General features: G+C 48.1%; 7 protein-coding genes and 1 long non-coding RNA gene across 29 annotated transcripts; 3 read left to right on the top strand and 5 right to left on the bottom strand.

Moving 5' to 3' along the window:
• Positions 1–2385: 2385 nt before the first annotated feature.
• Klhl42 (kelch like family member 42) lies at positions 2386–19713 on the bottom strand. The gene is made up of 3 exons (XM_040743652.1): positions 18568–19713; positions 10280–10473; positions 2386–4393 (listed from the first exon to the last, which is right to left on the bottom strand). Exons 1-3 carry the CDS (start codon positions 19530–19532, stop codon positions 3942–3944), a joined length of 1611 nt encoding a protein of 536 aa, XP_040599586.1. The 5' UTR covers positions 19533–19713; the 3' UTR covers positions 2386–3941.
• LOC121139706 lies at positions 12101–16742 on the top strand. Its single transcript, XR_005876623.1, has 3 exons — positions 12101–12536; positions 12680–12819; positions 16391–16742. It is a non-coding gene; the product is annotated as an uncharacterized LOC121139706 (long non-coding RNA).
• Positions 19714–23196: 3483 nt separating the features above from the next.
• On the top strand, positions 23197–32563 carry Mansc4 (MANSC domain containing 4). The gene is made up of 3 exons (XM_040743651.1): positions 23197–23896; positions 29055–29189; positions 31743–32563. The coding sequence occupies exons 1-3, from the start codon at positions 23683–23685 to the stop codon at positions 32492–32494; spliced, it is 1101 nt and encodes a 366-aa protein (XP_040599585.1). The 5' UTR covers positions 23197–23682; the 3' UTR covers positions 32495–32563.
• A 3431-nt stretch (positions 32564–35994) lies between these two features.
• Mrps35 (mitochondrial ribosomal protein S35) lies at positions 35995–68668 on the bottom strand. Of its 3 annotated transcripts, none has more exons than XM_040743648.1 (8): positions 68528–68668; positions 64315–64352; positions 62244–62411; positions 60562–60622; positions 54843–54982; positions 50130–50239; positions 48706–48775; positions 35995–36338 (listed from the first exon to the last, which is right to left on the bottom strand). In XM_040743648.1, exons 1-8 carry the CDS (start codon positions 68631–68633, stop codon positions 36057–36059), a joined length of 975 nt encoding a protein of 324 aa, XP_040599582.1. In that variant the 5' UTR covers positions 68634–68668; the 3' UTR covers positions 35995–36056. The 3 variants fall into 3 exon arrangements, with proteins under 3 accessions (XP_040599582.1, XP_040599584.1, XP_040599583.1); XM_040743650.1 differs by lacking the exon at positions 68528–68668 and adding an exon at positions 65635–65681; XM_040743649.1 differs by lacking the exon at positions 68528–68668 and adding an exon at positions 64906–64954.
• A 6549-nt stretch (positions 68669–75217) lies between these two features.
• Positions 75218–76748, bottom strand: Rep15 (RAB15 effector protein). The gene has a single exon (XM_040743647.1). It carries the CDS (start codon positions 76177–76179, stop codon positions 75484–75486), a length of 696 nt encoding a protein of 231 aa, XP_040599581.1. The 5' UTR covers positions 76180–76748; the 3' UTR covers positions 75218–75483.
• Positions 76749–76843: 95 nt separating this feature from the next.
• On the bottom strand, positions 76844–222870 carry Ppfibp1 (PPFIA binding protein 1). Of its 16 annotated transcripts, none has more exons than XM_040743627.1 (31): positions 222712–222870; positions 134930–135029; positions 132543–132748; positions 121660–121746; positions 119929–120042; positions 118987–119118; positions 113267–113359; positions 112849–112941; positions 111455–111569; positions 110172–110204; positions 108858–108919; positions 107088–107163; positions 103320–103474; positions 100836–100865; positions 99034–99149; positions 98385–98441; positions 96544–96607; positions 96121–96150; positions 90931–91102; positions 90436–90468; positions 88241–88388; positions 87861–87989; positions 86112–86262; positions 85350–85461; positions 85175–85263; positions 82220–82342; positions 81638–81763; positions 80449–80637; positions 78876–79055; positions 78699–78764; positions 76844–78572 (listed from the first exon to the last, which is right to left on the bottom strand). In XM_040743627.1, the coding sequence occupies exons 2-31, from the start codon at positions 134991–134993 to the stop codon at positions 78486–78488; spliced, it is 3132 nt and encodes a 1043-aa protein (XP_040599561.1). In that variant the 5' UTR covers positions 134994–135029; positions 222712–222870; the 3' UTR covers positions 76844–78485. The 16 variants fall into 16 exon arrangements, with proteins under 16 accessions (XP_040599561.1, XP_040599560.1, XP_040599563.1 ...); XM_040743626.1 differs by lacking the exon at positions 222712–222870 and adding an exon at positions 176306–176481; XM_040743629.1 differs by lacking the exons at positions 96121–96150; positions 222712–222870 and adding an exon at positions 176306–176480.
• CUNH12orf71 (chromosome unknown C12orf71 homolog) lies at positions 160738–164150 on the top strand. Of its 4 annotated transcripts, none has more exons than XM_040743645.1 (3): positions 160738–160838; positions 161583–162278; positions 162674–164150. In XM_040743645.1, the coding sequence occupies exons 2-3, from the start codon at positions 161625–161627 to the stop codon at positions 162908–162910; spliced, it is 891 nt and encodes a 296-aa protein (XP_040599579.1). In that variant the 5' UTR covers positions 160738–160838; positions 161583–161624; the 3' UTR covers positions 162911–164150. The 4 variants fall into 4 exon arrangements, with proteins under 4 accessions (XP_040599579.1, XP_040599578.1, XP_040599577.1 ...); XM_040743644.1 differs by having other exon boundaries at positions 160738–160886; XM_040743643.1 differs by having other exon boundaries at positions 160738–160892.
• Positions 222871–239599: 16729 nt separating the features above from the next.
• Smco2 (single-pass membrane protein with coiled-coil domains 2) lies at positions 239600–273364 on the bottom strand. 2 transcript variants are annotated; one of them, XM_040743625.1, is made up of 9 exons: positions 273214–273364; positions 259193–259299; positions 256331–256461; positions 254999–255148; positions 253068–253143; positions 250618–250674; positions 246344–246400; positions 244944–245119; positions 239600–240331 (listed from the first exon to the last, which is right to left on the bottom strand). In XM_040743625.1, exons 2-9 carry the CDS (start codon positions 259283–259285, stop codon positions 240133–240135), a joined length of 939 nt encoding a protein of 312 aa, XP_040599559.1. In that variant the 5' UTR covers positions 259286–259299; positions 273214–273364; the 3' UTR covers positions 239600–240132. The 2 variants fall into 2 exon arrangements, with proteins under 2 accessions (XP_040599559.1, XP_040599558.1); XM_040743624.1 differs by lacking the exon at positions 273214–273364 and adding an exon at positions 273064–273205.
• Between the last annotated feature and the right edge of the window lie 277 nt (positions 273365–273641).

The following is a 273641-nucleotide window of genomic DNA, read 5'->3' as shown; positions in this document are numbered from 1 at the left end:
CATTCCAGTGTTTCTGGTCACCAGGAAATAGCGCTGACACAGCTCACTGCTTCCAGAGATCATGGCTCCCTCATGCCCACAAGGGTCGTCAGACTCTGGTAGGCCGGCAGGGATGACCGAGTAGCACTGACTGACGGGTCTTCTGAGAGGAAACCGTGGCAGAGAGGGAAGGGCACACGCCTCACATTCCCCACCGCTGGTCAAAGAACAAGCGACAGCCTTCAGGAGACCCTTGTGTCAGCAGTGCTAAACCACGCTCACTAAACACCATTTGACGAGGACGTCAGAGCCCCTCCCATTTACCTCTGTCCAAACGGGCTCGAATTTTACCTGGAAATCTGAAGACCATACCCCTAATGCTCTATAAACAACATTAGTACAAGGACACGTGTACCTCTATATCGAGGTACGGTACCCTCTCCCTCGTACTCCGGTAACAGAACTGCGGTACCCCCGCCCTCCCCAGCTTGAATGAAAACCTAAGGCATTTGGAACTGCTCGGGTTCTTGGCTTTCAGAAACGAAACAAAATAGAAAGCAGCAAGGTCAAAGTCTCTTTGGTTTCGTGCTTAATCGTAAGTCTTTTGTTTCTTGCGGGCTCCTCCAGCCTTCTGTGATGATTCTTTTGGAGTTACAATTTAGCATAGACTGCAGGAGTTAGGATTCCCACACAGTCATCTCAGAACCTTTCCAGGGTGCCGAAGTGAGAAACCTCTTGAAGTAGGAGCGCTGAGGCCAGGGAAGAAGGCTCCTTCCCGCCAGGCCACGCTTACATCGACATCAGCCTGTAATACACATTGTGCGTCCTTCCAGACACTTCCCACCACACAGAGGGGATCAGAACCCCTCAGAAGCATCTGGGGGTGGGTAAGGCCATAGAATGGGAAGAAAATAAAAAAGACAGTACCACACCAGGAGCTGCCTGAAGCGGGGAGGGGTTTCAGAGACACTGTCATCCTGCCTGAAGTCTCCAACTGGTACCAGCAGAAGGAAACGCTAAACTAGAAGTGCTGTCAAAATGCCCACACAGGTGAGGGGCACAGACAGACACACGCCGCAGAGCCATCCACACAGGTAAGGGACTCGGCAGACAGACGTCACAGAGCCATCCATCCAGTCCTGCGACATGCCTCCTTCCCCAAGCACAGCTGGCCGCAAGAATAACAAAGTTCTGTTGGGAGTCCATGCATCTAAACCCTCATTCATACCCACAGACTGTACGAGGGCAGCATGTCAAGCCCTGTTGCTAAGAGCCTTGTGGATGGCGGTGGGACAACTCCATTGGTCCAAGAATGTAGCTGCTGGCACTGGGAAATACATCCGAGGATGGCCCTCGGGAAGAGGGCTGGCGGACACAGTGATGCACTTTCAATCTCCCCCATCTTTGTCCAACGCTAATTCCACACCCGTCTCCTCCGAACATGGGGGTTAGGCCATATAAAGTGATAAAGTGTAGGGCCACCTCGGCAAACACAAATTAGGTTTTTAAAGTGCAATAATGAAATCATAGACTCCCCAAATTTCAATTCTACGGTGAAATATAAATTAAATCTATTAGAGAAGTACCATTTTTTTGGTGAAGATTTCAGTTCAGGTTTTTTGGGTTGTTTTTTTAGAGAACCCAGCAATAAAAAAAGTTTTAAAAAATAATAAAGAAAGGGAGGAATGCATGCTTGCAAGAGGCCTACAATCCCAGCACTGAGGGTTGCGAGTTTGGGGCTATCCTGGGCTGTAAGGCAATGACCTGAAAGCTTCCAACAGCATTATAAGCAGGTTACTGATTGGACAGCTACTGGTAGCTTTGGTGACAAGACACTGAGATCTGTCACTACGGCACAAAAAAACACTAACAGATTGTGTTTTTGAGACAGGGTTTCTTTACGTAGTCTTAGCTGTCCTGGCACTCCCTCTGTAGAGCAGGCTGACCTTGAACACAGAACTTTTAAATAGTTGTGCAAGTAAGATTCTATAACTAGGCTCTCTGGATATATTAGAGGCATGGCTTAAAGAAACCCTGATGTGACAGCCGGGCGTTGGTGGCGCACGCCTTTAATCCCAGCACTCGGGAGGCAGAGGCAGGAGGATCTCTGTGAGTTCGAGGCCAGCCTGGTCTACAGAGCAAGTTCCAGGACAGCCTCCAAAGCCACAGAGAAACCCTGTCTCGAAAAACCAAAAAAAAAAAAGAAACAAGAAACCCTGATGTGACTCCTTCACGACACTGAAGACCTACGGGGGTCAACTCCCCCCCACCCCCATCCCCCACTCCATCCCCGCCCACGACCAGCCCCTGGGAGAGCAGCTGTTCCAGAAATGACTCTACCTGAAGATTTTGCTTTTCTATGGAGCTTTCTTAACTGTCACTGAAAGGGCACTGCCCCCTGCCCACTGCTGGGACAGAGATGGAGTCTGGCTCAGTTAGCCAACTCCACTACAAGACAGCAGCTGGCTATAGCAAATGCTCTTCAATCAAATTTCCTGTAAGTGAGGGCCTTGTTGCTGTTGCTGTAAGTGCTGGAGATTAAACCCGGGGGAGCCTCTCGTGCATGCTAAGTGGACCCTTGAGGTTTTTAAGAAACACGGACCCATGATTGGCAGGTTCCTTTGTTCCCTGTGAACTGACTTGGTGAAGTCTCTAGAGCTGTTCCCTGCCGTCGGCATGAGAGCCCAGAGGCCAGCACCTCGCCTCGGTTCAGACACGCCAGCAGAGGTCACTCCACGTCTGTCAAGCCCCTGCTTCCCAGCATAAATGAGTGACAGCCACCCTTGCCTTTAAAAGGCGGAACCAAAGCAGGACTGCATATCTGAGACTAAGTTAGGAGGAACCCTCATCTAAATGTGCAAAAGTTGTCTTGTTTTGAATTTTAAATCTTGAAACAAGATCTAAGTCATACATTCAACAAAAACGACTCATAAAGGCATGTTTTCCTTATGCGGTACTCCCTCATTTTTAACACTCAACTTATAAAACGTTAATAGCAATGTTCTAAAAACAAGGACCTCACAAGGCAGGGTCTGTGACCTGGGTAGCCGCGCATTTGCCGCACACAACGCCACAGGCTGACAGGTCTACTCACACAGCCTCTTCAGCTACAGAAAGACTGGAGACTCCCTGAGACTGCGCCTACCCAAGTTTTTGGATAGACCTGCTGCTTGTGTGAATTCTCTGTCTGGTTCTACCTTAGCAAGAACGGCGGCCGAAGCTCGTGGCCCTGAGGACAACTACGACGGTAGCCAACACAACATCAGGACCTTACTTAAAACATGACGAGTTTTTTTTCCCCTAAGGTAACTCAATTGTGCACAAGCTTTATAAATGGCAACGTGATTTCTAAATGTCAAAAAGGTTGGAAACACCTGCCAGGGTCCCTGAAAACAAGTATACAATAAAACGCCTAGCCAAAAAAACCAGGTGATATAAGAGGCCGGAGGGGTGAGGAGGTAGTTCCTAATTCTTGTCCAAAAAACTAAAAGAAAAAGGGAAATCTACTACTAATGACATCTCGGGGGACCTAAAGAAATAGAATTTTAAAGTCATCTTTACGGGACTAGCGTGAGGCCCTAGATTCCACCCTCAGTGGGGAAAACACAGAACAAAGCTATTACTACTATTGTGTCAGCTGAGCTTGGCCCTTACGGAGCAGACCCCAAAAGTCTACTTTTTAATGCTGCGTTTTAGTTGTCAGCCCAAGACTGTTAGCTTTGGATGAATTATTTACGACATTTGCTCCCATAACGTAAAAAACAACCGAAGGAATAATGGTCTCTTTCCCCCAGGTTTTCAAGTAGTTAGTTCAAGAAAGCTTACTTACAGCCGAGCCTCCTACAATACGTGACCTACTTTTAGGTTACTCTGTCCCTTCAGGATTCAGAATTTCAAAGGGTTGCCTTTTTCTCCCCACCCCCCCTTGAAACAGATCCGTCTTTCAAATCCCATCGAATCACTCAGGTCTCTGCTTTGTTGGGTAGGTAGAGAGAGGAAATCAGTAAGTTATGTCCGAAGGCCGGGAACCGCCGGAAGGCTTCCCAGCTGTCGGCAAAGATGTTGTACTTGAGGAACACCCGGTGCTCCAAGCTGGTGGACAGAGTGACGTCCCTGCTCATGATGTAGATGCCATCGTTGTGAAGTGCACAGGTCAAGTTCAGGCCCGACTTGGACGTGTTCTCCTTCAGGTAGAGCCACTGCCGGGTGACGGTGTTGTAGGACTGCACGGTGAGCATGTCTTCACTCTGGCTGCTCCTGCGGTTGGGTCCCAGCTCGTGGAGACACCCACCCACGATGTAGATGGTCTCCTCCACCGACACCATCTGCTGCTTGCGGATGTGGACATCGCAGGTCTCGAACAGCGTCCACAGGTCAGAAGAGGGGCAGTACTGCAGGATGTGCATGTTGCGATCTGAAACACAGACAGAGGCGGGTGACAGGCGGCGGGGACGTGCAACGCCCAGGCGGCGGCGGGGCGGCGTCTTCCTCCACATACGCCACGTGGTGGCCACGGGCAGCTGAAGCTCCGTCAGGAGGGCAGGGGATAGAGCAACGGTTTTCTAAAAGGACTGGGGAGAGGTCGCCCGGGCTCCCCTCTTAGGAGGCCCTGGGAACCGCAGAGCCAGGTGGCTCACGCCTATAATCCCAGCACTAGGAAAACCTACACAGGCGAACCATGAGTCCGAGGGGCAGCCTGGAAAGGGCAGCTGTGACTCAGAGACAACTTGTGGGTGATGTTTTAGGTGGATGGCTACAGGAAGATGCCGGAGGCCTCAGAGCTAGGCCACAGCTCCTCTGCGGGAAGCGGTAACCTCAGCAAGTCCTGGCTGAAGTCTGCTCAGGGAGCACTGGCTCACAGCACTGTAGTGAAGTCTGTGCTTTTTTTTTTTTTTTTTTTTTGGTTTTGAGACAGGGTTTCTTTGTGTAGCTTTGGAGGTTGTCCTGGAACTCGCCCCGTAGACCAGGCTGGCCTCGAACTCACAGAGATCCGCCTGCTTCTGCCTCCGAGCGCTGGGATTAAGGGCGTGCGCTACCAACCCGCCCGGCTCAAGTCTATGCTTTTATGGGTAGCTCAGGCCATCAGAAGAACTCCAGCGACCTAATGTTAAAAACAACTGAAGGAATAATGTTGGTTTCTTTCCCCCAAGTTTTCAAGTAATTAGTTCAAGAAAGCTTACTCCCAGCCAAGCCTTACACGAAATAGAAAACCTGCATTGTAAAACTCACTCCTTGGCAGAGTGACGGTATGCTCACCTGGACATGCAGATGAGCCCCACACACACACAGGTGTGCCGCCTGGCCAGGCCTGAACACACAGGATCCACAGCACCAAGACAGTGCTGCCTACCTGTGGAGAAAGGGCTGTACATCCCTTAGAATGCCTCCTAGGGCCCTGCTCTCCGCCGCCTGGCCTGCACAGCCTGCCCTGTGCACCCTGACCCTGACCCTGACCCTGCAGCTGAGTCACAAGATCAGCACACAGTCCGACAGCCTCAGACCCTCACGGACAGCTACCTGGCAGGCCCAGCGGGGTCTGTCCTTGACAAACCCTAAAAGCCACGCCAAAACCCCAAAGCCAGCAAAGCAGGTCTCCCTGTCGGGAGACACAGAAGCCTCAGCCCCTGTTGGCCGCAGAGGCGGACTCACAGATCTGTAGCACAGGAGACACCCATGTCAAAGGCCCCACCTCCTGCCAACTCGTCAGGGCAAAAAGCCTTCTTTGTCTTTGTTTTTCCCTAACAGCCAATTTCTTTGAGGAGAAGTAGTATCTCTCTCTCTCTCTCTCTCTCTCTCTCTCTCTCTCTCTCTCTCTCTCTCTCTCTCTCTCTCTCTCTCTCTTCTCTCTCTCTCTGAAAACAAAACTGCCTAACATACCAGCTACTCTGGAGGCTAAGGCAGGAGGCTTTCAAGTCCAGGACTAGCCTGTGCTACAGAGTGAGTTTGAGGCTAGCCTTGGCAACTTAGTGTGATTCCACCTCGAAAGTCAGTGCGAAACGAAGGCTAAGAACCAAGAGTGCTTGCTAGTGTGCGTGAGGCTCCCGACACTGCAAAATAAGAAAAACAGGGCCTCACTTTCCTCTTTTTAAACTGATTTTTAATGTATTTTCTTCTCCAGGAAAGCACGAATGGTCTTAGCTGCAGCAAGAAAAGGAAATTACTAGCAATCGGAAATATGAAGTTCACGTTTGTTATTGTTAAACAACAAAACATATCAGTGGAGAAAGACAGCTCAGTTGGGAGCCAGCCCATCACAAGCATGCAGCCATGGACCCGCCCACAGTAACAGACCCTCCCATAGCAACAGGCCCTCCCATAGCAACAGACCCACCCATAGCAACAGATCCTTCCATAGCAACAGACCCTCCCATAGCAACAGACCCATCCATAGCAATGGACTCTCCCATAGCAACTGACCTGCCTAAAGCAACGGTGTCCACCCCTTCCCCCCCACACACACGCACACATGCACGCACCTCACCTGCAGCTACGTGTAAGGAGCTCCACAGTCATGCCTGGCATGATGGAGTTTATTTGCAATCATAGCACTCAGAGGCTGAGGCAGGAGGATTGCAGATTTGAGGCCAGCCTTGGCTACATAGAAAGACATTGTCTCAGAAAGGGAGAGTGGGTGGGTACAGACAGATGGACAAACTCCAGAGCCAAGTCCAGTTCCAAGCCAGCTGGGCCTTAGTGTATGCTGTCCCCGTGCCCATTAGCAAACCGCCTGGCTAGTCCTCACACAGGTCTGCATGTATCTACTTACAGACTAGGTGACAGGGGAAGTCCTTCTGTGTACATGTTTGCCTTATTGGCTGACAAATGAAGCACTGTTGACCAATAGGGAAGCAAGACAGGTGGGACTAGGAGTTGAGGAGGATTGTGGGAAATGCAGTCAAGAGTGGAGAGTTGCCATGGGATCCCGGGAAGAGAGGACCCATGAGGCTGAGTCCTCAGTAAGATAAGACCTTATAAAAATACGTATTAGTAATTACGTTACTAATGATTAAGTCAGGGCTGGCCATTAAGAAACCATAGCAAATGGCCAACAGCTTCACAATTATTATAGTGTCTCACATGTTATCTGGGGACAGAGAAAGCAGTGGGACCCAGGCAGCTGGCGGGAGACAGTATACAGTTACAACTCCATAATAAAGGTCACGCCAGGAGACAGACAAGGAGGTTTGATTAATCTACCAGGGACACCTGGAAGTTTCTCCTCGTCCCGATAGCCTGCAGGTCTTCCTGGGTCTTCTGCAAGCTCCACTCGGGCCACTGCCAAGCGGTCTGCTTGGTGGGATAACCCTCTGGGCTTTACACCTAAAATGGAGTCCTCTGCCCTTTAGGGTTGCTAGGATTTCCTACCGAATTTCTGTCGTTTTTTTGTTTGTTTTTTTTGAGAAGACGTCTCATTCTCTAGCCTGTATTCAGCTGACCTGGAACTCACTGTGTAGCCCAAGGATGGCTCAAAGGTTGCAGCAATCCTCCTGCCTCAGGCTCCCAGGTGATAAGACGACAGGGACGGGGCTCCACACCTGACACGTCCATTTCTCTACTGGCAAGAACCGAGATAACCAAAATCTACTATAAAAGTCATGAACCAGGGGGCTGGAGGGATGGCTCAGAGGTTAAGAGCACCAACTGCTCTTCTAGAGGTCCTGAGTTCAATTCCCAGCAACCACATGGTGGCTCACAACCATCTGTAATGAGATCTGGGGCCCTCTTCTGGCGTGCAGACATACATGGAGGCAGGGTGTTGCATTCATAATAAATAAATAAATCTTAAAAAAAAAAGTCATGAACCAGCCAGGCATGGTGGTGCACACCTTTAGTCCCAGCAGAGGCAGGTGGGTCTTCACGAGTTCATGGCCAGCCTGGGCTGTATATCCAGTCCAAGGGGAGCCAGGGCCACACAGTAGGGAGGCCCTGCCTCAGACAAACAAGCAAACAGTCATGAAACACTATTCAGTGAATTTCAAGTCTCTCTTAAGAAGTCAACGGGATGAGAGTCCAACTCCAGTCCTAGTTTCTATTTCTTCTTGGTTGTTTTGTTTTTTTGTCTTTTTCATAACAATTAGGAAGACCTGTTTGAAACAGGAACGATCAGGAAGTGCTGGAAAAGCCAGACAGAGAAGGACTAGAGAGGACAGCAGTGCCCAACCCTCTCAGCTCAGAACACAAACACCCACCCAGCCCCACCACCTGACCGCCCATCATGGTCTCTGGCACAGGGAACTCAGGACAGGCACCATCCTGGGTGGCCCAAGGGAGGAAGGCACACTAGTGGTGGCTTAAGAAGCTCAAAGCACACAAGAAGGGTTTTCCAGGTCAAATCTACAGCCTGCTTGCTCAGCCAAGGTCACGGAAAAGCCAGGAAATCTACCAGAAGAACAGGACCACCGGTAGCATCTGGTAGTCCTGCGGGGAGGAGAAGCTGAGGCACACGCGTGTCCTGTCAGCCGCGACCCATTCTGTCTCAGTCCGTCTGGGGGAGTTAGAGGCTCAGACATGGAACACAACACCCAAGGCTCAGGCAGGAGGACTGAGCTACAGAGACCTCACACCACCGGGGAGCTCCAGGGTAAGACCTTGCCTCAAGGCACAAACCACGCAGTCTCAAAGAAAGGAGAAACGTCTGTAGGTAAACAACCTAGTCAGTTTCTTCACCGGAAAAACAGAGGCAGAGATGTAGCATTTAGGCACGGCGGAGGACAGGGCTGTCTAAAGATGTGAAATCAGTTGATGGCTGTAGCCTAAGCCCTAGTGTGGAGAGAGAGAGCGAAAGACTACTAGCCAAGGCAAATATTCTTCTTGATTCTCCACAAAGAAAACGCCGACAAACCTCTTGTCTTCATGTCGGTCACTGGGAAGTGACAGATGCACAGATGCACAAATACACAGGCCACCTGCAGGGGACAGAGGGAGACACACACACACACACACACACACACACACACACACACAGATCCACCTCCTCAACCTCAGCACCAGCCAGCGAGACCTCATTTGAAAACAGATCTGCAGCCACATAAGTGAACATACTAGACAGGGATGGTGCTGGACCACAAACCCAACTGCTAGCATCCTGATTAGAGGCAGAGACACCCAGAGGAGAAGTTACATGAAGACAGGCAGGGATGCAAGGCAGAGCCACCGGACAGGGCGCTGAAGAGGTGAGGGAGACTACAGCCTTTGGAGAGCCCGGCTGAGAGCTTTCTCTCTTTCTCCCCCTAGAGACAGGGCGTACTAGCTCCCACGCTCACCTTCAAGTCTCGATCCCCCTGCCTCCACCTCCCCAGTGTTAGGATTACAGGGGTGCACCATCACACCCAGCCCTGGGCCACCCATCTGAACACTGTACTGGGGTGTCTGTCTGTCATTTACAAAGTCCCACGTGGTCACTTGCAGCCCCAGGGTGGCCTTCAAGCTGTGACCAGCCAGGGCTAGGAAGCCGTCTGCCCCATCCTACCACGAAGGACTGTGCCCCGCATACTAAACACACCAGCAAATCCGTGACCGGACCGTGACACCAGCAACTCCACGAGTCCGGGGACTCCTCTCCTTCGGCTGTGGGCTCTGCGGGTCAGATGCACCCAACCCAGTAGTAAATCCCTTTGGCCGAGAGACCACTTGGTGGCAGCCGCCTCGAGGGAGGCAAAGAGGAGGAAGAGGGGTGCAGCTTCTTCCCTGAATGTACCATCGTCCCTCTCACAGCCCTGATCCTGGCCGTGTGATCTCCCGACAATACGCAGTAGAGCCAAACCTGTGGATGGCCGCACCGCCCCCACAACACTCCTATAAAACACCAACGCAGACGGGGAAGCACACAAGGACGCTACCATCTGCTCTAGAAAGTTCTCTTGTGTTCACGTCCTTCCACACCCTCCCCCATGGGACACAGGAACAGGGTCCCAGGGCTTCAAGGCCTCTATCTGGTAAAGCAAAGGCAAAGATTTGACTCAGCCCGTATAGCACTGGTGGGTTGGCCCAACTCGGCAGGGAGTGGAGGGGAGGGGATACTTAGTTTACGCTTCTCTCCCAAGCAAAGCTGTGACCCTCTAGCATGGCCATGTTCCAGGTGCTGACCACAAGGCTGGGTTTCTAGAAGCACAAAGAACGTTCATAATTCCCCTCTTTCCGTGTGAGGGATGCTCACACGAGATCGTCAAAGGTCCTTGCCCTCATCAGGAACCGCTTCCTCAAGAATGGTGAGCACACAGCACTTGGTGCATGAAACCACACTCTTGCCCGTCCCAGGCCGTTGCGGCTTATGCGGCCAAAGCAGCTTACCCTCACTCACCTCGGGTGGTATAGCCGCCAATGACGTAGATCTTCCCCTTGCACTCGCAGGCAGAGAACTCAGCCAAAGGATTTGGCAGGGGGGCCACAAAATTCCACGCATCCTGCTCGGGGTTGTAGCACTCCACGTTAGACACAGCCTGCCCGCCGATGGCGTAGAGCTTCGAGCTGACTGCCACAAGCTTGAAGTTAGAGCTGAAAGAAAGACGCAATCCCGCAAGGTCAGTTCCGGTAGAGATGTAGGGAGAGGAAGAAACTGCAAGGGAGCAGCTACTGGTGACAAGGACCATTCTTGCTAGTGGTTCTGCTTCCAGGAACCGGACACCTGCGCCATGAACCAGGGCACCTGCCGCACACTACATTCAGTTCTCCTCACGTGAAGGCGCCACGCCTGGGATCCAGCCAGCAGCCAGACCCAAATGTGTGAGTTACACATTGCATCCGCACTGGACACGCACAGACATCTCCCCTAAGATTACCCAGCGGAGCAGCTACCCCCAAGGGCACACATCCACCGACTGGACGTTGCATGAAGCCCAGAGACAAGTTCAAGGACAGGAGGATGTCTGAGCGCTGTGAAGTCCGCGCCATTTTACGGATGAACCTAGACCCAGTCCCTGGCCATGTTCACTGCCTCGAGTCACTGTGATCCCCGTATCCTGCAGACAAACTCACAGAAGAATTTTTTGGCTCGCCGTTTCAGAGGATCTCAGCCTATCAAGGCAGGGACAGCGTGGAGCGGAGTTCATGGCAGCAAGGGCGTGGGACTGTCCCCACGGTGGAGGGGGAGGCAGAGAGAGGAAAGGAGCCAGGCAGCTGCTAGGTGTGGCCTTCAAACACCACCCTTTGAGACTACACTGCAAACCTCCTCGAGAGACCCAGATTCTAAACATTCCACAACCTCACCAAACGGCCATCACCAGCTGGGGAAAAACTATCCAAGAGCCAGGTGGTGGTGGCACACACCTTTAATCCCAGCACTCGGGAGGCAGAGGCAGGCAGGTCTCTGTGAGTTCGAGGCCAGCCTGGTCTGCAGCTCCAGGACAGCCAGGACTGTTACACAGAGAAAATCTGTCTCAAAAAAAAATATGAGAGAGAGAGAGAGAGAGAGAGAGAGAGAGAGAGAGAGAGAGAGAGAGAGAGAGAGAGAGAGAGAGAGAGAAGAGAAGACTCACCCCTAGGCACTCTCCTCACAGAATGGCTAGTTCATTTCTCCTCAGAGAGGAGGTTCCATCCAGGTACAACACAGGCATTAACGGGTGGTCACCAGCAGCGACACACCCACTCACCAGAAGGCAGTTCATATACTCAGTTGCTATATATAAACGGGGAGGGCTGGGCTGAATTTAGTTAAAATCCTCTAGTCCCGTATTCTAGAGTATTTATAGATGTTAACAAACACGTTATCTCAACAAATGTGCTGTCGTCAGCTTCAAATACTAGGTGAGACAAAAATCAGTTTGTTCTGAGGGCGTCCCCACCTCTCTGCAGGGACACACAACAGCCACGTCCACAAGCCAGCGCTGAGCTACAGCGAAAAAGGCTGGGCAGCCCGTTTACTTCAGGTGGGCATCTCTAACGTGGTGGGGGGGGGGTCTCACCCCAGCAGCTAAACACACAAGCCAGAGATGCTCTCGGCACAACCTCGAGGCTTTCTGCCGCGTGAAACGAGGGTGCTGGACACAGCCCTCGTGTCTAACTCCAACAAAGGAAGGACTGCTCCAGAAGGAACTACGTCCCTGGAAAGACGGGGCAGAAGCTCCAACGGCAAAGCAACAGCAGAGGCCGTGTGTGCGGCAAGGGGGAGGCCAGGACACGGCAAGGTGGGTCGCGCACACCAGCAAGCGTAGGAAGAAAGCACGGTGCTTTCTCTACAGGTGCCTGGGTGCGCAGGAACTGTCCTCAGTCTGCCTTCCAAACAAGAAGGTGAACCCAGGATTCTGCACCCAGAGAGCCTCAGAGCCATTAAAACTCAGCCAGCCGTGCAAGTTGACTTCGCCCTGGTGGCAGCAACTAGGGGGGGTCTCCCGTTCACGCTGGTTGCTTTCCCCGCTGCCAATGGCCCTTAACGTCCAACCGTGGTGCCCGCTCTGGGTGCAGATCTGGTGAGCCAGAGGAAATAACGCTTGTAAACAAGCACTAAATCCTGACCGGCTCAGGCTGGTTTCACTTCCCGCAGATACACAGATAGTAAATTCTGCAATATCAAAGCAGTGCGTGTGATCCACCCAGCACACTCATCTGTCTTCAGCAAACAGGTAAGAGGCTTTTTTCTTTTTCTTTTTCTTTTTTCCTGAGACCAATCGGACAGGCAGCTAAGTAAACAGCTCCATCCCCCCAAACCCCATGCGCGCAAGCTCTCCTCAAGAGAAACGTTTATTAATGTTGGGTTTGCTTGCAGATGGGCTGGCCACCTAAAAACAAGCCGATGGCTAAATTTAGAGGCACATCACTGCGGGCTCCAACTCCAGCCTTGTATGGGGATCTAAGCCCCACTGCTGAACAGCTGTGAAGCCTGGGACACTGACTGAAGCTCAGCAGGTCTGTGCCTCAGTCTCCCCTTCTGCTCTGTGGGGGGGCAGGGAGGGTGATTTTCCTCATTTCCTCCTTTCTTAAGCCTTGGGTTTTTTTTTTTTTAAAGATTTTCTTACTTATGAGTGCAGATGAATGCAGGTGTCCACAGTGGCTGTGAGCCACCCCAAGTGGGCACTGGGAACCAAGCTCAAGTCCTCTGGGACCGCAGTTTGTGTCCTTAACCACGGAACCATCTCTCCAGCTTTTAAACTTTATTACATTTCTTTATTGTGTCTTTCTCTCTGTGTGTATGTATGTGTGTGTGTGTGTGTGTGCGTATGCATGTTCATGCATGTGTTGGTGTGCATGCTACAGTGAACATAAGGAGGTCAGAGGGAAACTTGCAGGAGTGGGTTCTCTCCCTCAGCCGCAGGTAACCCAGGGATGGACTCAGGTGTCAGGTTCAGCAGCAGCCTCTGTACCCACTGAGCCCTCTCTCCAGCCCTGAGCCCCAGTCTCTTAGCTCCAGGAGGGCTGGTTTCCTACCGCACAGACGCCCTCCAGAACCCTGCAGCTTGCCTTCCCCTCTACAAACCCGCGACATCTCATGTCTAGCTCCCGACTCGTCACCTCAGGAGCGTGACTGTGCATCTGAGCCACCCATTACTTCACAGTTATCTCTTCTTCCTTCGCACTGATCCCTGACACACTCTGATCGGGAAGAGAGATATCTGCCAACGCCAAATAAGCCTCCATTTTGTAGCTGTGTGTGATTCATCACTTGCAAGTGAGGAAAACTTAAGGCTTGGCTACAATTTAATTCCCATTTCACTGAGAGGAAACAAAAAGCCCTGTAGGGCTGAAGAGCCACAGTCTGATGATGATAGAACATGGCTTAGCATACGTGTAAGACCCTGGGTCCCACTCCCAAAGCAGAGGTGGTGGTGCAGAGGGGGAGGTCAGTGATTGCCCAGCGGCTGACACAGGATATCTTACAAGTTCAAAGCCAGCCTGGGCTACTCAGTGAAAGGCTAAGCTGAGCTATACAGCAAGACCCAAACTCAAGCATACACTTAAACCTGAGCGATGAGAGCCTTGCTAAACGCCCAGCCACCGGCTAACAGCCACAGAAACCACAATGAGGACGGTGATAACCCAGATGGAGTCCAGCCCCGTGATTGTGTGAAAACGAACTGCACTCACTGGGGAATCGGGGTCAGTAATAAAGCCAGCCTCACGGAGCTGCCGTGGCGGATGACAAAGTGAGCACAACGCTTGACCCAGAAAGAGGGTTCCAGAAACAAAAACGCCACCGTGGCTCGCTACAGACAGTCCTACTACTGTGGCTGCATTCCTCCCCGGCCTGGGCGGTGTGCAGGGCCCATCCAATCCCTCTGTCGCTCCTTCCCTCCCTCCATAGTGACCTCTGCTGGGAACCAAGGATGGAGATGAAGTTGGAAAACAGAAGTGCTCATTGTGGCCTCAACAACCTGTGGGAAACTCAGAACGCAAAAGTCAAAAAGCAGTTTCAACCGTTGGCCAGAACTCGCCTGGGGAGGTTAACAGGCCATTTTCCCTCCTTCCCTGGTCAGGCCCAGCTGTGTGGGCTTCACAGTCAAGCACAAAAGCATCTCAAGGGTCCCCAGTCCGGCTGCTTTGCCAGAAGATACCTGTTGGTAAAGCATCTCTGGCCTTGCTGCCTTCACACACACAGCAAACCCAGATGAAAGGACAAAACCGCTTCTTACAAGGAGCCACTCAGACCCGGAGTCTGTGTGTGAGTCAGGGCTTGCCCGGCCAGCCCTGCGATGCATTCTCTTTGCCATGCCAGGTTTCCATTATTGGTGAATTGCTCGTTTTCAAGACAGAATAAATTGCCGACATTAAAAAAAAATGGGGTTGGCCTGGCATTGGTGGCGCATGCCTTTAATCCCAGCACTCGGGAGGCAGAGGCAGGCGGATCTCTGTGAGTTCGAGACCAGCCTGAACTACCAAGCGAGCTCCAGGACAGCCTCCAAAGCCACAGAGAAACCCTGTCTCGAAAAACCAAAAAAAACAAAAACAAAAAAAAACGGGGTTACCTCATGTCTGGCCAGCCTGACCCCTCACTTTCACTAGGGAATAGCCAGTGTGGTCCTGGGTGAGTGGCCACGGGGTGACACATTGACACCTGGTCCCCCAGAACTCCTACTCACTCTTCTAACCCCTGACATCACTCGCCCTGCCTCTTTAGGACTCCAGTTTTGAATCATACGGAAACAACCTCTAATCCCAGCACCCGTGAGGTTAAGAAACGCAAGGCTCTCCTCAGACACAGAGAGTTCAATGCCGGCTTGGCTATGTGAGACCTTCTCTCAAAAAAAAATGAAGTGGTGGCACACACCTTTGATCCCAGCACTCAGGAGGCAGAGGCAGGCACATGTCTGTGAGCTTGAGACCAGCCTGGTCTACAAAGCTACACAGAGAAACTCAGTCTCAAAAATTCCAAAATAATAATAATAATAATAATAAACAAAATAACAAAGAAAACCAGACCAAATATTATATCAATAGATAGACGTCTGTGAACACAAAAGTTTGCTGTGGGATCACTTTATTGCACTCTGACACTCCTGAGACTGACGATAAAGTTTACCTTGAGTCAGAGGGCACAGCTGGCTACTAGCTGACCGGAATCAGCCATAGAGGTTTTGGAGGACCCGGACACATGGAGAGACACAGGAAGTAGTAGGGAGGGGTTAGAAACACTGTCAGTCAGTTGGGATCAAGGAAGAAGAGAGAAAAGGATCACTTCTCTGGTAAACCAGGTTTTAACCCCATATCTGACTCCTGAGTTTTTATTAATAATAGAATAATTTAGATTAACTGTTATAAAAGCTCACACACAGTAACATCTAGAAGAAACATTAAGCATCCTAATTTAGAGTAAAAATATACAGACACGCATCCCACTCGGGAACACACACACGGCTCCTGAATGGATAACGGCTGGCCTATATACATAAGCATAAGCATCCATGCGATTATAATACCCAACTATGACACCCATGTATAGATGCTGTTGTGGTTGGGTACCTAGTGCCCCTGAAGGCTCACGCGTTGATGGGCTGGTCCCCCTGCATTGCTCACAGACAGATTTAGGGAGGGCTGAGTGAGGGGAGGGGTCTGACCTCATCAGTGCATTGGCCCGTGGATGGAATCACGTGACACTGTGACTCCTTGGAAGAAGGGGGTCCCTCGGTTGGGGGGAGTAGGAGGGGGTTTGTCTCTGAGGGGTATTTTTCTTCTCAGCAGTGAGCTGAGCCCCTCTGTTCCGCTATGTGTTCTTGGCCCGGCCCTCATTCTTGCTTGGTCCTAAATAATGCCCCTCGCAGTCTCAGCCAGACACCACCACAATGAAAAACAGTCAAGGGGCGCGTGGCGGTGGTCAATGTCGTCAGCTTGACAGGACCCAGAACGACAGACCAAGGTCTGGGTGGCGTGTGAAGAATGTTCTAGAGAAGGGAAGACTCTTCCACCATCTGGGATCCAGACCATGGAAAGGAGAAAGCAAGCTAACATTGGCATCCACCCCACCCCTGTCCTCCTGCTTCCTCAGGCTCTTGTCACCAAGCCTTCTCCACCCTCCAATTAGTCAGCCAAAAGGAACCCTCCCGTGATGGAGCTGCTTCAGGTGCCAGCAACAGCATGGAAGGCAAGACGCACTCCCCCTACAGTCTCCCTGTGAGGCAGAAGCCCGAACACAACTTGACCGTGGTTAAAGAACACAGAAAGAACATGCTGTGGCAAGCGGACCGAGGCTATCAGGCTAGACCGGTGAGGTGTCAGGCCTGTAGAGCTAAGGCCACCATACAGTGTCCAGGTGGATGGAGCTGGAGACACATGGGGGGTGGGGGTGAGAGAACCTAGAACCTTCCGCCTCTCTCAGGGCGCCACCTTTGCTGATTCCATTAAAGCTCTTAAAAATTATTTTTAAATTAACACTTTTGATCCTAAGCTTTATGATTTCGTTTCTGTTTTCAGAAAGGGTCTCTGTAGCTCGGGCTAGATCTTCCTGCCTCAGCCCCCTAAGTCCTACGATTACAGGCAGGTGCCTGTAATGATGATGCAAATATCATATTACAGGAGGTTTGACGGAAGCCCACCAACCCCCAGCAGTACCTCTGCTTCTTATACTTCAGCTTTGCCAGGATTTTCTCAGGATTCGCTTTTTATTTTTATTTGGTGCCTGCATGTGTACGTACATGTGCGCATGGGTGCCCCGTTAGCTGCAGATGCCCTGGAGATGCAGCCAACAGGTTACAGCACCCAGGGTGGGAGCTGGGAACCCAACACCAGTCTTACGAAAGAGCACCAAGTGCTCTCCACCTCTGAGCCACCGGGACAAGCTATGTTCCTGCAAATAACCCCTGACCTAAGGGTCCCTTGTCCTGCGATGGGCCAGGCGGATCCAGTCCAGATTTCTTCCTTCTACCTTCCAGGCAGAGACCACAGTGGGACTCAGGTGGCAGCAGGTGGCCTGGTAGAGAGGGCCTGTCCTGTCCTGGCTACTCTTCTCACCATGTCTGGGGCACTGGTGATTGGATGGAGGCCTCAGGAGTGCTAGCAAGGGCTCTCACACCGAGATACCGTCTCCCCACTCTCCTTGGTTTCGCTCCGCTATCCAGGCTGGCCTGGAGTTCACCTGCAACCTAGAAAGGCCTTTACCTTGGAACCTGCCCGCTTCGGCCATCTTAGCAGCTGGGCAGCAGGCCTGCAACAAGAGACACAACTTCTGAGGCCACCTGGGACTACTGTCTGGACTCCCGTTCTCTTCCCGTGTCTGCTTTTTTTTTTTTTTTTTTAATCTTGCTTTCATTTTCCTCTCCAGGCTCCTTTCCTTCCGTCTCCTCCTGGTACCCTGACCCCGAGCTCCGCCTCTTCTTCTCTGAACCACCCATGGTCAGGGTAAGAGGGCTCCACAGGCAGGGAATGAGTCGGGGTGGGGGGGAGGAATACATCAGGCCCTTTGAGTCCACAGGTTCACAGATTCAACCAGTAAGAGGGGAAAGTGTGTATGCTGCACACATGCAGGCTGGTTTCTGCCATTCCCTAAATGATAGTCTGGCAACACGGACACGGTAGACACATTTCAGTTGACGTTATAAGGATCACAGAGATTATTTATTGTAGGAAGACGGGTGCGCTAGTGCACACCTTCAATCCCAGCACTCTGAAGGCTAGAAGGCGGGAGTTCAAGACCAGCCTGAGGAACAGCGCACCAAGATAAAGGAAAACCACTGAGCCTAAGTGGGGAGGGGGTGGTATATGTAGGCTTCGTGCTAACGGCACAGCCACAGGATTCTCGGGCAGACAACAGACTCAAGGGACAATGGCATGCCCGTTCTGTAGGTGACCGCTCTGGGCTCAAGTTTTGAGGCAAAGACGATTGCTGTCTAGGGAGGAAATAAACAAAAGAAGGGAGAACGAAGGGGTAAAAGAAGTGAATCCCTGTATGGCACACATTAATATCGCCCTAGGGATGGCGGACTCCTACAGAAGGGTGCAAGGTCACTGACAGCAACAACGAAAGTTCCTGGAGCCCAAGACGCATGATAACTCGGATCAGACCAGGGAAGAAAAGAGAAGGAAAAAAAAAAAAAACCCAAACCAGCAGTTACCTTTCGTAACATCCTCTGCGAGTACACCAAGACACAGACACCTAAGGCCCGCACCTGGAAGGAGGTCACTGGGCTAGCCCACTTCCTCCTGGCAGGCCCCCGCGGACACACTTACCGTTTCTGGTTCATGGAGGCCACCTGCAGCCACTCGTTGGTGGTGGGGTTGTAGGAGTGTGCGGCGGAGATCTCCTGGCTGGTGATCCGGTACCCGCCCACGATGAAGAGGTAGTTGTCCAAGATGGCTGAGCCGTAGCCCCTGACGTTCACCAGGTCCGGGGGCAGGTTGTTGGCCAGCGGGAACCAGCGTTCCGTGGTCTCCTCGTACCTAAGCATGGACGGGGGTTCCCCCTGATACGGGTGCGGGGCCAGGGGTCCCCCGAGGAAGTCCCCCAGGGCCACTAGTACCGGGGTCCCGCGCATGCGGGCCTCCCTCAGCCTCTGCTTCAGGCTGCCGTCCCCCGGGGCCTGCGGCGGCGACAGCAGCAGCGGGAACTGCGGCTGGCACAGCACCTGGTGGAAGTGCAGCGCCATGAAGCGCAGGCAGGCGCCCTGCAGGTCGGGCAGCCCGTACACCTGAGCCAGGCGGTACAGCTCCAAGCAGTTGCCCAGGCGCACATGCGACAGCAGCAGGCGCAGCAGCGCCGTGACCTGCAGGAAGGACGCGGCCTCCACCAGCTCGGCCAGCACCTCGTCCTCGCCCGGGCCCCAGCCCTCGCGCGCGCCGCCCGCGTTGATGAAGTCCAGCACCAGCCGCAGGCCCGGCGCGCTCAGGCCGCGCAGCTGCTGCACCTCGGGGCCGGCCTCGGGCCGCACGGCCTCGCGCATGCCGGAGCGGTAGAGCGCGCGGAAGTAGTCGCTCTGTTCGATCAGCTTGCTCTTGCTCACCGGGTAGCAGCGGCCTTCCAGGCGGATCTGCACCATCTCCTCGGCGGACATGGCTGGGCCGCTGCGCCCGCCGCCCCGCCGCGCAGGCTCCTCCCTCCCGGGCTCGCACCCCTCCGCCGAGCCAGGCCTGCGCCCGCGCTTCCTTCCGCCGCCGCCGCCGCGGGCCCTCGGGGCTCGGCCCCGCCGGCGCGTCATGCGCCTTCCGAGTAAATGGCCTCTCTGTGTCTTTTCACCGACGAGTCCGTGTGGGTGCGTTGCGCGTGAGCGCGGGTGTCGGGAGGCCAGAGGCGGCGCATGATCCTGCAGCCCCAGGGACTGGCGGTTGTGAGCCGCCCTACGCGGGAACCGAACTCCGGACCTCCGCAGCCGCGTGCACGCTTAACCAGTGTGTGCGTTCATCCAGCCAGCGCCGGTCTTTAAACTTTTTGTGATTGATTGGGAAACAAACCAACCAACCAACGCACAAGTCATTGTACACGTTTCTTACCGCAGGTTCAGCAGTCCCCGCGTGGGTTTTCTGGGACCAGTCAGCACTGCTAGGTTTGGATTGTGACCGGCCTGGTGGTTCAAGAATACACTGAAGGGTGACTGGAGCTAAGTAGAGTCTTGTTAACTCCATGGGCAAGACAGACAGATACAGACAGACGGGCAATGGCATAGTTGGGGCTCCAAGGAAGAGTTCAGACCACAGCAGCGGAGGAGACAGCAAGCAGGGTCTCTGGGGAGAGCCAGAGGCCGAGTTAGCACCCGAAAGGGGCAGGGGCGGGTGGAGGGAGAGGACACTGAGGTGCCTTAGGCCTGTCGCCTTAGGTAGAAGTCTGAGGCAGGCAGCCTTTGTTCGCTCTTACACCACCCCCCCATGACCCTGTCCAGAGCTTTCCCACCTTCCCTGGAGGCACACTCGGTTAGAAGGCCGGCTGCTAAGGGCTGGCTGTGGTAGTGCTCCCAGGCAAGGTGCCCTGCTTTCCATTCCCCTGCATAACTGTGTCAGCTGGCCGCTCTGCAGGGGGGAGGGGGTATTCAGCCATTGTATTCTGCAGAAAACAAGCAAGGATAAGGAGCTAGAAAGTCCAGAAAACATTCTGGCCAAGTCCAGCCTTGCTAGGGCAAAGGGGACACACACACACACATACACACACACACACACACACACACACACACACACACACACACACACACGAACCTGGGACTTGCTACATGCACTTTGTTACTTTCTTGGATTCTCTGAGAAACTTGGGACACTGCCTTATGTGACGGACAGGCCTTGAATCACTCCTGGATGGCTTCCACAACGTATCTGTCGCTCTCCAGTGTCTGGGGGGTGCGTGTGTGAGGAGGGTGCAGATGAGGGCCAAGGATTTAGCCGTCTCTATGGCAAGGCAGAGTGCCACATCTACCATTAGAGGTTAGGCTGGGGGCTGCTGGGAGGCATGACTTCAAAGAGGCTGGACCTGATCTGTCTGTGCCTCCTTTAGTAACTAGGCAGGAATCAGCGGGTCACCAGAAGGACAGGTTCTTAGTCTCTGGCTCTTTAGATCCTTTACCAATGGGAGCTTTTGTTTCCAGATCACAGATACGCCTTCACCTGGTATTCTCTTGCCTTTTAGAGACAAACCAAAAAGCCAACCTTAGAGGCTGATTCTCATTAGAAAGGCAATTTAACCACGGTCACTTTACCACGGCAAGGTCAGCTGGGACTGGAATTCGGAGTGTTCCCTGACAACACCGGGCACCCATCCCACAAGGTTTTTGACCCTGGACAACACAATGACATTGTTAGAAACTGGGGGTGTCTTTTTTTTTTAATCCAGTAATTTTAGTAAACCACACAGTGAGTGTTCTAGAAAGCTAGGCATAAAGACAAAACACATACAAGCTCCTTCGTTACAAAGTAGCTACACTACGATTTCACTTGAATGTATCGCTTAGTATTATCATTCCTTTGTTACAAAGTCGCTACACTAGATTTCAAGGCTTCCTGAATGTATAGCTTAGTGTAATTCCTTGTTACAAAGTCGCTACACTATATTTCAAGGCTTCGTGAATGTATGGCTTAGTGTTATCATAGTAACCAGAAGGAGCTGCCATTGATCAGTAGGTGACAGTGACAGCTTCTGCTCAAAGACCTACAGCTCGCCAGGTCACAGGGGAGCCCACTACCGCTGCTCTGCTAAATGAGTATGTTGTCCAATTACCTTCTACATACTGTGGTGGTGTCCACAGATCAGTGCTGCTCCTGCTTGGCATTGGCCAAACAAGTCTCTTTCAGCAGAGGGCAGCAGGGCGGAGACTGACAGTCAAAGTGCTTAGGAGAAGTGCCTGGAAGGTTCAGCCTTCTTAAACTGGACATCTATACCAACCCCCAATGCTCGGGGAACAACATGGAACCCGGCTGAAAGAATGTAAGAACGGGAGGGTGGGGAGGGGCATATGGAACGCTGGCTTCTGAGTGGGGCGTGGCTCCTGCCCTCAGGAGCTCACAGAAGCTATGCTCACCTGCACAAAACCAAGCCTACAAGAGCAGTCGGCATTCCAGCAGGCAGCACTTAGTGGGCTACCAAAAAAAAGGTGGTGGTGGTGGGGGTACGGGGACCTGAAGGTGGGAGGGGGAAGCATATTAGGAGGTATTTGGGGGAGGAATTAATTGGGGGGAGAGTATGCTGAAGATACATTACATACATGTCTGAAATGGTCAAAGAGTAAATAAATTCTAAAAATATTTTGTGCCAAATCCATATCATTAGCATACAATTTTACTTTTGATAAATGGTAAAAACTATATGCATATCAAAGAATTAAGATAAAATTCTTTATGATCTACTCTCAGTAAGGTTTGGTTTGTGTGTCTATTTTATACACTATATACCTGGAGCTAAGAAAAACATTTCTGCCAGGCACCTTTGGTCCCAGCGCTCCGGAGGCAGAGACAGGTGGATCCCTGTGAGTTCGAGGCCTGCCTGGTCTACAGAGCAAGTTCCAGGTTAGCCAGGTTTGCACAATGGGATCCTGTCTCAAAAGCTTCGGAGTTGGAAGTGGAAAAGTTCAAGAAGCCCCCTCAAGACCAGTGTCCCCAAAAGTCTTAGGATGCCACCTGGGACATTTGTAAAACTAAGAATTCTTATCCCCACAGCAGATCTACTGGGTTAGGCTGTTGGGGGCAGGGAAAGGGTGTAAGGCTTTTGTCTTAGATCCACACCTTACTTCTGAGCTCTCTCAAGAACATCCTGGGGCCGACAAACAGCTCAGGGATTGACTATTACCCAGCACACACACAAGGCCCTGGGCTGCACACCAGCAAGGATAAAGGAGAGCATCCTATAACAAACAACTATAAGGTCTGGCTGGTGAGGTGGTTCCACGGGTCAAAGCGCTTGCTGAGGAAGCCTGATGGCCTGAGTTTGCTCACCAGGAGAGCTCTGGAAAGTTGTCTCTGACATGGGCGGGCACCATGGTGTGTGCGAATGTGCCTGTATGTGCATGCCTGTGTGTGCACGTGTGGGGGTGGGGTGTATATGTGAGCATGAATGCACTTGTGTGATGTGCAGTGGGGAGGCGGGTTCATGTGTGATCACGTTAGAGATCGACTCGGTGGAGTCTACTCTAGTCTGCTTTCACTGGGAGACAGAGCTCGGGTCGCCACATAAGCCCTTTAATGGCTGTTGTATTTCACCTACATCATGAGCACTTGGAGGGGGGGTCGAATCCTTAGGAAGAAAGCTCATGACTGGCTTACATGAAAACTACCAGCCCTAAGAAGTAACCAGAGTAAGTATACAATCGGTGTGCAGCTATCGAAAAATTAAACATTTCAAATAGAATTTTCCGGTTTTTTCTTTCTTTCTTTCTTTTAAGCCTTTAAACGTCAAATAAGTACATGCACTGGTTTTCTCCGGAGCCCGAACAACGGAACTTTAAAAAAATGAAGTCACCAGCTCTTCACCCTATACGGACCACCTCACAAAACAAGGTGTTGTTTCTGGAAACAGAGCATCCCTTAATCTGATGTCAAGAGACTAGGCAATTGTTTTCCTCAGCAGGACTCTGGGCTAGGGTTTCTCCTGGCCTTCATATCTGCGTAGAAAAAGGTGTTGGTGACTCTTCACTCCCAGAGAAAGAAGAAAAGCCAAGGGGAGCATCCCATCTTCAGGAGAGGAAGGGTGGAAAGGGTCAGAACACTGAAACCTGCTGGAGAGGGTTCAGAGACAGGGCCAGTGCTCTCCCGGGGCCAGTGCTCTCTAGGGGCCCAGCTGCGGAGACAAAGAAGGTGCCCAGCCGCCTCTGTAGGACGCCCCCCGGACGCAACCCATGGTCAGCTCCAGCTGCTGCCTCCCTTCAGGACCCAGAGATGCAGGCGGCGGGGCTGCTGTTGCTGGGGCTGGCTTGCACCGTGCACGGGCTCTGCTCGCCCTCCGTGTTCTACAGAGACTGCTGGGTCCGCCGCTTCCCAGGGCTGTCCCTGAACCTAGAGGAGTCTCAGAAGCTGGGGGCCCAGTTCCTCAAGTACTACTCGGAGAACACTGGCCAGAAGTGCAGCCGGAGCTGCTGCCTCAGGAAGGACGGTGAGTGGCGAGCACAGACAGGGCTGGGTGGTGTCAGAGCAGCGGGGCAGGAAGAGAAAGGACCAGCGAGGGCCCCGGGGTCAGAGCACAAGGCTCAGGCAGAGCAGGAGGACCAGCGAGGGACCGGGAGGGCCAGAAGGACCCCAGGAAGGGGGAAGCATCAGAGCAGGTGGTTTTGAACCAGGTCTTCCTGACTCTGGAGAATCCAGGGCATCCTGTTGTAGTTGACAAAGTGCTAAATGGGTATAGATTTCTTACGGGGTAACGAACTTGATTTTAATCATAGCCCAGTGTTTCCAATAAGCTGGGCGTTGTTGCCCAAATCCGTAATCCTGAAGGGAAGCAGCAGCTGGAAGGGAGACCAAGGCTAGCCTCAGCTACATTGTGAGCTGAGCCCAGCCTGGGCAGTCTCAGACTGTGTCTCAAAAACAAAACAAAACAAACAAAAAAGATTTACAACAATTTACTTTTTTTCTTTTTTTTTTTTTGGTTTTACGAGACAGGGTTTCTCTGTATTGTTTTGGATGCTGTCGGTCCAGCCTGGCCTCGAACTCACAGAAATCCGCCTGCCTCTGCCTCCTGTGTGCTGGGATTAAAGGCGTGCACCACTGCCCGGCTGCAACAATTTACTTTTGTTGTTTTGATCCTATCCCACACCTCTCTCTAACTTTCCCAGATTCCCACAGGACTCAACTTCAAATTCTCTTTTAAAAAAATAATCCACTGAGTTCAGTTTATGCATGACAGACCCTCCCTCCCACGAGGCCATCAGCTGCCAACAGCGCCTCAGTTAGGGGTGAGGGCTCATGGGTTCCAGCCCCAGGCTGGAATGCTGACTGGTTTGATCTTGTATAGGTCTTGTGTAGCAGTGAATTCACGGCCCCCTCCATCTCCGAAAACCAAGTGCCGGAACTACAGGCGCACACCACCGCACCTACTTTAATAATTTCTTATGATAACTGGAGGTTCTTTATAACATGTGTCTCTTGGATCCATACGAAACACGGAGAGATGGACAGGAAGCTAGAGTGTGGATCATGCTATCTTTAATTTCCCCAATAGATTTCTTCTCTTCATAATAAATGGGATTCAGATGTAACTATCACCCATACACCCACATCACAACCTTCAAGGCCACAATCACCTAAAGACACTTTCTTTCTCCCCACCCCACCCCCACCCGGAGTTTTCCCTAATTTTTTTTAAAGATTTATTTATTTATTACATATACACTGTTCTGTCAGAAGAGGGCACCAGATGACTTGTAGATGGTTGTGAGCCACCATGTGGTTGCTGGGAATTGAACTCAGGACCTCTGGAAGAGCAGTCAGTGCTCTTAACCTCTGAGCCACCTCTCCAGACCCCAGTTTTCCCTAATTTTAAAGCTATCTGGAAAGAAGTGAGAGTGAAATAGTGTATTGTTGGAGCAATCCCTATGGTGACTCCGCCGTAGAGTGTTCCGGAGACAGCAGCCAGGTTTTCAGTGATCAATTTGAGAGACCTGTTACAGGCCACGGCCTTCAACGCTAATGAGGTATGAAGAACGGCCAATCTTATAAAGAGGAAACTTTCCAAAGCAGGGTCAAGGCTGGTGAAGACGGAGGTTTCTGTCCCACCTGGTCCCGAAGCCGTTTAGCTCCAAATAAACATATGGATGCTATATTAATATTTAGAGTGTTTGGCCGCCGATGGTTTAGGCTTCTTACTGGCTGGCTCTGTCTCCGTTATTAACCCACTTCTATTAATCTATGTACTGTCACGAGGCTGTGGCTTACCTATAATATGGCGTGTCACCCTTCGGCAGCATGGTGTCTCTTCCCTGCCCTCTCTCCACACCCCCCATTCTTCTAGTCTGGTAGCCCCGCCTGGCTACTGGCCCATCGGTGTTTTAGTCATCAACCAATAAGAGAAACACGCATACAGAAGACATCCCCATCAGGCTGGGGTGGAGACTCAGTTTGCAGGGTACCTGCCTAGCATGCTGGAGGCCTTGGGTTCCCTCTCTGGCGCATAAACCCCAGCCTGGGATGCTTGAGATCTGGCTGAAATAAAAACAAAACAGGGGTTGGGGAGTTGGCCTCATGGTTAATGTGCTTGCCAGACAAGTGTGAGGTCACAAGTTTGAATCCCCAGAACCCACTTAGAGAAGGGCACAGGGGCGTGGCATCTATAATCCTCAGTGATCCCAAAGGGAGCTGGGAGGCAGAGGCTGAGGGTCTTTGATAGCGCACAGAACAGCTAGCCTGATGCCCAAGGTTGTCCTCACACACATGCACACTCACACACATGTCACACTCACACACACTCATACACATGCACACCCCACGCACACTCATGTGTGCACACTCACACATGCATACTCACACACACACACATACATCACACTCACACACACATCACACACACAAGATTACAGAGAGAAAACCAGTCCAGGGCTGTCATGAAGACATACCTCAGCAGACTGTGAGTCAGGGCAGGAAGGCGGGGCCCAGGCTTGCCGCCTTCCTATCCCTAGTCAATGTCTTCTTCCTGTTCTCCCTCTCTCCCTCCCTTCCTCTCCCTTTCCTGAAGTAGCCCATGCCAGAGTCCTGATCCTTCCACCTCAGCCTCTGGAAAGCTGAGATTGTAGGTGGGCACCACATTCCTGGGCCCATAGAAATCATTGTGAATGGCTGGAGAGAGGTCTCGGTGGTTAGGAGTGTAACATACATGCTCCCCACCAGCCTGGTCCCTGAGCCATGACAGTCCCAAATGAACACGCAGGATGTTATCTATAATAATTATGAAGCTGTTGGCCATTTGCTATGGTTTCTTAATGGCTGCTCTGAATTAATTATTAACCCATAATTACTAATATATATTTTTATAAGGTCTTATCTTACGGAGGACAGTCTCATGTGTCCTCTCTTCCCGGGATCACATGGTGACTCTCTGCTCTTGACTATGTTTCCCAGAATCCTCCTCAACTCCTAGTCCCACCTATCTTGTTTCCCTATTGGTCAACAGTGCTTTATTTATCAACCAATAAGACAACATATACACAGAAGGACTTCCCCCATCGTAAGAGCATCTATTACTCTTGTCGAGGACGTGAGCTCAGTTCCCAGCACTCACACTAGGTGGCTCAAGACCATCTGTAACTCTGTCTCCAGGGATCCGATGTCTCTGTTCTCCACGGTACTTACACGATGTCACTTACCACCCCTCTCAACAGACACACAAATACCTGTAATTAAAAACAGTCAAAACTAATCTTTCATGAAAATAAATATCTCTAATAAAAATCACTCTCCATAAAGCCAGATGTGGTGGCCAATGCCTGTAATCCCAGCACTTGGGAGGTTGAGGCAGAGAGGCTGCCTGAAATTGTGGTCTCATTGGGATACACAGTAAGTCTGAGTTCAAGACCAGCTTAGGCTATACAGTGAGATCTTACCTCAAACAAAACAATATTGTTCTCTACCACATCAATGACTTCATCACAATCTGAATATTACATAAGAACTTTTTAAGTTCCTTTCTCTTGTAACTTCCCAGAACCATCCTGGGGGACTGTTTTTGCAAACTGATACATTAGCAAAGCATTGGTAATTAATTTTGTCCTGTTATTTCTCCTCTGGAAAAGATAAGGAATGCAGAGACCCAAGGATGTCCCAGAAGTAAGAGCAGAGCTGTGGGTCCCCGTGGCCAACTGTCCTGAGAAGCAGCTCCCCATATGTCAGGAGGATGCACTCACCGCATGTCACATGTCAGGAGGATGCACTCACCCCATGTCACATGTCAGGAGGGTGCACTCACCCCATGTCACATGTCAGAGAGGATGCATTAACCACATGTCACATGTCAGGGAGGAGTAACTGACTCTAGGTTTCCAGAAGCAACACAGCATGTTTTAAGGAGCAGATTTAGAAAAGGGAGGTCAACATGAACATGTGATATGCAGACATGTCCTGCCAATAGTCCCAGACACCAGCATCCTTCTCTTTAAGACCCATTAGGCTCCTGGGGCAAGGTCAATATCCATGTCCACCCACACCCTCTGTGTCACGTGATTGTCTGTCTCTCTAATGAGCCAGCTTCTCCACCATTGTCACTGGTGACTTCTCTCCTTTTATGTTCTTCCTCCTTCTCAGGACCCCAGAACCTTAGCATTCAGAGAGCACATTGTCCCTGGAATCCAGACAGGTACTTTCCAAAGCTTTGTGTAGACAACGGATGTTTTACATGTGCAAAAAATACTGAGACTAAAATATGACGATTCTGTGGGGTGTGTGGAGTGCGTCTTTAATCCTGAAAGGTAGAGGCAGGCAGATCTCTGAGTTCCAGGTCAGCCTGGTCTACACAGTGAGTCCAGGTCTATAAATACATAAAGAATCAGTCAGTCAATCTAAGGCTGGTTATGCTGGCTCCCATTTACAGTCTCAGCACTCTTCAGACTGGTCAACATAACAAGTTCCAAGCCAGCTGGAGCTACCAATTGAGATCCTGTCTCAAAAACAAAACAAAAACAAAAACAAAGCTGGGTGGTGGTGGCGGCGCACGCCTTTAATCCCAGCACTCAGGAGGCAGAGGCAGGTGGATCTCTGAGTTTGAGGCCAGCCTGGTCTACAGAGTGAGTTCCAGGACAGTCAGAGCTACACAGAGAAACCCTGTCTGGGAAAACCAAACAAACAAATAAGGAAAACTCCAGGTATCCTCTGTGGAAAGGAGTGTATCAGAGAGTGCTTTAAAGTAGTAGTTTCTTTCAAATAGTTCCAATTTTGTCTGTTTTTCAAGATAGGGTTTCTCTGTATAACAGCCCTGACAGTCCTGGGACTCTCTTTGTAGACCAGACTGGCCTCAAACTCACAGAGATCCACCTGCCTCTGCCTCTGCCTCCCGAGCGCTGGGATTAAAGGTGTGCACCACCACCACCTGTCCCATTTCCAATAGTTTTTGAGCACGGCACAAGATTGGGTTCCTGAAAGAAACAGAAGTTACTCAGAGCCCATCTGACTGGCAGCAAAGCCAGGCATGGCCCTGGGATCCCAGCACGGGAAGGCTAAGGCAGGCGGATGACAGGTTGGAGGCCCCCTGGACTATACAGCAAGACTGGCTCTCTCCCATACACACGACCGACGGAGCCAGGGTCCTATGCAGATGCCCTTGGCCTTTTCAGTGTCCTGTAACGTGGCTGTCTTCTTCCATGATCCCATCCATGACAATGTCAACTGCCTCCATGTCCACTGCCCAACCCTGGAGAGCTGCATCCTGGAGCCGGGGACCAGCGCCATTCTGTACAACATAACAGCAGGTAAGGAAGCCGCCTCGAGAGCCTTTGCAGAAAGTGCTTTGCAACACCAGGCTTTGGTGCTCCCTGTCTGGAGATGCTTTGACCATCCAGAACAGAGTGAGAGACTTCCTTCCTTGTTTGGTACATCTGGCAGAGTCCCTCCCAGATGGCAGACCATGCACAAGTTCTACAGGTGAACTGGGAACTCAGCAAGAGCTAAGGCGGGCACCTCTGCTCAAATGGCCGGGAGTGCTGCTCAGACGCTAAGAAGGAGCTCACAGGCTGCCCGAGGCTGTGGACACTGAAATAGGGCCCTGCAGTGAGGAAGTCAAGGTCCCTACCCTAGGTGGTCACCGACTTGAGAGAGACCCTGTTTCATACAAGAGGTAGACGGCTCTGCGGAACAACGCGTGAGGCCGCCCTCTCGTCTCCACGTGTGCTCCTCCCCACGTCAGCGTGCTCGCACGCACCCACACAGAGACACACGCGCACGCATGCCCACACGCACACGGTACTACTCCAGCACAAAGCCCGTAAGGGGAGGCTGCAGCGAGTGAGAGACCAGGCAGAGGCAGGCAAGGAGCTCCGAGCCGTCAACAGGGCAGTGGGAAACCTGACCTGGCCACGGAGATTCCCAGGAGCACCACCCACTGGGGACTCAGACACCCACACCTCTGCAGGACACTTATCATTCATACACTACACCGTCCTTAGTCTGGGGTCACGCCTGCCCTTCACCGCCCCTCCTGCGCACGCGCGCAGGAGTCCCCACCGTGCTGATGGCACCGAATCCGTGTTTCCACGCCTTTTCCACTCACTCAGCTTGCTTCTCTAGTGTTCCATCGGACAAACCCTGGCTGACCTCTGCTCCTAGCCTTCCCCCACCCCCACCACTTGCCCTGTGGCTAAGCGGGGACCCCGGGTCCCGTGCCCAGCACCACACACACTCCCAACACAGACAGCCTTGCCAGAGGAAGCATATTACCGGGTGCAGAGATCAGACAGCCATGCCTTGCCTCCAGTTTGCTCTCTCTGCTTCATGCTTGCATTTGAAAGATGTGAGCTCTAGATTTCCTGCTCTGGTCGCCATGCATGCTGGGCATGGTCAAAATAAACTCCTGGAAGTCGCTTCTGGCCGTGGCGTTTTCATACAGCACCAGGAAAGCAACTAATGGGTGTAATGGGTGTGTGTGTGTGGGGTCGTCTTTCTTTCTTCTTTTTCTTTCTTTTTTTGGTTATTTGGGGTTTTGTTTGTTTGTTTGTTTTGTATTTTCAATACAGGGTTTCTCTGTGTAGCCCTGGCTGTCCTGGCACTCACTTTGTAGACCAGGCTGTCCTCGAACTCACAGAGGTCCCCCTGCCTCTGCCTCCTGAGTGGCAGAGGGACATGGCCAAAAGCGACTTCCGGAAAGAGTCTATTTTAGCTTGTGTTTCCAGAAGTAAAGAGTGCGTCATGGCTGGCGTGGCCTCCTGAGTGCTGGGATTAAAGGTGGGAGCCACCACCACCATCTTACAATTTTATGACTCCCAGCTCACAACCCACCACCGCCAGGGGAGGTCAGGGCAGAACCTGAGACAGGAACACGCACCAGACTCTTCTGCTTGTCCCGCAGGCTGGAGCTCAGCTAGTGTTTTATACAGCCTGGGCCAGCAGTGGCTGAGCCCTCCTACATCAACCGCCAATCAAACAGCACCCACAGATATGCCCACGCGCCAACTGGATGGAGGCTAATTCCACTGAGGAATTAGCCACCCCGAGAAGTTCCCTCTTCCCAGGAGGCTCTAGTGGACAGCAGCAACTAGCCAAGAAGATGGAGACACAAATCAAAGTCTACAGGGAGGCAGGCAGTCTGGGTAGACTGGCAGGAAGTCTCAAGACGAGGGAGGGGCCCACAGGGCTAAGGGCAACTGACAGGACACAAATGGCCAGGAAGTCAGAAGTAGTCACTATCGCCGAAGCTCACTTTTACAGAACGATGAGGGATGAAACATCACAGAGGCCAAAGTTGGCGGGGAGGAGGCTCAGATAGATAGGGCTCCCTGGCAGAGGAAATGGAAAGCTATACAGACTGCTTTTCCTTCCCCCTGAAGACAAGTGTTGGGGCATTCCTAACAGAGAAGGAGCGAGAAGAGACAAGACCCAAACAGGGAAGGTGTGGCTGCTGGCTTTGTTCCCGATTTCAAAGGGCCCCCTTCCCTGGCTGTTTTGCCAGCTTATTTTAAAGTGGCGTATGGTATTCCCCACGGCTGCTGGCAGAGCGAGAACCCTGGCACCAAGCCTTCTCAGTACGCAAAGCCTTCTCCTCGGTACAGCCATATTTGTCCATAGCAGAGAGTGTCCCAGGACGGTGGGTAAACTTGGCCTGCTCTGAACCTCAGGAGTCTGTGGGGCTGGAACTGGAATTTGGCTCAGCTCAGGGGCCCAGTAAGGTAAAGCCTCCCAGCTTCCAGGCTGTGCCTAAGGTTGTCTCACCGAAACCACACCTAATACACTGTATACACATCTGTGAAATTTTCAAATAAATAAAAATTTTCCTTTTTTTTGAAAATGAGACGATCTCATTTATCTTTCAGGCATAGACCCAGATTTGCTGGTTTTCGAGCATTTATCCCCCGCATACCTAAACACCCGCTCCTCATCTGAATGGTGGGACAGATTCCGGATTCTGAAAGCTCTGAACCTAGGCGACGGAGGGTTACACACAGACATGATAGAGCACACGCTGCCGTCCCCAGAGGCTGCTGTGTCAACCATACATCAAGATCTGGGTGCAAACCTGGGTATCAGTCACCCCGGGGAGCCAACCTCGGATCCGGGTGCAAACGCTGGTATCAGTAATTCCATGCAGTCAAACACGGATCCGGGTGCAAACGCTGGTATCAGTAATTCCATGCAGTCAAACACGGATCTGGAGATGAGATTTATTTCTGTGAATGTGCCCACGGCTGCCACAGTCAACACGGTGTCACCACGCACAGACTTCACCCGTGGTCCAGATAACACGACTATTTCTCCTTTCTTTGGACCCACAGACACAGAAGTTTCTCGGGTGCCCAGCCAGTCCCGACTCAACATTAGCAAACCACTACTGAACAAAACCAAGGGGTCCCACGGCGGCAATCACACGTCTGAGAATGACGCACCTCAGGATGGAGTTCGGGTGACTGCGGGGGCCTGGCTGGCTTCTGTGACCCTGGGTGCTGCCATCGTCTGCCTCTGCTGCTGTGTGGTCATCACCAGGGCATCCAGATACTGCCGAGAGCAGCAGGGCTGGTATGGCCTGGGACAGCGGGGTCAGGGTAACTCTCCGAAAGGGAGTTCCTAAAGGCCTGCCGGAGCCAGGTTACAGGCTGTGGGCGTGTCATCAGCTTTCTGCAAGAAAAAAGCGTTTTCACTAAAAACAAAACAAAATAAAGTTATCTCAGAAAACCGAGTCCTAGCAAACGGTGATTTCCATTTCCTGTACTGAGAGAGCGGGGAGGCGAAGGGAGGGAGGGGAGGAGAGGGATGTGATCCCAGCCCTCTGAAGATGGAGGCAGGATCAGGAGTGAGTTTAAGGCCAGCCTGGCCTATGTGAGACCCTGTCTTTTAAAAATGGGATGGGGGAGGGGAAGGGGAAAGGGGGCGAGAGAAAAGAGAGCACACAGGTTGTCTGACTCCAAAGCTAGTGCTCAGTGGCTGTAACATGATGCTATAACTGGTTGGTTCCAGGTTTGGGAAAAAGAACTCATGCATGGACTTAGCTGTAAACAAGTACTTCCTGCTTCCCAGGGCCAACTGATTAATGCTCCGGTCCCTGGGACCACAGGGCAGAAGGAGAACAAACTCCACACAAGAGTACCGTGGCACATGTGCATGCATGTATGTGCGCGCGTGCACACACACACAATAATAATAAATGCAGAATATCCACCATGATTAAAAATGAAACTTAAAAAATGAGAGAAAAAGGCCGGGCGGTGGTGGCGCACGCCTTTAATCCCAGCACTTGGGAGGCAGAGGCAGGTGGATCTCTGTGAGTTCGAGACCCCAAGTCTGGTCTACCAAGCGAGTTCCAGGACAGGCTCCAAAGCTACAGAGAAACCCTGTGACTAAAAGAACAGTTACGGGGCTGGGGAGATGGCTCAGAGGTTAAGAACACTGACTGCTTTTCCAAAGGTCCCGAGTTCAATTCCCAGCAACCACATGGTGGCTCATAATCATCTATAATGAGACCTGGTGCCCTATTTGGGCCTGCAGGCAGAATATGTCAAATAAATAAATAAATCTTAAAAAAAAAAAAGAACAGTTACTTCAGATGTTAAACAGTTCAGTGGCTTAAAAGATGTTTCTCTTTCCCCAGTGTTGGACACTGGGTGGAAAGTAGCAATGTACGTACGTACGTATGCACATATGTACGTATGTATGTACGTATGTATGTATGTGGGACTGAGAGATGGCACAGCGGGTCAAAGTGTCTGCCTGATCACCAACTCCCAACCTGAGACCCATGGTAGAAGACCCACCTCCTAAAAAGCTGTTGTCTGACTGCCACCCAGCCACTATCAAGCTCCCCTAAACATGTGTACATATGTGTACACTCACATATAATTTACATGTACACATGTATGCACATTCACACACACATTCACAAATAAAAAAAAAAAAACAACTCACCGGGCATAGGAGGTTTATTGGGAGAGGACAGAGAAGGGGCAGAGAGGGGTATGGGGGGAGCAAAGACAGGTCCATGGGGGCAAGAGTGGCAGAAGAGAGAGAGGGGGGGGGGCAAGAGAGAGAAAGAGACGGGAGATGGGTAAGGCCCACCTTTTAAAAGGGAATGCAGTGCGTGTGCAGCCGAGGACGAATCCTGTCAGGACCCAAAGGGCAGGCCAGTACAGATGCCTGAATACTAACAGTAAGAACAGTCAGAGTTAAATTATCATAATCTTTATTCAACCACGCATGAGGTAGCTGGGATTCTTATCCCCAAAAATTGTATTTAAAGAAGTAACTCAAGAAACTCTACAAGATTATTTGAAAAGTCTTTTATTGTATTGTATTGAGACAGGGTTTCTCTGTGTAGCCCTGGCTGTCCTGGAACTCGCTCTGTAGGCGAGGCTGGCCTCGAACTCAGAGATCCTCCTTCGTGCTGGCATTAAAGGCGTGTACCACCTCTGCCCTGCCCCCATTCTTGATGTTTTGAGAGTCTTGATATGACAGAGTATGACCTTGGCCAATCTACCAAGTGCTGAGACTAAGACATGTGTGAGCATGCCCAGTTCCAAATTTACTTTTGCTTCACATGAATTGCTTAGGGATTTTCCAATACAGGAGAGGTACAGAGAGATGTTCCTCCTGGGGTTTCCTACATGGCACTGCTTGAAGAATCTCACAGAAATGACTGTATTTACCTTTGTAAGGAAACAAATACACCCAACTCTCCTTCAGATGGCTTGAGAGGCGATGAAGACCAGACAGGCAAGGGGCAAACACGTGGGCTAAAAATACAGCCCTGACATCCACAGTGACGAGCCTGAACCCTCAGGTCAAACTGACCTGGTCAAACAGTTAAGACGAGTGCCTCCAAGGCTGTCCTCACTTCTGACCCAAACGCAGGTTTTGGTGTTTACAAAACCACCCCTAGGCTGGGAACTTTAGAACTCGGCGCTCAGCCAGTTATCCTTCGGGTTAAGGACACAGGTTAACACAGTCCGGAAGAGGAAGGGCTGAGTCCAGGAAGCTCTGTGCTGAGGCTCAAAGGGTCCCTATTTGCAGTCAGGCCACACCTCTCTCCTGGGGTGATACTGTTTATGATCTAACAAATAAAGCTTGTCTGATATTTGTCTGAAGATCAGAGTTCTAAGCCAGCCACACTAGTTAGCCATAGAGGCCAGGCAGTGGTGGCCACACCTTTAATCCCAGCACTTGGGAGACAGAGGCAGATGGATCTCTGTGAGTTCAAGGCCACCCTGGGCTACATGAGATTGAATCACTCTAGAAGAGAAACAGAGCTCACACAAAGGTGATCCCAGCACTTGGAATCATATACCTTTAATCCCAGCACTAAGGAGGTGGAGACAGGAAGTGATATGGCTGGTTGGAGAGGAGGCAGCAGCTCAAGCCAGTCAGTCTGAGGATTTGCAGAGAGGGATGCAGTCTGAGGACAGGACCGTCCCTTTGGTCTGAGCGTTGGTAGGGGTGAGAACTCCCTAGTGGTGGCTGCTTTGCTTCTCTGATCTTCAGCTCCGACATCTGACTCTGAGTTTTACTATTAAGAACAATTAGAATTTGTGCTCTCTCTCCTAATGTCACTGTGTGACAGCTGCACAGAGAGCCCAATCAATGTCCAAAGAGTTGTTGTTGCTGTTTTCTATCGTCCCCTCCCCCCTCGAGACAGGATCTCCTGTAGCCCATGCTGGCCTTGGCTTTGCACACGCCAGGATTATAGCTGCAGTCTACCATACCTGTCTATCCAAAGACTTTGCTTCTGCCGCTAAGTGACATTTACAAGGTTGGAGCAGGTGAGCAGCAAGTCTGCCGAGCTGCTGTCCACAGCCGAGTGCAGCCCTCCGTGAGGCTGGCCACTGAGGGCTTGCTCAGGTGCTGGGCCGGGCTTCCTCAGTAACCAAAATCACTGATCGAAAGCAAACACCCAAAGTGGAGACATGGCAGCTAACAACTCTGTTCACATAAGTAGAGGACTAGAGGTGTTGTGTGAAGACACCTGAGAACCAGGGAAACCACCACAGCCGGCCAGGAGGTGCCACCGCCCCTGGGGTAAACCAGAAAGCCCCAAAAGCACACTTCGGTGCACAGGAGTCTGGTAAGTGACATAAGACAATATTCTTAAATATTTTCCATTTATATAAAATCAGTGACCAAGTACACGATAAACCTGATACAGCCTAGTTTAGACTGCACTCCAGATTTAACAGTCTCTTCACGGATTCTTTGTACTGAGCAAGGCTCTCCTCGTTCTCGCCCTCATTCTTGAGTCGAACAACACACTTCTGGTAGTCTTCAACCTCCTTAGTCCCCAGCAGCTCCTCCCTGCTCGGTGCTCCACTGCTGTCGGCCGCTCTTATCTGCAGCAGGGTCTGGAGAACGTTCTTCTCCGAGGAGCTATTTTCCCACACATACTCTTCCATGTCTGCCTCAGTCTTATTTTTTTCCCATTCTTCAGTTTTCTGAAAGAAAAGGAAAAGTTCAGCGTGGGATAAGTAAGTCCCGATGGGCCTGGCAGCTGGCCCAGAGCAGACGCAATGGGTTCTCCTGACAGCCTGGGTCTGCCAGAGGCCTTGACAACAGCAGAGCAGAGATGATGAGGACCTGAGGACAGTGATGACATCACCTCAGCAGGTGCCAGCTCAGCGGCTCTCCTCCCCTGGGGCAGGGCTGAGGGGCACATAAGGCTCACCCCGTCCTGGAATAAACTGAGTTTGTCGTTTCAGCCTGTTCCCGGTGCCTGTGTCGTTGGTGTCCTGCCTACTTTCCCCCACCCCCAAGGGACGCCCGTGGGATCCTGCAACAGTTCAGAACTCAGGGAGACGTTATCAAAAGACAAAGTTCCTTTGCTAGCTGTTTTCTGGGGGAAGAGAAGGCAATAGTTCAAGGTCCCCGCCTACACTACACACTGACAGCCCTGCGTGGCGCTGTCGCCCATGGCCAGCCTCAGGAAGGGCTGCAGTCTTCCATGGACAGTGCCGCACAAACCTCACTTATCAGAAAGCTCTCTCGCAGGCGGCTATTCTAGGTTACCAGAGGTGTCCCTTAGGTAAGCCTCTGCTCTCGTGCTGCCCTGGAACACAGAGGGTGGGGAAGGTCTGCTGGACCTAAACCACATCAACATTTAAACTGGGCACGATGTGCTGCCGAGTCTGGCCTCAAACTCCCCGTGAAGCTGCGACGGCCTTGATCTTCTGATCTTGCTTCTGCCTCCCACGTGTTTGAAGCCACACCCACTGACCTCACACTTCTAAAGTTTAAAATAATGAATTGATACAGGTATTAACTTTCTAAAAGCACCATGACAGTTAAACAGGGAAGTGGGAACACATCAGGACACAGAGTTTTCATTTTGATTGCTAGAGGGGATCAGAAGTGGGGGACACAGATGGATACACAGTTTTTGCTTTGTTGTCATGACAGCTTCATAGCCTCCAAAACTGTTCTGCTGTTATTTTTATTTTCTGTTCTTGTGTTATTAGTACCGGTTATTCTGTTGCCATGTCACCTCAGGCATACTGCAGTGCACGTGGAAAGGCTGCTTATAAACAGCAAGAAGTCACAGTAGGCCAGGTATGGTTGTGCACACAGTAGGCCAGGTGTGATTGTACACAGAGTAGGCCAGGTGTGGTTGTACACAGAATAGGCCAGGTGTGGTTGTACACAGAGTAGGCCAGGTGTGGTTGTGCACACCTTTAAGCCCCATGCTCAGGAGGTAAGTGAGCTAGGCCAGCCAAGGCTACGTAGTTTGACCACATCTAAAAATAACAACGGAAGCTACTCCACCACCCTCCAGACTTTGTCAAAGATACAGAGGCAGGAATATTTTTCACGAAGCACATCACTGGAATATTCACAAATACAAAATCTTACAAAAGATTTTTATTTATTTATTTTTAAAGCAAATTTCACTGTCTCTTCCTTCCTTGGCCTTTTTCTCTGGCCTTGAACTTGCAACCTTCTATCAGGTACCCCAGTGCTGTGATGTGAGTGTGTGACGGCCCACTAGCTACAAGCTCTACTGTAAAACAAGACACAGCAGGTCACAGCACATGGAACAGAAGAAAACCAGGTGCACAGTCCCAGCCCAGCAGCTACCCTGCAGATTACAGACTCCACAAGGACTACATGAATGTGAACTCCTGGCTGCAAGAGTGTGGGGGGGGTCTGTCTGAAAAGTCATGGCCACTTTCTTCCTTGGAACATTTTCTGATTCTGCATATTAAGAATGGAGTCCGCTTTATTGAACGGGACTGACGCTGAGGTACGAGCCAGGGCTTGCAAGCCAGACCAGAAACTGGGAAGCTACATAAAGAATTGGCTTTAGTTCTTGGATGCTTACAGGAAGCTGCAAGCCAGACTAGGCTTGTAACAAGCACAGTGAAATCTATAATTTATAGTGCTGAGGAGACCACCCTTTCCTGGCCTGCTGGGTCAGGAAGCAGTAAGGAAGGGGTTGGCCTTCACCAACCCCTACCTCAGACTTCTGAGGAACAAACAGCCACCCTCCCCACATGAGAAGTCACTCACCCCAGCCTGGAATGCTATGATGAGGACAAGGGACAGACACCTGCAGCCCAGCCGAGACCACCTCCATCAGGGTGAGTATGACACGCCTGAGATGCTGCCTGCTCAGGGAGACAAGGGAATCCCTGATGGACGCCGTCACTGTCGCTACGGGCTGATGGGAAACATCCTCACCTGCTCAGAAACCCATGGATTGTGAGGAGAAGGCCAAGGCCAGCCTGGGCTCACAGACAGATCTTAACACAAAACAATGAAAGGTTGGTAAAGTGATGGGGAAGTCCTGTGTATATGTCAATAAAGCAGTGATGGCCAATAGGGAAGCAAGATAGGTGGGACTAGGAGTCCAGGAGGACTCTGGGAAAGAGAAACACTGGGAGTCACGATGTAGCTGCCATAGGGGTAAGAAGTTTGGAACTTTTCTCCGCTAAGAGAAATACTTAGAATAACAATTATGGGGTAAATACTTAAGTCAGAGATAGCCATTAAGAAACAAGCAAGGCCAACAGCTTCATAATTAATATAGCATCTTGTGTGTTATTTGGGGACTACAATGCGGCAGAGCCCAGGCGACTGGTGGGGAAAAAACAAAGCGGCTGGCAAGGAAAAGGCTTCTCTCTATAGTAAAGGACACACACAGCTCTTCTAGAGGACCTCAAGTTTGGTTCTCAGCACCCACACGAAGGAGCTCACAAGTACCTGAAACTCAGCTCTAGGAACACAACACCTTCCTCTGAAGACTCTGCATTTATGTGTACACACCCATACACTCAGACACACCCATACAAAAGAAAGATAAACCTTTAAAAAATTTAAGATGACAGTATTTAGTATACAATAAACAAAGATACAAATAGAAGGAAAATGAAGTTAACCATAGGACAAGCACAGGATGACCTCAAATTCATGGCAATCCACTGGCTAAGTCTCCCAAGTGCAGCATTACAGACTCGGCTGGGACACTCAACTCACACTCATTCTGAAGGAAATTCCAGGTATTACTTCACTGGCAGTAGGCTCAGTATTTTTCTTAAAACAACATCGATGCACCATCAGGCAATGTGTTGTGTGCAGATCCTGGCTCACAGCCGGGACCCTCCTGCCTGTGTGGCCACAGTGGTAGAAGTCAGGCTGAAGCAGCACACAGACTCTGGAGCGTACGCTAGCAGATGGGGCTTCACAATTTTATTTCCCCTCTTTCCTGCTGCTACGCAGCCCCTGGCTGGCTAGTCCTGTCAACTCTACAACAGTCAAGGCCACGCTGTCCACCTGGTAAGCTGAGAGGAAGTCAGTCCAGAAAGACGCTGAGCACAGCTGCCCCCAGGAGCACTGCTGCAGGCTCTGCTCTGTCCACTCTAATGTCCTGGGCATCCTCATCTCTGTCTTGCCTGCTTGCTGCTGCCATGACTCTCAACAACCTTTAACACCTTGAAGGACAGGAAGAAGGAAGAAAAGGAAGAAAGGACAGAACCTGAGCAACAACCCACCTGATCCACGCAGCCTGAGATGGGAGCAGACACGTACAACAAGCTCCGCCCTACACATTGCCAGCACCTTCCCAAAATAACAATCCTGAAGCAATGACCTGTGGATCATAAATGATCACTGTCCCACCCACCAATGCCTTTAGAAAAAGGAGCTAAGGCCAGGGGCTGGGGAGACAGTTCAGTGGCTAAGAGTGTTTGCAAGCAAAAGAGCTCGAGTTCAAATTCCCAGCACCATGTAAAAGCATGGCTCCTCAAGCTTTACCCCAAGTATTTGGGGACAGAGACAGGAGGATCCAAGAGCTCACCAGACAGTCAGCCTGTCTAAATAGCAAGCTTTCTGTTCAGTGAGAATCCAAGTTTCATGGAAGCAAGGTGGAGAATAATGGACCAGACCACCAATGTCTTCCTCTGGCTCTGTGAATGGATGGGTGTGTATGCCTGTAGGCACACATATGTATACGCAGGGCTCAAAGGACAGCAATCCAGAGGTGACCTCTGACATAGCATCAGTGGTTGTAACTCATGCACATTCTCACAGACCAGACGGGAAGAAGCTACCAAAAAGGAAACAGGAGAGAATCAGCTGTTAACTCCACTGGAGAGATGGCACAGGGTTATGAGCTTGCTGAGTTCAACCGCCAGCCTCCATCAGCTAACTGCAAGCCACCGTAACCCAGGGGATGCAATTCCTCCTCCTGGTCTGTGTGGACACCGGCACTCATGCATGCACATGCCCCTCAAAGCAAGCAAACAAAACACAACACCATGAAGCTAGGTGTGACGCCAAAGGTCTACAATCCAGCAACGCAGAGGTTTGTGTTCAAGTCTAGACTGGCCACTGAAACAATCCACCAAGACTGCTACAGCCCCGCGCCTGCACTGCAGTCGTCAGCTGATTTCAAGTACAGGTAGCACATTCATGTGAATCCCACACTACATCTTATCAACCATATCACAAAATCCCACACCACACCACACCGTACCACCCATATAACTCTCACGGTACACCATATCATATTAAATCCCACACCACCTGAGTTTGGTTCCCAGGATGCACATGGCAGTTTATAATGCTCTGTAATTCCTGTTCTAGGGGATCTGATGCCCTCTTCTGACTTCCATTGACAACACCACGCATGCTTGCGGGGCACATACACACATGCAGGCAGAACACTCATGCACATAAAATTTTTAAAAAATGACCATTTAGGCAGAGTTGGGGTACTTTATAGACACTTATTTTAATACCTCAACATCTGCAATGTAACACACACACACACACACACACACACACACACACACACCCTCTCCTTCTCTCCTTGCCCAACTACAACCTCGGAAGCAGCAACTTTCCACTCCATGTGACCCTGTTCCCCTTCCCAGTCAGCTCCATCATCCATTTATTCATCCAGTCAATGAATTTTATGAACCAACAAACTGCTGCACTAGACACTGTGCTCTCTGGAGCCTCAGCCCAATGGGGCCTTGATCCTGAGCCACGCCAGCTGCGGGAGAGCAGAAGCCCAGCGGGGAGATGGACTCAACACGAGCTCAGCAGTCGAGCGAGTGACGGCAGGGGCACCGCCAGAGGCTGCTAGGACGGTCACCCCATACCCTCACTACTTCAGGTTCTGACACTACTCACCCACTGACCTCTCACATAGCCCCGGGAGTTACAATACTATCATCTGTTTTACAGACCAGGAAACTCAAGCCTAGAGCAATTAAATCATTTGCCCCAAACCACAACAGGCCCTGTGGTAGAACAGCATGTTTGTTCTAAGGACACCAACCTGGCGAGAAGAATCTCAGAGCAAAAGGATAACTTGACTGTGTGAACATAACGTCGTCCTCCTCCTGTGCAAGCACAGACTAATACAGGGAACACACTATCTAGTCAGTACAATGGTCAGCACTGCAGGGACAGAGCTAACTGCTCCCTACACACAGATCTGCCACTGCCTGCCACTGCCCTTACAACTCTCTGACCAGGACATGAATCACAGTAATATTCCACGATTATGATTACAAGGACGCTGTTGTCCTACACGAGAGAAAACAACCATTAAAAAAACAAAAAACAAAACAAAACAAAAACGAGGCTGGCAAGAAGGCTCAGTAGGTGAAGGTGCTCGCTGCCAAGTCCAGCCTGACGACCTGAGTTCAATCCCTGGGACCCACGTGGAAGGAAGAACTGACTCACACAGGTTGTCCTTTGACTTCCACGGGGCACTATGACAGCGTGCCCCTCCTCCCAAACATACATAAAATAAACAGTGTAAGTTATATAGCTATAAAACAGGAAATCAGAAGAAAATCTTAATAGAAAAGAAAAAAGTCCTGTCAATTATCACAGAGGCCAAAGCTAAATTTTAACTGCATATATCAAGGAGTTCATGTCAATTTGGACTAGTTTTAAAAGCAATCCCTGAGCACTGTGTGCCATCCAGTACTGCACTAAATGCTGGGGAAAGAGAGGAGTGAAATACTGTCCTTGCCCACTGCAGTTGGACCTTTGTCAGTTCTGCCAGTTCCCTAGTAACGATAGAGACTTATTAATTATAAGAGCTTGGCCATGGCTTAGGCTTGTTACTAATTAGTTCTTACAACTTAAATTAAAATATATTTTAAAAATATATGTAGGTCTGGGGGAAAAAAGGATAGAGAAAGTCCTTAAAATAGAATAGCTGGGTGTGGTGGCACATGCCTTTAATCCCAGCACTCTGGAGGCGGGAGCAGAGGCAGGCGGATGTCTGTGATTTCAAGGCAGCCTGGTCTACAGAATGAGCCTCAAGACAATAAAGATACAGAGAAACCCTGCTTCAAAAAACAAAACAAAAAAGTGAAATAAATAGATTAATAAAGTCACACAAAGATGGAAAATGCACAAGAGTCTGGATGTCGTATGCTGTTGTGTTGTCTTTGAATTGTTTGTCTGCTGAGGAAGGAGCAGCAACTGCTAACAGACATTTGATTATAAATGCTGCTGGATTATTCCAATCTATATATTTAAAATATGCCTTGACTTCAAAATTTAAGTCTAAGGACATGTTGCTTTGGAAAAGACGTTCTGCTTTTTTTCCACAGACTAATATGGTTTGATCAAACAAGGCCCCTGAAGCAGTGTCCCAGGTGATCCGACATCCAAGACAGCTGAGACGATGCAGCCTCAGACCACTACAGCCAGGGTTTGGCCAGGGTTCTGGGTTTCTCAGGATCCCCTTGGGACTGACAGTGCCCCCAAACAGCAGGAAGCAGTTTGGAGAGAATTACGCCCACATTCCCAAATATTGTTTATAAATGCTTGTGTTCATTTAAACGGGGTTGGTTTTAAATGGTAAATGGTCACACTCAATCTCTTAAAAAGGGGGGTGGGGTAGATACAATATAAGAATGAATACTTTGTACTGGTGTGGGTTTTGGTTTATTGATATAAATTTCAGGTCAATTTTGTTATATATATATTTATACTCTTATTTAGGTACTGTGTTTATACAGTTCTTTAAAAATGCAATGTATAATTAAATACAGATTATAGTCACCTATAATAGTTAAAACTTTGCCATGTTAGCTATGTTTTCTAGATATACAGAGATATGTTTCAAATGGGTAGGTAGTCTTCAAAGCCTTTCAAAGACCTACAGAATACGGCATTTAAAATGGGTTATTAGTGTTTTTCATGACAGTGAGACACATCTCCTGGCAGCACCACTTATGTCAGAGAGGAAAATGGCCACTGAAGAAACTCATTATGGAGTTTGCCTTCAACATGGCAGGGATAGCCATTCAGAAAAGAAACTGCTCTTGCCCAGACTGCTTGACAACATACTGTCCAAACTGAATAAACAGGTTACAAAGAAAAATGACTACTTAATTTGCCAAGAGACAGGATGACCCTGCTTCATCAAAAACTCTGTCAGACATCCTGGGCCTATGGGCTGAAGATAGATGCCCCAACACTACAGAGGAACTTTGGGTGATTGTCCAGGCAGCGAGATGTCTGTCAATTCCAGAGTTTATATATTATCCTTCTGAGGTCTTTGATGGAGTTGAAGACAGAGAGTTACGTTATGGTTCTCCTTAGTTATGATAAAAGATAAATTACATATAAACTTTAGACTCACAAAGATAGGATAGATGATAGAATATTTTCTTTAAATTTTGCCAAGTGTTAGTGGACTAAATATTGTTAACTATAGGTCTTGCATAATAACTATTTTGTTATTATATACATAATTATATTATATAAATATATAATAATTATATATATAGTTATATATATAATTTTACCACGTTAAAGTTAAAACCTTCCTTTTAATTCAGACAGAAGAGATGGGGGAGGTCCTTCTGTATGCTGTAAATATACATTTCTCTTACTGGTTGATGGATAAAGCTGTTTCAGCCAGGGGACAGGCAGGATTTAGCCAGGTGGGAAACCCAAACATGGATAGAGAAAGGTAGGAGGAGGATTTGCCGTTTAGTTACTGGGAAGTAGGATCCCTGGGCGTTCTCTGGTAAGAGAAGGCCATGTGGAGACACACAGATTAATAGTTAGGGGTTAGCAGTTAAGAGAGAGCTAGCCACTAAGAAGCCTGAGCAACAGGACAAACAACTACAATTAATATAAGACCCTGTGCTTATTTGGGAACAGGCGGGAGAGAAACTTCCGAGTACACTGCGCAATTATCTGACCTCCAGCATGTCTTGCTCCCTCCACCCGTCCTGGCAACCCTACTTTTCTTCTTCCCAGCGTCTTCTGTGTCTGGCTGTCACTCCTATACCTCCCGCCCAGCTAATGGCCATTTAGCTTTGTATTACACCAGTCCCAGTGACGTATCTTCACCCAGTGCGAAGGACTATTCCACAGCAGCCCACAGCGAGGCGGATGTGTGCACAGGCGCTTATCACCCCGAGTGTCCACTGAGGGAGGCATCGGGGGTGGCGCCAACAGGGGACACGTGCAGTCATGACCATGGGCACTGCAGTGGCTTCATGCCCTGGATACCTCGGGCACACAGCCGACATCCCCAAGGGGCCAGTAACCGAGAGGCACACCGCCGCGAACGAAGTGTGGGAAACCCAGGGTATTTTTAAGGAGCAGGAGAAAATGACAGAATGGGAAGCAGGATGGACCAATCGGGGGATGCCACCGTGATTCAGATGAAGGACCAGGAGGTCTTTACTGGGGCAGCACAGATCATATTTCAATCAGAACAGGAAAGATCTGGCAATGTATTGGACCAAGGAAGAAAAGACTGGAATACTCTCATATTGTCAGCCCTGGGAGGGAGGAGAAGCAGGGCTTAGCTTAGCGAGCAGTGCAGGAAAGGGCTTGCCTTAGGCAACTCTGCTGCTCCCACCTGATGTCCAAATTCCACGTGACAAACCTCTTGCCACACTTGTGACTACACTCTTAGCCCTGACGCTAGTCAGGCACACACACTGTCTCAGAGAGGATAACTTTTTTTTTTTTTTTTTCCGAGACAGGGTTTCTCTGTATTGTTTTGGAGCCTGTCCTGAACTCTCTCTGTAGACCAGGCGGCCTCGAACTCACAGAGATCCGCCTGCCTCTGCCTCCCGAGTGCTGGGATTAAAGGCGTGCACCACCAACGCCCGGCAAGAGGATAACTTCTAATCTGTCTCCTTACTAGCAATTAGCGGTAATTAACAGGCAGGAATCCTCATCAGAAGTGCTGCGGAGCCTCTGAGTCCACACCACGACAGACTCAGAAGCTGCAGGGCTCCACAGGGGAGGCTGACACCACCTCACTGGCTAGCAGCGGATTACACAGGCAACTCCGCAAAGACAGGTGAACAGCAGCACAAGTCACGTCTTATTTCAGCTGATTCCTGAATGTTCTGGAAGTCAGAGCTGAACAAAACTAAAGAATACACCGCTGTGACAGAGCAAACTCAGCTGCAATTCAGGGCTGTGTGTTCCGCTGCTAATAATCCCAGTGACCTAGGCACCTCTGCACAAAAAACAGAGGCTGTAATAAAACAGCCTTGCATCCCTGATTTTCAGGGTTAAAACCATGTAAAAGGGTGGCCCACAGTAAATGCTCTGTGCTAAAACAGGACAAAAAAGTTGCTTTGAAACACTTTCAACACAAGGAACTGCTCCTCTGCCACTCCCTGGCTGACTTTTCTTTGTTAGCCCAAGGGGCTCACTGGAAACTGGGGGTTGGTGGAGGGAGGGGCAGAGGATGGGGGAGAGAGGGCTTGGGTAGTAAACATTCCCTTTCTTTCCCAAGCAACAGTGGAACTGACTGGGAAGAAGTTGACGGTGCCCAACACCTAGGAGAGGAACTCACAGCTGAGCACCAGGGCCAAACAGGCCTTTAACCAGAAGCACAGCATGGAAGCACCACAGCCAGCCAGTGCCTGTGTCACAGGGTCAACTACTGACTGATTATTCCCACTCCAAGCCAAGGGCTGTGCTGAGGCTGGACTGACCAACAGGTCTGCAGGGAGAGCCAGCCCTGACCCTGAGACACATGACACAAGCAACAGCCCGGTCAGCAGACTCCTTTGTTTGCCTCCATCCCAACACAGGCTCTTCGCTATTATTGGAAGGGTTTCCGGTACGGTCCCCTTTACAGTGGCCTCTCTCGGTGAGTAGAAAATGATCTAACTTGGGGCTGAGGTTGTAGTTCAGCGAGCAGAAGAGTCTGGCTTGCTCCCAACACCTCACACAAGCACCAACTTAGAGACATCAGAATTTTTATAGTCTGGAGGTGTTTTTGGCAAGAAGACCCAAAGCTGTGACAGCTAAGGAAAGAGTCAGTCAGGGAAAGAAAGAGGCAGCCATCGAGCACTCACTTGCCTACCTTCCAGGAAGCCCCACGCTCAATGCCCAGTATTAAAACACAAAGCTGTACTAAGGTGAAATCCAAACAAGACCCACATGCAATCTGTTAAAAAGGAGTCTTGGCAGCAGTTCATGTCAGCACCCAAGGGCCTCTGGGGCCGGCTCCCAGCCTCCAAGTCTCCCCCTGACCCTGCGCTGGCACTCAGCCTGCCGCTGTGCAAGTCCTTCAGTCTTCCTTCCCCCGTGGAGAGCTCACAAAGATCACATTGCACGGGGGAACAGCAGGTTCTGCGGCCAGTAAGACTGAGAAGACCTAGGTCGCACACTCTAGCCTGACTTCAGAACTCAGTCAGGTTACATGTAGGCTGTTCACAGGGATTCACAACAAACGTACTTGAAATCCTAAAAAGAATTTTCACTTAGCATTTTTAACTAATTACTGCAGTTACTGAGTCATAATTATAAAACATTCCCTCTGTTCAGAAGGCAACTTAGTGTCAGGGCCGAGATGGCTCACACACAGCCTTCGATGCTAAGAACGATGACCCATGCAGGAAGTCACAAGACCAAGGCTGGAACCCAAGCCTGCCCGGCTCCACACGCTGAAGGCTGACTCAGCACATCAGACTGAAACACTAACACAAGTTTAGCACGTCTGAGGACGCCGATCTAGCAAACATTCATCACTCATTACTGCCATGCTTTGTGACGTCTACACCCACTGAAGATGACTGACACTGCTATAGCTAACTTGTTTTGGTGGTATACAGCAAACATTCTTACACTAAGGTCCAGATGAACACTCTTCCAGAAGTAGCCTCCACTGAAACTCTAAAAAGCCAAGGGACATTCATATCTGCACACTAAGTGTTCAGAGGCCAGCCTATTGAGAACAAGCAGTGGATCCAAACACCCATGGGGTGGCAACGTAAGTTTCGAGGATGAATTCCAAGCTGGCTAGAGCCCCGCAAAGCTCCAAGCTCACTGGTACCTCACAGGGTCTTCACTGACACTGCCTGTTCAGGAAGGATCGAGTGCCAACTTTAATATGGGAATTCTTTAATTACAGCAATAATTGGTATGAAAGATGAAAGGCTTCTTGCATGAATACAGAATACAGTCCTGCTGGATTCTAAGTCACAGAGTCACAGGAAGAATCCCGTCGGTCAGCTTTCACTGAATTTATTGGTGCCTGTCATTCCCTCTGGGCAAGTTCACTTTACAGGCAGCTGGCAAATAAGATACTCTCAACTGGCTGGCTTTTAGTGTTCGTTATTAACTCTTTCGACAGCAGCTATGGACCTGCAGCTAATTCAAACATGTTCTTGGTTCAAAGGAAACTTAATTATCCCAAGCCAAAGGCAGTTCTCAATCAACTGACAGGAAAGACATTAACTGCTGCCACAGCGACATTCCCAAAGCCAGGGTATAAAACGCAGGTGAATCATGGCGGAGAACCCAGAAGACAGGAGCCCGAGGCTGCGTCTTGTTACTAATCTTGAAATAAAGCTCGCTGTCCTTGCACTTGCCACTCATGCTGAGCTCATCATTGCCAGTGACCCTGAAATGCAATGAGCAGAATGGACAGCGCCTCGGGTACTCAACCATCACTGCAGGCTGCCACCAGCACACAGGGAGATGCTTCTGTCCTGGGTCCCCACTCAGGGTCAAGGCATGGAACCACGCCCCATTGAGAAGCCACCACATCTCTGAATGAATGTATTAGAAAGCTCTCATTCAGTTCCGACCTCTGGTATCTCTAGGAGCAGGGCATAGCAGTACAGGCCTGTAAGGCCAACACTAAGGAGCCTGAGGCAGGAACAGCCCTGAGACTGGCCAAGTGAGCCACCTTAAAATCTTTACACACATTTAATACACACCTGCAGTGTATCACACACGTCCTTGCCACACACAGCGCTCTGAAAAGTCAGCCTTGTCCCGTCTCCTCTCCCCCGCCCACACATGCCCACACACCTGCACACACGCCCCCCCCACACACACACTTACCCAAGACTCGTGGTACAGTACTGTGAGGAGATACAGCGCATAGTCATAGTTCTGCCTCTTCAGAGGGCATCTTTAAAGAGAAAAGAACAGTCCAAGTTTCAGCATACAGGTAATTTGTAAGACGTTCTAAAGACAACAGGCAGCGGTCTTTGAATTTTATCTGCCTTAGGAAAATTCTGTGCTGAGAATTTTCAGGATAGCTGAACTTGGAGGCACACATTTGAGGCGCATCTCTGAGTTTGAGGCCATCCTGGTCTACATAGTGAGTTCTAAGCTAGTCAAAACGACATAGTTGGGGGAGAGAGAGACAGAGAGAGAGAGAGAGAGACAGACAGACAGACAGACAGAGACAGAGCAGAGACAGAGACAGAGACAGACAGAGATAGGGAGGGAGAGGAGGGAGAGAGGAAGGGAGAGGGAAGAGAGAGAGAGAGAGAGAGAGAGAGAGAGAGAGAGAGAGACAGAGAGATAGAGACAGAGACAGACAGAGATAGGGAGGGAGAGAGAGGGAGGGAGGGGGGAAGAGAGAGAGAGAGAGAGAGAGAGAGAGAGAGAGAGAGAGAGAGAGAGAGAGAGAGAGAGAGAGAGAGAGAGAGAGAGAGAGAGAGAGAGCGCACATCATAGTTTCGAGCTACTTTAAACGTGACATGCCCAAGCCAAGTTCTCTTCACTGTCTCAGTGCTCAGAGCCAGGCAGACAGCACAAGTTTATCTAAGGAGTCCACTGAAAATGCAGGACAGACAGACCAGGCTGCAGAGACAGCTCAGATAGTAAGAGCACTGGCTGCTCATGCAGAGGTCCCGGAGTTAAGGTCCCAGCACTCACAAGGCAGTTCACAAAGCCATCTGTCATTTTAGTTCCAGATGACCCCTTCTGGCCTCCATGGACACTGCATGTATATGGTACACACAAACACATGCAGGCAAAACATTTATATACATAAAATAGAAATAAATCTTTTTTTAAGCAATTGCTGATCCTTTCGAACATGACGTGTACTGTATGTCTGTCGCTGCTATTTTAAAACTGAACTAACACACCAGTATTAAGTGCAACTTACCATGAGAACACTTTCAGGGCAACAAGATAAAAAAAGTAACAACTGCCTCCAATCTCATTAAAACATAAAATAGAAGCATGATGTGGCTCATTAAGTCTCTTAACTCTACATAGTTGTAGCATAAAACATATAACTAGATAAATGACAGATACAATCATCAACAAAGAAACAGCATTATCAGATGATGCACACACACATACACACAGAAGTACAGAGACACAGAGGTACAGACACACGCAGAAGCACATACACACACACACACACACACACACACACACGCACGCACGCACATACACAGAGGTACAGACACACAGAGACACAGACACTCGCACTCTAGAACACTAGTCCACAAGGCCCCACTCACCTGTCTGTGGTGATAGAGAGCACATCAGTGGTCTTGCAGTACCGCTCTCCTACAAGTTTAATAAGTTTCTTCTTTGCATGGTTGTCTAAATTCAAACTTGAAAGTTTAACCTTAAGAATACAAGAAGAAATATGCAAAAAATCATGTAATTGCTTAATCAAGAAGAGCAGCACTGCTATTCAAATCGACACTGGACCCACAAAAACAGAACTCCCCCAACTTCTCTGCATAAGGTCAGCAGTCAGCAAAGTGCACAGCTGACCTCACTCTTGGAAGCGGTGGCACTTGCACTGTCCCCACAGGATGGACACAAGCTTACGAGAAACATTCTCGGAATAAACCCAATCACTGTCAGTAACTGTCGGGACACCAGAAGTCTGCTCAACAGTACAGACCCAAGCACCGGCCACTCCACCTTGAGCCCAGGTTACTATTGCACCACTGCAACTGGCTGAAACCGGGACCCTAGGGCTGGAGAGGTGGCTCAGGGATTAAGAGCACTGCCTGTTCTTCCAGAGGTCCTGAGTTCAATTCCCAGCAACCACATGGTGGCTCACAACCACCTTAATGAAGTCTGTGCCCTCTCCTGGCCTGCAGGGATACATGCAGGCTGAACATTGTATACATAATAAATAAATCTTTAAAAAAAAAAAAAAAAAAAAAAAAAAAGAAAGAAAACGGCACCTTAACCTGTAAAAGCTCCTGGAGGCTGAAACATCACACCAGGGATGAACCAACAGACTGTTAGGAACTTGTCTTGCAGGCTGGCAAAGTGCTAAGTAGCATAAAACCCTGACCACCAAGCCTGGAGACCTGGGCTGGATCAGCAGACCCCACACAGTAGAAAGAGAGAACAGATTCCCACAAGTTGTCCTCTGACCACCACACCAGGGCATGCACGTGCGCGCGCGTGCACACACACACACACACACACACGAATACAATTTTTAGAAAGGATGTGGGGCCTCCTAGAAAAAAGTCCTCTTCCTCATCCCATCACCCCCTTTCACCGGAACTCGGCCACTTAGATATATATGTTCCCAGCTCAGCACTTGCTCCGCTCTTTAGATGGTGATTCTGTACCTCAATGGTGGAGTGTCTGTCTAGCACATGCACAAGATCCTGGGTAGAATCCCCAGCAATGCAAACAGACAAATGCTATTTCTATTTCTACTGGATATACTTAGGATACATTGAGTTTAATCCAGTTCTTTCTGTTTGCTGAGATAGAACCTAGGTAAATGCTGCTCATTATGTAACCCAGGGTGGCCTCAGACTTGAGACTCTCACGCATAGCCTCTTCAATGCTAGGATCACAGACAGGCCTGTGCCAGCAAGCCCATCTCTACATTGGATTTTTACAGTGTACTTCTTAGGGCATTTTGGAATTTCGATGCAGTGGTGGTATATGAATAATTCTACAGTGTACTTCGTCTTCAGTTCTATTTTCCATGGAATTAGTCTTCCTGGACACTACACTGGGAAACACTGGGCTGAATAAGAACTCTAGTTCCCAGAGAGCTGTGTCAAGGTATAACTGGAGATAGGTAAGTCTGACATAGAATATACTTCAATAAAACACTATTACCCTATTGTTTATAATAAAGTACCTAACATTGAGTATCTTTATAAAGAAACGAGGGTGCAAGGACACACCACTGGCCTGTAGGAAGGACCGAGAGCAGCTCAGGCTTAGCTCCCTGAAGAACTCATCCAGGTCTCACAAGAACTACCTTAGACTTCCCAAGAGGTACTCCATGAGTAAGAACTCCCACAGGCCCCATTCATCACTGTCCCACAGAGCACCAAGCTCCCAAAACATGTCTCCAGGGACAGGCGGGAACCATAACCACGTCACAGCAAGCATGGTTCTTTCTCTGGGAGGCATCAGGAGTAAGAAGGAACTGAAACCCACGAGGAAGAAAAAGGGATTCTAAGATTCTTCATCTCTTACTTTAATAACCCTGCACCTCTCTTAGGACATCACACACAGCAGCGTGTTCACCCTCCCATTTCTCCACCAATTACAAACCTATGAGGGCAAGAACAATGTCCATTCTGTTCTCAGCAATAGTGCAGGGAAGCATTTGGTAAATTAATAAAGTTAAAATAGAAAGGAACTGAGTAATGGTATATGCCCACCACCCCAGCAGTTAGAGAACCCCAAACTCAAGACAGCTGGGTTGCACAGTGAGACCCTGTCTCAGAAAACAGCTCACTATGAACGTCCCTCTGCAGGCAATGAGAACCAGCACTGACTTCTGGAAAAAGTACGCATTGATAAGCAGGCTATTAGCTTGATAAATAAGCAATTCATTATGTGATCACTACCTGACAACAACATGGAGAAATGTTTACATGAACACACAGCAAGCTGCACTCCTTTATAACAATGCAAATGTATGTACATATATCTATGCACAGTGACAAAATACAGTAAAACAAGGGTCCTTTACATTAGTGTCTATGACGATCTACCCTAACAGGGTATATTAGGTATACCCTAATGAGGACATAATTTTTCTTTTTAAACATCTTTTTAAATGGGAACATTAAACAACAACATTTTAAATTCCAATTTTTATGCCAATGTTAAAAAAGTGGCAGCGATGTTGATTATTACTGCATTCACTGTCTTAAAAGTCATATTCACATTAATAGTTTATATAAGAAGATTTTAGCCAGACACTGAAGCTCCTCAGAAGTGGCCGTGGCACACTCACGCCACCTGCCAGCCCGTGAGGGTACTGCAGACTCCTCATCTCACAGCCTCTCTTCCCAAACACACTTTACAAGCTGCCGTTTCCAGTCTTGTGCTACCAACACAATCCCCAGCGATGCTGCACTTCAAACACAGGAGGCTGCAGAGGGACGAGGTGGCCTCAACGTCCACATACTAACACAAGGACCGCACCACACTGAGGGATGTCCAAGTACATAAGACGCCTCCCACGTAGACCAAACACCTGTGACAGAACTGTGACACCACACATTAAGAACTGAGTTAGGCTTCTAGGTCTGCCATGTGCTCTGTAAGTTCAAGTTACTTTATCTTCCAGAGAGACTGTTTTCTCACAACAACTTAATTCACAGGATTTTTGCAGAAATGTATAAGATTAACAGATTATTTATATATTTATTATGAATACAACATCCTGCCTCCATGTATGTCTGCATGCCAGGAGAGGGCACCAGATCTCATTACAGATGGTTGTGAGCCACCATGTGGTTGCTGGAAATTGAACTCAGGACCCCTGGAAGAGCAGTCAGTGCTCTTAACCTCTGAGCCATCTCTCCAGCCCCAACAGAGAGCACTTTTAAAAGTAAAGTCTTTACAAAGAGTCTCTAATTCTAAACAACTTCTTGACAATTAAGCAGAACACAATACCTATTTCATTCTGTAGATTTGTAACATGGAGGCCGAAGGAGTGGCTGTGCAAGTGTAAAGTCTTACGTTCCGATCCCCAGAGCCACCGGTGTTCAGCGGACTGCCTGTAACTCCAGGGGAGCCCCAGTGACCATCAATGTTCAGTGGACTGCCTGTAACTCCAGGGGAACCCCGAGCAGGCTGGCTAGCTAGACTAGCTAAATTGACAAGCTCTGGGTTCAAATGAGAGGTCCTACCTTAATTAATAAGGTGGAGATTAATCCAAGATAATTCCTAACTCGAGCATAGAATTCCCACACATACTTACACAGGCATGCACTCAGCACTCACACATACACACGAGCCCTCAAACACACGAGCAAGCATACACACATGCATACCTACCACACACACATACATAGAAACAAGCATGCTTGCACACACACACACACACACACACACACACACTGCTGTGGTTTGAGTGAAATGTCCTATGGACACACACACACACACGCACACACACACACACTGCTGTGGTTTGAATGAAATGTCCTATGGACACACACACACACACACTGCTGTGGTTTGAGTGAAATGCCCTATGGACACACACACACACACACACACACGCACACACACACACTGCTGTGGTTTGAGTGAAATGCCCTATGGACACACACACACACACACACACACACACACACTGCTGTGGTTTGAATGAAATGTCCTATGGACTCATGTGTTTGAATGCTCTGCCCCCAGGTGGCCATGCTGTACTGACATCTTGGAACCTTTGGGAAACAGGGTCTGGCTGGAGGAATCAGGGAGCTGGGAGGATTCATGCTATGGCCTGGCTCCACTTCCAGGCCAAGCTCTCTGCCTGCAGATCCAGAGATATTCGCCAGCCGCCCCTACGCTCCTGCCATCTTGGACAGGGGCTTTCCTGTTGCCAAGCTTTCCCCACAAGTAACAGCTAGCAAGATAAATCTGCCCTAAACTGCTTCTGTCAGGGACTTTGTCTCACAATAAGAAAGTCACGAATGCAACTATATTACAGAATTTGTTTTCCTTCACCTTCACCATACTGCTTTAGTTTAATCCCCAGACTTCACGTAAAGGTGGAAGGAGAGAACCAACCCCACAGAGCAAAACTAATGATTGTTTAATAATTGTCAGCCATGTTTATGCCTATGAAAGACAATGATCAGATTACAAAGCACACACGATACCGTCCCATTGAACACACTAGGTTGCATGAGCAGTATAGCACGCATTTGTTTAGTAATTACATACAAAATGCATTTACAGTACATCTAGGGACAGTCGCGGTGTTTAGATGTTCTTACCCTTAATGTTACCACTCGTGCTTTGGGGTTGCGAACAGACGGTCCTGATGACACATAATCTGCTGTATCAATCTCAATTGGAAAATGCTTCTCACATTTCTCATCACTGTCTAGTGCAGCCGGCCACTCAGTGCAGAAATCTGAGAAGATAAAAAGTCACCTCATTTATAGCTTGCTAAGGGAGCCCCACTGTAACACGGGTTAGCAAGCAGGAGAGTCACTGCATCCTCTGGGTTCACACCCGTGCAAGCACAGGCTCTCCTGTGCATGGGACGTGCAAGCTGCCATCCCTCACCCCTTCCTCTGTGGTCCCTCCTAGCCCAGTCCCCAGCACTGAAAGTGAGGACCCTGTCTTGATATGTGCCAGACTCTCCTGGCTGCCACTGTTTGACTCCTCTCTCCCAATAAGAGGCAGACGGCTCAGTGCCCAGAGTCTATCTACTGCTTGTGAACAGCAAGAAGCAATGTTAACTCATTCCCAAATCAACATCACCAAAAAGATCAACTAAAAGGAGCTGAAATCCCTGAAGGAGCTAAGTCCTGTCAACATTGTTCCAGAAACTGACTTACGCCATCACAAGAGGGTCCTAACATTAACTCCTGCTTTTCCATGTGACCCAATGAGCCAGCAGGTAAAATGGAAAACACTAACAGCTTGTCCTCATCTCCAGGCAAGACCCCCCTAGACAGAAGGTAGGTCTGGGCCTGAGACCTAGACCACAGTAGTTTTCCAAGCCCTTGTGGACAGGGCTCTCATTCCCTGAGCAGAGGTATAAACACAGTTCCCAGTTTGTTCACAGGGAGTAGCTGACAGCTTCCCACAGCTATTAGTATCAGATTCCACATTGCCCTGCTCCTGTCAAGTCTGTCTGGAGACGGCTTTTAGCTGAGGATGAAGATTTCTCACACTGGGGGCTCTTCTCAGTCTGTGAACTGAAAGTAATCGGCTCCTTGGGTTATAAACAATAGACCTCAGAGACCCAGGCTTCCTCCTGTAACGTGCACTGTGAGAGAAGTTGGTCATCACTGCGGACAGATAACCTGGGGGACATTGAGGCCCTTCTCCTGCAACATTTCCCCAAGCTAACACTTTCCCAACTGTAGCACTGTATCCTCCTTTACATTTGGGGGGCAGCATCAGTAAAATGTCAGTCTGAGTTACAAAGATTCTCTCACATAGGTGGCTTGTGCTGAGGTCATGAATTCAAGGCTACCCTGGGCTACACAGGGAGTGCCTGCCAGACTGAGCTAACCTGAGAGACCCTATCTCAAACAAAACCCTCACGAGACAACAACAAATGCCTGAAGCCTGTATCTGAGGGAAGGCAGGCTTCACTGCAGTGGAGACTGTCCTGATGTGAAGAAAGAAAAGACAGCAGGGCAAGGCTGAACACCACACCCAGCGGGGACGCACACCGCATCCTGCACCACGCCGCAGGCCACCAACCACTCCTAAGAGACTAGTCTGCACAGCCATGGACTTTTGGTTTTACACAGAGTGTTTTTTCTTTTAAACTGCAAATAAGTCATTTCAATCACCAGATGGCAATTATAGTTTTTACACTAAATTACCTAAGATATGTGTCCAAAAAACGCAACCAAGTGGAAAGCACATAATAGACCCATTAGCGTCTCATCTGATAGGTGCTGCAGTGGGCCGACTTTGAAAAGCCTTGGCTTTTATTTAACTTCTCCACTGATTATTCAAACCTTGGTAAATTACTGACTTTCCTGTATTTCACATTTTCCACTTGGAAGTTAGATATAGAATCTGAAGTGACCTACTTTGAAAGGAAACTGAGAAGCAATGTTGAAAACCTTGAGTCTTTTGGAAGATGCAATCTCAAGCCAGAGATGGCAGAAGTGTAATTAAGGAAATATGAAAATGCTCATTACGCTCTGTAGGAAACAGTGCTGCCATCCTGGATTAGCTGTACAGAAGCCTTCATTTCAATTTAGGACTCAGAGAGCAGTTGCTAGAATACAAGCACATTTAAACAATGCTTAGAAAAAAAAACGGGGTCAGCAAGACAGCCCAGTAAGTAAGAAGCTCGCTCCCACGACTGACTACTTGAGCTTGATCCCAGGGACCACAAGGTGGAGGGAGAAAACTGATTCCCAAGCGCTGTCCCTGACCTCCACATGCACACCATGGGCAAGCACACACCCTAACACATGCATACATGCACACACAGAATTTTTAAAGAATGCAATTTTAAAGCTACTTTTTTTTAAATTAAAAAGGTGAAAATATAATTTTTCATGGCATGTAGGAATGCATTTGTTAACTAGCTTTTACAAGATAAAAAAAAACAGAATTCAATCTGTGTCAAGTGGGACATCAATTTGGAACCGTTGTCATTTTTAGAAACGTTGTAGGTTTTGTTCTTTTCCTAAAAGTCAGAACAAGTACTCTCACTCCAGAGCGCTTCTGATAGGATAATCAGGGAACACTAGGATGCCATCCAAAGGAACTAACTCTTCAACTACAGAATACCCAACAGCTTCGGACCAGGAAAGAACTCAAAGGTGCTTATCCCATATGTAAGCACAGGTGTGTGCACACACTCGTAAACACACACTCACACACCCACGCACACACTCAGAAGCACGCGCACGCACACAGGACTACATGAAAACGCTTGCCTTCATGTCACTGCTGCTGTTGGGAGTGGCATTCCTCTGCAGGCTCACTGTGGGTTGGTGGCACTGCTTTGGGAGTCTGTTGAACCTCTAGGAGGTAGGGCCAAGCTGGAGGAAACTGTTGTGGGGTTATCGCTCTATGTCCTGATCTGCCAAGACAGTAAGTCACTTTACACTCCAGCTGTGTCAGCCAGGAGCCCATAGCCACGCCTTCCCCATCACCATCATGACAGATTAGAACTCCCCAAACTGTGAACCCAAACAAATCCTCCTGTAAGCTGATTCAGTCGGGCACTCTGTCACAGTGACAAGAAAAGTACAGTGATCTGTGTGGGAAGGAGGCCCCAATGGAGGTGGAGGACATATACGCTATGTCTATGCCCAGGGAGCAACAAGGCAGCTCCAAGTCAGCAGATCTGGAACTAGAGTGGGGCTGTGTTCCTGCAGCTGCTTCTGTTACTTACTCATGCGCATGCGTACAAAGCACACTGCAAGGCAAACAGACTCTGTCCTCTGGGAGCAGTTACACGAACCAAGTCATGACTAGAAGATGTTTCTAGGATGAGAGGCAGGGATGAAACAGCAAGAGGCTCCTACTATTTGATTAAACACATACATGCATCACTTTGAAGTTGTTAATGTTTTTAAACATTCAACCAGGTCAAATCTGTAATGGTAGCACTCTGGAGGCAGAGGCAGGAAGATCACTGCAAGGTAGAGGCCAGTTTGTTCTACAGACCAAGTTTCGGATTCACATGGGCTACACAGCAAGACCCTGACTCAAACAAGCAAACTCTGCTGTGTGATGTCCCAAGGCTGTTCAGATACTCAGCATCATCCTGCACCGAGTCTGAGTCTTGCTCATTTGAACCCATTGCTAGAGCTGCAGTGCTCTCTCCAGTCTACACAGTTTCTTTCTACAACTCAGCGGCAAGGGCTGAACCCACCTACAAGCGAGAATCACGGCAGGCGAGTGCCTGCTCAGAGCTGTCGCCAGGGTGGCCTGGAGACCTCCAGAGCAGTACAAACAACTGCCACTGCCTGTTGCTATGCAGCAGAACTTGACAGTGAGACCCTACTGCCGAAGACAATGTGGTCACAGGACACGACGAAATCAGGCTGGCGCTGACCAGGAGGCTTCCTCCCCACTGGCTACTTGATCAAATCCCCAGGCTGCTACGCCGGGGGCAAAAGAATCATCATCAGTCTCACACAGCTAGGAACCACAAGCTACAATAACACATGATGTGGCGAGAGAGGCCCATGTGTGCAAGTGGCACAGGTATTATGCAGGTAGCCAAGCGCTTTTTGATCGAATCTAAGCCCTCTCCACAGGAGGAAACACACGCCCAGTACTGTGAACCTGGTCAAGAACCCACAAGTAGGGAGCATAAGGGCCCCGGGGGTGGCCATACAGTTATTTGGCTAACTGACACAGTATGAAAGTACTCTCTAAACACACCTCTAAGCCCACAGATTAGGGCAGCTCTAGGACCACATCACAGCAGGGGACAGTGGTTAACTCAACAACAACCAGGACACCTATATCACCCACCTCAAGGCTGGGAACCATCACAGAGAGGATGGAAAAACCGGAAGCTGTGCTCATGAACTCTCAGTAGCCATGGCTGCCCATGACTGCAGTCACAGAGTAGGAGGGGCTCACGAGTCCCCATCTTAGATGAGGAGCTACTGATGGCTGGTGTCCTTACTCCTAGCAGCTCAACACATGCCACAGTGGATGGTCCCACACCTATGAGTATATATACGGGCAGAACAAAATGGACTTAGTGGGTTATTAAAAAAAAAAAAGGTCAAAAACTTAGGAGTGGGAGGTGTATTTGGGTGGGATTAAGGTGACCATGATAAAAATACATTGTTTGCATGTACAAAAATTTCAAAAACAATGTGTTTTTTAAGTTATATACTTTCACATTTGAACTCATTTTATAGAATGAGTATGTAGGATGACCAAGAATGTGACAAATGCGTCAATTCTGTTTTTGGATAAATGTGCTGACCTGAGGGATAGTATTTTAGAAGAGGTTCACAGTGCTTCTTACAATCATTTGGCAACTTCTACAAACATATTAGTCCACTCCGGTGGCAAAGGCAGTACACCATATAAACACCAGCACCATCGAAGACAAGCAACTCTGAGCCTCACATCCTTACGACACTGGCCATCTGCTGCTGTGGCATTTGTACACGGTGTGAAGGTGCATTGCTGGGAATGGAGCAATAAGAAGCTGAGTGTCCGATAGGTAGGCAGAGGAGATAGGGAGGACTTCTGGGCAGAGACTGCTGGGAGGAAGAAAGGCAGAGCTGCCAGCCAGGCGTGGAGGAAGCCGGACGGACGGACAGTAGAGTAAAGGCAACCGAGCCACACAGAAGAATAAAGACAGGGGTTAAGCTGTAAGAGCTAGTTAGCAACAAGCTTAACCTAGGGCCGTGTTTCATAATTAGCAAGTCTCCTTGTCATTACTTGTGAGCTGTGGCCCAAAGGAAAATACACCTACAATCTGCTTCTGCGTATCTATTAAATATTCACAATGGTGTTTACCTTTAGATGTAGCCCAGTCCACCATCTGGTAATTTAAGAACAAATTATGGTTTCACTTTGTTTTTTGTTTCTTTTTGTCTTGTTTGTTAGTTTGGGTTTTTTGGATACTATTAAACCATCCAGGCCAGCTTCAAACTGACCATCCTCTTGGCCGGGTCTACTGAACTACAGTGTGCATAATCATACCTTGGTTTCAACCTCTATTTTCGACGAGGTTATAATACGCAGCAAAAATTACTTATTAAAGCTTATACACAACATCTTACAACTACTTATGAGTATTTGTTTAATGCAAGAGGCAGGAGGGCGGTGCCTTCCTGGAGCACTACCCCATAACAGGCTTTGGTAGGAAAACTATAAATTTCAGGCTAGCTTGGGATACAGAGCAATATCTGGCTACCTAGTAAAGAACAAGACGCTCTCAACCAAACAAAAAGGAAACACGAGGCTGTATCTCCACAGACGTAAGAGCCTTTGCTGTAAGTCGGTCTTCAGTTCTCAGAGAAAACCTACCTTTTAGAGCTTCACAGTGCCTTTTAATCGCCACAGGAGTCAAATGCAGGAAATTCGGGATCTAAAACAGAGACATTTTGAAAGGATAAATTACAGACAAATCTTCTCCATCCACCCCCGTTTTTGTGCGCTGGAGTCTCAATATATTTCCCAGATATTTTCAAACTGCTTCAGCCTCATTAGGAACGGGGACTACAGCTATGCATCACCATGCTAGCTATGTCATAAACGCATGAAAAGGGCCATCTTCTTATAAACCAAACCACAGGCCCAATACATGACCTAAGTAAAACCCGACAGCTCTTCTGCAGCATCAGCTCCAAGCAATCAGTCAGGAAGCAGGTTCTGTCTGGTTCAGCTCTGATCCTCCAGAATAAGGTGGCACACATTCTGACAGCAGTCGTGTTAAAAATAAACACCATTCTCACAGCATTCTTTTTTTTTTTATTTTTACGAGACAGGGTTTCTCTGTATTGTTTTGGAGGCTGTCGGTCCAGCCCAGCCTCGAACTCACAGAGATCCGTCTGCCTCTGCCTCCCGAGTGCTGGGATTAAAGGAGTGCACCACCACCGCCCGGCTCACAGCCTTCTTTATGCCATGTATCTACAGTATTCGTGTGCCATTCCATTATAAAACTGAAGGCATGCAGGGTGTGTTAGCTCACACTTGTAATCCCAGCACTCATAGACACTGGGGCAGGAAGACTGTGAAGTCAAGGTCATCCTTGGCTACATAACAAGACAGTCTCAAAAGTAAAAACAACAGTAATAATAATTGTGAAAGCATGTGTAAGGATACCAATCTGTCAATCTCCAAGAAACCTGGTACATTACTTCTGCTTTGCACACAATAAGCACTTTAAAAACTGAATGAACAAAGCCAGCAAATCTCGACTACACGGTCGACTGCATTTATTTATTAATTTTTTTCAGAAAGCCTCCTGTATCCCAGGCTCACCTGGAACTTGCTATGGACTCCTGACCCTCCTGCCCCACCACACTCAGCTGACCAGTTTAATGACGTCAGGGATACACGCATTCATGTCAACACAGGGAGGCACAAAGCCAAAATTAGGAAAGGTGAAAGAGTCGATTCCTTTCACACAAGTAACTTTTTAAAGTGAATCTAAGTGTTATTTTTTTAAGTCTTATTTATTTCTTTTTTATGTATGAGTGTTTTGCCTGCAAGTATACATGCGCTCTGTGCATGCCTGCCTCCAGCTGGAGAATTGAGGTATTGAACCCTTGGGACTGGAGTTACAGATGGCTGTGAGAGGCCATGTCCTCTGGAAGAGCAGAGCAGCCAATGCTTCTCAGTGCTGAGTCAGCTCTCCAGTCGTCCCCCCCCCGTGACTTCTGTAATGATGCCAAGCATGTAAAAGGCCTCTATCTATCTTAAAGAAACTCATTTGGAAAGAAAAATTAGAATTCAGAAAGTTGCTCTAAAAACTATGCCAAGAATCTTGAATGTTGATCAGGAAAAAGGGACCCCACGTGGTAGCAGGCAGATAAGAAATATGGGTTAATGAAGTGAAAGAGCCAGCTAGTAATGAGCCTAAGCTATCGGCTGAGCATTTGTGATTAACAATGAGTCTCTGTGGGGTTACTGGGGTGAGCTGGCAGGACAGAAATGTCGCCTACACCCCCAGGAGCTGTCCGAGCCCCGGTCCAGCACGTACTTACCTTTAAGAGCTCTAGGTTCCCCTCCTTTGCCATGGGCACGCCCTTCTTTACTGGATACCCCATTCGAACAGGCAGAGGGACAGCAGAGGGTTTAAATGGCGCCGCAACAGGGTAGACACTGGGCCAGTCCTGGTCAACGTCCATCTTCTCCGTCCTAGGAGGCAGTGCCTAAGAAACATGAAATACTTTAATCTTCAAATACAGACACAGTCTTTAATTTTAAGACAAAAGCTATAACTGAGATACACAAAGCTGATCTATCCTACACAAAATCTGATTTCCAGGGCTGTGAGGAACCGAGAAAGGGGCTTCCTGTGCACACCTGGCAACCTGAACCTGCCCGAGAATCCACAGGGCGAGAACTGAGTCCGCAGAGCTGTCCTCTGGCCGCTGCACTCCATCCGTGGCACATTCGCCGCACTACACACACGGTGACCAGTAAGAGACTGATTTCCAACAAATTTGTTGCTTAAGTAAAAAACACTACCTCAGCATGAATATCTCTGTCCGGTTGCTTCAAACTACGACAAGCTCTCCTTTAATGTCGCATCTCCTTCACAAGCACTAACGATTTGTTTATGAGGTTCATGAAATGTTTATGAAGTTTATAAAAACCTCAATGATGCAAGTTCACACTTAAAATGTTGAGACCTGGAGACAGGCCTGGGGACGTGGCTCAGTTGGTAGAACGGTGCTTAGCTTGCACAAAGCCCTGGACTGGACCCCAGCGAGGTCCCATGGTGGTACAGACGCGTGACACCAGCACCTGGGAAGTGCTAGCCCAGGGGCTGGAGAGACGGTTCAGCAGATAAGAGCCCTCGATGAGTTTGCAGAAGACCCAGGTTCAGATCCCAGCACCCACAAGGTGGGCTCATAACTGTGTGTAACTCCAGCTCCAGACAATCTGACAGCCTCTTATGGCCTCCTTGGACACCAGGCACACACATGTAAACACACACACACACAGGCTAAACATTCACATACACAAAATAAAAATACTTAAACTTTTTCTAAAAGTTCTAGATCATACTTCTTTAAGGTCATCCTGGACTAAAGGAAGAGGAAACAGTGGGGGTGGGGTGGGAGCAGTAGGGAGGAGCCTGAGTATAGGGGAGACAAGAGGATATCAATATTGAGGGGCCAGTGAGAGGGCTCAGTGGGCAAAGGTGCTTGCCACAACGCCTGACAACCTGAGTTCAATCCCCAGGACCCACATGGTAGAGAACTGACTCTTGAAAGCTGTCCTCTGGTCTTCATACACATACACGTGTCACAACACTTATATAGATTAATCAAGGTTAAACAGATTTAAAAGTACATAATGTCTCCAAGCCCGAGATAAATGACTGAAGAGCTTAGTCAATCACATGAACACACCTGTATTTGAAAGTGTTACATACCAGGGCATGGCCTCCACACAAAGAGCAGGGTTTGGAGTTAGAGGCATGGCTCACGGGTTGAGAGACAGCATTTACTGTCTGTGCAAAGGACTCAAGTTCTGTCCCAGCACCCACATCAGGTGGCTCACAACCACCTGGAATTCCAGTCCCAGGGAGTAGATAGCCTCTTCTGGCTACACACGCACCAGACACACACGTGGTGCACATAAACTCACACACAAACACACGTGCCATAAATAAAAATAAGTATCTTTCTAAAGTGGAGGTTTAGGCTGGCAAAATTTAGACATCAGCATCAGGGTGGTACACACCCCAGAGGGAGCAATGTTTCCCTGAGAGTTACTGCTCTAGATGATGGACGGATGCTTGGGCCTCTGACTCTATGTTCATCACCCGACCCAAACTCCTAAAGATGCCCAGAGGAGAACATGGGGTGACATAAATGCTACTTCTGAAGGCCTCGTCAGACAGCCTGCATGCTAGCTTCGTACCCTTCTTCTGGGCGTGCTGAGTGAGCCTACCTCCTAAAGCTGACACACTCTTAGACTAACTACTAACAGGACTGTGGTAGCTGCCCGGAGACCCCTCGAAGCCTCCTCTGGCCGTATCCTCAGCCTTCCTTTGGGACTTCAGAAATCATTAAGAGACAAGTAAATACATTACATACGTACCTTTCTCCTTATTGGCCTTTCACTTCTGGATGCCAGGCCTAAAAGACAAAAGTTCATTCATTCATTATTTATTTATGTTTGTGTCAAGGAAGACCAAAATTTCTAACGTAGCATTTTTCAGTCCCTGGCCTGCAGCACTAACACAGCCTAAGGCATTCAGTAACATGAAAATGGAACATAACCTGTTTTCTTCAAGCTTAAAACAGAGTGGGAACAAAGAACTCCAAGGGCAATTATGATATAGAGAACTCATCGTTAAAGAAATACCGCCTCCCTTTTATACGAGAGGGTCTTACACTGCAGCCCATGCTGGTCCTTAACGTGGTGCGATCCTTCTGCCTCAGTCTCCCAAGAGCTGAGATTATAGGTGTGCAAAATCCACACTCAGCTAACAAAATACTTCCACTAATTTTAAGGTTTGTAGTGTAGTAGGTTCATGGTCTCAAATTAAAATACCTAGCTAGAGTTAAGTATTTTGAATCTTTAAAGATAACTGATTTGAAATGTCCAATGACAAAAATTGCCAATAACAAACTCATGAACACAACATTAAATCACAGGACTGTAGGAGTAGATGGACTCCTCACTTACCAAAAGTACTTTTAACATAGCTTATTTGACACATGCTTCAACGAATGCCTGCTGTGCTGTAAAGCACTACACTAAGTACTAAGTACTTTCACATGCACAGTCTATGCTAAGACTACTCACTACCACGTCATTTAGCCTTTCTTACTATGACAAATGCAAGTATTATTACTGTCCTGTGTACAGGCCACTTATACTCAAAGGACCGAGGTCACTGAAGCACAGCGTACGGTTTTCTCGTGTTCTGGCCGGCTGTCTCCAGCCTTACCTAGAAGAGCTCCACAGCTGCAATGTGCTCCCCAGACCTTTTAGCCGTTCTCTCAACTCCCTTCTCGGCTTGGCCACGCCTCCCTCATCTCTTCATCTGACGTATTTCTATCCATCCCACAGCACTCGCTCTTTCAACAATTATGTTCTACTACTTATCACAAACTAGGAGCACGGTGGTGAATACGGTACAGCTTCTGCTCTTATTGTTGTTGCTGGCCTGCAGAGTCTGGGTCCCCAGTGCTGACACCTGTGTTGCTGGCCTGCAGATGGTCTGGGCCCTACTGTGTGACACCTGTGTTGTTACCCTGGAAATGGTCGTCATGGACGGTCTCCACCTCTGTTACCGTGAGAGCTAAGTCTCCCAGGGAACCCCTTTTCAGTGTATACGCTTATCCTAACTAGGGTTTCTACTGCTGCATCAGGACCAAGAAGCAACATATGGAGGAAGCTTATTTGGCTTACACTGCCACATCGTGGTCCATCACTGAAAGAAGTCAGGACAGGAACTCAAACAGGGCAGGGACCTGGAGGCAGGAGCTGATGCAGAGGCCATGGACAGATGTAGTTTGCTCAGTCTGCTTTCTTACAGAACCCAGGACCATCAGTCTAGGGATGGCGGCTGGGTCCTCCCCATCAATCACTAAAGAAAATGCCTTACAGCTGGATCTTATGGCGGCATTTTCACAAACTGAGACTCTCCCCTTTCAGGTGACTCTAGTTTGTGACAAGCTGATATAAAACTGCCCAGGACAATGCAGTTCTGGACACACAAACACATCACTGTTAAGCCACAACCTTTCCTTCCTAGTTCATCCCCAAGATCACACACTAACCTCATAAGCCCCAAAACATAAAACATAAAACATAAAACATAAGCCCCAAAGTCTTTACAAATTTAAACACTTTAAAATTCAGTCCTGTTGAAAAGTCGAGTTTCTTTTAAAACCTAAAATCTCTTAAAAGTCAGTCTCTCAGCTGTGGACTCCTGTAAAATCAAAAGCAAGTACTTTCCTACTTCAAAACAGAAGAACCAGGGCACAGTCACAACCCAAACTAAGCAAAACTAAATTCCAAAAGCACAAACAATTGTGTGGGATTCACTCATGATCTTCTGGGCTCCTCCAAAGGGCCTAGGTCACTTCTCTGGCTCTGCCCCTATAGCTCACAGGCTCCACTCCAGACCTGCCGCTGCTCTTGCTGGCTACTCCACGGCACCAGCATCTCCAAACCGTTAGGGTCTTCTGCTGCAAGCAGGCCGTACTCCCACCCACAGCCTCTTCTGGGCTCTCTTCATGGTGCAAAGCCTCAACCTCTCTCCACGACCCCTTCAACCCTGGGGCTTCCACGGCTTCTCCAGCTGCACCTTCATGGGCCTCTCCTGGCCTCACAGTGCCAAGCCTCGGCTGCTTTCCCTGGCCCCTACATGCCTTCAAAACCAGTACCACCTGTGCCACCTGGGGCAGCGTACATGGCCAAGGTGGGCTGCCAGAGGGAGGTACAACCTTGGCCACCTCTGGGACACAGCTTTTGTTGGGTTGACTCTGGGGAGACACTCCCCAGAAGATTTTTGCCTCAGTATCGCCAGTCTCTTCTTAATTACCGCTAATTCCTCAGCTCCAGCTGATCAGCATCAATTGTTTCAGTAAAACAAAGGTCTTAGGGGCTGGAGAGATGGCTCAGAGGTCAAGAGCACTGGCTGCTCTTCCAGAGGCCCTGAGTTCAATTCCCAGCAACCACATGGTGGTTCACAACCATCTGCAGTGAGATCTGGTGACCTCTTCTGGCCTGCAGGCATATGTGCAGAGAGAACACTGTAATAAATAAATAATTAAAAACAAAACAAAGGTTTAACTCCAGTTGTTCTGGTCTCTTGGTTGTTGTTGTTGGTGGTGGTGGTGGTGTGTATGTGTCTTTTTGAGACAGGGTTTCTCTGTGTAACAGTCCTGGCTGTCCTTGCATCCCCTCTGTAGACCAGGCTGGCCTCAAACTCACGGAGATCTGCCTGCCTCTGCCTCCCAAGTGCTGGGATTAAAGGCGTGCGCCACCAACACCCTTTCTGGTCAGCTCTGACGCCACAGATTCTTGACACAAATGGCCCAGGAGTCTTTGCTTCCCGCTGAAACTTCACAAGCCAGGGGGCTCCATCTTCTGCACGGCTCTCATCATCATCTTCAAAGCTCTGACAGAACAGCCCACAGAACTCCTGACGCTCCGCGGCTCTTTAGACCAAAGGGCCAAAGTCCTCCCACAATCCTCCCTAAAACACGGTCAAGTCTGTCACAGCAACACCCCACACCCGTCCACCCACTCCACAGGTCCCTCCTCTCTGGGGAACACTGGGTAATATGGTGGGCAGTACCACAGAGGACGCAACCTTCAAGCTAAGGCTCACGGGCCAGTGGGAGGTGAGGAAATGCCCGAATGTTTCCGTGGCCCTCACAGCAAAACTGGATCCATGCACAGAGTAGGAGTCCACATTTTTACAACGTCGTAGCATTTCATTCTTTGGGTTCTAGAACAGTAAACTTCTAAGTCGGTACGCGCCTCTCCACCAGACTATGTGACATCGGTTATACATTCTGCTCTCCTTGCTGAGAACGTGTGGCTTTGTTGCACGTTTTTGTTTTTGCTTTTTCCTGTGCAGAAAAACTCCAAAGTCAGGTCAAGGGAGGAATCATTCCCACACTGCCAGCGGGCGATGGGAGGATATGCCAGGAACTCCGGATACTTGGTCCCTGAGCTCTGAGTGGTGTGCACAGCCCACGGTCCCCGCAGTGGACTGCGTGTGGGCGCTCGGGAGTGCGCCTGCTTGAACTCACAGAGGAGTTCGTTTTCAGTGACGGGGCTACGGGGACTCCAAGATATTCCGAAGAGGACACCCCTTGGTCAGACGATAAAGAGCATCTAAGACAGCGGGAACTTTGTAGCCGTCACCCCTGGCCCCTGCTCTGACGGAAGTGGGGGAGCTCCATGCCCCTTTTCTGGCGCTATTCCTACTTGGACGGAATCCACAGCGGCACAGATGAGGCGTGCACGCGGAGGGAGCCCGGGAAGGGACCCGGGTGGCTGCAGGCGTCCGCCCCGGAGGAGCCCCCCCGAGTTGCCCACGCGTGCGCGCGAAGGTCCTGCCGCTGACTTCACTCCGGCCTCCCCCGCCGCAGCGCTGCCCCCCCCACCCCCGCTCCCGCCAGCACGCGGCTCGCACCGGGCCCCGGCGCCTGCCCGCAGCACGAGGCTCACCCGGCCCGGGACCCAGGCCGGCCGCGGCGGACGCTCGCCCGCGGTGACCCAGGGACTGCGGGGCGCCCTCTCCCCGCTCCCACACACACACCCGCCGCGGCGCACCCACACTCACGCGGGCCGCCCCTCGAGGCCGCGGGCCTGACGGCCGAGGCGAAGCCGCGCAGGCCGCGCGACCCCGCGCACAGGATCCGCCCCAGCTGCAGCGCCGCGACCGCCATGGCAGCAGGAAGGCCAGCCCGGAGCGGAAGCGCGCCCGCCGGGAGGGGGCGGGGCCGGAAGGGCGCGAGCGTGGGAACGGAGGTGCGCCGGCCGAAGGAGGGCGGGGCTACGGCTCGCACCGGGGCTGGTTGCGGGGTTGATGGGGGAGGATCTCCGACCCCGGGGTCTCGCAGTCTCCGCCCGCTGCTCGAATTTTGTCTTGTTTTAAAGACAGTGGCTGCTCCAAGACATTTTCCTCCTTTCCTTTTATTTATGTGTTTGATGCATCTTGGCGTGGGTCTGCGTAGCTCAGCGCCGTGGGCCTGTATTGCCCTCAGCGGCCAGCAGGGGGGGCATGGAATCGGGGCGGGTGTGAGCTTTTATTGTGGGTGCTGGAAACTGAACCCGGTCCCCGGAAGAGCAGCCTCTGCTTAACGGATGGGACGGCTATCCAGCCCCGTTTTTTCTTTCTTCCCCTTCCTTCCTTCCTCCTTTCAATCATGCTGCCCCTGTATTCCCAAGTGCTGGGATTATTGGTATGGGGCATAACACCTAGCTTTACACCTTTACACTTTATATTTTTAAATGACATTGTTAACAGTGTCTATGTGTCTGTGTGTGCATGTGTGTGTGCGTGTGTGTGTGTGCATGCGTGTGTGTGTGTGTGTGTGTGTGTGTGTGTGTGTGTAGACCCACACTAGTAAGAGAGCAGTTTAGGGGAGTTGGTGCTTTGGTTTTCTCTGCCCATCACCTGGGTTCTGGGGATTCCACTCCAGCAGTAAGGCTCACACCTTCACTTGCCTTACTGTCTCACCAGCCCTTCACTTCCGCAATGACAGCAAGTTTTCAAGCATAGTGAGTAACATGCACCTGGCCACCAGCAGGGGCGGGGCAAGGCTGCATCCCCCAGCAGTTTAAAGAAATGGCCTTCTGAACTGGATTGTTTGCATTTAAATTTTGACCCGTCTTTTCATGTGCTATTCCTGCGGAGTAGGATACCCAGCACCTATGCAGAAAGACTCACAGCCTCAAGTAACTCCAGTTTCAGGGGTCTTGCAGTGGAGTGCACACACACACACATACTCTCACAACATACACACTCACACATACACACACACTACTCACAACATACACACTCACACATATACACACACACATACTCACAACATACACACTCACACATACACACACAACATACACTCACACACATACACACTCACACATATACACACACACATACTCTCACAACATACACACTCACACATACACATTCACACACACACATATACTCTCACAACATACACTCACACACATACACACTCTCACAACAGACACACACACATGCGCGCATGCACCACAATTAAAAATAATCTTTACAAGAAGTGGCCCCTTTATAACATTGTCAGGAGGCAAAAATGTTTTACAGTGTAAAGCATGTATGAGTTTGCCATCTACAGTTTCTAAACTCTGTGAAATCTTTTTTTTACTTGGAAAGGGTTTTGGAGGTACAATCACTCATCCATAATTAAAATATTTTTTTCAGCCTTTTAAAGGAAATGTTACAAAGGCCAGGGAAAGGCCTCTGGGGCACATGATTTGCATTTAGAAGGGTCCCGTGCTTAGTTTCATGAACCCTCTCCTGCCAAGTTAAAGTTCTCATCAAATTCTAGAAGGGAGCTCCATATTTTCAGTCCGCATTGATCCCTACAGGATATATAGGTAATTCTGGGTAGAGTAATTTTAAATGCTGAGCCTTCTTCTTATGGTCTTTTACTACATTTAAAGCCTAGGTTAATATGGGAGATAACTTTTACTTAAAGTAAGTTCTGTATGAGAAGTGTGTGAACGGCTTTCTAGTACGGTGCAAGTATCCGTCCAGGCAGGAGCAGACGCGCAGCCTGTCCAGCCACCAAAACAGCACTGCTTACGCCACGAGATAGAGGAGAAAACATGGATGGTGGAGGGACTGGAGAGGTGGCCCAGCAGTTAAGAGCACTGACTGCTCTTCCAGAGGACCCAGGTTCAATTCCCAGCACCCACATGGTGGCTCACAGCCGTCTGTAATTCCAGTTACAGCACCCCTTCTGGTTTCCACAGGCACCAGCCATGCATGGGATGCATAGATGTACATGCAGGGAAATCACCCATGCGCTCAGAGGGTCTGGAGAGATGGCTCAGAGGTTAAGAGCACTGGCTGCTCCTCCAGAGGTTCTGAGTTCAATTCCCAGCAACCACATGGTGGCTCACAACCATCTATAATGAGATCTGATGCCCTCTTCTGGCCTGCAGACAGACATGCAGAGAGAATACTGTATACCTAATAAATAAATCTTTAAAAGAAAATGGGTGTATAAAACAAATGAGCAAACAAATAACCTTCAACCTTTAAAAAATGGGTTTTCACTGGGCATGTTGGCACACACTGTCAATCCCAGCACTCAGCAGAGGCAGATGGATTATCTATGTTGGAGGCTAGCCTGGTCTACATAGTGATTTCCAAGTAGCCAGTGACACAAAGTGAGTCTCAAAAGGTGTCGCACCTGGTGAGCAGCCTGTATCTGAGAATGTGGTGAGGATTGATGACACAGGGACCGGTCCATTACGTTAAGAAAACTTTATGCTCCCCAAGTTGGCTTAGGAGAACTCCCCAAGAAAAAACGCTTCCCTTCAGAAAAACTTCTGCCATCCATACACGCACAATTCTCCAACCGAGCTCTCACACACCTCTCACAGCTCTCACAGACTTCTCACCCTCCTGGCTGGTGGTTAAATCTCCAGGCACCAGAATCGGGGAGAAACAGCAGGGAGCAGGAAGAAGCAGCTAGCCATCAGGGGATCAAAGTCATGGTGTTTCAGTGAGCGAGCCCTTATCGGAGCCCTATCAGGAGCTTAAGGCACTGAATTGTTTTCAGTAAACATTGTCTTGCAGCTGCCTGCTCCCAGGCTGATGGAGGGGTGGGTTTCTGGCCAGGGTCTGTGATCCCCTCAAAAAGGAAAACAAAACACATGGGTCTCAATCTTGGTTTAAAATTACCTCAAAAGATTTTAAAAGTATATCTCGGCGTCCTCAGTCTGGGGTGGTTAATTAATCTAGGTGTCTTTTGAGCATTGTTTTTTGCTGTATCTGTATTTAATTCGTTTATATTTTTCTTTTTCTTTCTTTCTTTCTTTTTTTTTTTTTTTTTTTTTGGTTTTTTGAGACAGGATTTCTCTGTAGCTTTGGAGGCTGTCCTGGAACTCACTTTGTAGACTAGGCTGGCCTCGAACTCACAGAGATCTGCCTGCCTCTGCCTCCCGAGTGCTGGGATTAAAGGTGTGCACCACCAACGCCCAGCCTCGTTTATATTTCTAATTTAAAAAGTTTGCATGTGTGCACACATCATTCATGGGGTCAGAATTCTTTCTTTGCACCTTTTGAGTCCCAGGTATCGAACTCGAGCTGTCAGGCTCAGAAGCAAGGGCCTTTACCAGTGATCTGACTTGCCAACCCAATTTCTGTTGTTGTTGTTTTTTGGGGGGGGCACCCAGAATTTCAGAGGCAGGATGATTGCAAGTTCAAGGCCTGACTATGCTACACATTATGCACTTAGGTCATACCTCAAAAAAAGAATCCAGTACCAATTGAGTCAATCCAGTGGCCTTCATGCCTTTCCTTAACAGAATCCTCAGTAGTAGCTAAAGGCGCACTGGAAAATGCATGCATAGATTTACTGTGCCACCCGCCAGACGATAGAAAACCCCCAAGAATGGAGACTTCATTCTTCACAGGGCATAAAACAAGCCTTTGGCCAATACACAGTAAGCCATAATAAACCTACCCATTTATACTAATCCCCACCTTTTTTTTTTTTAAGGAACATTCTCACTGGGTACAAGGCAAAAGCAGCTGTCTATTCTACACTATTGGGTACTGTGTTAGCTTCTCCATGCTGTGACAAGATGCTTGAATGAAGCAACTTAAGGAAGAAGGGCTATCTCTTCAGTCTGGGGTGGGGGGGGGCACGGTGCGTCACCATAGCAACAGGATCTTGAGGCTGGCCATGAGCAGCCTCCACAGTCAGAAAGCAAGAGTCCTGGACGCTGACGCCCCAGCCCTTTCCCCTCTGTACTCAGTCCAAGGCCCCCAGCCCATGGGATGGGGCTGCTCACACTACCAGGGGTCTTCCAAACTCCCAGTCACACCCAGAGGTGCGTTTCCCTTGGCAATTCTAAACCCAGCTAAGTCAATGACTCGTGATTAACCACCATCAGAATGCCATGCCGCCAGGGAAAGGAGATGGAGGTCTCCGCCAGCAGTCTGCCTTCCTTCATGTGGAGGCGGTTCGTTCGTTCGTGTCTTCAGTGCTCGGGGACGGAGGCCTTTCGCACACAGGCAAGCGCTCCTCCACCGAGCTTTATTCTCAGCCACATCTCACGCTGTCTAATGTTAAACTGGTAAGTAACCACCTGTACTGCTACATTAAACACTGGATCTCATGCCAATTCCCAGAATGGGGCTGGCTTCTGGCTCTTCCTCACTCTAACTTCCTTGAGGAGAGGGCTTAGGCTTGAATGCATTTCAAGAATGGAAAAGAAAGGCCAAAGAGGCCGTATACTCATCTCTTTCCTGAAGTTAAGAGATGCCACAGGGATCACAAAAAAAATCCTTCCCTTGCTTCCCCCAGGACTTGTCTGAGTGACCGTGCTCCTAACAGGAAGGGGTTGGGGGCCGCCGTTTCTTAAACTTGCAAGGTGCATCCACATTTGAACTCGAGGCTCAGTGAACAGGAAACAACAGCAGGCCCTTCAGGCTTTGCCCACACCGAGATAACATTGTCTACGTTCTCTGAACATCCTATGTGCTGGGCAGGAGAGGGACTCAGCGGGCTTGGACTGGTGCTAAACACCGAAGGCTCTGGATTTCAGATAAGGAACAGCAGCAATGCAAAACGGGTGCTTCCATCTTTGTTTTTGAGAGTGTACGCGGGCTGGATATTAATTTGTGGGGGTTCTCCTGCCTTGGCCTCCAGGGTGTAGGTATGGGTCACACCCTTCCCACTCCCTTCATCCTTAACCTTTGAATGGAGAAGAGCAGGAGGCATTAGGATTGTAGAACTCAAATGGCGCGCGCGCGCGCGCGTGCACACACACACACACACACACTCAGCGAGCTGGGGGCAGGTGTGGGACAAAGCAGAGGGGATCACCAAAGCGCCCTGGAAGTGACAACAGCCTGTTGAGAAGGAGAGAGTCACAATTACACAGGCACTGCTGGAAACCCACTGCATATTTATAGCTGGATGCCTGAGTCCCAGAACAGGGTGGGGAAAAGGCTAGACTCAATGTGCAACCCAAGAAAAACCAGCTCGGGGATTGATGAAGTAGAAATGGGTGAGCACAGGTTTCAGGTTTGACCTCGACCCTCCCTCAACAACTGCGACCAGTGAGTGGTCCTGGCGCAGACTCCATGGCCTTCGACAAGCCGTCCTAAATGAGGAGACAAGCTGCAGTGGCACAGATCATCACATCAAAGGCCAACATTAGATGGCCTCCTGCTCCACCTTGCTCATGGTGATGTCGTCCAGCCTCGCAGGAGCCCCAGATTTCCAAACACAGTCAAGCCCAAGGCCATGGGAAGCCCTGCCAGAATGAAAGAGTGTTCTTGGAGGGTGGCTGCGGAGAGATTTGGTCCATGCTGTTTGGGCACGGGTTTCGCTCGCTGCACAGCCCCTGCTGACCTGGAACTCACTGTGTAACCCAGGTTGGACCTCACCCTCAGAGCCATCCTACCTCAGCCTCCCCAGTGCTGGGTGGGGGATACCGTCGGTACCACCACACCATTTAAGACCATGCTTCCCCACACTAGGGCCCAGGCTGAGAAGGGCAGCCGCAGAGTATGAGCGGGAGTGAGGAAGGACAGACAACCACCAGCTTCCCTGCAGGGGGACACCTTTGTGATCACAGCGCTTGTGGCTGCCCAAGAGTCGATTTTACTTTATGTATTGCTGGAAGAGTTGGAGCCTGAAGCGGAGACTGACTTTTTGTTAACAGCTCATGACTTGGGAACCACACACGCCCTTGATTTGACAAATAGAAACAAACACCTACTTATTATTATTAGAGCCCTATGTGCAAGTTATGATAATACACTCAAATCACTGAGCCCAACACGAGTTCAATAAATAACGGCCGTCACTCTTCGCATTGTTAAGCCCAGGAAGACTTTTAAGCAGAAATGATTACTCTGACTTAGTAAATCAGGGGTAAAGTTAACACTCAGTTAGATCCTAAGTTAAATCCTTTGAATGGGCGGGGGGGTGGCTCCAAGTTTGAGAGCACTGGCTGCTCTTTCCAGAGGTCCTGAGTTCAATTCCCAGGAACCACATGATGAGATCTAGTGTCCAAGTACACACGCAGACAGAACATTGAACACATAATAAACACATATTTTTAAAAATCCTTTGAAAGTCCCTCATGTGCAGACTTTCCAGGAGCATGAGTGGAGATGAGGCTCAGAGGACCCTCCGTGGGGAGACTGGCATCCCAAATGCCTTTACACCTGCTGCTCCCTCAACAACAGCAGTAAGGTCGTGTGCTTGTGACCATGAGACCAGTCAAAGACAGCTTTTGTTTTGCAAATCAAAATTTTATGCACACCTTTATCATTTCCTTCCCCAGTTTCTATTCTTAAGTAAACAAAGACAAATTAAGTTTGCCCAACACACAGACACAGCTAGAGGTTAAGTTCTATTTTGCCCCCCCTCCATAATTGCCACACTAGCAAGTTTTTATCCAGGCAATCACTTTTCAGTGGATGCTGGGGATTATCCCCTCTGCTGATTTCTTTTTTTCTATTGGATCTCACAGACCAGCCACAGCAACGCACCCCGTTTAGAGAATGCTAATATAAACCTTGCTCATGTCACTCAGTCCGTCTCTTTTACTCAGACAGTTTCCCAGCAGCTCCTTGATGGAGACACAGCCTTCCGTCTGCAGCAAAAACTGCTCCACAGCCTTGTGTCCCCGCAGACGGCTCTCCGCCATCCCACTCCTGAGGCTCTCCAGGACAACTCCTCTGATGGCTTTCGGCTTTCCAGGCACGCTGAAGACGATAAAAAGGCCCAAACAGTCCTCTCCCACCAAGCTACAGAACTCTTCCAGCTTATCAAACCTGCCTTTTGGGCAAGACTCCTCTGCCCTTGACTCACAGGGCTTTGGGTCCCTCACGGGAAGAGGAGAAGCCATCCTCAGGGTCTGCACGGCCACCTGAAGCCGTATTTGCTTATCGGGTCCCCAGAAGGTCCAAATCCAGTCTGCTCCAAACAGCAAGGCCTGGTGCTTGGTCATCTTGGTGGTGGTGAGCCACTCATCTGCCCCCCTTTCCTGGCAGAAAGTGATGAAGTGGACGAGAAAGACCTCGCTCAGCGTGCCGGGCGCCAGGCAGAGTCTGCTCAGCGGGTACTCAAACCCCAGGTACTCCTTTAGCTTCTGCGCCGCGTGGGCGACGGCTGCGCTGACCACCTCACACATGGCGAGGACCTCCTGGCTGTCCTTGGGAGCCACCTGCTGGGAGGCCTTTTGCCCCATTTCCCGGCTGCCCCCGAGTCGAGGCTCCTCTTAGCTATCCGACACGCGAATGCCACCGGAATGGCTTCTCTTTCAGAGAGGACTTCCTTCATCGAAGCCAAGTCTGTTAAGACTGCCACCAGCTTCCTAACGCGGCAGCTTCTTTGATGTGGCTAGCCATATAGACCTGAGGCTGGGCAAACATGCGAGGGAGGGCTTCCTGTTTGCCGACTGGGTGTGTTGTGCTCACACAGGTAACTGCTGCCTGCCAAGTGACAGGTGACAATTTCACACAAAACACCTGTTCCCTAGGGCATGTACAGGTGACTTCTGATTTTTGGGAAACTCTGCCTAGATGTGGTTCCTTTTCAAAACAAACAAACCAAAAACTAAAACAACAACAAACCTGACAATTGAAAACCAGTATGTGAGCATACAGGTTAGAGTCATATATACCCTTTTCTCCATCTCTAAGTTTGCAAGTCACGTCTGTCTTGACCCTTGGTTCCCCAAGTATTTCTTTTTATATACTTCTTAGAGATCTCAATTTGTCTGTGATTCATGCTGTGAACCCAACTCACACAAACACACGCAAGTTTACAAAGAAGCCTGTTCTTCTGCCAGAAACCAAGACGTTGTTACTCTGAACAAAGGAACATTAAGTAATGACAGTTAAAAACACAAGGCAGTTTATCAATTGACTTTATTTTCTTTCATACGGTAATGCCAACAGTGCATACATAATAGTTTTGTAAATAAAATATATAATCAAAAGCTTTTTTAACTTTATCACATATCATCAGTTGTTACATTGTCCTTAATAAAGAATATTTGGCATCGGTAACAGTCAGCTGGTATTTTCAACTGGGCTCAACTAACAAACTGAGCTTTTCAAATGGTGATATTTACTCACCGTTTAAACTAAAACCCCCATAGAGGAAGAAGCCAATATAGACGTCAAATCATGAACAGGAACATCCAAAGGATATCGCGTGAGCATCAGATAATTGTAGTTAGACATAAAGAGTAGTGTTACAAGTGTCACAATGAGCAGCTCCATAACCTGCTGGGCTTACAACAGGAATACTGCTGACATCTAGAAACGGTTATCACCAAATCTATTACCATACACTGGGCTGCCCACCTGCACCCCAGGGTGTGAGTTCCTGTCTATACACAGTTGGCCTCGTTATGTGTAACCTCTAATGAAAACCAGATTGTCTCCAACACCGCTAAAACACACACACAGACACATGCCACAGGAACAGCTGCGCTGGGCTTTCTATCCCCTTTCCTACGAGCTTGTGGGCCTTGTGTTACAGAAAACACGAGCAATGTTATTGGACAGGAAAAACCATTAAAGTACAGCCTGCAGCGTCCGAGTGTTTGGATCCTGACTGAAACAACACGAAGCCCCCTCAGTTGCCAAAGTGTGAGGGACATGGCGAGGTGGACTCCTTAGTCCTGTGTAACGGCGCATATAGCAAAGAAGAAAATGGGAAACTTAACATGTAAAAAGGTCCTGTTTTGGTTTGGTTTTTTCCAAAGTCATCCTAATAAAACCTTTTCTGAGGGGACTGAGTGCATCCAAAGCTGGAGGCCAGGGTAAAACCGGAGCCTCTAAACACCGCTCCGGGATCTTCTGGGAGTCAAAGAAATGCACATCATGTAGAATTTAACCTGGATGATTAATACTGTTAAAATTCATCAGTGGAGGAAGAGAGGGGGCTCTGATCTCCTCAGGGATCAGCTGCTATATAAAAACTCAGAACACTGGGGCTTCTTTGTCTTTAATACGATCTTCTGACCCTTGTGTCACAAAATAAAAGTTCTGTTTTCTATATACTGCATATATACACATACTTAGAAAAATATATAAAAATAAGACAGTCAGAGAGGCAAGTGGAGGTGCGGCTGGCATTCTGCGGCACCGGATGCGGTGAGCCCTGGGGTCTGAAGAGCAGCACGTTCTGCTTAGACGCTGCAGTGAGCACGGAGAGGGTCAGACCCTCCTCCACGCTGGGGGTGTGGATGAAGAAGCACTCCGGTGAACACCCAGCCCGAAACGCAGCACTTTAAATAGAGTACGTCACAGACTTGACATCACACAGAGGCAGGGTGGGCACACTTCCGTTCGCCAGTGTCTTGTTTCTCTCAGCATCTCCAGAACGGGCACCGCTCCCCTGCATTGCGCACAGCTCCGCTTCCCAGGGAGCAGAAGTCGGAACCATAAGCAATGCACTACCCGTCACCTGTCGCATGTGCTACTCGAAAACCAAAGTTGGAAAACGACATCGGTGCTCCTGGTACTTGCCCAGGTGCTCTGGTCAAACGTTGGAGTCTTCATCTGTGATGCTGGCACTGGGGGAGCGGGCAGCAAAATCTTTGAACATGTCGTCTTCCTTTAACATGTGCTGGAAGACAAGGGGGCAGCAAGTTACGCACTGAGTCCTGAGCGCGGCACCACACACCTGCCAGCATGCAAGTGGGAGTTTGTGGCTTTGCACACGTTTAGAATAACATTTCCAAAGCACACTTACTGTGAGATTGTTGATGCCTTCGGAAAATGCACCTATCTGTCTCACGGTCCCTTCTGAATCTTCCATCTGCCAAGAACAGGCCACAATGTGACAAACTCATTTGCGCAATTTCAGGCACGCAAAGACAGTGTGCGTGGCTTCCATGGAGTGCCTGTGAGCACACGGCACAGGGCTTACCTGCTCTAGCCGATCCAAGTCATCCTCTTCATACAGACGCATGTCCAAGCCAGGTCTGAACCCCTTCTGGGAGCTGCTCCCTGACACCTGCCCCAGTTCCATTGGACAGACATATTCCTCTCCGTCCTCATGCTTCTTCCTCCTCAGGTTCCCAAAGTTGCTAAAGGTCAGTTTCTTTGGCTTTAAAAGAAAACAAAAAGACACCCAGAAATTTGCTAAAACTCCTATGACAAAGGACTAACAACATGTCACTTCATCACACAAAGGAAGCAGCTTGGATGAGCAACTTCCACAAGAAAACCAGAAGTACCCTGGACGCATTCAAAAATGGCCTTGGTGTAACTCTCACTGTTATGCCACAGGCTGGACATGTCAAAATCTTTTGTTTGCATCAGGCAGGACTTAACACAATAGATCACCTCTCCGGGATGACTCAAGTTTTGCAAGGCTATTCGATCTAAGCTCAGTAAAAGAGAGCCCTAACTGGTCTAGTGGCACAGGCCTGCTGGCGGCAGCAGCTACTTGGAAGCGGAGGCAGGAGAATCACAGGCTTAAGGCTGACTCAAAACAAAACCAAATTTAAAGGAGGTAGGGTGGCCTGGGGTGTGTAGGCCAATGGTAGAGCACTTGCTAATATGATGAAGACCCTAGGTTCAATCCCAGATTGGATGGAGAAGGGGGGGGGGAGGGACAGCAGACAGCAAAGCTGTGATGACTCTGCCTACTCTGCTTTGTAATGAGACTGGCGTGTGGGAAAAGGATTCACCCTCTTGGAGAGAAACTTCATCTTGGTCCCTACACAGTCCTCAGGGAGAAAGGAATTCAAAGGCAGACAGGGTAAAACCAAGAGAGCTTGCCATATGTTTCTGGGAGAACTCTTAAGTTGTTCTCACATGAAGGATCTGGAAGCCACACATACAGACCAATTAACGTAGGGATAACTCAAAAGAAAGAGTGATCTCTTACAGCCCTCAAGCCCTGGTAAATAAAAACCACCCCTAGGGTCTTTACGTGTAGCTCAGATCGACCCTGAATTCTAAATCCTCCTGCCTCGACCTCTTGCATGCTGGGATTACAGGCAGGTATAACAACCCCGGCTCCGCCTCTCTCCTTAAGGAGAGCTTTCTGACTTATAGACAAGGCAAGCTGAAGATGTGCAAGAGAAAACCTCCCTGTTGGCTCATGCACTCATCTGCAGCACTGGAGATCAATCAAGCTCAGGCCTCCGGCCCGCCAGGCATATATGCTCACCATTCGGTTAGCCCACCCCAAGTCCTTCTCTTATGCCTCTTTCCCAACAGGAAAGCAAAACCACTGCCATGGCAAAACAGGCCCAGGCCACAGTCTGCAGGGTTGACAAGACACTGACAACAGAAGCTAGCATCAGCTGTAACTCTGATAATAAGAATGATGTCAGCAGAGACTTTCAAACTTTTGGTCCCTTAACTGCTCTTGAAATTTGTAAACACACGTGCGTACGGGTTTCTTAGCTCATTAACAGAATCGAGCAAAATCTCGGAAAACGGGACGATGGGGCTTTGGCAAACACCGCGCAATGATAAGCGGAACCAACCTTCACTTTGGCAGTAGCTGTCAGCAGTACATAATCTGGTAACTCCATGGCATCTCGCTTCTGGTGCTGTGCCTCAGCACCGATCAGCAGGTTGAAATGGGTGGCCAAATGTCTGCGCAGCAAGGTCTTGTTTGGTGGAATGTTCAGCAACTGAGCCATAGTCTCCACGTTAAAGCGAGGCTCAAGAACCTGTAAGAAAAACGGGGATTGGTAAATGGTGCCATAGGTCACACTCAGTTGCAGCGGAAGTACTTAACAGTCTACAAAAATCTTTCATTTGGGTAATGCCCAGCAGCCCTATGGACAGCTGAGGGCGTGGACTTTGATTTTTTTTTTTAGATTTATGTATTTTCTTAATGCGCAAAAGCATTCCCTACATATATGAATGTATACCACATGTGTACGGTGCCCACAGAGGCCAGATCCTCTGAAACAGGGGTTACATGGTCATTGGCCATCATGTGGGTGCTGGGAACTGAACCCAGGTCCTCTGCAACAGCAGCCAGTGCTCTGAGCTGCCTCCCCAGTCTGGACTCATTATCGTGCCTGAGTTAGGGGATTAGCTGTCTGTTTAACCCAGGCTTCAGGGGAAGCAGCAGCCGTAGGTCTTCCTGTCTGGAATGCCGCTGGCTCTGAAAGCAACCTCTCATGGGACACTGATACGCAGAAATACAGCCTGTATCTGTATAGGCATTTAAAACCGTGAACAATATCAATGAGAGATGGATGCTGGGTGATAGTCCATACTGCAGGGCGATGAAAAGAAATGGGCTTAGACCTAATTTAGAGAAAGACACTAAAGATGCCCTGCAAGAGAAATCTAGTGTGGGATCAAGTTAGGATTACTGGGGAAAAACAAAACTGAGGCAGGATGAGTGTCCCGTCCTACAACGCTTTGAACCAGGGTTTAGATTCTGGAGTATCAGCATGAAGTGGTGAATTCTCTGCGGGCAGGACCAAGCTGCAACACAGATTCACTTCTGCTTCCCGCGTACCCGGCTTCGCGGTACCTTCATGCAATCCTTCCAGCACACAAGAGCTATTCCCGCCACGGAGAACTTTCCACTTGTGATGCGGAAACACAGGTCACGGGTTTTAAAGCAACGTGGGCTTCGAGATCAAGGACTGCTCGCCCTTGGGGCCAGAGGGAACCGAGCAAGCAGTCAATTTCAAACCGAGAGAGCTTTACCATGAGCCCCCCATGGACACCGCTGCCTCGGAGATTGGGGGCGTATTCCGCCAAGTCCACAGAGCGCAGCCACTCCATCACTCGGTGGTTGGTCCACTGCTGGACCTCGCATGGGGTGATGCCGCTCTGTGGAAACAGACATGTATTATACTTCAGATGCTGGCGGCAGGACCACAGGTCTGGCCTAGAAAGCATTCTGTCTGGCATCCCATGAACTATTCAAAGAAAAGGCAAAACAAGTGTTTGCTAATTTGACTGCTCTTTGAAAGAACCAGCATCACAGACTCAAGCTTTTTTATGCAGTAGGAAATATTTACAGTGACATTTTACTCTGCAGATTGAGCTGGCAGTAGAAGGTATGGCCCACGCACAGGGGGAAGCAGAGAGACACAGTGGGAATCTATGGGAATAAAAGGGAGGGACACGGGAAAGCAAAGCCCGAGAAGTCAAGTGAGTCGGGATCAGAGGCTCTAAGGGAGCCAGCTCTCTCTGCAGGTTCCGGGAGAAAAAGGCTCTGAGTTTTCACACACTTCACCTGACCGTCAAGTTCACACGTGCGAACCTCTTGTCTGAAAAAGCTACCTCATCAGACGGCCGCCTCCGCAGGCAGTTGGGCTCGAAGTTGTTGATCCTCAGGACTTGGATGGCCCTTTTGATGCTGAGGTGGTGCAGCACACTCACGACCTTCAGGGACAGTAGGTCGTCCTGCAGAGGAGGAAGAGGGACTCACTGTGCTGGCCAGCAATGGGGAGGGGGTGAAAGGGGGGCTCCCTGGGGGAATCGCACAGCTCTGCTTGTGATTTCAAGGCTCATTTAGTAACAGAGCCCTTTCCTGTTCTCAACAAATCCTCTCTAGAACCTCAAATTCATATTGCTCCCCCAAGTCTGCTACCTCTTCCTCGCTCTTACAGATTGATAGGATGGAGTCACACCAGGGCTCTGAAAAGCACCCACTGGTCACTACAGAGGATAATCTTAGGGGGCAGGGAGAGACAGTCTCTTTGCAGCCAGGCTAGCCTCAACACGAGATCCTCCTGCCTCTGCCTCAAGAGCTGCTGAGAAGGAGTGCTGTGGCATTGGGCCTTGAGGAGTTCCTGTCTCCTCCTTAGGCCCCAGAACTGGATCTGCAAACGCCTGCAGGTCAGCAGCCACACTGCCCTCCCTTTCAGCAGAGTTGACTCGGAACGCTCACAGGGGATCAAGCTTCCCGGTCCCACTAAGTGCCCCCAGTCTTGACTGTTTGCTTCACCTAACAGCATGGTGGGAAAACTATGTCCCTCGGTGCAAGGGTTTGAGTAACAGTAAAGGAGAAAAGAAATGAAGACTTTTAAGTGTCAGCACATCACCAATCAACTTTTTCAAGGAAACTTCTTGGGCCATGAGAGCAATTTCAAACATTCCTAACACACCTCAACAAATGATTTCAGCAGTAGGTGATTTCAGGGCAGTGCCGAGATAAATCTAAACACACCCAGAGAACAAGCAGATGGCTGTCTGTGTAGGCACTCAGCACACCTGACTGATAACACATTTCTTGTGAAAAAAAAAAACTCCAAGAAATTAGGAGTAAAAATAAAAAGTTAGTAGTTTATCCTTGAGGCTACTGGGCAAAAATTATTTCTTAACTTTTTATATGGTTAACTTAGTAAAATCTGTGTCTTAGGATAAATTAGAAAATGTATTTAACATATTTTAATCCAAAGCTGAGATACTCATTCCACACATTTCAGTGTAGGCTACTTTCATTTAATTAAAGTCTATCAGATTAAGAAACATCTAAACATATTATGTTTCCAACATAGATAAAATGCTAATTACTCCTGAAAATATATTTGAAGAAGTTTTATGAGAATTGCTTTCATTTAAACCCTTTTAAGTCTGGGGCCCGTTTAATCCCAGCATTCAGAAGGCAGAGGCAGGTGGATCTCTGTGAGTTTGAGGCCGGGCTGGACCGATAGCCTCCAAAACAATACAGAGAAACCCTGTCTCGTAAAACCAAAAAAAAAAAAAAAAAAAAAAGACACCAACACAGATACCAAATGCAGGTTTTGTTCAGCTTTTGATGATTCTCGGGCTTATTTATTATTATCACTAGTGCATGTGTGTGGCACATGTGGAGGACTCGAGCACACGTGTGTGGCACGTGTGGAGGACTCGAGCACACGTGTGTGTGGCACGTGTGGAGGACTCGAGCACACATGTGGAGGTGAGGAGATAACTGTAGAGTTAGTCCTTGCCTTCCACCTTTACACGGGTCACAGGAATAGGACTCGGGTGGTCGGGCTGGAACGAACAGCGAGCCCTTTTACCTGCTCAGCCATCGCATCGGCTCCCAAATTGGCTTTTTGCTCCCTGTTTTTTGCCCATTTCCCACTCAGGTCCTTTTTCTGTTCCCGGAGCCAATCCAGGGAACCACATTCCAACAGGGACTTTAGGCTCGGGACTCACAGGTCACACCTTCCTGGTCACTCAGTGTCGCTCTGGCAGGAAGATCTTGCATGTGCTTCCTGTGATTTTTCAAGTGTGAGGCTGTTCAAATTCTCATGGGACATCTGACCCATCACATCCCATGGGCATGGACAGAGGCAGGTCAAATGTCACTAAATGTGTCCCAGGTGGAATAGTAAGCAATTAAGAGAAGGTCCTGGAACCAGCCTAGCTTCAAATTATCTATGACACCGCACCACTCAGTAACCACAGAAACCTGGGTCCATTACCCAACCTCTCAACTCCTTGTTTCCTCATCGTAAGAATGGAGACGACAATGATGCGGACCTAAAGGATTACTGAGAATCGAGCATCCAGGAATGCGTGCTTAGAAAACGGCAGTGACTATAAAACAAGCCAAACTCACTAGGGTTCTTCATGCAAGGCCACATGGTGGTGCGGTCCCCCCTCCAAGCTTTTAAGGACTTTGGCTCAATGATAAAAGAATAAGAACCCTAGGAATGGAGCTCCAAATTCCTTTCACAGTGAGAGATTTTTAGGGAGTCAGCAGGTTAATTTCCACTTATTTAACCAAAGGTAACACCTATGGGTCTGCCTAGTTTACCAAGCACTCTTTAAATGACAGTCTCTCACGTGGAACATTAATTGTAGTATGGAATATAGAACAAGGCTCTGGAGTCCACCTCCCCGCTGCTGTATGTAGGGAATGGTCTTTCTGTTCTCTGACGGGAAGACAAACTATCCAATAGACAAGGAAGCAGTGCGGGTCTAGCCTACCCTCCCCTCCTTCACCCCTGTCACGCCTGCCCTCGTGGGACTGATCTGAAGTGTGAAGCATTTCCAGGGAACAATTCTGAGAAGGAAGGCGAGGGAGGAGGCCAGTCCTTGCTTGTGGGTGCCAGAGCAAAGGGTAATGCAGAAATGACCAGGGCTTCAGTCCTCTCTGTGACATAAAATTCACATACCACAAAATACAAACATTCACAATGTACACTTCAGAATTTACCTTAGTGACTACATCAATCCTGCAGATAGCTTAGGCTACGACATCAACTTCTCAGGAAACACCCAGAACAGAGAGCCACTTACCACAGTCATGTAATGCAGCATTCGGCCGTCCACCCGGCCTTCATCAAACTGGGTCTTGTACTGCGGGAGGCCAATATCATCCAGCCACCCTAAAGGAGAGAAGCCAGGGTCATCACCACGCAACAAAGTGAAAAGGTGACAACACCGATTCTTTTCACCCATAAGAGACGCTTACTGGTGACCCAGTTGAAGTCCAGCTTCCCATAGTTGGTTTCCTCCTCAGATCCCAGGGCCTGCAGGGCCAACTGCAGCTTCTTGCGATGCAGTGACTGCTTGATGCCGAGCTCCTGAAACAGTAGACGGAACCTCAGAGCTCTACCCACCGGCAAACGGTGCAGGATCCTCCACAATGAAGCTGCTCCTCAGGACCAGCTCTGTCCTAAGTTAAAAATGCTACCTCAGGCTAATAAGCCCATTCGACATTACGTTACAGTATGAGCCTCAGGCCATACAACATTGCTGGAGAAAAGGCCCAGGTCTACCTCGGTGGGCTGAGTAGAACGTTAGACGTTGCCTAGGGATCTGATGTATTTGTAAAAAGGAGACATTGAATGTATAGTGTGGATTTTACTCCTATTTTATGCAAAAGCATTCAATCATTACAAAATAAAATATAGAATATTATTTTGTGAAATAAGATTGGATTGTCTATATCACACTGAAAAGTAAGCCAAAGTAAGTTTACAAAAATGCCTGAGATATATGGGCTCTATTCATTATGTAAGAGCTACAATCACGTATCTTTTCAAGAGTAGCAACACAGGTCCCATTCACTCTGCTTTGTTTTAGAATAATTCAGGCTTCATGCTCTGGCGGGGGACTGAAGCTTGGGCGTCACTCATACCAGACAAGCACTGTACCCTTGAGTTTACATCCCCAGCTATACACACACATTCCCTTCTTCTTGGTATGCACAAACAAAAAAGGAAGCAGCTACCTTCTCTAGGTCTTGTTGAGAAGCCTGCAAAAGTGTCTGGCCAGAAATAATCCAGTGCTTTCCAGAGCTCAGGTAGGACCCCAAGCCTTGCTCCGCTAGCCAACTGCACACTTGCTCCTTGGTCCACTTGGCAAATGGCATATCCAGGTCACTGTGGGAAAATAAGCAACAACCGTAAGCCAGCCCTATGTGTAACAGGATTGTGCATGCAACAGATATGGAAACTCCCTGGTGGCACACAATTAACCAAGTAAACCTCATTCTCAGGACAAGATCGGTAAGTTGCCTTCTTCTAAAAGTCCCTGTTTTCAATTCAAAAGAAACTGCAGAAGGATCAGTGAGAGCTACAAGAACTCACTCTGCAGAGAAGCCACGAAGATGAGCGTGTAAGTTGGAGTCAAACAATGCTACCCAAAGCACACTCCCAAACGAGAACACTCAACTTGGCTGAAAGAAATTCAAGTCTAATATGCATTCACTTTTGCAGAATTACGGTTTCTCTTCGGCAAAGATCGCCGAGAAGATAGCATGCTCCTGCTAGGTTACTGGAAGGAACTCTCCAAACAAAATTTGCATTTTCTTTTACTTACACAGTTCTGTAGCTTGACAGAAAAAGTATGAAGGTTATATAGCTAAACTGAAAAAAATTATTTATGGTGTGTGTACACACATGACAAATTTCTGTTTTAGCACAAGGGAGTTCTTTATTGTGCTTGAGGAGGACATATGGCAAGTGAGAACATCTGTTATCTGAAGGCCAAAGGAAACCTTGAAGAAAGCTGTATCCAGGGCTCCGCCTGTGTGTGTCTGTTTCCAGCTGATTACTCTTTTAAAGGCTCAGCACCAACACCTCAGTGTTCGCCAACCCCACCCTTTTATGCTCAGGCCGGTGTAGTTGGCTCCAAACTGGTTCCGGGCTTGAACAGAGCGCAGGGAGAGCTCTTGGAACCCTAATGAGCGAAACATTATGTAGCGTTTCCCAGCTAGCACAATGAGGCATTTATTCATTTCGTGAACAACGCAAGGTCTGGATAAGCCCAGCAATCCCAACAGAATGTGTCTTTAAGTACTTTCAAAGACTGATCAACGGCTAATGTCCACTGATCAGTTGTTATCTGACAGATACTTGACCCATATCAACTCAATCCTCACCTCTTGGGGTAGGTGCTAAGTCTTACTATGAAGCAGAGCGTGGAAGCCACAGCTCGGGGTCCCCTGGCTGGTGGCCAATGAGGCCAGAGAGCAAGTTCCAGGGGTTGGACTCTAGACATAATTTCTCTTTTTGTTTTTTTGGTTTTTTTTTGAGACAGGGTTTCTCTGTATTGTTTTGGAGGCTCTCTGTAGACCAGGTTTGGTCTGGAACTCACAGAGATCCAGCTGCCTCTGCCTCCCGAGTACTGGGATTAAAGGCGTGCGCCACCACCACCCGGCTCTAGACATAATTTTTACCTCCTCCACTTCCACCTCTCAGTTCAGGAGCTGGAACCCAGAACCCCTTGTATGCTGACAAGGTCTCTGCCACAAGTCCAGTCCTTAGACCCATCTCCTAACCAAGACTGTACTTCCAGAGATTCCCCACACTAAAAACTAAGCCCAGGGACCACTGCAGCACACACATTCCTGGCACTTCATGTATTCACACAGCCCTCACCAGCACAGCAGCCAGCAAACACTGGCAAACAGTACCACCCCTCCAGACACAGCCTTGAGCCAGGACTTGGACGGTGGCGACGCCACAGCTGTTCTCACCTGTTGGACTGCCCCAAGTCTCGGGACCAGCCGAGCCTGGGGCCTGCAGTTGCCCTTGTCCCTCCTCTTTTGAATTCAGGCTCGGACATGTCATCCGGGTTGAAGGTGGTTGACTGGCTTCTCCTGAGCCTGAGACACAGCACAGATGGTTAGACCCGAGAAGGCTCTGCTTTGACCATCAACCACAGCGGGTTTCGTATATCATTAGCCCGGGCATTTGCATTTACCCAAGGCCCAACGAGTCAATGAATGCCAAATCGGTCTTCTTCCCAAGAAGCCTTGGGATTTGGTGCCCACTGCCAGCCAATCTTCCCATCATCCCCTGCACTCAGCCACACGGGAGTCAGGCGCCCCACCTGGCTTGGCTCCCTTCCACTTACTTCCCAAAGAGTCTCATGATGCCTCTGGACTTCTTTCTGGAGTCTGGAGATGGTGGAGACATCTGGAAAGGCCCGGTCCCCTGTGAACCTTTTGGCCGAGATGTACCGGCCAAATCTAGGTGCTCAGCTGTCTCCTTCTCTGTCTCAGCTGTCCCAAGGATAGAATAAAGACCGTGTGAACACAACTAAGTATTAACCTTCTTGGTTTTAGTCCCTAGAGAGGTCTTCTCCGGGTCTATAAAGCGGTGACTGACAAGAGAGTGCTCTTACGTATGGAAAATGCATGTAAGTGTATGCTCTCTACAGCTTACTCTCCTGCATAAAGTTAACGAGCTTAAAAATCACCCCTTTGAGGTTAAAAGTGCGGGGCAGAGCTGGGTGTGGGGGTGCACACATGTAAATCCATCACCCTGGAGGCTGACATAGGGGGACTGATTGTGAGACAAACTTGGGCTACAACGTGCGACTCTCTCCTTAACATAAACAGTGCCTCAGAGTGGTTCCATTTCTGAGTGCTGTGACTCATGATGAGATTGTGCCTAATCTAGCGCTTGGCACAGCGAGCCTCCTGCAGCCTCTAACATCACCACCCCCTCTCTGGCTTTATTTTCACAGGAGGACGGCACCAAAACCTCTGAGTCTAACCTCAGAGTACCAGGTTAATGTGCCTCGGGCACATAGGGCTTATCAGACCCATCAGTTTCCCTGAAAGCCTTCTCTCAAATTGTATTTGACACCGAATTCCAATTCTATGTCATTTTCTCCTTAACACCCTTTCTCCTCTGCCATTGCCATTTAGAGCTCATCAGCCACAGAGGACTTGCAATTCTTTCTCAAGAAATGGATCACCAGTACGGAGGTGCATTCCCATTAAATCCTAGCACTCGGGAGACCAGGCAAGAAAATCTCAAGCTGAAGGTCAGACCAGGCTGTAGTTGAGACCCTGTCTCAAGAGGGGGGAGGAAAAAATCCTAGCCTATTGTATATTGAATATGAGCAAGCAATGACTAGATAGGTATGTGTGGGCTTTTCTTTAGATATAAAATCAGTCTTTCGTAGTTTGGCCTGAAAGAATAACACCCACACTTGCCTCTGCAGACCTCCACACATGCATGACGTATATCCCTTCTACTGTCCATTCCCGGAAGAACAGCCACAAGCAGTGACGCGGCTGTTGGTTTCCAAAGTGTGAAACTTTACATTTTATAAAGGAAAATAACACTTGTTCAAAAAAAAAATCAGCGAAAGGGTCTCAGGAGTCGCAGAAGTTGCAGAAGTTGAGTTTTCTATGAAGCAGAGCTGTGACTACAGGTTACTGTAAGCGGCACTGGACTACAAGCATCGACTACTGCCCTAAAGGACACAGGAGTAGCTGGGAGTAGTTGTCCAACTAGAAGAGTTTATTCTGTGCAGCCAGCGCTCACTGTAAACACTTCAGGCTCCAAAGATGTCCCTTTGCTAGGACGTGTGCATCCACAATCGGTATCTGTACAAGGTGACAGCCTCAGGGAAGCCCAGAGGGAATCTACGCACTCTCTCACCACAGTCATGGAGTACGGGTACCCTGAAAATGTTCCTAGCCCAATTCATTTAGAAAGCATCATAGTCTTTATCTTATTTTTTTGAGGGTTTTCTTCAGAGTATTCCCCACAGGGAGAAGAATGAACTTCTCTTAAAAGCACCCTGACGGATACTCCCCCAGACACCTCGTGAAGTCACCTCTGTCATCACTAAGTATCCCTAACGCCCCAAGTAATACGATGTCCAGAACGTCCCTCCAAGAGCAGTAAGTCAGCTCTTGCCTGGCAACAGACATTCCGAGGGGAGGGGCGGAGGCTGGGAAAATGAACACACGGAGGAGGAATGCGGGGTCGGTGGGCGATGGCTCAGCCATGGGTCAGGGGAGCTGGACGTTTGACGCCAGCTCCTTCTAGCCCTGCACCCTGCAGGCTGCTGGGCAATAGTAGGGCCTCTCCGAGCTGCTTACAACGTGTCGATAGCACTGGCTACAAGAGCGTGTAGACTCAGAAGCAAAGTGAGGTCTGTTTCCGCCAAAGACGGAGGGACACTTTGGAACAGACTGCATTTTCTGGTTGCGGCCAGCTTGCTTGGTAGAGATCACAGAGGCCAAGAGTGGGGATTGGATGGTTCAGAGTGCAGCGCTGGCGCAGGCTGGCATGCAGGGGTAACGATACCTAAGGTGGGTGCACTGGCACTTCGTTTACGGTCTTCAGGGATCCCAACAACGCACACAACACATGCAGCCCAATGGAGAGAGCACAGGGACGACAAAATGAAGACAGATCAGACTCCTCCCTCCAAGGCGGGATGCCCGTAGGAGGAATGCACGCATGCACTGAGACTGTACACACTGCACAGGGTCGTCCGCGGGAACTCGTGCATCCCACCACCACAGAGGGAGACGGTCTAAACAAAGTCGCAGACCACCACAGGGGCCAGGACGATTTCACTTTGCTGTTTAAGTGGGGGTAAGAACGGACTCATCTTCACACTTGCAAATTAAATCACTGAAGCATTTCTGCCAACACCATCTCCCCCTTCCCGAAGGCATTCGCCTCCATGTCTGAGAAAGACACATGTATCCACAGATGAACAGAACATGGGTGGAACCAAGCCTTTCCCTCCCTCCGCCTGGAAGGTCAGGACCTAGGTACCCTTGCCACACATACCAAGGTTTGGTGCACTCGCTGTCCTCTTGTTACTTTTGATTTTAAAAAAGCCTCGGCCAAAGGAGGACCTGGCTTTTCGCGTGCCAAACGGGTTGTCATCCATGGAGGCGTCGTGTCCTGGAACCTTGGGAGGCAGGGTCTCAAATGTGTGGCTGTCGGTTGGAACTTTATCCTGAGGGGTGATGAGGAGGTAATGGCGTGTTAGGGTGTGTTATCCTTAGGACAGAAGGTGGGTCTCAAACCAACAACTGGACAGACCACTGAAGTAACACACTGAGCCCAACGCCAAGCGACAAATTAAAGAAGCCTAGGCAATAGACAGCAACACGATGAACACCTCTAACTCGCTCTACAATCAATACATTTGCTACTTTAAATATTTAAGACACCTCTAAAAACAATTAAGTTCTATCTGCCTCATTCCTTCAAGACAAGGAGCGAAGACACTCCGTACCCAGGACAGTAGAATTCTTATTTTTCTAGCAATTTATGGTGCAGAGCTATAAATGAGCTTGCATCCTTAAATCAGTCACCACAACAGCAACAGAAGCCTGAGGCGAGCCTACGAAGCAGGCAGTGCACAAGCTTTAACACACGAGGAGAGCCTCCTCAGTCATCTTACACTCTTCTCAAAGGAGAGGAGGAAGGCACATTCGGCAACTGTTTGTCTTGAGCTTTCCGAGTCAGCCGTCAAGCTCACAAAGGGTGTCGCCCTGCTCTAGTATCACCGAGAGACACTTCCGGTTGCCTTTCCTTTCTAACCCTCCTGCTCTCTGCTTTCCTTTGCAGAGCTGGAGAGAGGGCCGCAGAGATGACTGACTGCATCAACCCCAAGTCTATGTGCACAGCAGAGCCGTTCTCTACGTTATCACTGACAAGTCCTTTGATCATTTATCGAACAAAGAGTTGAAAAGGACCTGAGTGACAGCTGTCTCCACTGACTGCCGGTTCCGGATCTAAGGACTCGGGCACTCAGAGCTGACAGTCAGGACTGGAACGGGCCTTGCACCCCACAGCAGCCCTTAATAAGGTTCATGATGGGAACCCAGTGGGAAGACCTGGGACCCATGCTGGCCACCTGTTTAGAACGCCATGCTTGCTCCTATGGACAAGGGCTGTAGGAGACAAACAGCTGGTAGTCTAAGGGCTTTCTGCAGGGCCTGGGGAAGGCGGCTGCTCACACAGATGATCAAAGCACACGGCTAGCATCCACGGGTTGCTTTTCTAATAACAGACAGAGGTGAACTGTGGGAAAACTAAGCCCCAGTGGGCCTGACAGCTGGCCCAGAGCAGGCGCAGTTGGTATCTCCTGACCCCAGCCTGGGTCTGCCAGAGGCCTTGACAACAGTAGAGCAGAGATGATGAGGACCTGAGGAGACCGATGACATCGCCTCCGCAGGTGCCAGCTCAGTGGCTCTCCTCCCCTGGGGCAGGGCTGAGGGGTATATAAACTGAGTTTGTCGTTTCAGCCTGTTCCCCGATGCCTGTGTCGCTCCTACTCTCCCCAACCCCCAAGGGACACCCTCTGGATACTGCAACAGTGAACCATAAAAAAATATTTATTTACTTATGTGTATGTGTGCCTATATACAAGCATGGGAGTGCATGTGCCACACAACACGTGTGTGTAGAGGTCACTCACAACTTGTGGGAACTGCTCTTGCCTTCTAGCATGAGTGCCCCGAGGATTTAACCTAGGCCGCAGGGCTTGATGGCAAACGCCTTCACCCCTGGAGCCATATCAACTGCCCACATCAACTTTTCCTTTTTTTACCGAAACGTTCATTTTTTTTTTTTTTGGTGTTTACGAGACAGGGTTTCTCTTTATTGTTTTGGAGGCTGTTGGTCCAGCCTGGCCTCGAACTCACAGAGATCCGCCTGCCTCTGCCTCCCGAGTGCTGGGATTAAAGGCGTGCGCCACCACCGCCCGGCCCGAAACGTTCATTTTATGTCTACCCAATACTTACTCCCTGGTCAGGGGCTGCCTGGGGACGAATCTGAGACCACATGTCTGCACTTGTGCTATACATGAGCTTTGTGTGTCCTATGTAAAGAATAATGCTTGTATGTCAGGTACTCGAATTCATGTGTGTATATGGAGGCTCAAGGTTGGGTGTCTTCCATTTCTCTCCACTGTATTGTTTTAAGGCCAAGTCTCACTGCTCCTGGAGCTCACTGACTGACTAGACCAGGGGGCAAGTCCCAGGGATCCCCTGTGCCCAGGATCTTCCTGGGATGACAGGCATGTGTTTCCACGCCCAGTTTTTATGGAGTTGCTGGGGATCTAAACTCAGGTCCTCATGCCTGCAGAGTGCACACTCCACCACCAAGCCATCCCTCCAGCCCCTAAGAATAATTTAAGTTTTACGTATCACTCAAAGCGCCTTCGTTATCCCATTTCCAAGCAATGCTCCTACCCCTATTTCTTAGAAGTTCTGTAGAAGTTTATGCTTTTTGTTTTTTGGGTTTTTTTGGGGGGGAGGTTGTTTTGTTTTTCAGGACAGGGTTTGGAGGCTGTCCTGGAACTCACTCAGTAGACCAGGCTGGCTTTGAACTCACAGAGATCCGCCTGCCTGTGCCTCCCGAGTGCTGGGATTAAAGGTGTGCATCACCCATGCCCGGCTGAAGTTTGTGGTTTTTATTCCTCCTTTCTTTACAGTTTTACCACCTACAGATGCCACTAAACGACACATTTATGCTTTGATAGGTGTTGGTATTTCATGGACACATTTCTGTCCTCTGAATTGTCTCTGAAATCCATCTAGGAAATGCAGATGTATTTCTTCTCATAGATGCATACCTTTAAGTCAGAGAGCAGCAAGGGGGACTATTTCTGACTTGTGAATCATGCAGTCTCTATCACAGTTACTCAACACTGACATTCTTGCGTGAAAATCGCTTTAGGCAGTATGTATAAATGAATGGGCATAACACATTGCAATGTAAGTTTGGGTAAATGTGCAGCTGGTCTTGAGACAATGGTCTGCCAGCTCCTGAGCTCCGAGTGCCATGAGGAATCAATCCTTTGGAGTAATAATCCATATTATATCCACTTCTCTGCTTACTTCAGCAATTACATATAAGCATACAAATGAAAAATATTTTAAAAAGGAAACCAGCCAGGAGCTAACTAATCTTTATGTAGTTCAGTTGTTTATGGATCTGAATTTTTGATGTTACAACTTGGTCAGCACTGGGTGAGACAAACTAACCACAGTGCTGAGACTAGTCTATAGTTTCAAGCGGAGTCCCCAGCTGAGGCCTCGGATGGTCCTTCCCATAGCTTTCAGCTTCCACAAAGGTCCTCACAGGCCTCTGTGGGGCTGTGGAATGTTACTCTAACTGGGCAAAGATGCATTACATTTGTTTACGCTGCATTTGATTAGTTGTGGAAAGACATGTTGCATCTGTTTCACCTGATTGGCCTAACAAAAAGCTGAACGGCCAATAACTAGGCACGAGAAAGTATAGGCAGGGCTGGCTGGCAGAGAGAATAAATAGGAGGAGAAATCTAGGCTCAGAAGAAAAAAGAGAGAGAATGAGAGGAGGAGGAGGGGGAAGAGGAAGAGGAAGAGGAAGAGGAGGATAGAACTAGGGAGACGCCCAAGACAGAGGCCAGGCAGACCCAGAGAAGCAGTGGACATAAGGTAACCAGAAGTAAGAAAGGTGAAAAGCCCCGAGGTAAGAGGTGGGTAAAGAGAAACAGGTCAATTTAAGTTAAAAGAGCCGGACAGAAAAGATCTGAGCTAAGGCTGAGCATTCAAAGCTAACAACAGTAAGTCTGGGTATTGTGATTTGGGCTCGTTGGTGTCTCCAAAGAGAAAGTCTGGTACGCTCTGCTCTGCTGTCCTGGTGTGTCTGGGCTCTGAGCAGAGGGTATGAAGTGACCAGCAGAGCTCTCTAGCAGGCCGCTAAAACTCTGCTAAATGGAATGGATCCTTCTGGAAAAGTTTTCTGTATTTTTACATGATTGTTCCACCCTTCTAATGCCAGAAGTGGACTCTTTCAACCACCAAGTTGGAAGCCCATTGGTGTGGAGCTCTGGCTTGAGATGAAAATCAAGAGGAGAAAGTGGGCAGGGGATCACATGAAGTACCACAGGGAGGAGAGGAGACCAGTGTGTGCTGCGGAGTACGGTCATGGGCTTGCTTGACTTTCTGTGGGATGTGTGTGCATGTGTAGATCAGAAAAAGGTGCTGGGTCCCTTAGAGTTTGTGAGCTGGGTGCTGGGTTCAGAACTCAAAATTAACTTATTTTCAGACAGGGTCTTACTCTGTGGACCAGTCTTGCCTCAAACTCACAGAGATCCACCTGCTTCTGCCTCCCAGGTATTTGAATTGTAAGTGTGTGCCACCATGCTTAAAAAAATTAACTTAAAAATACTTATGTAGCTGGGCATTGGTGGCGTACGCCTTTAATCCCAGCACTCGGGAGGCAGAGGCAGGAGGATCTCTTGTGAGTTCAAGACCAGCCTGGTCTACCGAGCGAGTTCCAGGACAGGCTCCAAAGCTACACAGAGAAACTCTGTCTTGAAAAACCAAAAAACAACAAACAAACAATACTTATGTATGTATGTATTTTAGTACACGGGTGTTTATCTGCATGGACACCTGCACGCCTGAAGAGAGCACTGAATCCCATGGGACTACAGTTACAGATAGTTGTGAGCTCCATGTGGTTGCTGGGGATTGAACTCAGGTCCTCTGGAAGAGCAGCCATGCTCCTAACCCCCGAGCCATCTCTCCACTGACTTTTTTGTGGCTGTTTTGGAGACATGGTTTCTCTGTGTAGCTGGAGCTAGCTCTGTAGACCAGGCTGGCCTCAAACTCCTGAGTGCTGGGATTAAAGGCATACACTAGCACACCTGGCTAAAATTAACTTTTTAAAGTAAACAACTCAGTGACATTTAGCCCTTCTCTGAGTCACAGCCACCCCATCTCGCCCCAGAACACTGCCACCATCCTATAGCCGAGGCCCCCAGCTTCTCCTTTTCCTACCCTTTCCTCCCCACTATGGCCACCACTCTGCAGCCTTCTCTGAGGACGCAGTCATGATGCACACTTCTCTGAAGAACAGGCGCGTGCACCTGACCTTCCAAGCACACGCTTTGGACACTCTGACAGCCTTGGTCTCCTGGGCCTAATTTACACTTAAAAGATTTTTATACTTCAACTCAGATATAGAAATTACCTCTGAAGGCTTCTGGATAGACTCCTTTTCCTGTTCAAAAACAATGACATGTAAGGAAGGCTACTGTAAAATCTTGTAGACATTCAGTTGTCAGATACACTTCTATAAATAGGAAGCCATTTACATCACTTTTAAACCACAAAAATCTTAGCTGTATTTATTTCCTACAATGTTTTATGTTTGTCTCAACCTTTTATTTATGTACTTTTAGTCTTTAATACTCATTCTTAATATCTATCATTAACTGTGCCACGGCAGCAACTTCCCATCAGAGAAACCACAAGTTCTTCCTAAAATGAAGTTTTCCCGTGTGTAAGTAAAGATTCTTCCCTCAGTATTTTCTTCTTAGGGTAACAACAGAAAAGGAAAAAGGGGAAAACAAAGCAAAACAAAACACAACACAACCACCCCCGGAGAACTCACTAAGCCATCTGATGTCTCTCTCTTCAGGTTGCCCAGGCTGCTGGATTTCTGCAGATTTGAAGTTCTAACAACAGAAACAATGATAATTAGAATTAACAGTAAGTTGACTCTGGTGCCTGTGTCTACACAGATCGTCTTAGAAGGAAACTAAAAACTGTCTGGGAGTTGAATCTTGGTAATAAAAGAAAACCTGGGCCCAAGCAAGCACTTATGTGCTTAAGTAAATTGCAGCATTTAGTTCTTTTAAAAGCAGGGTGGTTAACTGTCCTGCCAGTAACACAAACTGTCCCACACATGTCACAGTAGCTGGAAAAACACTTAAGACTGCCCTGGCAATATCAGTGTTTTCCATGGACTAGTGGCACTTACACATTTACACCAGGAATTTCTTAGAAGCTTGTGCACTGTTAGATCTAATCCTTCTGCTTGCAGAATGAAAAGTCTGCTTTTCTTTCAAAGAGGAATAACTTTTTCTGAGTCTGGCAAAGCATAATAAGCCAGATTTTGTGGGGGCACGCCTGTAATTCCAGTACTCAAGAGGCTAGGGCAGAAGGACTGCTGAATGTCTAAGAACAGCCTGGGCTATCAAGACAACGCCTGTCTCCAAACATGAGCGAGAAAGAAGGGCAAAATTAAAGCGGGGAGGGGGAGATGCATATGCACTAGAGCGGCGGTTCTCAACCTTCCTGACGCTGCAACCCTTTAATACAGTTCCTCATGTTGTGATGACCCCCACAACCATGAAGTTATTTTCATTGCTACTTTGTATCTGTCATTTTGCTACTGTTACGAATCGTAACTTGTAAATATCAGTGTCTTCCAACCACCTTATGTGACTCTTGTGAAAGGGTCGTTCCACACATCCCCAAAGGGGTCTCAACCCAAAGGCTGAGAACCGCAGCAGTGGAGGAACCCTTGTCATTGCCCACAGTAATTCATTTGCTAGCCTAGGAAGGCAGAAGGAGTCTGCAAGTCACAGAGACTTTTTCTTTTACATAATTAGCGTTCAGTCATACACAGCTGGAGACCATATTACTCAAAAACAAAATGCACAAATATGGAGCCAGTTTCAGAGAGAGAGAGAGAGACAGAGAGAGAGAGAGAGAGAGAGAGAGAGAGAGAGAGAGAGAGAGAGAGAGAGAGAGAGAGAGAGAGAGAGACTGGGAGTGTAGTGCCAGAGTGCGCTTGGCATGTGAGAGGCCCAAGGCTCGATCCCAAGCAACACAAGATAAAAAGGAAGGCAAGGCAGGGAAGAGACTAAAGAAGGCATGTGTTTACTCCAAAAAACTAGAACAACTATGCAATCTAACTTTTAAAAGGCATTTCTGCTTTTATGTAAGTTGTCAATAGTGCTGACTGCCCAAAAAAAGTAAAAGATAACAGAGAAACAGAAACATTTCATCCAAGTTCTGCTCTGAAAATAGGCTCTCCAGGTTGTCCGGGGCTTTCCTAATCTGATCCAGACGTTAGTTGGGTAAACGCCCATATCGGGCCAGTTTATTGAACTGTAAGAGAGCAGCTCTGCCAGCTGTCACATTCCGTGAGAGCCTTTTCTCTTGGAGTAAATAAAAAAACACGAATCAGCACAAAAGTGAATCAAAAGTTCTGAACTTCAAATGAACACTGGAGAGGGGGACTAAGGATCTGCAAACACCAGGCATGAGATGCGGGGGAAGGGGTGCTTCTCTGTGCTCATCGGCCCTCCAGCCCACCCTGTCATGACACGCGCAGTCTTGCGCTCACGAGGGGCAGGGCCTCAGCTGAGCACTGTTAGTAATGGTTCCCCGAGCATAACAGATTCCCACTCTCTCAAGCCTTGGTCATGCTCCCCACACACTTACGAAAGGCCATCGCACAGCGGGGCTTCAGCGGCAGCACCCAGGATTGCTTTTCCATCACTACAATATATTTTTTAAAAAGGAGTCTGTTAATGTCATGAACCAGAAGCCACACAGGCGTTCCTAGGCTTACGATGGTGAAGTCCCAAAGAGGCCACCAAGAGGCTCAAATCACTGGGGCCTGTCTATACATATTCTAAGCAAACAAATATTTAAAAAAATAATGCAAAGAAAGCTACTTCTAATTTTTTTAAACGTTTTCTTAGGCCTAATTCAAATTTAGGCAATTAGTCTGAGAATTTTCTGGCCAAGTATCTATTTGCCTCTTGAGACAGAACTGTGTCCCTGATGTGTCGACTTCATAGTGACCCTTCAAACAGCCTCACAGCACCGAGTGCAGCTACTCTGCCCTCACTTTCTGACAGTCACCAATGACCTAGAAAGTTAAACCCAAGTCCTTAAAGGCCCCTCTAACTCCACTCCCTCATTTCTCCAGGCTCCTCCCCAGCCACTTCCCGATCCGTGTGTTTTTATTTCGACATTACAAAACCGACGATGGTGAAAACAGCGTCTGTAAATCAGTGTGATGCGCTCCTATTTTTGGTTACTCTATTTCTCTGAACACTGATATGCTAGTCCATAAATAACATACTTCTCTTCCAAGGAAGCCTCAGGCTTAGTAGGCAACTTGGACTTTTCGGAGGTTTCCACGCCCATCGATGGCGGCAACGGTGAAGGGGCTGAAGCTTGCAGGATGCTGGTGTGAAACTGTGGGAGATTGTAAGTAAAAAGAAAATCAACCACATGAGCAGAACGCGAGCACAGAGTAACAAAACATAACGGGCCATCTACCTAAATCTTAGCACACCCGGGCTTAGAGCCTTGTATTTATAAAGCCATCTCAGAAGACAAGCATCTATGTAAATGAGGTGTTAATGAGAGGGAACACTGTGGAGGAAAGGGGTTTAAGTCGGCTCTGAGACAGGGAGTATCCTGAATAAGAAAGTACCTCGCACCACAAAAAGCGCCGAGTTCTGATCACATTAAAAAGACCTGGGAATGCCAGCACCAAGACACTGACTCTTCTCTTCAGCATAAACGCACGATAAACTGAGTGCTAATCTCATTTTTATTTCTACTAGCAGTCTAACACATAGCATGCGTCATGTGGGTTCATATTCTTTTATGTGTGAACAAGGTGTCTAAAGCTCAACTGTCATAACTGAGGGGGAAAAAACGCATTAAAATCAGCTAGAATATGCTCTGTGGTTACCAGTTAAAACACTATGGAAACAATAAAAGGTGGACCCCATTTTCTCAATCACCTCTGGGTCCTAGGGCTGGAGTCTTCTGAAATGTATGAGAACTGGAGACCAGCGTGTGACTGGCATCAAGAGCTCACAAAGGAAACACTTAAAAATTATTCAGTGAACTCCAGGTCAGCCAATCAGTGGTCTTCTCATTTAACTATTTGCTGCCTGGTACACACCCAGTGTTTCAACACCGAGCCATATTCCCAACGCTTCTTTCTTCCTTCTCCAATTTTTATTAATAATTTTTAAAATAAAAAATTTAATCACAATATTCCCCTTCCCTTTGCTACCAGCCCCATGGACCTCTCTCTCTCTCTCTGTCTCTGTCTCTCTCTCATCCATTCCCTCTTTTTCTAACTCTCTTTTTGGACACACATCAACTCCAACTGCTCGTCTTAACCACACACTCTACCAACAGGCAGCTATCCCTGCCTCTGAGCTCCCAGAATCCACAACCCCCGGGGGTAGGATGGACTTGGGTGAGCTCAGCCAGCAAAGCTCAGCTTCAGGAAGAAGCAATGAACGGATGTGTCAGCTTTGCCTGTTACTGAGTGATGGCACCACGGCAGCTCATAAAACACCCTATTACTGTAAAATAGAATCCTGCTCTGTTTTTTATTGTGTTTTGTTTTCCTGGTTTGGTTTTGGTTTGAGTCTTTACAATCAACGCTGTGTAATCTCTTTAGCATTCACCCATGTTTGCTGAAGTTCGACGATTTCCCTGGACTCCTAATTATGGAAAAAATACACTAACACACTGGCCCGTTTCCTTGATTTCCTTTTCAGGCTTTAAGGTTTCAGTTCCAACTTTAACTTTCCCTCCTGGCTTTTCTTTAAAAATAAGGTTGAACTCTGATCAATTCTCATCACATCATTTTTGATCAGCTTTGAGCAATCGTTTATGACAAACTAAACATCATTAAACTGGAATTCATGAGGGCTGGAGAGACGGCTCAACAGTTACTGGATGCTCTTCCAGGGAACCTGGGTTCAATTCCCAGCATGGTGGGTCACAATGTCTGTAAACTCCAGTTCCAAGGAATCTGGTGCCCTCTTCTGACCACTTTGGAAACTGCATGCATGCATTGTGCATTCATATTCAAACACAACACTCATGCACATAAAATACAAAGAAACAAACCTTTAAGCTGAGACTCATGTAGCAAACACTCTGTAGAATAAAACGGTAATAACACTTACTGAATATCCAAGTTCTCCCTACCCCCCCCCCAAGACTGAGGCAGGAAGATCACTAGTTCTATGCTGTCCTGGCCAATACACTGAGCCTCTGTCTCAAAATAAAACAAAGAGTTTTTTTTCCCCCTCTCAATATAAACACATTTAAAAAGCATAGAACTTCTTCTGGCATCTTAGTTTATGACTAAATCTTGATTAATGAACTGTTCCAGTACTCTCTAATGTTAACCAATGTTAGTGGTTTTCTCTTTGAATTATTTTTCACTCAGTTCAGTTTTTACTTTCTCAGAACTAGCAGGGTAGCTCAATGCAGAGAGGAAAAGGCTAGAAAAAGAGATTCATCACTAAATGTTATTTTTCTTTATGGGATTATCAACAGACATGAGAGAAGGGAAGCAAGAGAGGAGAGAGGGTGAAGGGAGGAGCTGTGGGACACAGCAGACTGTGAGTTCAGAGAGATGTTCCCAGTTCCCAGTCCGCCCAGGCAGCAATTACACTGAAATTAAGGTGTGGTGAGACCTCGGGGCAAAGGTCACCCTGCACTTGAGGAATCCTGGGATAGGCACTACCTGCTACCAGATTCTACCCAGCGGCCCTGCAGGGAGCCTGGGCCCTGAGAGGCAGTAAGGAATTGTGGTGATACATTGCTTATGATTTATTAAAACCACCGGAGATGAAAACAGCAAAGCAGCCACACTAGTTGGCCATAAAAGTCAGGCACTGGTGGCCACACACCTTTAACCCCAGGACTCAGGAGACAGAGGCAGATGGATCTCTCTGAGTCCAAGGCCACCCAGGCTACAAGAGATTGAATCAGTCTAAAGGAGAAACAGAGCTCACACCTTCAATCCCAGGACTCATGAGAAGTGTTTAAGATAGGAACGGGGGTCTCAGAGCTGGCATTCATTCTCCAGCCACACTGAGGAGAGGCAGCTGTCTGAGCCCTGGCGGAGAGCTCATGGAGACAGGATCACCCTTTCAGCCTGAGGCAGAGGTGAGAGCTAGTGGCCGGCTGCCTTGCTTCTCTGACCTCCAGCCTGAAGACTGAACCCCAGTATCTGTCTCTGGGTCTCCTCTTTGCTGTGCTACAAGGAATGCTCACACAAGCTCTCCTGAGGCTCCGATTGTGACGTCACGCACCCAATCAGCTCAAGTGGGGCAAGCACAGCAGGGAAGGAGAGGCGGCTGTGGACCTCGCGGCCCTTTACAAAGCGGAGACCACACTCATCTGAAAACACTGGGAGGGGAAAGAAAGCGGATTTGGACAGAGGAGTGATGAGCTCCGAAGCTGGACACAGATTACCTACCCAGCTGGGTTTGGAACTGTCGTGGACCAGGGACAGGGATGTGCCTTCGCCTTCCCCTCCTTTTAAGCCGTGTCTGCAGTCGCTACCTACTCCTGACTCACCACGCGTGCCGGGTGTGTGGTGACGGACGTCTAGTTTCGTTACACCCCAGCACGGTTGAGTTGTTCAGAGGGATACTCTAGGACCTCCCTGAGGGGCCTCCCTACACATCAACTTGAACGGATGGATGGCAACTCCTGGGAAGGACATTCGGAGACCTTTGCAGAAGGGAAGGCCTCCTTTTATATGTGAGAAGGTGTAAACTGGGTTACCCAGGGGATGAAACGGTGATTGCGTTCCAAAATCGTTACACCACCTCACTCCATGTGCTCTCACTCTGCGGTGTCACATGGGCCTTAGGAGGCGGAGCGTATGCTCGCTGTGAATCTGGCTGCAGCAGAAATGACTTCTGAGTTAAGGTGATGCAAATCCCCCCATCTCCTCAGGATGCTCTCACCACAGGACTGTGAGGCGGCCAAGCAGTCTTAGGGAGTTCTAACAGACTGCTTCCAATAACAAGACATTACAGTAAGACGCCTTCCTGCTACTCCTGGGCTGAGCAGACAGACATGAGGCGTTCCTGCTACCCTCTGCCCACTCTGCAGACTCCTCAGGAAGAGAACAATCCAGCCGCAGTTTGGTGCTGGTGTGTAGCAGACAATGAATAGATGTTCCCAGCGTCATTATATACCCTCACTCGCCCTCACCTGACTTATGTGGTGTTTAGTCTATTTTAGGCTATCTATCTCAAAGGTGCTCATAATTTTGGTTTTGAGGTTAGGGTCCTTCCAGGCTGCTCTCAAATTTCCATCTGCCTCAGCCTCTTACACAGATAAATCTGCAGGCACATGCCAGGGCACTTACTTTTATTGAGTTTTACAAGAAATAGTGACGTTGCCCAAAGCATCCAGTAAGAAGAGGGGCAGCACACATTTAAGGAGGAAAAGACAAGGTCAGTACACAAGGACTGACAGACTAGACCAGTGGGTAAAAGAACCCACGTCACACAGCACCGGCAACGAACACAACAGTAAAGTCACAGCCCCTTCAGCCCAAACAAAGTATCAGAGTCCTGAAGGTACCTCTTCTGGAGAGCTCACGTTGAGCAGGTCTCTGCTGGGAGACCCCATTCCTGGCGTAGAAGAAGTACTTCTCTCCAGGTCACTAAAGCCCTGAGTGTCCAACAGAGTGGAGATGGAGCTGGCGTGGAACAGGCCCTCACACTCGCCGTCCTGGCCTGCAAAAGACGAAGCAGACGACCCTGCAGTTCACTTTCGGAAGAAGAACCAGTAATTACAACACATGTAACACGGAAAATAAAAGGCCCAGAGACAGATACTGGGGCTCAAGCTTCAAGCTGAAGATCAGAGAAGCAAAGCAGCCAAGCCAGTAGACCTTACCTCTACCCAGCTGAAATGGCAATCCTGTCTCCACAAATCCTCAGAGGCAAAAGGCTCTGAACTCCTGCCTCCTCCTCCTTACATTCCTTTCTCCGCCCAGCCACATCACTCCTGTCTCCTAGTGCTGGGATTAAAGGTTTGTGATCCCAAATGCTGAGATCACCTTTGTGTGAGCTGTGTTTCTTTTGGGACTGGATCAATTTCGTACAGTCAGTGTGGCCTCGAACTAAAGAGATCCTTCTAACTCTCAGTCCTGAGTCCTAGGATTAAAGGTATGCGCCACCACAGCCTGATCTCTGTTAACTTGAGGCTGACTTTGCTTCCTGAATCCTCAGGCAAGCTTCAATGAATCACAAATAATACATCACCACAGAGACTCATGATTATGCGTCTTCTTTTTCTTAAACATGCACTGTACTGTTGAGCCAGTCCAAAACATCAACAGAGCCACTCTTTCCTGGCTTCATATGAAAATCAGCAACACAGAACCTAGGATACAGCATCTTAAACCATAAGCAACCAAGGCCTGGCACCCAGGCCACACTAAGTACCCACCAGAGGTAGTGACAGAAGGAGTCAGGCTTGATACAGCCTTGACACAAAAGATGTTTCAAAAAAGAAAAAACCCAAATTTATTTGAAAAGCCCACTGCAATTTTGTTTTAAAAACGCCCAGGCTTTATCAATATGAGTTTAGCCTGGTTTGGTGGCTAGTACCATTAATCCTGGCACTCAGGATGTGGGAGCTGAGGAATCAGAGATTCAAGATCATCCTTGGCTACTTAACAAGTCCAAGGCCAGCCTGGGCTACATGAGACCCTATCTCAAAAGAGTTAGATCGATCTATCTATCATCTATCGTCTACCGACCTACCTATCTATTCACCTACCCACTTATCTACCTACATTCCTATCTATTCCATGCATAACTACACCATAATTTTATTAAGATTAATTTTATTTTTATTTATGACTGTGTGTATGTATGCCATGTGGGTGCATGTATCCACAGAGGCCAGAAGAGGGTGCTGGATGTCTTGGTCCTGGGGCTACAGGTGGCTATGGGTGCCTGAGAGCCAAACTCCAGGTCATCTGCAAGAGCAGCAAATGCTCTTAACCACTGAGCCGTCTCTCCAGACCAACCATAGCTTCTAAATTGAGATTTTACTATAACCTTATCCTAACTTGACTAGATTTTAGATATGATTAAGACTTTTGTGAAGAGTAACTAAATAAATACATCTTAGGGAGTAATTGCTTTTCATAACAACTCTCCACCATAGCAGGGCATGATTTTCGTGACTTTTGTGACTGCTATATCTGATCTCAAACTTCTACACGAGGCTGGAAAGGTTCAGCTCGTTAAGTGCCTGCCCGTATAAGCATGAGGACCTAAGTTTAGATCTCCAGCGTCAACATAAAAGGTGGGCATGGTCTGGAGAGGTGGCCCAGAGGTCAAGAGCACATACTGGATTGGGTTTCCAGTCCCTAAACTAGGCAGTTTACAACTTCCTGTAACTACAGTTGCAGGGATCTGAAGCTTTCTTCTGGTCTCCTCAGGCACTGGCACACATCTGACATACATACAGCCTCCCCACCACACACATAAATAAATAAAAATAAATCTTAAAAGCCAGATGTGGTGGCCTATAGCCTTAGAGACAAATGTGGTATACATACACCCCCCACACACACGATGGGGGAAGTCCTTCTGTGTATATGTTGTCTGATTGGTTGATAAGTAAAGCATTGTTGGCCAATAAGGAAGCAAGATAGGTGGGACTAGGAGTCAAGGAGGATTCTGGGAAATGTAGTCAAGAGTGGAGCGTCGACATGTGATCCCAGGAGGAGAGGACACGTCAGGGTGGTGTCCTCGTGAAGATAAGCCCTTATAAAAATGCATATTAGTAATTACGGGTTAATAATTAGATCGGAGCTAGCCATTAAGAAACGACAGGAAGCCAGGCAGAGGTGGCACATACCTTTAATCCCAGCACTCGGGAGGCAGAGGCAGGTGGATCTCGAGACCAGCCTGGTTTACAAAGTGAGTTCCAGGACAGCCTCCAAAGGTACAGTGAAACCCTGTCTAGAAAAACTCAAAAAAGAAGATGAAGACGAAGGAGGAGGAGGAGGAGGAGGAGGAGGAGGAGGAGGAGGAGGAGGAGGAGGAGGAGGAGAAGAAGAAGAAGAAGAAGAAGAAGAAGAAGAAGAAGAAGAAGAAGAAGAAGAAGAAGAAGAAGAAGAAGAAGAAGCCATAGCAAACGACCAACAGCTTCATAATTAACATAGTGTCTTGTATGATTTGGGGACAGAGACAGCCGGCAGGAAAGAATACACGATACACACACACACATAAATGAAACTGAAATAAACCTTTAATAGCCGGATGTGCTGATCTACACACTCAGGTAGGCAGCTAAAGGCTCACTGACCAGTCAGTCTGGCCAGTTGTGAACTCCAGTGTCAGTGAGAAACTCTATCTTGTGAAGGGGCCACTGATACGATTCAGTGGGAAATGGGACTTGCTGCTAAGCAGGATGACCTGAGTTCCGGGCCTAGAATCCACATGGCAGGAGAAGACCTGCTCTCACAAGTTATCTTTGATGTACCTCATGGAAAGTGGGCAGCTTTATTAGTCCTCGTGAATAAAAAGGAGATGATAACCCATTTCTATTTACTTGTCTGTTTCGAAGCTCCTGGTCCAAAGCAGACTTTTTTGTTGTTTTTGTTTTTTGTTTCTTTTCATTCATGAATTCATCAGAGTTAACATTCACAGGCGCCCAGCCACTGTGAGTGATACCACCACTGGCCTGGTGGTCCTGAGGGGACATAAATAAATAAACAGGCTAAGCAAGCATGGGGAGCAAGCCAGTAAGCAGCACCCTCCACGGCTCTGCTTCAGCTCCTGCCTCCTGGCTCCTGCCCTGTTTGAGTCCCTGTGAACTTCTCTCAGTGATAGACGTGGATGTGGACGTGGACGTGTAAGCTGAACATTTGCCTAGCACGTGCAAGGGCCTAGGTTCAAGCTCTCAGACCAACGAAACAAAACCTCACTGGATTCTTTGCACTTGCTTAAGAGCAGATGTCCAACCCAGCTCTACTGTGATTCCTCTCCTGACATCATGCCACACCCTCCTCACAACTCAGAACTTTCCAGGTGTGCTGGTCTTTCTTCTAAAACACCTGAGGCTCTTGGCACATACTGCAGTTCTTGCTCTAGAATTCTCTGATGGAGATACTCTCACTGACACACGAATCTACACCATGCACATAAGCCTGAGTGTTTCTCACAAGCACAGCTACCTACCACTATGTCAACACATAGATGAGCCACCCAATCTGGGACAATGCATAGGAACTACGAAAGAAACTGAATCCAAACATGTAAGTTCATGGCTGGTTAAGTTTAAGTGGGGTAGGAAGGTTTCCAGAAACGTATTCCACTTTATTACCTTGGGCCAGAATTGCTGGGTCCTGCATTTTCTTGTACCTGCTCAGGCACTGCCGGAGATCTTCTATCTTCCGATCCTGTGAATAATATGGACCATCACCACTAACACAGTTCTCGAGCAGTAAAGGCAAGTGCTGTGAGCTGTTTACATAATTTGAAAATATTTCCAAACTTTAGTAAGAAGTAGCAATATCTGTACTTTTCCTGTGTGTATTGCTGACATAAGAACAGCATCTCTGGTCTTACAAATTCTTTGACTGCCATCTTTAAAAGTAAAACAGACACGACAGCACTTAACAGCGACAAAATCAAGGGCCAGTGAGACAGCTCAGTGGTGGAGAGACCCAACACTGAGTCTCATGACTTGTGTTTGATCCCAGTGGATGAAACTCCAGAGTTCAGATCCCCAGCAAACACATGAAAGCCAGGCATGGCGATGGTAACCTCAGCACTTTGGGGAGTGGGTTAGAAAGATAGAGCTGGAATCCCAGAGCCTGCTGAGGAACCAGTCTAGCTCAATCAGCAGGCTCCGGGTCACTGACCGTCTCAAAAATAAGATGGGGAGAGAATAAGAAGACATTGAAAGTGAACCTGACCTTAACTTTCAGCTTTCATATGCTTTGACACGCGTGCATGTGCGTGGATACACACATATACACACATGCGCACGCACACATACACGCACACACACACACACTCGCACACACATACATGCACACACACACATGCACACACACACACACACACGCAGGCACAGTGAAGGTAAGAGGGACCAGTGAAGGCGTGAAGAAGAGTAGCAAGCGTTGGGGGACGTCATGAGAAAGAGGAGCCATCTCTTGGGCTCCTTGGACTGAATCTTTTCTGGGAAACGTCCCGTTGTCCCGTTGTCCCATTCACTAAGGGACACTAGAGAGAGTGGTCCTGGAGGTGTAAGCTGAACCCAGTGGTTGTTAGGCAACCGGGATCTGCCAGCTCAGGTCTGTGTTGAGGAAGATACTGAAAGCCAGGCATGGGTGAGAGAAACAGACCACAGCAAGGAGAGCCCGAGGGACAAAAGCAGGGTCTAGGAGTGGCCCGTGGGGTCGGCCTGCGTCTATTCTGTTATTTCACCTCAGAAAAGCCGAGGCAATCCCAGGTATGAAAGAGGTCAGGGATGCAGTGAAAGTAACTCCAGTTTCACGGCAGTGCTAGTATCTTCTCTCTCTGTGGCTGTGTGCGCCTCGGCAAAGTTGGAGCCCCCACCTTTCAGAGGTCATGTTAGTCTGGGATTTCCAGAACACACTGCGGAATGTACATTGTCCTATCATCTGAATATAAAGAACTCTGATGGTCTCAGTATTTTCTAAATCCAAATGGGGAAGGAGGGCTTTAGGATATCCTTGGAATCCAGGCTGGTGGCCTCTCTCTATTCTGTACGTACACACACAGGCGCGTGCACACACACACATACACACACACACACACGCACGCGAGCACACACACGCACACGCACGCATGCACACAAGCATACACATGCATGTGCACACACATGCATACACATGTGCGCACACATGCACATAAACATACACATGCACACACGCACACATGCATACACTCAGTCACAAGTGACATCACTGAAGCAGTGCACACTCGGGCAGGGAGAGACAAGGAAAGCTACTGAACGTCAGTGGACCCTTAAGCGCGTCCTGTCCAGATGAAGTAGCTCAAGGAGCTGAATGCAGCAGTCATGATGCTACAGAGCACAAACAGAACACTGAAGCCCCACCGTTACCTTTTCTTCGTTTGCTGCCATCAGGGACTCCACAGCCTTTTTCATTTTTTGTACTTCAATGTCTGAAAAAACGAAGCCACACTGTCAGGGGGCACTTCAGCTAACCTGTGAGAGAAGCCACGCTCTTCTGTCTGAAAACTCTCAAGGTAAACATGGCCGTGATTCTCTCCTAGGGACAGTAAGGGGTGAGCACGCTCTCCCTCAGCCACACAGCTGTCACTCCAGAAAGATAGCAATGTGGGTAGGGGGGAGCGGGATACCCTTTCTTAGAGAAAGAACAAAACCTCTAAACACTGACGATGAAATATGGGTGCAGCAGCAATGACAGTACCGAGTTTTCAAAAAAGGAAGTCACGGGCAGTGAGTGACAGCAACGGATGGTGTTCAGAGACCAAGGCAGAGGGACGGTGCTCAGTTATAACCAAGCTGGAGATGCCATGGTGAGAGCCTGAGCATGTGTTCATGTAAGCAGCCATGCTGAGAAGCCAGCTGTCGTTCCACAGAAGGGAGAGTAGCCTGCTTCATCTCCAAGCCTCATTTCTAGCACTGTTCTAAAACAGAAGCCGAAACACCACAGCCACAGTGTGCAGGGTGCGACTCTCCTTAAAGTTTGATGGCCAAGTACAAGTGCTACTTGAAGCATGAAAACCTAACGTATTTTTTAATAAAAGTGAACATTCAACCCCAAAGGGAACCGACAATTAAAATGTAGAAAAAGGAGGATATTTAGATAAAGTCACCAACTTAAGGGGGAGTCAGGATTCTAGTAATCTTAAAAACCGGTACTGATGCATTTTCAACTAGGAATGGCTGAGGTCTGCTTGTTGTTTGTTTTAAAGCAAGTTCCCTTAACCTATGTTTATGGGGCATTAAATAGCCCCGGGCTCTGTAAAGCCTCAGAGTAGACCACCCCCCTCACATAATAATGAGCTCCGAAGCAGCCGGAGCAAAGCTCAGCACACGCTCTGGCCATGGTGACAGAGTCGCGTCTCCGCAGATGTGCACGCTGTCTTGTCCCCTGCACCTGAGTCACCCACACCACAGAGAGCATGCTCTCTGAGCTCACTTCTCTGTGCGCCCTGCTGCACTCTGGGAAGTGAACGGGCTGCAGGAAAGAAAAACCCGCAACATGATCTTTCCCTGCGCGTTTTACAGCCTGTGTGTCTAGCCTCTGCTTTGCACACCGTGAAGAAATGGGGGCTTACTGATGAAGCAGCTGCACGTGTTTACTGACAGAAATGTTTTAAACATGCAGAGAATGCAGTGGCACTGCTGGCAAACGAGAGGCTGACGGGAAGACACCAAAAACCTTACTTTTCTCTTTCAGCTTCTTTTTAACATTTTCATCTGCACAGGAAAACCCATCGGATTGGAAGTTAGCATACATTACAACAAAAACTCTATCTTAGAAGTCCTAGCACCGGGTTTCCCTGTACCTAAGCGCTGGACTCTCAAAACAGCCCAGATAGGAAGGACCATGCATGCGTGTGGGCCTGGCAGTGCAGTCAGCGCAGCCTCGGGAGGAACTCCCATGCAGACAGTTGAGTTGCTCGCTCTGAGCTTCAGCTTTCTGAACCTCGCTGTTTCCATGTGAAAGTTAGGCCCACGGGCCCAACCAACCAGGATGCGGACCGGCCAGCGTCGCTCCGGTAGGTTTTTCCAAATGTCAGTTTGACACCTGGTCCTCCTGACTCTGTGCCACATCCAACACTCAAGTCCAACATCACTGCAATGGTCTGTCCCCTGCTCCAGGAGACAAAGTCCACTGATGACACAGTCAGGAACAGGGTTAGACTGCCAGGAGGTTTCTAAACCCCTGTGTTCAGACCCTGAGCTTAGCTGGTCCTGTGGTTCAGACTGGTTCCAATCCCCGATTCGGAGTGGGCAGCACTCCCTAAACACACCTCCAGCCTACACGCACTCACTCAGGGTCCACTCTAGTCTGAAACTCTAAAAGTGGGACCACCATTGTGGTTCAGGGGTACAGCATGTGATTAGCAGATTCAATCCTAAAACGGTGATCTGTTTCTGAATGTCCTATAACATTGTTTTACTTACGTCAAAACTCAGGAAGGAAAGCCCGCCTCTCTAAAGCTGAACACACTGAGTTTCTAGTGGGTATAAAATGCTACTTGATTCCATACAAAACCCAGCGCGACAAAGCTCCGCCAACTGGAATCTGGCTGTCCAAATGAGCCAGAAACTGCTCTGGTGTCCAGCGTCATGGTTGTCACTGGACATATTTATGGATGCACGCACGCACACACGCATGCATGCATACATACATTCATACATACATCACAAAGGAAGGCCAAGTCTGACCTAGTATCCCAGATATTATACATATTATATTGCAAGATTTAACAACAAATGAATCAGGGTCTCCCTGTGTCGTCCAGGCTGGTGTCCAACCTATGATCCTTCCGCTTCAGTATCCAGGAACTGGGACGGCAACTGTGTGCCACTCCACCAGACCGAAATGTAAGTTTTTTTTAATGTCACTGGGGTTGTTTTTCCATTGCCCAACTTCAGCTCCTCTCCAATGCTTCACGGGATTGTGACAGAGCAAGGTATCCAATGACAGACGACGGTCTTACCTCGATCAAGGCTCTCCACCCCGTCTCCTCTCGCCTTGCAAAGCACTCTCTCCTGCAGCCTCTGCACTTCACGGTCCTTCTCTTCCAGTTGCTCTTTTAGAGATGTCAATTCATCCTACAAAAATCACAAGTTCACTTTACAACAGTAGACTATGGCAGAGGAGGGATATTTATAGAGCATATTAGCCCTGAAGTCAAAACTCAGGCTACGTGAATGAGACAAAAATTTGCAAAAACTTACACACAAACACAAATTAGACAGAGGCGATGGTGAGCACTACTAATATGAGTAATTTGTAATAATTACGGTGTGGGTGTAAAACTCAAGTTCGTGAGTAAATGTAAGAAGAAACAGAATAACCAGGACATGGTATTCCCTAAAGCTCCGCCTACATTAAATCAAAAAGTCTCACCAAGTTAATCAGAGAAGATGGCCAAAATTAGATACTTGTCATAGAAGCAAAATCAAATACTTCCTCAGCATTTCAAGGTGACTCTCACGATTCTGGGATAACCACTGGGCTTCAGCAGCCATGGGGAGGCAATTGGGGGGTGACTATGAAATGGGGGACTAGATAATCCACCCTCACCACTGAACAAGACAGACTCCTGCAGCAATGGGAAAGGGGGAACCTAGAAAAAGAGGACTTAAGTCTTCCTGTTGTCGGTGTACCTGCAGAAGCTTCTGAGGCCACTGACGGATTTGTAAACGTTTTAAACTTCAGTTTTGCTTTCCAAAGTACTGGCTGCAGCAAACTTATATATTGCAGGCTGCATCTGATGCAGAAACTAGGTTGTGCAACAACAGCACGTCTGCCTTTTACTCAGTGTGGCATTTACTCACAGAATCTTCATTCAGCCCTCTGCAGGGCTGTGAAAATGCACGCAGGAGGCCCAGCTGGCCTTGTACTGCTGTCTTATGGTGAGGGTGGAGTAAGTTCGGAAGACTTCAGAGCCCTGCCAGCTGGGCCGCTGGGCTCTTGGGCAGTGGCTTCCCTTCCCTGCCACAATGACGAGCTCAGCATACACACTGACCTTCCAGAGAGCCCTAACAGAGGAGAGCAGGCTCCAGCTACTCAGGTGGAATTCCTCCACAGTCGAACTTTTTAACAATGACTTTTAATATGCTTAGGGGTCAGGTAGTCTAAGGATTAAGCTTATAAGCTAATACTTTTATATTTCACCCACTCGTTATTTGCATTAAGATCTCATTGTCCTTTTAATCAGGGTGGGTGTATTCTTAATAAACAGGTGGCACATGCACGCGCGCACGCACACACACACACACACACACGCACACACACACAATAAATGCGCATGCTACTAAAAAAACACCATCACAGCAAAACGACACAAGCCAGAAGGCAATAGCCGTGGGGCTCCAACAAAGTCACCTTCAGTGCGTCCCATTTTTGTTCCATCCGCTGCTTTTCATACTGCATCTGACCCACCTTGATTTTCATGCTAGAAAGTTTGGCCATTAAAGACTGGTAGAGAGACAGAGGGAGTGAGAGAAAACAAGGCAGAAAAAGACAGGCAAAGTAACCAAGAGAAAACAGTATCAGTTCTCGAAGAAGGTTAGCTAATTCAGAAACGGCAGGCGGTGTCCTGCCAAAGTGACTAAGCCATTGGGTCCTACTGAGGACGCTAGCACGCAAGCTCATTGTCTCCAGCCTCAGGGAAACACCGTTTACTCGTAAGGCATGTACGTCATCGTGTACGAGCTGGGAAACACTTTTACGTGAGAGCGATCACAGAACGGTAGGCCACGTTTAAAAAAAAATTACTTTTTTTTTCCAGAGAGAAACTTACTTTAGTTGACTTAAGTTTTTTCTCATACTGAAGTCTTTCACTGTCCATTTCACTGACTTTTAACCTCAAATCATTGATCTCTTGTATTAGCCCCTGTCCAAAAAAAAAAAAAAAAAAACAAACCATTAGAAAAGGGTATAGCACAGTTCCCAAAAGAGTAGCCAGGAAGCCATGAGCCAGGAACAGCTCCTCGAATATGAGCTATGAGAACCAGGGAGATCCAGTGAAGTTTACCTCTGACAGCCAAAGCATACTTGCACTAACACAGTAACTTAAGTTCCCAGGACCTCTGCCCGCAAGTGCTGGGTTTATGGAAACTAACAGGGCTGTGATTCTGACTAGGAAAATGCTGTTGTTGGAATGTTGTGGATAATCCTCCTGTACACTGTAGATATGTATCGCTCTCATTGGTCAATAAAGACCTGACTGGCCCGTCAGGAAGTATGGACGGGACAGCCAAACTAAGGATGCTGGGAAGAAGGAGGGCAGAGTCTAGGGAGACACCGGCCAGCGGGCTGAGGAAGCAGGACGTGCAGAAAAAAAAAAAAGGTACCAAGCCACATGGCAGAGAACAGATAAGAAATATGGGTTTATTTAAATTTAAGAGTTAGCTAGTAACGAGACTGAGCTATTGGCTGAGCATTTGTAATTAATACAAGCCTCAATGTGTTTATTTTGGGAGCTGCTGGCAGGACAAAAACTCCTGCCTACAGCTGGAATCCTTGGAGCAAGTGCCCGGCATGGTACCATAAGGTTGAGGAACCTGTAAGGGGTCAGGCCTATAGGGCGATCCTTTGACCATCAGGGGCATGCCCCTGAAGGGGACTGGGGAAACCACAGTGCCTTCCCCCTCTTTTCTGCTTCCTGGTCATGAGGTGAGCAGTTTTCTGTGCCACACACTCAGGGTAATGTGCTGCTTCATCACTGGTTCACAAGGAATGGGGCCCACTGACCCTGGACTGAAATCTCCACCACTGTGGGCTACAATAAGCCGCCTCTTCATAAGCCGTCTGGGGTATCCGTCATAGTGGTGCGCCCTGCTTTCCCTCCTGCTGCTGTGATTAAACACTCCGACCAAAAGCAGCTGAGGGGAAGAAACGGTTTTCGCCGGGTTTACACTTCCAAGTCACAGTCCGTCCCGGGGGAAGTCGGTCGGGGTGGGAAGCCAAGTCAGGGGCCTGGAGGCAGGAACCAGACGAGTACTGCTCACTGGCTCCTTCACAGGCTCACTCACTGGCTCATGCTCGGGCTCACTCACTGGCTCCTTCACGGGCTCACTCACTCACTGGCTCATGCTCGGGCTCACTCACTGGCTCATGCTCGGGCTCACTCACTCACTCACTCATGCTCGGGCTCACTCACTCACTCACTCACTCACTCACTCACTCACTCACTCATGCTCGGGCTCACTCACTCACTCACTCATGCTCGGGCTCACTCACTCACTCACTCATGCTCGGGCTCACTCACTCACTCACTCACTCACTCACTCATGCTCGGGCTCACTCACTCACTCACTCACTCATGCTCGGGCTCACTCACTCACTCACTCATGCTCGGGCTCACTCACTCACTCACTGGCTCATGCTCGGGCTCACTCACTCACTCACTCATGCTCGGGCTCACTCACTCACTCACTCATGCTTGGGCTCACTCACTCACTCACTCATGCTCAGGCTCACTCACTCACTCACTCACTCACTCATGCTCGGGCTCACTCACTCACTCACTCACTCACTCACTCACTCACTCACTCACTCACTCACCTGGCTCATGCTCGGGCTCACTCACTCACTGGCTCATGCTCACTTAGCTTTCTTAGGCAGCCCAGGAGACGGAGGTCCCCACAGTGGGCTGAGCCTGCTGCATCAGTTAAGACGAGCAAGACAATTCCTCACACATGTCCACAGACTAACCCGACACAGACAAATGACGCCCTGGGACTGTGTCAAGTTGACAGTCAGTGCTTACCGGGACATGACAGAAATGGGACTAGCTCTCAGAGGCAGTTTAACACCGGGCTCAAAGCCACTTAGCAACCAGTCCTACATTCAAACTATCTACGAACTCCATCACATAAACTAGAGATTTTCTCTGGCATAACCATTTACTTAATATCCTTTTCTGTGACATATTAGTAGTTATTTGAAGATTTCTGTAATTGTTTGCCTAGTCTACAAAAATGCAGACCTAAATTTCTTTAAACCAAGAACCTCAAACTGAAGACAGAGATGAAGGTGTTTTATGTGTGTGTGTTCATATATCTAATACAATACAGTGGTGTAATTTTATATGTGCAAAATTGTAAAATATCCAAATGACAGAATATAATTTAACACCATTTCTGCTATCATTTTCAAATTGTGCTTTTAAAATTTGCCCAAATACCCTGAATTCAGTTTAAAAAGAGTCAGTTCCCCCATATGCTCATCTTCCCTGCATAGAAGCCAAGAGTGGCCTTCCTTCCCCGGCCTTTTAGACTTTGTTATAGTTAGCGGGCAGCTTTGAACTCCCAGCACGTGCTGTTGCAAACGCCAACACTTCCTTTAGTGGTGATTGCAAAGACAAAGAAACAACTACAGAAAACTGAACTGTATGTATATTGAGGACATTTTCGTGTTTTTGTTTTTGTTTTTTTAAGAAAAACGGTCCAAGCCAGGCAGTGGTGGCATACGCCTTTACTTCCAGAACTTGGGAGGCAGAGGCCCCACAGATCTCTGTGAGTTTGAGGCCTGGTCTACACAGAGAGTTCCAGGACAGCCAGAGAAACACTGTCTCAAACAAGCCCCGCGCCCCCAAAAGAAGGCAAAAACCAAAGCTCAACTATCCAAATGTTTTTGGTGGAAATGCATTTTAAATATGAATTAAAGGTCCAACATGGGAGAAGTCTGATATGCCCATGACAAGTCTGGCTGGAAAATATGGCACTGTATCCTTAAGGCTATGTATGTATATATGTATATACATATGCACATATATATGTATATATCTTTACATATACTAATTTGGTTAGTTAATCAGTTCAGCCTCCTTTCAGAGCTGAATTTTTTGGCCATCTGTGTTCATACCAGAAGGGGGCGCTGTTGGATGAGCCAAGCACCTCCCAGTAACAAGTTCCAGGACATGCCAAGTTCTAAGTCTTCAAGGTTTAGAGATTTTAATGCGCTATTTTTGGAAATGCCTATAAGTGTTCCTCACTTCAACATTTTCGTGGAAACTAATAGCCAAACACTCTAAAATTCTCAAATAGTGTTGAGATTTGAGATTGCAGAAATAACTAGGCAAATGTTTTATTTTGAAGGAAACATCAAGCCAGAACATGTGTACATATCCCATTCTGTTTCAACGTTTGAAGACTATCTTTGATAATTTTTATATAAAATCACAACATCAAATATTCTGTCGTCTGCCCTGTGAAGATTTATACACTGTATCTGCAGTGTGGATTGGTTCAGAGAAAATGACCAGGGCTTGTTTCCTAGCAGTGCGTTCATGGCGTCACTGGGCATTTGCATGAGAACACGTGAGAAGAATGGAAAGTGGGAAGCCTGAGGCTGACAGGATGAGGAAAGGGAAAACACCTTAGCAGATTCTTGTAGAAAGCCATTAAAGTAGGGCCAGGCGGCGGTGACGCACGCCTTTAATCCCAGCACTCGGGGAGCAGAGGCAGGAGGATCTCTGAATTCAAGGCCACCCTGGGCTACAGAGCGAGTTCCAAGACAGCCAGGGCCACACAGAGAAACCTAGTCTTGAAAAAGAAAACAAAAGAAGAACAACAAAAAAGCACTAAAATAAGACTTTTAGAGAGGCTGGGTCACGCTCCTGCTTTAAGAGGCTCAGTCCTGATTACGGTGGAGTGTGCTCTTAAGCGGGACTGACAAGGGGTTCCAAGGTCAGAACTTGGACTAAGATGGTTATTTCTTTTTTGCCACGAAGGAAGTAGACAACCAAGGCTTTCCGCAGTAACTGGATCTTGGATGGGAAACTTTCCTTTGGGAAATCACCATGGAGTAAGTTAATAATCATCTCAAGCGTGACATCACATGGCATGGATAACACAGTCTGTGATATGCAAATACTTGACATGAAGGGAAGAGAAAAGGAAACAACCCTCCTCCCTCCCCTTCCTGGTACTCGGGACACTGACCCAGGATGCTGCCCAGCACCCCGAACCAGGAGACAAAACAGGAAATACAGAGGAGTGGTGACCCCAAGAAGGAATTTCTGCAGCTCCTTCCCACTTTTCATTTCACTTCGGTTCATTTGTGGCATCAGGGGACTGAGCATGGCGGTGAGCACGTGCTGGAAAAGGATCCCGCCCCTTGGCTGCATCCTCAGCCCTGGGTTTCATCCTAAATGGAGACCTGAAGTAGACAGATACGCTCCGCCTCTCCCCCACCAAACACCAGACTAGAATTCTAGAATTCCCAGATCAGCAATAAGATGAGAGAAGAAGTTTCTCCTGCCACAAATGCTTTAAAGATTCAGAGAGAGAGAGAGAGAGAGAGAGAGAGAGAGAGAGAGAGAGAGAGAGAGAGAGAGAGAGAGAGAGAGAGAGAGAGAGAGAGAGAGAGAGAAGTGATTTTTTTAAAAACTGGCTTGCTCAGGCTGCTTTCTTTTCTTTCTTCTTTTTTTTTAAGATTTATTTATTTATTATGCATACAACATTCTGCCTGCATGTATATTCACATGCCAGAAGGGGGCACCAGATCTCACTACAGATGGTTGTGAGCCACCATGTGGTTGCTGGGAATTGAACTCAGGACCTCTGGAAGAGCAGCCAGTGCTCGTAACCTCTGAGCCATCTCTCCAGCCCCGAGAAGTGATTTTTTTGAGCCACCCATTTTAAGTGCTGGGAACCAAGCTCCGGCCCTCTGCAAGAGCAACAAGTGCTCTTAATTGCTGAGCTATTGTGCCCCTCCCCCACAGGCACTTTCCATTGTAGAATTCACACTAAATTTCATAGAAGTATAGAGAATTTTAGCTAATTACAATGACTTATATGTGGAACATACCAAAAGTTAAGAGTCAAATAAAAGGGTCTCCACATGCTAGACTTCTGTGAATGTGTAACCTGAGGTTTCTACACATTAACAAATCCCCTTAAGACACAGTAAATGACTAGGGGGCCTAAATAAGGACAACTGGTAAAACCATGTACTCAATTACACTATTTCAAATTAAGAAAACCAGCATGGTTTTGTCAGGCAGGTGCCACGAATATCCTGTAGTCAAAACTAGTTCTTATTTCAAAGAAACAAACTCTAAGCCCAAAAAACTGGAGTTAGCATTTAGTGAAGAAATTACAATGTGGTTAAGGTTTATCCTGAGATCTTTTTTATTTACTGTTTTCTTTTTTTTTTTTTTTTTAGACAAGGGTTTCTTGGTGTCCAGTCTACTCTCAAACTCCCTGCGTAATGGAGGCTGGCTCTGAACCCCTGATCCTCTGTGCTGGGATTACAGGCACCTTGTGCCGCCATGCGCATGGCTTACTGTCTTTGGAGTGGTGCTAAGGGTAAAAGTCCTGATCATGAGACCTATTACTGAGCTACACTCCAAAACCTAAAATTTCTTAAAAGGAAGCAGGATGAGAGGACATTGTAACCAGTCACCTTCCCTTCATAGCTCCAGGGATTTTTGGCTTTGTCCTGGGTATGTGTGTATGTGGGCTGGGGGGGGGGGGGGATAAGAGGGAGGAGGGAAGCAGGCACACTTCTCACCTCTGTGTCTCTGAACCTGTCTTCATAGTCCAGCCTGTCCTTCTCGACAGCCGTCAGTTTCAACTTCAGGTTAGAGACCTCAGCCATGAGCTCCAGCTTCTGTGTTTCTAAGGAGGTCCTACTCAGAAGCTCCTGTTAGGGTTTCAGATTAATATCCACAAGCCGTTTTAGCATAAGTTCTGTCGTGACCCCAAAGCAGCAAAGGTTAAATTGAGCACGGTCTGTGGGCTAAGAGTGGCGGCCACGCGCCACGCTGCTGAGGACCACGTTACTCTGGCGACCACTTCTGGACAGAACTAAACACACCCCCAGGTTGTCGGGAAGAGGCATCTTTTCCCTACACTCTGAAGCCTAACGACAGCATTGCTGTACTCAGAGCTTGCTACGTGCCAGGGACTGGGAGACATTCTCATATGTGGTTCCATCTCTGCAGCAATCTTAGGAGGTCCAAAAGCTTATCAGCCTCATTGATCAGGGTTCCTAGGGACCTGGAAACTGAGGGACAGAGAGGTCACGAGCCTGTCGGGGCATGCAGGCAGGCAGCGTGGCAGACAGACAATCAACAGAGGCAGTTCTGTTTCCGTGCGCCCCGTGTGTACTCTGCCCACGGCATCACAAGGCTTCGCACCTACAAGCCCTGTGTGCACACACGATGTGTGTGTCGGGGCTCACTCTTTGTTGTGTTTTGTTTTGCTAAAAACAAGTTGCACATGGTGTTGATCATCTCATGGTTGAGAGCTGGAAATAGTATGAATGCAAGAGACCAACTTACAACTCCTGTGACACTGTACACTGTTCTGACTGAATGACTCTGCACGTCTCTGTGTTTCTAGACTCCTCTACTCAAGGCTTTAAGTGCACCGGTCCTACGGGATTCTGGGATTCACTGCCACAGACACTAGACAGGAATGTGACCCCTCCCCCACAGGCTTCGGCCCATACCTGCTGCAGCATCTCCTCCGTGGCATTCAGCTTCTCTCTGTGCTCCTCAAGACAAAACTCCAAATCTCGAATCTTCTCTCCCTGAGCCTCTACTTGGTCTGTCAACACGCTCACCTGTTAATTTAAAGCAAAAGACAGCAATGGGTTCGAGAGACTCTGGGTCCCAGAGCATGCTTCATTCTCTAACTGTAACAGTGAGACCCATCACTCCTGGTGGCTTAAGACATCCCCGGCTTGACAAGGTGACAGTGGTCCTTCCCTTTGCTACTTACATTCTGTTCCGTGTGGGTCAAACCGAGGGCCTTGTGCGAGCTAGGCAGGCACTGTGCTGCTCAGTGGTGTCTGCGGCCCTTTGCTGCCCTATAACTTAAGGAATCCTACTCAACTTAGGAGAGACTGGGCGCTGATCAGAGAGATGCAATACTTTACATATTAAAATCACTTCTGTTACAAGGGTATATAAAAATTTTGATTTCTAAGGTGAAGAACCAGGATTAGAGGGCAACAGAGAAAATGAGGTCCATATTTGAAACAGACATTTAGGACCCACCGCACAGATCTCATTCTCCAATTAAAAAAAAAAAGGAGCAAAAATAAATAAAGAACTCAAATTCTGCAAGCTCTTTCAGGGTCAACACAATCCTAAATTTGTTCAGAGCCAGGGTGTGACGAAGAGTGGTATACTGTTTTCAACACGTGCAAGACCCTTCAGTTCCCAGAATCACAAGGAAAAAAGAAACAGCCAGAGTATACCACAGCACACTCAAATGCCCCAAGAAACAGCGGGGTTCATCTCTCGTCCTCAGGGTCCCATGCGGATCTACAGGTCTCTCCTCGGGGATCACCAGCTGAGTAAATATACTTTGATGTGGTTTGTTCCAAACATAAAAGCATTTTCTCTGAACTTAGAAACTCCACGAAGAAGCAAACAAACATCCCACTGCAGTTTCCAACAGCAGGCTCCACTCAGGCTGCTCTGCTTGGTTCGTGTATCATTTTCAAAGCTTGGAGGTTAATATGTATATTCAGGCTGAGATATTTACACTACAGGTACTCGCAGATCTGATTTTCTACTTCAAACATCTGTAAAAATCAGACCTAATGGTAGGTAACACAGGAAGTCATCTCAAGTGGCACTGAGTCTGACTGGAGGGCCCAGTCAAGGACCTGTTCCTGTGGACTGGGTGACATACTCTTGGCCCCCGACAGCCAGCCCACCACACTCCCTGTATGGCTGGCTGGCCTAGCACACTACTCCTTTTGTGAGGTAGGCTCTTACACTATAGTCCAAGTTGGCCTCAAACTCACAGCAATCCCTCCTAAGCGCTGGGATTACAGACACTGACACCACAGCTTCTTTCTACCCACTGTATTATTTCTGTCAGTAGCTGGTCGGGTTACTGTACACATTTGAACTGAACTTTTCATTTTCTATAGTCCCTTGGAATCTGTGTGGGGCTGGCTCAAGAATCCCTGCAGATACCAAAGTCTGCATGCTCAAGCCCCTTCGTAGAACACCAGGGCACTCACATGGAACCCAAATACCTTCCTTATGCTCCCAGACACCATGAGGTCCCTCAGTACAACATAACACATGTGAACACTGTTACGTTGCCATTCAACCACAGGTATTCACGTATCTGACGGCCCTTTTACTACAGGTGTAATGAGTTCCCCATTTACCAGATCCAAAGTTGCAAGGACACTCTGTGTCCTGAGAAAGGAACTTGCCTGAAGAACAAGGGATTCCTTGTCGTTTTCTAGACGCGCTAGCCTTTCTTGATATACGTCTCCATTCCCAGGTAGGTGTCCGTTTGTCTGAACAAGAAAATAACACAGGTCAACTCTCCTTTAGGATTGACATGTTATGAATCAGTAAAATTGACATTTAAAAAAAATCCAAATGGCAACATATTAAATCCATCATATCTGTCACTGCCATGAATGGAAAATAGAATTAATTGACTTCAAAGTAGGTATGGCAGGCACAGCGGGCACCTGCATACAATTGAGCACCTAGACACAACTGACTGACCCACACCATTTCTGAGCAAACAGAAGACAAGTGCCCTGTCTTAGTTCTCAATGTACTGCTACGATAAGACACGGACCTAAAAACCACCTGGGAAAGAAAGGATTTGTTATAGTCCACCATAATGAAAGTCAGGGCAAGAAAGGAAGCAGAGGTCTTAGAGGAACCTTGCTCACTATCCTGCTCCTCATGGCCTGCTCAGCCTGCTTTCTTATACAACCCAAGACCACCTGCCCTGGAATGCCCTCACCCCAGTGGGCTGAGCCTTCCACATCAATCATTAGTTAGGACTATGCCCTCTGGGCCCGTCTATGAGCTGATTTGATAATGGGGACCTTTCCTTGGTTGAGCTGTGTCAAGCTCACAAAAAAACGCTAACAGCACAACTTTCCTCGGTTGAGGCTGTGTCAAGCTCACAAAAAACGCTAACCAGCACAGTCTCCACAAAGCAGTGGCTGCTGGGATCCCCCAGTGGCCGCAGGCACAGACAGACAGCCCCGGGGCACACAGAGTTCTGAGTAGTTTGTAGAAGACAATACCCCACTTGTCCCTGAAGGGCTGCTGTCACTAACCTTGGGTGTGTACAACAGTGAGTATGACCTGTGATGTCCTCCCATACCAGCTACACAGGACTGTCAATGCCTGCCGAGGGAGCAAACCTCGGGGGCAGTGTCTGCCGGGGCTCCTCCTGCTCGCTTGGCCCTCCAGTCCCAAGATGAGGGCTCCTGCCCAGAAGCCTTCAGAAACACTCAGTCCAAAGTGATTTCCCCCGACGGCAGTGCCTGGCTAAGCTACCAGCTTTGCAATCATTTTCCACCTTGGCTAAACGAAGGTCTTAAGTGTTCACACAAAGCTATGGCCAGCCACTAGGCAAAGCCTGAGCATCAGTTGTGCCTTCCTGGCATCTGGCTCCGTGTTTCTCCATGCTCACTTTCTTACTGTCCTTCCAGCCTGCTATTTTTTTTTCCCTAACCCCATTTGGTATATTATGCACAGTACAACTTTCCAAGGAAGCACAGACATTTTTTTCTACAGATTTTATTTTTATTTATTTATTTTTGAGACACAGTCTTCCTGGGCAGCCCTGGCTGTCCTGGAACTCACTATGTGCACCAGGCTGGCCTCGAACTAATGGAGAGTCACCTGCCTCTGCCTCCTGCATGCTTGGATTAAAGGTGTGAGCCACTGCACCTGACTTTTCCTTCCTTTTTCTTTATATCCAAGTCACGAAAAAGCAAGAGACATACAATTGTCACTCTGAAACAGTAGCGGCATGGCAACTTGAATGCAATTGGCCCCCATAAGCTCACCGGGAGTGAAACCATTAGGAGATGTGGACTTGTCAGATGAAGTGTGTCACTGTGGGGTTGGGCTCTGAGGTCTCACATATGCTCAAGCCACACCCAGTACCTCCCACCATTTCCTGATACCTTTGGGATCAAGGTATGGCTCGTTCTCCCTCACCGTGTCTGATGGGGGATGTTCTTTTGTGTGCTGTGAGTTCTCTTACTGGTTGATGAATAAATGCTGACTGGCCAATAGCCAGGCAGGAAGACGGTGCTACCAGACTAGGGGAAGGCTGGGAAGAGGAACAAAGAGGGAGGCCTGAGAGAGGCCACGTAGCTGCCGAGAAAGCAAGAGGCTCTGGCATCACCGGTAAGTCAAGACCAAGCGGAAATACATAGATTAATAGAAATGGGTTCATCATTAAGAGAGAGTGCTAGCCAATAAGAAGCCTGAGCCATGGTCCAAACAGCTTATATTAATATAAGCCTCTGTTTATTTATTTGGGACTGAACAGCTAGCTGCAGGACCTGGTGGGACAGAAACTTCAATCTGCCATATCTTCCCTGCATAACATCATGTCCCGCCTTGATGATAACGGGCTGAACCTCTGAAACTGTAAGTCCCCCCAATTCCATGTTTTCTTTATAAGAGGTGCCATGGTCATGGTGTCTCTCCACAGCAACAGAACCCAAGACAGAGTACATGAGACACCCCCCTTTACTGTCCCTCCTTCTTCCACTACCCTCTCCTTCTCCAGGAGGTCACTCTGGAGTCCAGAAATGTCTTCCTGCTTTAGCCTCCTGGCACAAACATAAGCCACTGCGCCCAGCTTGTGATATGTTTCTTGTGATTTCATTTAAATAGTTTATAGACACATTATGTATTTTAAATAGTTTATAGACATTATATATTTTAACTCGAGAGGCTTCTCTGGATATCCCTCTAAATACAACAGAGATAAAAGCCAAAAGGAATCCAAAAGAGAAAGGTGAGGCATCCAGAATTCAGCTGAAAAGCCAAGCCCTTCAGAGTTACAATCAGAAGAAACTCAGACTGTGCGCTCGTCCCTGGGTACACTTGATGTGACATCTATTCCTTCTCCAGAAATAGCCTGTGTCTATTCTACCTCTCCAGTTTCCTGTTTCAGGTTTTGGGAGTGATGTGTGTCATGTGTTGAGAGCAAAACAAAGTGAGAGAAGGGAGAGGAAAGGGAGGAAGGGGGTGAGGAAGGGAGGAAAAAGGCGAGAGAAGAAAGAAAATTTAGATTGGAGGCATTCCTTCTGAAGATGTCGACACCTGGGATGATGTTGCCCAAGAGACCACAAGAAACACAAAAGCTAATTTAGCCTAGTGTGCACTGCATGTTTAGAGTGGGCGTAATGTCAACATCAGCTGTCCAACCACATGCCTGCACCATTACCAATGCAAACTCTGCTCACACTGTTAACTCAAGTGCCCAGAATTAACTTACGAGCGTCTGATGGAGTTGTCAGAGTGATTTAACAGCCCCTGGGGGCCACGAAGATGAGATGTTCCTAAATGCTTGAGGAGAGCCTTCTGGAAAACAGCCAGAATGCATGACATATGTCCTCAGTCTGTGAAAATGCAGGGACAGACCCTGGACAGCTAACACATGACGTATGTATGTCCTGAATCTGTGAAAATGCAGGGGTAGACCATGGATGGCTTTCAATCCCTTGCTTTGACTATGCACAGTACGAGACATCTGTTTTTAAAATCCTTTTCGTGTCATGTTTTATAAACACATTTCATTAAGTTAGAAAATGCTCTGTGTTCAGAGGTAGAACTTTTTCTTTTGTCTCTCTTTAAGAGACAGGGTGGGGCTCCCTGCATTGACCAGGCAAACAGCAAACATGTGGGCTCAGGCAAATCTCCTGCCTCAGCATCCCGAGTAGCTCTGACAGCAGTCATGCGCCACGGAGTCCAAACAAAACGTATCCATTCCGTTTTCCTCCTGTGGTTCTGGTCATGGACGTTCACCACACAGAAGCGCTCACAGGCCCCACTGTCGAGCTCCACCCTGTCCCTTCATTCTGAGTGCAAGAAACCCTAGCCAGAGTGGCAGCTTTCTCTTTTGGGTCAAATACTAATATAGAAAACGAGGTGTTTCAGAACCAGTTCTCCAAGGTGAAAGGCTGAGAACTGACTCAAAGCGAGTCAATGAGTCAGAAGTGCCCTGACATTTGTAAATGCTTGTAATACTCAAAATCAGCTGTATTCCGCAGCATTAACAGTCTCCACAGGGACCCGAAGCAAAGAGTCTTAGGGATCGCTACACAGGGTGGTAATGTGTTTAAGGAGATAAAGTTACTCTGCCCGCAAGTCCTCTTTCTTCCTGTCACTTCTGCTTAAGAATACCGGAGCTAAGCCTAGGAGGCACCTGTCACCTCTGTCCCTCCCTCATGCTCCGCCTCCCAGGTGGCTCAAGCCCTTCCTCCAAGCAGCATGTTCTCTGTGCTCACACAAGCACTGAATCCCTTTTACCTGGATGTCCCTCTTTTCTTTTTTATTCTTTTCTTAAGCCTTCCCTATGTCCTACACACACACACACACACACACGCACACGCACACGCACACACATTGCTAACTATCTAGAGCAGACATTCCTGCATCCCTCCCCTCTCCGTGAGAGGATGCTGACAGGCCCAATCTTGTGCAGGTAACCATGGCTGCTGAGTTCAAGGGGGCAGCAGCCAAGCTGGCCCTGAAGACCTGTCCCCCGGCACTCCACCCTTCTCCAGTTCTTACTTTTTCTTCCGCCCCTCTCCCAAGATGTCCCCCGAGCCTTGCAGGGGTATTTGGGCTTTTGAGTTTTCAGGCAGGATGATTCATCTTTCAGTGGTGGTGAGGCTAAAATGACAGAGCAATTAGAGATGCTTTGCCTCTGAAAACAGACGGTGCCTATGTGTGAGACTTGACATTTGTTCTAGGAGTGTCTCCCTCAGAGACTCAAAGGTCCCCAGGTTTGCTGGGGGAAGGAGAGGGAGATTGTGGGTATCTCAGGTCTCTGAGATTCACTGTTCCCTGAAACATTTCTCAGCCTGTTCCTACTTCCTGTGTCTTTACTCTGCATTCAGCACACACTGAGAAAGGAATTTATTACTGGCAAAAGGGTTTCCTCCTCACACGCAAATCCAAAGGCCACCAGCGGGCAGCCGTGGCTCAAGAGGACCTGTAGATAATTGACTTGCGCCCGGAACACTTTCCTTAACGTGTGCTTAATCTGGTCTATTAAAGTGTTTCTGAAGAATGAGGGTGTAGCTCAGTGATAGAGAGCTTGCCCAGTGTGCATGGCTCTGGAGTCCATCCCTAGAAATACAAACAAAACTGCTGGTGACTAGGGAGACGGCTCAGCAGATACGGTTCGTGTCACATAAGCATAAGGTTGGCAATGGGATCCCTGGCATCCACATCACAGCTGAGTGTAATTCCAAGAAGGTGGGCTCTGAGATAGAGAATCCCCCAGAGCAAGCTGGCTGGCAAGACTAGCTGAATCGGTAAGCTTTGGGTTCAACTGTGAGACCCTGACTCAATGTATCAGACAGATAGTGATCAAGGCCGAAACTGAATTATCAGACTCAGGCCTTCATACGTATACACATGCGACCATCGCACGCCCATACTCGGGTTCCTACACACACATCAACATGTATGTGTGCACACACGGAATACTTCCAGCACAATGATAAATGTAAAATAGCGATTGTGGAGATGCCTAAGTTTAGGTTGTAAGTCAGAACACGGCCTCTTTCAGAAACTGCCAGTGGTGGAGTCGCTGACCACCATGGCCGCTGGTTAGGTGTGCACTGGACGCTCACACCTTCTGGAAAGCTCTCCCTCTGGCCACCATCTATCTCAGTCCCTTCACGTCCTGGTGCTTATCCAGAAGCTGTGTTCTGAGAGACGCTTCTGCCACCTCATCTGAAGTTACACAGATTTGTTCTTTCTCCCTGCCGGGTTTTTTTCCCTCAACACTCACCACGCTCTTATTTACTGTACATTTACCACGCTTGTATCATTCGTTCCCAGTCTTCCAACACGACGCCAGCATCATGAACCAGAGAAATCTGTTTCAAACAACAAAGCAACCCACGCATTCCCCCATGTCAAGTGCTGCCGGCACTCCGTAACAGCCGTAAGAGCTGCTCCACGGACGACAGACAAAGGGTTATGTGCATTTATAAGCTCAGAGAGCTCTGCTGGGTGGATGACTGCTTGTTGGGTTTTATTTTAGGCTATAGTCTGTCTTCATGTTTGACATTTTTAAGCTGAGGAAGCCAGAAAAATGACAAATACTTTTCAGAACCAACCACGATTCCATTACGACAATAACATTCCAACAGTCACAAAACACAGTACCCGTGGGTCTAGAGAGGTGAGAGCTTTCCTTTTCAACTTATGCAGGCCTAACTCACCCTGCCTACTCTTCCTCCCCATCCCAAACCTCCCAAACCAAGGTCAATGTTTTCTCTCAGGCACACAGAGAAGGAAAGAAGAAGGGGGAGAAGCAGGAAGAGGGCTTAAAGACGGCAAAGGACAAGGACAAGGCGTGAAGAGGAGAGCAGAGGTGGGGGGGCAGAGTCGGGCGTATGCAGGAGCCACGCCCACCTGTCACAGTGCACCTGGGCCAGCACTGAGAATCCAACAGGAAGAGGGTCTGGCGCTGATCATGCCATGACTTCTCCACTGAGTATTTCAGAAGTCGGGTGTATGTCAGTGTGTTAAAATGGGGGCGTGCACACACACAGTGTTTAGCTGGGACTCATTCTTCCCTTCCCACTCTTTATTATTAGGGTGTCTGGAACTGTTAGACTCATAGGCGCAGGAAGACAACGGAGTGCCGAAAGCAGGGATGGCATACCACAGCACAGACTTGGGGTTTTCAGGGTGGAAAGGCATGTTCGTTCGGGTAGAGGATGGTGCCATCGGCACCCGTGTGGGTATGCTTAGCACTTCTTGGTGGTATGCTAAAAACAGTGATAGTGGTGACTCTGTAACTACAAATAAAAAACCCCTGAGATAGAGTTGATGCCATCAGAGTTTAGAGGACCCAATGCTACAGTGTCAGGTTACAGTATCCCCTCCTGCAAGCTCAGGGGTTCAAACACTTGGTTCCCTGCTGGCTGGGGGTGCTATTCATGAGGCTGTGGAAAGTTTTAGGCAGGGAACCTCACAGGAAGAAGTGGGACACTGGGGGGTGGGCGCCTTAAGTTTTGTAGCCCAGCCCCACTTCCTGCCAGCCCTCTGCTTCCTGAGGGTGTGACCAGCTGCCTCACACCCCTATCTCCACGTGTTTCACACCACCATCATCACCACGGTGCACTGGAGTCCTTCCTGAATCCTGAGCCAAAATAAACCCTCCATCTTTAAGCTGCCGTTGTGAGGTGCTTTATCACAGCAAGAGAAGTGACCGAGACACACAGGATCCTGGCAAATTCCCCAACTGCCAATGAGAAGAGGTCCCAGGAACGAGCAGAGGAAGTTGGAAACTGCGGGAGGAAGGCAGTGAAGGGCTTGACTCACAGATGGCTCTCCTCAGCTCTGTCTCCACATCCTCAGTAGTAAAGGGGACTGTGAGCTAACACGTGCTGGGCAACTTCTCCCGAGCCCAGCAGACAGCAGCAGACCTTACAGATCGGGAGCCTAGTAGGACACCCTCCCACAGAGGGAAAGGCCCCACCCTGAGGGAGCCTTACAGATCACACGGCAGTTCACTTCTGGTGGACAGCAGATGCTTCTGAGACTGCAAAGTGCCCCATGGTGCTTTATAATCACTTGTTAATAAAGAGGCAATTAAAGTCTTCATTCACGCTTTCCGACGGTGGTCAGCTTGAGAGTCCGCGTCCTCTAAGAGATGCCAACCTTCTCATCAGTGCGGTGGGCATTTGCACTTAGAATCACCACTCCTGCCAGGTCTGGAGCGTCCCCGCTCCCCCCAGAGGATGCGGCTTACAGCTTTACTTATTGCTGAAACCTCCTTAATTATTTCATGTGATTGGCAAATGGAATGCCAGTTCTCAGGAGGTGGAATGAGAACTTGAGGCCTGCCTAGGACACCCAGTCTCACACACACACAACAATGGTAGCTGGATAAAAGAAAGCGTGCCCTAATAACTTATCGAAATGAAGGGGCACGGCGTGTAAGCATGAATCTGTCTTAACAGTGTTTCTATAACTCTATGCTCCTGGATACATTTGTGATTCTGCAGTCTCCTGTGGCTGGAAAAAAAAAAACCTATCCAACAGGAAACTTGCTCAGTTACTGAGACAGAACAGAATTCCATTATCACGTGAAACATTACAGTGTGTTAACAGGTATTACTAATGGAGGATTGTGCGTCTACCAAGCTCTACGTTTTTTGTCTTCAAGACAGTGGTATGTATTCTGTGTAGACCAGGCTGGCCTCAAACTTGGAGATCCACCTGCCTCTGCCTCCCGAGTACTGGGATTAAAGGTGTGCACCAGCACTACCCAGACAAACCCTAGATTTAAGGCAGCAAATGGAAGGCTACATCTGAGCCAAACACATAGTTCCTGTCTATCTTAGGTCTAACTTGCCCTGGAATATTCTTATGAAAGACCCCGGCCCAGCGCAAGCAGCTGAGGCTTATGGAAAACTCCTTTCCCCCCACAGCTCAGCCATTTTTTATCAGGAGGGAGCTCAGCTCAAGGTCTTCGCAGCTGAATAGTCACTACTATCTCTGTCCAGATAGGGGCACAGGTATCTATGGTCTGCATAGCCAGCCCAGAAAGATTGGGCAGGCACAGAAACCCTTTGTTCTTCAGATAGGGCCAAGGCCGAGAATTGAGTTCTGAGAGAAACCTTAATTGCCTCTCTGTCCAGATGGGAGAAACCTTACTTGCCCTCGTTCTGAGCCCCAGCCTCATTTAAATTACCCAATCAGGGTCCCGTAACTAGGCTTCTCGCTTCTGTACTGCGCTTTTTGCTATAAAAGAACCCCTGAGTCCCCAGCTCGGGGCTCTCAGTTCCCGAGACTGAGATGCCCCGGGTACCCGTGTATTATCAATAAAGCCTCTTGCTGTTGCATCCAAGCTCGTGGCCTCGGTGTTCCTTGGGTTCGGGTCTCCCTCCCGTGAAAGTCCCCCGCCTGGGGTCTTTCACTTACAATGCCCTTTCAATCCAAGGATCTGGATCTAGAGCTGCGACAGCCAGACTGAGGGGTAGAATGGCAGGAGAGTCCCATGGTTTTGCCGTTTTGGTTATGAGGCAGACTCACAGTCACTGCAAGTTACGAAAATTCCATTTTCAGTGAAATGCTAATTTAATGTCTGCAAATCAAGGATTCTAACCTGTGAGGCAGAGCATAGAAACAAGGCATGTCTGGCCTGTTAAATAATCGTAGTACAGGCCTATCTTACTTCTATATTTCAAAAAATGAAAATATTTCAATCCCAAGTCACATTTTTTTAAAGGGTAAAAATGCAGATGCGTATGATTTGGAGTTCAGCTGTGAGATGTGCTCTCTCTGGGCCGCTGGCTAGCCTTGCTGCCTGGTCTTGAGTGGCAGACTTGCTGCTGCTCACTGAGTGCCTTCCCTCTGCCCCTCCCCCCACCGCGGTGCTGGTCTGCAGCTCTCTGCAAAGTCCCTCCTCTCATGTGGGCCTTGGGATGTTTTCTCAGGACTTGGCAAACAAGGTTCATCTGAAACCTGTGTCCTCTGAGTGACCTTCACCACCTGTGTCACACAGCAGCACACTGAGACACCCTAGCTGACATGAAAGCAACCGTCCTGGGGCTCCTGGGAAGCCCCCTTGAGCGGTGTCCACAATCACATGAGCCACATCAGGTCAGCAGAGTTCACGCAGGGGGGCAGTGCAGGTGGAAGGTGAGAGGGGGCCCCCTTCACTGTGGAGCGTTAGCGCAGGTGTCAACAACATCACTGAGGACACCCTCTCCTGCCTCAGCCCTCAGACGCTCCACAAACCACCAGGCACACGTTACTGGAAGTGCTTTGGGCACAAGCAACTATCTGCAGGGCCTCTTGAGCCACTGCTGCTGCCGTTGACAGCCTCCGGGTGTGAGTGGGGAGGAAACCCTCTTGCCAGCAATAAATTCCTTTCTCACTGAGTGCTGAATTTAAAGTCGAGGGAAGCAGAAACAGGCTGAGCCAGGTGCCCGGGATCAGAGTGCTCCAGGGCTACTTCCAAAGAAACCAGCAAATCCAGGAGGTCTCTCTGGGGGCAAGTGTCAAGTCTCAGGCAGGCACCACCTGTCACTCACAGTGAAAAGTCTTTAACTCCTCTAATCCTGAGAGATGGTCTGAACTGGCACCAGCTGGGTGGAACCAAGAACACCAGGCTCAGGTCTGGACTGTGTGAAATGTTTCGGCATTAGGCGCAGTCAGGCTCCCAGAGCAGGCAGCCCTCACTCCTCCAGTCGGCCAAACAGACCTCAGTCCCTTCAGGCAGTCTCCACTAGTTCTCATATAAACACAACCGAGTCATACGCATAAGCAAGCCCCTTAGCCACTATGTCTCCCCCGAGGTGTTTATCGCTGTGTCCACATCAGCGGTGTAGGGAAGGGTGTCTAGAGCTAGCAGAAGCGGGAGTGGCATGATCGTCACAAGCCACCAGATGGCACTTTCCTCAAACACAGCCACACACCTTCACTGCTCTCTGAAGAGCTCGTGCGCTCACTGCACCTCCTGTGAGGAACAGCTACTAGGTTCTTCATAGGAGGCCCCACCCTACTGTTACTGAGATAGCACCTGCTTCACACAAGGTTCTTTTCCCTCACAGGAACATTTGCTTTAAGACACACCGGGTCACTGCCGTGACCTAAAAGCCAGTCCATTTCCAGAGGCAACTGGGCAACTCGTTGGCACCCACACAATACAGTGTCTTCTCAGAAATCATCCTTAGAGACTGGAGAGATGGGGGTTAAGAGGTACACTACCTGTCCTTTCGGAGGATGGTTCAATTCTCAGTGCCCACCTATCCATTGTAAGACACACACACACACACACACACACACACACACACACACCCTATCTGACACCTTCTTCTGGGTTTACAGGCAACTGCATGCACTTGGCACACAGACACATATGCAGACAAAATATTCATGCCCATAAAATGAAACAGGGAAAATTTTTAAGCTGTCTTTAGAGATGAAAGGAACTTGGGTCTTACGTTCTGCCTTGCAAGCTTTCCTCTTTTTAATCTTGTTTGATCTGCTAGTCTGTGCTCTCAGCCCGGGAATAAACAAGAGAAGACGGACAGCGCAGAGAAGGAACACGCGGTAAGCTTACCATCTGACTTTGCAGCCACTCGATAAGCGTTTCCGCTGTCGAGTCTGGGATCTGGCACCTCAGCCCTTCCTTCTCGTCCGTCTCCATCATCTCCAGCAATCCACGCAGGTCTTCCACAAGGTGCAAAGCTCGCAAGCTCCCCATGAACGGAGAGGTGGGAGACTGGCAATCAAAAATCCCATTAGAATACTCCAAGGCTTTAGAACCTAGTTTCAAAAAGATAAAAATAAAAATCAGAGAGCAATGGGATTACGTTAGGTACAATACGACACCCGGGAAAAGACAGACCAGTCTAGTCACCAGCAATGATCACAAAGAACAGGGAAAGGACAATAAACAAACAAACAAGTAAATAGCTCAGTCACATAAATCTCTCCAAATATTACATAGTTGAAAACAAAAAGCAATGTCTTTGACGGTAAGTATGAACGGCGCAATGCCAAACGAGAAGGCCAGCTGCGGGGGGGACAGAAGGAAAAGGAGCATGGTAGGCTCAGGAAGAGATCAGAAGAAGGTGGACGACAGTGGTCCAGGTGGAGCCGTGCCTCCCATGAGGTCTTTGAATTCCCTGAAAAATGAGCCGTGTACTTCAGTGGTAATGTTCAGGGAGTTGCGTGTGTACGATGCACATGTGAGCACATGTGTATAAGAATTCCCTCTGCCATTCTGCTTATAGCCTTAGCACTGAATTTCTAGTTAACATTAGTTTTAAAAAACTGGTGTTCTAAGCCAAATGCGGTGGTGCGTACACCTTTAATGCCAGCACTTGGGAGGCAAGAGGCAGACAGAGCTCTGTGAGTTTGAGGCCACCCTGGTCAACACAGCAAGCTCCAGGTCAGCCAAACTACATAGCAAGACCCTGTCTCAGAAAAAAAAATCATAGTGGCCTGTGATTCCAGTATCTGGGAGGCAGGGACAAGATTACTGGGATAAGCAAGAGTGGCCAGAAATGATGAGCTCTGAGTTCAGCAAGAGTCTTTACCTCAAAGAATCAGGGAAAAGTCGGGGAAGACACCCCTCATCGACTTCAGTCCTACACACACACACACACACACACACACACACACACACACACACACACACCTACCTCAAGACATGCAAACATGAATATCACACAAACACACACACACCTACCTCAAGACATGCAAACATGAATATCACACAAACACACACATAGTCCTGATTGCAGGGTTCTGCTCCAGCACTTACAAGCACTAAGATCACCTGCTATTATGCCCATGATAACCTTCTACCCTAATATATCTTGTTACAGAACAAAGTGAGAATACACACATACACACACACAGAGTTAAAAAAAAAACCCTAAGCATTTATACTCATTTCTCCTCCTCTCCCTCCTATTTCGGTTGGGGAATCATAACTGTTAGCTGGAATAAACCCAGGTCCTACCTATCTATAAAACATCTGACTTAGTTTGGTATGGGTCCTGCATAATCTCTCTTTTTCTGTCTTTTCATTATTTTCCACAGACATCTTAGAGACATTTATGTGTGCGTGCATGTGATCACACATGTTCCCATGTGAATTTATGAGTACCATGTGCATACAGGGGGCTGTAGAGGCTACAGGAGGCCATCTGATCCCTCTAGAACTAGAATTACAGGATTTTGTAGTTTGACTGATGTGGGAGCTGGGAATGAAACCCAGATCCTGCACAAAAGCAGTGAGCGCCTTTACTACTGATCCATCTCTCCAGCCCTTAACTTTTTCCACGTTTTAATTAATTATTATCATATTTGTGTGCTGTTTTCCCATGCGTGTGCACACACGTCACCGAGTACGTACATGTGTCATCGTGCATGTATGGGGTCGGAGGACAAACTGAAATGCTGGTTCTCTCCTCCCACCATGTGTGTCCCTGGGGCTGAACTCAGATCATCAGGCTTGGTGGCAGGAACCCTTACCTACTGAGCCATCTTGCTGGCCCTTTTTTCTTAGCGACTCTAACACTGGTCCTGAAGTCTTACAGGGGTTAAGAAGCTAACACCTAATCCAGGAGAGTGTATAACGATTGCAGCCTCCAAAGGCTGCTCCAGGCGCACCGCCCCTCCAGTATTTATGAGTTATGAGGTGAGCGCCTGGGAAGAGCCTAGCGGTGCTTTCTGAAATCCTAACAGGATGAGCCCGCCCTCTTCTGGAGATGCCAAGCTGTTTGAAAGCACATATCACCCCAAAACAAGAGAACACTCTTCTATATTAAAAGTCTACCGGCATTTTTGTTAGGTTTGGTTATGGAACACTCCACTGTCAAGTCCATCCCTCCACAGAGGTCCTAAGAGCATTGGAGAGGGAGCCACTAAATTAAAACAAGAGCAGAGAGGGAACAGGAGACGGTGAGGGAGGGCGGGCCACGTGCTGCGGGTTACCTGCTATGATCCCGTCCATCTGCTCCAGCGCCGCCGCCAACATGTCACTAGCATCACTCATCATCTTCCTGTATTGTCAGGGGCAAATTCCAGCGTTAATCTGGGAAGGAACAGAAGACCACGGTGTTATCACTGCATGACGCACGCTGGCCCATGGGCTCACTAATTCTACTTCAGATTACGACTCCACTTAGCAATCGGAGAACGTCAGAAGCAGTGTGGGGCTGAACTGACTGGGTCCCTTAATCACCTGCTGTGGGGTAACAAGCACACCAGCACCCGTGTCGCTCCACCAGTTAATAAGAGAAAATTTAGATCTTGTTCAAAGTCCAGCAAACAGGTGGGGTCAAAGCCTGGTGACAAAGTATTTGCCTAATGTGCAAGGCTTTGGGTTCAGTCCCCCAAACTGCAAAACATAAAGTCTGGTAGGATGGTATCCACGCCACTCTTCATAGCTCTAGGTCCCTGTGAAGGACACAGGGGTACTACGGAAGCCTGCTGAGGACCAGGAGGGTGCAGACAGACTGACGGACACAGGGGTATCATGGAAGCCTGCTGAGGGCCAGGAGGGTGCAGATGAACGTTTTTATTCTGTATCTCATCTAATCACTGTTCTCTTCATTTTCCCTTTGTTCAGTTCATCCATCAGTTTACCATAAGGTTTATAGAAGGAAAGGGCTCACTAACAAACAGACGATCGTCTCCTGCTATCCACAGTATTTGCACAAAGCACTTTGAAGTATCGCAAGATTACTTAACAGTATTTAACCCAATAAAAGTGCCTTGTAACTAGATGAAACACTGTATTCTTTGAGGGACAAATAATAAGAAAACTGGTCTGCACATAATCAGTAGGAATGTGTCTTCCAAATACTTCTGACCTGCAATCAGTTGAATGTAACTGTAAAACACACACACACACACACACACACACACACACACACACACACACTTTATAATATGCCAACAGGTACCATGTACTGAGTGTCCTGAGTGGTTGCAGCAGCCCCCAACTGTGTATATAAATCATCCCTAAGCCTCTGATTTTCTGTTTCACGGATTTAGGGCTCAAACCCAGGGCTGTGTGTGCCAGGCAAACATTCTTCGATTGAGCTGCAGCTCCATTAACCATGACTTTTAATCATGACAACCACTCAGTAAAACGAGTGAGCCTCTCCATCTTATACATGAGGACTTACAGTGCTTTGATATTTTCCTGGAAAACACAATAGCAGTTTTTAACAAATACGGCGGCTCTTAGCAGAGGTCTGTGTGGCATCTATTGCAGGCTGTGTTTCTGTTGATCCCACCTCAACAGGAGACTTACTCTGAAGTGGCACCACCACCTACCATGGACTTACTGGTTGGTTTCCTTACGGAGTCAGGGTCTTGTGACATAGCCTTGCCTGGCCTCGAACTGGCTCTGCAGACGAGCCTGGCCTCTAACTCACAGTCATCCTCCTGCCTCTGCCTCCTGGGTGCTGGGATTGAAGCAGCACAGGGTCTTACTGGCTGCACTTGTCAAAGCACTGGTCGGCAACAGATAGTCAATGCATTTTCCTTTTTTACATTCTTTAGCACATTTTTGGTGCCAGTGCCCACATACATTCTCCCGGCAGGCCTAGACAAAGCTGACGTCATGCTGCAGATGCCATAGTAAGTAGACCGTTGAGAAGCAAAGGATGTGCCGCTCAGGAGAAACCTTTGCCCTCTGTTTCCAAGCACCCAGACCTCGTGCTCCACTCTGTTTTCATAAATGCATTTAGAGGTCTGCTGTCAGCTTCAGGAACCAGCTCTGTGCGATCCATTTCTTCTAACAAAATTCCATACCATCCTGAAATACTGCTTTTCCTTTTGTGTTACTACTAAGTTACTGTAAGAGCAAATACTTATTATTTGGTAGGCAAACTGCTTCAAAATTCTGATGTTACCATGTTCAGATATATAATTTTATCTAAGAACTCTAGAATTTTACTCACCAGAAGGTATAAAACTTCACTATCAATTTATGTGAAAATAATTAGCACAATAATACTCAAGACCAGGCATACAGCCAAATAGAAACCAAGGCATAAATAAGCCAGATTACAAACCAGGGGGCTTAAAGAACTTATTCATATGGTCAGGTGTGGTGAGACATATCTTTAATCCCAGCACTCCAGAGGCAGAGAGGCAGGAAGTCTCTGAGATCAAGGCTACCTGGAAACCCTGCCTCAAAATAAATAAATATTTGTTCATGGCCTTGGGCGGGCACAGTCCATAGAGGTTGGAATACAAGCTTAACAACAACGCAGGCTAGAAAACTCAAAACATTAAAACTAAAAGCAAAAGGATTAAGGAGAAGGGTGTGTGCAAGCCCTGAGTTTCATAACTAAATGGGCGGCATTCCTTTTCATTTTAAAAACAGAAGCAGACACACACACACACATACAACTGGCCGTCTTTTACATTGAAAGCCCCACCGAGCTCTGAAACCCTTTATCCTACTCCATCTACACACACACACACACACACACTCTCTCTCTCTCTCTCTGTCTCTCTCTAATAAATGTGCACATACAATACAGAAACACACATAAGGTTCAGCTATAAATGTAGGAATATCAGTACAACAAAATAAATCCCACACCAGAAAAACATGCTCACCAAAATCAACCAAAATATAAAGAAAAGAAAAAGAAAAATATGCTCACTGAATCAGAAAAACAAGACATTCATCTTTGAGAGCACTGTATTTGTGTAGACAGACATTCATCTTTGAGAACATGTGTAGAACGTAACTGCTTTTTGAACTGGGGAGTGCAGCTCAGTGGTAGAGCTCTGTCTAACAGCGTGAGGCCCCGAGTTTGACTGGCAGCTTCACAGAACAAAGCTAAGGACAGCAACAACCCGGCACTCCCCAAGTGAGGTGGGCAAGCGTATCCAGCCAGCATCCCGGTGGGGAGCCTGCCCGAGTGCTGTGACGTGGAGGACTGAGACCACCTGGACCACAGTTGTCAAGATGGTGAAAAGTCCGCTTGAAAAGTTTCTAACTCACTAAACCAATCCCCCAAATTTATCCATGCTCACGCTCAGCCTGTATCACATGGCACCTCCGCCTAAGTGGGGCCACAGTAACAAATATGTCTGCAGCATGGTGAGGAAGGTGGGTACTGAGTCGGAGAAGGTGGACCGGGTGACGGGGCACAGAGTTTGCAGGGGAGAGGGCGCAGTGACAGACACAAAGCCACTAATGAACTAGAAGTGGTCTAGAGCTCAGAGGATGCTTCCCAAGCACAAAATTCCTACAAGCCCATGAAAAAAACAGAAGGGGTGAGGGCAGGAGTAGACTCTTGGAAGAAATTTTTTTAAGCGTAATAGAACTATGAAGAGGTGTTTAATGTCACTAAGAACAAAGGACTTTAAAGCAGCGTGATAAAATTTTACACCCATTTAACTAGCAAACAACTGTTTTAAGACCACAAAGCGCTATGGACTCACAGGCTCTGTTGCAGAATGGTGTTGGGGCTTTACGTGGATTTCCCCCGCTCTGAGAAATAGTTTGCCACTGTCACTTTAAATGCTTACATTCGTCTTCAATGCAGTGGTTATTTCCTTCAAAACGTGTAACCAAGAGCAATGCACATATGTTCACAGAGGGAAGTCCTTACAGGAAGAAAGGCATGGAAACAGCCAGCATGCCTCCATCGAGGACGGGTAAACTGTGACATGTGCACAGGATGGTGTGAGGTGTGGTTGTGAGACAGTCTCGCAGCAGTGTGGTCTGTACAGTAGACCAGTAAATACAAAGGCTCCCCCAAATTTCAGCAAAACAGCTTACAAAGCTTAAGGCAATTAAACAGATCTACCTAATTGTGTGTGTGTGTGTGTGTGTGTGTGTGTTGACTAATATGTATCATATATATTAGAAATGAATACAGTCAATTTAACTATGCAAAGGGGGGGTAAGGTTACTGGGAACCTTTCAAGTTAAGTGCTGAATATTAAAGTGACTATTATATCACTAAAGCAACACCTGGGGATTCCAGTTCTGGTCACTGTCAGGGTGGTTACATCGAGCAAACCAGATTCTGAATGAAAAAGTAAAAACAGCTTTGAAGAAAGTGAGGAGAGACCACAGCAGGCTGGGCTGGAGGAGAGGGAGATTCCTAAACTCCCTGCGGGCATACCCTATTCCACCCACCACCCCCAACTGCAGTAAGGACAGTGGGTGGGTCTGGAAATGAAGCTCAGTGCTGGAGGAGAGTGGGGGAGGCATGCAGAGGCGGGAGGGGGAGTGGAGGGTGAAGGCTGAGAGGGGCCCCAGGCTGATCCTCCTGACTTTGCCCCCAGGGCATCTGTGCCTGCCAGGTACAGTTTACAGAGGTAAAGAGCTACTCTGCCAAGAAGTCGCATGAGTAGAGATACTTTCACAACCTAATAATATGAAAGTTTCAAAACACACAAAGCAAGAACTGGCAGAATTAAGGAGGAACTACACAAATTTAGCTCATTCATGTTTAATGTGATTGCTGACAAGGATGGGCAAGTTTGAGAAGTCCTGTCAGATGCCCAGATGCAGAACATACATTCTTCTCAGTGTCTGCACGCTACAGTCACCTCCCTAAGGCACAGATGCATCAGTCTAACTTATTTTGTGTATCTACCTAACCTACTGACAAGAGCCTCAGGTCTATAGGGTAGGGGCTCATCTGGGATGTGAGTCCGGGATCTCTCACACACCAAGCAGGAATCATAAGCCTAAAGCAAGGAGCCAACATAAAAAGCACAGCTGCAAAACCACAACATACGCCCCAGTAAACTCCAAATGGGTTTTAGAGGACGGCTGGGGGCTCAGGAGGGACAGCTAGATGCTATAAAGGACATCCCTTAAAACGATGCCTTGCCCGTGAGCGGGCTATTTAAGACGCAGCCCAGTTTAGAGAGTATGTGTTGATAAAGCTGTGTTATTTTCCATGGCTCAGCTGAAGAATTTTTATAAATGGAAATGCTAAATAAAAATATTTTAGAAAGCTCTATTCTCTGGACAAATATTTTATGTCCTCAAAAAAATCCTTGGAGGAAGATCCCCCGAGCTCCCTCTGGTAACTAATTAGTATAACAAAATGTTATTCTAACACAATGGAAATTACACTTTAAGCCTGACTGAGCAAGTGACACTCTGCAACATTCTAGAGAAAGAAAGCAGACAGATGATCATAACCAGTGTGAGTCCTTTTAAATGATGTCTGTAAGCACCAGGAGACCTGTCACCCTCCCCTGGTCTCTGGGGGGGGGGGCACCTGCATTCATAGGTGCACATACCCCCACATAAAACACACATCCAAAAAAACATTTTTAACATTTAAGAATTTCAAAATGTAAATGATCACTAGATATTAGAAATAAAATAACTTTTTGTTTTGTTTGGTTTTGAAAACAGGGTTTCTCTGTGTAACAGCACTGACTGTCCTGGAACTCACTCTGTAGACACCAGGCTGGCCTCAAACTCAGAGATCCACCTGCCTCTGTCTCCCAAGTGCTGGGATTAAAGGCGTGCACCACCACTGTCTGGCTAAAATTACGTTTTTAAATGAACTAAACAGATAAATGGATGATTAAAAGTAGCACCTGCGTGGACCCACAATAACACTCCAGAATCATCCAGCCCTACACACCTGAGGTATCCAGGTCCCCCTGGGCCTCATTCTTTGCCTCCCTGCAAAGTTGGGACATCACTCTGCAGCCCAGATGGACCTCGGGATTTCAAGTCTCCTGCCTCGGTTTCCCCAGGTTGGGATTACAAGCACTTGCCATCACTGGCCAATGGTTTGTTCTTCTGAGCTGACTGACCCACTTAGAAAATTAAAACTTCACCAGCATACCTCTAGGCTACAGATGGCTACAGCACGCTTCCTTAAGAACTTGCTGAAGGGAGGGGCTGGAGAGATGACTCAGAGGTTAAGAGCACTGATTGCTCTTCCAGGGGTCCTGAGTTCAATTCCCAGCAACCACATGATGGCTTACAACCATCTACAATTCAATCTGGTGTCCTCTTCTGGCGTGTACGCAGAACACTGTATATGTGATAAATAAATAAATCTTTAAAAAAAAAAAGAACTTGCTGAAGGAAAGGGCACCAGGAAACATATGTAAACTCAGGCTCAAAGTTTCAGTTCACAGGCAATGTAAGCAGCAGTGAAAGACTGTGCAGAGACCCAAAAGTAGTAGTTGCCTATCACAATGGATCATTATTAATAAATATGAATTTAGAACAATCTTTAAAATGACCTTTAAGAACAATATTCATATATTATAACATAGGACTTCCCACAACACACACATACACACACACACACACACACACACACACACACACACACACACACACACACACAAGAGATCCAGTAGAAATAGATGTTTTAGAAGTCTAATTTGAGACCTGGTCAGGGACACATTTAGGGCAGATCTGAACAGGATAAAATGTCAGGGAAAGTTCCAGCAACGGGTGTGGTGGCTCAAGCGTTGGCAGAAGACCACGGATTTTTCTGCAGGGCTACTGAGGCGGATGTTTTAGGTCAGGCCGCGTGTCCCAGTCCTTACATAAAGAAGAAAAGAGGCACTGTGTGAGAATCATCACCAAGTCTGCATTGACCTTTGGTGAGAGTAGCCTTTGCCCTAGCACCCTCGGCCTGCTTTATCTGAAAAGTGAACTTGGAATTCTTGCCCCAGACAGACACAACTCATGGAGATTAAGACTTAAAAGAGAAAACAAACACCCCAGAGGAAGGAGAGAATGCTCACGCACATCACATTAAGGCCGGCTGGTGGGACACCACAGCATGTGATCCTTATGAAAACAGAATATATTTTTACATCAGTTGCCACAGACTTCTCACCAGATGGTCCTCTCAGGATGCTACCAAATGGAGGAGCGACTGAGTTCAGCTGAGGTTCTACAGCAACACAAGCTCAGCAAAGATAAGCCCATCTCCAAAACAGAAGGACCAAGGGGAAGTAGGAAGGATTAGCAGGTCTATGATTTGAGGGTGGCAGCAGCTGGAAGCTTCTTAGAAATGCAAATCCTTTCTCCACTCCAGTGAAGGCCAGGGACAGGTCCAAAGCTTCAGAGACAACTACAGAGGTGGTTCTAACTGGAGGGGCAAGATGGGGAACTGGCTGCCAAGGTAAATAGAGCAGAATTCCCCTTCCCACCTCTACTACTGACCTCCGATCCAAAGATATAAGTTCTAAAGAAGAAACTAAGGTTTCAACTTGAAAATGTCCTCCCTCACCAAGTCTTCACGTCTAAAACATACAACCGCCCCCTCCACTTTGCTTCTGAGACAGGATCTGGTTAGGGAGCCTAGACTGCTCTGGAACATAGCCCAGGCTGGCCTTAAACTCACAATCCTCCTGCCTCAGCCTCCCAAGAGCTGGGATTGCAGAAGGCATATGCCACCACATCAGGCTTGAAGCTATTTCTTGATTCTCTGTAAAGTACCTGACACCACACAGATTCTCTCTATACTCCATCAACTCAGATGCCTTTTTCTCAAACACGTTTTAATGTACCTAGATAAAGTGAAAAGTCCTTGAATAGGGGAACAGAGTAGGGGAGGGGGGAGATTAGGCTGTTAGGAATAGCAGGGGTGGAGAAAACAGAAAGGTTGGGGTCTTCACGGCAGGGGTGATATTTAATGCCATGGCTTTAAAAACTGATCAAACTGCAAAACAAGTATATTATAATATCGCTGACCTCAGAGGTCCGAAGACTACACTTGCACTAAAGAATTATTAGAAAGTTGTCGATAGTGCTACTTCCGTTCACTTCTGAATCCCGATCGCTCAGAAATGAGCAGCAATGCTCATGAGTGAAACGACAGAACATCTAGAATTCCTACATTATCGCAGATGGGGGCAGGGGTAAAATACACACGAAGCAAAGCCAGGCGCGACCTCAGTTCCTGAGAAGTGATAAGCACGCCCTTGTTCTAGCTACATGCTTGCATGCTGGAGATCCCTGTAACAAATGTGCTCCACGTTGACCCAGACCTGCAAGCTCCAGGATTGTCAAACACCTTCAGCCACGACACACCGTCTCACGTGGGTTGTCTTTCTGTCATGAACACAAGCACACTAAGAGCTCCCCCAAACAATCACACACCAAACAATGAACTACTTGTCATTTCAGCCACCCCTATAAACACACGCACAGGCACTCGGCACGCTCTGAAAACAGAACACAGCCTCCCGTAGACGGAGAACACTCACCATGGGGCATTAGTACGCATTGCTTCTCCTGGTGCTAAGAGGGGACAGTGCAAGGCTGGGGAGCACTGCAATGACAGCAGCAACGAGGGAAAATGGGCCAACGGGGGAAAAAAATCAGGTGAGGCCGTTGGCTCTCCGCTGTCAATATTTAGGGGTGACAGCCAGAATGGAACGAATGGGAAGATCCACACAACAATTCAAGCTCTTTTTCTTCTTGAATAAAAAGGCATTGCTGTTACGGAAAAATAGACGTGGAGCCAATGTGGTAAATGGTGAGCCTGGGGGACGAATGCTCCATTTCTCCTCACCCCACTCAGGCATGCATCTCACTGTCAGACTGCAATGCCTTGACTAGGGAGCCCACCGGGAGTTCCAAGCCAAACTATGCAGTATGTGTGGGGTACCAGCACCCCTGCCTTTCACCATACAGCTATACGGCTGCCCTCTGAACACATCCTGATCTTTTACCTTTTTTTCGATCTTATTTTAATTAAATTTTGTTTCATTTTGCATACCAACCCCAACTCCCCCTCTCTCCCCTTCTCCGGCCACCACCACCTCCCCTCTTCCCACTCACCATCCACTCCTCAGAGGAGATAAGGCCTTCCTCAGGGAGCAACAAAGTTTGGCATATCAAGTTGAGGCAGGACGAAGCCCCTCCCCACTGTATCAAGGCTGAGCAAGGCAGCCTACCATAGGGAGTGGCTCCAAAAAAGCCAGTCCATGCACCCAGGATAGTTCCTGGTCCCACCGCCAGCCCCCACCCCAAGAGATCAAGTCACATAACTGTCACCCACAATCAGAGGGCCAAGTTTGGTCCCATGTAAGCATCGTCTGTGAGCTCCCGGTAGCGTGACTCAGTTGTCTCTGTGGTTTTGTTTTCCCCACCATGCTCTTGACACCCACTCCCTCCTCCCTCTCTTCAACTGAACTCCAGGAGCTCAGTCCAGTGCTTGGCTGTGGGCCACTGCATCTGCTTCCATCAGTTACTGGACGTAGGTTCTACGATGACAATTAGGGTGCTCTTGGGCATATGCCCAAAGAATGCGTACCACAAGGGCATTTGCTCAGTCATGTCCATGGAAGTATTATTTGTAACAGCCAGAACCTGGAAACAACCTAGATGTTCCTCAACCGAGGAATGCATAAAGAAAATGTGGTACGTTTACACACTGGAGTATTACTCAGCGGTTAAAAAAAAAAAAGACATATTGCAATCAACAGGTGAAAGGATGGAACAAGAAAAAAAAAATCATAAGTGAGGTAACTCAGACCAGATAGACAAACACGGTATGTACTCACTCATAAGTGGGTATCAGACATAAAGCAAAGGACAACCAGGCTGTAGTCCACAACCCCAGAGAAGCTGGGTGAAAAGGAGGAACCTAAGAGGGTCACACATGGAGGGCCCCAGGAAGGGAAAGTAGTTAAGATCTCCTGGGTAAACCGGGAAGGGGTTAGAGGAGGGGATGGGGGATGGGAACATGAGGGATCAAGAAGACCAAGATGGGGGAAGGAGCCATTACTGGGCTAGGGAGAACCCTGGTGCTAGAGAAAATCCCAGGAATCCACAAGGACGACCCCGGCTGAGACTCCTGCAGCACTGGAGAGGGTGTCTGAATGGGCCTGCCCTTTTATCTGACCTTTGCGCTGTCCCACCTCCTGCCTCCCCTGCCTGGACCAGGCTCTGTATCATGGGACACACGGAGTAGCCCTTTGTGTCTGTGGGTACTGACTCCAGGACTCCCAGTAACAATCCCCCTCCCCAGCTGCTTGAGTCCCTGTACAAGACGATGCGGTATTTGCAGACAATCCATGCAATTCTGCCATGTGCCTTAAAGCATCTCTAGATTACTACGGTACAGCACAGGCCCAAATGTAGCCCATGCCACAGAAAGATGAACTTCGCTGAATCAGCTGCCTACTCCCCACCCAAGCATGAGAAGGAAGCCAAAGTTTCACCAGGATGAGGCGCCTCTCGAGGTCCTAACGCCTGAAGAAAACAACATGCCACGGCAGCTCCCCCTCAGGAGTCCACTGGAGAATCTCCCCTCGAGCCTCCCCACCACCAAGAAGCACACACCACACACACACAGACACACACACACACACACACACACACACACACACACACACGCCTTGTTTTACAGTGACCCTGGTAAAGGGTAAAGCCCTGGAAGGCGGGCTTGCTCCCCAGGTTGAGTATCCACCAGCGAGCTTCTTAGGGACGTCACTTTCAATGGTTTGTACCAGGCTTACTGCGTCGATCTCTAAGGAGGATAAATTAGTGAGCCCTGCATATTCAAATGCTCAGGCGTGACATACACAAAAGATGTATATCCTTTTATGTCTTAAGTCATTGACCTAGATTTTGTTTTCACTCCAGTAAAGGTTCAGGCAACAGCATTCTGGAGAGAGGGAAAGAGGCAGAGAAAAAGAAGAGAATGAACACTCTGAGAAGCCCTGACGGGAGTCTGAAACTTTGCTTTTGCTACGCGGCTTCCAGCAGAGCTAGCCATGACCACCAGGTGTTTCCATAGTGTGTAGTATCTGACAGGACCAGTGCTTCCGGGGGCTCGATCCGTGACTCCCATATCTGTGCCTGTCTTCCAGTCAAGTCCACCTCACAGAGCACAATTTCTAAGGGCAGACGTTTGCTCTAGCTAAGTGTGTAAAGTCTTACCAAGCTTGGGGGCTCTGAGTCATCAGAGAATATGTTCTATTTCATGAGGGATTCTCATGAGCTTTTTTTAAAAAAATAAGATCAGAAAAAGATACACTGGGATTTTGATTTCTGCTGTGCTACCAAATACCCTGGAATCATCATCATCTTGGGACACTTGGGTTCAGCCTCCCATCAAAGACTAGCAGCGTGAGCACAAACTCCTGCTATGGAGCTCCTAGCTATGCCTCTGGGCCTGCACTTGATGCTAAGCAGGAGTCATCACAGGTCCTGGTTCCCTCCCTGCAACATCCCACCACCACCTCTAACAATCCCTAGTAACCTTCCCCAGCCTGCTCCTGCCCACTCTTCATCTCAGCAGAGGACTCTCACATCTACCCCATGGGGAGACACCACATCCACCCTGGGGGACTCAGGGCTTATTGACCATTTCTGTGTGTGAAAGGCAGGAGCCTGGGGACCAAAGTCAGGCCTTTTTCTGTTGGCGGGGTCTTCAGTACTAACTGTGAAGCGAAACTGGGAAGAGCCCAAGGATGCACAGGTATAAGTAGATTTGTTTGGTTTTGCATTTGCTGTTTTGAGAAAGAGGCTCATTACTGATGATGCAAAAAGACAGCTCTCACCTCAAAGGGAGCAAGAGGTTAGTCTATTCTGGCCAAACCTGAGAGGCCACGGCTTCGGGACATGGAGTTTACACTGGCCCAAATAACTGGGCTGCCGGAGGTGACTTGTGAGTCTTCACAGCGGCAGAACAAAAGACAGGTGTGATGCTAACTCGTGGTGACAGCGGGCAGACAGTGACAGGAGCAGGAGAACTTCTAGGGCTCCAGATGATGTCTGATGACGCTTAGGTTTGGGTTAGCAGCCCGTTAAATTAGCAAGTTTTATCAGACAGTCATGAGGATGGCAGGTCAGACACGGAAGTAACAGGCTCTTAAGGGAACCAGAGACAGTCTAGGATTACAGTTCTGTATCTGCAACATTCTAACTGCCTAAAGTCCATCTTTAATGCAGGTTTTTCCTTTTTGTTTTCCGGGAACTGCAGTACACACTCCATACCTCAGACTGGCCTTGAACTTTCAATGTTCTTGTTTCAGCTTCCCCAGTGCTGGGTTACAGGTTTGAGTCACCACACCTAGCTAGCATTCCTAGGAGTATTTGGTGGCGAGTAACTTTGTGTGGATGGATATAAGCAGCTCTTACTTCCTCATCCCCTTTAGAGACCACTAGAGTAAGCTTGGTGCAGAGACTTGAAAGCAAACCCACAATCTACGAAAAGCTAAAAAGTCCAAGGCTAGAGAGATTTTCTCAGCAGTTGAGAGCCTGAACTGGTTTTGCAGAGGAGCAGCTCTGGGTCCTCAGTCCTCACAGTAGATCACAACCACGCAGAAGGTGGAACTCTATTCCTGTACACCCAGTGCCCTCTCTGGTCTCCAAGGACACCAGGCATACACACGGTGCAGAGACATACATGCGGACAAACACTCACACACATGAAATAAAATCCTTTTTTTTTTTTTGGGAAAAAAAAGAAAAGCTCAGGTTAGTAGAGACTGGATGGACCTTGGCAGTAAGTGCACCCGACAGTGACTTACCTCTTCTCCAGACAACTGTAAAATAGCTACAGGTGGTGTGGAAGTGCGGCAGGGTTGACCCATGGCCCACCAGGTACTCATGACATGAAGTTTTCATCTACAGGAATTTAGTGTAAAGGACAATTCCCTACCCCACAGATTATGACAATGACAGTAAGGGTATAAAAAGGGGGAAGGGCTGTGGAAGAACGAAAAGGAAAAAGGAAAGAAGGAGGCATTTGTCAAGTGCTGAGTATCCAAGAGACTTAGGGAACCTCGAGTGTTAGCGTCCCATTCATAGGGAAGAAAAATGAAGCATAGAAGAGCTAAGATGTCTTCTGAGAATTGCTTCTTTTTTCTTCTTTATCACGTGTTTGCATGAGTGTGCATGTGCATGTGTGTCTGCGCACTGCACGCACACAGCTCATGCATGCAGGAACTTGCATGTGTGTACGAGTCAGAAGACAACTCTTGGAGTTGGCTCTTTCCCTCCACTGTGGGTTCTGGGGGATTGAACTCAGGTTGTCAGGCCTGCACAGCAAAGTGCTTTTACCTGCAGAGACATCGTCCCAAACCCTGAACTGGTTCTTTCATGAAAACTTGGACTTCTCCCATAATATGACTGTGGACTCCTGAGTTATTCTGGGACACATTTTAAAAAAATATTCCTTTTTACTTTATGTGTGTGTGTGTGCCTGTGTGCCATATGTACACAGGACACACGGAGGCCAGAAGAGGACATCAGGTCCCCTGGAACTGGAGTGACAATGTTTGTGAGCCTCCATGTGGGTGCTGGAACTGAACCAGGACCCTCTGGAAGAGCAGCCAGTACTCATAACCACTGAGCCACCTGTCAGCCCCTGGGACACACCATCAGCCACGGCAATGGGAAAGCGCTTAGGTCTCAGCAGAGGCTAGAATGTGGACTGCTGCCTCTAACCCTGGGAGGTGACACTTACTGTCTTCCCCTTGTGGGAGACAGCACAGCTGGGCACTGGGAGACATGACAGAGCACAAAATTCAGGCTTGCTTTCCAGGCCTTGTTTCCCTCGCTTGCAAAATGAGATCAAGCCAAATAAACTCAGTCTTTCTTAGTCCTGCACCTCACAGCCGCGTAAAGCTGAAACTGAAGAAGCCATCTCCTGCCATTATCAATACACAGAAATGACAAGGGTTGACTAGACTTCTAGGCAATAGCTCTGCAGCATTAAACACTAGAAACTCTTTCCTTGGGAAAACAGACATATCCACTTACTCTTTTTCTGACATCTAACACAACTGGTCCTCGAGGTCTGCCCCACCCCTCTGCTGGGTGTGGACACGCCCACTGCATGCCAGCCTGTGGCCTTTTTTAGTGCTATCCTGCCTTTGCTCGTCAAAGGCAACAAAACACAGAATCAGAGCGCCATTTTCCACTCTCAAGACCTTTCCTAAGCATATATCATTCCAAAATGTTCTTAAATAACTTGCTTAATTTTCTGGGTTTGGGAAAATGAGCTGAACAATGGAATCTTCAGAGACATGAGACTGTTGAGGCCTTAAGAGGTCAAAAGAACGGGAAGAGGTGAAGAGTGGCCTGAAAGGGGGGAGGAGGGCATCGTGCCCCTAAGCTCCTCCCCAGGAACTCCGTTCTCTAATTGGTTCTCCTAGTCACAATCCGCCCCTTGGGTTTATAAATCAAATCAGCATGGTGTCCCCAAGCTCCTCCCCAGGAACTCTGTTCTCCAATTGGTTCTCCTAGTCACAATCTACCCCTTGGGTTTATAAATCAAATCAGCATGGGTTTATTGGATAGCCAACTTACACAAAATTATTTTTAAAAATCTGTCCTTTAATTGGGGGCTTGACAGGAGGTTCAGTGGTTAATGTATTTTTCTTGGAAAGGACCCAAGTTGAGTTCCCAGGCCCCAAACCAAGCAGCTCATAATCCCCTGTAGCTCCAGCCACAGTGTGTTCAAGGTTCTCTTCTGGGCTCTTCAGGCGCCGGCACTCAGATGTGCACATGTCTTCACAAACACATCCTCATGGTTTAAAAATGAATAAATCTTCAAAAACTGTTAAAATCTCTCCATTAACCAATACCATCAACCCCGCCCCCAAATCAGTACATGGGTGTTTTGTGTTTTCTTCTCAAGCAAAATAAGCCATCGTTTTGGATTAGTGAACATAAATCTTCAAAGCCGCTACTTCAAATTAAGTGTAAAAATATTTTGTGAACCTGGTCACATAGCCATTGTTTGTTTAAATGAAACCTGTCCTAGTTGTATGTTGTTGTTTTAATTTCCCCCAGGGAAAGACTTTTGGAATTTCAGGCTGTACTTTCCCACTGGTTTGAAATTATTATCTAGTTAAGATTGAATAGGAAAGTCTTTGCTTTTGCCCACCTGTGACAACTGTGCTGTCTGGACAAGCAAATGGGTGATAAGCCAGGAGTAGCTCAGAACCAGGAAGTACCCCAGGCTGTGTCTGCGGGGAGACAGGCAAGCTTGGAAATCCTGCCCAGCTCATCACGTTTCCCGAAACTGTTGGAGGTCCTGGAGTATAGAGTTAAAGAAGTCTTAGACTAGGACAGTGTCGAGAGGGAAACTAAGGGCTGAACAGTACAAACCTGTGCTCAGACAGTCTTCCCAGAGGACGGGAAGGACGGCTGGACCTAGAGCCGATACCTCAAAGGCTAAGACCTCAGGCACGGGTGCAAGGAATAAAACTGTACGAAGGTTTTGGGATGGCAAGGGAGATGCCAGCCTGCAGGGAGGAGCTGGGTGTTAGTTTGTTTATCCTACATCCCAAGAAAAGAAATAGTCAGAGGCAGGCAGGACCACGCCAGGGAACAGCCCGCGTGTTCTGAAAAACCAGCTTGAGGGGACTCAGGCAAACAGCCAAGGAATACACCAGCCTGACACTTCGGCCTCCAGGTAGAGTTTAAAGATGGGCTCCCATCTAAACTCTCACGGGAAATCTGGACCTGGACACGGCACTTCAGAAAACTCAGACACTGGCATTCAAGGCCATCCTGTGACCTCTGTTTATTCAGAAGTCAAACACCTGGACCGCTCACTCAGTCACCCCAGGGAGACTGAGAGCCTCGGCCCCTCCTTGGAGCCCTGTGCTGCTCTGGGATGTCCTGAGGATGACGATCAGCAGAGTTCAAGGCAACTCACTGCAGTTTAGTCCTGGGCATTAGACTCCCACGACTAGCAGCAAAGCCTCCCCAGCACCTGATTTCCTCAGGACAGCAAGGTCTGTCTCTTCTCAGACACAAGCAGAGGCTCCAGGCCTCAACAACCTCATGAGAGGCACAGCATGAGGGAGGGGACCTGGATTTAAAGGCCAGCTGTAATGGCTAATCTCAGTGCGTTCAGTTTTGTTAAAATACATGGCCTGCTTCTTCAGGGTTGGCTAGCCTGTGGCAGTAAAGAACATTTTTTTTTTCATTTCTGTTTTGTTTTTTGTTTGTTTCCTGAGACAGGGTTTCTCTGTATTGCTTTGGAGCCTCATCCTGGAGCTCGCTCTGCAGACCAGGCTGGCTTCAAACTCACAGAGATCCGCTAGTCTCTGCCTCCCGAGTGCTGGGTAGGGTTAAAGACATGTGTGAAGCCCATTTTAAGCGAGCAACCTGTCCTTTGTGAAAGCGGTAGAGCCAGTGGGGGGAAGTATGAGCATGCTCACTCCAGTTCCAGGGGAGAGTTCCCCAAAAGCAACTTTCTCCTAGGAGACTGAGAGAGGCAGAGTGGGAACACAAGTTAACCAAAGACCCCCCCCCCCGGACTTTGGAGACCACCTGGTTTAGGAAGTATTTAGTGGGGGTAGAAAAACGAGTGTGAAACAAAGCCACCGAGAAGTGGCCTCTGTCTGGGGAAATGCACGTATGTGTGCCCTGTTTGGCAGAAAGGTCTCAATTTTCTACTCCACCGTCACAGTCAAGGTCTCTGCAGCCTTTTTATTCAAACAGACTCCGCTCCCTTTCCCTCCTCGCTGCTACAGGCCTAGTGTGGCCTCAATGACAAGCAACATCCATTCCTCCTAAATTTAACTTCCAGTAGGCACGGCAGTTTTCTTGGAAGACAATGGTGTTTTAGAATATCTGCCAGGGAAGACAAAACCTGAGTAACAACAACAACAGCGGGGAGGAAAGTTTTAATTTTGCCCGGTCTCTGGCTGGGCAAACAAAACATGGCTGTTATCTCGGGTGCCCAGGACGGAGAAGGTATACACTAGTGACGCAACACCCGGCACACTTAGCAACAAGGAATGAGGCGCATCTAAAAGTTTAACTGCGGTACAGAGTGCGGCAGAAGCCAAGAGCGGCAGCGAGAGGGACTTGGCAGATACCCTGAACATCCAGAGACAAGGAAGAGTGTGGGGGAGAATAGGAGGGCGTCCCACATCTCTGAGGAGTCTCTGGACAGCATCCAAACAGCTGAACCACCTGCCAGAAAAGGCAGCTGAGAAGTCCCAGGATAAACAGTCCACCCAAAGCACTGGAAAGCTGAAAATGTCAAAAGCCCACGCAGCCAAATGAGGCTTCTGCGGACGATGGGGAGTATGCAGGAAGGGTGGGGCCAAGGCAAGACGCCAAGTAACAACACGGCACAAGCATCAAGCAAGACTGTGAGGAGCCCCACGCTAAACCCCCAGAGCTCAGGCTGTTAGACACCTCACCACGCACAGACCAAGCCTGGTGCTGACTGTAGAAATGAGCACCATCACACCCTGCAGGGTCCAGGGGGAGAGGGAAATAAACCAACTTCTCATTGTCTTCTTTGTTTAGGGAAGACTCCAAATCAAGGCCAAGCTGTCTCTGTGAGGCTAACTGGACCAAGGCTCACACAGAGACCAACACACAGACTATCAGCATCGAAACCGATGAAGAAAATAGCCACTTGATGTGTTCACGGGATGACTCACAAAGAGCAAGAATTGGGCGTCCTCCTGCTTCTGCTGTTGCCAGGTCTCAAATACTTCCAGACATTTCCACAAGAGCAAACATGCCAGATCAAAGAATGTTGTTCCTGGCATGTTGGAGGCCCTCCATGCAGTAAAGTCACAGCAGGCTGAGGACTGCCCGGGCCAGGTGCTAGGGGCCTTCCGGACTGCAAAGCACACCTGACCTTCGACTACAACCCGCGGCTGTTAGCAAGCAGCAAAGTCACAACTGCACTGGCTTGAAAGGCAGTTACGACGCCACACCGGTCACAGGGAGAACCATCCCACCACTCTCGGCAAACGCCTTTCTGTCTATTACCAACACCCCAGCGCTGGACGCCCAGGGTTTCTAAGCATCACTCCTTGTTCTTCACTATGATACAGACCAAACTGACTGATTTTAATTAGAGGCAAACTGATAGTGCTGTCAGGCCACTGTCCTGGCTGAGCTACGCCCTGAAGCAGGCCAACAGATGCTGAAACTCAGCAGGCTATACCTGGGCTCTCTACGGGTCAGTGTTAACATTTTCTCAGTATCATTTTTCAGCTTTAATCTGAATGAAAATGTCATTTTAGAGTGTAACGTTCACTCCGCCCTCTCCACGGCTATTAGTGGGATGGATACCCTGTCTTTTGTTTTGTTTTGTTTTTGTTGTTTTGTTTTTCGAGACAGAGTTTCTCTGTATTGTTTTTGGAGGCTGTCCTGGAACTCACTCTGTAGATCAGGCTGGCCTCAATTTCACAGAGATCCACCTGCCTCTGCCTCCTGAGTGCTGGGATTAAAGGCGTGCGGCCACCAACGCCTTTTTTTTTTGACACCCTGTCTTATTGACCTGAGATTACCACTGTGAAGGTTTTAAACACGTTCGGTTCAGGAAATGAAGTAATCAGGAGAGCTGGAGTATAAAGAAGACTGGGAACAGCTCCAAATGAAACAGGCGGTGCTGAGGGCTGTGCCATGCGGCACCATCTTGAGAATTTAAGAGTCTACCCTATGAGACAGATGGACGTCAGCAAGGGTTGCCTTAAGCACAGAGGTGACTTGACATGATTGTGTATCTAAGATCTCTCCTTGGTTTTTCCCAAAGGAATCCAGAGAAGACGTGGGAAAGTCCATCTGAGAACTAGGCGAGGCAAAGCAGCGGAACTGTGGAAGTGGCATTCAGGGCATCTTAGGGGCGCAACCAAGATGGTGCCCAGCGGGAGGCACGGAAGGAACTGGCAGACACCGTGGCTGTTTACGAAGAGCACCGGTGAGCGGCGGAAGTGTGGTGGTAAAGGCCATGAGCTCGGTGTTAGAACGCTCTTCAGCATACGTGGGTGCTGAAACACAACACGCTAGGTTTGCATTTTCAGAAATAAAAGTGGAAAGTGCAATTACGATCAGGGTTTCAGAAGCACCGAGCCCTACAAGCGGCTTCTAAAACCCCGGAGCCTTCAAACTATTCTCCATGGCCGCATTCCTGTCCCACCCCCCGGCATATTTCTGGTGAGACCAGTTGCTCTGAGAGTAAAGTGGTCTCCTCGTGAGAAACAATAAAAAGGGTAGGCAGTCAAGATCATGGGACAGACTGATCATCACCCCTTCCCTGTTTTGCTATTATCATTTGTTCCCTTCATAATCTGTGGATTTTTTTTTCCTAAAACACCCAATCCATTAAGACCAAAGATTCTCAGACTCCACCCAGACCTACTGAACTAGAAACTGAGGGTGGAGCTGGAAACCTGTGTTGTAACAAGTGTCCGGGATGACAAGGACATGCACTCAAGTTCAGAAACCACCGACAATTACCAGCAAGGTCTCCTTTGTGTCCACGTCCATCTGTTTGCTGCATTCGACTCTCCACTAAGAGCGGAACTCGATATCTACGTAGACCTCTTTCCCCAGCAATGCCGCCCTTCCTATGTGGGTCCCAGGTTTGTCTCCACAGAACTCAGATCTCACCCAGTCGGGTGCTGGTGGCACTGCCCGCCTCATCTGAGCCCCTGGGTTCCTACTATGCTGTGCCACCCCGAGCACACAGACCTGATTCCACAGTCACAACAGAGACACTGACTTTTACTGGAATGCATCACAGCATCTGGCTATTCCAGGCCAGTTGTTTCTCAGGGTGAAGATCGACAAGCTGGGAAATCACTTGTATGGAAGCTAAGTCTAGTACACTTGGGAGGCCCAAAGGGAGGAGCATGCACCCAGGCCAGCCTGGGCTACAGAGCAAGACCCTTACACAATTAACCAGAAGGTCCTGTTCCTCCTCTATTTTACTAGAAATTCCTAAGAAAAGGGCACGAGAATCCATACTTTCAAGACACATTGAAATTTAATTTCTATGTCTGTAGATAAAATTCATCTTGACAATCAACTGTCTTCTGGGTTTAAGAGAACCTGAGATAGACTCTAGGCTAAACCAAAGGGGTAATCTACCACGTGGCCCACATCCTAAATGCACTCTGTGAATTGGGAGTCTTAAAACACCCACCACATCCTGTGTTCACTCTAGATTTATCTGTGAAAACTGTGATAATTTTCTTTTTATTTTTTTAAAGATTTTTATTTATTATGTATACAGTCTTCTGCCTGCATGCCAGCAGAGGGCACCAGATCTCATTACAAGATGGTTGTGAGCCACCATATGGTTGCTGGGAATTGAACTCAGGACCTCTGAAAGAACAAATAAGTGCTCTTAACTATCTTGAGCCATCTCTCCAGCCCTAATTTTCTTATCACATAGTTTACCCTAGTTCAAACTGAGGGAAATACATTTCAAGGTTACTGAACTTTTTTTTTCAGCCCAGCTATTATAAGACCATGTCAAAGGTATTTTCTGGTCTACTTTCCTTGACTTAAGTCATTTGTAAATTTTCAGTTTCTACAAGCTTCAGAAAAATGGAAACATAAAAATTTCAGTACACAAGGGAAGACTGGATATCCAGATAGTTATCAAATTGCAGACAATGTTACTTATAAGTCCCACCCCAAAACCATCCCTGCCTTAGCCATGAAGGTTAAACTTGTTCTTAACCAACTGTCCTACTCCCATGAACTCCACCTTTCTTCATCCCACGTACCTGCAGCCAGCCAATCAAAATAATCACCCAAAAATGTATGTAACAGATGCAGAAAAGAAGTCAGAGACAGGGGCTGGAGAGATGGCTCGGAGGTTAAGAGCACTGACTGCTCTTCCAGAGAGAGGTCCTGAGTTCAATTCCCAGCAACCACATGGTAGCTCACAATCATCTGCAATGAGATCTGGTGCCCTCCACTGACCTGTGGGCATACACGCAGACAGAACACTGTCTATATAGTAAATAAATAAATTTAAAATAAGAAAGAGTCAGAGACAAGTAATTTTTAACACTGCTGGAAAAAAAAAGAAATGGCTGTAAGACAAAAAGATGGCAAGGTTTTTACAAAAATTATCACTGGGTCTTCCAAAACAAAACAATCTGCACTGTCTAATTGAGTTCCCACTAGTCCTTTCTAAACCGAGATGCACATAGCGTCGGGTGATAGAAACACTCGAGAAAGTGCTCATACACAGTCTCACTCGTCCACCCACGTTCCCCAAGTTTATGAAAACTACTAGCTTGTGGCTAACTTCCCCTTTTTGACTTTGACAACGGACTTGTCAAATCCCATTTTCTCAGGGTTCATTTTTAAGAAAACAGTTTTCATGCATATTGACGGAAGGAACATACATTGCCAACGCAAGCTTAAGCTGGAAATACACTATATATAGCACTATATACAGCAAAAGTTGCCCATTAAGGTGCACAGTCCAATAAACTCCTGCGACGGATACAGCCATGTAACTGCTACCAAAGCTGTATGCGGATGGGGGCTGAAGACTGTGTAGGCCCCAAACCAGGTATGATTTAAATGTAAAAACCATAACAGACATCAAAGGTTTGGCTGAGAAAATGCAAAAGAGCTTAATAAATACTTTTATATTTATTTTATGTGGAATTACAATATTGAAAATGAGTTACCTGACATTCAGCAAAAAAAATAATTTTACCTGAGTTTTTCCTCTTTTTAATGCAACTATTAGGAAATTAAAAGTTAATGATCACACTTGTACCTCAAATTGTCTTTTCCTGACAGATGGTTTTTTAATATTGCCCATTTGGGGGGGGAGGGGGAGTACCACACCCAGGCCCAGCTTCAGGCAACTACCAATTACCTTGTATCCCTGAGAGATTTGTTTTTAAGAGAACTTAAAATACTTCCCTTAAAAATACTTCTCCTGAAGCTTCTAACTTTTCTTCAGCATTTCGTGGAGGATTTTAAAACATAATTTTTAGTGTTCATTTTTAATTTTGCAAGATTTTTAAAAGACTCATCAATAGTATTTGTTAATCAATATCATTTTCATCAACTGGCTTTACTTGGGGCAATAAACTGTCTTCCAAGGGATGTGCACAGAGGCCCTCAAATGAATGGAGGCCATTGTGTGTGTGTGAGCTAGCAGATGAGGGAGGGAAGCAAACAGGAGGGCATTCTGGCTGGAGCAGGCCTGTGAGGGAGGCCTTTGTGGAACTTAGTGATAACAGCCAGAGACAGGCAGAGCCAGCCAACAGCAACCTGCCCCACTCACCCCAGCCCTGTCTGCTCCCTGTCTGCTTTGCTCCAGATCCTGCATTCCTTCTAATGAAAACTGGAAATTATTATTATTTGCAACAGGCACTCATGCTATGCCTGCTACTGTTCACGGTCATTTCCACTTACTCTCCAGATACTTTTTACCATGTGTCCTTTCCCAAAATACAAGAAACACTGTAGGTAAGGCTGCCTCCGTCCTGCCGCTGTATTTCTGTAGTGCAGGAGGAGACTCAACAGAGCATCTCACATAGGTTAGGCAAGGGCTCTGCATCTGAGCTGCACCCCCAGCCCTGAGCCCCACTTTCTATGAGGTTAACTTGGGAACTAGGTGCCAGTGCCTCCGGCCTCTGACTGGGTTACTGACCTTGAGTATTTCCGACCTCCCCTCGATTCACGCCCACCCCCACCCTTCCCCTCACAGTGCCCTGAGGACCAGACAGAACAAAGCTTGTTAAGCTTTTTGCTACTAGTCTCTTAAGGAAATGCCACTCTTCAGTTGGTTTCTTGTTTCCTGGGGAGCCTATATCCTCCCAGTCTTTCCCTTCAAGCATCTCTGGTGTTGGTAGAAACACTGCACCCAAATTAGAGTGTTGTCAAGGGGTGAACTGTCGGGCCATCACCCCGTCCAAGCTGAACATACAGAGAAAGTAGTGCTCCTAGCCCAAAGAGTCCTTCTGGTTCTTTCTTCTTGGTGGCAGAATACACTCAAAAAGGAAGTCTCTGCAGTGACCGGGATAAGGACACTAACTCTGGAAGTCCCTCTCCTGTGACCCCTGTAGTCTGAGGCTTTTGCTGTCTGGTGCCATGCTGGCAGGAGCAGACACTAACTTGAACATCCATTCCGCCTTGCCTTTGCGGAGGTGACCATCACATAAACACAACTATGATTAATATATGCCCACGACTTTGATATATAACCAGGAGTAGAAATGACTCTGTGTCTGATATATCAGAATAAAATAAGTCTTTTTATCCCAAAGGACGGTGGTCCTGCCAATGCAAGGCAGAGGGGCGGTTTGTGTGCTTAAGCGTGGAGTGAAAATAAACGGTACTGAACACCTACATACAACCTCCACTCCCCTCAAAGTCGCCCGAGGAAGATGTCGTGATCTCCGTTTCACAGATGAATAAAATCATGTTGGAAACAGGGCTGGAGAGAGGGCTCTTGCACTGGCTGCTTTTGCTAGGGGCTCCTGTTAGGTTCACAGCACCCACATCTGGAGGCTCACGGCCATGGTGACGCTAGTCACAGGAGCATCTAAACGCTAGTCACAGGACCAAGGCCTCTGGCAGCTATGTGGTGCACAGACACAGGCGCACACATCAAATAAATTAACATAAATAAACTTGCTATTGCTACAAGTGGCAGAAATTTGATAGGCGCACTCAACTGTCAGCTTTAAAAAGTTATATGAATAAATGAGCCACAATCCCACATAAGCGGGGCAAGATGATCACAAGTTCAAGGCCAGCCTGAGCTACAAACAGTCTTCCCGCCTCGGTCTCCCAGGGGCTGCAACACAGGTATGTATCACAAGGCCAGATAAAATACTTCACTAATTTCAAAAATAGCACAGTAAGTGGGTACGCATCCTGCTTTCTTTAGAGACACAGAAACTGAAGACATGTCTTAAGACATTACAAGGAATTGCTAAGAAGTTCCAAGATCTGCCCCAAATGGTGACCAGTAAGCTGTAGTCTCAGTCTGGAGACCTGGGAAGCGGGAGAGTGGAAGGTGTTTACACCCCTGTCTGAGCACAGGGGACGGGGAAACTGATGTCCCGCTCCTGGTCATTGGGGCAGCGCAAACTTTCCTTTATAGTCTTCAGTTAACTTAGTCGGACCTCCAAGGGACTGGACAAGCACCACAGGGGACTACACCCTGCCTTATTCAGCCCACCAGATCCAATGCTAAACACATGCAGACACACCCAGAACTGACACAAAAATTATAATCATCAAATCAGAAGCTTCCTTCTCTACACGTTGAGGTTTCGTGTCCCATCAAGTCAATGGCTCTTAGGAAGTGTTCCAGTTCTCAATCACTATTGTTGCTGGCTTGCAGCCCAGACTACTTTAGCTTCATGGCACACAATCACTGTTACAATCTCCAGTTTTATTATGGGTGGTCTTGCTTCAAGAGACAGTAAAATGGTAGTACAAGAGAAACTAGACCAGCAAGCCCAATTAAGAAACTATCACTGCCGGGTGTTGGTGGCGCTGCCTTTAATCCCAGCACTCAGGAGGCTGAGGCAGGTGAATCTCTGTGAGTTCGAGGCCAGCCTGGTCTAAAAGAATGAGTTCCAGGACAGCCTCCAAAGCTAAACAGAGAAACCCTGTCTCGAAAAACCAAAAAGAAAAGGAAAAGAAAAACCTAACACAACAGCGATTGTTGCTGAAAATCCCAAACCCCTGATTAAAAGGAGACGTAGAAAGGACAGGTCACGCTAAGGGGGAGAGAGTCATTGCTGTTTTATGATGGCTTTTCAAAACTCTCAATAAATGTATGTATATATTAGTAAGTATATTAATAGACATTAAACTATTAGTAGTAACTATCTTTTTTTTTTTTACTCGGAGGCTAGAGACAAGGTAAGTCTCAGGGATTTAACCTGAACTATGTAGTTAAAATGAGGAAAAACGTGTGTGTGTGTGTGTGTGTGTGTGTGTGTGTGTGTGTGTGTGTGTGTGTGTGTGTGTATGGAGAGAAAGTAGCGGATTGGAGTTGGGGGCGGGGAAGGAGAGTGGAGAATGGGAGGGAGGGAGGGCACTGGAGCGCAGGGAGGGTAAAAATGAAAACTGCAGGTTTCTCTGGGTCTCTCTCTGAAGCCCTCCTCGTTTGCAGGGTCATGCTCTCCTCTCCACTGTCCCCATCCAGTCCACAGTGCCCTGTGCTCACAGGAGGCAGAGCAGCACAGCTGTGCCTCGTGCCCTCTTCAGGTGGGTCAGAGGGAGGCCTCCTGAGGAGGTCAAAGTCACAGCAGAGGAGCCTGGCCAGCATGAAACCAGGCGGGGGCAGGGTGCTCACTTCAAGTCCTCCCCTGCCCCACACGCGCTCCTTGTGTAGGGCACTCTACAGCACGAATGTGTCTCCTGGAGCACGCTGTTCCCTGAGGAACCAGGACGTGGTTTTGCCTGTGGACTGACTCACCTGACTAGACGTAAGCAGGAGGTGCCTGGAGACCCTCCCCAGAGACAGGGTGTGCGAGGGGCTGGACGCCAAGAGTGTGAAAGCCTGGCCTGTCTGCATTCAGGCTCTGGGAAGGTGAACATGCATACAGCCACTGGTGCCTTGGCTCCTTCTTCAGAAAAACGGGGGTGGCTACAGTGGGCATTCCTTCCAGGATGACTCAGGACTGGGTTGTCACAAGACCCAGCACACAGCTAAGTGGCCCCCAGTCACTGGTGAAGTTGGGGCTATCTGTGGGTGTTGCTAAGCTGAATCTGCTGGACAGCAGAAGAGTGCTTCCCCCACCTACCGCTAGGCCTGTGTCAAGCCGCCAAAACCCACAGCCATCTAATTTAACAGAGCCTAGAGACGGAGGCCAGCACCACAGCATGACAGGTGGCGAGCCTCAACTACAATCTCAGGGAAGGGAAACATTTGGGAGAGATCGCACGGATCTGGCTGGTTCTGATGAGTTCAGCCTACTGTGCTAAGTGCACAGAATACTCTGGAACTCAAGAGACAGATCCTGTCCCTTTACACATTTCTGACCATAAACTTGGTTCTTTGTTGCCATGGTGACCAACAGTCTTGGAACACAAACTTCTCAGAAGCAGTTGGCCTTTATATCATTACCACACGGGGATCTGAAGGGTTTCTGACACCCTCACTTATGTCTCAGGACCTGGAAGCGCCTGTCTCATGTGGGCAGTCCTCATCAGGGAATGGCAGAGGCGTGTGCATGGGCGTGTGTGAGTGTGTGTATGAGGTCTTCCAGCTCTACGTACGGGGGTGGGTGGCTGGGGGGAGCAGCATGGAAAATGCAGAATCAACATATTATTAGGTGGTAGGAGGATGGGTGCTTGGATGGCAGTCACCTTTCCAGAAAGGAATCTGGTATCAATAAGACTATATATTTAAGATCTCTGGTCCACCAACTCCATGATGTACCACTTAATGGATTTAAGTAATCTAGTGGTTGTTAACCACATAATCTAAGAATTACTGATAGGCCATTTAATGAGAAATTAATATTAATAGGCTATTTAATTAAAATTAATATTAATAGGCCATCCATTAAGAAAATAGTTAATATAGAGTAGTCATATTCATAAGTTTAATAGTACATTTCTGTTGATGTGAGAGTCACATGTATTTGGATATGTGTATATGTGTATACATGTGCACAAACACATGTACTTATTAAGAAACTGATTACCTTGACCTCAGGATAGAGGACTAAAAGCATACAGAACTCCGTCCACACTTTCCTGTCTTTTTCAATGGGGTTTTGTCACACTGTGACATGTTATTATTACAGAGCAGGATGTACAAACAGATGGTACTATACTGTACAGAGTGGGCTAGTTCCAAATAGAAGAAGGGATGGCTCACACAACTCCCTTCCCTCTCCAATATCATGTATTATTACTTTTTTCCTTCTGAAGTCCCCTGAGTCAAGGAAGACATGGGATTGGAGACTCAGCACCATGACAACTTCACCCTCCAGCAGTGACTACAGTAGCACAGAGGATTCTGTTTCCGAATGGAAATCCGATCAGAGCCTCTCAATTGGCCACTACCCGTCTGAGAACACGTTTTCTTATGAGGAGACAATCTCATGTGAGGAGACAGCCTCCACGGATTCTGCCATCCACCTCCTCCCTCCTCTCCAAGGTACCTGGGGAACAGAGAGTGTCAGGAGACTCTTCCGGAAGCGAGATCAGATGGAGGGTGGCCCGGGGCAGTTCTGCAAGCTAAGCATCACCTTGGCCTGGGATATCGATGCGGGCTCTGACCATGCAGACTCTCTAGCTAATCTGGATCTAAATGGCCACCACCAGTGGATGGAAAAGTGGCCAGAAGACAGGACAAATCTGACTCTCTGCAAACTGGATAACCTAGTACAGAAACTCGAGACATTTCTAGAAAAAGATAAAGATAGCCAACATGACGGCCATGTGCTCCCTGGATCTACTCAGAAGGAAGACGCCCACCTGACCAGTACTCCATCTCCACCTACAGTTTGGGTCAGACATGAAAAACATAATGTTTGTCAAGACTTTCCCAAGTACCAAATTCCAGAAAATGAAGATGTCTGTCATGTCCTAGAGAATCCAAGGCTACAGAAAGATGAAGTTGTGGTGAGCACAGAGATGCCTCCCGGGAGAGCAAGGGAAGGACTGGGGAAGGGAGGCCAAGACAGACAGAACACCCTAGCCAGGCTCCACTATCTGCTCTGAGGTAATGTGAGCCCCAGGAGACAAGACAGAAAGGAAGATGGCAGCCAGGAATGGGGAGGGTGGTGCTGCCGGGAAGACACCGAGGTGAATGGAGGGGAGGGATGAGGGTAGGAACAGCAGGTAGAACCAACAACCACGTAAATATGATTGTGTGTGTGCTCAAGTTGATGGGTCTAGAAGCTCTGCTGTAGTTGGGCTAGTTTAGGTAAATGGGCTTAGGTTGTACTAAGGAGCAGACAGCAAGCCCACAGCTATTGACACTATATGCATCTAACTCTTTCTTGTTTTCTCAACAGGAGATAAGCCAGAAAGCTGGGAGCTCCCCAGAGACCTCCTCGGTGTCATCCACTCAGCGGGAGAATGCTTCTCACTCATCCTGTCTGAACTTTCGGTGGGTCTTCCACTGGTTGAGGACACAAGTCTTCTCCCGACTGAGGAGAGGACATGTTACCCAGGTCACCACCAGCTGGCATCAGAAGGCAGCAAGGAAGATACATTCTCTCAGAGGCAACAGAATCCAACCCCAAGAATGACTCAAGAATGAGTTCACGTGATTTGTAAACTTTTTGAAGCCCCCTTGTTCCGACAATCCCTAAGAGGTGTGCGTTCTTCTCTCCTCCACCTCACAAATGAGGAAATCAAGACTAAGGGGCACATAGAGGATGTTCCCCATCTTCACGCTCCTTCTCAACCAGCCACTTAATACAACCAGCATGCTGGGGCACCCGAGAACAACAACCAGAACTTCTGCCTCGATTCGGGAACCATGACTGTGGGTGGCATCTCCAAAGCTACTCAGTGCCCGCTGGGAACACAACCCAAACCACCCTGCCATGGTGGGAGGCTAGTGGGATATAAGCTGCCTTCTGGAAATGAGGGTTAGGGTTAATGAAGAATGAGTAAAACACACATAAAATGGAGCAAAATACAGCAAAAAAAGGAAGCAAAATATTACCTGAGTTTTCTAAGAATGAATTCAGCCTTCTGAATTCAACAAGTATATTTTCAGCCAGAGTCAAAGTAATTTTCTGGGAGAAGATACAGATAAAACATATCTATGGGCTTTTATTGGGGGGGACACAACTGGGGATTGTTGAGTGGGGATTGCCATTTTCACCAGGTCCATGCCTCACCTATACAGAATATACAGAAGAGCAAGCCTTCAGTAAGATCTCTGGCTTCTGCATGCTCTTTCTAACCACTGGAATTATGTGGCAAGTCATACACCAGGAACAAGACAGTAAGTTTAGCAATGGGAAATATTCCAACATTCCTCGTCCATTTCAGTCCATCATGTTGCAGGTACTCAGTGCTACATATGTGGGGAATGGGTGGGGCTGGCCACTGCGAGTCACCAAAGGAGCAAGCTTGAACAGGAAGTGATCACTGGAAGAAGTGAGTTCGGCTGAACCCTCAAGTTTCCTGTACAACTATAATTTTCAGGAACATGCTAATCTCACTAATTAACAATTTTGGGGGTTTATTACCTTACGACTGAAAACTAAAACCACTGAGAGTGTCTCAACCTTGAAATGAAGGCTCAGTTGCTCGAATTAGCTGGGTATAACCTTTGCAATCATAACCCAGAATTCGTAATACTGTAATATAATTTTGAATGCATCGTAGAAATTAATCAACCCTAACAGGTTAATCAGCTCTCTGTAAAAACAAGCATGCCATGTTAATGTGACTATATTATAAACCACCCATGAAAAGAACTGCTTAAGGTGTGTGGTAGGGGATCTATCAATAAACAAGGGTAACATCTTTTTTTCAAGACTCCAAGAGTAGAATGCAAATTCATGGTTCATGAGCAGGCATGATTCTTTTTGTTTTTTGGTTTTTGTTTTATGTTTTTTGAGACAGGGTTTCTCTGTATTGTTTTGGAGGCTGTCCTGGAACTCACTCTGTAGACCAAGCTGGCCTCGAACTCACAGAGATCTGCCTGCCTCTGCCTCCTGAGTGCTAGGATTAAAGGCGTGCATGCCAACACCGCCCGGCAAGCAGGCATGATTTTAAAACTATTTAGACACAAGAACAACATCTTCCAGCATGCTGGCAGACACCTTTAGTCCCAGCACTCGGGAGGCAGAGGCAGGCAGACCTCTGTGAGTTCGAAGCCAACCTGGTCTACATATCCAGTTCCAGGACAGCCAAGGCTACAAAGAGAGACTCTGTTTCAAACTCCCCCAAAAGACATGAGAACAAAAGTGAAGGCATTGCTAACTAAATGCCTAGAGAATGCTACAGCTCTCACTTCAGTATTAAAGAAGGGTGAGTTAGGAGGGATAATCCATTTGTTCAGAAGCACACTGATTCATTACCAACTACAAGTGAAGAATTTACATAATACACTCTGTACCTGATTCCTGGATGACAGGCGGGTTTTATGTTGCACGGCTTGCCATGGGTCTTTTCCTGCTACCCCCTAAGTCCCCAGCAAACAGAACAATGGTCAGCTTTCAGAAGACACAAAATCCCCATCAGATAACACTGCTGAAGGAGCCTGTCTTCAGCCAGTGGGCGCAAAAGCCCTTGGATAAATTCCCTGGAAGATGATTAGCCTAGGTGATTAGCTAGACAATTTCCATCTTATCCCATCTTTCAAACGAACCTTGTGGATTTATTGCCATTTTATTTCAGTATAATATGCTTGATAAAGAAACTACCTCCGAGGCACTGAAGGCATCCTTCAGTTTGTGGCTTTGAAAAGAAAACTAATCTCATTACCACAGTACTCTCTGTTAAAGGGAGTCAGAATGGTGATTGACTTGCATTCTCCTTGTCTACCTCAATAGTCATTAAGTTTAAACAAATCCTCTAAAATAAAAAGAGCAGTCACCACCCACACATACACACGCTCCTATAAAACTTTCTTGTAAGCCCACTCTCACAGATGAAGAGACAGCAGGACAGATTTCCCAATGGTTAGTGCCATAAGCTCAGGGTTTGGGGTCTTAAGTTTTCCCAAATAGGGGACAGGGTGAGAAACAGCTTTATCGGTAAAGTGTCATCAGAACTTGCACTTGAATCATACATACATACATACATACATACATACATACATACATACATGGCTTACAGGCTGTGGTCCAGATAGTCCAACAATGGCTGTCTACCAATGGAAGGTCCAAGAATTCAGTAGGTCTTCAGTCCACAAGGTTGATTACATCTCGGCTGGTCTTCAGTACGTGTCAGAATCCTAAAGAAGTAGGCTCTAATGCCAGTGAAGGGATGGGCTTGCCAGCAAGAGGGACAGAAGCCAAGAGCAAGTCTTCTTCCGTGGCCCCAGTTCAAGAGATCTGGATTAAAGGTAGATCTTCCCACCTCAGAAGATTCAGATTAAAAGTGGGTCTTCCCACTTCAGATGACTTAACTGAGAATAAAACTTCCCTCACAGGTATACTGGGTCTTAGTTAACTCCAGACGTAGTCAAGTTGACAACCAAAAACAGCCATCGTAGTAGTTATCTACAGATGACATGACTGGATATTTATTGTATAACAACATTAAGGCTACATAAGAGAACAGCTTTGATTCTTAAAAGGGGGGGGGCAAGAAAGCAAAGACCAGAAAACCATTAAGAAAAATAAACTCTAGGAAGTAGGGAGCCCATCTCTCTACTTTTCACATAACATTTTCATGTCACAGTATCTTTGCCACGTACACATTTAAAACAACCAATAATTTAAAGTACTGGAACAAGATATTAACTTGCTGAGGTTATATAAATGGGGCAGCTCTTCAGACTCCCTCATTCATCCTGAGGCCTGTCTTGGATTCCTTGACTCCAAGGAATATCCAGTCTTGTGCACAGTTAGGGAACATCCGATCTGTCATTGTAGCACATTGTGATCTGCATCAAAGCAGTCTTCTAAAACAAGGCCTCGGTTTACTTAGTTTTGTTGAGATTAGAAGAATATTTTTTTTCTCATTAGAGACAAGTTCCCTACCCTTTCAATGACCTCAAATTTCAAGGACTTGCCATCTGGTCTACCTTGGAAAGTGTTCATTGTAGGTACATCTGTCCCTCACCAGGCAGGAACAGCCTGGTGTCCAGGTCTAAGAGTTCCCGCAGATTGTTTTGACATTTCCTTTTCTTCTGGGCAGCACAACATCAAAAGCAGAGGCCAAGTCCTTAGATGGGGAACCGTGCACACCAGGGACTCTGCAGCTAAAGCTCAGGCCCTGTCTTAAACAAACACACACACCAACACACCTGGAACACTCTGCAAGCAGCTTAGAACACCTAGAAACTAACCCCAGGTTACTAAAACTTCCTGGCTTTGGCCCCAAGTCCTCCTGCTGTGAATTCTGAGGAAGCTACCTAACCTCTCTGTGCTTCTGTTTTTCTCCATCTGTAAACTGTAATACTAAAAGCACTGACCTAAAAAAAAAAAAAGGTTGTAATGAGTACTTAGTCTAAGAGACAACAGCAAATATGTTCACAGAGTTTAGAAGCAGCTAACTGCTGTCACATAACTCCCTTACTCTGAAAAACCTGTCACAGCCGCTGGTGGCCTGAGAGGAAAATCCAAGTGAAGAGGCGCTGTACTTCCCTACACTCCCTCCCAATGCACCTTGCTATGTGGTCTCAGACCTGCACAGCACTTGTGTCTGAGCTCCTGCTTCAGGGCCTTGCCTCCTGGTCAGGAAATGCCCTTAGCTTTGCCTGATCTCCAGGCCACTCTGCCTCTCTCTGTTCTCCAAATGCACCCTTCCAGGCTCGGGCGAAATCCAATTTATGCTACAAAACAGCAGGTTTGGGGCGCAACCCCACCTTCCTCATGTCTCTATAAAGCAAGCGTTTGTTCTTAGTCGTCTAAAGGCACAGTTCACTCTGACTTGTAGAAATCAGAACAGAGACACAAGCCCACTCTTTTCTCTGCAGCAGACAAAGGCCCTGATGTCCTGCTTATCTCTGCATGCCCCAAAGCCCCTGACCCAGTTTCTCACACAGAGGCTCCATGATAAACCTTTGGTGAAATGAATGGTTAATCTGCAGGAAACAATTTAAGTAGATAAGATCTGGGATGGAATGTCATTTCCTTTCACAACCTTTAGCAAGCTTCCATGGGGGGGGATTGTAGGCCTCAACCACATGACCTGTATGGCTGCACTGCTTGCTGGCGGGGAGGGAGATTCATGACCAACAAGCTGGGGTCACTTTACTCCCATGTTTTCACATGTGCTGCTTGTGAACTGCCCAGTGCTAACATCTGGCAACCCAAAACTACGCCTCTAGCTACTTTCAGGATCGATGGGTCCAGTTGGGGCGGGGCGGGGGGGGGGACATCAGTGATTGCCTTCAAGTATATTCCAGTCAACAGAGGCCTCTGCCTTTTGGTTCAGCTCTGCTCTCAAACTGTGAAATGCCCTTCCCAGGGTGCGCCCTGAAGTTTTCCCCATGGTGTGCTTTTCAAGGAAGACTTTACTGTTTCCAGGTGCTGAAAGGCTATCTGATATCCCTAAGTCAAGAAAGTTGAGAAAACCGAGGGGACAGACAATAATATATGCTTTAGCCAAGCTTTGTGCAGGCATGGGTCAGAATGCAGTTGGCCGTGCACTCAACGTTAATGATTCAACTATTGAACGGTGTCTCAACAAAAACACATAAAACAAGGTTAAGTACTGACTGGTTGACAAAAATGCCGTGACCAGAGGCCGGCAGGAAATTAACTCTGTCTTTCCTCTAAGAAAAACAACCCAGTTATTTCAGGTTCATGCCAACTTAATAGAGCATAACTTCCATGAGTGACAACAGACGACGAGAATCTAGTGACATTAGGTCTGGAGAGCAGAACCTCACCACAGATAGATTATTCTTTCTCCAGTGCTATCTCCCAAGATTAGGCCAGGCCACAGACAGAGAAACAATACCCAGCCCCCAGGTCCTGCACCACTTTGATAGACAGGTTGTTTGAAGTCACTCATGGCCTCACAAAGGAGAGCTTGCTGGTTTCCTGGCCGAGTGGCCAGGGGTGCGATGGGGTTGGGTTTGCTGTTTTCTTTTGTGAGGAGGCCCACGGTTGGAGGCTGCCACTCCTATCATTTCCTGCTTGGTGTTCAGGGCTGTTACCTTTTCCCAACCACAGGGAGGCCTCTGGCAAAGCCAATACAGAGCACAGCAAGAACCCCCGCTCACCGCAAATGCATCACCCTAGCAGTATCTGCACTGTGCTTGCCAGGGGACCCTGGCATATATCCCAAGCTCCACAGACTAAACAAAGTCATTAAGATAATGGTCCAAGGAGCTAGACAGGACTCAGGTTCAATTCCCAGCAGGTGGCTCACAACCATCTGCAACTCCAGTTCCAGGGAATCCAAAACCTTCATCTGACCTCCATGGGTACCAAGCACATATACGGTATGCATACTTACATACACGCAGGCAAAACACACATACACATGAAATAAAAATAAATCTTTTAAAAATTAAAAAGATATTTGGATAGTCAACATGGCACAAACCTGTAATCCCAGCAAAGCAGGAAGCTGAGGTTGGAAATGTGTGAGTTTGAGGCCAGCCTGAGCTACCCAGTGAGTCCCTGCCTCAAAGCCCTAAAAGCAAAAGACCTCAGCTGATGTTTTATGTGCCAGTCATTGACACATATGCTACTTCTTAGGTGACGGTATTATACTAATAGTTTCATTGCGTGTATATTAATTTTAATATATACATATACATGTTCTTTCCTTTGCTGCTGGGGACCAAACTGAGGGTCTTGTGCATGCCAGGTAAACATCCTACACCTGTGCTGCACACATAGCCCTGTAACAGGGTAGTGTTGTGGTCGTTTTGAGACAGGGTCTCACTACGTAAGCCAGTCTGGCCCCATACTCAGTACCCTCCTGTCTCAGCTCCAAGTATTAGAATTATAGGTGTGTACTGCCAGGCCTGGCTCCTCTACCGTGGCTTTTTGCCTGTTGAGAAAGTCCAGATGCTGTCCAGTTGCCCGTGGCTTCCTTGTCTGGCTCATTGCATGACTCCTCCTTCTGTCCCAGAGGGTGACGGTCGACCTGTCTTGTGGCTCAAGGCACACTTCCACCCATGAGTCACTGATAACTGCATTTCTGCACAGTCCTGGTCCTTCCTGAGTCCTTGTTGAATCCACTGGCACCTCTGCCTTGGGCAGCCAGTTCTCACACAATGGATTGTCCTAGGGCAATTCAAATTCTCCCCTGTCTGGGCAAATAATATGCTGCCCAGTTTCCAAAACTTAAGAAGAATAAGGCAACTCAAATGTCACCAAGTTAACCAAAACCTTCGAGAATGCCTCAGAAGTCACATGTCCGTGGGTCAGAGCTAACCTCCTCTCCTAGCAAGCAACTTAAACGCCGAGGCACAGGAGCCTGGCTTCCTTGCTTCCGGCACCCCACGCTCGCGACCAGAGGCATTAATTAGAGAGGGTTCTGCCCCATGTCCTAGCCCCCCTCAAAGTCTAATGCTTATTTGTTGAACAAAGCTGGCATCCACGTGCAGAACTGTTGAAAAGCTTCCAAGCAAGCTGACAGGCCAAGGCAAAGAGGAGAAACAGCTCACCAAAGAACAAGGATAAGGAAAGTTAGGTCCAAAGTAAATATAGTACCAAATGCCCAGAATAGCCCAGAAAGACGGCTGATGACCTTTTCTCTAAAATCTAAATATTGCAGTGTCAGATGCCCTAACTGTCTAAGGCTGAGCCAGAATTACCTCTACAAAGGGGGAAGTAATGCAAAAACCACATAAACAAGCAAATCTGACAGTGCCGCCACAATCTGCATTTGGTACAAACGCAAACGGGGAGGACGTTGCTGTACTATAGATAGCCAGGAATTATACCCCACCACCTCAAAGCTGCCATAATTTCCACAGAGATACCGCCTACGACTTGCTGCCGAGAGCCGCCATGGCGCCGTGACAGCGGCTCTGAACTGCTACAACTCCTCCAAACTGAAGCTCTGGGGTTTTATCAGAAGAGGCTCACAGGCACCAAGGCATAAAGAACCGTGTACACCAAGGGACAGAGCCTGGGTCCGTGTACACCCAGGGGACAGAGCCTCGACCCGTGTACACCCAGGGGCAGAGCCTGGATCCGTTGATCACGATGCACACACCCTTGAACTGCAACTAAATGGGGGAGATTTACAAACTACTTACATCTACCATCCAGTTTCCTACTTGCCGAGCAACGGAATGCCTTGGCCCACTGAAACCCTGGTGTGGGAACCACTTGCCCCCAAAGGAAGGAAGAAACGAAAGAAGGAAGGGGAGAGGAGGAGAGTGAAAAAGAAATTTGTAACTCGCAGCCATTACATAGAAAGTATGGTCTTCTAATTAAATAAATTAATGCATGTAGACCCGAGAGGAAAATTCTTTCCCCGCTTCTCTCTCTCCCCCTCCCCCCAACTCTCTGCTAAATACACAAGCTGTTTCTTTCTCTGTCTGCAGTAATAATCTAGCACACTTGACTTATACAAAAAAGGAATTTCCTAATCACTGGCTGAAAAATGTCCTAAGAAACTGAAGATCTAGAAAAGACTCCAACAGCTTTGGCAAGATAAACAAATAGCACTTGAATTTCTCAAACTCCAGCTCCAACCGCAAGTGTTTGCTTGAAGAGGTAAAAAGACCAACTAAAGTTCCATTTGATTATAAAGAGGAGCCTAGGTGTCTGGTAGGTGAGATCTTGGATATGACCAACATCTAGGAGACACTACTGCCATCCCAGGAGCACAGGTAACATCTCCTCATAATGGGCCCTCAACTGCCTCTGGTTCTAGGATTTTCTTTGTGTAGACTTCACCAATGGATACCCCCAATCCAAAGATCTATAATCCTAGATGTTCCAAAATCCAAAATTTAGCCACTCTCAAGAAGTTTTAGGTATTGGGACACATGAGATTTCAGACTAAGGATGTCCAATCTTTACTTTTTTGTTGCTGCTGTTTTTGTTGTTGTTTGGGGTTAAGTTTTTGTTGCTGCTGCTGTTTTGGTGAGATGCACTTAAATTTAGTGTGCTTGGTTCACACAAAGCAGTCATGAGACAGAAGCTTCAGTTCCATGAAACTAAGTGATGAAGACTACAAGGGGGTAGGAAGAAAAGCGGTACCAAGAACGGAGTCATGGAGTATGCTTTCCTTGGGGGAGTGGCACTATTTCAGGGGCTACACACCGCCTGTTTACAACAAAATGCTACACAAAAGCACAGACCGGCCAGTGTGGACGAAAGCATCCAGTCCTGTGACCTTTCTTAAACCATCCAGTCCTATGGCCTTTCTTAAACCAATGAAGAGAGGGCAAAGGCACGGGTAGACCGGGCATTCCCTCATTCTTACACAAGGTCCCAGCCATCCCCACAAGTGGCATAACCAGGTACAAAAGTCCATAACTGCCCAAGAAAGAGTGTCATGGGGGAGAAACCAAGGCATTAATTATGCTCTTAGGCAAATAAATGATACTGCACCACTACACAAGCTGCCAGACCACCGGCCAGACCAAACAGACGAGCGTTGCCGGGTTTCACCGCTTTCCTGTGCTACTCCTGAGGTCAGGCTCGGGACAGCCATAACGATTAGTAAAAACACAATCGAATACTTATTTCAATTCCATTTCTTCCAGAGATGGGACCCAGCTATGTAGACCAATGCAGCCTCAAAAACAGAATCCTCCTGTCTCAACCTCCCTAGTGCTAGGATGACAGACATGACACACACCCCTTAAGGCTACTATTTAATTTTATCTTGGGGATTTGTTGTTGCTGTCTGAGATGAAGTGGCTGGTTCTATGCTACCCTGACTGTTCTGGAACTTGCTATGTAGACCAGTCTATGTAATTCACAGAGATCCACCTACCTCTGCCTCACAAGGGCTAGGATTAAAACATGCACCACTACACCAGGTAATGTTAGTATTTTAAATGATGGTTTTACTTCTTCAATATCTAAACAACAAAATAAGCCCAACATTTACCTGGGAACATTCTTAACTGTGTGACTACAATGTGGGAACTGAAAATTTAAACCTAAGTGTAGCTCCCATAATCCAACCTCCCCATACATGGATATGCAATGACTTTTACATCCATTATTTAGTTCAGACAAGAATATACACACCCCTTATATACACACCCCTTAATGAACAAAGCACACATATTGGAGCTGGCTAAAGTAATATCAGTGTGCAATGGATTTACATGCACCCACAGAGCTATGCATCACTTATAGACTGTCACTTATGTTCTATTCGGAAACACAAGCTGTAACACAAGACCACCTCCTCCCTTACAATCACAAGAACTTCTGATTCTGGACAGGCATGAGAGAGAAGCTAACATCAAGAAAAAGAAATATAGCGGGTCAGTGGTGGCGCACGCCTTTAATCCCAGGACTCAGGAGGCAGAAGCAGGCAGATCTCTGTGAGTTCAAGGCCAGCCTGGTCTACAGAGCGAGTTCCAGGACTGTTTCACAGAGAAACCCTTTCTCTAAAAACAAAAAACAAACAAAAAAAAAAACAGCAAAAGAGAAGGAAAACAAATGTGCACAAAGCTCAGTATTATGTTTAGTGGGGTCACACACCCTTCCTCTGCTTCTGTCTCAAAGTAAAGCAAATTCCTGGCTTCTACATAGGAAGAAATGGAAACCACACAGTAGGGAAGTGAGAGCCTGGAGCTGGAGGCTCACAATCACTGCTCTCTCAGAGTCAAGCACCTGGACAAGCTCCCTTCTCACACGGGGATGGTCTGTTAGATCATGAACTCACTGAGGAGCAACCCCACTGCACGTGTGCCACAGCTCTGACAGAGGTGGGGGCTCCCGACCACGGTCGGCTGGAAAGACATCTCAGACTGGCTATGGTCTGCAGTCAGTCACCCGCTGAGACCTTCACCAAAACCCTGAGCCATCAAGACACTGTGAAATGCCCACCAAGACTTAAGGGTGGGATGGCTTAAATGGCAGTGTGCAAAATGACCTTCCTTCCCCCTCCAAATTCAGCTCCACTGGTGTCTTGGGCTAACGCAGGTAAACAACTAAAGTCTTCAATGGTGGACCCTGTTGAGTGACACACCAAGGACACAGGGACAAGCGTTTCCCTACATCTCTCCTCTGCAGCTTCAGGTTTTGATTAGTCCTGCATGTTTAGTCTCATACCTTTTTTCTTAAAGATGAAAATTGCTGTCATATTACATACTCAGAGAGTTGACACTAGTAACGAGAGTGAAAGCGCACAGAGGACAGTGACTGTGGTGGCAGTGTGCACACTGACAGCACTTCTGCACCACACTGGGACAACAAAATGATAAGATCCCCATTTTCCAGCTGAGGAAGCCAACCAAGGGGGCATGGGACAAGGAGAAAGTGGAGCCATGAAGTGAAGACAGAACCCCTAACGGGGGAAGACCTTCTGTGTATATGTTTGTCTCATTGGTTGATTAATAGAGCACTGTTGGCCAATAGGGAAGCGAGATAAGTGGGACTAGGAGTCTAGGGGGATTCTGGGAAATGTAGTCAAGAGTAGAGAGTTGCAAAGTGATCCCGGGTAGAGGGGACACATGAGGCTGGTGTCCTCAGTAAGATAAGACCTTGCAGAAATATAAATATAAATAATATAAGAGTGTGTGTGTGTGTGTGTGTGTGTGTGTGTGTGTGTGTGTGTGTGTAGTTACGGGTTAATACTTAAGACAGAACTAGCCAATGAGAATCCCTGGACATTGGTCAACAGCATTGTAACTAGTAGAGTCTCTGTGTGTTATTTGGGGTTGGGGTTGACATAGCTCAGGGACGGAGCTAGCGGGAAGAATGCTCATTACAAACCCCCTCAAAGCAAAGCTCTACAGTTCACGCTGGCTATGAAAGCTGTATTTCCCCAGTTTATTAATTTTACTCAGTTATTTCCTAGCTTAAGAATCATACTTTAGGGACTGTGTTTCTAAAGACAAAAGGCCCTGTGAACTGGGTTAGAATGCACTTTCAAAGCCCCTTCTGAGTGTGAACCAGCTAGACCAGATCCACTTTCTTTAACTCACCCCCTAGACTCACTGAGTCTTACATACCAAGTTCCCCTCTGGGATGTCACTTTTCCAGGCTCCTTGATCTTGTATGCAAAGTGTTGTGACAGTCTTCTAGGGCAGCCCAGAAGCACATCTCTCTAGAATCTCTTTTCTCCTCTGCAATCCCTCTCTGTGCCATGCAAACCAAGTGAGTCTGTGCCGAGGGACCAGCCTTACCACAGCTCATGCACACCAGAGAGGACCTCTGCCTGGCTATGCCCCAGATGACCTATGAAAACATCTGTCCCTGCTGAGTATGACATCAGAGCACTGCAGGGAAGCAGGCACGTCACTTGGTCACCAAAAAGAAAATCAACACCCCTGCTTGCGAAGAAGTCTAGGTTCACATTACCCCCCCGCAGCACCTAAATTGCTAAGTAGTCCCTATGTCAAAAGATAGGCATAGAAAAAATTAAAAGGTCAAATCTGAATATTGGGCCTAGAAAGACAGTGTTAGAGTGGATTAGGAGATGACTGACCATGGATCTCTAGAGCCTTGAGATGGCTAACCTCACGAGGGTTTGAAGTTTCACACACAGAGAAAAGAGCACACATCCTCACTAGACAGCTTAGCAGTTAAGAATACATACTGCTCTTGCAGAGAACCTGAGTTGGATACCCAGTACCCACATAGGGAGGCTCACAACAGGTTGTAATTCTAGCCCCAGGGGATCCAACGCCCTCTTCCAACCAGTATAGACACTGTACACGCATGCACATACTTCTCCTCGCACACACATATATACAAGATTAAAATGAAAAACAAGGGGCTGGGGAGATGGTTCAGCAGTTAAGAGCACTGACTGCTTTTCCAGAGGACCAAGGTTTGATTCTCAGAACCCACATATTGGTTTATAACTATCTATACATCCAGGCCCAGAGATCCAATGCTCTCTCCCAGCCTCCCTAGGCACCGGGATCTCAAATTGTAGACAGACATACACGCAGGCAAAACACCCAGACACATAAAATGAAATCTTTTTAAGAAGTCATGTGTATATACAGCATTAAGAACAAACTGAAGGCTACCTAAGTGCCCTGCAACTACACAATTGGATACCACCAGAGCAAAGAATGAAGAAAATAAACCACATTTAGTAACAGGAAAGTTTCACATACGCACTGAGTCAAACGAGCCACACACAAAGGGAAATACACTACAGGATTCTAGGCACAGATTTCAAAAATTAACAGAAGACACCAACAGTTGGGACTCAATTTTTCTCGGGACCTGCAGCACCAGTGACTGTTACGGGTTCACTCGTAACACTGGTTCCATGCAGCCATCTGGTGAGGACATGTGCTTGTTCTGTGTGTGAAACTTCTCCAGGCCACAGAGATGCAGGGACAGTCACCTCTTAACTCTAACATGGAATGATGTTCCTCTTCCCTGCCTCCCTGCCTCCCTGCCTCCCTCCTCCTCTCTCCCTCCCTCCCTGTCAGGGTTTACAAGGATCAGAATCACATTTCTATTAAGGCCACAAACCAGAAGGCACCAGTGTCCTGCCACCACCACCACAACAGGAATGGCATCCTAACACTCCTGACGATATGGCAGTGAAGGCCAGACAGTGCTATGTCCACATTCGCCATCTGGACAGCTGACAGGACACTCTGAACCTCAGCTTCCCCCGCCCTCTCCTAACTCAAGTGTCTACTACTGACTACTAGATACGGGAGAAGAACTTAGAGTAAGTCTGGACAAGTCGGTGAAATGCCTCCCACCCAGCGCAAGCTCAGCAGCCGCGTCTCACACCGCCTGGCAAGAGGAATGAGGAGAAAGGAGGCCATCAAGCCACTTGGAAACACTTCCTCAGCCTGAGGGGTCACCGGAGGGTCAACAAGCCTCAGTCCCGGGGATAAGCCAGCACAGGGTGTGGAGGCAAGGCCAACAAAGCACCTGAGGAGGAAGAAGGCGGTGCCTCTGATATGCTCCCAGGCCTGTGTTTTCCTGCTCGCTGACAGCCAGGAGACAGGTCGGAGCCTGCACATGCCCACTTCTGTCACGCTGCCCTCAGAGTCTGGAAGCCTGTAAGGAGGGGTTGTGCTGTGTCGACAGCTAACGACAGGTATCAGGGTGTCAGAAGTGAACCACTATGGGGTAAGCCCACTCACTCACCAAAAAAAAAAAAAAAAAAAAAAAAAACGGGTTCAAGGCTGATTTTTCTCAGTTCTTCCAATCTTGCCCGTCCTCAGCAAGCTGGTCCATAGACGTTCTGTACTGAAAGAAAATAAAGTCATGTTAATACAAATTTCAAGTCATAGCACAGCAGGGGGAAAAAAAGGCTCAGATGGCACATTGTTGTGTAAACAAAGCACAGCAAACTGACACCACAGGAGTTACTAAAGACAAGAAACCCACGTGAAGAACTGCCTGCCTCCCACCTCATCCCTTGGCACACCCAGCACCCCCTTCTCTGTCCCTGTGGCTCCTGACTACTTTGCTCCCCAGCTACGCACAGCCTCAAATATTCCTTAAAGATGGAGTCTCTGATGGCTGGGAGGCCAGCAGGGGAGTGATCCAGGCCCCCTGAATGTGGTGTCGGTGAGGAGGCCTCAGCGATCTCTGGGGCCTTGGGTAATATCTAAGTGTTTACCATGGTGTACGAATGAACATTGGAAGCCCAATCCACATGGAGGGATGCTCTCTCAGCCTGGTCACATGGGGGAGGGCCTAGGTCCTGCCCTGGATGAAATGACAGACTCTGGAGATCCCCCATGGAGGGCCTCCTCACCCTCCCTGGGGAATGGTCTGAGTATTGGGTGGGGGGCTGGAGGGCTGGTGGAGGGGTAAGGGAGGAGGGGTGGGAGAGGGAGCTGGGATTGACATGCGAAGCAAACATGCTTCTAATTTAATTAAAAAATGTATTGAAAAAAAGATGGAATTTCTGTTAAAACCATCACCATTAATTTTCATGACCAAAGTACTCAGCACATGGTGGTTGCTCTATGAACAGTTGTAGGGTAAATAAATGAATCGTAGTTTTACAGTACATTTGTTAGTCTGTATCTGCCCAGGACCTCCTGCCAGACACCAGAATCTCAAGACGCTCAAGTCCCTTATATAAAAGGGCCCAGAATTTGTGCATGGCCCAAGCTCAGCATTCTGTATACATCAAATCATATCTAGGTTGCTGATAATGCTTCTTCCTGTTGCCAGCATTATGTAGGCTGTCACTATACTGTTTAGAACACAGCCTCTGAAACCACAGGTTGATACCCAATATGGGATCGCATAACTGGATAGAGTCATGAAAAAACCTGGCAGCAATAAAAGGTTTCAGAATGTACAATGACCAAAACACAATTAAAGGCCAACCATGTAACAAATATGAATGATTCTGGCAGCTCATGCATACTGTGTGACCTCACTTCAGCCTTAACAATGAACACACAGCTCACTCTGTGCCCTCACTCGATGGAGTGCCTGGAAGCATGGGTTCAGACGCCTCGGCTCAGATCCAGGACCATATATATATGTGTGTGTGTGTGTGTGTGTGTGTGTGTGTGTGTGTGTGTGTGTGTGTGTGTGTATGTGTGTGTATAATCAATCTTTTCTAATTAAATCAGACAGACAGACAGACACGCACGCATGTACACACACACACACACACACACACACACACACAGCATGAGCGTGCATAGCTGGTTTAAGGAACCCACGCAAACACATGCCCACCTCCAAACTATGCATCTCAGTGAACTTCCACAGAGTTAGAACGGCCATTCCAAAGCCATAGAGTTTAGAGTTTTACACTTCCCCTACTAATTACATGCTTATTTGCTTAATAAAAATTAAGAACGAATTTTATGTCAAGAAAGAAGCTGGACGACACAAGCACCTTGGTGTAATCCGCCTTTCTATCTTCCTCTGTGTGTGCTGTGTTGACGTGGTTCAACAGTCTTTCACATTAGAAAGTTTCCTTTAAAAGAGTCTAGTTTAAAGAGACTATTGTATGTTATGAACTGAGGAGTTTTTAACCACACATACAAAGCTTTCTGTTCTTGTAGAAACATAATGGCTCAATTATGAAAACAAAGACCTTTAATATCTTCCCGCCACCATTCCTCAGCACAGAAGTAGCAAATTAGTATCTTCAGATTGTGCTAGAATTTTGTTTTAAATTTCTCTTTGAATTGCTTGCTTTTCATTTAACTGTTAAAAAATGTTTGACAGGACTTGAACACGATTTTCAAGTTTCCCTTAAATTGCCCTAAACACTTTTCCTTGCTTTATCTCATACATTTATGCAAGGCAGCTTTCTCAGCACTGAAGATTGTAAAGTCATAGCACTCTTGAGAAGCAGAAGCAGGAGGGTCACAGGATGGACGCCAGCCCATCCTACTTCACAAGTTTCAGGCATCCTAGGCTGTGAGATACTGTCTGCAAGTAAAATACTAATCAACTGGAAATGTTAAGATGTTCAATGTCCCCAATGTCAAATATTCAGCCATCCGCTTTTAATCATTAACATACACAAAGAATCTCTTTGAAATGAGTTTTTTGATTCCTCAACAATAGATGCTCGACTTGTAAGCCAACTTTATGAGCCTACATCCCAGGCTACATAAAACTTTCTCAGGTGGAAATGCGCGACAGGTGGGAAGTTTAGGAAGCCCCGGCTTAGGGAGTAATGGCTAGGAGGAAAACTCAAACCGGTTGGCGACAAATGTAACTACCCCCAAATTCTTTCTACCCAACCCTGCTGACATGGAGACAGGTGTATGTAGGTGTTGAGGTTAAAAGAACCAAGGAGATGCCAGCAAGAAGAGCAATGTGGACAACACGTGACAACACGTTACATCTTAAGATTTGATTACTCTTCCCCTGAATGTGGGTGTCAGTGAGGAGGCCTCAGCAATCTATGGGGCCTCGGGTAGTAGATCAGTATATCCCTGGCATACAAATGGGCTTTGGGAGCCCATTCCACATGGAGGGATGCTCTCTTAGCCTGGACACATGGGGGAGGGCCTAGGCCCTGGCCTGGATGATATGACAGACTTTGGAGATCCCCCATGGAGGACTTCACCCTCCCTGGGGAAGGGAGTGGGAATTGGGTGAGGGACTGGGGGGGGGCAGGGGAGGAGGGGAGGGAGAGGGAGCTGGGATTGACCATGTGAAGCGAGCTTGTTTCTAATTTTAAAAAATGAAATAAAATTTTAAAAAGACTTGGATACTCTTACCTCTTTTAAATACTTCATACATAATGGGGGAAAAAATCACTCCCATTAGTGTGTATGAGGACAACACACCCCCACCAAGTCACACGCTGACACAGTAACCTCAGGGGCCAAATCCAGCAGAAGCCAAGATCAGCTCCAGCTGAAGGTATTTATTTACTTTTTTCCTCGCCTCCTCCTCTTTATAAGCGCTCCAAAGGAACAGGCATTTAACACTGAAACAGAACTTCGCTGGCCAGAACATTTTAGGCACGAGCAGATGGGCCCTAAGGAATTTCTCACACCCATGAAGTCACATCAGAAAAGCATCTCTCTGTTTTGCTTCTCCTAAAGTTGGCTTCACAGACACAAGATGCACTTCAGCAACTGGTGGTGGTCATGGGAACAAGCCTGACGTTCAGATCAAGCTGCACTCCAAAGTCAGAGTTCAGCTGACAACCACTTTTCTCTCTTTAAGTATGTATACTTTAGTGTGTGTGTGTGTGTGAGTATGTGTGGTGTATGTGTGAGTGTGTATATGAGTGTGTGTGTGTGGTGTGTGTAATGTGTGAGTGTGGTGTGTGTGTGTGAATGTGAGTGTATGTGTTTATGTGGAGTGTGTGTGTGTGTGTGTGTGAGTGTGAGGGGGGCGCGGGTGTCAGATCTCCTGGAGCTGGAGTTCTAAGAGGTTGTGAGCTGCCCGATTGGGTGCTGGAAACCTAGGGTGCCCTCTGCAACAGCAGCACCAGCCCAGTAAACCGCTTCAGAGTAACCTTCTGGCAGGTGCTTCTGAGAACAGAGGCAGGAGCCAGTGGATGTGTGACAGTGGGCAGAACAATGTTACCTTAGTTAAAGGTGATCCATTGAGTTGCTTATGAAAAGACTGAAATAATCAATGTAAATAATAATTACAATAAACCCTTTAAAGGGATGAAGCAATGAATGTAAACAATCATGACCATTTCGACCGGTGTGAAAAACCCAATGAACCAACACACAGCAGCTAATCCCCCCTTCTAACAAACGGTATTGGGGACTGAATCCAGGGCCCCAACTCAAGCCAGGCAAACTCTACACTGAGCTACAGCCCCAGCCCCAACTCCAACAGATCCTTTCTGGGAAATATGAGTTCCAGCCCGGACCCCAGAGCCCAAGGCAGCCCAGGACTGGACCGGCCCAGCCTTCCTACGCAGCCTGTCAGCAGTTGCTAAAAGAACAAGCGGGAGGCCTCCAAAACTGAGGGCCAAAATATAAAGAAATAAATAACTTTTTCCTTTATAACTTACTCAGCCTCAAGCATTTTATTACAGTACCACACAAATACAAGATGGGAAAACCAGGGGGCTGTGACAAAGAATAAGACTTCCTAAGTCAGTCACTTCCTGGGTCCCACCCCCGCACCAGCAACCTCTCTGCTGGACATACAGCAAGGGTTCTGATAGAGTTCTTTCAAGAGAAGAAAACTACATTGATGTTCTCAACACCCACTTTGAAGCATCTAAAATGTAAACAGGGCCACAAGAAAGTTAAGCGCTGCCAGAACCTGCTCCAGAGGAATTCCCTCTGCATTACTGGCCCTCAGCACAAAGCTCTGATTATCCGACTGAATACATAAAAACACTGATAAACACTAACCACTGGGTTTTTGAGTTTTCATCATAGGCCCCTGTATCCCTGAGTCAAAGATGGTCTTTGTTGGGTAGTCTTAATGGAATGCAATGGACGTTAGTCACTTCCTCAGAAACAGACCTAGGCTATAAATACAGACTCAGCAACAGTCAAGCCACTCACCGAAAGGCCCACTGGCAACTTTAATTTAAAAACAAGAGCTCGTTATTAAACTGAAAAATAAGAAGTAAGAGATCCAAACCCATATAAACAACACGCCTAGAAGAAAAACCCTCAGTGTGCCCGGCACAGTCACAGACAGCTCCCTGTTTGCTTCACCAACCCTTTCCACAAGAAAACAGTCTGCATTTGTGCCCCTCGAATAAAACAAATCCTGATCCCTTCCACAACCTCAGGTTCAAACCCCAAGAAAAAGCTCCAAGCCCTTAAATAAGTGACTTCTGTGTCACCCTCATAAGGACATGCTCGTGACTGTTGTAAAGATGGCCACATGCTAGGTGACGGCTAGGAGGTGACGTTCCGGGTGTGGATGGACTCAGACAAGGCTAAAGTGGCCAGGGCCAGGGTCTGCACATAACCAAACACGGCTTGCCACCTACTCTGGTAAATAAAATTTTGCTTTTTACACTGTCCCTACCTGCAAGATGCAAGGCCAGAACTGAAGGAAATCAACAGAGAGAGTGCAAGACCAACAGAGTACACGCTGTATACCATCTGGTCCTTTAAGGAAAAGCTTGCCCCTCCTCGAATAAGAAATGCAGATCCTAGTTCAGTAACTTCCCAGTATCTACTGAACCTGTTTATTAACCTTTGACTGCTTTATTGGCATCATTTATGACACACGGATTACCAGTGTTTACTGGGAAAATAGATACGGATATTGAGGGCTTTTCTCTTTAGTAAATAAACAAAAAAACTAGCCCGTTTAATTCAGACAAAAACTTCACGTGGGAAATAAACTGGGCAAAGAACTGAGGCAGGGGGATTAAGTAACCTGCCCAGGATTGAGTTGTGAATGACTCAGGATCAGAACCTGGGTAGCCGAGCTGCACAGCTCATACTTTTAATCTCTAGTCTATGATGACATTAATCTAACGTTAGACAAGCCATATAAAATACAATCAAATCTCAAAAGGCTTGTTAGTTCTGTATTATATCAATACAATTAAGTGTCCCTCTTAATTGGATAGGGTATCTAAAATAATATAAACGGGACTTCCCTGAAGGTTAAAGTCCTTTCTGATGCTATAATCTTAAGGTATCAGGAACATATTCTTTACTGTGTAAGTAGTCAAGAATCAAGCTAAATGACCAACATCAATCACAGCAATGCTAGAGCTCTCCAGGAAGCCTAGATATTTTCCAGATTTGTACCCACCTGGTCTCACCATTCCCATGAGACCTCCCCTGGTGGAGCCCTCGCTGACAGAAATCATCAAAACCGTGACTCATGCCCTAGCAGGAGGGGCTCTACGCTGCCACAGCCACCCATCCCTGCGCAGGAAAAAGCCCCCTTGCTGAATCATCCCCACACTTCCTGCCTTCTCTGGGATTTCTGGAGGAAATGTGTCACCTCCATGTGACCTACTGCCCTTTTGTACTGAAAAGAGGTTGATGAGGCCCCAAATAGTGGGGGGGGGATTTGAAAAGCTCCTCACCCCCATCCCCCCACCTTCCGGAACTCTCGTCCCCATACAGGCAGAGTCGTTCCAGGTCTCCTCCTAGCCAGGCTAGCCTCCAGCTGGTTGTAAGTGATGCAGATTGAAGCCCAAGTCATAGAGTTTGAGGCCCATTCCAGCTCCCGAACCTCGCCCCTTACACCTGGATGCCCTGCCTGTCCCATCTCTCATCCTTCAGTCTCTATTGGATACCATTTTCTCATCTCACATCAAGTGCGCAATGTCTGCATTCAATCCTGTGCAGTGTGACGGGCGTTTCTTTCCCTGACGAACCTTCCAGCCTAGCACAGGAAGCGGGCAACAGAGACTAAACCAAAGCTATGCAGGAGAGGTTCAAGCTTTCTCAGGCTACTGAGAGGGAGGTACCTGGACAGAGCCTTAAAGAAAAGAGGTAGGCGCTGAATGGCTGTTTCTAAAGACGGAAGGGTAACACACAGGGTAAAGGTTTACATTACAGACTCCAGAGCAAGACAGCCTTGAGTTCAAAATTCTAGAAAAACTGTGGCTGTAACCGTCTGTGTAGGCATTCAGATCAAACACACTAGAATGGAGTCTAACCCACTCAAACCATACTAGGGGGTGGGTATTTGAATGTTGTGTAAATCACAGCACCTTGCATCTGCTCTCAGTGCTAACAGCATTAACTCTTTCTCCCATCCATTCTCTGGGGGATTTAATTCCACACTGATTTCACACTCTAAATATTCCCATAATCTGTATGGTTCCCAGTAAGGCTTTCTCAGAAAGACACTAGGCATTTTCAAACTTTGGTTCAGGGTCCTATGCAGTGCCAAGTTGAGCTGTGAAACAAATTTCAGTCCCAGACTGGGTCTGTGTATTAACATGTGGACCCTTCCCAAGCAATGGGGCTGTGTGGCCAGTTACATGCCAACCTCTCCCAAACAGCAATGTAATATCTCTGTATTCCAACGTAACTTTGCTTCCTGCCGTTATAATAATTTCTAAGAGCAGACTTAAAAACTATTTCTCATGGGATGGTCAGAAAACCAATAGCCAAAGCTAGCATGAAACTGAAGATGAAGATATGGTCCTTAGCTTCAAAAACAAAAACAAAAACAAAAAACAAAACAAAACAAAACAAAAAACCACTGGAACTGGAGAGACGGCTCAGCAGTTAAGACCTCTGGCTTCTCTTCCAGAGGACCTGGGTTCAATTCTCAGCACCCATATGGCAGCTTGTAACTACCTGTAAGTCCAATGCCAGAGGACCTGATACCCTCTTGATGCACACAGGTGACGCATAGACATATGCAAGCAAAATAACCATACGTGTAAAATAAATAAACTTTAAAACCACAACACTGAAGAGAGGAGAAAATCAGACATTCAGATGCTATAGTACATGGTTGAGCCTGAAGCTAGATAAAGAGCCTGGATTCTTCCCTCTGGCTTAAAGGGCTCAGTGTACAGGTTACTGTATGTCACAATAGTACAATCACTGAGCTTCAAAACTAGGGGGATAAAGCTGGGTACGGTGGCTCACACCGTTAATCCTAGCACTAGGAAGGCAAACAGGCAGGCAGATCACTGTGAGTTTCAGGACTGTATGGTCTACATAGCAAGTTCCAGGGAAGCCAGGGATACATAGAGAAACCCTGTCTCAAATAAATGAATAAATAAATGAATATGAAAGCAAATAAATAAACAAATCCAGAAGAATAAATAACCTGACAGCAATGTCTGAGGTCCTCAATCAGCCCACCTCCCCTGCTAAAATGACAGCCCCCATATTCCCTATAGTCTCCCAAAGATTCCAAAGTGCCTGCATTTGCCCTAAGTACTCCAGAAAGAGCCCATGTAGATTCCCATGTGTCTGCATTTGCCCTGAGTGCATCAGAAAGAGCCCACATGTTTTTAAATCATGCTGCTTCATTAATCATATTTGGGGTGCATAGTAATGACTTGTTTTCTTTACCAGTACTGGAAATCTACTCCCCCCACACACAAACACAGAGAGAGAGAGAGACAGAGACAGAGACAGAGACAGAGATTGATTCTGATTCAAAACTCCCAACCAACTTGGGAATGTTAGCACTGTTAGTCTCTGAGGGTTCTACCTGAACGGACTGAAATTAAAGCCTATCACAAAGTTCTGCACGAATAAGCACGTACATGGCGGTTTGCTACATGGCACAGCACACTCATGCGGGTTAACGTGGGTTAGGTGCTGAGTATGTCGATTTCTGTGGCAAACACAGACTACGGAATAAATTTTACATCGCAAAGCACTGAGAACACGTGAAACACAAGGGACAACTGCACAATCCCCTAAGAGTGCATTAACACTGACAAAGAACCATGAGACTGTGTGTGACAGTCATTGAGACTGGTCGGACATGACCCCACTGTCAGCACACCCAAGGGAGTCTCGTGGCGGCGAGGTACAAACATACGGCTGACATCACCACATGCCCAGAAGAAGTATTCTACAGTACTTCCTGCTGAGACAAGGAAGAGACGCTCGGTCACCCCAAGACACCACCGCCTGCACCTGACACTCTGCTCTTCTACCAAACCATTGGGTAACACACATGGGCAAATGTGACTCACAAAACATGAAACACGCAGGTCCCTAGGCACGCTGTGGAATCCACACAGCTGAATGGAGTAAAAGCCAGTGACCTCGGTCCAAGCTCTGCTACGGAACACTCATCACGTCAGGAGAACCCCACAGCCCAGCAGAACAATCCCAGCCAGGCCCCCACAGATCTGAACGTCCTTGCTGCTGACCCAGCACACAGTCCAGGCTCCTCCCTTAAATCCTGCTTCCATGAAAGATGGAAATGCACAATAGCATATGAATTCTGTAAACCTCAGGAGACACATCACAATTCTAAGGAGGATACAGGCTAAGACATTTCCTACCCAAGCGTCTCAATCACTAATTAAGGAAATAACGAAACACAGGGGATGAATGGCAAGCCACCTCTAACCTGAAAGCCTCCGCCACCAAAAAAGGCTAGCCCACTTTCTAAAACCGTACCAATTAAGGCCAGCACCAAAGGTTTTCTCACCTTCTCCATCTCTTTCAGAAAATTTTAGAGTCTCACACTCTCAAATTGTTAAACGCTTGTTCCATAAGGTAAACTGAAAACCGGCAAAGGTTACCCAAAGCTTAAAACATGTAACAGCCTTGACTCCATCCCCACACTAAGCTTAAAGCCGGGCAAATGATGAAGATGGGTGCATATATTTTCCACAGTGGTGTTATTTATGTGAAAAGATGGGGAAAATTTATAAGTCAAACCTGTCCATTAATTTGGGTTTTGTTTTCTTCTCTAACAAAAGGTCTCACGGAGGCCAGGCCAGCCTCAGATTCACTGTGTATTAGCAGCTGGTCTTGAACTCTTGATCTTTTCCTCTTTAGCCTCCCAAGTGCTGGGATTATGGGTATAAGCCCTAAACCTCTCTTGTGGTCCCCTCTCAGGAGAGACAGGTCCAGGGGAATTGTCGGCAGTTTGGGACACGGAGGGTGGGTTAGATAAGCACCTCTTCTCATCACACAAACGCGGGAGTCACGTGCTTGGTCTCAGCTCCAGGTGTCCTTGCACCAAGTCGGGGAAGGAATGCAGTGCATTTCATAGAGGCCAGGAAGGAGCCCTCAGGGCAAGACATAGTCCGAGGGACACACTCTCTGTGATCTGTCTCCTCCAGCGAGGCCTCACCTCCCACTTTCCACAGAGCAGGTGCCCTCCCCGTGGTCGTTAGCCGTTAAGCAAGCCCAGGGGCAGAAGCAGATGAGCTGTCTTTGTTGTAATTCCACCAAACTGACCCCACGGAGCAGACACATAGCTTAAAGCAACCAGGAACAGAAGCACATGTGACCGTAAGAAAGCGACTTCACAAAATGACTGCAGCACATCATGCACACGTACATAAGAATAAAAAGAAGAAACCAAAACAAATCAACTTTCTCAGGGATGAACAACTTCAAATACAAGTACATAAATAAACTCAACTTTTTAAGATTATTATATTATCATGTGGTAATGGGACTGGGGAGAAGGCTCAATGCCTGTCATGAGGGTCAGAGTCCAGACCTCCAAGACCCATAGAAAATGTCAGGCAGAAATGGTGGCTGCTTGCAATTCTAGCCTTGAAGAGCAAGAGACAGGGTATGCCCAGAGCAAGCTATCTAGAATGACTAGCCGTATTGTTGATTGGTGATTGAGAGGTCCTGCCTCAGAGAATAAAGTGGAAGAGTAATGGAGAATAAACTCTGAAATCAACTTCAGGCCCCTAATGTGCACACACACACACACACACACACAGATACAATGTGTACTCTCACACACACACATAAACACACACACACAGAGATACAATGTGTACTGTCACACACACACAGATACGATATGTACTCACACACACACACACACAGATAGAATGTGTACTCACACATACACAGAGAGATACAATGTGTACTGTCACACACACTCAAGCATGCACACACAAATGTATGCATACACATACATACATGCAAGCATACATACCACGCATGCAAATATGCACACATACACAAGCTTACATGAAAATGGAAAAAGATAAATAGGTGGAAATGGAATTCTAAAAACAAGAAAGCACACGGGGTTGTATTATATTATTCTAACTAAAATTTTTCATCAACTGACAGGAAAAGCAAAGCCAAAAATATTAAAAGTTGAAGACATTAATTTTTTGTACTGTTATTGAATCCAATTTCTGTTCGACATGACACCTGTGAACAAAAGCCATCTCCACTATAGGATAATGTACCTTCCACAGTCTGCAGACAGCTGCCTCTGGATATACTTACGGAGCTGATATTTAGTGAATAAGAAGCATTCAAGTTGGGGACCAGGAAGTGTTTTCTTTGACCAAGTGCTTGTCATGTGCCAAGTATGGCATTCAGAAGAAGGAAAAACTTCATGAATTCTAATCTGCTGAGTTGGAAGCAGAGAAAAAATTGCAATGGTCTTATCATTTTTAAATTTATCATTAATTATCATTAACATGAATTTTCAGTTAAAACTTGTATTCAGTACCTACCACTTCATTAAACCCTCTACTGGGTATAAAAATTTTTAAGCACAGAATCCTTCTAAGGAAGAGACTTAGAAACGGGGTTTACAAATGCTCTGCAAGATAAACTAATGCAATGTAATGACAGATGGCACAGGAGATGCACAGACAAAAAGCTGAGAAACCCAGAATGGCACAGGGCTCACAACTAAAGGTGGTAAAAGGGCCTCCTAAGGAAGGGATGATGGACAAGACAGACATGTAGATAACATAGAATTTCATGCAGCTGAGAGGGTTGGAAAGAACAAAGAGAAAACCAGCCAAGAAACACGGGGTCGAAGTAGAGTGTTCGGCAACAGCCGTGGCTCTGGTGATCTGGAACTTATGAGTATCTGGAGGGGCAGCGAGAGAAGACTCTAGAAAGACACCTGACAACAGCGGCAAGCAAGGCAGTAAGCTTTGCTGACTCACGGCTCGTGGGGTCTTCCGAGCCCAGAGGCAGCCTGGTCAGAGCTAAGCTTTCCACGAGGTAGAGGACATGAAAAAGTAGAGGAAGACAAGGGGAAGCCACCTACATGCCAATTCCCATGTGAAAGCCTTCAAAGGAGGATGCGAATAGCAGCCAAGTTTGAGAAGGAAAGAGGTCACTCTGAAATAGTGGAAGAGCATTTGAGGAGCAAATTTGATGGGCAAAAAAGACCATGTGAGCTCCATTCCAAGAGGTGGAGCTGGGCCAGGGGCAACAGCAAAAGTACAATCAACAGTGACAAAAAAAAAATCTTAGAGGTAAAGTATTTGGGATACAGCACTGTTAACAAATAAAGACAGGTGGTAAAGTTACGTTCAAAGATGAAAACCCAAGTTAGTACAACCTCAGAACCTCAAGAACGGTGTGAAGATAACAGCTCACCTTTAGAGTAAGGGATAAAGGAGTGAGGAGATCCTGGGCTGTACAGGGAGTAAGAAAAAGGAAGGATGTGGGGATAAGAGAGGGGGACAGACAGGCTAAGTACAAAGAATGCTACAGATGTCCATGGAAATTCACAATGAAACATACCGGTTTCCACAAAAGAAGTAAAGGCAGTAGCTGGATGTGCTGGTGAATGCCTGTAATCATAGCATTTCAAAGTCAAGAGACAGAAGGATCGGGAGTTCAAGGGATGGGATGCCTAGGCTACATAGTCATTCTCAAAGCCTGTCTGGCTTCATGAGACCCTGTCTCAATCAACCACCCATCCAATGCAAACCCTATAAATCCAGTTAGCCATGATAGAGAAAAGATGGGGTCCAGAGGTCACAGGTAAGCAGCTGGGACTGAGAAAGGGGTGACAGAATGACTCCCATTCCAACACGCTGATTCCGGTCACCAGGACTAACAGCAAAAGTACAAAGAGCGAGCATCGAGAAAGTTAAGGGGTAAAGGGGACAGCCTAAGGGGTCTTGTGCAGAGAAAAGAAAAAGTCAGGGGCAAAGGGTTAAACCCCTGGGTCAGGAGAGAAAACATGGAACCCCTTGAAGACAAAGACTGGGTGACAGATGAGAGAATCGTGCTAAAGTGGCAGAGACAGTGACACTCTGGCGTTAAGGCGGCCACCGCCTGTCTGTCTGGTGGCCTACACATTACGACGGCAACAGGATCAGATTTCAAGCCGAAAAACAGATACTTGGGGTTTCTGGAGAAAGCAGAAGAGGGAGAAACGTTAGGTCCAAGCTCCCACAGGGCAAAGGTCACCTTACCCTCCCTGGCTTAGACAGGCCGCACTTATAGGCTGCACTACAGTCCCCGCTGATATCCGAATCTGTGACCCCTGGCCTGGATCTTTTCAATAAATAAAGCAGATGACATCATCCCTAGAGAGTAAGTGGGGACTGTAGAAGAGATGTGAGAATTATGAGGAAGAAATGAGAGCAGCTTTAAGAAAGTGGGTAGGAAGTCCCTCTGTCAAAGAGATAACGGTGATTTGTCACTTGGCCTAGTAGCAGAGGCCACAGGGCAGTCGTGACATTAAACAAGACCAAAGGGTCTAGGGCCTAACCAGGACCTTGGTGAGGAAATTACCATCTAGAGAAGATGTTGGCAGGGTTATTGGCCTGAGAGAAGGAAGAGGAGACTCCATGAGAGCCAGGATAAGGAGGAGGAAGGAGGGACCTCGAAAGAAGGAAGACTCCCTGAGGAGGAGTTCAGGCAGCAACTTGGAAATAAGCATCTGTGCAAAGCTACTGGATGAAGGACACATCAAAGGCTGTGGGGAAGATGACGAGGAGGCCTTTGAAGGAATGTACAAAAAGGAAAAGTTGATCATGCAAATTCACCTTCCATTTGCTTTCATATTCCACCTTCTAGAAATCGATTTTTTTCTTATTTTAAAAAAAGTGAAAACAAGATGAGACTTGGTAAACTGTGCTGGAGTAAGTTCACAGAACTGTACTTGTGAAATGAACCAAATGGGTGTGTTCACTTCTGTCTGCTTTGATGCCAGGGATTAAGCTCCTGGCCTTGCCACACCACTGTGCCACACCTACCACCCCCAAGGCCAACACTTAGGAAGACTGGTTTTTTGCTTATATTTGTACTTTTTTATTGTATGTGCATTGGTGTTTTGCTTGCGCATATGTCTGTGTGGGGGTGTCAAACCACATGGAGCAGGATCACAGACAGTTGTGAGCTGCCATGTGGGTGCTGAGAATTGAACCTGGGTCCTCTTGGAAGAGCAGCCAGTGCTCTTAACCCCTGAGCCATCTCTCCAGTACCAAGAAGATTGTTTTTAAACTATACTATTGATTTGCTCTCAAATATTCATAAAGACATATATTGATTCTTCTTATGTGCAGACTACTACGTACACCGTCTCCAGCTGAGAAGAGAGACCCAAGTTCCAAGCTTGCCAGTCTCTCAGCATCTTAGACAAGCCACAGGAATGTAGAATTAGAAGGAAACGGCGTTTACAGACTCACCCAGGGTCTGACCCTTTGAGGTCTACATATCCCATTTACTCCGCTAATGTCTTTAAAGCACATACTCAAAAACAGTAAGTTAAGCGTAGAGACTTCTCCAACGTTATGCCAGAGGGCAGTCTGGCAGCTCTGAGTGGAGACAAAGATGGTTGTGATGGCACTGGGCGCCGCGATGGCAGCCTAGCTCCCAGGATCTGCTATTTGCTTTAATAATGAGAATGGACGCAGAATCTGTTCTTTTACCTTCAAATTAAATGTTTTTAAAAATGAGGGCCTTTAGGGAAGGCTCAGTGGGTAAAGGCGCCTGACACCAAGCTCATGACCTGCGTGCAATCCCAAGGGCCACAAGGAGGAAGGACAAAAGCAACTCCCTCAAGCTATCTGACCTCCACACAGGTGAGTGTGTGTGCGCGAATGTATACACATACACACACACATAGCACAAACACACTAAATTTTTAATGTACTTTTTTTAAAAAACCTTCTAAATTGTGTGATTTTTTTAATGAGACTGAATCTTTTTTTAACAATCTCAGAAATGTAAGTTAACATGAGATTTTTTTTTCCAATACTAAAAACTGTGGTATGAACTGAAAAGCCCAGACCAAATATAAAGAACACTCTGAAACAGTTTGAGCCTTTTTGATGCTCAGTCAAAAATTCTATACAGATATTCCAAAAAATCTGAAAGACATCTGATCCCAGGCATTTTAACAAGGGATTCTCCTCCCAGAACATTTGGAAATGCTCAGGAGAACAAGAGTTATTATCAGTGCTCTTGCTTCATGGCCCCTGGAGGAGAGGGTGCAAAGAGTGGCTCTGATCTTTTTTGTTTGTTTTGTTTTTTGTTTTTTCGAGACAGGGTTTTTTTCTGTATTGTTTTGGAGGCTGTCCTGGAACTCGCTGGCCTCAAACTCACAGAGATCCGCCTGCCTCTGCCTCCCAAGTGCTGGGATTAAAGGCGTGCGCCACCAACACCCGGCGTGGCTCTGATCTAAAATCGCCTCATTGCGCTTGCTTCCCACGCGCCTGATCCTGTCCTTAGATCAACTACCTATTAGGAGTTTCCTGGGTGTTCCTCCAGAATACACCAAACTATTGGCACCACAGAAATCAATAGACTTCACGACAGCATGTGGCAACATTTAAAATGCACGGAAGCTGTGATCTACAAACACTACTTACAGGCATCCACAAAAATGAGCTGTGTACCAAGAGACTCACTGAGCGGCTGGGGATGACCTAACACCAAAGAACAGAGTCTAGCCCAGTAGGACATGAACATGGTGGAGTCATTTAAAAACTCAGACGAAGAGGTAGAGAGATCCGTTAAGAGCACTGGCTGCTTTTCCAAGAGGACCTGGGCCCAACTGCCAGCACCCACATGGCAGCTCACAGCTGTCCGTAACTCCAGGTCCAGGGGATCTGGTACCTGTGCAGACACACACGCAGATAAAACACTAATGCACGCAAAACAAAAATAAACAAATCTCTTTTAAGAACTGAGTTGTATGTAAATTGCAGGATGGCATTTTTCACACACTGGGAGTCATGGAAGAAATCTGTTAAGGTAACTACTGGGCAGGAGCTGGGCGGTGGTGGCGCACACCTTCAATCCCAGCACTCGGGAGGCAGAGGCAGGTGGATCTCTGTGAGTTCGAGGCCAGCCTGGTCTACAGAGTGAGTTCCAGGACAGCCTCCAAAACAATAGAGAAACCCTGTCTCGAAAAAACCAAAAAAAAAAAAAAAGCTAGAAATAGATCTGCCCGACGACCCAACCATACCACTCCTAGGCATACACTCAAAATACTCTACATCCTAATATAAAGATATGTGCTCATCCATGTTCATTGCTGCTCTATTCACAATAGCCAGGATGTGGAAGCCACCTAGATGTCCACCTATTGATGAGTAAATAAGGAAAATGTGGTACCTATACGCAATGGACTTTTATTGAGCTGTGAGGATAAATGAAATCTGCAGGTAAACAGATGGAAAAGGAAAGTGAAATAACCCAGACCCAGAAAGACACGCTATATGTTCTTATTCGTGTATGGCTCTTACTTAGTGTCATCTCTTCAGATTTGTGTGTTTAGTTTGAAGTACCTGTTGAATCTATGGAACTATAACAGGACCACTGATGTGAAGGAGAAAGACAGATCCTAAAGTGGGAGGAGGAAGAGTAGAACTCAGACAATATCAAAAGGAGAGGGGGAGTAGTGGGTAGGGTTCAAGTGGGGAGAGGAGGATAGGGCAGAGGAGGAGATGGGAGGGGAAGCAAACATTAAGGATGTTTGGAAAAGCCATACGGAAATCAACTATTTAACACACTGCTGCACGCATGTGCGCGTGCACACACACACACACACACACACACACAAAACACACTCCACAAAAGAGTTTAATTGGAACTACCTTACACAGCAGGTAATGTTCCTACTAGAATTCATAGGCTGCCAAATAAAAGCCCCCAGGTGTGGAAAGCCTCCCCTCTAGTTAGTCACAGACACCCCCAGATGGGGGATACCTACCGTCCAGTTAGGCACAGACACCCAATATGGGATACTACCATTGCTTCTTGATTAACCAGGACGCCTCCTCCCTGCAGGCTAGCTTTTGTGGTTACATACGGTGCTATGCAGGCTGCGGTGTGTGTGTGTGTGTGTGTGTGTGTGTGTGTGTGTGTGTGTGTGTGTGTGTGTTGCCCAGCTATGAACCTTGTGAACTACAATAATGAACATCATGGCAAGATATGCCCATAAGTGCAATAGTAGGATGGATATTATGGGGGTAACCAATTGCTTGCATTCTGGTTGGACTTAAGGAGGAAATGAATCCCTAGCACTGTAAAGCCGACCAAAAATCTATGATTGGGGATCTCCTAGGTCCTAGAGGTAAATGTGCTATTATTATTTTGCTAAGTAGATGTAATATTAGACCTCCAAAGCTGTATCTCCATACATTAATACTGCTCTCGGGCCTCGCCAAGGAAGCGTCTTTGTACAGTGAATGATGCTTAACATAGAAATTCACAACAGAGCAAAGCACAGAGAACCCACTGCGCAACAACCAGCCACAAATGGGACATCTATATCATACCTCCCACCGCTAAGACTCAGAAACCATTTTGAAAGCCAGCGAAGAGAGGTTTATTTTGTTTGTTTGGTTTTGTTTTTGAGATAGAGCTTCTCTATGTAGACCTAGCTTTGTAGACCAGGCTGGCCTGGAACCTGGAGATTTGCCTGCCTCTGCCTCCCAAGTGGCTCTGTTTTCCCTTTGCTATTTCTGGAGAAATGTGGGCTCTCTCCCCACACTCCCTTTCTGCCCCTCCCCATTCCCTACTAGATTAACACACAAACTAACCAAGTCGTCATCTGCTTATACAAACACACACTCTCTCTGCTTGTTAACCTGTCTTTTATTCAGTTTTTTTCTTTTAATTCATAGGCCTTGAAACTGAAAGTTAACAGAAAAGGAAAGCTTTCCCCTGAATGTTCCAATAATTTTCTGACTCAAAGACATCTCCGCCCCGCCCAGGGTTACTCAAGTACTGTTTAAAAGATACAGCACACAGAAGAACACTGTGCCCTGAAGGATCATCCAGGCCAGATTTAGACCCCAGCTCCACCTTCAAGTTACCAACCCCTCACCACACCTCAATTTACTCATCCTAGAATAGAAGGCTAGGAGCCACCTTAACTGGACATTTGGTGGCAGAGAGCTCCCAGGCAGGCTACACAAAGTGGCATCCATCACAAAAGCCAATGCTGGTCACTGGCAGCATGTGTGAGATTCAAATCACACCCCTCTGAGCTCATCTTTGTCCCTGCTATCTGAGCTCAGCAAGTTGCCTCAAAGAAAATAGAAGCCCCTTCAGGACATGGTAGTTAATGTCTGAAAGCAGGAGGGCTGCCAGGAGTTCCAGGCCAGTTATGAATGAATCATCCAAAGACCTTAACTCAAAAGGAACAAAAAAACAAAAATCAACAGAGTTCCTGAAGGCTTCAAAGTAAAACAGACAGGCTCACTTAATTTCTCCATTCCAGAGAGACTCATCTTGCTCAGGAAAATCCTCCTGGAGGCTCCAGCCAGGACCCCTCACAAGCTAGCCAATCACTTTTTTCTTTCTTATTTATTTATTTATTTGTTTGTTTGTTTGCTGAGGCTGACTTTAAATTCACAATGTGAGGATGATCCTGGACTTCTGGTCCTCTGGCCTCTACCTCCTGAGCACAGGTCAAGGCTACCATGTCTGGCAATCATTTGACTCTAAAAGATTAGCAATTGCTATTTGAAAACAAAGACAAGGAAAACCCTTGGTTTTGATAGAGACGTAACATATTTCCAGGACAAAGTTCCCAATGCCAGTTTGTAATACATTCAAGTGTGTGGAGTTTCCCATCAGCACATCTGTGCACCAAGTAAAGACACAGCTCGGGCTCTGCTTTGTCTTTGAGGGAAGCCTTGGCCATTGGCATTTGGGGTTCTGGTTTAAATGACAGTACAGTGTTTTGGGTTTTGAGGGGGAGGACTAAACAACTTTACCATCTCCTAGTCTGTGTGTCCTTGCTAAAGAATGTCAACTTAGCCCACTTACTTTTATTTTTCGTGTTTAGGAAATAGCAGGGTTTGTTCACATTTGGTGCTACGTATGTGCATAGAATCTCCACTATTTAATTTTCGTGTCTGGAAGGAGAAGCTTATAATCATGCCATGAGGCATAACTATAATTAGGTCTTCTAATACCATAGGTATCCCTATGATCCAACTGTGAAATAGCAGAGGTTTCTGGTGCTGTGTTACTCAGTTAACATTTCTCTCTCTTAGGCCGTCACACCGCTCAGGCCTTGGGAAACATGTAGAAATCTTAGCTAAAAGATGTCTGATTAATAAAGAAATTAAGCTATTATAGTTGTCATCAGAATTTGCCAGTGATGAGATTTTTCTATAGATTTGGCAACACTTTAAAACCAATATGAGTAGAGCTGAAGAGAAAGCTGAAAGCACTTACTGTGTCAGCATAAGCACTGAGTTCAGGTTCCCCTGCACCTACGTAAAAATCCAGGACAGCAATAGACACCTGTAATCTCAGCCCCAGAAAAGGGAGAAAGGATTCTACCCAATTGGTGAGTCCCAGGTTCAGTGAGATACCCCATATCATAAATAAATAAATAAATAGATAAATAAATAAATAAATAAGGCGGAGAGTGACTGAGGAAGACACCCAGCATCAACCTCCAGCCTCACATATGTAAGTGCTCACACACACACACACACACACACACACACACACACACACACACACACAAGGCATAATGAACTGGTGGTGTGTCTCAGTAGCAGAATGCTGGAAGCTCTGGGTTACGTCCCCACGCTGGCAAGTAGACAAATTAATAAATAATCATCATTAGATCATTTTTAGGCTATACACCAAATTCAGGTCAAATGAATTTGAACTTATCACCTTGGAGATGCTAATGAGGGTGTACTCCTAATGGACTGCACAGTAAAACTGGCTCATTTATGCTTCTGCCCTGCAGAAGAAAAATGCATGCAGTTTATAACTTACTCAACACTGACAGCATGTTTGTGTTGGGGCAGTGATGGGGAGACAATTACCTATTAAGACTGTTCTCCTCAGCCTATATCTCCATGTGAGTAAGGTATCTTTTGACCTATACAGACTATTGTGTGTGACATTACACACACACACACACACACACACACACAGTCGCATATAGCTCCGCTTTCCTGTACTGCTGCTCCCCTGGGAAAAGGGAAGATAAAGAGTAGCTCTTTCTATTTTTATTATATGACCTGACTGCAAGTAGCCCTGTTTATTTAAAAATGAGTTGCATATTCTTTCAGAAAGAAAAAGCCCAGATCTTGGGAAGAGTGAAAGGCGTGAGCAACAGCACACACGGGCATGCCAACAGAGCATTTACAGACGACACAGTGTGAAAACAACTCAGCCAGCTCACACTCACACACACCCGACTAGAGGCTCCGTTAGAACTCTCCAGCAGTGGGGACGCCCTGAGCACATGGAATCACATGAGGCAGTTCATGTTCCAACGCTCTTAGTTACTCCCTAATAAATCTGAATCACTTACTTCTAGTATGAAATCTCCAGGGAATCGTTTAGCACTTAAACAGACAGAACGCATGATGCCTACAAAGCTGGGCACTTTCCAATCTGGCTGAAAAGTAAAAATAGCACTGACACAGACACTGATACACAAAAGGCAGGGTTTTAAAGTGGTGGATGTGCCTGGTAAATGTTTACAGTCCTGTGTCTCTGTTAAACCTACTTTTAACTTTTCCGATTACTCCCTTGCCTTTGTGTAAAATTAAATGATGTTACTCCCAAACTTTCAGTTTGATACAAAAAAAAGTCTATGGGAGAAAAGAGGTTGATCATTTGTTAATTCATAAATCAAACACTGGGTATACTGGTGCATGCCTTTAATCCCAGTACTTGGGAGGCAAAGGCAAGTGGATCTCTGTGAGCTCAAGGACAGCCTGGTTTACAGAGCGAGTTCCAGAACAGCCAGGGCTACACAGAAGAAAACCCTGTTCAAAAACACCAAAATAAATAAATAATCAAACAATGAAGAGACTCATTTTTCCTAAAGTACATATGAAGCTAGTCATGAGGGGGTTCCACATAAGAGGATTCAATACAATTTCAGATTCTGAAACTAAAGAAATAAAATCTAAGCCATTGAGGCATACTGTAGGCACCATTACAAAACATGGGTTGGGTTGGGTTGGGTTGGGTTGGGTAGAGTGGTCTTCACTAAGTTCTTAGGGTTCCCAGTCCTTCCGTCTCCCCTGAAATACATATGCCCTAGCAAACATATTAGCTCCCAACCAAGACAAGAAGTCTCGTCTGAAAACTAAAGCAGAAAGGTAAAATGGTTCCTTAAGTCATTCTGTCAGTCCTTCCAACATACTGTCTCCTAGTCAAGAATTAGAACTCAGAACTACACCGGACTTCCTGCCCTCAGTAAGGAAGGACAATGCCCTATAGAAGGAGAAAAAATAAACACAAGAATTTAACTCCATTTGGAACTTCCCATTTCCATAACCAAACCTCCTATCAAGGCTCTACAACAAAATCTACACAATGGTAACTTGGTCGTTCATCCCTTTCTGGCTACTACAGTAGCTGTCTGTTGATACAGCAAAACCAGCTTTCCATTCTATGTCAGCAAATATTATCATTGGCAGAGAACAGAGATAATACTCAAAGATCCAAAGTTAGACAGTATTTGTTTTGTAAAATATTTGCCTGTTTCATTAACATACTGAAATGGACGCTGCTGATCTTTGTTACTCTGGGTGGCTAATACACGTGTGTCAGAGATTCGTGTGAAGTGGGGCTGTGAGAAATTAAAGCCTACATTGAAGGGTTTGTTTCTCCAGAAGATCTTAAAATTAGCCTATCAACCACAAAAAGATTATTCAAAACCAGCGTATTATGCCAAGAAAATGCTTTATCCCAACAGCAACAGATGTCTTCAGGGAGCAGCTTGAGTCACTAAGCAAGTTGCTAATTCCAAAATATTCCATATTCATTATTCACAATCCAACTTAAGCTTCACAATTAAGTTCCAAACACTGTCTAAGTTTAACCCTGACAAGTAGCTGCATTTTCTACAGTAGTTTCAACACACATACATTTACATGAACATAAAATATAACACCTAATATAAAAAATGAACTAACATTTTATGTAAAAAGTGTCCTTAAAACAAAAATATGCCTGCCATATTTTCTAATCAGACAAATGAACACAAAGTGCAAAACACTTCTTATAAAAAAAAAAACTTTGAGTCCAGGGAGATTCAAGCTCACTAACAGAAAGTTTAATTCTGGATCGTCAATCCCACGCCGTTTCAGGGCCAAGCAATTGTTCCTCTGCAGAGAAAGAGGAAAGAGTTGAGTCTAAATATCTTTCACCTTCAATCCTGATTTATGCTTTCCTCCACAAAAAAAGCACACTACCTGCCAAGCAGGGCTCAGCTTTCACATCAGGGAAAAAAACTGTAGCAATATCCTTTGCATATACTAATCTGCTATTTAATCCACTCCCGTAAAACCAAAGCAAACAAAAGAATGAAGGCTCCGCGGTCCTGGCAGGAATAAGACAAACCACCTTCAGAAGTTTCTAGAGCCTCTTCAGCAGTCCTCAGACACAGCAGCTCTATTTTTTTTTTCTCTCAGACATGTGGCCTTTGGACCACTCCTCTTCCAGATTTAAATGATGCTGGACAAGGACAGTGGGTCAGGGATAGTTACAAAACCACAGAACCTCACCGCCAAAGGAGACCAGAGCCAGTGGCTAGGATCAAGATGCAAACATTTTCCAGGGTGGTTGGATGGCTGATTTGGTTTGGTTTAGATGGGGGTCTTGCTCTACAGACTGTCCCTGAACTCATGACCCTCCCATCTCTACCTCCACACGGCAGCCTTGGCCAATGTATGTGCCCAGACACTTGGAGAAGTCGCAGGCCGACTTCCTGGACTCAGGCCTCACTCCAGCCCGGTGACCTTGTAAGAACTGTTCTCAGGATCAAAGATGGTAACCCTGTTCCTTCTGCTCAGCACACAGACAGGTGTCTGATACCAAAGACCCCGATCCCCCTTAAACTCCACGGACTCTGGAGCTCCAGTTCTTCAAGACACACCCTAAGAGCAGAGCACAACATGCAGGCCTCTGGTCAGCACAGGCTATCCAGCCCAGCAGCCAATGGGCCTTCAGATTCAAGGCTGCTAGACAGCCCTGGCAGCCAATAAACTAGAAAAGGTCATGGCAGAGCCAACAGAACCTGACACACAGTAGCATTCACCAGGGTGCAAGTGCACTGTGCCGCATTCACCAGGACGCAAGTGCCCTGTGCCGGCCCAGGTGAGCAATGACAGAAGCAGCACTGTTGAGGCCGGGAGGAAGGAGCATCCTAGTCTTCCTCTGTCCTTTCCATGCCCAAACTGTGTTCATCTATGCTGTCAATCCACCGCAGGCAGGGAACACAACAGCAACGTGGTTAAACTCAGTTGTATTCAAATTGAGTGGGGAAAAGCCTCTGCTTGGTCAACCTTTGGCTCCTGAGCCTTCTCCTAGATACAGCTGTGCAATCCCTTAATGGCTCTAGGAAGTGGAAAGATCTAAATTATAAATAAAGCCCGTTCCTTCAGGCTAAGCCAGTGTGAGAGACCTGGAACTGGAGGAGGTCTGTAACGCAGTGCGAATGTGACTATTTTTGGCAGCGCGGTTACTAGGACGAACAGACAAACATTCCCATCGCGGTTAAGGCACCAGTCCCACCCTTAGGGCACCCTGCCTGACCCCTACATAAGTCTAGATTATGAGTCCACAGGAACTCTTGTCGATCCCTCACCAGAACATCCACTTCTGAACCCAAACCAGGTTCTGTCATGCTGAAAAAAAATAAATAAAAAGTAAACCTGATTATCATGGTACAGAATTTATATTTAGTACTAGCTACGTGACCTTGTCTCAAGATTGCACTGGAAGTCTTTGTGTGTCTGCTTCTCTTATGAAAATGGGAATAAGTACCCATCTAGGGGCATGACTCAGCAGTTAAGAATCCTTGCCGCTTTTCCAGAGGCCCCAAGTTTGTTTCCCACAACCACCTGTAACTCCAGCTCCAAGGGGTTTTCTCCCAGACACAGACACACACGCATATGCATAAATTAAAAATAAACCTCTCAAAAAGGGGAGAGTGCCTAGCCCCACTGTTTAGAGGGAAAATAGACTAGCAGGTCCATCTCAGACAGTTATAAAGATCACAAATGTTCCCAGGAATCTAGCAAAGAAAAGCTTTATTATTTAGTCAATAAATGTCAACTATTATTATTATTGCCAGTCTTTTGAGACTTACATATGGCAACTGTCTATTATTTGCCCTTGTTTTAATTTGCCTTTATAAATTAGAGGTAGTAAGTACGTGTGTTATAGCAATATCAAGGACAACCCACAAGATTTGAAATCCGACAGGTATAGATGGTCTAGAATAGAATCAAGGCTCTGCTACTTACAATTTCACTAATTAAAAAGGTATCTTTCTCACATTTTACTCTCTGATAAATTGGAAAGTATCTTATCATCAGTGGTGCTTTCCATTCAGTGTTCATCTCAGGTAAGCTACTTAATCTCTATAAAACTATAGAATTAATTATAAAATTAATATTGCCCACATCTCTTAGAGTTATGGGGGAAAATAACCATAACCCCTAGCAAACACTTTGTGTAACAAAGCACAAGTAACTGCACAAATGACTAACATTACACTTTCAGTATCTCCTATGTAGGAGATGCTAAGAAGTTGGATAAGTATTTCCATATATTTTATTGAACAACCCATTAGTCCTAGAAATATTTGACTAACATGTTTGAGTATGTAGAAATCCTGGTTGGACTCTTTTTTTTTTTTTTTTTTTTTTTTGCAAAGATCAGGAGCTTAACACAGAACCCTCCAATACAGTGACATGCTCACACCTAACCCTCTGTGAGGACCTGCTCCTGACTCAAACACCACTCAAAGCCTAAGGCTACTAACCAGCCCACATGTGGGGCTCTAAGATCCCAGTTCTTGGCAATGGGGGAACTCTGGCTCAAGGTCTGTACACTGCAACCTGGGAGGATGGGAAAGTGGTTTTTACAAATTCAGCTACAATTCTTAGTGTGTAATCATAAAAATCTTGAGCATTTATTCATTAGGATAGGCTAACTCTTTCATAATAACCTATTTTCCTGAGGCCCAAATGTGTAAGTGGCCCGGCTGCAAGCCTGCCCTTAAGAACTATGTCCTTCCTCCTGGGGACATTATGCAACACATCAGCTGAAAGAAAGCAAATCTCTCCCACACTTCAAGGTCCCACCCTGCAAACAACCAAGAGCATCCTCCCTGGGGAATGTGTCAGACCTTCCTACTGCAGGAGAATGAGGCCAAGGTAGGGTAAGAGGCTGGTGTGGTGCGGTGTGAGTGAGAGTTTCCAGTGGTTTCTAAGCCCAGCTGGCTCTACCGATTTCCTAAGTCTGCAGCCGGTCCTAAGCGACAAGGCTTTTCATTTGACCTTCTTCCATTTCTTGTCCTGAACTGTTTCCCAGACGTCCACGAAACAGTCTGCAGACCACTTCTGGTCCAGCTCTTCTTGAAAGACATTATAAAATTCCGGTTCTTCCCAAGTTTCTCTCCTAACAACAGTCATTCCTCTCCTCACGGCAACAGGAAACTCCTGCCAGGAAAGTCTTCTCTCACCCTTTGCAGACGTGAGTCACCAAGACACGGCACAGCTGGAGATCCCTCACTTGAACTACACGGGAGGCAATCGTCTAACTCCAGCAGGCGAGTAGGTGCATGTGTGCAGGCGTGTTTAAAAGACCAAGTGAGGACTGCAAAGGCCAGCCAAGTCTTCCCGGACGGCACACACCAGAGGGGCATCTTCAGACTTTCTACCACTGTGCAATCAGCGCTACCAATTTTACTCCTCATCCAAGGAAGCTAGAGCTTCTAATTCTATTCTGTCCCTTATTTCCATCTATCAAGCAAACCAAACCTGCAGATCAACCACTACACGTCCCAACCATCAAATTGCCAACATCCTCTTAAGAGGTTCAAAGACGGTGTTTCTATACAAAACCTGTCACCATGGCAACTTGAGTCTGCTCAGTTTCTGAAGAGAGAAAGATGGACTATTTATCTTTCCACTACAAACATGGTGGAAACAGGCTGGTAACATCTTCCTCCACCTGGCAGTAGAGAGAGCTCCAGCCTGATAATATACATCAAAGCAAAGACTGCAAAAGCTATCCAGGAGTTGAGGGAGGCTTCCTAGGAAACCAGCACAGGCACACACATACCAGCACACAGACACACACATCAACACACCAGAACACATAGGCATGCCACCACTTTGCTTGTGTGCCAAGGCCAAATCATCAGGCTTCCCCGTCTCTAGGCACTATACAGGACACACAACCTATGGATACATTAGGTGAACAGAGCCTACCATCCTTTCACTTAGCGACAGACAGAAAAGCAGACCTAAGCTCACCTCTGCAGATATGACTCACTCTGGGCACGGGAAGGAGCTTGTACACGATGCTGCGTGTGTGACTCTGGCCTTGTGCACTCACACCACAAACCATGACAGACGGTTTCAGAAATCTGCTGAGCACAACTGGCTTTTGGAAATGCCGGGAAGTAGACTGACTTTATCTTTTGGCAAGGGAACTCTGTCATGGTTTGGGTCTGGAATGTCCCCAACAAACCATTGCTTTAAAAACTTGGTCCTGCACTGGTTTGACTGTGAGGGGAACACTGCGGAACTCAGGAGATGTGGGCCACTGGGAGGAAGCCTTGGGAGGACTCTGGAGATGTGGGCCACTGGGAATAAGCCTTGGGAGGACTCTGGAGATGTGGGCCACTGGGAGGAAGCCTTGGGAGGACTCTGGAGATGTGGACCACTGGGAGGAAGCCTTGGGAGGACTCTGGAGATGTGGACCACTGGGAATAAGCCTTGGGAGGACTCTGGAGATGTGGGCCACTGGGAATAAGCCTTGGGAGGACTCTGGAGATGTGGACCACTGGGAGGAAGCCTTGGGAGGACTCTGGAGATGTGGACCACTGGGAGGAAGCCTTGGGAGGACTCTGGAGATGTGGACCACTGGGAATAAGCCTTGGGAGGATATCTGCCTGACTCCAGTCTAGCTCTCTGCTTCCTGGTCTGGCCACCAAGTGAGGAGCATGACCACACTGCCACGGCCATGGAGCCTCTCTGCCACGCCTTTCCTGCCATGAAGGACTGAACCCTCTGAAACCATGAACCACAACAAATATCTTTCCTTAAATTGCTTCTGCCAGGTGTTTGCCACGGTGACAAGAAAAGCAACCAAAACAGACTCAAATCCCAACCCTCAGCCATGACTAAAATACCCCAGCAGGGACTGAATGTCAGTGGGAGACACAATCTCCTCCATTTGCCCTCCGCTCTCATTTCCTGGACGGCTGGGAGTTGAGGTTTTTCCATGCCTTTCCTGCTCATTTGTCTTTTGTCATGATCATGATGACCGGCCAGTTCTGTAAGCGCAACATAAACTAAGTGTTTTGGAGACTGCTGCATTTGCACACATATAGAATTAACATTCTGATCATGCAGTAATCCAAGCTTGGGAAAAATCACTCAGTTTAGTGTCCGCCATTTCATAAGCACAGAAGCCAGGCCCTACTACATCACAACCAGGCAAAAGTATCACCAAGTAGTGTGTGAACTCCCAAGAAGCTACAGACCGGCTGTTTAATAATTAACAAAGGGGTTATGGCCTCTCCCTCTGCTCTGCTGGAGGGTCCAAATTTCCTGACCCTGCAGATAGCGTCTTGCCGCATACTTACACTTGCGCTTGCCTCCTTCCAACTGGCTAGACTGCTTGGGACGATCCACTCAACACAGCACCGCTCCACTCAACACCCGAGTTAGGGCTTCCAGCGGACCCAATCTGGGACATGTGCTGGCAATCTAGGTTTAAAGAACTATTTTACATTGTGCTGAGGACACCACAGGCTCCCTCAGAAGCCGTGATGATGGTTGAAACTTGAAAACACTTGTCAGACGGCCATTCAATTAAAAACTACAAACGTTTGACAGTCAGCTCAGATCACTTTCTGGACACCAGTCCAAGCTAGTCAACAGCCGTGGGAGCTAAATGGTGCACAGGAGTATGCATCACGGACACAAGTCCTAACAAAACCACCAGTTAGCACACTGCAACATCCCATGGCACCACAAGGCCACCAAAGCTGGCACTGCCAAGTTCACCCTCAAACCCCGGGAGACTCAACCTGCTAAGCAACCTGTCAAGAACACGCTGGGCTTTAAACATTTATTACAGCCTTTATTAACGAGCACGGTGCTTGGGGCTGACACCGGTGACATCATAGTCATTTTTGTATCCCCAAGAGAGCAGACGGAGGAGGGGCTGCAGCAGGACTAGGGAGCACCTACACTGTCTTATACAGGGAACTGCATCCTCTTCCAGAAAACTTCCAGGGACTGCCTGGGATCCATACAGGCTCCTCCAGTCCAGTTAAGGATACAGTATGAAAGGAGTCCTGTCATAGCACCAATCGAAGGAAAAGTGGCGTCTATTCTTACTACCAGAGGATTGGAGTCAGGGTGCTTTAAGGGGAGAAATCGACTTCCTGTAACCTTGTTTCTGCCTAATGATTTTCAGCACCTCACATCTGATCTCACTCGAGCCTGAGAGTCTTCCCTATGAAAGCTGGTCTGGCATTATTAGACTCACTCTACGACCAGCAGCTTGACCTGTCCAAGACCACACAACTTATCAACATCAAGATCAGACTGCCAGATTCTTGGTTTGGGTTTTCCTAATTCTATTATTACTAGTAGTAGTAATAGTATTTTACTGTTTGTTGACATTATATCATTTCCCCCTGCCCTTCCCTCCCTCCTAAGATTCCGGGTTATCATTATAAAAGTCCCAGATTGTCTATGTTATTTCTTCAAACTTGTACAAAGGTCCTGAGAGTTTGGCTCCTTCTCTGCCTCCCACCTTCATGCTCCAGACCAATATTTCACGAGAACAAGGGCTGTTAGCGGCACAAAATCCTGGGGCAGAGCCACACATCACCAAAGGAGTCTCAATCTCTCCCTCTCTCTGTCTGACGCTAATCTAGACCTTCTGTTGTTAAGACAAAACACAACTTCAGAAGTACAGCTGACAGAGGTCGGAAGGGTCAAAATTCCCAGACTGAACCTCACACACTAATCCACTTCTGGTCAAATGCATGTATGTGGAAGGCAGTAGAAAAAGAGCCTTAAACAGCTCAGGCTTCTTAGTCATAGTCACTGTTCTTAGAAAACGCTGTCCCTGGTCATTAGGTGCTGTTATTTGGGGCACTAACAGGACTTTATTCATACCAAGTTCTGGCATTCTGTTTCTGCAATGAAAGATGTTGGAACAGAAGAAGTCAGAGGGGATCTTCATGCAGTCAATAGAGTAGTCAGAGGGTCTTTCAGCTTCGGATAGGTACATCACACAGCCCAGGCAAACACTAATGAAAGTTAATCACTCCATTTACTCCACCAACCAACCAGCCAACCAGACACAAGACACCTGGCAAAACTCCCTTTGTTCCTGCATGTACCACCCTTGCCTTGCTTCAAAGGGCTGGAGTCAACATGACTTCAAATGACAGAGTTGCTTTCTGGGTTCCAATCTCAGGATCATGAAGCACTCTCTCCAGTCCTTTGAATCCATCAATTAGTAATCAAATCAGTATCAGTTTTACTCTTCTGTTCTCTCCTCACCAATATCAACTCTCCTCACTGATGTTACCTCCAACCTCCACCTCTGTCCCCAGATGTCCACATTGACTTCCAATCAAGAAATCATAAGCGAGCTTGGAATTTTAGAGAAACAATTCCTGTTGACCATTAAAGTTGAGCATAGTGGTTCACAACATCCTGGACTCAATCTGGAGCGGTCACATGATTCAGCCAACAATGCATTTATGTTGATCCCTGAACACTAGACATGTAAGAGAATAGAGAAATCACATCAATTTACATAATCACTGATGCTTACTGTACCTGTGTCTTACATAAGGAATATACACATCCTAAATTATATTAAAATTCTAATTGATGAATTTATACAAATAACATAAAGGAAAATTTCACATTTCTCCATTCCTAACAAGATACAAGAATGCAGGCAGAACACTGCAGAGACAGATCCAAGTCCCAGAACAAAATGTTGGATGCCGGTTATAAGCCCAGGAAGCACTTTCTCATGAGTACAACCCATCTACTATTACAATACTAAGCTTATTTACTGTTCAAGTGCAGCCACAAGGTTGGAGAGGTGGCTCTTCCAGAGGATCCAGGTTCAGTTCCCAGCACACACATGGCAGCTCACAATCGTCTGTAACTCCAGTTTCAGGGGATCCAATGCCCTCTTCTGGTCTCACTGGACACCAAGAAGCATGCAGTACACAGACATGCATGCAGGCAAAACATCCATACACATAAAACAATAAATCTTTTTTAAAAAATTAAATGCAACCATGGCTTCAGGGACCAGAAATAAATAAATAAAACATGAAGTTAGAAAGCATTATTTTAAGCAAGATTCCCAATGAGCATCTTCCTTTAACTCTGTAGGATAAAGACCATATTGTATTAGAATTCTGGAAGCATTTAACTACCTGGCTTAATTTATTAAAATGGTAAAGCCTGAACAAACACACAGCAGAGGTTAAACGGCAAGATAACCTCACACTGAATTCGTCAGGCAGACATGACGGTCTCATCATGTCACAAGGGCTTGGCATAAGCGCCAATCACACCTGACTTTTAGGCAGCATGAAAACCTTACTGTTTACTGTTCTCTCGTGAAATACTTAGCGACTTTGTCTTTCCCCGTTATTCCGTTTATAAAACATGGACAAGTAACAACTCTTTAAAGAATGCCAAACATCCTTGTTATGTGCGAAGGAATGACTGAGCTATTGCCCTTGCCGAGAAAGCTGTGTTCTTCGCAGGAACACACAGACAAAAAAACATGCTTTGCTTTGGCGGCAAGCACAGACCTAAGCTGGTAATTCATCATGAAATTCCCTAAACGGGATGACCTGAGAGAAGCAAGTGACTCATCCACAACAGAAAAGAAAACATACTAAACAAGGAAATTGCCTCTCATAGTAATACAGGGGCTATTTGTATTTTTTCAATTTCAAAAGTTTCAAAGTAAGTTTACCAGTTATTCCAAAACTTTTGATTAACAATAAATAAATAACTGTTGCATCTTTGGTTTTGAACTAGGACATAATCATTACTGAACTCATGCAGCAAATGAGCTGGATATTATCCCAGGCATTTCAATTTAATCCAACATTCCTATGAGGTAAAGATATTTCATCCTACTGATGAGAGCCCAGAGCTCAGAGTAAGAAACAGAGCCATAATCCTAAGGCACGAGTATGCTGGGATTCTATCCAAGGTACATCTGATTCCAAAACCTAAAATACTTGATGCTACACTCTACCTACTAGTTCGACCAAGAATTTACAAGCCCAAATTACAATGATGGGATTGTTCCCAAGTAAACCAGAAGCTCTGTGTTAATGATGCCTCCATTGAGTGGTGGTTTCCTCCCAAATTAATGGAGATGGAAATGGCATTTAACCTCATAGCATTTAGGTGAGAAGCAACTATAAATGCCGCAGCGAAAGGCCTTACCAAAACAGCCAAGCGTTCCGTAAGTGTGTCACCTTCCTCTCCGAGTTGCTGATGAGCAGCCGAGCACAGGTCCAAGGCCTGGTTAAGAGTAGACAACAGAGACAGAAGGGGAAAGGACCCAGGCAAGGGTAAGACCTGTCACGGTCCCTGTTTTGTCTATCTTCCCATAAACAAAAAACATAGAAGCTGATTGTGGGCCAACTCTGTACCAGGGGAGGCCACAGGCTGCCGGTCATAGTTAATTGGGAATCAGTAAAGCCTCCCTGACTTCAGTAAACTCGCTTCCACCCAGAGGCAAGGGAAATCAGAAGCAGAACCAATCAAGCACTCTATGGCCTAGTAAGAGCCCTGTCTTCTCTTGCCAACTTTTCCTTTTATATCCCCCATGTACAGGAAGGCTTTTACCCAAGACACAGTGGGCACACAGGCATCTGAGGTAAATTCTCCTCAAAAAAAAAAAAAGAAAGAAAGAAAGAAAGAAAGAAAGAAAGAAAGAAAGAAAGAAAGAAAGAAAGAAAAAGTAGCCATCTACCTTGATGTATAATTTTATGAGACTGACGTGCTGCCTACTGCGCTAAGAAGGCACTTGATGTATAATTTTAAAGACTGATTATGCCAAATAGTGACTTGCCAAGCAACAGAGTTCACATTAACACTGACAGAGGCAAACTGAAGATCTTAGGTGGAAAATAATCAATAAATGAAGGAACTGCAGAGACGGCTCGGAAGTTAAGAGCACACACTGCTCTTGCAGAGCGGTCACCAGTCTCCAACGGCTCCCAGCCACCTGTAACTCCAACTCCAGGGGATCCAACATCCCCCTCTTAGTCTCCTCAGGCACCTACATGCTAGCACGTGCATGAAAACCACACGTACAGACACATGGATAAATTAATAAAATCATTCAAAAGTGAAAATAAAAATTAGACAACAGGCTGGAGAGACGGCTCAGAGGTTAAGAGCTCTGGTCTGCTCTTCCTGAGGACCCGGGTTCAATTCCCAGCACCCATATGGCAGCTCACAACTGTCTGTAACTCTGGTTTCAGGGGCTCTGACACCTTCCATACCGATGCAAATAAAATAAAGTTAATAAATAGTTTTTTAAAAATCTTTTAAAAATTAGACAAGAAAACTTGGTAGGAATACATGCAACAATTGACAGAAGGCAAACAAGTAAAAACCAAGAGCTACAGTTTGTGAAAAACAAGAAAAATACTAATTCCCAACAGGCAAAATGGGTGAACAGCATGATGCCAACAGCCATATAAGCAATTTGATCATTATTAGCAAACTCATAGAAAACAAAAATTATTTTTCCTCTTTTAAAATTCCCAACTATTACCAAAGTGAGAATATCACTCTGCTAGTGGGAACAAAAATTAGTTAATTCTGACTAATTATGGCAATGTTACTCAGGACTCCCACACATCTAAACCCTTTAATGCAGCTTCCATCCTGTGAATATGGGACAGAAAATGCTGGCAGCACACATATCCATCAAAGCTGAAAACAGCCACCATGCTCGACAATAACTAGAGCATCTTACAGTCCTGAGGACTGTGTCTACAGATACTTCAGAAATGCAAAGAAAACAATGTTTGTTTGTTTGATTGGTTGGTTGGTTGGTTTTTGGTTTTTTAAGACAGGGTTTCTCTATGTAACAGCCCTGGCTGTTCTGGGATTTGCTTTATAGACCAAGCTAGTCTCAAAGTCAGAGATTCATCTGCCTTTGCCTCCCAAGTGCTAGGATTAAAGGTGTGTGTCACCACTGCCCAGCAATGTTAAATCTTAAAAAGGGAAGTAAAATTACATACTCAGAATAATTGATCTATAGAGAAAATACGTGAATGGGGGGAACGAAAGGAAACACACCATCACAACAACAAAACACACCCCTATGTGGCGGGACTGCTGATGACTCTGGCTTTTGATTTTGTTTTGTTTTTAATTTTCCTTCCTGGGTTTGTTCAGAATTTTTTTTTAATTTTGAACACGCACTGGGGGAAGGGGGGCGATATAAGTATGTGTGCCACATATGTGCAGGACCCAGAGGCCACAAGAGGATGCTAGATCCCCTGGAACTGGAGTTACAAGTATTTATGAACCGTCCGGTGTGGGCACTAGAAAACAAACTCGGGTCCTCTGAAAGAACAGCAAGAGCCTCCCTCCAGCTCTTGGTGACATTCTGAAAATTGAGTCTTCACTACATTTTTTTCTATACGACTCAAATCTATAAGGTACATTCATCACTTCTGTGATTACAAAAGTAAACAAATAACAGCATCGAGTGTAACTACACAATGAACTATAGGTGGAAACCTGAAGCCTCTCACACTTCTCCAGTACGCTGCAGTTAAGGCCACCATCAGGAAGCAAGCTACTCCGTACCAAACTGGGCCTAGCACAACCTTGAGCTTCTCGGTGTCAGAATAAAAAGCTGCGCGTCCCACATATCAAGACGTTATTTTGGAAATTCGTAAACCGAAACCTTTTCTACGAGGGGGCTTGTGCCAACACACCCCGAAATTATCTCCACAGAACAAACTGGTTGAGCAGGAAGTTTATTAGGAACACCCTAAAAACTAATAATTGTTTTTGCAGCTCTGAGTAACACAGCCAGCTCATGTTGGTACACAGTGTAACGTAAACAAGCCATCTCTGCTTCCGAACAGGACAGCGTGGAGCTCGGAGCGCATAGCTTTGCCTCAGCAGCAGCAATCACAAAATTAACTCCTCGAGGGGTGTGTGCTCTCCGCGGCCGGTCTTGAGGTCTCAGACATGAACTTAACAGCAGCTGCAGCAAACCCTTCGTGCTCCATACCTCGTCTCCATGACCCAACAACACAACATCTGGGGCCGGATAAGGCTCTGCCAAGGAGGGCTTTCCCCTGTGAGATTCTTAGGTACACACATCTCTGGACCCTACCACAAGACTCAGTAGCACTCTCTCCCGTCCCCAAGGCTGTGACATGGAACATGTCAAAATCATCTCCACCGCAAGCCGCTGCTACAGAAACATGTACCGTCGTTACTGCCCTCACCTGACAAATGGGCAAATGAAGTGATGGGGGCCTCCAGAGCCCAAGATCCACAATTCTGTACTCCGGGTGTCTCCAGGAAGGACGCCTATCTTATGCGTCTTCCCTACTGAATCACGTTTCGACCACCATCCCATCCCCCACCTTGGAGCCAGCAACGGACCTCAGCATGCACTTGTCCAAGAATCCTTATCCTTGCCATATATGTATCTACTTCCTACTAGAGTCATGGATGTTTACTTACTTCCTACTAGGGTCTTAGCAAAACCGTCACCCTCTTCAACCAGCATATAATCTATTTGAAAAAGTAAGACACATTCAGATACAAACCGTCTGGAGAGAAAAACTCTTCCCCCATCTGTGAAACAGGAGCGGCACTTACATGGCCCTCATAGTTAAATGAGACAGAACTGAAGTCTCTCATTGTAAAGCCTGACTTAAGAAACATCCGTGTACCAAACGTTTGGAGATAATCAAGCCTAGCATGAGAAGACTCAAACTACCAAATGAACTAGACTGGACAACCTAAACACATCCCCTGCGTAGCAACTGGCATTTAAAATCTACAGCGCAGGTTACCTGAGTCCTGGTAGAGTTCTCTGGCTGAGCTCGGAAGGGAAGACCGATTTAAGCTACGGAAGCAATAAGGAAGAGGGCTCATACCTGTCAAGCTAGCCAGAGGCCGTTCCCTCCGCACAGGGGCAGGAAAGACAAGCTTGGAAAAGAGATCAAGATCAGGTGAGGAGACATGGCGTCACAGTTGTGACAACAGCCAGGCCAAAACCCAAGATTATTTTTTTTCCCTGAAGACGTAAACAAGGGCTGCGGCAAAGCACACCCTCAGCTTCCGTGACAAATCTCTCAGAATAAGAGATGTGCATTTTGACTGTAAGGCAAGAGTACACTGGAAACAGATAACGCTTAGAGCTGTGACTGAAGGGTAAGGATGTCACCAGAACAGAAGTCAACCTGCCACAAACACAGACAACGCCTTTATCTCCCAGTCCAGTTCACCTGGCTCTTCGGCTCATCGCTCACCAAAGTGAAAGCCCACAGGAGCCAGAGCTTTCTAAATCCTAATCTCAGAAAGCAAAGATTACTGGACAAAATTCGGGCTAAAATTTCCTAAAGACGGTTTAGGCCGAGTCATACCCATCTCGGTGCAGTCCCTACCTCGGGCTTACCTGCGTGAGAACTCCGGTGTAAGCCAGAGCCATGAAAGACAGGTAGCATATGCAGCATGAATCTTATGGACAAAGGGACGATTCCCACCCCAGGCAAACGGAGGATGGCGTGAGATTTCATCATGCTACTAAGAACGGCGCATGATTTAAACTTAAAAACCCGCTTGCTTCTGGAATCTTGGATTTAGTATAGCTGGACCACGGCTGACTGCTGATAGCCAAAACAGCAAAATGCAAAAACCAATCATAAAGGGACATCACAGTGCCACACACTCTTAATTACCGGATTGCTTTAGTCTTCTGCTTCTGATGTCATCGCCACAACAAATCTGAAATACCACAACCCGATGTCTTTTTCAGCAGAAGCTCTGACTGGAAATGACCAGTTAAAATGAAAGTCAGCAGCAACCTTATCAAAACTAGCATCTGATGCTATGGCCTCTGCCTCACCACGCCATCCTGCAGAGTATTTCCTGGTGCCCTGGTAGCTTTAACCAGTACCCGAGTGTGGCACCAAAACCAGCCGTTTCTCACCCTTTAGAACTCCCAAGCTTCCCCAAGAAGCCAGCCTGGGAACCATTAAGCCATTAAGTCTGGTTGTCTAGAAATTCCTTCTTCAAACAAGCCAAAGTGTTCCTTTGTCTGATTTTCCTCCCCACTACTTTCCACTTCAATAAATTAACTGGCAAAGATGTCACTTGGTATTGTTTAGATGAGAAACTTCTGTCATTATAGCAAGTTTTTCCTCTTGACTAGCAATCCCTGGAGCCAGCTCCTCTGGAACCAGAGCGACTTGTCTATGAATTCCCTTTCACTGCTTCCTACTCTACTGAAGACGGGCCCGCAGAGAGCTTACTCAACACTTAACCCTTCCCGTGACAGTTTTCCCATTTCCCTGAGCGTCTGTTATCTTCCACCCCACCTAAAGAACCGTTTTCTAGAATTCAAAGTTTAACCCACCACCCTCCACCCAATTTTGTTTCTCTCCCTGTCCTTGTCCCCACGTCTTGCACTGGCCCCTTGGTCACAACCCCAGCTGCTTTGTCATGCCTCTCCCATCAGTTCCTTGAGGGAACAGACAAAATGACCACCTGCAGCTTATCACTTCTCGTGTAATCCCCAGCGTTCTACCCTCTGGACTCCTTCTCTCCTGTGCTACTCGAGCTGCTCTCTGCGAGTTTACAAAGTGCCCTGGCAGACTCCCTGGTCTACCCTTGCTGCCTGAGATGGCATGAACAACGCCATCACAGGGTTTGCCCATTCTTCAGCCACCATTTTTTTTTAATGGCTCCTGCTCTACCGCCCTGGGTAGCTTTTCTTCTGCCTGACCACTCCTAAATGTCACATGTTCCCTGAATGTTGGGTACCTGCTTCTCTTCGTTTTTACACCCTTTTCTTCAGGAGCTCATGTGCTCTTGGCTTTTATGTGACAGCGCTATGGAGATGGCTACCAACCTAGGAGGTTTGCTCACACTGCACACTCAAATTCCTATTTTTTGCTTAAAATCATGTGGGTAACTATCAACTCAGAATTCTTTTTTTTTTTAAAGTCTGCCCACGTGGATATACGGACATGTGTTTATGCAGGCGTGTACACATGCAGAGACCAGAAGAGGATAATGAATATACCCTCTATCTGTCACTCGCCGCCATGGCCCCTTTGAGGTAGGGATCTCTCCTTGAATCTGGGGCTCTCGTTTCTTGGCTGGACTGGAAGCCAGAAAGCCACAGCAATCCTGTCTCAGCCTCTCTCAGAGCTGGGGTTACAGACATTTGCAGAGATGCCTGGCCTGTTACGTGGATGCTGGGATGCAAATTCTAGTCTTTGTGGTTTGAGAACAAGCACTCTTAAGCACTGAGCCCTCTCTCCAGCCCTCCACCTGACAATGTGTTGAAGCCTTTGGCATACATACCACTTACAAAGCCAAACCAGAGTCAGGACTATGGCCTGGAACTCCACCCACCTTACCTTAGTGACTAAAGATGGGTCTGACTATTTAGCAGGGTCCCCCATCTGCACCCAAGCCCAGCTTGCACACTCTACATGACCTTTGACAAAAGTTGCCAAACCTCTCTCTCAGTGCCTTTGAGCCCTTGGATGCAAAGCACACGTGACAGAAATAATTTCTTCTAGAGAAAATGCAGGGACTCAGTTAAAACATGTAGGATGCTGACAAGTGCTTACTGCATAGCAAGAGCTAGGTAAGCGTTAGCTGCCCTTGCTGATACTATCATTCACCTAAAAACCTAGTGAGACGGTTATTTTATTAATTTATACAGTGAGAACACAAAGGCTGATGATTATGTATGAAACACAGTGTGATCTCCAATTCTAGAAGATCAAACTTAACTCATCATACTCCCCATTAAAAGTCCAGTTTTCCTTAAGTGCTCCTCTTGGCTAAGGGCCATCTATTCTCTGTTGTCCCGTTTTCACTTATACACCTAGTGATACCCAACGTACTATTGCGAAACCCTTCTTCATAACCACACCTTAAATAAAAAAAAATCCCCAGGTAGGAGTAGCTTGTCAGATGTTCAATGAAATAATAACAATATCTGTCATCAATCCAGGGCAGGTTGTTTGCCAAGAATAAAGCTATCAGTGCTTCACAGGCATTATCATAATTAATCCTCGTAACCACCCAACTCCTCCCAGGTCGCAGGCAATTTAATTAACCAAAATCACACAGCTTGTAAGGACAAGGGATTCGAATCTACAATCATCTGGCTCCAGAGCCCACGCCCTTCATTCCTGTAGGGCGTGGCTAATAAAACCTTCTTAAGCTCATCCTTTACTTTCTCAGAGTGGAAGGGCAGACTCCTAGGTGTCCTGGTTCAGGAAGTAAGTGAACAGACACAAGAAACGGCATCTATGATGCTGACCCACCACACAACCACCCCAGTCAGGTTAGATGAGAAGCTACTTGGAGGAAAACTAGTGAGTTACTCATCTCCCTTCTTCAGGATCCCTACAACATGTTCCTTCCATCATAGCTAACATCCTCAACTACAGCTCACATCTTTTCTTAGAAATCTATATGCCATATATGCCAGGGGCAGTCAAGAGATGGGCGGGTGAAATCTAGGATAGCAGTCAGAACACATACCATCGACTTCTTGGCCTCCAGTTAACTTGGCCTTTCTAAACTCTCAAGCTTTCTAACCTCAGGGCCATTTTTATTTTGGTTCTTTATTTCCAATGATTTCCAATCCTTGCAAAAATCTGCAACACAAACATCAACACTATCACTTCACGGAGAAACTAAAGTTGAGAGAGCTAATATTACCCTGTTATAAAAAGCAAGGCAAGACTTCTGTCTAGTGCCTGTGGGCCTCACACAAAACAATGTCATTTAACTGTCGGAAATAAAAAGGTGTTTTGCTTGGTTGAAACTCAGTTAAAGTCACAACTTCAAGTCACTGACCCCCTACGTGGTGATGTAAAGGGCATGGCATTCTAGAGAACCAAAGTCCCTAGGCGGAGAAAATGATCCAGAACCTCAATCCTGTGTTGAGAAGCTTTCTCTCAGTTGTGCAGTTACACTCTGACGAAGGTGGGGGGATGGGAGAATGTGAAAGCTTGACAAAAACATCCAAGCAGCTGACTTGAAGGAAACAGTGAGACCAAAGTTTAACTTCACACATACGTCTCAGCAGACTCACAGGTCCAGCCAGATAGTTTTCCTGATTCATCACCGCTTCCCTCTCTCTCCTTCCCCCTCCACAGCTAATGTAGAGGCCGACCCACAGGCCCACAGGCTCTTCCATCATTCATAGGAGAAAGTAGAGCGTGTTCAAATTCCAATTGCTCTGAAAGTCGGCATCTTAGAAGAAGACAGTGGTTGCAGGGACTGTCTTTGTTCAACTCCACCTGTGCTGCTAGGACCCTACATGATTAAAACAACAACAACAAGCCATCCAGTTCTTCCCGTTTTCATGGTCTTCTAAATAAAGTAAACTCAATAGAATGTCCCCACTTAAAAAACCCATGCAACTCTGTTAGCACTGAGATAACGTTTATCCAGAGTTTTACAGCTGGACATAAGAGTAACAGCAAAGGTAATATAATAAGCTTTTCAAAAGCTACCTTTTTGCCTAAAGGATTTGGCAAAATCTGGCCACTGAAAACAACATCCTTTTTTTAATTTTTTTTTATTTTTTTTATTTTTTTGGTTTTACGAGACACGGTTTCTCTGTATTGTTTTGGAGGCTGTCCGTCCAGCCCGGCCTCGAACTCACAGAGATCTGCCTGCCTCTGCCTCCCGAGTGCTGGGACTAAAGGCGTGCGCCACCACTGCCCGGCTAATATTTTTATTTTATGCTCTGACAATTTCATACATGTATACAATATGCCTTGGTCATATCTGCCACTACCCTACTCCCCTTTCCCTCTCCCCTGGGATACCCTACACACACACACACACACACACACACACACTCACACACACACACACACACTCCATCCACACACCACGAAAGGGAGAGGGAGACAGGAGAGTGTGTGTGTGTCTCTGTGTGTCTGTGTGTGTGTGTCTCTGTGTGTGTATATATGTGTAAGGGAGAGGGAGACAGGAGAGTGTGTGTGTCTGTGTGTGTGTGTCTCTGTGTGTGTATATATGTGTAAGGGAGAGGGAGACAGGAGAGTGTGTGTGTGTGTCTGTGTGTGTCTGTGTGTGTGTGTCTCTGTGTGTGTATATATGTGTAAGGGAGAGGGAGACAGGAGAGTGTGTGTGTCTGTGTGTGTCTGTGTGTGTGTGTCTCTGTGTGTGTATATATGTGTAAGGGAGAGGGAGACAGGAGAGTGTGTGTCTGTGTGTGTCTGTGTGTGTGTGTCTCTGTGTGTGTATATATGTGTAGCCCATCCATTGGTGGGTATAGGACCTTCCATTGGACCAACCTACCAGAGGCCACACCCCCCCCCAAAGACTTGCCTCCCTCGCAGGCAATAGTTACTCAGCTAGGAGTGAGGCCTCATGAGCCCTTCCCCCTGAAAGCAGCACCATCTTTAATCTCATTTTCATCTCATCAAGTCTGCCCTGTTATCAAAAACACCTGCACTATGAACAACGCACCTGCTTTCCTGAAGACGCGTGCTTCATGTCAAAGGCTTGATTCATTAGAGAAGAGGCAAAACTACCCCCATTCACACCCAAGCTAATGGGGGCGTCCCATGAAATCTACAGTACACCCCAAATATTACAGTGTCTGATCTTCCCCCACATGCTCCAGACCTGAGCTATGAGTCTTTGCCATGACTGGTACTCTGTGCACTTTAAGGTCATACAATCCCTGCATTCATGGCCATTTTCAGGTGCCTCGCTGTACAGAAAGCACTAAATGGTCTGTCTATTCTCAACTCCTTAAACTTGCCAACAAAAACAAAGATGAGGGGGGCCGGGGGTTGATCAAAATGGGAGCCATACCACGTTCCAAAGAGACACATAAGCCCAGTGCAGTCACACACTGTGACAACAAACCCACCTGGCCCACTCAGAGTCCAGACCCACATTTCAGAAACAGAAACTGCCCAATGCATGGACTGCTCCGTATTTAATTCAGACCCTCCCTTCTCATGCAGGCAAACACGAATCTTCTCAGAGAGGCCAATTTCTAATCTAAATCCAACTGTTTGGTATTTCAGTTCCTTCAAAGTAGAAAATGAAACAGAAAAGGAACCCTCACCACCTTGCTTTCTAGCAACAATATAATTACTGCTTATCAAGGAATGTAAAAAAAATAGAAGTCTTTGAATTCTGTAGGGTGGGTTAATTCAGTTTAGGGATTTTTTTAGCCATGAGCTCTATTTAATGAACATTAATCTCTGTGATATATGTGACAAAAGCTGCAGGGGTTTTAGTAGGCAATAGGTTCTGACACGCACTGCAATAAATCTGAGGAATAAGTAATATAACAGATGAGGGAACTATATAAGCCTGCAGAAGTTTTTGGATAGTTTAGTAATTGATTTAATTGTAATTTTATGGACTTTTGGTTCCACCAAAATGCTGACCAGTAGACACTTTGCTTTACTTCTAAACTTTTCATCTCTCATTTAAACTCAACTGTTTGACAACGGTTCCTAAAGATTAGAATTGTGGGGCGTGACAGGTAGCTCAATTTGGTTTCCAGCAGCTGAACGACAGCTCACGAATGCCTGCAACTCCAGTTCTAGGTGCCCCAAATCCTGCAACTCCAGTTCTAGATGCCCCAATGCCTGCATCTCCAGTTCTAGGTGCTCCAATGCCTGCAACTCCAGTTCTAGGTACCCCCAATGCCTGCATTTCCAGTTCTAGGTGCTCCAATGCCTGCAACTCCAGTTCTAGGTGCCCCAATGCCTGCAACTCCAGTTCTAGGTGCCCCAATACCTGCAACTCCAGTTGTATACATGCACACAAAAGAAAAAGAAATCAAGACGCAGACCTGAGCATGGATGAATAGGCATGGATAACTCATTTATTCGATGTTTTGTAAAGGTAATTCAGGCCAGGACAGAGAAATGCAACATCTTAGAAAAGACAGAATGTTAAATAAAGTTTTCCTTCAGTTAAGTGTGAAAATTGAGCTATTTAGGATACAGGTACCTTAAAATTAGAGATGAAAACCTCAAAAACTCAATTTTAATGTAATAAAACTGTCAGCACAATTAACTATAAAATGTAAATAGTCCATAGATATAAAAGATTTTTAGGGGCCAGGGAGATGGCTCTGCTGTTAAGAGTACTGGCCACTCTTCCAGAGGACCTGGATTCGATTCCCAGCCCCCACATGGCAGCTCACAACTGTCTGTAATCTAGTTCCAAGTAATCTGACACCCTCACACAGACATACATGAAGGCAAAACACCAACGCACACAAAATAAAAAGAAATCATTGGAGAAGGAGATTTTTGAAGAAGTCAGCAACAGGAGAAAATGACTTGTTCTGATTTATCTCACGCTGGTACTAGGAGTGACAAGAAGACTACCTGATGCTCCCTCAATGAGCTTGCTCTCAAGAGCAGCTCACAGTAGCTTTCAGGTGGGACATTATTCAGTTGGAATTCAGTGTGCCCTAGCTTTCAAGTTTCTTGTCCAGTAATGCCAACTGCCTCTCATTTCTAATGTAGCTATTAGAACAATAACAGTTGCTTATCAGAAGGAACTGAGTCACAACCTAATCTCACCTTTCCCAACTAATTTATATATCTCCCAACATTTCCTTCCATTTTCTTCGCACATTCATTTATTTTGTGTGTGTGTGTGTGTGTGTGTGTGTGTGTGTGTGTGTGTGTGTGTGTATGTGTGTCCACATACGCTATCAGGAGCTGTGGCTGGGAGACAACTTGAGGGACTCGGTTCTCTCCTGCCGTTCTTAGTTCCAGGGACTGGCACCAAGTGCCATTGCCCACTTGGGCAATCTCACTGGCCCAAGAACTCTCCTTCAAAAGGACCACGCTGGGGCTGGAGAGATGGCTCAGGGGTGAAGAGCACTCGTGGCCCTTGCACAGAACCTGGGATCTGTCCCCAGCACCCACATGGGGTTTTACAACCCTCTGCAATCCCAGTCCCAGGGATTCTGACACCCTCTTCTGCGCTCCTTGGGCACTGCACAGCACGGGGTGCACATAGACACCTGCAGGTAATAAGGTCACACACATGACATAGAAGACAAAAGCGCTCAAGCTTTACTATACCCCATCTGCCCTAGTAAATACGAACTGAAAAGGAGAAATAGCATTTCAAAGTAAGTTAAGGACCGTAACTGTTATTACTCAAAAAAGCTGTTCTAAAACTTGTCGAGAAATCACACACACACACACATACACACACACACACACACACACACACACAGATACTTTTTGCTTTATTTGCGTGGTTTTGGAGGTTCCATCTTTTAGCTACCCGCTGACGTCTAAATACCGTTACCAATCAAAGCTACACAGTGCTCACCTTAGTGTCCACAAGGAACTCCACATTTTTTTTCCTAATATAAAAGTTCACTAGAAAATGCAGTATGTTTTATATATATTCACTGAACATAAATACCAAAATTTTGTCCAATATTATTGCTGAGCCATTAGCTATTCCTATGCTTAGTCCAAAAACACAAACCAAAACTTAAAACGTTCTGTTCCTGTAAAGCACACACTCTCTCCTCAAAACCCTGTTCTCGACGGGTATGACAGCGCACACATGTAAAGTCAGAGGGGGCAAGCAGATCAAAAGTCCTGGGCTGGAGAGACAGTTCATCGGTTAAGAGCCCTGGCTGCTCTTCCAGGGGTCCTGAGTTCAATTCCCAGCACCCACATGGTGTAACTCAGGTTCCAGGGGATCTGACTCCTTTACAAAGGCATGTGTGTCAAACACCAATGCACATAAAAATTACAACTCTGAAAAGAAGATCAAAAGTCGAAGGCTAGCCTGGGCTACAGATTGAGAGCCTGTACCTCGGAGAAGAGAGAGGACAGTGGGGAGATCCTGGCCAAAAGGCTGCTCTTCCCACACACCCTGCATGGTTTCATCATCCGAGGGACTGAGCAATGCAGATACTAACCAGGGTGTTTGGAAAACAAAGCAAACAAAACACAAACGTCCTGTCCAGGTTTGACTCTGTAGACTTTTTGACTGTTTGGCTATAGAGACATCTCTTAAATTCCATCTCTAAAGACCTCTATGCCCACACTTCCTGACTTGCTTGGGTGTGCTAGTAATGTAACATAAGTCTGTCTTTCCCCGGTTCCTGGAAATGCCCTTTAGGTCAGAGTCTGGGATGCAGCTTTTGACTAACAATGAAGTCCACTCTGACTTCCTCCAGACCTGGCTACCAGAGACTCCTCACCGCTGAGGAACTGCTACCCCAAAGGGGAAACTCTTGTTCTTGCTCTTAAAAGAGCCTTGAACCACTGCTAGAGGCAGGGTTAGAATCAGTGTGTTTAGAACTAATTCCACCCCCGCCCCCAGAAAGCCAATCACACCCAAGTGACCAGCGGCCCGTGCACAGAAAATCTCCAAGCAAGAAAAGGGGTTTGAAACGAGAAATAAAAACCAGAACCCTACCAACAGGAAAGCAAAGACAATTGCTTTCTCTAGTTAACAGATTTTTTTTTCACGTAAACGACATGTGGTGGGGGTAAGGAAACTGGGAAGATATAAGTGTTTTCTCTTTATTTTCTGGGGATGGTGATCCACAAAAATATATCCGTGGCGTTTTTAAATATTCTTCACTCCCATCCCCACCCACACATAGACTTCCCTACTGGTTCTGTCAGAGCGTAGGAGACTGGGCTCAAGCATAGAATCCCTGACAGCGCTCTCTCTACTAAGGCAGGGAAACTGAGACCCAGGGTCTGGAGCTCTGTGGTGTTATATAGGGAATCCGGGGTCCCACAGCAGTTCTCTGATTGGAACCTGTGGAGTATTAGAGGGAGTCCAGCGTGCGGGGTCCCACTCCGGTTCCCTGACTGCAGTCTGGTGTGGAGGATATCCTGGGGTGTGGGCACCCACACTTCCCTGACTGGAGCTATGAGGAATCAAGAGTCTCTGTGGCGTGGTGGGGAGGGGTGTCTGGGGTGTGAGGTGGGTGGCTGAGTCTGTGGCGAGCTGGGAGCCCCATGATGTAAGACTGACTATGCACATGTCTCTGACTGGAGTTCCGTGGTGTCAAACAGTCTGGGGTGTTCAGGTCCCAGCACACTGCCCCGACCGGAGCCTGTGGCGTGGAGGGGAATCTCGAGAGTGAGCACACTGCCCCGACTGGAGCCTGTGGCATGGAGGAGAGTCCCGAGTGTGAGCACACTGCCCCGACCGGAGCCTGTGGCGTGGAGGGGAGTCCCGAGAGTGAGCACACTGCCCCGACCGGAGCCTGTGGCGTGGAGGGGAGTCCCGAGTGTGAGCACACTGCCCCGACCGGAGCCTGTGGCGTGGAGGGGAATCCCGAGTGTGAGCACACTGCCCCGACCGGAGCCTGTGGCGTGGAGGGGAGTCCCGAGAGTGAGCCGGGAGCACACTTCTGTGACTATAGCCTGTGGCGTGGAGTCCCAAAGAGAGAGCTGGGAGCACACTTCCCTGACTGGAGCCTGTGGACGGGAGTCTGGGTGTGAGCTAGCCCTGACTGCGGTGTGGAGGGGAGCTGGGAGTGAGAGCCGGGAGCACACTGCCCCGACTGGAGCCTGCGGCGTGGCGGGGCGTCCCGGAGTGCGAGCGCCGAGCACACCGCCCCGACTGGAGTTCTGTGCAGTCGCGGTGCCGGGGGGGCCGCAGACCGAGGCGAGCCCTCCCTGTCACCCCGAGGCTGCCCCCCCACGCCCCGGGGTGGCGTGGCGAGCGCGGGTCGCGGAGGGAGCCGCCCGCTCGCTCGCTCGCTTACCTGAGGCGCAGGGCCGCCGAGCTCCACAAGTGGCCGTCCCGCCTCCCGGCGCCGGCCTGGCTGCCAGATCCCAGCTCCCGCGGCGCTCGCCCCGCGCCCTAGGCGGCGACTGGAGCCCGGGCCGGAGCGCAGCGCCCGGCTGACATCACCGCCGCCCAGGTGCCGCCTCCCCCCGGTCCTCCGAGGCTCGCCGCCCCGCCCCTCCCGCCCCGTCGTCCCGCCCCGCCCCCGGCGGGATCCAGCTCCGCCCCGGCGGGAACCAGCCCCGAGGGGCGGGGGGGAGCGCAGGGAGGCGTGGCCTGGCGCTAGCGGCCCGCTGATTGGCCCGGCGCGCCGTCACTCCCAGGCGCCGCCGCGGCCGCCGGGTCTCCCACATTCCTGGCCGAGCCGGGCCGCGCCGAGAGTGGGCGTCGGTGGGCAGCGCGGCTGCCGGGGCTGCGGTCCGCCGGGCGCCGATCAAGGGCCGCGGGGAGCCGTGGGGAGGAGTCCTGGGTCGCTGCTGACCCCCGAGAGCCCCCTTTTAAGGCAAAGCCGCGGACGGGGCGGGCGGCCCCGCGGAGAAAGCCGAGGCCTGCAGGCCTCCTGCCCTGCGGCGGCGCCGCCCCGGGTGGGGAAACTGAGGCCGGTGGCGCCCAACCACGTGGCGGCTTTTTGCACGTAGCGAATAAATAAATAAATAAATAAATAAATAAATAAATGGAACCGCACGACACCACGCAAGCCCTCTCGCTCGGGCGAGTAAGATGGGCTTGCTCTGCAAGAGGGAGCGGACACACACACGTTCCTGTTGGTTACGTTCTTGTTTGGAGAATGAATGGGTCTTCCGCATCCCTAGGCCGATCTTAAAATCATTAGCCTCCCGCGTGGGCCTTCCTGGGAGCCGAACTTGCCAGGCACGCACCAACCAATCCCGGCACTGACCCGTTTTTTAATAAAAGATTTATTTTTAATATTTTGGGTTTTTATAACACCCCCCCGAAACTTGCTCTTGGACCTAGGACCGAGAGATCGGCCTGCCTCTGCCTCCTGAGTGCTGGGATTAATGACGTGGGCCGCCACACCTGATTATTATTTTTTTAATTAATGTGTGTGTGTGTGTGTCTGTCTGTCTGTCTGTCTGTGTGCGCGCGCGCCCACGGAGGATAGAAGCACGGGGTTCCACTACGGGCAGCCGTGAGGTAGGAGCTGGGACCTGGACTTTGTTTCTGCAAGAAAAAAAGGAGCTGATGGTTTTAACTGTTCAGCCACCTCTCCAGCCCCTGCCCTAAACTTTTAAGTACCGTAAGGTTGCCGTTGGAGCGCAAACCGAAAAGGGAGAACCCTGACGACTGAGTTCAAACCACATGATAATAATTACTGTTCAACCAACTGCAGCGACTGAGCTAACAATTAAGAATTAACTGCTGTTTACTCTCCGGTGGGTAGCAGCGCTGTAATAATCCTCCTGGCTGCGAAAGTCGGGAAGGTTCTCAGAAACCTTTCTTTCAGTCCCCGCCCCTGTCGTCCCCCCACCCCCACCCCGTCAGACCCACGACCCAATGAGATGATGAACAGTGGCTTTATGTATACGGAATGTGTCTATAGGTGTCTCATCGTCATCTAGAAGTACGATTAATTAATTTCTGTTACCTTTTTGTTGGGTTTTGTATCCCCCCCCCCCAGGAACAGAAGATGTTGAGTTTGTGTGTGTTTTAACTGGGGGCTTAATTTTATTTATTTTTTTTTTGAGACAGATTCTTAGGTAGCTGAACGTTGTCTTGAATTCACTATGTAGTAAATACTAGCCTTGAACTCGGGAACCTCCTGCCTCCACTTCACGAATGGGATTATGAGATTAAAGCGTGTGACCTGTGACTTTTCAGTTGGCTTTATCGTTTCCTGATTGATCATGTCACACATTCACCATGTATGTGGGATGGATTCATAATGCCCACCGTTGTGTCCCATGTAACCTTCCCAGCCCACCTGTCCATGGGGAGTAAATGGATTTTTAACACAAGGAGTCAGTCTCAACAAGGTTCCCAGCGCCTGTAAGTGAGCCAGGGGATCTGACGCCCTCTCCAGTCCGCCAAGGCTACTACACACATGATGCACACACACACACACACACACACACACAAATTAGCGTTGACTGCTCATACTTCACACAAGTTTAGACACTCTAAAGCTACAGAAATCATCCAGACTTAAACCGCTGTGCTCAAGTCTACTTTATAATTGTCACATGGAACTCGTCTGAGGTACTCTATTCCAAATGAGCTTCTGAAATAATGCCTGCTTTTGTCATCAACATCTTGTCTCCTCAACCACCCCTAACCCGGCTTCTACTTTAACCCCCGGTCCAACCTTACCTTATCTCCTTCATCTGTCTGTCCTGGGAATCCACCGTCCATTATAGAAACACAGATGGATTGGGTCGGTGTCACCTTTCGGTGTAACTGGATTGTCCATTCTTCTGGCAAGGTCCGGTTAACACTTTTGTCCGCTGTCAAGGCTTAGCTGGATGCTACAGTGAAAAAATAAACAACAGGGCAGGGTCCGGGAGGTCTGGGAGTGGATCCTTCACCGGCCTCTGCCACTTCCTTGCCGGGTAACACTGGGCTCTAAAGCGGCGCTGACGGTGCCCATCCAAGGTTGCCTGCAGGGTGTTTTACAAGGTAAGACGTGGTTGTGCATACCCAGTTAGAGACATTCCCTGCCTTTGCTAACATTTTATACTTTGTGATGGGAGCGGGCGGTTGTTTGTTTTGAGACAGGGTCTCACTGTCTAACCTGGGTGCTCTGGAACTGGCTGGCCAGGAGTCTGCAGGGATCCATACGTCTCTGCCTCCAGAGCACTGGGGGGAGGGGGTTAAAGGTGTGTATCTCCATACCCTGGAAGTGGATATTCGGGACAGTCTCATTATGTCGTCCGGTCTGGCCTGGAACACACGGTGCAGCCCAGGCTGGACTCAGGCTTGTAGCCAGTTCCTTGGGCTCCAGAGTGACAGGGTTGCAGGCAGGCCTACACCACGCACTCGGTCATCAAATTTAAAACCTCTGGAGAGCAACCCCTTGGGCCTGTCCCTCTGTGTGTTCCTTATGCCAGAAAGGGCTCAGCAAATGTAACAAGTCTATGGGGCTGGGGGATGGATCCTGTCATGTCTTCCCCTTCACATGCTGTCTACTCCCAAATTACTTCCAGCCAAAGAGATCTACCATTGCCTCCGCGAGTTTCCTCCTCTACCTCTCCCCTACCCCCTCTCCCCCCTCCTTTCTCCCCCTGTTCCTCTTAGCCACAGCCTTCCCCTCCCTCTCCTCCACCTGCTAGTCACTCACTCAACCCCCCCTAGCTCCCTCCTGTGCCTGCTAAACTCACTGCTGCCTGACCTCTGACTTCCCTCTGCCACCCTGGCCCTGGCTCCATGCAGTGGGTGCCCTCCTGGAAGCTCCCAGCCACTCCTCCAGCCCTGGACAGACAACACGGGATGGGCTGCCTTGGAGACTCCAGCCCTTCCTAAACCACAGCCAGCCACGGGAGGGGGAGGGAGTGTCCACCCCCGTTAGAGAGATGGCAGGATAGAATAACAGGAAGTTGCCTCCCACTCCCCCCTCTGCAGCTGGAATGATAACAGCTGCCACCAACCGTCCAGAAAACAAAAGATTCCAAAGGAACACTGAAAGTGGATCAAATCTGGAGCCCAAGAGCTCAAACCAGGGGCCATACAGAGCCTCGGGGAGCGGCCAGTGGCAGGGGTTGGGGTGAGGGGGTTGGGGGGCGGAGGGGGTGGATTTCAGCCTCTGTCTCCCTCCTTTTCTACCAGAGTCCCAGCGCTGCTTATCCGTTCTACGCTTGGATTTCACTGTGATACTGAATTTTTATAAGCTGGCCTCGGGCTGGAGAAACTCAGTGGTTAAGAGCACTGGCTGCTTTTCCCAGAGAACCGGGGTTCCACCCCCAGAACCACACATGGGGACTCACAACCCTCTTCTAACCTCTGCAGCCACTATACACACATGGTGCACAGACAGACAGACACACATGCAGGCAAACCCCCCCCATACACAAAATAAAAACCAGCCTGCTGAAGAAGCCACGGGCCTCTGTGTATGTTGGGGAAACGCCAGTCAGGACGCTGTCACAGAAGAAAACAGGACGGGGAGGGTCAAAGGCCCAGCACCAACCTCTATCCCGGGTCATCCCTGGTTTATGGGAATGCCCCTGTGTGGTGCCTGTGGATCCACACTAGCTCTGTGTGTCACGTGACGGGTTTCTGCCTAGGTGCTCCAAAGCTGAGTGTCAGGAACCTTGCCAGATACTGTCTATTATATGTGTGTGTGTGTGAGAGAGAGAGAGAGAGAGAGAGAGAGAGAGAGAGAGAGAGAGAGAGAGAGAGAGAGAGAGAGAGAGAGAGAGAGAGAGAGAGAGAGAGAGAGAGAGAGAGAGAGAGAGAGAGAGAGAGAGAGAGAGAGAGAGAGAGAGAGAGAGAGAGAGAGAGAGAGAGAGAGAGAGAGAGAGAGAGAGAGAGGGAGAGAGAGAGAGGGAGAGAGAGAGAGAGGTAAAAGAGAGGGTAAGCAGGAGGCAGGGGTCAGTCCTTTAAAAGGGTCCTTGCCAGAGTGTTGCCTGAGTGCATCTTGCCAGGTAACAAGGCAGGCCAGCGTGATGCCTGAACCTTTCAGTGGGGACTAGAAGAGACTTCGGTGAGAGCAGAAGAAAGGGTAAAGGAGGACCCTGCAGGAACCCTAGATGTCACATGATGCAACCCACTGTTAGAAGAGGCCGATCTACATCGTTTCCCACAGGAAGGGGAGCACACAAATCAGGAAAAAGCGACTATGAGGAGCTCCATCCCACTGTGACAGACCTGGTTCTCACACTTTCCTCTCCAAAGGCCCTTGCCCCTTGGTGATCCTGAACCATCCTCGAGACAAGTGCCTTGTGTTTTTTTTTTTGGTTTGGTTTGGTTTGGTTTTTTACCAGATAGGGTTTCTCTGTATTGTTTTGGAGGCTGTCGGTCCAGCCCGGTCTCGAACTCACAGAGATCCACCTGCCTCTGCCTCCCGAGTGCTGGGATAAAGGCATGCGCCACCACCGCCCGGCTGTGCCTTGTGTTTTAAAGATTTCTTTCATGTATACATGCGCCTGCTGACGTGCCCTCGGAGGTCAGAGGAGGGGATCAGATCCCCTGAACTGGCATTACAGATGATCGTGAATCACCATGTAGGTGCTAGGAACCAAACCCAGGTCCTCTGCAGGTGCTCTCACCCAGAGTCCCAGGTCATCCGTGCAATTCAGACGTAAAGAACAAAAAGTCTTAGCAGGGTTCCAACGTGTAGGCTACTACAACACCCAGACCTACCTAGAACCCCGCTGAGCCCATCTCTCCCTGTGTGGTGCCTAGAGCTGTAGACGTTCAACTCACTGAAGGAAGGCTTCTGCCTCCTGCCCTGCTGTGGACACGGTCTTTAGAAGCTCAGTTACAACCTGGCTGGACTGTCCCTAGAGGATTTTGGAGGTCTCAGCTGTTCTTAGTCACCTGGCCAACCCTCAGTGCGCTAAACAAACATGAGGACCGGGAGTCAAAACCAAATAAAGCAAGCTTGGTTTCAGAGTTCCTTCAAAAGGAAACCGAGTTTGGTGATAACACAGACACCGTCTTAATCCAGACACGATTTAGCTGTCACTATGAACATCATTTGTGAACCTGCCCCTCTTCTTCCCATAGAATCAGGCCAGTAATACACAAATACTTTGTCCCAAGGGTGAGTCTTATTTTAATCTTTCCTAGCAGCCTAGGGTTGGTTATTCCCTAGTTATTCCTCCACAAGATAAATTGAGAGAAAGTAACCATTGTATTCATCCCTTTGTAAGTTGAGGGAAACACTCTTAATTAAAAATATGAAGCATCTCCTTTCACAGCCCTGACTGACGAGATTCAGCAGATTCCCTTAAGTAATCTTGTTACAAATGTTATTAAATTACTTTCTAATTTAATATTAGAGACTAGAAAGTGCCTCTCTACTCTCAACCACTCCAGAGACTGAGGCGGGAGGGTTGCTTAAGTCCTGGACCCTGAGGCCAACTTGGGCAACACAGCAAGACCCTGTCTGGGGGTGGGGCCAAAGGGAGAGGGATGGGCTATCCGAGTTATTCTGAGGATACCCCCCCCAGGACAGATTCCTGCTGGGCACATCCCCATCTCCCAGTCTGTGCGGATGACCTGCATGGCATCCGTCCCCGGCAGGCCAAGCCTTTCCCAAGCCATCAAGCCTCTGCAGGAATCTCAGGTCATGCTCACTATTCTGCTTCACACATCCTCCTCAGAGACCTCTGCAGGGCTCAGGAACAACAGAACAAGGCACTCAGGGACAGAGGGACAGAGCACTCAGGGACAGGGGGACAGAGCACTCAGGGACAGGGGGACAGAGCACTCAGGGACAGAGGGACAGAGCACTCAGGGACAGGGGGACAGAGCACTCAGGGACAGGGGGACAGAGCACTCAGGGACAGGGGGACAGAGCACTCAGGGACAGGGGGACAGAGCACTCAGAGACAGAGGGACAGACCACTCAGGGACAGGGGGACAGAGCACTCAGGGACAGGGGGACAGAGCACCCAGGGACAGGGGGACAGAGCACTCAGGGACAGGGGGACAGACCACTCAGAGACAGAGGGACAGAGCACTCAGGGACAGAGGGACAGACCACTCAGGGACAGGGGGACAGAGCACTCAGGGACAGAGGGACAGAGCACTCAGGGACAGGGGGACAGAGCACTCAGGGACAGGGGGACAGAGCACTCAGGGACAGGGGGACAGAGCACTCAGGGACAGGGGGACAGAGCACTCAGGGACAGAGGGACAGAGCACTCAGGGACAGGGGGACAGACCACTCAGGGACAGGGGGACAGACCACTCAGGGACAGGGGGACAGAGCACTCAGAGACAGAGGGACAGACCACTCAGGGACAGAGGGACAGACCACTCAGGGACAGAGGGACAGAGCACTCAGGGACAGGGGGACAGAGCACTCAGGGACAGGGGGACAGAGCACTCAGAGACAGAGCGTGCGCACGACTGGCGACTGCCCTTTGAGTTTCTGCTCACCACAGAGTGCAGTCCAGCCCGGGCTCTGTGTTTCACGGTTCACCGCTAATGGAAACGTCTCCCGTCTGACGCTCCAGGACACCTCATTTCCTGGCCCAGTGCCTCTTGTAATTCCCGCCACACTCACCCTTGCTCCCCGGACGATCATTAATTTGCTGTCCCTTATTTAGTCTGAGTATTTGACTAGAATTTGTCTACTTAGCCAGAGTCTGCCTTTTTGAATGACCTGTCAGACTTCCCAAAGGGCCGAGGGGAAAGAAGTTTCTGTGAGACGCAGGTGTTTAGATGAGAGGGGTATCCCTCGTTTGAAAACTTGCTTTCATGGACAGAATCTCCCCACCAAGTTAGTCTGTTCCTGACTAATAAACCTCAGGCTGGAGGGCGTGTCTCTCAGATCCTGTAACCCGGGGTTCCTGCCTCTTTGCCTTGCAGTGGGAGGGTGCTGACCTGGCAGCGTGCCCACGGTCAGGTAATCAGTGCCATGGCCTGTTAAACCAGCCAGGGGATGTGGGGAGCCGAGAGAGAGTGTCACAGCTATTACTTAAGTGTGTCTCCCTTTCTAATGCTTTAAACCACCATGCTTCTACTTCACCTGGGGCCATTCCCACGTGTTGCTTGAATTCGCGATGAGATACAATGTCACAACCACAGACAAGCCTCTTACATGACAAGCCGCCATTTCTGGAGAGACAGGGAAAAAAAATTGCCACCCATTCTTGAATTAAAAAAAAAAAAGCGTAAAATCCTTTGGTATAAAGTTCAAGTCTGCAGCCTGACCTGTAAGGCCTGCACAGCCCATCCGTGAGTGAGAGTCAGGAGTGAGAAGGCAGAAAGTACTGAGACATGCTAAATCCTGGAAGCTGTGACCCCACAGCTTCCTTCCGGCAATCTGAAACGGTTCTCTAGACAGGATCCCCCAGGGACACATGCACACAGCATCTGCAGGTGCAATGGAAAACATAACAGTAAAAATGATAACGGCACACTTTCTCATCGGGAGGGAGGTAGGGTCTCGCTGTGCAGCCCTGGCTGACCTGTGTGTAGATGAGGCTGACCTTGAACTCAAGGAGCTCTGTCTGCCTCTGCCTTTGGAATAAGAGTTGTGCACCGCCACACCTGCCCTCCACCCTGGTTTCCTCACCTCACCGCCCCTTTTAAAATCCGTGTTTACATTTATTTATCTGTGTGTGGAGGTCAGAGAACAAGCTGTGGGACTTAGTTGGCTCCTTCCGCCATGTAGGTTTCTGGCGATGAAACTTGGGTCATCCAACAAGCGCCTTTACCCACTGGGCCATCCTGCCAGACTGCATATGATTCTCATTTGACTCAGACAGCTGATTTATCGACAAATCCGGAGAACAAGCACGGGGGTCTCAGAAGTCCATACTGGATCATCAGTTACTGGCCCAATCAAGTTCTCTCGAAAGACAACCGGTGTAAGATCCAAACACCGGCCACTGGAGTAGCCGAGTAGCAGAGGGAGGGAAAGACGCAAAAAACAAGCAATGGACGCCGGGCGTTGGTGGCGCACGCCTTTAATCCCAGCACTCAGGAGGCAGAAGCAGGCGGATCTCTGTGAGTTCGAGGCCAGCCAGGTCTACCGAGCGAGTTCCAGGACAGCCTCCAAAGCCACAGAGAAACCCTGTCTCGAAAAACCAAAAGAAAAAAGGGTCGGAAGGCTCAGTACCTTCCTATGGTGCTCTCACTCCTCAGGATGTCTCACACCCTTGTCTGTATCAGCTGGGATGATCTGAAACCCTGGAAAGAGCTTTATCCTGTGGCTCTAACGAGGCACACACGAGGGAGTCCTTCATATTTCCCAAGAGCCACAGACTGGACAGAGCCGAGTATTTCTATTCTGAAGTGACAGAGAAAATTGTTAGGACACCATCTGGTGTCCAAGACCTTTTTGTTTCTAGTCCTGTTTCGTGGTGACTTTGTTCTGGGTCAGCCTTATTCTGTTTGGGGGTCTATTTTGTTGGACACTGCAGGAGTTCAGAGTGCGAACTACAAGTAATTGCCACCGCATGTTAATTAAATGTCATTATATTAATTACATGCTCCCCCCCGCCCCCTCCCCCGCGCTCCAACTCATCCTTTCCCTCAGCGAAGAAGCTGTGATTACAGACCCCGTGAACGAGGACCCAGAGAAAAGAAGCCTGGATGTGATTTATCTTCCCTGAGCCTCCCATGCCAGCAGCCAGGCCACTGAGGGTCTTGAAGGTGTTGAGCTTAGAGAATTCTAATTAGAGTGAGATCAAAGTTGTATCTCACTACCATCTTATTTCACTAAAGGCAATCTCTCCAGCAACCTCGCTTCGCTCTTGCGAGGTACATTTGTGAGAGGGAGAGACCATCCAGAGAAAGAAAGCACTGCTCTCTTATAAACTTATTTGCAACGCTCTGCGATTTCCTGTCAATCAAAGGGTGTAAGTCCGTGCTCCTGTGAGGTAGGGAAAGATTTGGACCATAGCTTAGCCCTTCCAGAGAGAGTCTCAACTGTAACGCTGCAAAGAACCACCATGGAATCTGCTAAAATGCCGGGGTTTAGTTAGACCTTCTTATCATACACTAAAAAATAATTTCCGAGTCGTGCTATTCTATAAACGAACTTATGTTGGCTATCTCGTTCCAAAATCCAACCCGCTGGCCTCTAAATGGTTTTAGAAAACAACGAATACAAAATTAATGTTCCTTGTTCAAAAAGCAAAAAAAAAAAAAAAAAAAAAATCTGACTTTCTTCACGCCCTTAGGATACTCCTTTTCTGAACTCAGCTTTATTTATCCTGCCCTATTTTAAGCCTCAGGCCTGTGTTTGGTTCTCTTCTAGAGCTTTATTTATTTATAGAATAAAGGAGTCATATGTGGGGAAATAATAACACCTTTGTCAGAAGGCTCCGAAGCGCACTTTAAGTGGAGCCTGCTTCCTGCGTAGAAGGCAAAGGCCAGAGGAGAGAGGGAAACTCGCCGCTTTCCCTGCAGTGGAGACCCGCACCCCGAGACTAGAAGTCGGTAAGCACGGGCTCTGTTCACTGCAGCAGAATCACTAGGCTCTGCCATTCCCTCCTCTCCAACCCCACCTCACCCACCTTCCCACATCCTGCTGACTGACGGCTCCCGACTGGGAACCTGGGACTCGACCCAGGCAAGATAATTCGTGAGAAACTTTGGACAACCGGGCCCAGTCACTCTTTCCTGATCTTATCTACGATCGTGTTTAATCAGCCATAAAAGTAAGTGGTGCCATTACTGCCTCTTTCAGGGTGATGAAACTGAGGCCTCGGCGGCGTGGAACCTGGAACCGGCTTGGTGGGCTGGTGAAGCTGTGGCCAGCCAGGGACACCCCCACCCAGCAGCGCAGAGGACATCCCACATGGGGTAACAGTGTCTGCCACACTGTCTTAACGTTTGTATGCTGACCTGGAACTTACTATGTAGCCCAAGTTGGTCTCAGATCCTACGCGATGCTTGGGCTTAGAGTCCTGCAGTTCCGGAATTGTGGCTGTAAGCCACCACACCTGCTCATCTTGAGGTTACTAATAGCTTTTTAACAAGAAGCTTTGGGCTTGGTTGTAAGCCTGCAAACTGCGTCACTTGTCCTGCCTAGAAGGGTTAAGTGACTTTCCCCAGGTCACCCAGTCACTTACTTTGCCAGGCCCCAGGTAACCTCACTGAGTGGATGTTATAGGACAGGATCCGTCTCTCGCCCTTCTGGAGGCCTGAAGGGGGTTTGATGATGTCTCCTGACCCCTCCCTGATTGGCCTGCGACCAGTTTCCCAGTGTGTCTTCCCACATTCTCTGGGATTGGGTTCACAATCTCACGTCCTCATTTTAACACAATTACCACCTTTAAAGTTCTCCATCTCCATATACAGTCACATCCCAGATACTAGGGTTAGGGCTTCTTAGGGCTGTCCATAGCAGCCAGTAAGCGGGGAGCCCCTGATAGTCCCTGCGTCTGCTCCCCGTAAATCCCGTGTGGGGACGGAGCTTTTATTACCAGATTAGAAATGAAGGCACGAGGGGCTGGAGAGATGGCTCAGAGGTTAAGAGCACTGCATGTTCTTCCAGAGGTCCTGAGTTCAATTCCTAGCAACCTCATGGTGGCTCACAACCATCTATAATGAGGTCTGATGCCTTCTCCTGGGGTACATGCATGTACACAGATTAAAAAAAAACCTGTATGCATAATAAATAAATATTTAATAAAAAGAAATGAAGGCACGAAGAGCTCTGCTCTCGGCTATCTTGACGTAAGATACGGGCAAAGCTTGGGTCTAACCGCGCAGTGATGGCAACCTCAGGGCTGAATCTGCTCTGGGCGTCTGCAGCACAGCCAGCAGACATGGCCATGTCTGCAATCACAGGTCCCTGGGTTGTCTGCCTTTGGAAGATTTCAAGGCAGCATAGTTGACTCTGGATTTAAGCTGGGTTTGGGGGAGGAGGGGCGGGTGACACTGTTACATTTCTACTCACGAGCTACACAGGGACGCCTCTGTGGACTGAACCCCACAAGCTGTGGTCTAGTCTCTTTATCTCACGGTCAGCTGGCTCCAAGCAGGGAGAGGTGAGTTTGCCGAGACAGCCAGGGGATTAAGACAGCTCTTTGAAACGAGACAGGAAATGCGTTTTCAGTCTGGTCGTGGACAGTGTTTTAATGTGGAGAGATTTGAAGTCTGGACTGAAGATCTGGTGGGAATGTTTCTGTACCAAGAGGCAAAGGAGGGGAGGGGCGTGAATTTTTTTTGAAGTGTTCCTGAGTGACAAGTGAGCCCACAAGGCATTTTCTCTGCTTTCCGCACGCGTGTAGGGAGTGAGTGGATGACAGGGAGACACAGAACACCCCGGCCTACCCGGCTCTGACATTTTAAACAAATTACTTCAGTTCTGCAGACCTCCCTTTCTTTTCAGCACCCTGACGCTTCCTAGTTCCATTCTGCCACTGAGATTCAGGTCAGCGATGGCGAGAATTGTTCCTTATGCACAGAGACGTGGTGTAGGATTTTCATTTATGCTCTTTTGCTAACCACTGCAATGTGATCTTCTGTAATTTGCTATTGTAAATTTTTTTTTCAGCCAGGCGTTGGTGGCGCATGCCTTTTATCCCAGCACTCAGGAGGCAGAGGCAGGCTGATCTCTGTGAGTTCGAGACCAGCCTGGTCTACCGAGCGAGTTTCAGGACAACCTCCAAAACAATACATAGAAACCCTGCCTCGAAAAACCAAAAAAAATTTTTTTCTTGGAGGTGGAAGGTTGGTTCTTCGTTCCAAAGTGCATACTGCTCTTGCAGAAGACCTGGGCTCCCAGAACCCACCTGTTAACTCTGGTTCTGTGAATCTGCTGTCCTCTTCTGGCCGCCATTGGTACTGCATGCATGAGGTGGGCATACATACATTGCAGGCAAACACTCATACACATAACTTTAAAAAAAATCCTTTTATGATTAAAAAAAATCATGCTTTAGTGGGGAAAACAGGCTCCATCTTCTTTGATGATCCATGACCATCACCAGTAAGGAGCAGGTGGGTTTTGCCCACCTCAAGAGATTAAACCCCGAAAAGGATTCAAGATCATTTACTTAACAGTGTAGCTAAAAATATACAATCTGAACCCAATCATGCAGAAACATCAAGCAAGCTCACATGGAGGGGAATTCTGTAAAAGTCTGTGTGGACAAGACTACCGCACACAGAAATGTGATACTGAACTTAGATCCCATATGGAAGAAAATTCTGTACGGGACAGTTTTTTTTGGGGGGGGGTTTGGTTTTTACGAGACAGGGTTTCTCTGTATTGTTTTGGAGGCTGTCGGTCCAGCCCGGCCTCGAACTCACAGAGATCCTCCCGCCTCTGCCTCCCGAGTGCTGGGATTAAAGGCGTGCGCCACCACCGCCCGGCTGTATGGGACAGTTTTGAGACAATCGATAAAGACGGCATGGATAGTACAGCAATGGTGTCGATATCGAGTGTCCCCTCTTTTGTAATTGTACTGCTGATCTGTATCACATGTCCTTGTTCTTAGGGTATACATATTCCAGATATAACGGGAAAAGAGGCGTGACATGTGAAGGGTTTCAAATGAAAGCAGAACAGTCTATTGAGAAACACAAGTTAAGAGATAAAATGTGTCAGGTGGTTATTTTGTGAATCTTAATAGAGAGCATATGTGAAGTCTTCATCTTTTTGGCTTTTTTTTTTTTGCAAATTTTCTGTTTGACATTGGTTTAAAATGAGAAAGAGGTTATGTGTGTGTGAGTGCAGTGCCCGCAGAGACCAGGAGGGGGCGCTAGATTCCCCTGAAGCTGGCGTCCCAGGTGTGTGAGGGCTGCCTGACGTGGGTAATGGGAACCAAGCCCACGCCCTTGGCAAGGTCAGAAAGTGCTCTTAATTGCTCCCAACCCCTGAAGATGAACAGCTTTAAGAAATAACATAATTTGGGGCTGGAGAGATGTCTCAGCGGTTAAGAGCACTGACTGTTCTTCCAGAGGTCCTGAGTTCAATTCCCAGCAACCACATGGTGGCTCACAACCATCTGTAATGAGATCTGGTGCCCTCTGCTGGCCTGCAGGCAGAAGGCTGTATACATAATAAATAAAAATATTTTTAAAAAGGAAATAACACATCTCATTGCATGCAGATTTACGATGAAGAAAAATAAATCAGTTGCAGTCCCACCGTGTGGGACTACCGTAAAATTTCCCCACTTCTCTGCCCCTCTTCCTGTCTCTGCAAAAAAAAAAAAAAAAAAAGGAAAGAAAAATGGATGCAAATGACGAGCCTTCATTTCTCTTCCCAGGGGTCTTAGACCGGGGTCTTAGAGTGCCTGGGAAATGGGGCTTCCACGTGGGGTGTGTGTGGGGTGTGTGTGGGCGGCACACAGTGCATGCTGGGAGCAGTTGAGGGGATGAGCGACCATCAGGGTGGCGTGGGGACGGCGTGGCAGCTGGGACAGGAAGCATTGGTCGCATTGCCTCTGCCGTCGTCGTCGGGAGACAGGAAGAGATGGATTGCGCGTGCTCGGCTGGCGTCCCCACCCAAGCCCCAGCCCGCTGGACGGCTGGCCCACGTTTGTGGTGGGTCTTTTCCTCCTCAGTTCTTCCTCTCTGAAACACCCTCACGGAGCAATCTCAGAGGGGCCCGGGGCGTGGCAACTCCTTGACCAAGAGCAAGTTAGGGACATCCCTGACCCTGCAGCCAACACTCTTGGCTATCAGGGATGGCGCTGCTGCCAGGACCCTCTTTCCACAGGGAGAGATTAGAGGACTCCACCCCCACACACACAACTGGAGGCAGCGCGTGACTCTAACCTAATCTGACTCCAAGTTCAAGGCTCTTATCGCCGCAGCACACTTCCCTCGCCCAGAAAGCGTGACAACACAAAGGCTGGGAACACTCATCACTCCTCGCAGTCCCAGACCAAACGCGTATTCATACAGTGACTCAGACATCTTTTAGCTAACAGCGTGGAACAGTGCTGGGCTCAGCAGACCATGGCATTGAAGGTTCTGAAACAAGATCTGACCGGACCAGCTGAGACCAGACAACTGCCCTGTCCATCTCCCCCAGACACCCTTGATGTTACCATGCTTCACGGTTTCCCTCCTTCCCTCCCTCCCTCTCTCCCTCCCTTCCTCCCTCCCTCCATCCATCCATCCATCCCTTCATCCCTCCACATAGCTGAATGTTCTGGTGACCAGCTGTCCAGGGTGAGACGCAGACAATCTGAAAATAAAGAATGCTGCTTGCATTTCAAGGACAGTCTGCTGGCAACAAAATGCCCAGCTTTGTCAAAATCCCAAGAAGAGCCGACTGTAGAAGTTACTGAAATACGAACTTATCCTCCAAGAGTATCTTCTTAAAAACAATACTTGTTTATTTGCGCTATGTGATTATCACAAGACTGTGAGATACTTAACCTCAAAACTTCCTTTCAGGGTTTAGGAGTGAAGCATCTGGTGTCTTATTCAGAAGTAAGAACTAACCTGAGAATTATAAAATACATACACCAGGCTCTGGTCTAAACAGGCCCTTTACCTGTAAACAAGTTTTTATCCATGACTTAAAAAAAAAAATCACAAAGCCCTGTGAGTGTTCAGCGTCTCCAGAGGTTCTGGGAATTCCCTCTTATTCCCATCAGGCCCTCCCTGCCCCCACCAAAAAAGTTAGTCACCTCCTAATTAGCTTTGTGTAATCTGTAATCCAGTTAGCTTTTATCTGTAACAGCATGCTGGCAATTTAAGCCCTGGATCATAAGCGTTGTCTGGGGAATCTGTTAAAATAAGGACTTTGAAGGATCAGGATTTTTGGTGGCAGAGCTAAACAGATGTGTAACCAAAGGCTTCTATCTGGAATTCTGTCAGTAGCTATTTCCAGCACTAGTTACAAACCAACTACGTTTCCAACAACCAGTAAGGTTTTATGGCTATAGAATACCAGTGCAAAAAAAATGACATTTGGGGCTTTGAGACGGTTCAGGGGGTAAAAGCACCTGCCACACTACATGCCTGGTGACCTGAGTTCGATCCCCAGAACCCACAAACACTGGACGAGAGGAGCACATCTGTAATCCAGCGCCTTTCACCCAGACAGGCGCAGAGACAGGAGAATGGCCAGAGGCTTGCTGGCCGGCTACCAGCTAGCTTTCATGATGCAGCCCAGAAACAATGAGAGAGACTGCATCAACAAGGAGAGAGAAAAAACGACTCCCAGAGCCATCCTCTGACCTTCACACGACTGCTGGGGCATGCGCATGCTCACACGTGGGCACACGCACAAACACACATGAACCCTTATGCACACGTACACACACTCACGTGTACACACACAGACATACTCACCTGCACACATACGCCCACTCACACATACACACACTCTTACACATTCACACATAATACACTCACAGTGTGCACAACTGCTCATACCTACACATACACTCATACATACATACATACACAGACACACACAAACGCAGACACACAGACACAGACACACACACACACACATACACACACACATTGTTCGTGGTGACATCTGTGGGAACACCAGACCTTGAGCAGAGACCCACTTCCCCTTCTGCCTGGGAGTAGGCAGCTGTAAGACAATGTTTACTAAAAACATGTTTACTAAAAATGATACAATAAGTTCCTGGAAAAGGCCTGCCCACGGAAACCGCCCTGACCTCGACCTTGTCAAAAGACTAACCGCACCTTCAAACCCACACACATCCACCTCTGGAGTCAGAGCAGAACCAGCCAGGGAGAGGAGAGAGCAGAAGCTTCTCTGGTGGGAGCTTTTCTTAGGAAGTTTTCTTGAACCTTTTTGGAGCCTGTTTAAAGTTTTCTTCACATCATTGAACGAGTCTCTGTGTTGTCAATCCCGACACCCTCCGCACGTTCTCGGACACAGGCCGCACAGCAGACGTGACAGACATCTGGAGTTTTCTGAGGCTGTGTGAACACTGTCAGTCTATAAAAGCAGACGCACTAAATTTTGCGGCAGGGCTCCATGTGCCCAGGCTGCGTTTGAATGGTGACAGCATGAATGCAAAGAATAGTAGCTCAGTTTGGAAAATTTGTATGACCCCGTGATGGCCGGGATGTGAAATCAAACTTTTACTGACGGGATCGCAAGTTATCTCAAAGACGTAAACCAAGCATGGCAGTACACGTCTGTAATCCCTGTGTGGGAGGTGCGGAGGCAGGGGAGCTGCCACAAGTTTGATACCAGCCTGATCTAGCCAGGGCTGCGCAGTGAGATCCTGTTTCAGAATACAACAACAAAAGAATAGCCTCAAACGAACAAATCAGAAGAACAACTTCCAGTTTTAATCGCGTTTCTCTTTTTCCTGGGGTGATCCTCTTCTCTGCCATTAAACCGCTACTGCCCTTGGGCCCCAGTCCTCAGAAGAGAGGAATTCTTCCCTCTTTAAGACCTCAGAAGTCAAAACGGGAACAGGAGGAGCAACCGGGAGCTAAAACATGATTGTCTCAAGGTGCTCAGGATGGGAGGAGGAGAAAAGCTGGGCCTGGAAGTGGTTAAAGCAGTCATTGTGAGAGCTCGCCCCCCCCCCCCAGAACACACCCACGGTCCGGGAGGCTGTGGCAAGGGACCACGAGTTCGAGACTAGCCTCCCTACAGAGCAAGACCCTGCGTTTAACTAGTGAAATCCTTCTTTTCACTTTTTCTGTGGTCAACTAAATTTTACATAATAACCATATCCTTTATGAAAAACACGGAGTGGCATCTTTTGAAAAATAAGCTAACCGCTGCAGTATAAGGAACATGCAAAAATTTATTGGCGAGGAAGAGAGCCGGGTATCACTAACTTTTGGAGCTTTAGGATGGCAGCAAGTCCTCTGCTTCCAAGTTCAGGAAAGGCGCCACCATCTCCCGAAGCTCCCACATGGTGCGGTGCCCCAGCACGCTGGGCAGCACCCGTTCGAAGAGAAACGTGGCATCCACGAAGAGTATGTAGCACGACAGACCGGTGATGGTGACCACGTAGACCATGATGAAGAGCTTCAGGGCGTGCTTCCTGCAGCAAGGAAGACAGACAGACACGTGTGTTTGCGCCCGGCAAAGAGCCTCATGGGAGAAGGTGCGAACCCTCCATCCCCGCAGCTCCGCCCTGTGGTTCCGGGGTGGGGGTGGAGGGATGTCTGATCCTGTGACCGCACCAGCTGCTTTGGTCGCTTTCGCTCTTTTTGTTCTCATACCCTTTCTGGATACCGTTGGAAGGCACATTTCTTTGTTTGATACCATAGAGTCACTGGTTTTGTTTGACTTTTAAAGATGTGCTGATTTTCTATCTAAGTGTTTCGGTAATATTTTAAACGGTGCACACAGTCACCAGGCTCATGACGACATATGCAGTGGCGAATAAAACGACTCTGCCCTCTCCGTTGGGTGCTAGAGTGGGGACACAGCAGCTTCTTGTCGTGCTCACTGTGTCCCGATTTGCATTTTCCACTGCATATCTCTTCCTGTGGCTGCTGACCGTCAGCGTACCTTGTCTGGTGAAACGCCTAAGTCCTTAACCTGTTTTAAAATCTGGGCTGTACCTTTTTTTTCCCCCTGGGCATTATAAAAGCTTTCTATGCATTATAGATACTAAATCCCTCGTTTTCATAATTCTGAAAAAGTTACTTATGTGTATGCACACTCGTATGCAACTATTATGACAATTAAAACATTTTTGTGTTGAAAGACCCCGGCCCAGTCTACACAGGCAGGCAGCTGAGGCTTATGAAAAATTCCGTTTCCCCCACAGCTGAATAGTCATTGCTATCAGAAGGGAGCTCTGCCCAAGGATACAGGCTGCTGGGTATCTGCTGCAACCAGATGGCCAGCCCAGCAAGATTGGGCAAGCACAGAGACCTATTGTTCCTCAGATAGGGCCAAGGCCGAGACTTGAGTTCCAAGCAAAACCTCAATTGCCCTCGTTCTGAGCCCCAACCTCATTTGAATTACCCAATCAGGGTCCTGTTACTAGGCTTCTCGCTTCTGTACTGCGCTTTTTGCTATAAAAGAACCCCTGAGTCCCCAGCTCGGGGCTCTCAGTTCCCGAGACTGAGACGCCCCGGGTACCCGTGTATTATCAATAAAGCCTCTTGCTGTTGCATCCAAGCTCGTGGTCTCGTTGTTCCTTGGGTTCGGGTCTCCCTTCCGTGAAAGTATCCCTTTTGGGGTCTTTTAGTGTGTGAGTGCAAACACATTTGTACCATGGTGTGGAGGGGTCAGGGGACAACTTTGGGGAACCAGGTCTCTCTCTCTCCACTTTGCTGAGTTAGGGTCTGCCTTGTTTCTGTGTTGTGGGACAGAACATTTCCTGGGGAGAGGATATCACACACACAGACCCCTGCAAGTAAGAGACCCACTGTAATGCAATAAGTAAAACACTGGCTATCTCAGTAGAGCATGAGACTCTTAAAATCTCGGGGTCATGGGTTCAAGCCCCATGTTGGGGCATGACAAATAGAAGACCCAGAGACTGATACTGGGGTTGAAGATCAGAGAAGCAAAGCAGCCAAGCCAATTGCTCTCATCTTATCTCAGACAGAAAGGCGATCCTGACTCCACCAAACCTCATACCGCAATCCCAGACTGCTATGCTCTCCTCAGCGTGGCTAGAGAATCCTGAGGCTGACCACCCAAGACCCTGCTCCTATCTTTTATATCTCTCTAGTGCTGGGATTAAAGGCATGAGCTCTGTTAATCTTTTAGACAAGATTCAATCTCCTGTAGCCCTGGGTGGCTTTGAAAGCATAGAGATCCATCTGCCTTTGTCTCCTGTGTCCTGGGATTAAAGGTGTGTACCGCCACTACCTCATCTCTATAGCTGGAGGCTGACTTTGCTTTCTGAATCCTCAGGCAAACTTTAATAAATCATAAATAATTTATCACCAAAACCCACAACAGACCAAAGTATCGGATACCACCAAAGTCCAACTAGTGAGTTGGACCGTAGAATCTATATTGAGTTAGTATTATTGGGGCAATATACAGGAATATGGGTGAGAGGTTATCTATAGGAGCAGAAATGACTGGAGACAGTTGGATCACAAAAGCCCACCCCAGCATGGGTGACAGACAGCTCACAGAAGTACACTGAACAGCCTGCAGGCAGCTGAACAGGTTGGAACGTGTCCTTTCCAAGTGACTCAGTTGGTCCAAATCTCTTCCAGGCAGCCTGGCTGGTTTCTGCTTCCTCTAGGCAGCTGTTCTTGTTCGAGTCTTCTTTGCAACTTGACTTCCTTTGCCCTGAAGGGATGGGGTGGGGAGTGGGGGACTCTCAGTTTTTATTGTTTACTCTGGCAGGGAGGGGCTTGGTGAATCTGGTCCATTTCAGGGACTTCCTGAAGCTGTTTTGAGTTGTAAATCTTCCTGCTTAAGGAGCTTCCTTGCAGGATGGAATGTTTCAATCTCAGAGGAGGAAACTGTTACACAACATGTAACAGTTTGTTACTCATAGTTTGTTACTCATGGTTCGTTACTCCAGGCTAGGTGATCTTGAGCATCAGGGACATCCTCCAGTCCTCGTCTCCGTCTTGCTGTGGGAATGCTGGTTGCAGACCCACGCCACTGAAACTGGCTTGTTATATGGGTCCTCATGCTTTGGTGGCAAGCAGCCATTTCTCTGACTCTGTTGTGTGACAGTTTTTTCCACCTATTGATTCTATGGAGAAGAGTATTTTCTAGCCGGGCGTTGGTGGCACGCACCTTTAATCCCAGCACTCGGGAGGCAGAGGCAGGAAGATCTCTGTGAGTTCGAGACCAGCCTGGTCTACAAGAGCTAGTTCTAGGACAGCCTCCAAAGCCACAGAGAAACCCTGTCTCGAAAAACCAAAAAAAAAAAAAAAGTATTTTCTGAGGTCGTTACCATTTCCACTGGTATCACTCCTTATTTGACATTTCCTGGGCATGGTGTATGTCCCTCTGCCTTGCTAAAAACCATTAGATGATACTCCTAAAGCTAGCAACCAAGATCTAGTCCCTAACTCGCTCCCTCCCTCCTCCTGAGGAGAACTACCAAAGTCCAGCAATCAAAAGCCCTCTTTAGTTTACCTAGTTTATATACCCAGTTAAAATTAAATATCCTGAGGTATTTAATTTTATAAATTTATAAACCGCCATTTGTCTATGTGTCACAGCTGTCTCCCCTCTATCTAGAGGCGGTCCTCTGTCCCTCCAGGACAAACACTCCTTCCCGTGTCCCCTTCCCTTCTTCCTCATCCCCTGTCTCCTTTACCACTGCATCCTAGCCCATTCGCACGCAGACCCCCCCTTTTCCTCCTCTTAAAATTACACCTACAAGGCCATTTGCTGCTGCTTTATACCAGAGTCAGAAAGCGGCCAATGCGACTTTTCTTCCCCCCACTTAATCAAGGATCTCCGTGGAAACGGGTGTTTGGGTGGGATTTGTGCCTAATCCGGGGCCAGGGAGGCAGCCCCTGCGGTGCAGGGGTTCCCTTGAAAACAACTGTAAAATGCTCCAGCAGGCAGGTTGCTGAGGGTTCTGTCTCGGTTAGTGGCTGGAATTGAAGCGGCACGGTCTTCTCTTAGAGATAGGACTGTTCCTCCAAGATGGTGTGTCAGCTCTATAAAAGGGATCCAAGGACTCAGAAGCTGAGCCAGGGGATGGTGGTACACACATGTAATCCCAGCACGGAGCCCCAGGCCGACACTGGGGGATTGTGTCAAGGCCATCCTGAGCTACATAAGGAGACCTTGTTGATGGGGGAGGTCCTTCTGTATGCTGTGAATATACGTTTCTCTTACTGGTTGATGGATAAAGCTGTTTCAGCCAGTGGACAGGCAGGATGTAGCCAGGTGGGAAACCCAAACAGGGACAGAGAAAGGTAGAAGTTGGAGTCAGAGAGACGTGCCGTGTAGCTACTGGGAAGTAGGATGCCTGGGTGTTCTCTGGTAAGATAAGGCCATGTGGAGACACACAGATAAATAGTTAGGGGTTAATAATTAAGAGAGAGAGCCAGCTAGTAAGAAACCTAAGTCAATGGTCAAACAATTATAAATAGATATTAAGTCTCAGAGTGGTTATTCCATAGAGCTGTGGGGACCGGATCAGGTGGGGAGAAACCAGGAGTCCAGTGGGACTAAGACTCGACGGAGAACATCTCCCAACAGCCTGTCTCAAAAGAGAGGATTGGAAAATTTCCATCAGCATATTGCATAATTGTGTATGTCAGGGTCTCCAGCATACACCCAGAGAACGCCATACCCTACCCCAGAGCTACTTGCAGTTCCATGTTTATTGCTACACTATTTACAGCATCGAGGAAACGGAACCAACCTAGATGTCCACCGACAGATAAAACCCTATGACTTCAGTTAACAGACAAAATTTACAAAAAGAAAATTACATTTTACTCAACACTTGAAGATATGCAGCGAGTCTTAAAACAGTTCATATGTTGAGCAGACGCACACATCCACACATGTGAAAACACATGCCCTCACACGTGGCCTCATGCCTGCATGCGGTCCCCTCTCTGTAGACGGGTCTGCCTAGAACTCAGAGATCCACCTGCCTCTGCCCCTGTTGTGCTGGGGTTAAAGGTGCCGGACACCGCTCTCGATCGCGCTGCATAAGCTTGCTCAGCCCACGCGGTCCCTTGCCCCTCACTCACCACACTGCGCTGGAGAGAGGAGAGTGTGACTCTGACGGGGTTGGAGAAGCCTCGGGAAGCGGGGGCTCTGTTTGCTCTGCGTCCAAGTCTTCGGAGCTGTGGGAGTCCGTCTCCCTCCTTTGAGTGTTGTACTTCTCCAGCTTAGCGTTCAGTATGTTCATTTCCTTATAAAAGCTCTGGGGAGAAAAATTTAAAGGGCAATCAACTCTCTTTTCTTAATTTAAAAAACAAAACAGAAACAACATCCATTCTCCTTGTTGCATTGTAGGCAACGTGTGTGTGTGTGTGTGTGTGTGTGTGTGTGTTTCCCTCTGTGACAACTCAGGAGGCCCTGTGGCAAGCGCACACTCGGTGACATGCACCGAGTCGGGGGAGAGAGGAGAAGCCTTTAACTGTTGGAACGGCGCCCCTGTACTCAACTGTCTATTCATGTGGCATGCCTGCCCACCACGCAGACAGAGTGATGCCCACCAGGACACAGGAAAGATAGGAACGCGCCGTCAACTCCAGGTGCACGCTCAAGGCTTGTGAAACAAGTAACACACGGCTAACCTTCCATGTACATGAGAGCGAGAGAGCGAGAGAGAGAGAGAGAGAGAGAGAGAGAGAGAGACAGAGACAGAGACAGAGACAGAGACAGAGAGAGAGAGCGAGCGAGAGAGAGACAGAGAGAGAGCGAGAGAGAGAGGGAGAGGGAGAGAGAGGGAGAGAGAGAGCGAGAGCGAGAGAGAGAGCGAGAGAGAGAGACAGAGAGACACAGAGAGAGAGCGAGAGAGAGAAAGAGAGGAGAGAGACACAGAGAGAGAGAGCGAGAGAGAGAAAGAGGAGAGACACACAGAGAGAGAGAGCGAGAGAGAGAGAGAAGGAGAGAGGGACAGAGAGAGAGAGAGAGAGAAGGAGAGAGGGAAGGAGGGAGGGAGGGGCATGCTGAGGCGTGTGGCAGAGGCTTGGTGGGGCGAGGACCATGTCCCCAGTGACGCTGAGGAGCCAGCACCTCTGAGCAGGACGGTACTAGCCCATCTGTCCACCATTTCAGCCACATGTCACGTTTCCGCCCCCGTGTAGGAGGTGTCGGGGAAGGAACTCAAAGGTGAACTCGTTCTCTAGGTGAGAGAGACAGAAGAGGTCTGGGGGGAGAGATGCCGTTTGCACTGAGCCTTGCGTGATGCACGACACGGAGGACGCGGAAATGACTAAGGGAGGAGGAGCAGAGGTGTGGAGAGAGAGAGACACCAGAAAGAATTCAGCCCAAGGCAGAAGAAGCCTGAGGGATGGAAAAGAAGATGTGTGACCCGCTGGAGACCAGAACGAGGTGTGGTTCGGCTTCCTGGGAAATAGCTGCCAGGCCTAGCAAGGAGCCCGCCCCACCTGGCTGGATAGGTAGACTTGGGGCATCTCACCTCTATCCGTTGGACGAGTTTCTCCTTGAGCTCACGGGCTTCGTTGCAAGCATCGACCTAGAAAGACACCCACGGGTCTGAGCACACTGACAGGTGCGCCTTTCTGGTTTATATGATAAACCCTCTCGTGGTTTTGCTCCACGTACAAGGCGGCTGTTCAGAGACAGCCGCGTTTACTCAGTGACGTGGCTCCCTTGGGTCTGAGGATGCAGCACTGCCACAGAGCTCTTGCCTAACTCGGCTCCCGTGCTCAACACCGCAGAAGCCAAGTGAATGAAAGCAGCGGTGGAGCAGACATGAGGCGAACCGTTCAGGCGCCACGGACCAGGTCATGAATCGTATGTTGCAAGAAGAATAGCCAAGGGGCTGAAGAGATGGCTCTGAGGTTAAGAGGACTGGCTGCTCTCCCAGAGTTCAATTCCCAGCAACCACATGGTGGCTCACAACCATCTGTAATGAGATCTGGTGCCCCCTTCTGGCCTGCAGGCAAGCATGCAGACAGAACACTGTATACATAATAAAAAAATCTGAAGAAGGAGGAGGAGGAGGACCAAGATCAACATGGGCTGTTTCTAGTCCTTTGTTAAGTATAAATTCCCCAGCGTGGTGGAGCCTGCCTTTAAACCCCAGAGGCACAGGCAGGCTGATCTCTGCCTGTTCGAGGCCAGCCAGGGCTATGTAGCAGGACTCTGTTCATAAAACAAGAATGCATAAATGAATGAATACATAACTTCAGGGTGAGACATTGGCCTCAGTGGATGAAGCGTTTGCCTTGCAAGCGTGAGGGTTAAAGTTCAGGTGCCCAGAACCCACGCAGGAGCTGGACAGGCAGAGACAGGAGCGTCCCAGAGCAGGCTGGTTGGCTAGACTGGCCAGAACTAGAGCATTCTGGATCGGGGGAGAGACCCTGCCTCAAAATAAAGTGGAGAGAAATTGAGAAAAATGCTTGATAGCAACTTCAGGCCTCATGCACATGCTGCACACACGCACACACACAGGCACCGGCACACACACCCGTGTCCATGCAAACACGTATGCACACATACACACACGTGCACACACACACAGGCACCACCAGCTTTTATGGGCTGGAGAGATGGTTTACAGGTTAAGAGCAGTGAATGCTCTTCCAGAGGACCCAGGTTCAATTCCCAGCACCCACGCAGTGGTGCTCAACTGTCTGTAACTCTAAGATCTGACACCCTCACACAGACATACATGCAGGCAAAACGCCGATATACATAAAATAAGTATAAATCAGTTATTTCTTTTTTTGTTGTTGTTGTTTTTTTTCGAGACAGGGTTTCTCTGTGGCTTTGGAGGCTGTCCTGGAACTCCCTTGGTAGTCCAGGCTGGTCTCGAACTTACAGAGATCTGCCTGCCTCTGCCTCCTGAGTGCTGGGATTAAAGGCATGCACCACCAACGCCTGGCTAAACCAGTTATTTCTAAAAAAAATCTTCTAATGCTGGAGAGACCTGGCTCAGCAGCTAAGGGCCCTGGCTGCTCTTACAGGGGACCTGTGTTCAGTTCTCAGCACCCACGCGGTGGCTCACTAACCTCTGTAACTCCAGTTCCAGGAGATCCAGCGCCATCTTCTGGCCTCCATGGGCACTGCACGCGTGCTGTACACAGACATACATGCTGGCAAAAGCATCCATACACTTCACATTAAAAACAAAAATCTTGCACCAAGGTAGGAGCTGGTGAAAAGACCAGGCTTCTGAGAAAATAAAGCGCTTCTTCAAATATGTACATATTTCTAAGGTATAGATGTAAGGTCTCATCAGATCATACCCGGGCTCTGTCTCAGCAGGAGAAACTCTCTAGCAGGGCAGGTCATCTGGGAGAGAATGCGCTGTCCTGTCTTGCTTTTTAAAGGAGCACTGGCAGGAGCAGGTAGAGACTTTTTACATCTGTTCTTTTCTTAATTTTTTTTTCAGCAGGGTCTCACATATTCCAGGCTGGCCTCCAACTACCTGTGCAGCCAAGCAGGAACTTGGATCCAGATCTTCCTGCCTTTGCCTCCCAAACACTGGGACTACATGCCCATGTGCGCCACCAGGCCTGGTTTATGAGGAGCTGGTGACTGAACCCTGGGCTCTCTCTGTGCCCGTCACTGAGCCACGGTCCTAGCCCAAGGACTGGTTCCTTGAGGCTCAGTTCCTCATGGTAAACACTTATGTGTGGTGATATTTATGATTTATTAAAGCTTGCCTGAGGACTCAGAAAGCAAAGTCAGCCTCCAGCTATAGAGATGAGGCAGTGGTGGCCACACACCTTTAATGCCAGGACTCAGGATAAAGAGGCAGATGGATCTCCATTAGTTCAAGGCCACCCAGGGCTTCATGAGATTGAATCTGTCTGAAAGATTAGCAGAGCTCATGCCTTTAATCCCAGCACTAAAGAGATACAAAAGATAGGAGCAGGGTCTTGGGTGGTCAGCCTCAGGAGTCCCCAGCCACGCTGAGGACAGCACAGCAGTCTGGGATTGCGGTCTGAGGTTTGGTGGAGCCAGGATCGCCTTTTGGTCTGAGGTAGAGTAAGAGCAATTGGCTTGGCTGCTTTGCTTCTCTGATCTTCAGCTTGAAACTCGAACCGCAGTGTCAGTCCCTGGGTCTTTTATTTATCGTGTTACACTCATGTACAAAATTCCAACTGTCCAAGAAAACAGAGCCAATGAACTCAAACATCAGCCTCCGGTGGTTGTGCAGCAGCGACAGAAGATGGCATCTCACTGGCACAGAGAATCCTGAAGAAAAGTGGCCTGTGAAAAGCCAGCTGCAGACAAGTGTGCATCTGACGTGCACAGCAGTGACCGGTGTGCAAATAAGCGTGATGTCGGGAAGACGTAAACACACACGAGTGTGCATCTGAAGTGCACAGCAGTGATCGGTGTGCAAATAAACGTGATGTCAGGAGGACGTAAACACACACGAGTGTGCATCTGAAGTGCACAGCAGTGACCGGTGTGCAAATAAGCGTGATGTCAGGAAGACGTAAACACACATGAGTGCTCATTGTGCTTATCTTTGAAGGACACCAGTTCTTCGTTTGTTTGTGAGAAACAGGGACTCTTTACGTAGTCCTGGCTGTCCTGGAACTCACTCTGTAGACCAGGGTGGCCTGGAACTCACAGAGATCGCCTGCCTCTGACCCCCACCCCCACCCCCACTGGGATTAAGGGCGTGTGGCACATCCAGCTATTTTTCTTTCATTTTATGTGACTTACTTTCACAGTGTTTTCATTGCCAAACTAGGTATATGCTACTTTTGTTAGAAGAAAAAGAACACTCACCAGCACTCGGGAGGCAGAGGCAGGCGGATCTCTGTGAGTTCAAGACCAGCCTGGACTACCAAGCGAGTTCCAGGACAGCCTCCAAAGCCACAGAGAAACCCTGTCTCAAAAAACCAAAAAAAAAAAAAAAAAAAAGAACACTCACATGTTATGTGATACTTTGTGTGATGTTAACATAAATGGGAAAGGAAGAGAAAAGGCGAGCTTTTACATTTTTTTTCACTTTTTATCACGTTTGTTTATTTGTGGTGGCTAGCACTCATGCCACGAAACATGTGCCAGGGTCAGAGGGCAATATGTAGGAGTCTGTTCTCTCCTTTCATGCTGTGGATTCCGGGATCAAACTCAAGATGTCAGGTTTGGCAGCAAAGCCTCTAAACCCACTGAGTCCTCTTGCTAGCCTGAGAGTGGCACTTTTTATCTGGAATCACCGTGTGTGTGTGTGTGTGTGTGTGTGTGTGTGTGTGTGTGTGTCTGTGTATATACATGTGTGTATCTGTCTGTGTGTGTATGCATGTATGTATCTGTGTGTGTATGTCTATGTTTGTGTCTGTATGTACTTGCGTCTTTGTGTACATGCCTCTGTGTGTGTATGCATGTGTATCTGTGTGTATGTATGTGTGTGTATGCATGTGTGTGTCTGTGTGTGTGTATGCATGTATGCAAGTGTCTGTGTACAGCTATAGATTTGACCTAGATCTGTTGTACACGTCTGACAAAAGCTCTCCTACTGAGCCACTTCATCTTGGAGCCACGGGGCTTTCCTTCTGAAAACACGTGTGCGACGCTGAATCCCCTCCAGAGGCTAACTCCTACTGAGCCACTTCATCTTGGAGCCACGGGGCTTTTCTTCTGAAAACACGTGTGCGACGCTGAATCCCCTCCAGAGGCTAACTTCTGAGTCCCCTTCCCTTCACGTTTAAACTCCATGCTTTCAAGGGTCGATTTTCCCCCTGGTCTAAAAAGACGTCTCATTACCTGGGCCAATTTGATGTTCATTTCTTTTAACTGCTTTCTAATTTCTACGATCTTCTCCTATAACACAAACACAGACCACACAAGTTAGAAGGGATGACATACGGAATCGAAATAAAACAGTTTTTAGCACATGCACGGTCAGCAAACTTCAGATTTCGTAGCTGCTTTCCCCCTCATAAGATCTGGTTTATAAAAGCCAGCGTCAAATCGTGCCATTGAGATACAGTTGGCGGAGCCGGACCGTGGTGGCGCACGCCTTTAATCCCAGCACTCCGGAGGCAGAGGCAGGCGGATCTCTGTGAGTTTGAGGCCGGGCTGGACTGACAGCCTCCAAAACAATACAGAGAAACCCTGTCTCGTTAAAAAAAAAAAAAAAGATGCAGTTGGCGGCGACGGGGGGGGGAGGATGCTCCAGTGGTTAAAACACTGGCTGCTCTTGGCTCCCAGTACCTGCACCGTGGCTCGCAACTGTCTGTAACTGCTGTGCTGGGGGATCCGGCGCCCTCTTGAGGCCTGTGTGAGCACTGCGTGCATGGGACAGACAGACAGACACGCACACACCTTTTTTAAAAGGTGTGATTGGCCACACCTTATACAGGTGACCCCCCCCCCCCAGCTAAGCACTGGGCTGGTCCAGTCTAAGTAACAGGAGCGCTGGTCACCCTGAGCAGCCAGCAACCTTCAGCAGGGCGTGGCCACATTTGGGGTCCATAGTCACCCTCGCTTTGTACTGCATTACTTCGTCACCAGCCCCCGAATCACGTGTTTTAAAAAGGGGTCGGACTCTCAGGAGGGTGAGCTTGGACTCCTGATTCTCTGCCTCTGCCTCCCAGGTGCTGGGACAACAGACTTACAGGGGCATTTCCTAACTGCCCCTTCCCTTTCCCCTCAGCAACTGCCCGTCCATCTTGTCCATCTTCTGTCCCCATGGCTTTGCCCTTTTGTTCACCTAAATGTGCCATGAAGTCTGAAACCATCAGAGCTGGCATCTTTCAAACAGCCTGCTGTGTCTCAGATCACTCATGCTGTTGGGAGAGTCGGGGGTTTGTTCCTTTGCGTTTCAGGATGGTGTTCCCTTGTGCACACAAGATATGGCTTCTCTGCTTACCGACTGGTGGGCGTCTGATCTGCTTCTGGGACTTAAACTCACGTGTGGTATTTCGTATGCTTTGATTCAGTGGGCCCACAAAATTGCGTAGATCCAGCCCAGTTTCATACGTGTGTGTGTGGGGGGGGGTGGCACCTTCTCCCTTCCAACGATCTCAATCCCCCCCCATAAAGTATAAATCTCCCTCGGTGTGGTGACTCGTGGCTGTGAACACAGCACTGGGGAGCGGCTGGCTTACCGGGAGTTCAAGGTCAGCACAAACTAGCAAGGTTAGCGTGGAATATTCCTGTACACTGTGTATGCCACTGTGATTGGTTTAATAAAGAAGCTGACTGGCCAGTAGCTGGACAGGATAAGGTCAGGCGGGAGAGCCAGACTAAGGGCACTGGGAAGAAGGGCGGAGTCCCGAGAAGTCGCCAGCCGGACACACAGGAGGACGACGCCATGTGGCAGAATGCGGATGAACAGAAATGGGTTAAATTGAAATGGATGAGTCAGGTTGTAACAAGCCCGAGCTATCAGCCAAGCGTTTATGATTAATATTGAGTCTCTGTGTGTTTGTTTTGGAGGCAGCAGATGAGACTGACAACTCCATTTACAGGGTTAGTCTACATAATGAGCTCCAGACTAACCCGTGTCTAAGAGAAGATTCTCGTCTCACAGCAAAACAAAAACTTAAAAAACCAGACCAACGAGACGGCTTAGCGGGTAAGAGCATTTGCTGCCAACCTGCTCACAGCCCTGGGCCCCACAAGGTAGAAAGGGAAAACCTGGCAAGTTGTCGCTGACCTCCATGTATGAACGCATGCACACACATGCACACATGCATGAATATATACATGCACACATAACATATGTATGCACATACATGTACAAACACAATACATAAATAAAATTAAAAATAAACATCAAAAAAAAATTTTAAAACCTTTCACTGAAAAGAGATAAAGAAATAGGATGCTTTGGAGGTTTGGAAATAACACAAGAACATGTCAAGAAGGCGTCAGAGGCCGCACAGTCAGTTTAGTTCTTGATTTCTCAGGGCATGGTTGACAAATGCCCATTTCCTACACGTTTTCTCCAGACTAGCGGGGCTGGGATCGTGAGAGTCAGACAGGCGGGTATCCTCACGAGGGCATAAAAGACAGATGCCCGTGAGGAGGGATGCATAACAGAGTCCAGGGTTCCGAGCGAGAGTCAGACAAGGAAGCAGTGTCCCCTGGTGGGAGGGGCTCGGCAGTGTGGCTAGTGACCCCTGTGATGGAGGCGAGGTTCCCTCTTGGCTACGGTCTGATTGGCACCAGAGGAGGGAGGCGGAGGCAGAAGCCCAAACCTGGCTTACCTCAATGTTTGCTTCCTGATTAGGGTCCTCCAAATTTTCAGACTGGTTTTCCAGGGACATCACCTCAGCTAACAGGCTACAAACAGATGGAGAAATGGACTAAGTCCTGCGGATTGAGAAAACAATCATCCAACGTGGGAGAGGTTTCCGGCCTTCCAAAAGTGAAGCGCTGTTATTCCACATGGAAGGGCGTGGTCAAGAGGTACTAGCCTCTGCTCCTTGAGAGAAGCTGTTGGAGGTGTGGGAAGAGAAGCGCTGCCCCGGAGCTGGGACTGGACCTAGGGATTTGTGCAGGAGAGGCACTGAGCTGTAGCCACAGCCTGGACAGTGACGTTTCAAAATACAAACACTGGGAGTCTGGGCTCTTATCCAGACTTACATCAAGAATCTTCAGCTCAGTAGCAAGTTGGGCGTGGTGGTGCACACCTAATCCCACTGGGGGGGGGGAATGGAGGCAGGAGGGTCAGGAGTGCCAAGCTAGCCTGGGCTATATGAGACTCAGTCTGAAAACAAACACAGGGAAGGAAGAAAATAACGGATTTTGTCGCAGATCGAGGTACATCCTCATTGCGTAGGTTTCATGACTATAAGCCTTTGTGAAACTCACAGGACCTCACATTATACAAACATAATTGTCGTATGTAATATAATTATACTTTAATTTAAAAGAGAAAACACATAGTGTGTGGGACGTGGGTCCTTTTTAATGCTCTGGAGGATAAAAAGGCCCATCTGGATGGAGCGTGTATGAACAGATGCTTTGCCACAGTAAAGAGGAAACAGTGAGGAGCGCAGTTCCTCTGTGCTAGCAAAGAGGTTGGAACACGGTCGGTCTGGAAATTCAAGGCTCAGTTCAGACACTCATTCCACAAGAGCTTCTGTTTGTTACCCGCGGGCTATGTACCAGCCTCACACTTGAACCCTCTTGATTGAGCCAGAGATGAGGGCACCATTAGTGACTTTTTATACACGAGCAAAGGCAAGCCCTTATAAAGGTCGATTGATTTGCCCGATAAGTGGGACATCAGGACCTGGCTTCCAATCCCAGCAGATTGGATTCCATAACTGGGAAGTAGAGGCAGGGGTATTAGGAGTTCACAATGATACACAGAGAGTTTGAGGTTAGCCTGGGCTACATGAGACCCTTGGGGTGGGGGAGGGAGCGCACAGGAGAGATGGCTCGGCCAGTTAAAGTCCATGCTGCTTCTGCAGGAGAACAACTGTGTTTCTCAGCAACCACATGGCGATTCACAGACGCCTGTAGCTCAAGCTCCAGGGATCTGAAACCTCTGACCCCCTGGACACCTGTGCTTGCATGCATGTGCCCACATGCATATACATACATGCATGTACCCACATGCATATACACACATGTGTGTGCCCACATGCATGTACACACATGTGTGTACCCAAGTGCATATACACACATGTGTGTACCCATGTGCGTGTACATGCATGCGTGTGCCCACGTGCATATTCATAAATGTGTGTGCCCACATGCATGTACATACATGCATGTACCCACGTGCATATACACACATGCGTGTAACCATGTGCGTATACATACATGCGTGTACCCACGTGCATATTCATAAATGTGTGTGCCCACGTGCATGTACACACATGCATGTACCCATGTGCATGTACACACATAGGTACAAAATGAGGGCATGCACGCCCACTGGGTACCTGTGTGCATCCCTTTGATAAACAACTCTGTTTTAAATGAAAAAGAATGTGGGAGAAATCGTTGAGAGACCAGAGGCCCGGAGAGCTGAGATGTGAGCCTGGGTGGGACGTGGACTTCCCTGCCCCGGACTGCGCTTCTTGTCCTGAGGCCGCACTGATGCCTGAGAGACAGTGTTCTGAGCGCCAGAGCCGTGAGATGACACCCCACTATTTTCCTGCCCGCCCCAGTTCCCAGCCTTTACCTCTTCACGGTGCTCTCTGTGTTGTTTATCTTTTGTATGATGGTGTTGATCTTCTCCAACCAGTCAGCGTGGTCGGCTCCAAGCTCCTTCATTTGCAGGCCCATCTTTGTGTCCCAGTAGCTCAGCTTGAGGACAGAGCTCTCTGGGGTCCTGCGGAAACAGGACCCTGATCACTGGGGAGCACCTCACTCGCTCTTCCTTGGGCTGACCAGTTGATTTCCATATGTGTTTCCTGCCACCAAGATGGGCCGGGTGGCCATTTACTTATCTGTGCAAACAGGTCTTTAAAAGCCTGGGTGAGGCAGATGATCTCACAAAATGTGCATGCGTGTTTCTGAGAGTCAAACTCAGGACCTCACACAAAGCAAGCACTCTGCCCCGGAGCTACGTGCCCAGCCCTTAAAAGTTTTATGTGGGGGCTGGAGAACTTGCTCAGTTGGTTCCAAGCACTCGTGGCTCTTGCACAGAAACTAGGTTTGGCTCCCAGCGCCGTACGGTGGTTCACAACCATCCGTAACTCCAGGAGCTGAGGACCCAACACCCTCTTCTGACCTCCTCGGGCACACGTGCAGCATACATCCATACGTGAGGCAGGCAAAACGTTCACACACATACTTTTTTTTGAAAAGCTTTATGTTTTAAAAAATAATTTATATTTTTCTCAATGCTAGGGGTTGACCCCAGGGCCTCACACATGCTAAGCAAGCACTCCACCACTGAGCTATTGACCCGGTCCTAAAAACAGATATATTTGAAATGTCCTTCTATGTAAGGAATGTTAGCTATTGGGTTGGGATAGTGGCAGTGGAGGAGAGGTGTGCCAGAGGAGGTGACACTCAAGGGGATTAATGGTTCCTAACAATGATTAGGACGAGCCTCATATATAAGCATTTATCTGAGACTTAATGTGATGCCTGTCAATTCTGAGCTCCAAGTCCAAGGACACTCAGAAGACTTGATGACTCAGCCAGGCAGTGGTGGCGCACGCCTTTAATTCCAGCACTCAGGAGGCAGAGGCAGGTGGATCTCTGTGAGTTCGAGGCCAGCCTGGTCTACCGAGCTAGTTCCAGAACAGCCTCCAAAACAATACAGAGAAACCCTGTCTCAAAAAACAAAAACAAACAAACAAACAAACAAAAGACTTGACGACTGTGCCAGCATCTTCAGGCCAGGACTGCCTGACTCTTCAGCCTTGCTGGGCAGGGTCAGCCAGTCCCCATGCACGAGTATGGGCGCGGCATGCTTCAATGGGCTTTCTCTGAATTCCTTACTAAGCTGTGTCGTCTCTCCCAGTCACTCAGAGCTCCCCCACCGGGTCGCGTCAGAGCTTACGGTTCGAGGGTGCTCGTCTCCGAAAGCTGTGGCAGTGAAGCTTGAGGGTCTGCGCACACAAGAGCTGCTTCTTGCTCATCCTGATTGATCGGCGGATCCTGGCTGTGCTTAGAGTCCTGCTCCAACCTATCCTGCGAGAGGTGATGGCGGAAGGGAAATAGAACAAATCACGAGAGATCCTGGCTTCCCCAGCTCTACCTGACACAGCTTGCCTTGAGGCCCCGCCTTCTAGTGTCTGGATGAGATAAGAAGACAAGCCCTCCGTCTGGCTTGCAGCAGGCTGGGGGGCAGGCATTCCAGGACCAGACTCCCAGGAAGGACTGGGCAAACAGTAGAAATGCACCCAAGAGTGAACCCCAAAAACTGACTCAAAGGACACAGCTCTTCTGGTCTCTTCAAAACCTCAACACCAGACAGACCAGGGTGCGCGTCTGTACCTCCTGCACCCAGGAGGCTGGGGCGGGACAGTATGAGGCCTGTCTGGCTCACACAGGGAGTCATGGACCAGCCTAGGGCACATAGTGAGTTATAGGCTAGCCTGGGCTACATAACAAGCCCACAACACAACAAAACAAATGGTGGGGTCTCAATATCACAAAAAGGCAACGTACATGTCTCATAGTAAGGCAATCTACTGAGCTACGGAAACTAAGTGCACGGCACAGATCTTTTTCCAATGATAGTTAAAAAAAAAAAACAGCTCTAGGACACAAGCTCAGTTCTCAGCTCACAACCACCCGTGACTCCAGTTCTGGGGAATCTAACACCCTCTTCTGGCCTCTGAGGACACTGGAAATGCACATGATGCACACACACACATGTAGGGGAAACATTACACCCATAAAACACACAGATGAGCCGGGCGGTGGTGGCGCACACCTTTAATCCCAGCCCTCGGGAGGCAGAGGCAGGCTGATGTCGGTGAGTTCGAGGCCAGCGGGGTCTACAAGAGCTAGTTCCAGGACAGGCTCCAAAGCTACACAGAGAAAGCCTGTCTCTAAAAATAAGACCAAAAAATTTTACAGAAATGAATCTTTAAAAGCGACATAACTCTAAAAACATTTGAGGCATAGCTGAGGAAACTGGAGTATTATTGAGAGATGAGAGGCTTAGACTCCTTTATGTGCTAAACTGCTAATTTCTCTAGATGTGATGACAGTATTTTGGACACTTAGGAGACAATCTTTATTTTTAGAGAGGCCTTCTGAAGGCAACAGGGACAAACTGTTGTGTTTGTCCTACTTTTAAATGGCTCAGCAAAGTGCAGCCATTTATACACGCAGAGACAGGTGAATGCCGAGACTCCTGACTGTTTCAAGGTGTGGCTGTAGGAGCATGGTGGCCACTGTTTGTGCTTCTAAGTGATCTCCCCTTGTTTATTTCATGGCAAAGGGTGTGAGAGAGATAGCCTACTCTATTTTATTTAGCAAACAAAAGTCCTTCTTCTTGCTTCTCTTTATCTCTCTCTTTTTTCTTTTAGCTTTGTTTATGTTTTTAAATATTAAAGTCATTCTCTGGCATTTCAACTCTATACATGAAAAAGATTACTGAAAAATGACAGTAACTTACGTCAGAACACCTGTTTTTTTGTTTTGTTTTGGTTTTAACTCTACTGTAAAAAACAGTTCTTTGAGGAGGTTTTAAGCAAAACTCCTGTGCTTCAATAAAACAAACCTTGGTCGGGGCATTGGTGGCGCACGCCTTTTAATCCCAGCACTTGGGAGGCAGAGGCAGGTGGATCTCTGTGAGTTCGAGACCAGCCTGGTCTACCGAGCTAGTTCCAGGACAGAGTCCAAAACAATACAGAGAAACCCTGTCTCGAAAAGCCAAAAAAAAAAAAAGGGCAAAGCTTAAACTGAAAAGAGGAAAGCATGGGGTGGGCTGAAGAGCATTCCTCGCCGAGACACCCTGGCTTCACCCCAGCGCAGGCCACAGGAGCGCCCCTGGCTGCTCCCTGGTCAGAAAGCGGAGTCTGCATCCTCAGGTAGACTTGAGGGGGTCTCAGGCAGGTTGGAAATGCTCTCAGCCTGCATGCAGGCGGCTCACTCAGCAAAGTCCACCTAACGCCCACGCCCCAGCACTGCTGGGGCCACTTTATTTGGACAGAAGCCTTCGTAGACCCTGCCACTGAGTTTTAAGAGCTTGCGATCGGGTCATCGCAGACTAATCTGGGCAGCTCCCGAATCCAGCAAGAAGACCCTGTAGTATGAGACAGAGGAGGAGGCATAGCTGTGCGAAAGGTGACCAGAAATGGCGTCCGAAACCGCGGTGCAGCGTGGGGTTGGGGGGGCAGCCGGGACAAACCCCCCGGGGGGCGCCGCCAGAAGCAGGGAGAGGAGGGGCTCCCCCTGGAGACGAAATTGAGGTCGGACGAATGCATCCTGTTGGGAGACATTCTACACATAACATCTGCTCTCAGGTGACCTAGGCCAGTTGTAATCCATCCTCACAGACAAAAATCCGCACATAACACATGGTGGGGAGGGGCGGCGTGGGGAAGCTGGGCGTGGACCCCTGGGTGGAGACAGCAGTGTGGGAACTCCATCCCCTTCTCTCTCAATGTCACAAAGGGGCAAGCCTTGGGCATTTCCTTCCTCCTTGGAGACACAGGTGAGGTCATTTCTATACCTGCTGCGATATTTCTCTCTCTCTCTCTCTCTCTCTCTCTCTCTCTCTCTCTCTCTCTCTCTCTCTCTCTCTCTCTCTCTCTCTCTCTCTCTCTCCTTTTGCTTTGTTGTCTGCTTGTGTCTGGGGGCCTGTTACACCCAAGGCTGACCTTGAGCTCCTCTGTTCTCCTGTCTTCTCCTCCCACAGCTCAGGCTGGGATTACAGGCACGCACCATCAGGACCAGCCTCGCTTACCCATTCTTCAGAGTGCATCTTGTGAAGGGAATCGGTCTGCAGGTTTTCAGGAAATTCGTCTTTCTCATCTGGTCTGTCCGAGGCATGCTCCATTTTCCACAGTTTCCCTTGGCAAATGCAAACACAGGTTGTTACTGTTACCATAGGAGTTTCAGTCCTCTGTTCTACCAGCTTTTAACGGAGCCCTGGGAGACGCTCCCCAGCCCCGGGGACATCCGCTACCCTCTACTGACTTTTTGTGAAGCAGAGATAGAAGAAATGCATAAATACTCGTTGGCTGAATCCACACATTTCTTAACAATGAGACCCCAAATTGCTGGTATTTGTATTTGCATGCATAAAAGTGTGGGAGTGATAAGCAGTAAATAGCAGAGACTGAACCCTCGAGAACCCAGGTTCTAAGGGTGGTCGGTCAGAGAGGACCGGGTCCGTGGTGGCCTCTGGTGACAGTGTTGTCAACGTGACAGAATCTAAAACCAGAATCTAAACACGGGAGGTGGGGACTCTGGGCATGACTGTGTGGGACCGTCTTAACTGAATCTGTTGGGATGGGAAGGCCCACCCATTGTGGGATTCTGGAATTGTATAAAACAGACAAAAAGGGGCTGAACAGACACGCAGGAGTTCACCACTCTCCTGCGGATGGGTTCGACCGTGCCTTGGATTGTGAGCCAAGATAAAACCCTTTCTGTCAGGGGTTGCTTTTGTTGTTGTTGTTGTTATTTAACTGCGACAAGGGGAAATGAAACTAAGAGCGGGTTGCCTTTCTGAGAGCCGCGGCCAGCTCCTGAGAAGGAACGGTGAGGGCACAGTCGGCCGGCCCGGGTGAAGAAGGTATGGGGGAGGGGAAGCTTGAGGATGCCTGCTCACATCCAGTCAGCGAGCGACCAGGAAGCACAGCTCAGCCAGAGGGAAGAGGACCCAGCTCCTACCTCGAAGGCTCACTTCCCCAGTGGCCCACTTCCTCCAGCTGGGCCTCACGAAGGTTCTGAACCCCCCAAAACAGCACCATCAGCTGGGCTGGGACCCAGTGCTCAGACTCGCAAAGCCACATTTAAACCACGACACGACACTCCTTATGTACTAATATGACTTCAGATTATTACAAAGGAAATTCCACCCACACTGTTCTCTGTCCTTTACTCTTCCACAGAAAGCATGACAAGCATGTGAGCTTCTACAGGCCTGTATAAACATGGGGGCGTTTACATCCTTTAAGTCTGAACTTTGAACGTCCTTTGTAATAATCCGAAGTCATATTAGTACATAAGGACTGCTCCACATACATGACTATGTTGGGGAAGTATAGTAATTTTTATCTGATGTCTGTGTGTGTGTGTATGTGTTCATATTGTTGTGTATGTGTGTGTGCAAAGGCCAGACAGCAACACAGATGTCTTCCTCTATTATCCTTTATTTTTTTTTGAGTCAGGATTTCTCACTGTCCCTGGGGCTTGCTGTTTTGGCCACCCAGGCAGGCTAGGCTAGCTCCTGGGTTCTTCCGGTCCCTGTCTCCCAGCAATGGGGTCAGAAGTAAGTGCGATCACACTCTTCCACGGTGCTCGCGCTTGTGTGACAAGCGCTTTACCAACCATCAGTCCCAGGAGCACCCCAGGGAATCAGTGTCACAAGCAGCGCTGAACGGACGCCTGATGGGAGACGCCATTCTGTAAATCTGTCTCTTATTGGTTGTTGAATGAAGCACTGTTGGCCAATAGGGAAGTGAGATAGGTGGGACTAGGAGTCGAGGAGGATTCTGGGAAAGGGAGGCAGAGTCAGACATCACGTAGACCGCCAGAGTAAGAGGTCCGGACCCTTTTCTCCGGTAAGAGAAATACTTAGATTAGCAATTATGGGTTGAGTATTTAAGTCAGAGATAGCCAGTAAGAAACCAAGCAAATGGCCAACAGCTTCATAATTAATATAGCGTCCTATGTGTTATTTGGAGGTTCAGACAGCGCGGCAGGGCCCAGGAGACTGGCAAGGAAGAGTACATGCTACAGACAGCTTTCTGTCTGCATGTTGTTTGTGTGCTGGCACAGTGAGAGGTAGTTCCCATGTGTGTATGCATGTGTGTGTGTCTGTGTGTGTGTGTGTGTGTGTGTACGTGCCAGCAAAGTGACAGGCAGTCCTCATATCTGTGTGTTCACTGCCCAGTCCTCTTCTCTCCTGTGTAACAAGAGTCCTAGAGCCCTTTGCCCATCTCCTGTTAAACCGTTACTATTTTACTAAGCTGCATGTATGTGACACAAATACACACGTCTTTAGTAGGCAATTCCATGTCTGTGGACCCTGAGCATGGAAGTGGGCTGGGGACACTTCACACCTCGCCTGCTCTGGCGGGTTGGATGAGATGTCCCCACAGTCTCAGACATGTGGCTATGTGTCCCCTAATTGATGGTGCTGTTTGGGAGGTTCGGGAGTGTGGCCTTGTTGGGGGAGTACGAAGCTGGAGCGCCCTTTGGAATTTCCAAACTCCTGCCACTTCCAGCTTGGTCTCTCTGCTTTGTGCTTTTGGTTCAAGACGCGTCGGCCACCGGCTGCCTGAGCTCCACTCACCCTCTGGGGCTGTGAGCCCAGCAAACTCCTCCTCCTACGAACTGTGCTTTGTCACAGGGAGAGAACAGTAACGAATGCCCACACCTAGGAAGGATCCTGTCATGGATACGCTTACGAGAATCATCCTTACTCCCAGGGTTTGGGAGGCAGAGGCAAGTAGACCTCTCTGAACCCAAGGCCAGCCTGGCCTGCTAAGGAGTTCCAGATCAGCCAGGGCTGCCCAGTGAGACACTCACTGTCTTAAATCAACAGCAACAAGAACTGCCCACTTTGAGGACCCAGATCCATCGTCACTGATGCATGATGAAGTAACTACCGTGCTGTGACTCCGCATTCTAAATGGCTGCGCATCTTTAGCAGCTATCGATAAGGGAGCCGTGAAGCAACGAACAGGAAACAACCGATTTCCCAAACGGAAAGCCAAGGTTTGCCCAGTTCTGCCCGGGCGAGGCCTCTCATTCTGACCACAGGCAGCATGAGCGCCCCATAATGCTACTATGGTAGACACTTATGAGCTAAAATTAGAGGACCCTGAACTTGAAACATGTCCTTATCTGCCTCCTGCTGGCCTCAGGCGGCCTCCAGGCAGGCCCCTGGCTTACTCCACACTTTCAGCCTTCATGACCTTTGGAGCAAGCTGTTGTTCTTCCCAATCGCGTGCTCTCCCTTCACAGCCATCCTCATCTGCAGGGACATCATCTCACTACTGAGGGGTGCGGGTGTGACAACCCCAAGGACAGGAAGCTGTCAACAGGATCAACAGTGTCCCCCGCCCCCCACAAGTGGCTAATTCTTCCTCAGAGAATTCGGCCTGTTTCCCACACCGCCAAGCTGGCTGCCCTTTCTGAGGCCCCACAGCAAGCTGTCCAGAGTCTCTGTCCAAGTATACAGAGGAAGGATCTGTGGTGTGACTGTCCCCGAGGTTACATACAGCTCATGTCTAAGTCAGTAAATCACCCTTGAACAGGGACATCACAGGGAAATATGTAACCGCCATTATAGAGGCAGAACTCTATGAGTTATTTCTTTTTGTTTTTTGTGGGGGAGGATTTAGAGACAGGGTTTCTCTGTGGCTTTGGAAGCTGTCCCGGAACTAGCTCTTGTAGACCAGGCTGGTCTCATCTTAAACTCACAGAGATCCATCTGCCTCTGCCTCCCGAGTGCTGGGATTAAAGGCGTGCGCCACCAACACCCGGCTAATTAGTTATTTGTGATTGTATAATATGCACACTGCAAAAACTAGAAAGAAAAGAATATAAAATCACCACTATTTCAGGTCCAAATAACCAGAGACATCCGGATTTAAGCACTTCACCGCTAAGGCGATTTTGGCCGACCACTTTCTGTCTCTCTAGACCTGGCATCTGTTTGGCTGTTTCCCGCTGCTGAATGCTATGTAGTTTCTAACTCCTCGCTAGCACAGTGATGAGCATTCTCGTTAAGCCTGACCACTGCACCCCCCTAGCTACTGCGGCCACTCTCCTAGAACCGGGACTATTAGATCAAAGTTGGTAACATACCAGATTCTTCAGGATTTAGAGAAACGTTCCTAAGTTGAACTTTAAAACAGAAAATGTTTGAACGAAAGGCCGTGAGTGTAAGCGTTTCGTCGGGATGGGTCAGGACAGGATGGAACAGGAGTGGGTCAGGTATTCTGGCACTCGGGAGTCACAGAATACCCAGTGTTACACAGCTCAGGTGGAAAGGTATCCTGGAGCTCGGGAGCCAAGGATACTGAGTGTTACACAGCTCAGGTAGAAAGGTATCCTGGAGCTCGGGAGCCAAGGACCACCACAGGTTGCAGTAAGCTTGGCAGCTTACAGCCTTGCCTCAGAGAAAGGCTTCTCCGGTGTATCAGCTCCGCTCCGGCAGGACAGGGTCTTCCAGCTGGGCATGTTCGCCTAGTGTAGCAGTTTTGCTCCGCAGGAGGTTTCTCGGGCGAAGTTGCTACAGTTCAGCTCTGCTCCTGGAGAGCCGAGCGGAGAGCAGGGAGCCGGGCGGGAGCAGAGTGTAACAACTCCGCTCTGCCAAGGAAGGTTTCCCGGGCAAGTGTTACAGCGCTGCTCGCTCTGCTCTGCTCTGCTCTGCCCAGGGTCGCCTCTGCTCGCTCTGCTCTGCTCTGCCCAGGGTCGCCTTTGCTCTGTCGCAGCCGCAAAAGAAGATCTTCACCCGAAGCTCATCCAAAGGTGTTTATTGGAAGACAGCTGGACCAGCCAAGCTGAACATACACAGGGTTTATATAGGGGTTCCTGGGGTTGGGGAAGTTTTTCCAGGGTAGGGATTGGTCCGATTTCAGTGCTGAGCTCAGATTGGCTAGAGCTCTGCTCCGGGATTGGTTACTTTTTACACAGGATTAGGGTCAGATTTGGCTCTGGTTTCAGGGCCAAAGTGTGTTTCTTTCTCTGGTCCTTTTTAGCCTTTTGGCTCCAATTTTAGGGCCAGGGTACATTTCTTTCACTGACTCTGATTCCAGGGACAAAGTGTGTTCCTTTGGCACTGGTTTTAGGGTCAGGGTACATTTCTTTGGTTCTGGTTGCAGGGCCAAAGTGTGTTTCTTTGGCTCTGCTCAGGGTGTGTTTCTTTGACTGGTCCCTTTTCCCTACATTCCCCCCTTTTTTGTTTAATAAAACTGGGGTTTGGAAAAGGGGCGGTGTTATCATTAGACTACTTCCTGCTGAATGGGGGCGTCGAGGTTCATGGGGCAATCTTCATCTTTGTCCAGATGTGTCCAGGTGTTGTAGCTTTCTGGTTCCTTAGCTAGGGGCTGATAACCCTGTAATAACAACTGGTTGAAAGTTTGGTTAGAAATTTTTTGAACTTGTTGTTGAAGGAATCTAGACAAAAAATTTATAAGACAGGGTGCCACTAGTAGAATTAAGAAAACAGAGAGAAGAGGAGTTAGAAAAGGTAGCATCCAGTTCCATATTGGATTATTAGTGATCCACTGGCCAGAGCTATCAAGTTGTTCTTTATATTTTTGAAGGTCTGTTTGAAGTTGTTGAATTTTATCCTTTACTATTCCTGACTGGTTAACATAAAAGCAACATTCTTCCCCGAGAAAGAGGCAAAGTCCACCTCTTTCTGCTGTTAGTAAATCTAGTCCTCTCCGATTTTGTAGTACTACAGCAGATAGGGAGTCTATCTGACCCTGAAGGGTGAGGATGGTTTGAGCTACCTGTTGGAAATCCTGGATGAATTGTGAGGAAAGCCTATGGTACATCGTTAGGGAAATAGTTAATCCTGCTGTTCCTGTGGCCACACCTGCAGTTATGCCCAGAGCTGCCAGGAGGGGTATGATCTGAATTGCTCGCTTGTCATGTCGTCCTGCTATAAACTTAGTGATGGGAATTGGTAGGGGCTCTTCACCAGGTATCACTCCTAATTTAGGGAAGAGGAACACCAGGGTACATGTCCCAGACCAACTGGCAGGCAGGCAGTGGTATACCTGTGTGCCACAGAGAATCGACGCATTGTGAATATTTGGACATAGGGGCTGTGTGGTAGTATTAAGCGTTATGGTATTGTTGCAGTCTTTAGAATCTAGAATGCCCACAAGGTGTGTTCCTGCTGAGCTAAAGCAGTCTGAGATACCGAAGAGAGAGATGTGGGAGAGATAAGGGGTGGTAGTAATGTTTGGCTCAGAGCAGTTTAGAAGTGGCAAAGTGGGAAAATCTGTTAAGACAATGGGTGAGGCCACAAAGGGTGGTTGTGAGTTTGACCCAGGAGGGACACACAACCAGCATTCTTCAAAGCGGTTAGGCAAGACATTATTTAATAGCTGGTATGTAGAGATTAAGGTTTGAAATAAGAGATGGTATGACAGGTTTAGGAAGGAGCTGCCATCCGTATACCATGTATAGGTGGCTTGGGGTAGAGCTCCCTCATGTATATGTGTAGGATGAGGTAGTAACTCTTCTAGGGTCTCAATGTAAGAGTGAGATGGGGAGTATTTTGAGACTGGTTGGGGGAGAAGATTTGAAATATTAAGAGGTGGGCATGGCTGAAAGGTAAGTGTTGTATCCTCTACTAATGCTACCTGAAGGGAGAGAACTCTGGAGGGGGGTAATGTTTGGAGACCCTTATATGTTAGAAGATGGGACAGGTGGTGAGGAGAGAGGACAGTAGTAGGAGACCCAAAGGTTAACTTCTTTGATTCTCGTATGAGGAGTTCAGCTGCAGCCAGAGCCCGCAGACAAGGTGCCCAACCTTGGATAGTGTGGTCTAATTTTTTTGATAAGTATGCGACTGGTGCAAAGGAAGGTCCCAGTTGGTGACCCAGGACCCCGAGGGCATATCCCTCTTTCTCAGTAACATAGAGAGAGAAGGGACGCGTTAAGTCTGGAAGGTGTAAGGCTGGAGCCTGTAGGAGGGCCTGTTGAAGCTGACGAAATGGCTTGGTAACAGGTGCAAGGAGAGGCTCATGTGATGGGCCAAGGGCTGCCTGATACAGAGGGCGAGCAAGAAGGGAGAAGGAAGGAATCCAAGAACGTAAGAAGCTGGCCATTCCTAGGAAGGATAAGATTTCATCCTTTGTGGTGGGGACTGTAAGTGATTGTATTAGGTTTTTTCTATCTAGGGTAATAGCCTTATGAGTTGGAGTAATAGTTAGTCCTAGGTAAGTTACCTGAGGAATGGACAGCTGGACCTTAGAGGGTGATACCCTATATCCTCGGCTACATAGAAAATTTAACAAAGTAGAGGTGTTGGCCTGGCTTATTTCTAGGGATGGACTACAAAGGAGAAGGTCATCTATGTACTGTATTGACTTGGATTTTGGGAGAGACAAAGAGAATAAGTCAGAGGCTAGAGACTGACCGAATAAATGGGGGCTGTCCCGGAACCCTTGAGGTAGGACTGTCCAAGTAAGTTGTGTAGAAATGTGTGTGTCTGGGTCAGTCCAAGTAAAGGCAAAGATATTTTGTGACTGGGGGTCCAGAGGAATAGAAAAGAAGGCATCCTTGAGATCAAGGACAGAGAAATGAGAAGTTTTTGAAGGGATGGTGGAGAGTAGAGTATAAGGATTGGGAACTATAGGATGAAGGGGCACTACTGCTGAGTTAATAAGTCGGAGATCCTGAACCAGGCGGTAGGTTCCATTAGGTTTTTTGACTGCAAGTATGGGGGTGTTGAAGGGGGAAGAAGTGGGGCGAAGAAGACTTTTTCTCAGGAGGTCAGAGATGAGAGGTTTGAGTCCCCTGAGACTTTGGAGTGAAAGTGGGTATTGAGCCTTAGTTATATATTTGGCAGGGTTTTGTAGTCGGATGATTAGAGGGGTGTGATGTTTGGCTATAGAGGGATTTTGGGTGTCCCATACCTGAGGATCTACCTGAGAGGATGGTAAGGGAAGAAGTGGTCAGACTGTGTGGTTTGTAGGAGGAGGAGAAGGGGAACAGCTGGCAAACCTGAGGCCAAACGGATAGGAGGAGCAAAAGAAATGGAGGCTCCCACTTTGGCTAAAAGGTCCCTTCCCAGCAATGGGATGGGACAGGTTGGTATCACTAGGAAGGAATGAGTAAGGGGGATACCCTTAAAGATACAGTTAAGTGGTGGGGTTTGTTGGGCCTGATAGGGCTGTCCTCCTACTCCGACAATAGAGGAACAAGAAAGAGTGGTTGGTCCCCAAAAATTTGTCAAGACTGAAAAAGTGGCTCCAGTGTCCAGGAGGAAGGAGATAGGCCTCCCTGATACTATGATAACTACCCGAGGCTCCCTGTCGGAGATGGCGGTGGTTAGGCCAAGGGAGCCCGGGCCCCATCGTCAGTCATCAATGGCCAGGCCAAGGAGGTCAGTTGAAGGGCGATCTGGGATTGATGTCCCCATGCTGTCAGGAACATGGGGGCAATCAATGCCCCAGTGTCCCTCTTGATGGCACCTTGGACATGGTCCTGGTGGTTTACGAGGGTTTGGACAGGCCCGGGCCCAGTGGCCTTCCTGACCGCATTTGAAACAAGGACGTAGGAGCCTTTGTCCTTTGGGAGCCTGGGCTTTCGTTTTGGCTGGCCAAGAGCTTTTAGCCATCATCAGGTATTTTTGTTTTTGGGCCTTTTCATCCCTTCCATGGTACACCTTGAATGCCACATTTAGGGCTTCTGACTGTGGAGTTAAGGGGCCCTTTTCTAGACGTCTGAGTTTGGCCCTAATATCAGGGTAACTTTGGGAAAAAAAGTAGGTCATAAGGAGTTGGTTTCCATCTTGAGTCTCAGGATCCACATTGGTGTATTGTAAGAGGGCCTTTGTAAGACGGTCTAGGAATTGGGATGGGTTTTCATCCTTGTCCTGGATGACCCTTTGGATCCTTTCATAATTTACTGCTTTAAGAGCAGCCTTACGGAGACCAGCCAGGAGACAAGTTAAAAACCGCTTCCTAGCTAGGATGCCCCCTGGGGTATTGTAATCCCAGTCAGGCTCCTGGTCAGGAACTGCCATAGATCCAACTGGGTAGGTATCATCAGTTTGATGGATGTCATCTGCATAGATTCTAGCGTGTTCCCAAACTCGCCTGCGTTCCTCAGGGAGGAGATTGTTGGTAAGAATCATATAAACATCATGGAAGGTAAGGTTATAGGACTGGGTAATATACTGGAATTCTTTAATAAAGGTGGAAGGGTTGGCACTATAGGATCCCAACCTTTTGCCTATTTGGGAGGGTTCAGTCAATGAGAAGGGGACATGAACTTTGACTAAGCCATCCACCCCAGCAACCTCTCGCAAGGGGAGAACTGGAGCTGGTTTAGGTTGGGGAGGTAAAGGGGGTGGTCCCTTAGTGGAGTGGGATCGAGTAGTGGGAGGACTAGGGACTGTTGGTGGTGAGCTGAAGGAGGGTGCCAGTGAATGCTGACTAGGGTGACTTGTCACTGAAGAGGGAGGAAGGGAAATCGGAGGGGCCAGCACAAGAGGGGGAGCTGAGGGTTTTGTTTGACGGGGAGAAGGCTCATTGGCTGGATCAAAAGTAGTAGAGGGATCATCTTGTTCAGACTTCCTAGCCAAAAGGAGTTGAGTGGGAGAGCATGAGGCACAGAGAGAAGGCTTGGAGCGTAGCAGAGAGAAAGCCTGGACATAGAAAATCTCCTTCCATTTCTCCAATCGCTCACAGTAGTTGTAAAGGTCCCGAATAATATTGGGATCGAGGGTGCCATTAAGTGGCCATTTGGACTGATTATCTAAATGGTATTTAGGCCAAATTTTATTGCAAAAGCGAATAAGTTTAGAACCCTTTAGTTCAGGTGTCAGGTGTAGAGACTTGAGGTTTTCTAGGAGGCATCCCAAGGGGGAATGGGAGGGTACGGATGACACGGTTCCCATGGATGAGAAGGAAAAGGTCACTGCAGCCTGTAGTCAAGGGCGTCCCCAGGACTCAGGGAGGACCACCGAAAGAGGACCAAGCCGTTCAGAGGGTCGTCACCCAACTCAACGGGGGTCAGGCTTAGCCCGGCTAAGCCAGAAGAGACTCGGCGCCTGGTACCAGGGCTTTTCTAGAGGCCAGAAGGCGTAGACGGAAACCGAGCTCTAAAAGGGTCTCATCCAAAGGAAAGGGTCAGGATTGGAATCGTAGAAGCCGCAAGGGCCTAGAGGAGCTGTGCAACGACAGCCAGCTCCAAGGGAGGAGGTCAGGAAGGGACGCAATGACCCGGTGGGGCCTAAGGAAACTGCAGGATTGCAATTTCAAGGGTGGTAGGCTGGGGTAAGGTGAGGAGGGTCAGCTGTAGCCTTAAGGGCCTTGGCTGGGGTACCTCCGTCTCTACAAGTATCCCTGACTTAGGGAACTGAAGGGGAGACTTACCCAATCGTTGATGGTGGATGTAGTGTCAAGCGATTGGTGAGCTGGAAGGCGAGTCTGCTGCAGGCCAACTGGAGATGAGAGATAGGGTCCCAGTGCGGCTCAGACCACGAAGGGGAGCACAGGCACCAGGAGAGCCTATCCAAGTCACGGGTAGACTGAAGATGAGGGATAGGATCCCAGTGCGGCTCAGACCATGAAAGGGAGCACAGGCACCAGGAGAGCCTATCCCGGGTTTCGGCACCAAATGTAAGCGTTTCGTCGGGATGGGTCAGGACAGGATGGAACAGGAGTGGGTCAGGTATTCTGGCACTCGGGAGTCACAGAATACCCAGTGTTACACAGCTCAGGTGGAAAGGTATCCTGGAGCTCGGGAGCCAAGGATACTGAGTGTTACACAGCTCAGGTAGAAAGGTATCCTGGAGCTCGGGAGCCAAGGACCACCACAGGTTGCAGTAAGCTTGGCAGCTTACAGCCTTGCCTCAGAGAAAGGCTTCTCCGGTGTATCAGCTCCGCTCCGGCAGGACAGGGTCTTCCAGCTGGGCATGTTCGCCTAGTGTAGCAGTTTTGCTCCGCAGGAGGTTTCTCGGGCGAAGTTGCTACAGTTCAGCTCTGCTCCTGGAGAGCCGAGCGGAGAGCAGGGAGCCGGGCGGGAGCAGAGTGTAACAACTCCGCTCTGCCAAGGAAGGTTTCCCGGGCAAGTGTTACAGCGCTGCTCGCTCTGCTCTGCTCTGCTCTGCCCAGGGTCGCCTCTGCTCGCTCTGCTCTGCTCTGCCCAGGGTCGCCTTTGCTCTGTCGCAGCCGCAAAAGAAGATCTTCACCCCGAAGCTCATCCAAAGGTGTTTATTGGAAGACAGCTGGACCAGCCAAGCTGAACATACACAGGGTTTATATAGGGGTTCCTGGGGTTGGGGAAGTTTTTCCAGGGTAGGGATTGGTCCGATTTCAGTGCTGAGCTCAGATTGGCTAGAGCTCTGCTCCGGGATTGGTTACTTTTTACACAGGATTAGGGTCAGATTTGGCTCTGGTTTCAGGGCCAAAGTGTGTTTCTTTCTCTGGTCCTTTTTAGCCTTTTGGCTCCAATTTTAGGGCCAGGGTACATTTCTTTCACTGACTCTGATTCCAGGGACAAAGTGTGTTCCTTTGGCACTGGTTTTAGGGTCAGGGTACATTTCTTTGGTTCTGGTTGCAGGGCCAAAGTGTGTTTCTTTGGCTCTGCTCAGGGTGTGTTTCTTTGACTGGTCCCTTTTCCCTACAGTGAGCAGAACCGGCACACTTCACAAGAGCAGCAAAGGCTAACAGCTCAACCATTTCTCTCGTCCGGTTAAGAGCACTGGCTGCTCTTCCAGAGGTGCTGAGTTCAATTCCCAGCAACCACATGGTGGCTCACAACCATCTGTAATGAGATCTGGTGCCCCCTTCTGGCCTGCAGGGGTACATGCAGGCAGACTGGACTTGTAAAGGCTCAACCAACACACATCACTGGCAGCTGTGTGTGAGCCTCGCCCGTCACTCCAGCCAGGTGAGCTCACTGGAGAGCAGAGAGTCACGGAAGGGGGAGGGTTCGAGTCCTTTAGCAGTGAGGATAACAAAGGGGAAAAGAAACGCAAAGAAGGTACAGGCAGTTTGTAGCTAGAGTCCCGGCACTTGGGAGGCTGTGGCAGGGGGACTACCATCAGCTTGAGGCCTGCTCAGGCTGCGCAGTGAGTTCCAGGCCAGCTGGGGCTACAGCGTGAGACCCTGTCTCAAAACAAACAGCCAGTGGTCCACAAGACAAACAGGCAGAGGAGGGTGAGACGGGAAATCGCGTGAGGAGCCGGAAATGGTGACGTGGAGACGGCTCTGTTGGCACAGAGACAGGCAGATGATCTCCGGGTTCTTGCCCGTCAGCCAGCCCCGCCTACTGAATCCAGAGCTCCAGGTCAGTGAGAAACTCAGTCTCAAAAGGATAAGGTGGGGCCGGGCGTTGGTGGTGCACACCTTTAATCCCAGCACTCAGGAGGCAGAGGCAGGCGGATCTCTGTGAGTTCGACACCAGCCTGGACTACCAAGCGAGTTCCAGGACAGCCTCCAAAGCCACAGAGAAACCCTGTCTCGAAAAACCAAAAAAAAGATAAGGTGGGAGCCACTGTCCTAGTTAGGGTCCCAATCGCTGTGAAGAGACACCATGACCACGGCTACTCTTACAAAGGAAAGCATTTCACTGGCGTGGCTTACAGTTCAGAGGTTCAGTCCGTTACTGTCATGGTGCAACACGGGGGGCCCTGCAGGCAGACACGGTGCTGGCGAAGGAGCCCAGCGTCCAAAATTCTCAGCTCCCAGGCAGCAGGAAGTGGTCTGTCACACTGGGCGTGGCTTGAGCACATAGGAGACCTCAAATCCCTCCTCCACAGGGACACACTTCCTTCACCAAAGCCACACCCACTCCAACAGGGCCACACCTCCTAGGAGTGCCACTCCCTTTGTGGGCCATTTTCTTTCAAGGGGACTCGGCAGGTGAAGGCACCTGCTGCCCAGCCTGATGACCTGAGTTCATCCCCAGAACCCCCGTGGCTGAAGGAGAGAACTGATTCCCCACTCGTCCTTTGACCTCTGCATGTAAACCAGAGAAAATGGGTGCATTCATAAATACTGATTGATTTAAAAAAAAAAACTAAAAACAGAGTGGGTGGCAAACAAAACACACACACCTGCACGCCCACGTGTGTGCACACGGAGAAAGGGAGGTTCCTTCAACTTCGCATAGCACGGGTAGTGATAATAGGATTGATTACACACTGGAAGCGTTTTGGTTAGTACAGCACATTTGTTACATTATTTCATTCGAGCCTTACAGCCACCCTGTGGGCAGTAAACCAGGCAGCTCCTGACTGTTTCTCCTTCTCAAATCAGGAAACTGGGAGTCAGCAATGGCCCATGAGTTGCCCAAAGTTTCACTGCTAAGGTATGATAGAATCGAGACTTAAAACTTTCAGTTTCGCTGCTCCACAAATACCTCTCTGGACATAAACCTGGTGCCCACTCTGCTGTCCTAGGTTTGCCAACGGCCAGCTGACCTCCCAGGCAGCCCCACCTTCTGAAGCTAAGGTCTAAGTCTCCATCCAGCGGGAAAAGGGGCGCCGCTCTAAGCACCGTCTGTGGCAGCAGCGGCTCACGAGTCCCCCTGTGCTTGCTGAACTCACAGAACCTCTGCCCTCCCCAGCCCCACCGGGTCAGCGTCCACATGTCAACAAGACCCAGAGGGGGGTTCCTGTACACAGGAAAGTCCTCACTGAAGGTGCCCCCTCTCTCCCCTGCACCCCATTCCTCCTTTTTACCGTTGACCTCCACGGCTGCTTGGAGTCAACCGGTGGGAGTGAACCCTTCTTCCTTTCTCCGCCTCCCAGGGAAAATTTAGGATTATCACTTTTGGAAAAATAAAGTGTGTTTCGGTCAGAGGAACTGATCGACAGCATTAGAAGACAGTTGGCTCATGAGGGATTGATTCAACAGCACCTGCCCCCCCCCAAAACACACACACGCACACCCTAATTACCCTCCTCGGAGCCCGCTCGATGGATAGGGACCTCAGAAATTCGCCAAGCACGACTCAAATAATCAGGGATTTGATGAGACAGCCCAGCTATGACAGTGCACGGAGCAGCCCACGTTCCTGTCTCCCCCAACCTTGCCGTCATATCTGTACCTCAGAGTCCCGGGAGGCAGCGCTTGTTCCCCTGGGCTGTTCGGTAGAGTCTGTGTCCTCCCCCCAGCACCTGAGGCACAGAGGCCTTGCAGTGTGGTCCAAGGCAGGCAGGAAGGCTTGCAGTTGGTCCTGTCCCCTCTGACATTCTACTTGGAACCCAGCGTGCAGAGCTCCTAACTCCCTCTCCCAAAGGGAGGACAGCGGTGTCCGGGCCTGTCTCTCACCCGCTTGCCTCTTAGCCGCTTGGTTTCTCTTCTAGGGCTCGAGGCCGCTCCCGTCCGGCCCTTTCCTCATTGCTCAGTTGGCCTCCCACACAGAGACCCGGGACGTGGTCTCCCACTGTCCTCTCACCACCACGGAGCCTCTGACTTCCCCAGGGGCACTCAAACCTGCCACCGGAGAACCGAGCTACAGCTCTCCGCTCAGCA

The sequence above is a fragment of the Mesocricetus auratus genome, unplaced genomic scaffold, assembly GCF_017639785.1.
Source record: "Mesocricetus auratus isolate SY011 unplaced genomic scaffold, BCM_Maur_2.0 Super-Scaffold_100001, whole genome shotgun sequence".
NCBI classification, from domain to species: domain Eukaryota; kingdom Metazoa; phylum Chordata; class Mammalia; order Rodentia; family Cricetidae; genus Mesocricetus; species Mesocricetus auratus.
The sequence above is the reverse complement of the archived record's forward strand: the minus strand, read 5'-3'. Positions and strand labels throughout refer to the sequence as shown.

Excerpts from the sequence above, each read along its gene's own strand:
- CUNH12orf71 (XM_040743643.1), top strand. The coding sequence starts at position 160,860 with ATGGCAGAGGCGTGTGCATGGGCGTGTGTGAGT. Across the intron at positions 160,893-161,582 it reads GTGCATGGGCGTGTGTGAGT|TCCCCTGAGTCAAGGAAGAC; the intron begins GTGTGTATGAGG and ends TTCCTTCTGAAG. Across the intron at positions 162,279-162,673 it reads TACAGAAAGATGAAGTTGTG|GAGATAAGCCAGAAAGCTGG; the intron begins GTGAGCACAGAG and ends TTTTCTCAACAG.
- Ppfibp1 (XM_040743627.1), bottom strand. The coding sequence starts at position 134,993 with ATGATGAGTGATGCTAGTGACATGTTGGCGGCGGCGCTGGAGCAGATG. Across the intron at positions 120,043-121,659 it reads AGGAATCCCTTGTTCTTCAG|GTGAGCGTGTTGACAGACCA; the intron begins GCAAGTTCCTTT and ends TTAAATTAACAG. Across the intron at positions 90,469-90,930 it reads AGCGAGTGCACCAAACCTTG|ACCGTAAACGAAGTGCCAGT; the intron begins GTATGTGTGGCA and ends GGATCCCTGAAG.
- Mansc4 (XM_040743651.1), top strand. The coding sequence starts at position 23,683 with ATGCAGGCGGCGGGGCTGCTGTTGCTGGGGCTGGCTTGCACCGTGCAC. Across the intron at positions 23,897-29,054 it reads CTGCTGCCTCAGGAAGGACG|TGTCCTGTAACGTGGCTGTC; the intron begins GTGAGTGGCGAG and ends TGGCCTTTTCAG. Across the intron at positions 29,190-31,742 it reads TCTGTACAACATAACAGCAG|GCATAGACCCAGATTTGCTG; the intron begins GTAAGGAAGCCG and ends TTTATCTTTCAG.
- Rep15 (XM_040743647.1), bottom strand. The coding sequence starts at position 76,179 with ATGGGGCAAAAGGCCTCCCAGCAGGTGGCTCCCAAGGACAGCCAGGAG.
- Mrps35 (XM_040743648.1), bottom strand. The coding sequence starts at position 68,633 with ATGGCGGTCGCGGCGCTGCAGCTGGGGCGGATCCTGTGCGCGGGGTCG. Across the intron at positions 50,240-54,842 it reads CACGAGTGGTAACATTAAGG|GTTAAACTTTCAAGTTTGAA; the intron begins GTAAGAACATCT and ends TGTATTCTTAAG. Across the intron at positions 36,339-48,705 it reads TACTGTACCACGAGTCTTGG|AAAACTGAAGAATGGGAAAA; the intron begins GTAAGTGTGTGT and ends CTTTTCTTTCAG.
- Klhl42 (XM_040743652.1), bottom strand. The coding sequence starts at position 19,532 with ATGACGCGCCGGCGGGGCCGAGCCCCGAGGGCCCGCGGCGGCGGCGGC. Across the intron at positions 10,474-18,567 it reads GCCTCCATGAACCAGAAACG|CTCTAACTTCAAGCTTGTGG; the intron begins GTAAGTGTGTCC and ends TCTTTCTTTCAG. Across the intron at positions 4,394-10,279 it reads TGGCGGCTATACCACCCGAG|ATCGCAACATGCACATCCTG; the intron begins GTGAGTGAGGGT and ends TCTGTGTTTCAG.
- Smco2 (XM_040743624.1), bottom strand. The coding sequence starts at position 273,205 with ATGACGGCAAGGTTGGGGGAGACAGGAACGTGGGCTGCTCCGTGCACT. Across the intron at positions 255,149-256,330 it reads GAGACGAGCACCCTCGAACC|GACCCCAGAGAGCTCTGTCC; the intron begins GTAAGCTCTGAC and ends CTGTTTCCGCAG. Across the intron at positions 240,332-244,943 it reads CCTCTCTCCAGCGCAGTGTG|GAAGCACGCCCTGAAGCTCT; the intron begins GTGAGTGAGGGG and ends TCCTTGCTGCAG.